The sequence below is a fragment of the Staurois parvus genome, unplaced genomic scaffold, assembly GCF_062004578.1.
Source record: "Staurois parvus isolate SC_StPar_1 unplaced genomic scaffold, SC_StPar_1.0 ptg000056l, whole genome shotgun sequence".
NCBI classification, from domain to species: Eukaryota; Metazoa; Chordata; class Amphibia; order Anura; family Ranidae; genus Staurois; species Staurois parvus.
In genome coordinates, this window is record NW_028317852.1 from 13,028,565 (window position 1) to 13,316,922 (window position 288,358).

Genomic DNA, 288,358 nt, shown 5'->3' on the forward strand with positions numbered 1-288,358 from the left:
AGAATTTTTTGACATAGGGTGCTGGCAGATTACGGGCCTCCCATTGCTGCTGCCAGGCCCCTAATCTGCCATGGGCCCCTATATACCGCCTCCTCATGCTGCTGCCAGGTCCAGAGTCTGTCATGGGTCCCTGTACGGCCTCCCATTGCTGCTGTCTCCATCGCCACACTCTGCCATGTGCCACTTTCAGGTCTCCTCACACACTGCTGGTGTGTAGAATTTTTTGACATAGGGTGCTGGCAGATTATGGGCCTCCCATAGCTGCTGCCAGGCCCCTAATCTGCCACAGGCCCCTATATACCGCCTCCTCATGCTGCTGCCAGGTCCAGAGTCTGTCATGGGTCCCTGTACGGCCTCCCATTGCTGCTGTCTCCATCGCCACACTCTGCCATGTGCCACTTTCAGGTCTCTCACACTGCTGGTGTGTAGAATTTTTTGACATAGGGTGCTGGCAGATTACGGGCCTCCCATTGCTGCTGCCAGGCCCCTAATCTGCCATGGGCCCCTATATACCGCCTCCTCATGCTGCTGCCAGGTCCAGAGTCTGTCATGGGTCCCTGTACGGCCTCCCATTGCTGCTGTCTCCATCGCCACACTCTGCCATGTGCCACTTTCAGGTCTCCTCACACACTGCTGGTGTGTAGAATTTTTTGACATAGGGTGCTGGCAGATTACGGGCCTCCCATAGCTGCTGCCAGGCCCCTAATCTGCCATAGGCCCCTATATACCGCCTCCTCATGCTGCTGCCAGGTCCAGAGTCTCTCATGGGTCCCTGTACGGCCTCCCATTGCTGCTGTCTCCATCGCCACACTCTGCCATGTGCCACTTTCAGGTCTCCTCACACTGCTGGTGTGTAGAATTTTTTGACATAGGGTGCTGGCAGATTAAGGGCCTCCCATAGCTGCTGCCAGGCCCCTAATCTGCCATAGGCCCCTATATACCGCCTCCTCATGCTGCTGCCAGGTCCAGAGTCTCTCATGGGTCCCTGTACGGCCTCCCATTGCTGCTGTCTCCATCGCCACACTCTGCCATGTGCCACTTTCAGGTCTCCTCACACACTGCTGGTGTGTAGAATTTTTTGACATAGGGTGCTGGCAGATTACGGGCCTCCCATAGCTGCTGCCAGGCCCCTAATCTGCCATGGGCCCCTATACCGACTCCTCATGCTGTGACGTTGCAACAAGGTGGAATTCAACCCTACATATGTTAGACCGCCTTTACGAACAGCAAAAGGCCATCACAGATTTCCTGATGTTAAAAGCGGATAAAGGTATTCCCTGTGTAACTTAGATGTCAGCCATTGGCAGCTCATGCGTGACACCTGCGCTTGCTCAGGCCCTTTGAGGAGGCCACGCTATTCGTGAGTCGGCAGGACTATGGGATGAACGACGTCATTCCTCTGTTGCACGTCCTGGAACAAATGCTGTTAACAATGGCTGGTCAGGGTGCGGTAGACGTGGCGCACAGATCTCAACGCCACATGACCCCTGTGGGGGCAGGACAGGAAGAAGAGGAGGAGGTAGAGGAGGACATTGGTGCTCAGGAATTATTGAGTGAAATGGGTGGTTTTTCCACTCAGCGGACAGGAGTGGAGGAGCAGGAGCATCTGGTAGAGGAGGAGGAGGAGGAGACAGAGGACCCAGACGCACCGTGGCAGTATGCTGTGGAGATGGAGGCAGGGAGTCCCTCGCATTCCTTGGCACAAATGGCCCATAGCATGCTCGCTTGCTTGCGTAGCGACAGCCGAATAATAACCATCAGACAGAGGGATGACTTTTGGCTGTCCACCTTGTTGGACCCTCGCTACCATTCAAAAATGGTGGCCTTTTTCACACCTGCTGAGAGGGAGGCCAAAATAACGTACTATAAAAACCACCTATGTAGTCAGCTGGTCTCTGCCTGTCTGCGCCAACGTCCATCCTCAGACACTGTGGGCCCTGTGCGCTCGCGTTCCGCTGCCATGGCAGCAGGGGAGGGGTGGGGTGGTAGGAGCAGTGGCAGCTCCACCAGCAGCGGCTGCCTCAGTCTGCAGTCGATGATGAGTAGCTTTCTTCACCAGCGCAGTGAGGAAACTACTAACCAGCCACAGCAGCAGCAGCAGCAGCAGCAGCATCAGGTGGACCTGGAGCAGGACCTCAAACAACAGGCTTAGGCCTACTTGGACAGCACCCTGCCAACCGAGGTAGACAATCCCCTTGACTACTGGGCAACGAAACTTGACCTTTGGCCCCAACTAGCTGAATTTGCCCTTGAAAGGCTGTCATGCCCGGCCAGTAGCGTGGCATCGGAGCGCGTGTTTAGTGCGGCAGGAGGTATTGCAACTCCGCGGAGGACACGACTGTCCACCCAAAGTGTGGAGAGACTGACGTTTGTGAAAATGAATCAGGCGTGGATTAGTCTGGATTTCAAACCACCAGTTCCTGACACAACTGACTAAATCCGCCATGAATCATGCCCCAAACATGTGCCACTTTCAGGTCTCCTCACACTGCTGGTGTGTTCCATTTTTTGTCATAGGGTGCTGGCAGATTACGGGCCTCCCATAGCTGCTGCCAGGCCCCTAATCTGCCATGGGCCCCTATACCGCCTCCTCATGCTGCTGCCAAGTCCAGAGTCTCTCATGGGTCCCTGTACGGCCTCCCATTGCTGCTGTCTCCATCGCCACACTCTGCCATGTGCCACTTTCAGGTCTCACACACTGCTGGTGTGTAGAATTTTTTGACATAGGGTGCTGGCAGATTACGGGCCTCCCATAGCTGCTGCCAGGCCCCTAATCTGCCATAGGCCCCTATATACCGCCTCCTCATGCTGCTGCCAGGTCCAGAGTGTGTCATGGGTCCCTGTACGGCCTCCCATTGCTGCTGTCTCCATCGCCACACTCTGCCATGTGCCACTTTCAGGTCTCCTCACACTGCTGGTGGGTTCCATTTTTTGTCATAGGGTGCTGGCAGATTACGGGCCTCCCATAGCTGCTGCCAGGCCCCTAATCTGCCATGGGCCCCTGTTGTCGCTTGTTGGCATATTCCGCTCGTTCAGATGCTCCTCCTCCTGCTACTCCTCTTCACGGATTCCGTCAGCAGTCTTTCTTGGAATCCGTTTCCAAGAGACAACAGTTTGCGAGCACGCACCAGACGGTGCAGAAACTGAACGTCCTCCTGTCCAAGTTGCTGCTGCCAGGCTCGTAATCTGTCATGCGCCCCTGTACCGCCTCCTCATGCTGCTGCCAGGTCCAGAGTGTGTCATGGGCCCCCGTACCGACTCCAAATGCTGCTGCCAGGCCCGTAATCTGTCATGGGCCCCTGTACCGCCTCCCCATGCTGCTGCCACGTCCAGATTGTGTCATGGGTCCCTGTACGGCCTCCCATTGCTGCTGCCAGGCCTGTAATCTGCCATGGGCCCCCGTACCGACTCCTCATGCTGCTGCCAGGCCCGTAATCTGCCATGGGCCCCTGTACCGCCTCCTCATGCTGCTGCCAGGTCCAGAGTGTGTCATGGGTCCCTGTACGGCCTCCCATTGCTGCTGTCTCTATCGCCACACTCTGCCATGTGCCACTTTCAGGTCTCCTCACACTGCTGGTGGTTTCCATTTTTGTCATAGGGTGCTGTATGGCCTCCCATTGCTGCTGCCTCCACCGCCACACTGTGGCTCCACACTCTGGTTTTGGCCCCGTGACTGCCCAAATGAGTGAAGTGTGCGGTGATTCTAAGATCGACGGCACTCATCTGCATGTCATACTGCCTGACAGTATTATTTCTCCCAGCAGACTCCAAGGGCATTTAAATTAAAGGTACAGTGTTCAGCACTAATATTAAGTCTCTCTGAAGCCTAGAAACACCCTTTTTTAAGTTAAATTCACAGCGAATATATTCGACTCGAATCGAAATTTTTCTACGAATTCGCCGAATCAGTCTAATCGAATTTTTGAATACTTCGCTCATCTCTAGAAGTGACAGCTGAATTTCTGAGCTATAGTGAAGAAAAAAAAAAGCCAGAATTACATTTAAAAACCAGCAACATAATAAATAAAAAAAGGCATAGGGTCCCCCCTCCCATATATACCAAGCCCCTCAGGTCTGGTATAGATTTTGAAGGGAATCCCAACCCCAAAATAAACAAAACTGGCATGGGGTCCCCCCCAAATCCATATCAAACCCTTATCCGAGCATGCAGCCCGGCAGGTCAGGAAAGGGGGGGGGGGGAGAGCGAACACACCCCCTCCTGAACCATACCAGGCCACATGCCCTCAACATGGTGGGGGTGCTTTGGGGCAGGGGGGCTCCCCCCAAAGCACCTTGTCCCCTTGTTGATGGAGACAAGGGCCTCTTCCCCACAACCCTGGTCGGTGGTTGCGGGGGTCTGCAGGCGGGGGGGCTTATCAGAATCTGGAACCCCCCTTTAAAAAGGGGGCCCCCAGATCCCTTCCCTCCCCATGTGAATGAGTATGGGGTACATGGTACCGCTAATCATTCACAAAAAACAAAAAGTGTAGTGTAAAAAAAGACAGGACACGGTCTTTGACAATTCCTTTATTAAAAGAAAAATCTAAAAGAATCTCCCCCAAAGTAGATCCAACGTCAATCACGATGTAAGCCGCCGGCGACCCAAAAAAAGACCCAAAAAAAGAAAGAAAAAAGATCCGTTCCCTATGATGGCATCTAGCTCTCTGCTGTTGGCTGGGTTGACAGCTCTTAAATATGTAAGGGGTGGGGCCACCTGGGGACATATCACGCATGTAACCCCACCCCATGTGACATCAATGATGTCACATGGGGCGGGGTCACTCAGATGGTGTCCCCGGGTGGCCCCGCCCCTTACATATTTAAGAGCTGTCAACCCAGCCAACAGCCGAGGTCTGGATGCCATCGGCAGGAGCGGAACCTTTTTTTTTCTTTTTTCGGGTCGCCGGCTTACATCATGTTTGACGTTGGATCTACTTCGGGGGGGACATTCTTTTAGATTTTTCTTTTAATAAAGGACTTGTTAAAGAACCGTGTCCTGTCTTTTTTTACACTATACTTTTTGTTTTTTTGTGAATGAGTAGTGGTACTATGTACCCCATACTCATTCACGTAGGGGGGGTGGGATTCTGGGGGCCCCCTTGTGAAAGGGGGCTTCCAGATTCGGATAAGCCTCCAGCCCGCAGACCCCCACAACCACCGGCCAGGGTTGTGGGGAAGAGGCCCTTGTCCCCATCAACATGGGGATAAGGTGCTTTGGGGGGAGCCCCCCCTGTCCCAAAGCACCCCCCCATGTTGAGGGCATGTGGCGTGGTATGTTTCAGGAGGGGGAGGGACTCTCGCTCGTCCCCCCCTTTTCTGACCTGCTGGGCTGCATGCACATATAAGGGTCTGGTATGGATTTGGGGGGGACCCCATGCCATTTTTTTTATTTGGCATGGGGTTACCCCTTAAGATCCATACCAGATCCGAAGGGCTTGGTATGGATGGGAGGAGGGACCCCACGCTATTTTTTTACATTTTTTAATTGCCAACCTTTATTTTTAGATTCAGCTGTCAACATATATATTATCTAGACCTTCGAAATATGTAAAACCATTACAGAAATAATTATAAAGGATAAGAAACAAAAACAGAATTAATAGAACTAAGGAAATCAAATTAGAATACATAAAGATATGCCTAGCTACAAATAGTGCTGGTTGTTAAACACAGTAGATGCGATCGATTGCCGTCTGTCAGAGGACACACTGAGATTTACTATTAAACAGCGTCTAAAAAGAAAGCGCCCACAGCAGATGGCTAAATTTTGTCCTGCACATGCTCATTTCTATCCCTGCATAGACGTTGGAAAAGCGTTTAGTTCTTGACTGTCATGAATTCCCTTAAAAAAATATTTTTTACCCATTGAAAATTTTTTTTGAAATGGAAGATATTGTTTAAAGTGAAGTCCAGATATTTGGGAAAGCAAATTTCAATGTGAACATGTTTCTGCAGTAATGTTTCGTTGTGTTAGACGTGCTTCCAGCACGTCTGCTTTCTTAGACTGATTCCTGGATTGTGCCTAGTTAGTAAATTCAAGTCTTTCAAGTCTACTTGTTAGACTCTTTGTTTAGTAAATGTCTTTGCTGTCTAAAAGTAGATGAAAAGTATTGAAAAGTAGACTTTATCCCATGGAAATGTTTCTAGGCACATTAGTAAATCAGGGCCACAATGACAACATGCAGAGGTTCTTCTCCCCCGCAGCAGTTGTCAAATTTTAAATCAACGTGGTTGTGCGGGTCTCTGTCTGCAGAGCTGTGTCATTTAATTTCAGAGTAATAAATTTACTACAAGTCCTGTTTTCCACTGTGGCAGGTGGACTTGTGTTTTTCAATGGAACGTAATTGTGGTGATGATCACTACACACTAGTTCACTGACACTTTCTCCAGCTCTCTAACTGAAAGTCCATACAAAGGTATAGGCAAGGAGCTAGAGAGAGTTTGCAGTAGCCTGCATTGCACCTGCAATCCACTGACCGCGGGTGCAATGCTTTGCAAATTCCTGTGAAAATTAATAAATTCATATCAGCCTTTAAACAAAACTCTTTTGTCTACTTGTAGAAAAGAATGCAAATAAATACAAATAAGCATCATACATGGAGACATGCTATTTTAAAAAAATGGTGAGCAAAATCCCACTTAACCTCCCTGGTGGTATTCCCGAGTGTAGCTCGGGGTAAAGTTTCAGTACCACAAGCAGTAACCCCAAGCTACACTTGGGAATACCTTGCAGTGCTGCTCCGGGATCCCTAGATCACTTACCTTGTCCTGCGCTCCCGCGATGTCCCTCCTGCAGTGTCCCCGGCAATGTAATCCGGCAGATGCCGGCATCTGTCAACTGGGTTCCATCCCCTGCGAGCATCGGGACGTACGGGGGACGGAACGGCGGGAAATTTAAAAATGACAAAAAGTGACAATCACTAAAATTACATAGTAAAACATTACTGGATCAAACCATTTCACATACATTTTGTCCCTAGTGCTTTTTCCTGTGCCCTGCTAGCATTTTGACTGTTCTTTCTGCCTGGAAACTGAGAAACGTCCATGGCGTCCAAAAAGCGTCCCTTTAGGTCAAAAGTGGTTTTAGACCAGCTAGAGAACAGGGATAGTAAATCAGAATCACTTGCAGAATTGAGTTATAATGATTTGTGGGGAAATTAGTCATCAGACACTGAAAACGATTTTGCGACTGTGCTCGTGATGTGCGAACTTGGCGCTATATTTCAAATTTCAGTGTTTTTGGTTTGATTATAGTATTGAATTAAATTTATTATTATATTATTATTTTTTATGATTATTTATTAAATAATAATTTATGATTTCGTGTTTCAAGTTTTATCCTACCCGGGATGTTTACTGGACTCTTATTCGGACAGATTTCAGTGAGTTATTCCTAAGAATTACAGGCCTAAAATAAAAAAAATACATATTTCCATGCAAAAAAATTTACCGCTTTGAGCACAGAAATATGGGCATAATCAGACCGCTAGGGAGGTTAAGGCTAGGTTCACATCTATGCGTTTTTTTGTGCATTTTGCAGGAAAACACTACATTTAACATGGGACACGTTCACATCCTTGTGTATTTCAGCTGCTGCATTTTTGGAAAGGGTCAGGGTTTTTTGTCAACACAACACAGTGCATTTGTGGTTTAATAGACTTACAGTTGCAAGAAAAAGTATGTGAACCCCTCTGGATTACGTGGAGTTTTGCATGAATTGTGCATAAAATGTGCTCTGAACGTCATCTAAGTCACAACAATAGAAGAACACAGTCTGCTGAACATAATACTACACAAACAGTAGATGTTGCCATGGTTTAATTGCACATAACATGTAAACATTCACAGTGCAGGGAGGAAAAAGTATGTGAACCTTTGGACTTAATAACTGGTTGACCCTCCTTTGGCAGCAATAACCTCAACCAAACGTTTCCTGTAGTTGCAGATCAGACCTGCACAATGATCTGGAGTAATTTTGAACCACTCCTCTTCACAAAACTGTTTCAGTGTAGCAATATTCTTGGGATGTCTGGTGTGAATCGCTCTCTTAAGGTCATGCCACAGCATTTCAATGGGGTTGAGGTCAGGACTCTGACTGGGCCACTCCAGAAGGCGTATTCTGTGCTGTTGCAGCCATTGTTTTGTTGAATTATTTGTATGCTTTGGGTCATTGTCCTGTTGCATCACCCATCCGCTTCAGTTGGTGGACAGATGGTCGTACGTTTTCCTGCACAATGTCTTGATAAACTCTGGAATTCATTTTCCCATTAATGACAACAATCCGTCCAGGCCCTGAGGCAGCAAAGCAGCCCCAAACCATGATGCTCCCTCCGCCATGTTTTACAGTGGGGATGAGGTTTTGATGTTGGTGTGCTGGGCCTTTTTTTTCTCCACACATAGTGTTGTGTGTTCTTCCCAAACAACTCAATCTTGGTTTCATCTGTCCACAGTATATTTTGCCAGTAGTGCTGTGGACCATCCACGTGCTCTTTTGCAAACTTCAAACGTGCTGCAATATTCTTTTTGGACAGCAATGGCTTCCTCCGTGGTGTCCTCCCATGTACTCCATTCTTGTTTCATGTCTTCCTTATTGTACATGCGTCAACAAAAATGTTAGCATGTGCCAGAGATTTCTGTAGGTCTTTAGCTGACACTCTGGGATTCTTCTTTACCTCATGTAGCATTCTGCGCTGTGCTCTTGCAGTCATTTTTACAGGATGACCACACCTAGGGAGAGTAGCAACAGTGCTAAACTTTCTCCATTTGTAGACAGTCTGTCTTACCGTGGACACATGAACATCAAGGCTTTTGGAGATACTTTTGTAACCCTTTCCAGCTTCATGCAAGTCAACAATTCTTGATCGTAGGTCTTCTGAGAGCTCTTTTCTGCGAGGCATGGTTCACATCAGACAGTGCTTCTTGAAACCAGTAAACCCAAAACAGGTGTGTGTTTTTTAAGGGCAGGACAGCTGTCAGCAACACATCCAATATCATCACACTGATTGGAGTCAAGGTTGGCTCACTCCTGGCTCCAATTAGCTCTGGGAGAAGTCATTAAGCTAGGGCCTCACATACTTTTTCCTCCCTGCACTGTGAATGTTTACATGTTATGTGCAATTAAACCATGGCAACATCTAATGTTTGTGTAGTATTATGTTCAGCAGACTGTGTTCTTCTATTGTTGTGACTTAGATAATGTTCAGAGCAAATTTTATACCCAATTCATGCAAAACTCCACGTAATCCCAAGGGGTTCACATACTTTTTCTTGCACCTGTAAATTTACCTGCACCAAAGATGCAAGTGTTGCGTTTTTATGCATTTTTGCCACTTTAGCATATTTTTTTGCTATCAGTGAATTCCCAGTCAGTGAGTGTGGACAAACAAAATTTGGGGTTTCCCCCTACAATCCATACCAGGTCCTTCAGGTCTGGTATGGATTTTAAGAGTAATCCCATTAAAAAATTAAAGAACAAACAAAAAAAGAGGTATTGGGTCCAGCCGAAATCCATACCTGCCCCTTAGGTCTGGTATGGATTTTAAGGGGGACCCCACACCAAATGTTTTTTTAAATGGCGTGGGGTCCCCCCAAAATCCATACCAGACCCTTATCTGAGCATACAGGCTGGCAGGTTAGAAAAGGAGGGGAACGAGCGAGCGCCCCCTTTCCTCCTGAACCATACCGGGCCACATGCCTTCAACATGGAGGGGGTGCTTTGAGTAGGGGGTTTTTCCCCCAAAGCACCTTGTCCCCATGTTAATGTGTACAATGGCCCCTTCCCCACATCCCTGGCCAGTGGTTGTGGGGGTTTATCCCACAAAAAATGTAGTGTAAATAAAAACAGGAGGATATCATATGATGACCTCCCAGGACTGGATGACACCACTATAGCTATCATTCGGCTATAGCGCAGTCAGCAACTCGTTAAGGCAAAAGTGCTTCAAAAACTCCTCAGTGTGCAAGCAGCCTATGAAAGACATTCAAAAGCACCATTTGAATGTATCCAAGAATATGACAACTATGTGTATAAGTGAAATATGTGATTAAATAAACCACTTCATTAAAAAATATAAATACTGAATGCTATCCTGGGAGTGGCTTCAAACAAAGTGTTCCCACAATATCGCTAATAAACCTAAAAATATAAATGTTGCACCTCCCTGTGATCATGTAATCCAAGCACTTCCTTCATGAAATGTACCACTTTATTCTCTTCTGTGCACCACCTCCTAAATAGTTGTGAACAAACACACCGGGTATCCACCACGGCCTTTTAATCACCTTCTCTTCTCCTTCTAGACTCTCTTTAGTTGTAGTTCTCCATCCAGAGGTCACTCACTGGCAAAGCTTTTTCAGGTGACTTGCCCTTTAAAAGATGTGCTCCCCATCCTATGGTATGCTCACACATAAAGAAATGGTATCCCCATAGTGCAGTATGTAGGATAAAATGGATTTATTAAAATTAAAAATGCACTTACATCTAAAAATATTCCATAGACGGAGCCAGGGCGCTGGGTGAGCCAGAATCGGAAGTGACACAGGAGTTGAGGCCCTGCTGTACATATTAATGTCTGTGGAAAATTTTAAAAAGCATGGGGATCCCCCTAAATTCCTACCAGACCCTTGATCCAAGCACAGGCCTAGCAGGCCAGGAAAGGGGGGGAAAAATGAGCGCACCCACCCTCCCTGGGCCTTACCAGGTCACGTGCCCTCGGCATTGGTACGGTGTCCCCATGCCGATGAGGACAAGGGCCTCTTCCCCACAGCCTTGGCCCTGTGGTTGTGGGGGTCTGTCGGCAGGGGGAGCTCATTAGCATCAGGGTGCCCCTGTAATTAAGGGGACACCCTGATGTTTCCCCCCACTTGTGAAAGAGTCACTGAGACGTTGGCCAATCATGGCTCTTGTTGTGAACTCAGCTGTGATTGGCCAAAACATTGCACCTGACTAGTGGTCAGGTGCAATGCTTTGGCCAATTACAATGCGCTGCCAGAGCGCATTGCATTGTGGGGTGCATGGGTGAACGAACCACAGAACGCCCCAGATGTTCATGTGTTCAGCGAATCCAATGTTCAACTCGAATGTATAGATCATCCCTACTTATTAGGTTGCCCTAATGGTCATTTACTTGTCACTTAATCTTCTGGTAATTAATTTAAGCATTTGATTGTCATTTTGGGCATTTTATTGGCATTACTGACAATGACATTTTATTGACAATTTGGATGTAGCCTCTTTTAAGCTACAACTGTAGTTCTGAAATCCATTTCTTTTTTTTTCTTTCTTTCTTATGTTAAAACATTTCTCCATGTATTGCTTTTATTTGTATTCATTTGGACGAGCAGGAGGAAGAATTATGTCTAATATTAGATATTGTGACAGGATTTATTTTATCAGTTATGCCACTAGATGGCGAGCTGAGAAACTGCAGATTGCATATGGTACGTGTATTTTTTTTGTGATTTAACATAATATACATTTCAGTACAAATTTTGAGATGGTCATTAACATTGTAAAAAGGTGTTTAAAAAAAAAGAAAAAAAGATATATATATATACACACACACAGTGATCAGCATAAATGAGTACAGCCCTTTTGAAAAATTTGATTTTAATCAATATCTCAATTAACACTAAGTTTTGACAAAACTGAATTTTTTAGAACTTTTTTTAGCTCATTGCATGAAACTAAGGTTAATAATATAACCTGGATTACAAAATCCTCCTTTACTCAAGTTAGTTGATGCAAAAATGAATACACCCCACCAGGGGCGGACTGACAACTCATGGAGCCCCCGGGCAATAGGGGATCATGGGGCCCCTGTGTCCTTGCCCAAACTCAAAAAAGCCTATGAAAAAGGTACCAGGGGCATCTCATGGGGCCCCCTACTGACCCCGGGCCCTCGGGCAGTGCCGAGTTTCCAAATGGTCAGTCCACCCCTGCACCCCACAACAAAAACTACTAAATCTAGTATTTTGTATGTTCTCCATGATTTGTAAGGTCAACTCCAAGTCTTCTAGGCATGGAATGAATACGTTGGCAACATTTTGAAACATCTATTTTTTTCCATTCTTCAAGAATGACCTCTTTTAGAGCCTGGATGCTGGATGGAGAGTAATGCTCAACTTGTCTCTTCAGAATTCCCCATAGGTGTACAATTGGGTTCAGATCAGGAGACATACTTGGCCAGTGAACCACTTTCTCTCTCTCTCTGTCTCCTGTTTCCCACTTTCCCTCCTTCCTTCTTTCTTTCCCTCCTTCCATCTTTCCCTCCTCCTTTCTTTCCCTCCTTCCTTCTTTCCTACAAAAAAATAATAAAATATAAAATTGTAAAAAATTAAATAAAAATCTACTGACACTAGTGGCGGTACCACCAGGGTTGCAAAGGTCGCTCTTGCTACCAGGCCCTGGCATTCCACCACTGGGCTTTGAGGAAAACCCTGGCTTTGGTCTGCTCAGTCAAGTTAAAAAATAGAGTTTACTATCGCTTATTGCGGCCATATCCATTTGCTGAGCCAGCTTCAAGCTAAAATTATTTTTTTTTAGTCTTCTGAATTATCCTTAAAAACAACAGAAACATTTTCTATTCTAAAATTATTTTCTTTATTCAATCATGAAGCAAGGCTATGGGCTAACATGCCCCTGCCCCTACATTTATATAGGCAATTTTCCTCATCAGTGATTCAAATAGTGTGGTATTACATGGGTAAGATAAATGATAATGTGTTTGTCATTTTATGGAGAGGACCTGCAGTTCTTAGTCAAGTTCAGTGATCGATTCAATTCCATGAAACCAGAATTGAAGGTTAATTGAACAAATGATACTGACTCGATTCCTTTCTTGGACACTCACATTTTTTTAAATCAAAACCCACAGAGCGTAATCAATTATTTGATTGTACTTCATTTCATCTCTCTAGTGTTTTCAAATCCATCATCAAAAGTCAATTTACTGGTGTAGCCCACATTGTTAAAGCAAAGAAATACATCTTTGAATAAGATAAGGAAACATTTGGCTACCAGGTGAAATGGTGAAAAATGTAGTCAATTCTTATGGAAAATTTATTTTAACATTATTTTGGTTTTCCTGGGTCATGGATAGCTTTTACATAGTATCATTGTTCTCTAAGGAAACCTTTGTCTTCTAATTATCCAGATGTTGCACAATGCAAAAATTCTTCCATTAATATATTTTTGGACAGAATATATACTGCGTAACCATTTCAGTACCAGGCACTTTTACCACCTTCCTGCCCAAGCCAATTTCCAGCTTTCAGCATTGTTGCACTTTGAATGACAATTGCGCGGTCATGCAACACTGTACCCATAAAAAAAATTTAGCATTTTTTTCACACGAGTAAAGATTTCGTTTGGTGGTATTTAATCACCACTGAGTTTTTCTATTCTTTGCTAAATAAACAAAAAAAAAACGTGTTTTTCTTTGTTTCTTTTATTAAATTTTACAAATAAATACTCTTTCTTTATAAGTTTAGGTCAAAATGTATTCTGCTATATTTCTGTGGTGAAAAAAACCCAAATTAGTGTATATTGTTTAGTCTGTAGGAAAGTTACAAACTATGGCATATATATCTGACAATCGATCAATCCTAATGTACTGACAGCCAATCTCATTTCTTGAGGCACGTACACCCCTCATATTACCTATTTTTGGAAAATATACAGTCCAGGGTATTTAGTAAGAGGCATGAGGTTGTCAATTTTGTCGCAATTTTTTGGAAAATTAAGAAATTTAAGAAACAAATTCTTAAATTTGTTTTTTTCGCAATTGTTTGGAAAATTAAGAAAATTAAGAAACAAATTCACATACATATTGTCACCAGTCCTGTTCAGCATTATCATATAACTGGTGTGGCGATGATCAGGGACACTGGTGACCGTATGTAGAACAGAAAAAAAAAGTATTTTATTTAAATTTTTTTCAATACATTTTTTTCTTTTTTTTTGTGATTTATATCAAAACACTGTGAATGGAGCAATATAATGTTACCACAGTAACATTCTACTACTCTGGGCAAGTGATCAGGATTTTTTTTTTCGTATTTCACATTACGATTGCTTATACCAGTGTTTCTCAACTCCAGTCCTCATGGACCCCCAACAGGTCATGTTTTCAGGATTTGATCAGTTTCACTGCCTTAGTAATTACCACAGCTGTTTCATCTGAGGGAAATCCTGAAAACATGACCTGTTGGGGGTCCATGAGGACTGGAGTTGAGAAACACTGGCTTATACCAATGTATGTTCTTGGTAATAGCAGCATTTTTACTGAATGAAACGGATTCATTCAGTCTTTTGTTGTGATTAGCTGTGATTGGCCAAAGCTCATCATATGTTACAGATGGGCTGTGTTTGGCTCTGTCTGTACCATGTGACCAATCACAGCTAACAACACAATCGTATACAGTGCATGAAAGGAAGCCATCCATTGTATACAATTTTCATGTGATCTGTTGTGATTGGTCACAGCGATCACATGACACTGGAAGCGGGTGGGTGTAGTGATCTGTTATCAGCTGTGTCCTATGGACACAGTTGGTGACAGATCGTGCGGCGCCTTCTGACATGACTTCCTATGACGTCCACTCAGAAGGAGGAGCGTCCCACCCGGCCATGAATATGCTAGGCGGGAAGGTGAATATGCTTCGGGCAGGAAGGTGTTAAAGAACAGGTTTCCAATACATTCATAGATCAAGATAAAATTGAAATTTAATTATGCAAACTACTTACTGCTCCAATATGATCAGAAGCCAGCACTTTTCAATGTTGAGGTTGGACACAAAAGTTATTCTACAGCTGGAAGTAGTTATAACAAAATTTCTACTGTTGTTTTACAATGGTTTACAGAGAATATTTAAGAAGCTCAAAACACTGCTTGCTGCAAACGATTTATTGATAAGGTAGGGTCCCGGAAGGACGCTATATTTCCACTCTGTTTGGACTGTGGTCCCTTTAAGGGAAAACAGGGTTTACTCACTTTCTGGAGGAAGTGGGTTACAAAAAAAGACATGTTGAGGTGCGCATGCACGGGCGGCCGGTCTCCATGTCCTGGCACTAGCTCCGCACACCCCCGGCACTAAAAGCGGCCCATACACGGGCACCAAGCCCCCACTGCTCCCGGGACTCACCCCGGATCTAGACCAGACCCCAGGGCACCAGATAAATGTCAGGATGGACAGCAGGGAGAAGCCATGGCGGCTCCCAGTTCTCGATCCCTGCGGGGGGAAGGGGATCCAAGATGGAGCCTGGATCAGCGTCCACGGCCCCTGCCACTTCCTCTGCCTGCATGAAGCCAGCACCTCTTCCTCAGAGTGCGAAATCGGTACTCGCTACTGACCGGTACTGGACAGCGGCGGCTCCACCATATGGGGTGAGTGACTCTCCACGGCCCCCCCAGTCACCTTCCAGCCCTGCACTACCTGAGTCCCAGGCTTCGGCCTGATTCTCCTACCTCTTCCCCATTGGATAGTGAGATGGCGGCCATATTTTTTAGCCAGAATAGCGGCCCAGAACCTTGAATCTGACAGCCCTGCTCATTCGTCAGCAATCCTTCCGGGTCCACCACAATACTCAGGTGATGCAACCCTAATAGCTCGGTTCGCTGATTTACAGCAACGCGAATTGGATAGAGCTACAACAAAATTGGTGGCTGACCTTAAACAAGATTTTCAGGAATTAGGCCAATGCCTGGACAGTATGGAATCTAAAGTTGATGCGACAGTCCATAGTGTATCCCAAAATTCTAATATGATTACCGACTTGCAAGATCGCTTGGAGGAAGCTTATTCTAAAATTGATGATTTGGAAAATCGGGCTAGGCGCTACAATTTCCGCATTCGAGGGCTCCCTGAGTCAGTCAAAGAGCTCACTAGCTGCGCACAAACCCTCATGCGGTCTGCATTACCTGATATCGATGATCTTCATACAGAAATTGATCGTTTACATTGTTCCCCCCTAGACAGGGATGGCCTCCTAGGGATATCATTGTTAAGCAACACTTTTTTCAAGTCAAGGAAGCGATTATGAAGTATAGTAGAGGACTCCGGATTTGGAATTTGTGGGACATAAGATACAAATATTTGCAGATGTCTCTCCGACCAATATCCAGAAGCAGCAATCTCTTAAGCTACTACAGAAGGATATCCGGTATCGGTGGGCCTACCCTTTTTGCCTACAATTCAATTTCAATGGAAAACCTTACGGGTTCTCTACATTCCAGGATGGCGAAGAACTGTTACTTCAACTGAGCATTTTTTCCCGTAGCCTTACATCCCATTCCACAGCAAGATCTGCTTCTCTGCCTCCGCCGCTTTCACCATTGTGGACTGCTCCAAATTCTAGGAAGACGAAGTCACCGAAATCACCCAGAAAAACTTCTTGAGGTTAACATTTCATTTTGTGGGTTTTGTTGTGTGATTTCCTGACATGTGGTGGCTTTTTAGTGGCATTTTTTCAATCCTTATTGAGCTCCACGGCCTCAGAATTTGAAGGCTGGTGACTCTAATTTAGCATTAGATCAGATTTTGGGTCGTTCCCGAACCGCCATGCTTCAGTCCCCCTTCCAGACAGAGTCGTAAGTTTGCCCAGATACTGTATCATTATGACTTTTTCGATGCTTGGAGAGAAGCTAACCCAACTTCTCGAGATTATTCCCATTACTCTAGGGCTCATAATTGCTACTCTCATATCGACCATATATTCCTTCATACACACTCACTCCCCAGACCGCTTACAGATAAAATCCTTTCCACGCCTGGTCTGACCACAACACAATTTTTATAATACTTTCATCCTGGAGTCATGGTAAGACTGCTTATAACTGGTGCCTTAACAAATTTATTTTGGGCAATGCTTCTTATTGTCAGAACATTTCCTCACATCTACAAACATACTTTGAACTCAATAAAGCAGAAGATACGAACCTGGCTATTAATTGGGCAGCCCATAAGGCCTCAGTTAGGGGGTTTATTATTCAACTCTCCTCACGACTCAAAAAAACCTGAAATGATCTACTTTTCACTAAAACTCAAGTATATACTGACCTGGTTTCCCAGCATAAATGGAATCCCAATCCGAATCTGCTGGTTAAACTTGGTCAAGCCCTATTGGAACTTAATCTATGCCTTACTACTACCGCTTACAAACAGCTACGATGGTCCAACCATAAATTCTTCACTTGGAGGGACAGACTAGGCACTTTATTGGCACACAAGTTAACCCCTAAACACTCCCAAATGGCTCTCCCTAAACTCAGACTAAATAACGGCACTTTATTTCAAGATCCCAGTAAGATTCTCCAAAATGTCATTCTTTTTACACTGAACTATATCACTCGCCTCAGAGAGATTTTTCTTTATCTCCAGACAACTTTTTGAGCTCTGTTGCTCTTCCTTCCCTTCAGGAGATCCATAGGGAGTCGATGGAACAGCCTCTTGCGAGGAGATTCGGAATGCCTTGAAAACTCTTGCCCCTCATAAATCCCCAGGACCAGATGGTCTTTCTCATAACTATTATAAAGTCTTCCCTGATGTCCTGATTCCACATATGGCCCATTATTTTAATTATTTACGGGATGGGGGACTTGTGCCTCCTGACGAAAAAAAGGCATTCATCAGTGTTATTCCCAAACCCCATAAGGATGCTACTATAGTCTCTAATTATTGACCTATCTCCTTAAATAACTGTGATCTAAAGATTCTTACTAAAATCCTGGCTTTACGTCTCCACAAATTTCTGGCCCTTTATATTCATGACAATCAGTAAGGATTCATCAGCGGTTGACAAACATCAGACCAAATTCGTCGGACTTTGGCTTTGTTGTCAGCTGTACAATGTCTTATTGTTATCACTAGATATTCAGAAAGCATTTGACAGTTTATCTTGGGACTACTTATTTCAGATGTTGGGTAGGTTAGGGTTTGGCCCTTGTTTCATGACATTAATACGGCCTCTATATTCTAACCCTTCAGCTCAAGTCTCCATTCGTGGATATAAATCCCTGTCTATAGAGCGAGGTACTAGACAGGGATGCCCCCTTTCTCCCTTACTATTTGCTTTGGCAATGGAACCACTCGCGATTGCTATCCGCTCTAATCCCACTATTTCGGGCATCCACTGTGGTCAACAAGACCATAAATGTGCCTTGTTTGCTGATGATGTCCTCATGTATATACAGTATCTAACCCTCGAACATCTTTACTTGGTCTCCTCCACCCGTTTCATCGTTTCTCTGTGTCCTCTGGTCTCACTCTTAATTCCTCTAAAACAACTGCTTTAAATATCTCTTTACCTGATTCGGAGGTTCAATATCTGCAGGACAACTTCAATTTCCAGTGGGCCTCTCATTTTCTCCCTTATTTGGGGATTCACCTCACGAACTCTATCTTCATTGTTATATAAGACCAATTATCCCCCGCTTTTCAAACGATTCAAAATTGACTGGGAGGATCTTCCCCTATCCTGGTTTGGTAGAATTAGATCTATTAAAATGACCTTTTTACCAAGACTATTGTACTACTTTAGGACGTTACCGATCATGGTACCCAAACAGGAATTGTTACTACCCTCTCTCTCTTTTTCCTTTTCTTTCCTTTTTTGTTTTTTTTTCTCTTCTTGATCCCCCTTCTTTTTGGACTTATCTTGGATCTTTTTTTTGATTTTCTATTTTTAATCTTTTTTTTTTTTCAGTTTTCATATTGTTGGTAACTATCTATATGGAACTGCCTATGTTTACTGACTAATGGGACATTTGCTACCCTATGAGGATGGTGTTTCCTGTTTACAACATCATCAACTAATGTTTTCTTACGTGCCTATATATTTTATGAACATGTTTGTTCACCCCAACTCACCATGTAGGTGGGCAATGTTTCTATTTCTGTGTATACCAATTTTTCAATAAAAATATTGAAATATAAAAAAAAAAAAGACAGGAAGTTGTTGGAGGTGGGTGGAAGAGTATAGATGAGAATGGAGACTGTGGATTGTGTGTAGACCTGCTGTCAGTATCCTGGCTGGAAACCTGATGGTGGGGAAGTTACCCCTTTGAAAGTCGAGGACTTTAACTGCGATGGCAGTTCTGAACTCTTCAAGTCCACCAGACTGTTATCTTCTGTTGTGTTATTTTGCTGCTGTGGAGCTATTTACAGTATGTTAATAAACTTTACTTTTATTGCAAAGCCTGTGTCCTGCGACCTGGCTGCATTCCCCAAACATTACAACTGGTGGAGAATGCGGGCAGGACAGAGTAACTGACAAGGGGAAACAAAGAGAAAATTACATTGGACTAAAACTAACATTTAATGGGACAGTACACTTGATTTATGTCCTGGGTTAAAGCTGCACAAACCTTGAAAGCTGAAACAATGGAGCAACTGATTAACCACTTTCCCACTGCTCTATAGCAGATATACTGCTACAGGGCGGCACAGGTGCACAAAATCACGTATATATATGTGATTTTGCATTTGCATTTTGCGAGCCGCATGCACTACCTACCCGCGCCGCTATTCATAGCCTCAGCTGTCAATCACCTGGTCCCGGTCGGTGATTACTCTCCGGCACCCGGTGATTGAGGAGCATTACCGATGGAGGGAAAGAACTTTATGTAAACAATACAGTTCTCTCCTCTATCAGCTCCTGCACACTGCTTTGCATGGCTCTGCATAGCAAAGCCGAGCAAAGCAGTGTGCTTAAAGTGGAAAGCACTAACACAGCCCACAGCACACAGCTGACTCTTTGATCGCTCCACATGTTAACCCCTTCCTGCCCAGTGCCATTAGTACAGTGTCAGTGCTTTTTATTAGCACTGATCACTGTATTGGTGTCACTGGGGATGTCATTGACACCAAGTCAGTTCCTCCCAGTGTCAGAATGTCCACCGCAGTCCCACAGTCCTGCTATAAGTCGATGATCAGCACCATTGCTAGTAAACATTTTTTTAAAAATCCCAGTATATATACCGCCATTTGTAAACGCTATAACTTTCATGTAAACCAATTAATTTACACATAATCAGATTTGTTTTGGCAAAGATATGTAGCAGAATACATTTTGACCTTAATTTATGATGCAATTTGATTTTTTTAATTTGTTTACTTGACATGTTTAATAGCAAAAAGTCCAAAATATTTTTTTCTCAAAATTGTCGGTCTTTTTTTTTATAGCGCACAAAGTAAAAAACACACAGGAAATCAAATACTACTGAAATAAATCTCTATTTATGGGAAAAAAAGGACTACATTTCATTTGGATGTAGCGTTGCATGACTGCACAATTGTTAGTTAAAGTAACGCAGAGCTGTAACAAAAAATGGCCTGGCCAGGAAGGGGGGTAAATCCTCTGGAGGGCAAGTAGTTAAACAGTTATCTATGGCTAATATGCAAGTGCAGACTCACCTTGAGGAGGTTCTTAGGGGTGTGAGCAAGCAGCTGTTGCCCCTTGCACCCAGGTGACTGTGAGGGCCAGCTATTTTCTGCAGAAATTGACCCTGAGTAATGATGTAGAGGCATTTCTTGCTACATTTGAGAGGACAGTAGAAAGAGGTGGCCCCAAGACTGGTCAGCAGGCCTCATTGCTCCTTTCCTTAGTGGGGATTCTCAAAAGGCCTACTTCGATTTACCATCTGATGAATAAAAAGACTATGAACGGCTAAAAGCAGAAATTTTGGTTTGTCTGGGGGTGACTACTGATGTTCAGGCACAACAAGTGCACCAATGGAAGTATCATATTCAAATGTATGACCTGGTGCAACTGGTAAATAATGGCTGCAGCCCAAGATGTTGTGTGGCCCGCAGACTGTGGAACAGGTTGTCTTGGACCGATACGTGAGGTCCCTGCTGGACAACCTTCCATGGTGGGTCAGCCATGGAGACCCCAAACCAGTGAACCACCTGTTTGAGAAGTTGGAAAGATATACTGCAGTGGAGGATATGCTTGGCCCTGCCCAAAAATATGTTCATAGCTAAACGTTCATAGCTAAAAATACAAATTGGCAGGCAATTCAATATCATATAATAACTCAGAAATGTTAAAAAATAACAAATGTATTATATGTGGGCAGTGGCAAAAAGGTGTAGATTTGCTAAACTGGAATGGCATATCAACAGAGAAAACTTTCAATAATGAAGACATATCATTACAAGTACTTATACAGCGCCATCAATTTGCGAAGCCCTTTATATATATATCAAACATTCACATCAGTCCCTAACCCTCAAGGAGCATACAATCTAAGGTCCCTATTTAGACAGGATTCAATCAACCTACCACCATGTCTTTGGAGTGTGTGAGTAAACTGGAATACTCAGACGAAACCCACTCAGGCACAGGGACAACATGCAAACTCCAGGCAGGTGGTGCGGATTAGAACTAATGACCCTAATACTGCCAGGCAGAAGTGCTAACCATTTAGCCACTGTACTATATAAATATGTAAGGATATATAAATGACACAGTTGCCATGGGCTCCCTGCACTTAATATTCTCCAGACAGTGCAAGTCCTGTCAGAATCTAGACACAATATTAAATGGGCTACATAGATGGGTCTAGATATATATAGAAGTTTACTGTTACTAAGACAAAGATCTTCTTATAAAAGCAGCGGATATCAATAGTAACTAGAGATGAGCGAATCGAACTTGGCGAAGTGAAATTCGTTTCGAATTTTAGGAAAGATTCGATTCGCAACGAATCCGAATTTTAGCAAACTTCGGATGCACGAATCGAATTTTCCCCGATCAGCCGGCAAAAGTGTCACTGCAGAGAGCTCTGCTATTTCTGACAGTTCTCTGACAGTTCTGACAGTTCATTTACAGCGGTTGAAACATTGTATCTATTTGTTTCCATTTAGGATACAGATGTTTTTATTCGGAAATAAATAGATACAATGTTTCAACCGCTGTAAATGAACTGTCAGAACTGTCAGAGAACTGTCAGAAATAGCGGAGCTCTCTGCAGATACACTTTTTGCTGTACTGGAATTCTTCTTCTTTTCATTCTTCTTCTTCTTTTCATTCTTCTTCTTTTCATTCTTCTTTTCATTCTTCTTCTTCTTCTTTTCATTCTTCTTCTTCTTCTTTTCATTCTTCTTTTCATTCTTCTTCTTCTTCTTTTCATTCTTCTTTTCATTCTTCTTCTTCTTCTTTTCATTCTTCTTCTTCTTCTTTTCATTCTTCTTTTCATTCTTCTTCTTCTTCTTTTCATTCTTCTTTTCATTCTTCTTCTTCTTCTTTTCATTCTTCTTCTTCTTCTTTTCATTCTTCTTTTCATTCTTCTTCTCTTTTCATTCTTCTTTTCATTCTTCTTCTTCTTTTCATTCTTCTTCTTCTTCTTTTCATTCTTCTTTTCATTCTTCTTCTTCTTTTCATTCTTCTTTTCATTCTTCTCATTCTTCTTTTAATTCTTCTTTTCATTCTTCTTCTTCTTCTTTTCATTCTTCTTCTTCTTTTCATTCTTCTTCTTCTTCTTTTCATTCTTCTTCTTTTCATTCTTCTTCTTCTTTTCATTCTTCTTCTTCCTCTTTTCATTCTTCTTTTCATTCTACTTCTTCTTATTTTCATTCTTCTTTTCATTCTTCTTTTCATTATTCTTCTTCTTCTTTTCATTCTTCTTCTTCTTCTTTTCATTCTTCTTTTCATTCTTCTTCTTCTTCTTTTCATTCTTCTTCTTCTTCTTTTCATTCTTCTTTTCATTCTTCTTCTTCTTCTTTTCATTCTTCTTCTTCTTCTTTTCATTCTTCTTCTTCTTCTTTTCATTCTTCTTTTCATTCTTCTTCTTTTCATTCTTCTTCTTCTTCTTCTTTTCATTCTTCTTCTTCTTTTCATTCTTCTTCTTCTTCTTTTCATTCTTCTTCTTCTTCTTTTCATTCTTCTTTTCATTCTTCTTCTTCTTCTTTTCATTCTTCTTCTTCTTCTTTTCATTCTTCTTTTCATTCTTCTCATTCTTCTTTTAATTCTTCTTTTCATTCTTCTTTTAATTCTTCTTTTCATTCTTCTTCTTCTTCTTTTCATTCTTCTTCTTCTTCTTTTCATTCTTCTTCTTCTTTTCATTCTTCTTCTTTTCATTCTTCTTTTCATTCTTCTTCTTCTTCTTTTCATTCTTCTTCTTTTCATTCTTCTTCTTTTCATTCTTCTTCTTTTCATTCTTCTTCTTCTTCTTTTCATTCTTCTTTTCATTCTTCTTCTTCTTCTTTTCATTCTTATTCTTCTTTTCATTCTTCTTTTCATTCTTCTTCTTCTTCTTTTCATTCTTCTTCTTCTTCTTTTCATTCTTCTTCTTCTTCTTTTCATTCTTCTTTTTATTCTTCTTCTTCTTCTTTTTCTTCGTCGTGCCCCGTGACTGCCCAAATGAGTGAAGTGTGCGGTGATTCTAAGATCGACGGCACTCATCTGCATGTCATACTGACTGACAGTATTATTTCTCTTCCCCAGCAGACTCCAAGGGCATTTAAATTAAAGGTACAGTGTTCTGCACTAATATAAAGGCTCTCTGAAGCCTAGAAACCCTTTAAATAAGTTAAATTCGTGGCGAATAAATTCGCATCGAATCAAATTTATCCCGCAAATTTGGCGAATCAGCCGAATCGAATTTTTGAATAATTCGCTCATCTCTAATAGTAACCCAATGCATAATTTAATGTCAGCGGTACACCGCATAAAGCCAATAAATCAAATACAGCAGGGGGCTTTTTAACTACCCCATCAGACCCTCCCAAACAAATTAATTGCAAGAGATGCAGTATCTCTCTGTTGGTGCTGTTTAGTATATCTCGTAATAATGCTAACCCCTCTTGTTTTTTTAGGAGAAGATTTCTTGGAAAAAAGGAGATCCTGTCTAGATTTCTCTCTGGCTTTTCTAAAAGATTTTTGGAGACTTGTGGGGCTATAGCCCCTTTGGAGTAGTCTCTCTTTCAAATTGGCTGCTTACAATACGCAAATACCGACTGTATGGAATTGATGAAATAAGGGACCGAGGGTTTGAACTCTGAGCATGAAGGACTGTGTTACCTGCTGTGGCTTTCCTGTAAAGATTACTTGTAAGATTTCCATTTGGGTCTTTATTGATGGTAATGTTTGTAGATGTCACCATGGTGTCACCATGGAGCGACCTAGGATTTTCATGCTGAGGAGTTTTATTGTTTTGGGGGAGGCACCTCCCCTGGTTGTATTTTCTCCACCAGTAGCACCAAGGCTGGTCGGCTACCCGTGACCAGCCCTGTTTATTCTCCAGCAGCCTTGAAAGGAAGTTGAGGGGTCACGCCATCCACTTTCCTCCCTTTAAGGCTAATCCATCTTGCCCTGTTACTTGCATTGCTAGTCTGCTGGAACTATGCGTTGCTGGGGCACCGATGATGTCATCCTGCCCCTTTGGGGTAGCGTGGCACTGCGCACGGACGCTTCGGGGGGGGGGTCACCTAGGCCGTATATGTAGTCCATTTAATATTTTGTCTAGATTCTGACAGGACTTGCATTTGGGAACAAAAATGAGCGAGCAATAGAAAAATAATATGTTTAAGTTAACACACGGGGTGATGAATATGAACACAGTTGAAATTAATTATAAATGTCTAACTAGATGGAATTTTACACCGAGTGTGGCACATAGGCAACGAGCAGAAGTTTCACCACTGTGTTGGAGGGGATGTGGGTCTAAGGGAACAATGGCACATTTATGGTGGGATTGTCCAAAAATACAGGTGTTTTGGCAAGATATAATCCAATAAATACAGGAGATAATGGGGATCTTTATTCAGAAGGACCCGTGGGTGTGCTTATTTTATAATCAGAGTAGTCAGTAAAACAACATAAAAACAGTATACTATATCAACTAATTAGTGCGGCTAAAGGACTTATTCCAAAATTTTGTCAGAAAGAGGAGCCCCCAACCTTGATTGGATAGATAGGATTGAGTATATAAATAAGATGGAGGAGTTATACCATGTAGATGAAGATAAAATGGAAACATTTAGAAAGGAATGGAGTAGATGGTATGACTTTAAGACATCTAAAAAATATCTGGAAGTGGGGGGAATCCCAGGCAGCGAGGTTGGATGATTAAACTGAATAATTGGAGAGTAGTATATGAAGATAATAAGAGGGGAAAGGAGAGAGAGATCAAAGAATAAAAAAGGAAAGAGGGAAAATAGGGATATAGACATAGACAGGAATATACGGAAGGAAAGAACTATCTGGACAGGGGTAATTCAAATGGGGGGGTAGAGATAAGGGGGGAGGGGGATACATAATCTATGCGGAATGTTTATATTTTTGATAATTGTGATACAATGTTGATTCTTGTATTGAAAAATCTAATACACGATATAATATATAAAAAAAAGAATAGAAATTCAGTATATTCTATAGAATGTTTCTTGGCCATCCTTCCTCTTTAGTTCACCCCTGAAGAAAAACTTTGTTCTGAAATGCATTGGGTCTTTTCAGCTGAAGCTTACTCGCTCTTCGCTTTCTTCTGGTTCACAGAAGAAGGTGAACACCAATTCTCAGCCTACAGCAAGTTTACAGGCACTCTCACCATTTCTTTTTATGTATGATTTTAACATTTTTACAACGTGTCAAACTGATGTTTCACAACAGTTTTGTAATAAAAGTATCTACATGTTCATATCACTTGTTGAGTTGGCGTAAAAGTCCCAGTACAAATTGCCGGGGAACATCATTTTCGGTACTTAGCCTTTGGGATGTCAGCAACTGGAGAATGAACTGTGTGCTGGATCCACATACCTTGGCCCTACCAAGCGTCAAAGACGCAGTCAACCATAGCCTATTCAGTCAACTGCAGCCCTGTGGAAGGAAATCTCACAGAACCCTGTAATCCATCCCGGAAGGTCAAGAGTCACTTCCCATGCCTCTATAGAGGTCTGTACCTGCTCAGAAAATAGGGGATGCACAATGTTGGCGGTGTCAGGAGGAGCCCATGGAATGTGGGGTCCTCTGAAGGGGGTCTTTTATGCTCATAAAGTTTGCACGATGCACCTGACCTTAGTGAGGGGAAATTTGAGTGTGAAGTACGAATGAATCACTTCCCTGCCAGGGCCTTGTTGGACTCTGGACGCATGGTAACTCTGGTTCATCCCAGAGTAATTGGAAGGATTGGCCTGGTAATCACAGCTTTACAGATTGTGTGCATTTCGGGGGGACACTCGAGAGTACCCTCTCATCCCGGTGTCCATCTCCACAGCATGTGGCATTATATCTCAAGAGGTGAGGGTGGTGAAGAACTTGGTGCAGGATGTTATAATAGTAATAGACTGTCCTTTATTTGTGGAACAATAGGAATGAGGACAACTATATGAATGGCCCAGTGACTGGAGAGAAACTAGTCCCTCTGTTCCTGCTGTTGAGTGGAACTGCCAAATGTTATTGATATTGATGTAGGTACAGATAATGAATATGCTAATGATCTGGTTGATGGTGATAAAAGTAATACTAATACTATTGAGGATGCCATAATGCATGGTCCACAGACCAACCTGATTGCTGGTTTAAAATTGTGGAAAACATGGGAGAGGTAAGTTGTAAAGTCCACCAACCAAGAAGAAGCTGTATCAGATATATTTTGTGAACTAGTTAAAGCCCTGGACAGACAGGGAATTGGTAACCTCCCCGGCTGGTGCAAGACTTGAGCCTCAGGTTGATGTGGACAGTGTCCAAGTATCAAATACCCATCTAAAACCCAAAGTCAGCAAGTAAAGGAGTTCTTGCAGAAAAATAAAGAAAAATGTCAGACTTGCCAGATCTAAATAATGTCATAGAGCATGATATTATCACGGAACCAGGGGTCAAAATTTGTGTCCGGCCTTACCGTATCCCAGAGGCCCAGAGGAAATGTTAGACCTGGAGATTATGTAAGAATTGCAGAGTACACTGGTGTACTCACCAGAACAAAAGTATTAATGCGCATGGGTTATACACATCACACATCTGGGGGTGCAGCGGTATGCTGGCAGCTATGGGTTAGTCATCCAACTTCATCTATCCATCCATCAGGGTGGGTGCCAAAATGGTCCTGGGGAGGAATTAGCTCAGCCACAGGAGCCAGAAAGGTGCTCAATAGTGTAGTACACCCGTCTCAAGGGTGGTTTACCTTTCACGAGTTCATGCACTACTGTCCGTCACGGTTAAACCACACGTGACATTCATAGGCATTCTCTGAGATGGTACTCTCACACGAAGGACATTCCATTATTCAGGAACGATTATATGAACTTTTTTTTAGCACCATTTACCAGTTTACATCAACATTAATGGGCGGCACAGTGGCTTAATGGTTAGCACATCTGCCTTGCAGTAAATGGGTCATGGGTTCAATTCTTGACCATGGCACCTCCTGTATGGAGTTTCCATGTTCTCCCTGTGCTTGCGTGGGTTTCCTCCCACACTCCAAATACATGCTGGTAGGTGAATTGATTCCTGTCCAAATTGGCCCTAGTATGTGTATGTATGAATGTGAGTTAGGGACCTTAGATTGTACACCCCTTGAGGGTTCGGGACTGATGTGAATGTACAATACACGTGTAAAGCACTGCGTAAATTGACAGAGCTATATAAGTACCTGAAATAAATACAGTATATTATTGCACTTTTTGGATTTTACATTTTATGATTGATAACATGCATTTATAGCGCTGCACTATTACTTTAATATATTTCTATTCTGGGACTGTTGCCAATACTGAGTGCTAGCTGCTACCTTCATATCTATACCTAGATTTATATTTATCTTGTGTAATACTATTTTAGTAGTCTATATAATTTGACCAGCGCTCGCTTTATCATTTTTAAACAATGTAACTATTCCACATTGGAGCTCAAACTCCATCTCCCACAGTGGCTTAGTGGTTAGAACTCAGAACTTACAGCACTTGGGTCATGGGTTCTAATCCCAGCCATGGCTGCATCCCAGTTTGCATGCTTTCCCTGTATGGATGTGTTTTTGCCAACACTCCAAAGACATGCTGTTAGGTTATTTGGGCCTAGTACATGGCTGAGTTTGTGCCCTTAGATTATAAGCTCTTTGATATTTTATATATTTTCTGGGTTGTGTCAGTGCCAGCAATATTAATCAATCAATTAAGATTTTGCCTAATGACTAGAAAGTGGAAAGGGGGTGAATCTTACCTGTGTCCTGTTCTTCTGACAAGTTGGAAATGTGCACGTTTCATGCTGTGTATATTTCATTGTAACTTTTTTTATCTTATTTTAAACCTGTCTCCTTATACAACTTGATCCCCTCCCCCACCCCATCATCACCTGTCCCATTGGCAAATCTATGGATCACGCCCCACTCTTTTTAACTATTTATTTACTGATCAAGTGAATGTGTCTCATTTTCTATCAGCTACAGCTCAGATCTCACATTATTATACAATTGCTGATTGTATCTCACCACTAGTCTGATTGAATTCACAATTCCTGGTCAGTCCCGTTCCCTTACCTCTAATAACCTTTAGGGCCAGTTCACACTACATGTGTTTCAGTTGCTTTTTCGGCATCACAAACCCACAGAAAGAAGGTTATATGGCTGTCAATGTCATAGTTCACATCAGCACTTGCATTTTCAGTGCATTGCAGGTGCTGTAAACAAAGTTGAACACGCTGCATTGTTTCTGCACAGAACTGTACTGGAATGCGTTGAAACGCCCTTGAATGTACTAAAACGCACATGTCCCTAATTAAATTGAATAAAAAGAAAGTAGAAAAAACTAACTGGAAGGGATACAAAATGCAATGCAACGTGTCCAAAACGCATCCAAAATGTACTGGAACACACTAAACATGCATGCCAAAAGGGAATGCAAAAACTCATCAGGAACACATCTAGACTGTTTCTATAGTGTGAACTGGCCCTCAGGACTTGTTCACACCATTGGTGGTGCAGAAACGCATGCAAGAACACACATTTTCCAGCACAGCAAAGAAATGCAATGCCCTTTGCAGATGTGCCCAGGTACCATGATGAAAACGTAATTGCAGCTACACACGTCTATTAAAAACAGACCCATTCACAGCCACCAAAACGCATGGTACCACACTACTGTGCGGTTAGGTGCAACACACTTAAAATAATATGCCTGCAGTATTTTTGCATGTTTCCACACGTTAGGCAGCCCATTGAAATTAATGAGCTGAGGAAAAAAAAAGTAAAAAATGCCCCATTCACACAGGTCCTCTGGCCTGTACAGCATGAATGAGTTAGTTGTTTATGTGGCTAGAGCCACCTGTTACACTATGGGGACACAGCAGTTGTATGAACAGGTGTGAAGGCATGAGGAAGTGGCCCAGAATGCTCACTGTCTGTGTTCAGGGCTGTACACCTGCACCCATATGCTTGTCAAATTATGCACTGCAGCAATTCCATAGTGTAACATAGGTTGCCTGCAAACGGCGATAGCCACAAAAACAAACCGCTGATTCCCACTCTACAGGCCACAGCACCCATGAGCCCCAAAACCTCAATTACACCTCAATTACACACACAGCTTTATTTATGAACTCAGTACAGTTTTATCATTTAGATTTCACAGGAATATGGTTGGGATTATGTCCATTAATAATGTGTTTAGTGTATTTTTACCATAAATATAATTTGGATATTTTCTCTGGCGGTGGGGGGCTGTCAGGTATGCTGTACCGGGGCCCCATGATATCTAACAGTAGCCCTGGGTGTATGCTTGTGTCTGTGCCACCTGTATAGTTAGGAAGAACCTTGAACCTCTTCTATGTACCTCAATGGATCTAGGGAATTGGATATGTTTTCAACTGAAAATACAACAATTATTAGTAATGTTTCCCTGGCAAATGAGGATCAGCTCCTCGGTGGAGAACAGCGATCTCGCCATGTCCAGATGTGGTCTGGAATTCCACAAAAGAACAATTCACAAAACTAAAAAATAGACTTGCAAATTACCACTAAACTCTCCTAACTACACTCCCATCCACTAACACTCCCCACTACCACTACTGGGTGCGTGCAAACGTCCTTCCCCAAACGTCATGGCGTATTTCCGGTATGACAGCTGCTCTAGCGCCTCTTCCAACAGCCGTCTTGGTGTTTATTTGTGCACCATAGCAATTTTACATGCGGCTCCATTGTGTATATGACATTCACAAATATATATTTCCAGTTCTATTGTGGATTTGGCATTGGTGAATGTATGCTTGCAGCTATACTCTGTATATGACATTGGCGAACATATATTTGCCAGTAAAGGCCCAAAGTCAACATATATTAGGGGCCCAATTTATTACTGTTAAGAGGATTGTAGAAAAAGAATAGCTAGCTGGACATTGAACATGACCTATTCATTGGTACATAACATGGTCTTGTGGTGAAAGAGGGTTTGTTATTTTGGACATACTTGCATATGTGCGCTCTAACAAGGAAGATTTGGGCATATTATATAGCTATCAAAAATAAGTGTTAGGGGTGCTAGTACGTTTATTTCAGATACTTCTATAGCGCTGTCAATTTACATGTATATGTGGTAAATTCACATCAGTCCCTAACCCTCAAGGGGCGTACTATCTAAGGGCCCTAACTTACATTCATACATATACTAGGGCCAATTTTGACAGGATCCAATTAACCTACCAGCATGTCTTCAGAGTGTGGGAGGAAACCGGAGTACCCAGAGGAAACACACAGGCACAGGGAGAACATGCAAACTCCAGGCAGGAGGTGCCATGGTTGGGATTCAAACCAACGACCCTAGTACTGCCAGGTGGAAGTGCTAACCATTTTAGCCACTGTGCTACATTCAACTAGAACATGAAATAATCCCCCCAAAAATACATAGTCCAAATGTTTATTGATCAAATACACATGCCACATTTATTTGGACAGCAACAACAAGTAGGTACATTCAATATCTTAGTGAAAATAAAAGAAAAAAAGCAGGATTGATGTTGCTAAAATAGAACGGTCCTGCTCATAAGAGCTTACAATCTAAAAGATTATACTTCTAATGAACTGTGCTTTCACAGGTTACAGCAGGAAACAAACGGTTAATATGAATCACTTAGGCTTATCCACAAAACAAGCTGCAGATTAAAATATCAATATAAAAAATAAATACGTGCCAAAATAAAAACACCTCCCACCTCCCCAAATCCCCCACACATACATTTCTCATCATGTTTGTCTGAAAACTGAATTTCAGTCTAAATAAAGCAAACTTGGAAGAGCAGAGCAATTGACATGTGTACAATGCAAAGATAATAAACACACAATCATTGTACAATTACACACAAACACACCTTAGAAGGAAGAACATGCAAAACATTTACAGCCCACATCAAAACACAGCGTGAGTGTGGCCTGGGGCAATTCACCACAATATCTCTTCCTCTCCAAACCACCACAGACAAGGACTTGCAGAAAATAATGTGGCCTGTACAAGGCAAAATCACCCACTACTGAATCTCTTTTTATAAGGTAGGCCACACCCACCACTGTCATTCATTTGTAATTTGAATTACTCACTGTAATTCTCTTCCCACCTGCGTTAACCCTTGGTATACAGGCCCCACAAATCAGAGTCAGAAAGAAAGCCACAGTGAAATGTACCTGTGCAGCATACAACAGAACATTGAACAGGAATGTAAAAGGGAACCCTATTGGCAATATTTCTTGGCCCTATGGGCACAATTCACTCCAGATTATCGCATGAGTTAAGGCAGTCACATGACCACATCTCGCGTGCAATACTGAAAATGTCAATTCACTTTTGCTAGTATGCGGCATTTCCCATAAATCGAAAAAACACTCAGGAAATCAAACATAAAAAGACCTTACACCCCGGTCGCATCAAAGCCGATTTAGAAATTGTGCGACGTACAGTGAAGGTGGCGATTTCCTTGCGATTTGCAAGACATCTGACACAGATATCTATGCAAATCGCCACAAAAGTAGTACATGTACTACTTTAGAAATCAGTATCGGAAACGCACCAATATGACTGCTCTAATAGCAGACAATAGGGTGCGACCTGGCATACGATTTGCAAGTCACATGTCATGCAAATCGCATGCCAAGTCGCATCCAGGGTGCACAATTTCAGGTGCGATTTGGGAATTGAAATTGTACCTGATATCGGATCTAATGAATGTGGAGGTGAGTGTCTTAACGTATGCGATTTGCTGCAGCACAATTTCAAAAGTAGTTCTTGTCTAACTTTTTCAGCATTTTGTAGCGATTTCACATATAGACTACAATAGAAACCGCAATGCAAAACACAATTGAAAACGCAATAACTCATTGGTAAATCTACAGAAAATACGGTGAAATTACCAACAAAAAGCACAATTTTAAATCGCATCTAGTGTGAACCAAGCAGGCAATTCAACAAAGGAAATAAATCTTTGAAGGAATGCGGTATCTGCATGCTCGGAAAAAAATCTGTTATGGATTTGGGGGGGGGGGACTCCATGCCATTATTTTATTAATTTTTTTTTTAATCCTTTTCTCTCTCTCGCTCACTCTTCTCTTGGTTTGACAAACCTTCCCAAAAGGGGGTGGAGTGCAAACCAGCATTATCAAATCAATCATTAGTCCAGGCCCTTATCTCATCCCATCATTTGACACTCACATAAGGTGTTTGAACAATCAAGGCTTCATTCTAATTCACATTCTAGGAATCATTTAGACAGAAAGCAAAGATGCTGCCACCAGCACATGTATGTTAGGGTAGTCACAGGGAGATCATGCAAATGTATTGCCGTGGCTGGGATTCAAACCGACAGTGTTGTGAGGCAGCAGTGCTAACCACTAATCCTCGGAGCTGTTGAACACTAATCCCACCTGTATGTCTGTGGTGTGAATCAAACCTAAGTCCCTGGTCAAGGTCAGTGTAACTAGCCTGATATCTCAAATGTGACACAAATGTTGTGCTATGTTGCCAATTTAGATGTATGTTGGTTCTATGTATCCCAATACAAAGGATTGCAATACTAATACAGGTGTACCTCGGTTTACCAACGCCTCAGTTAAGGTAATTTTCGGTTTACGAATGAAAATCCATTCAAAATAATGCCTCGGTTTACACAATTGTTAATAATTTTTTTTTGCAATACAAAGTGTATGTTGGCGCTGATTTTCAAATGCAAATGCCTGCCTTTTTTTTTTTCTTCACTATAGTTCACAAGCTTAGATGTCACTTTCCCCAAAGTTACAGAAAACATTGTATCTTTTAATAAACTCAAAGTAAACATTGTTTCCTTTAGGGATATATATTCCAAGAAAACTTTCTCTTTTAGCTGAGGGAAGTGACAGCTGAATTTCTGAGCTATAGTGAAGAAAAAAAAGGGAGAATTACATTTAAAAACCAGCACCATAGTAAATAAAAAACAGCATGGGGTCCCCCCTCCCATCCATACCAAGCCCTTCGGGTCTCGTATGTATCTTAAGGGGTAACTCCACACCAAAATGTAAACAAAAAATGGCGTGGGGTCCCATCCACACCAAGCCCTTCGGGTCTGGCATGAATATTAAGGGGTAACTCCATGCCGAAATTTAAAACAAAAACTGCATGGGGTCCCCCCAAAATCTATACCAGATCCTTATCTGAGCATGCAGCCTGGCAGGTCAGGAAAGGGGGGGGGGACCCCACACAGTTTTTTTTATTATTTATTTAATTTACAGGAATTCTTTTACATTCAGCTGTCAGTGGGGAACCCCACTGACAGCTGAGACATTAACACATGGTTGTTGCTACTAAAATCCCGCATAAGTTATTTTATCAACTCATGCGGCGTTTTAGTAGTGAAAACCAATGCAGCGTTCATGTTTCAGCTGTCGGCTGAGTCCCCCACTGACAGTTGAATATAAAAGCATTGTAGGGAATTCTAAAAAATTTGTTTTAAAAACCGCGTGGGGTACCCCCTCCCATCTTTACCAAGCATGTGATCCCACCCCATGTGACATCAACGTTGTCACATGGGGTGGGGTCACTCGGATGATATCCCTGGATGGCCCTGCCCCTTTCTTTTTTCGGGTCGCCGTGATTGACGTTGGATCTACTTCGGGGAACATTGTTTTATTAAATCACTTGTCAAAGACCCTGTACTGTGTTTTTTTACATTACACTTTTGCTTTTTTGGTGAATTAGTAGCATACTCATTCACGTGGGGGGGGCGGGAGCTGGGGGCCCCCTTGTTAAAGGGGGCTTCCAGATTCTGATAAGCCCCCCACCCGCAGACCCCCACAACCACCGGCCAGGGTTGTGGGGAAGAGGCCCTTGTCCCCATCAACATAGGGACAAGGTGCTTTGGGGGGGAGCCTCCCTGCCCCAAAGCACCCCCCCATGTTGAGAGCATGTGGCCTGGTATGGTTCAGGAGGGGGGAGGCGCACTCGCTCGTCCCTCCCCTTTCCTGACCTGCCTGGCTGCATGCTCGGATAAGGGTCTGGATTATGGGGGGGACTCCACGCTGTTTTTTTTTTTTTAATTTTGGCGTGGAGTTACCCCTTAATATCCATACCAGACCTGAAGGGCTTGGTATGGATGAGAGGGGGACTCCACGCCTTTTTTTATTTTTTTTATTGCAGTCCTTTATTTTTACATTCAGCTGTCAAAATAAATATTATCTAGACCTTCGAAGTAAGTAAAATCATTACAGAAATAATTTTAAAGGATAAGAAACAAAAATAGAATCAATAGAACTAAGGAAATCAAATTAGAATACATAAAGATATGCCTAGTGCTGTTTTGTTAAACACAGTAGGCGCGACCGAGTGACGGCTGTCAGAGGACTCCACACAAAGATTTACTATTGAACAGAGTCGAAAAAGCAAGCGCTCACAGAGGACGTCTAAAATGTGTTCTGGACATGCGCACATGCGCATTTATATCGGCCAAATACGCTGCACAAGCGTCTAACTCTTCACTGTGTCGATTTGCTTAAAAAAAAAACTTTTTAACACATTTTAAATTTTTTTTGAAATAGCAGATATTGTTTAAAGTGAAGTCCTGATATTTGGCAAAGCAAATTTCAATGTGAACATGTTTCTGCAGTGATTTTCCATGGTGTTAGACGTGCCTCTTAGCAAGTCTGCTTTTTGAGTCTGATTCCTGGTCTGTGTCTCGTTAGTAAATTCGATTTGGCGTGTACTTGTTGACGCTTTCTTTAGTAAATCTCTTAGCGGCGTAAAAGTAGACGGTCGCTATTAAAAAGTAGACGTTCGCCCACGGAAATGCGCCTAGGCACAATAGTAAATCAGGGCCATAATGGCAATATAAAAAAACAAAGGAAAGCAACATGCTCCCCCAAAATAGCAATGAGTAGAAAAGAAGGGGGGAGAATCACATAGGTCCAATGTTCAATGGAGCAAACAACCAAAATGCATCACAGAACACTCTATGTAGGAGAATGAGCAAATCCTGCAACAGGTAATGATATAGCAAAACAGACATAGCATATATAAAGAAACAAACAAAACTCTTTTATATGACTGAATCCTGTGCAGGGAATCTGTAGAGATGAGGAAGAGAAATGAGAAAGAGGTTTGAGGAAGTCAAGGAAGCACCACTGCTTCCACTCGGGAAAGAAAAAGGTATCGGACCTGGGGTCTAAATTTGCAGATTGTGCTAGGTGTGTGTAGACTTGTCTCTCAGATAATCCGCTGAGTCCAGATAGTGGAACCATTAAGCCCATGTATGAGTAAATCTAGTCGGAGTGTCATGTGCTATGTTTATAATTTCCTCCATTTCGGCTGTGTGACCGATACGATGGAAGCATCGGGGGATGCGTGGAGTTCCATTTTAATGGAACGCACCATCTGGTAACATTTACAAGGTGCATGGCAAAAGATCAATGGTAAACGGAGCGGGGAAGGGATGAATGATGCAGGAGGTATTGAACAGGTGTGTAATCTAGGTTACAGTTGCAAGAAAAAGTATGTGAACCCCTTGGGATTATGTGGAGTTTTACATGAATTGGGCATAAAATGTGCTCTGAACGTCATCTAAGTCACAACAATAGAAGAACACAGTCTGCTGAACATAATACTACACAAACATTAGATGTTGCCATGGTTTAATTGCACATAACATGTAAACATTCACAGTGCAGGGAGGAAAAAGTGTGTGAGGCCCTAGCTTAATGACTTCTCCCAGAGCTAATTGGAGCCAGGAGTGAGCCAACCTTGACTCCAATCAGTTTGATGATATTGGATGTGTTTCTGACAGCTGTCCTGCCCTTAAAAAACACACACCTGTTTTGGGTTTACTGGTTTCAAGAAGCACTGTCTGATGTGAACCTTGCCTCACAGAAAAGAGCTCTCAGAAGACCTACGATCAAGAATTGTTGACTTGCATGAAGCTGGAAAGGGTTACAAAAGTATCTCCAAACGCCTTGATGTTCATGTGTCCACGGTAAGACAGACTGTTTACAAATGGAGAAAGTTTAGCACTGTTGCTACTCTCCCTAGGCGTAGTCGTCCTGTAAAAATGACTGCAAGAGCACAGCGCAGAATGCTGCATGAGGTAAAGAAGAATCCCAGAGTGTCAGCTAAAGACCTACAGAAATCTCTGGCACATGCTAACATTTTTGTTGACACATCTACAATAAGGAAAACATTAAACAAGAATGGAGTACATGGGAGGACACCACGGAGGAAGCCATTGCTGTCCAAAAAGAATATTGCAGCACGTTTGAAGTTTGCAAAAGAGCACCTGGATGTTCCACAGCACTACTGGCAAAATATACTGTTGACAGATGAAACCAAGATTGAGTTGTTTGGGAAGAACACACAACACTATGTGTGGAGAAAAAAAGGCACAGCACACCAACATCAAAACCTAATCCCCACTGTAAAACATGGCGGAGGGAGCATCATGGTTTGGGGATGCTTTGCTGCCTCAGGGCCTAGACGGATTGTTGTCATTGATGGGAAAATGAATTCCAGAGTTTATCAAGACATTTCACAGGAAAACGTACGACCATCTGTCCACCAACTGAAGCTCCGCAGAGGATGGGTGATGCAACAGGACAATGACCCAAAGCATACAAGTAATTCAACAAAACAATGGCTGCAACAGCACAGAATATGCCTTCTGGAGTGGACTAGTCAGAGTCCTGACCTCAACCCAATTGAAATGCTGTGGCATGACCTTAAGAGAGCGATTCACACCAGACATCCCAAGAATATTGCTACACTGAAACAGTTTTGTGAAGAGGAGTGGTTCAAAATTACTCCAGATCGTTGTGCAGGTCTGCTCTGCAACTACAGGAAACGTTTGGTTGAGGTTATTGCTGCCAAAGGAGGGTCAACCAGTTATTAAGTCCAAAGGTTCACATACTTTTTCTTCCGTGCACTGTGAATGTTTACATGATATGTGCAATTAAACCATATCAACATCTAATGTTTGTGTAGTATTATGTTCAGCAGACTGTGTTCTTCTATTGTTGTGACTTAGATGACGTTCAGAGCACATTTTATGCCCAATTCATGCAAAACTTCACGTAATCCCAAGGGGTTCACATACTTTTTCTTGCAACTGTATATGTAGTGACTTTAGCAATGACAGCATGAACCGTAGACCAATATGGTTGTAGTATGGGACATGTCCATCAAATATGCAACAGGGAGCCTGGGGCAGAGCCGTATTGCCAACAGAGAGGTGAAAGAGAGCTAGACATTCTATGGAGGAGTTTGGGGGTTTTATACCAGGCAGAAAATAATTTGCATCCAGTTTCTTGCGTATTTACATTTACCGACCCCTGTGGGTATGTATATGTAACAGAGCTCTTTCCCATTCAGCTTCAGTAAGATCTAGTAACAGGTGCCTTTCCCATTGTTGACAAAGTCTACTGGTCTTTGGTGTAGTATTAGAATCGAGTAGGGAGTAAATCACTGAAACCACGTGTCTTTGAGGGGTCAATCGATTGTGCTGCAATGGTGTCATAGGACCCGGGGTCGAGGAGAGCGCAAAGGTGTTGCAGACCGCGTAAAAGCAGTGTAGAGAGGGGCCAACAAATGGGTGGTCTTTAAATGCATGAAGGGAATGAGATCGGGGTAGCCATGGGGCCAAGTGTAAAGGGGTATGTGCCCCCGCATTTTCCAGTTTAACCCAGGCCTTTGAATTCTCATGTAAATTCCAATCCATTACGCATGTCAAATGACACGCTAGATAGTATTTATAGAGATCGGGGATTCTGACACCTCCCTTGAGTGTAGGCTTAGTGAGGAGGTCATAGCTTATTATGGGGCGTTTCTTGCCCCAAATAAAGTCCATACATGTTCTTCTATAGGAGACAAAGAAAGAATTTGGTAATTTGATTGGTATTGCTAACATGGTATAGAGAAGTTGGTGTAAAACATTCATTTTGATTATGGCCGCTCTTCCCGAACCATGCAAAGAGTCCCTTATGCCAGGTCTGAAAATCACGTTGAATATTGTGCAAAATGGGTAAATAGTTCAGGTCATAGAGGTCCGATAAACTCCATGGATGTTGTATACCTAGGTACGTGATGGACTTTTCTTGCCAGGGAAATGGGTAATGTGCTTTGCATTCATCTAATGCCATTTGGGATAAGGAGCTATTAAGCGTGAACGATTTAGCAAAATTGATTTGGAGGTTAGAAATTATATTGTAATGGGCAAAGTCTTGCAATAAATGGGGTATCATGAGTTGGGTTCAGATAAAAATAAAAGAACGTCATCCGAGAATGCAGCAATCTTATGCGTGCGTCCTGCAATCTGGACACCCGCGATCTTAATATTAGACCGCAATCATCGTAAGAAAGGTTCCAGGGTTAGTACAAAGAGCAGGGGAGATAAAGGAGCACACATTGAGCCTGTAATGCTCTCGCCAAAAGCTTACCATGTTTGTTGCCCTGCTCATAAATCATACCTGGCTGGTAGATTGACTAAAGAGAAAAGAGAAAGGAGAAGAGAAGATGGGCCCACACCAATCTATCTGGAAGTAGGCAGTACTGTGAGCCTAGGCCATCGTAATGATGCATCCCAAAGAGGTCCACAGGAAGTGGGGGGAATGACACTGGACATCATTCAACCCAGAAGTAGGCTAATGATGGAGGACAACTCAGAAGCAGGGCCAGCGCTACCACTAAGCGAACTGAGCAGCCACCTAGGGCACAACCATGGCTTCTGGTTTCCCTAGTCTCCACCATGGCCAGATCTAGGTGGGTAGCCTCCCTAGCGGTCTGATTATGTCAGTATTTCTGTGCTCAAAGCGGTACATTTTTTTGCATGGAAATATGTATTTTTTTTATTGTAGGCCTGTCATTTTTAGGAATAACTCACTGAAATCTGTTGAAACACGAAATCATACATTATAATTTAATAAATAATCATAAAAATAATAATATAATAATAAATTTAATTCAATAATATAATCAAACCAAAAACATTGAAATCTAAAATATAGCACCAAGTTCACACATCACTAAACAAAGTCACTAAATCGTTTTCAATGTCTGATGATGAATTTCCCCACAAATTGATAATGATTTATCAATTCTGCAAGTAGTTCTAATTTACTATTGCTGTTCTCTAGCTGGTCTAAAATCGCTTTTGACCTAAAAGGACGCTTTTTGGACGCCATGTCCATTTCTCAGTTTCCAGGCAGAAAGAACAGTAAAAATGCAGGCAGGGCACAGGACAAAGCACTAGGGACAAAATGTATGTGAAATGGTGTGATACAGTAATGATTTACTATGTGATTTTAGTGTATTTAGTAAATGTCACTTTTTTTTACATTTTAAATTTCACGCTGTTCCATCCCCGTATGTCCTGATGTTGCAGGGAATGGAACCCAGAAGACAGATGCCGACATCGGCCAGAGGACATTGCCGGGGACACTGCAGGTGGGACATCGCGGGAGCAAAGGACAAGGTAAGTGAAGAAGAGATCCCGGAGCAGCGCTGCAAGGTATTCCTGAGTGTAGCTCGGGGTTACTGCTTGTGGTGCTGAAACTTTACCCTGAGCTACACTCACCATTTAATGTTTACACCATGCTATATTAATGCGCATCTGGTAAGTGTGCATGTTAATATTATTATTATTATACAGGATTTATATAGCACCAACGGTTTACTCAGCGCTTTACATTATAGTGAGAGACAATACAGTAACAATACAGTTCAATACAAGAGGGATTTGAGGGCCCTGCTCCTTGGAGCTTACAATCTAGGAGGGAGGGGTGAATGGTACAATAGGTAAATAACTGTGGGGGATGGAGTGGTTGGAAGAGTAAAGGATTCCAGTATTAGCAGAGGGCGGGATAGGCTTCCCTGAAGAGATAGGTTTTCAGTGATCGCCTAGAAGTAAGTAGAGTAGGCGATAGTCTGATAGATTTGGGTAGGGAGTTCCAGAGGATGGATGACGCCCTGGAGAAGTCCTGGAGACGAGCATGGGAGGAGGAGATAAGGGAGCTAGAGAGTAGGAGGTCTTGCGAGGAGCGGAGTGTACGGTTTGGGTGATATTTAGAGATAAGATCAGTTATGTAAATTGGGGCAGTGTTGTGGATGGCTTTATATGTCATTGTTAGTGTTTTGAATTTTATTCGTTGGGCAACTGGGAGCCAGTGGAGGGATTGGCAGAGAGGGGTGGCAGATACAGAACAGTTAGCGAGGTGGATGAGTCTGGCAGCAGCGTTCATGATAGACTGGAGAGGGGATAGCCTGCGATGAAGTAGGCCAATGAGGAGGGAGTTACAATAGTCGAGGCGTGCTATGACAAGGGAGTGAATAAGTTGCTTAGTGGTTTCCGGGGTTAGGAACAGTCGTATCTTGGAGATGTTGCAGAGGTGAAGTCTACATGATTTTGTCAGCGATTGGATCTGGGGCTGGAAGGACAGATGGGAGTCTAGGATTACACTTAGTACCCTGGCATGAAGGGATGGACTGATGATTGTGTTACCGATATTTATGGTGAAGTCAGTGGAGGTGGCATGGGCAGGGGGGAATACTAGGAGCTCAGTTTTGGACAGGTTGAGTTTGTGGAAGTGGAGTGACATCCAAGCCGATATGTCACTTAGTAGGCTTGCGATGCGAGTGGAGACTGATAGATTTGCGTGTCATCAGCATAGAGATGGTAATTGAAGCCGTGGGAGTTTATCACGTGACCAAGGGAGGAAGTGTAGATGGGGAAGAGAAGGGGTCCAAGGACCGAACCTTGAGGGACCCCTACAGAGAGAGGGAGTGAAGAGGAGGTGGTAGCATTATAGGTAACACTGAAGGAGTGCTGCGATAGATAGGAGGAGAACCAGGAGAGAGTGGAGTCTCTGAGGCCAAGAGAGTGTAGTTTTTTGAGGAGGAGGGGATGGTCAACCGTGTCAAAAGCCGCGGAGAGGTCGAATAGTAGGAGTATTGAATAGTGGCCATTGGTTTTAGCATTTAGTAGATCATTAGAGAGTTTTAGTAGGGCAGTTTCAGTGGAGTGTAGAGGTCGAAAGCCAGACTGTAAAGGGTTGAGAAGGTTGTAGTCAGTGAAGTGGGAGCTCAGACGATTGTAGACTAAGCGTTCTAGGAGTTTAGAGGTAAATGGCAGCAGGGAGATGGGTCTTAGGTTGTTCAGGTTGGTGGGGTCTAGGGAGTGTTTTTTAAGTATGGGAGTGCTCGTGCTTTAGAGGGGAGGGGAAGGCACCTGTAGAGAGGGAAAGATTGAAGATGTGAGTGAGGGAGCATAGGATGGAAGAGGAGGGTGACCGAAGGAGTTGTGAGGGGACAGGGTCCAGGGGGCAGGTGGTGAGGCGGGCTTCTGAGAAGACCTTAAGGACCTCTTTGGTGATAGCGAGGTCAAAGGAGGAAAGTGGGAGGTATGGTATGAGGAATGCTAAGTGGGGTGGGTGTCTGTGTAGTGGCGAAGTCCCTACGAATTGCGTCAGTCTTGTTTTTGAAGTGGTTTGTAATCTCGTGGGCAGTGAGTGAGGCACTGGGTGGCGGTGGAGGCAGAAAAAGTAGAGAGTTAAAAGTAGAGAAGAGCCGATGAGGACTGGAAGAGAAGGTATTAATGAGAGTGACAAAGTAGGCTTGTTTAGCAGAGTGAAGGGAGGAAGTGTATGTTAAGAAGGCAGATTTATAACGGGTGAACGCTTGGTGGGATTTGGTTTTACACCATACTCGCTCCAGCGCGCGACTGTGTCGTTTGAGATTTCGGGTGTCGTCAGTCTGCCAAGGTTGTAGCGGTCGGGGCCTGATGCTTCATGTTGTTAGGGGAGCAAGCGAGTCTATAGCGGATGAAAGCAAGTTGTTGTAGACAGCAGTGGCCAGGTCAGGGCAGGACAGGGGATTGATGCTGTCATAGAGTTGGTCAGTTGCAGAGTGGAAGGGAGCCGGGTTTAGGTTTCAGGGATTTCCGCTGGTAATTGTTTGCTGTTTGGTGGGATAGGTGTTAGAGGACGAGGAGACTGTGAAGGTGATGAGATTGTGATCAGAGAGGGGAAAGGGGGTGTTTGTGAGGTTATAGGGAGTACAGTGGTGAGAGAAGACAAGGTCTAAGGTATTCCCGTCAGAGTGAGTGGAGGACTGTATACACTGTGCTAGTTCAAACGAAGAGGTTATGTGGAAGAGTTGGGAGGTAGCCGGGTTATTGACGTTAATAGGGATGTTGAAGTCTCCGAGGATGATGGTGGGTAGCTCAGAGGAAAGAAAGTAGGGTAGCCAGGCAGCGAAGTCATCAAGAAAGTTGGACACGGGTCCAGGAGGCCGATAGATCGCTGCAATCCTCAGAGAGATCGGGGAGAACAGCCGGATGCAGTGGGTCTCGAAAGAAGAGAAGGATAGAGAGGGAGGGTTAGGGTGGACTTGAAAGGTGCTCAGTGGTGACAGAAGTAGACCAACCCCGCCTCCTTTCTGACCACTGGGTCTGGGTGAGTGGGTCAAGATCAGGCCTCCATAGGAGAGTGCTGTGGGGGAGACAGAATCTGCTGCTTGGAGCCAGGTTACGGTTAGTGCTAGAAGGTTAAGGAAGCGGGAGACGAAGAGGTCGTGGATAGAGGTGAGCTTATTGCAGACCGAGCGGGCATTCCAGAATGCACATGAAAACGGAAGGGTGGTTTTGGGGAGCAAGGGGACAGATATTAGATTGAGGGGATTGTGGTAATTCCCGGAAGAAAGAAGATGTCTTGTGCATTTTACCTATACCCTGCACTTCACCGGTATATTGAAGTACGCACAGCCGGGAATAATCAAGTCACTTTGTTTCTAATGTTTATTTGCATTTGGATCATATCCATCTAAACTTTTACCCTTTTCATTACATCAGAACTTTATATACAAATTCACATAACCTTGATGATTGGATGCTCTATTGATATTTGATATGTTTATTCTTGATACTTTTTGTACTTTTTAGCGCTGCACATTTATCCTATTTATCTTTTAGAAGGCATATGGTTTCCTTTTTAGTGCATAGCTGCTTCTTTTATTAAGTGCTCACTGAGTTTTACATTTCTTACTGTCTGTCCTTACGTTTGCGTGCCATTAAGGCAATCATTTCCCCCCCGTAGTTCACATTTATGCGCATCCCATACAGTAATAGGAGAACATTCTGGGACAGAGTTTTCAAGGAATTACGAATGAAGACAGGATACTAAATGAGCTGTGTGAGGTTTATTGGTAAGTAAGGACGTGTCCATGAGCCACAGGGCCAGTCTGGGCTTGGTCGTTGGGAAAGTGAGGGTAATGGTAATGGGATTATGGTCCGAAAGCACTACTTCTAATATTTTATAACCCAAACTACATTATGTGCTGGAAAAAAAAACAATATAGACCCCTTTTACACTGGTGCACTTTCCCAGAGTGACAAAAGCACTATTCCCTTTTAAACCCTATGTAACTGTTCATATCACTGTTGCAGGTGTGCATATCCTAGTTTTTCAAAAGTCCATTAAAAGAGCACCTTTCATTTTAAGCCAATTGGAACACATCAAAAGTGTCTGTTTTTTTTGGTGCATTTTTGAGTCATGTTTCCTACTTTCACAGGTGTGTGCTGGGAGTCAGGAAAGCAGAAAGTGCACCAAAAATGCATTAAAAGCATGTTAAAAATGCAACATGCTTTTTTAAAAAAACACAATGCATTGGAATCAATAGTGGTGAAGGATCTGGGAGTTCTGGTAGATCACAAGCTTAATAATGGCATGCAATGCCAAGCTGCGGTTTCTAAAATGCTCTCTTGTATTAAAAGAGGTATAGACTCCAGAGAGAGAGATATCATATTATCCCTGTACAAATCATTAGTAATACCTCATCTGGAATATGCAGTTCAGTTTTGGGCACCAATTCACAAAAAGAACATTGGGGAGCTGGAGAAAGTACAGAGAAGGGCAACTAAACTGATACGAGGTATGGAGGAGATCAGCTATGAGGAAAGATTAGAGGAACTGAATTTATTCTCTCTTGAGAAAAGGAGATTAAGGGGGGTGCCAAGGTGTGCCCGCTGTCCCTGCTCGCTCCCCCTTCTCTCCCCCCCTCGCTGCATCTTCTTATCCTGCACACAGCCTTTGAAGCAGGCTGTGCAGGATGGGGGGAGGCGCTGGGCCGGCCATTGCCAGGGCAACCCGGAAGCGTCCTGCGCAGCTTTAAAAGGCCGGCACGGGACCAGGCCAGTCTCTTCCTCTTGTGCCTTCTGTTTCCGCCGCAGCTGTTCCATTGGGAGGTCCGGGTGGGGGACCAGACCTCTGCAGCCATCCCCACTGGGCACTCTGCAAGAGACACCCCCAAAGGTCAGAACCATTACCCTCAGCCACTCTGCTAATACTCCAGGGCTGGGAGTGTCCCTGGTAGCTGTCCGTGTGTGTGTGTGTGCTCGTTCCTGCTCGGGACAGGGTGCTGTGCGGGGTCTGTGCTGAGGCCAGGCCCCACAGCCAAGACCCTGCTGAGCCCCTGCAAGCCTGCTGTGTCCCTACCTGCTGAAGCCTGCTGTGTCCCTACCGGCTGATCGCTGGGTCCCTGGGAAGCCGCCCCTGTCTGTTGATCAATGGGTCCCTGGGAAGCTGCCCCTGTCTGCTGATCGCTGGATCCCTGAGAAGCCGCCCATGTCTGCTGATCGCTGGGTCCCTGGGAAGCCGCCCCTGTCTGCTGGTCACTGGGTCCCTGGGAAGCCGCCCCTGTCTGCTGATCGCTGCTGTCCCTGGAAAGCTGGCCGCTGTGTGGATCTCGGTCCGCTGGAAGATGACCGCTGGGAGTGTCCCTGGAAGTTATCCATTGCTGAGTGTCCCTACAAGCCGCTTGCTGCTGAGTGTCTGCAAGCCACCTACCGTGAGTGTCCCTACAAGCCGCATGTTGCGGAGTGCCCTGGACTGCCCCTATTGTGTGCCCAGACTACCCTTGTCATGAACTGCCCCTATTGTGTGCCCAGACTACCCTTGCCATGAACTACCCTATTGTGTGCTCAGACTACCCTTGTCATGAACTACCCCTATTGTGTGCTCAGACTACCCTTCTTTGAACTGCCCCATGGTGTGCCCGGAGTATAGCTACCTGGACTGTCCCCCTGAGGGCTTGAGCCATCGCTACCCGAACCAGATCCAATTGCCAAGGTCCCGCTGAGTCCCCGTGAACCTGATGTTGTCCCTAGAAAGCTGTGTGGGAGCTGTGCTAAGGTCAGACCCCACAGCCAAGGTCCCACTGAGTCCCCGTGAGCCTGATGTTGTCCCTAGAAAGCTGTGTGGGATCTGTGCTGAGGTCAGACCCCACAGTCAAGGTCCCGTTGAGTCCCCATGAGCCTGATGTTGTCTCTAGAAAGCTGTGTGGGAGCTGTGCTGAGGCCAGACTCCACAGCCAAGGTCCCGCTAAATCCCCGTGAACCTGATGTTGTCCCTAGAAAGCTGTGAAGGAGCTGTGCTGAGGTCAGACCCCACAGCCAAGGTCCCGTTGAGTCCCCGTGTGCCTGATGCTGTCCCTAGAAAGCTGTGTGGGAGCTGTGCTGAGGCCAAACCCTGCAGCCAAGGTCCCGCTGAGTCCCCGTGAGCCTGATGTTGCCCCTAGAAAGCTGTGTGGGAGCTGTGCTGAGGCCAAACCCCATAGTCAAGGTCCCGTTGAGTTCCCGTGAGCCTGATGTTGTCCCTAGAAAGGTGTCTGGGATCTGTGCTGAGGTCAGACCCCATAGTCAAGGTCCTGTTGAGTCCCCGTGAGCCTGATATTGTCCCTAGAAAGCTGTGTGGGAGCTGTGCTGAGGCCAGACTCCACAGCCAAAGTCCCGTTGAGTCCCCGTGAGCCCGCTTACCGTGAGTGTCCCTACAAGCCGCGGATTGCCTTGAACTGTCCTGATTGAGTGCCTTGCATAGTTGAATAAAGCTTTGTGTGTTTACCTTCTTTTTTGTGCGTTCTGTCCTGCCTACGCTTCCGTCACAGGGGGATATGATCAACATGTATAAATACATCAGTGGTTCATATAGTGAACTCGGTGTAGAGCTTTTCACCCTGAGGTCATCACAGAGAACAAGGGGGCACTCTTTACGTCTGGAGGAAAAGAAATTTAATATCCAAACACAGAAAGGTTTCTTCACAGTGAGGGCTGTGAAAATGTGGAATGGACTTCCTCAAGAGTTGGTTCTGGCAAGCTCAGTGGATTGCTTTAAAAAGACCTGGATTCTTTCCTAGATACACAGAATATAACTGGATACTAACATTTATAGGTAAAGTTGATCCAGGGAATATCCGATTGCCGCTTGGGGGATCAGGAAGGAATTTGTTTCCCAGATGGAGCAAATTGGATCGTGCTTTGCTGGGGTTTTTTTTTCTTCTTCTGGATCAACTGTGGGTATAGGATTATAACTTTTTTTTTCTATGGTTGAACTGGATGGAGTTTTGTCTTTTTTCAGCCAGACTAATTATGTAACTATGTAACATATAGTAGTTATTCATATAAATAATCCCCCATGTGCAAAATTCATTCTGGATGAATCAGAGTGCTAATGGTGTCAAATGTGCAGAAATATCCAAATATAAATACTGTGTGTGTGTAAAAAGTCAATGGCATTAGAAGAGTGGACTTTTTTCAAATACTGTATACAGTATATATGTATTTGGATATTTGTGCACATTTGACACCGATATCACTAGATTCATCCAGATTTTGTGCATGAATTTTGCATGTGGGGGATTATTTATATGAAAAACTTTATACAGTATATCTATATGGAATTTTCACATGGGGATGTTCATTTTATTTTCATTTTTAGTTGAATTACTTCCAGCATTTTACAATAGTAGTTGCTGGGACACTTTAAAATTTGTACAGTACATGAGAATTCAAAGTTAGTTTTTTGTTTTTCTGGATCTGACCCACTGCTCCTTTGGATATACAGTAGAAAGGACCAGTGGTTTGGGGCTGAGAGCCTCCAAAAGAGGGAAAAGAGAAGAGAGAGAGCCCTGGAAGGATCCTTTTTATTGGAAGCCGCAATGCCGTTGTAAGGGCCCTGTCGCAGGTCCATTGACCCTGAAGATGTGAGAGCTACACACCTGGGATGTTCTCCCTCGAAAATATCAGCTACTGGAATTTATCATCCATGGACCACTACAAACATGGATTCTACCTCTGCAGGTAAGCTGGGGCAACACATAGCCTAATTAGGAGTAGAGATTAGGAACTTAGAGAAAAGAAATGTTCTTTTGTTGGACTTTGTACTGTCTTGCACTTTATTCAGTAAAGCATTAAAACTTTGCCTCCTGCCTGGTCTGAAGTCATTTAAAGGAGTGTAATGCAAGTAACCCAGAACATTGCTACCGTATTGGGACACTAACATATTGGGGTATGAAGAGTCTGTAAATTAAGATTCTACATGTGGTTGCCAGAAGAAATGGAGGTGTAGTCAGCAAGCAACCTGCTGGAAGTGTGTACCTGTTATAAAGTAGGTGGGACAGCCCCTAGGCACAAGGGAGATGTTGTTATCACTTCCTATGCTGCATTCTGTCTCACATTGCAGAAGTCCCCATTCTGTACAGAGAAATGGAAGTTAAAAGAGTTTAAGTCAAGTGCACGAAGGAGCCTGAGCTATGTGAGCAGTGGGGTTCCAAGCTGCTACCAGGATCAGTTGAACGAAAACGCTGGACATGTGACTGGTCAGTGTTTAGCATGGCCCGCCTAATTGCAGGCTACAATGGGAAGATGCACATTTACACGGGGACCTGAGAGTAACTGGAGAACAGTTGTTGTGCAAGTATAGTGTATGTTCATCTCTAAGAGTGGAGCATCGCCTTAAGGATGAGAAGTCCCACATGGAGGCCTCTGTCTTTTCCTAGGCTATTGATGAAACGGCACAGAGTAAAGATATCCAATATGTGTGGTGCAGAGTAACCCTATCTCAGGTGCCTAGTGCAGCCCAGAAGAACCCACCCTGGAGTAGGCCTCTCATGTGATTCACACTTGGCTCCCAACTAGTGGAGGAACATGAGGGAGTGTCACCTGCCTGCCATACAAGCTGCCTGTGACATTTTTAAAGATATATTTAGAAGACAATGTGGCATTACACCAATGGCTGAAAGTCCATATATTTTTCTTTTACCATACTATATCTTTTTACATACAGCAATTTAAAACACAGTGTTCTATCCTGCCCACATACTAAGCTAATTCATTATCACTCTTGATAAAGCGACATCTTCTTTTCCATTGCTTTTGTGACACAGTCCTCAATGTACAATATTTATAAAAAGCTTCCACCTTACTTGTTCTTTCTATTGTAACCGCACCATTTCTTTAGTCTCTCCAACCTCCATTAAGGCAATTCCTGGAACTAGTAAAAACACTTCTGGTTCATTGTTTCTGGGTTCATGATCAGGTTAACATTGCTCTCCATTCATAAAATAAAGTTTATATTGTAAATGTAAGAAGCCAGTTCTTTTTCTTTGTTATTTATCAAAATAAATTCTTTACCACATGTTCTGCTCTGATTCATTCTTGCATTCTACTTCTACATCAATTATAAAGCCCATTTAGTACTCTGTACCACTTTATAGGTATCTTCTCTTCCCTAACATATCTCCTTACTATAAATCTTACATGGAATATTTTATAAATATAAACTGTTTTTCAGGCAATGTTTCCTGTGCTCAGCCACTGCTGCTTCAGAGAGAGGGAAAGAGCACATGATATGCAATGGTCAAGGGGGAGCACTTGTTCATGTGATACTGGAAGCAAGCCCTCAATGTATGATGCATCTTAGCTTTCAAGAAGATCACAGGGCTCACTTACATTGGCCATTTTTTAGCCAGGCATTGAGGGTGCTAATTAATGAGTCAAACATACAAATAGGACCAGCACTTCTATAAGCCACTAGCAAGCTTCCGTTGTTCTCCAACATGCAAGACTCTTGTAGTAATTTTAAACTGTCATTGGACTAGCTGACCCAGCACGAGTAAGGGTCAAATAAAGCTCTTATGTTCCAAAGCAAATGTGTGTGGTGTCTTCTATCATCTCACACATTCTCCTTTAAAGTTCCAAGAAAGTGTTCCCAAAAGGACAACAACAAAAAAAGCTATATAGTGCAATATGTCCACATTAACCATACAATCAATATCTCTTTTAGTAATGTGCTCACATACAGTATATGTGCCAATATCCATTGTGCAGCACCCAGTGTAAATTACTCTCCAGATCCATATGCCAAAACATCCTTACCAAAGTAGTACATTCTTAGCATTCATCCATCCATCCATCAATAAATCTCTTTCTTCCCCTCTTGATCCAGACGTGTTCCTAATTGCTTCAATACTCACAAGATAACAATTAAAATATACCATATAGTGTAATCCTGGTTTACAAATAGACAGGCACGTATATAAAATAAATGTGCTCACAAATCCAAAAATGTACTCAAGCATGTTAAGATTAAATCAAAACAGGCACTCCTGTCAATCCACATGCCGATATACATTACATGGCTACATGTCAACAGGCTTGCTTTCAGTAATATTAAACTTCTTCTTTGCTTCTGCTTAATATCCTTAAATAAGATGTTTTCCTCATTCTAATGCAGAATGATCATGTAAAAAAGCATAAACACCAATCATAGTGCTGCCACATACAGCAAAAACATTTCATCCCATGCTAAAATGCTCACATGTGTAGAAATCAATGAGAGACAATAAACCAAGATGGCAGATGGGCCCTTCTGGTTATGTCTTGACCTCACTCCCTGACCGTTTTTTCTCCTACTTTTTGAAAGTGTTGAGATTTTTTGGGATCCTTTCACAAAGTCAATTGGACAAAGACACAGCAGAAAGTGACATCAGACCAGAAGCAGAAGTGCCAATTTTGCTATCTTGGAAATTGAACGTTTGTATTTATTTGCTAATATAAGCATTACTGGTCTAAATAAATTATTTTTAGTGGGAATTTCTGCACTGTATAGCTTTTCTTCTTCCTACAGTGGAAATAAAATGTCTACACACCCCTGTTAAAATGTCAAGTTTTTTGTGATGTAGAAAAATGAGAAAAAAAATCAATAATTTCAGAACTTTTTCTACCTTTAATATGACCTATAAACTGTACAACTCAATTGAAAAGCAAACTGAAATCTTTTAGGGGGGGAAACTAAACATAAAAAAACTAAAATAATATAGTTGCATAAGTGTTATAACTGGGGATGTAGCTGTGTTCAGAATTAAGCAGTCACATTCAAAATCATATTAAATAGGAATCAGTACACACCTTCCATCATTTAAAGTGCCTCTGATTAACCCCAAATAAAGTTCAGCTGTTCTAGTAGGTCTTTCCTGACATTTTCTTAGTCACATCCTACAGCAAAAGCCATGGTCTGCAGAGAGCTTCCAAAGCATCAGGGGGATCTCATTATTAAAAGGTATCAGTCAGGAGAAGGGTACGAAAGAATTTCCAAGGCATTAGATATAGCATGGAACACAGTGAAGACAATCATCATCAAGTGGATAAAATATGGCGCAACAGTGATATTGCCAATGCGAGGCATTGAGAAGTACAGCAGCAGGAAGTACTGGACCAGATGGTTTTACGTTGAGAGAATTTATGAAGTTTCAAAAACATCTTATGCCCAAATTATGTAGATATATGAATGCATTGGGAGAGGGAATGGATATGATAGAGAAGTCTCTGCAGGCATATATTACAATTATACTGAAAGAGGGAAAGGATCCCTCTCAATGTATTAGATATAGGCCAATATCACTCTTAAATATAGATACAAAGCTCTATGCAAAGGTTTTAGCAAATAAGATGAAGGACTTGATGACGGACTGGATACATATCAATAAAGTAGGATTTGTACCAAGGAGGGAGGGAAGAGACAATGGATTATTTTGCAATAAAGTAAGAAAGACAAGGGTTCGGCGTTGATAGTGTCGATGGACGTCGAAAAAGCTTTTGACAGAGTAGACTGGGGTTTCATGATGGGCACATTCGAAGCATTAGCAATTGGACTTAGGATGATGCAGTGGATAAAAAAGTTATATAGCTTTCCATCAGTGACGGTGAAGATTAATGGTTCATTATCGCAATTTTTTAAAATGTACAATGGGACAAAGCAAGTTTGTCCTTTGTCACCATTGCTTTTTGTTATCTCATTGGAACCACTTCTGGCAACTGTTTGAAAGTGCATGGATGTAAAAGGAATTTTGACTGGGAAGGAAGAAAATAAGGCCTATACAGATGACATACTATTTTATGTTACGAACCCTAGAATAACGTTACCCAATTTAATGAAAATCTTCAAATACTATGGTGAATTGTCAAATCTGAAAATCAATCCTTCAAAATCAGAGATATTAAATATCTCAGTTCCAAAGTTAGAAAGAAAAGATTGCAGGAAGCATTTCCCTTTGTATGGAAAGATAGAGAATTAAATTATTTAGGATAAAGATAACACCTTCTTGGAAAAATCTGTATCAAATAAACTATATCTCACTAATAAACAAAGTTAAGGAAGAATTGAGGAAAATGTCAGTGGGATCACTCTCATGGTTGGGCCGTATACATATTATAAAAATGGTTATAGTTCCGAAGATCCTGAATAAGTTCCACATGCTTCCAATATATTTACAGGAGTCCTTTGTTAAGACCATAAGAAGAATGACGAGTAAATTTATATGGGCAAATAAAAAAACAAGAGTTAGCATTGAAGTATTATGTAGAGATAAAACTAATGGGGGTTTAGGAGTGCCGGATTTTAGGAGATATTATCGCTCAGTGCTGATTTCACGAATGATAGAGTGGATTCACAATACACAGGGGAAAATATGGGTAAAAATGGAAAATACACTAAGTGGATCACAGTTAGATAAAATAATTTGGCTTCCACAACAATATTGAATCTTTTCGGAAAATATAAGCATTTTAACACAGAATGTTATAAGAGAATGGGACAAAATACATAAGCAAATGGGATGGAAATATAATTCACTATTAATTCCCCTGGAGGGAACAGACTGTTTCCCACCAGGGAAAGAAGATATTACAGGTAATTGTATAAAAAATAAAAATGCACGCTTGAAGGATATCACGGAAAAGGGGGACTTTCTTTTCTTTTACAGAGTTAAAAAATAGGGATTTGTTTTTTAGGTTAGAAATACAGTGGTAACACCAACTGAGGCATTTTGTAACAACTCTCCTGCAACCATTAACCACTTCCCGACCGGCCGTTGCATATAAACGGCCGGACGGTGGCACTGCAGGGTCGGGTGGCCATTTATAAACGGCCTCCCCGCACCCTGCTTGTGCGCGCTCCCTGGGAGCGCGCAGCACCGCGATCCGGTGCCCGCTGCATCCTCCGGACACAGTGAAAAACCGATCGTCAGATGGGACCTCTGTACAAGGTCCCGATCATGTGATCACTGATTGGCCAATCAGTGATCACATGCAAAGTAGTAAGCAAGATGTCACTTGTGACATCATTGCTTACTACGTGTGAAATCTGTGAATGATCACAGAGGTCAAATGGTACAAGGCTATTCACAACAGCCTTGTACCATGTGACAAGCTGTGACCAATCACAGCTCACTCAGTACTTTTCAATGAGTGCATGAATGCAGACAGAGAGAAAGAGAAATGAATTCTTTTACATCCTATATGGGTGTAAAAGCAATCAGTGTAAAAAAAAAAAAAAAAATCTTCATCACCCCCCACAAGTAGTACAGCGTCACCATGGTGACACTGTACTGCTAGGGTGACAGTATGTAAAAAAAATAAAAATAAAATAAAAAATAATAATATAAAAAAATAAAATAAAAATTAAAAAAAAATGTTTAAAAATTATAATTTTACTAACATTGCAGGAGCTGTCTGTCCATTGTATCTTGAGAAGTGGGAAACAGAGTTTGGAACAAAATTAGAGGAAGAAGATAAAAAGAAAATATTTAAATTAGCACATAAATGCTGTAAAGTTGAATATAGTAGAAATGAACTATAAATGTCTAGTAAGATGGTACTGTACACCTAGTGTAGCACATAAACAATGATCACAAAATTCACTTTTATGGTGGAGGGGATGTGGGTTTGAAGGAACTATTGCACGTATATGGTGGGAATGTCCTGGTATTCAAGTTTTGACAGAAAGAAATACCCAACACAGAGTGACAAACTGTGAGGGCATATAGCAGGATGCTATGTGCCACGTCCCAACTGCAACTGCAACAAAAATATCTTTAAAATCACTTTATTATTTGAATGTAGACCATCACATAGCAATACATACAGATTACTCTGCTAAAAATGCAAGACTACCAGGAGGAGGAGAAGCATTCTATGCAGATTACAAAACTCGTCAATAATAGTTAAAATTAATACAAAAAATATATAGTACCAAAAGACATAGATCAGATGTCAATGTTAGTAATCGCTCTGTAGTTACTCAACATGCTTTGTGAAAGTATTGCTTCTTCAGGAGTTACTACATAAAACAAGGATTAGGTATAAGTATAACATAATATAACATAATATGATGTTATTAATTGTTGGATATATAATTCCGTAAATACTTTGAGGTATCAGCTACAAAACAGAGGGTATGTCGGGATAGATGGTAATAACACATGGAACGACCACGTGTCAAACAAAGTCAGCGGGGGGATCTCTCAAGGATGTGTGAGTTGAACTCCTCTTAAATTATATATACCATCTAATCTGTTTCCCTTCTTCTCTTTTTGAAATTGGATCCTTTTGCCTGCTCTGCATCCCCTCCTTCCTTTCTTATAAACGCAGGTCTTTGGTCCTGCACCGGAGCTCTTCCCATTGGTCGAGAAGATGGGGGTTGATAATAATACTTGGGCTGCGTCCCCATGTATGGAAGGTAACCCCATCCCCTTCCTCTCCTCCTCCTTCTCCAATTCCCAAAAAAAGGCTTAGGTGGATAGTAGGGTGGGTCTCTATAATCGTATAATGGTTCAAAACGATTATTCTATTAACCAAAACCTACTTTAAGCCCACTGATCATAATAGCTATCTCCCATGGTTTAGTGGCCATCATCCATTATGGCTTAAAAATATTCCAAAAGGTCAAATTATGCGACTTAGGAGGAACTGTTGTCAGAATAATGATTTCTTAGCTCAATCTGCAACTATTGTAGATAGATTTATCGATAAAGGGTATAATCAGGAGTGCCTTCAGAAAACAGTGAATGAAGTATTTAATATACCCAGAGATCAACTTCTTGGGGATAAACCTAAATTAGAATTGAATGATAAACGTCAATGGGGTTTCATATCTAATTTTCATGCACAATATAGAGATGTGGAACATATTTTTAATAAACACTGGCATATATTAAAAATGGATAGAATATTAGGAACCATTATTCCAGATAAACCCATGTTCATTTATAGAAGGGCCCCCACTAAAGAGGATAAAGTGGTGAAAAAGATCTTGGATCCACCTAAACAGGTGGGTATGTTTTGGGATAGAAAAGGCTTCTATTCTTGTAAAAAAATGTTCAGCTTGCCATTTAGTTACTAATAAGTTTAGTGGTCTTACTAAATTCCAATCTGAATCCAATGGTAGGGAGTTTGATATAACCACCTTCATTACATGTGAATCCACTCATGTGGTGTATGCTTTAGAATGTCCGTGTGGTCTTATATATACAGGCCAGACAAAAAGAAATTTGAGAATTAGAATTCTAGAACATGAAAAATATAATGAAAGGTTACAAACACCATAGTGTGTCTATGTACTTTAGAAAATATCATAATCAAGATCCTTCCTGTATAAAACTCTGGGGAATAGATTCCATTCTTGGTATGTGGCACAGGTCAAACAGAATAAGAGAGTTATCTAAGTGTGAAACCAGATGGATATATTTGACTGAAGCTCTGACTCCTAATGGTCTAAATGTTGAATTAAATTTGAATTGCTTTATTAGTGATTATTAATTAATTTGTAATTATGTATTTTATTTTATTTATTTTAATACCATATTAATATGATTTTAATATACTTTTATTAGCATATATATTGTTTTGATGGTTGATTTGTATTATTATTATTATTCATATTATTTAATAGATGGCACTGATATTATGTTGATTGAACACAAGATGGCAGTAAGGAATAGTTTTACGGCTCCCCCTTGTCAAGATCTCTATTATAGGCAATCAGTGGAGTATAGGTCATCATGTGTTCTCTCATTAGGGGGTTTCAGTGTGGTAATCAATGTTAGCCTATGGAAGAACGGGCGGCTCTATAAGAGCTAGCGTAATCCACTGCTGATCACACCCTCAGACGAAGTCATGTGATGAAACGCGTTAGGGCGTGATCAAGCACTGATGTCATCACGCATGCTGCCATCACGTGTCCGGACCACGTGACCACGCCATCTGTTGCAGGCTGGTGAGACGCCACTATGTGTGTTGGGAGCAGTGTGCTGCAGGCTGGAATGGCTATTATATTCAAAAGGCTTTATATTTACTTACACAATGTGAGTGCGATTTTAAAGGGGGAATTTGTATGAATAAACATTTAAACGTTATTATGCTATGGCAAGTGTTTTCTATCTATTCACATGTGGCTTATACTTACCATGATGAAGATTATTGAGATCATCTGATGAATGTGTATTATCAATATGCTGCTGATTTTTTCCACATACATTGATATTTGAAAGATATGCTGGTTTATCACCAGTATCTGGTGAGTTTGCACTTTGATGGGGTGTTGAGAACTGAAATATTCACGTTTGTGGAGGAATATTATATTCTTTTCAAGAAAGATTCCATATCTTCATTGAAGGAAGATCATATATATTTAACATGGACTTTATTTAATGGACTTTATGTTGGATCTTATATATGTTTGATATACACTGATACATGTTTTTTGGGCACATAGCTGCACTTTATTTGGTGGCAGTTTAATTTATTACATTTACTTTATTTTTTATTTATATTTTTATTAGTTTTGATTATATGATATTTATATTTTGGTATAGTTGAAGGTTGAGAGCACTGTTTCGTGTATCGTTTCACACATTTTTACAGTACATGTAATTTAATTTGTTTAAAAATAGCAGTTCTAATTGAATCATCTATTGGGTTTGCTGCATTCATGATGTTACAGGCTCTGGGACATATTGATAGTATATCATTATTATCCTTTAGACTATTTATCTCACCTGTATAATCTGTATGTATTGTTATGTGATGGTCTACATTCAAATAATAACGTGATTGTAAAGATATTTTTGTTGCAGTGCCTCTAAAGTCCGTAATTGGCCTTTGTTATGTTGCTTTGGTTCATTTGATTCAAGAATTTTGGCAAGGAATAATACAACAGGTTCAGGAGATAAAGGGAACTAGTATACCAAATAACCCCTGGGTTTGTGTATTCCATAATGGAGACCTCACAGTGAAGCAATATAAGAACACGATAATATTTCACTTAACAAACGCAACTAAAGGGTTGATTCCGAAATTCTGGCAGAGTAAAGAAATCCCTAAAATAAAAGATTGGTTAATCAGAGTGGAACATGTGTACAGGATGGAGGAACTTTACCACATTGGAGAAGATAAAATCAAAGATTTAAAAAAAAGTGGGTGAAATGGATAAATTATAAAACAACTAAGAATTATGCAAAACTGAGAGGATTATGAATATATAATGAAAGAGAAAGGGAGGAAGTGATAAATGTAGGAATTAAGTTAATAGAAAGTTAAGGTGACCGGGGGGAAAAATTGTATGTTATTTAAAATTAATAAAAGATATAATAATAATAATAATAAAAAAAAGATGGAGTGAGGAGCCTGAAAGGGAGCCCCGGGGAGGGAAGCCCACCTGCAGGCAGGATTCTGGAAGGGAAGATCTCCTCTGTCCCATCGTCTCCTTATGAGGATTGCCTGTAAAGCAGGGAAGGAGATAGCCCAACAGAAGGCCTGAAGGGAGCCACCAACCCACCAAGCAAACAGGGAAAGAGAGTGAGTACTCCTACACCCCCTGGGTCAGATAAGAGGAGAGGACAGTCAGGTGCAATTCCCAAATAGTCTTCATCCAGGACAGTTCTACATTTACAGTTCTTGGGCCCCCTTGCACAGGGAATACCTTCAACTTGGTGAAGAGGAGGATTCATCTGGGGTATGAGGAGGTACACCAAAGAGCTTTATGACCACATTTTTGTACATAGATGCTCTAAGGTGTCTTCAAGTTTAGTTTCCTTGGGCATACCATATACCCCTAGACTCCATCCAAGTTGTTATCCCCTTAATAAAACAACAGAAGCAAGCTCGAGGACTGTTTACTGATTCCAATGTGCAAAAGAAAATGTGGTTTGCTTGACTGTGAAGATTTTTAGGGGGACCCAAAACTCAGCAACTCCTAAGGGGGTAGTGCTACATCAATTAGTACATTATTCATTCTTTGACCAGGTTAGCACTCAATGCTTTCCTTGGTTTCTATTCTTTCTACCACACCAGTAATGCCACATGATCTAGGTAAGTGTGAAACTTTTATTACTTATTTATGGCTTTAGAATTAATAATTTGGTTACTGCCTCCACTAAGAAATTTCCTTGGCACTGGCTATGAATGTGTCATATATTTCAAAACTATTTATTTATTTCAAGTATTTATGTAGCATCATCAATTTAAGCATCGCTTTACATAATTATTGTACATTCACATCAGTCCCTAGCCCTCAAGGGGCATACAATCTAAGGCCCCTAACGTACATTCATACATACACATACTAGGGCAAATTTGAACAGGAGCCAATTAACCTACCAGCATGTCTTTGGAGTGTGGAAGGAAACAGGAGTACCCTGAGGTAACCCTCACAGGGAGAACATGCAAACTCCAGGCAGGTGGTGCCATGGCTGGGATTTGAACCAACAACCCTACTACTGCCAGGCGGAAGTGCTAACCATTTTGCAACTGTGCTGCCCATGTCTAACACCATTTCTGTGACCAGATAGCTCAAGCTCATATGTCTTTTCCATAAGACCAGTATAACCCACCTCTAATTAAGACACCCTAAAAGACATTAGGAAAATGGAGAAGCCTCATGCTAATGATAAAAACTTTAGGAAGATGTTTTTGATGGTACTTGTGGATGATCTTCTCCAATTCATCCTAAGGACCTTGTCTTCTAACCTGCAAGGAATTCTCTTATACAAAGTAACCAAGGTAGACATTTGCAAAAATATACAAGCATCCACAAAAAAAGATACAGTAGACAGTACGATTAGAAACCTTGATAAACGAGCAAAACATAATCACATATAACAAGTATAATATAAAATTCAACATTGGTATAATAATCAAAATTAAGAAGGGGGGGAGGGGGGAATACACCATGGAACAAGTGCAAAGGGCATATAAAAATGAAAAGGGCTTAACAATTGTAAAGAGAAACTATATAGAAAGTTAGCTTTAGTTTCGGGATGGTGATTTAGAGCTAAACTCTAATTTGCCCCACACATCCCATATCTTAGTAAATTGGGGCATGAAATCATTTGTGATTGCAGTAAGATGTTCCATAGTAGATTGTCAGCTACAGTATGTAATAATTGTGAGTGAGTCAGAGGCATTGGGGACAGTCAACATAAAGGTATAGTTTGTTTAGCTGCTAAAAGAACAAATGTTCCTAGCGTGTTTGGATATACTTTGAAAAGGCAACCCTAGTAAACAGTTAACTGTATCTAAAGGTAACGTAATATCTAAAAGGCTTTGAAGGAGGGACTGAACAGAAACCCAGAAGGGATGATTAACAGGACAATCCCAAAATATGTGGTACGTTTTTTTTCAGGAGTTTTATACCAAAACATTGGTATTTCATAGGCAGTCTTTCTCTGTGCCATGCATCTAGAGGCTTTGGAAGTAGATTCCTAGATTTTTCCCCACTGTGAGAGGGAGAAGGGGCGGTGAAGGATGTCGGCCCACTTGCACATATAGGAATGGCTAGTGCCATCTAGTGGACTGGTTTTCTGAAGGATTTTGTAGATGGAAGAAATTAGATGTAACTGATAAGGACCTTGGGCAGATAAGAGTGCAAATTGAGTGGGTTTATTAAGTGTCAATGTACTAGATTTAGAGGCATAAAAGTGTTTGATTTGGAGATTAAAAAAAGAAAAATTGTTTGGGAAACTGGGATTTGGTTTTTATGTTGGTAAAAGAGAAATGTCTGAGGGATGTAGGATGTACCAAATAGCAAAGTTGAAAAACTCCCACTTGAGTCCACAGATGCATATGGGTATAGGATAGACTTTCTGGGATATCTGCGTTAAAAAGTACATTTAATTTGGGTGGGCATGGAGAAGAGAGAAACAGTACCTTTTAGAGCATTTAATCAAAATAGAAAGGGTAAACAGCATTGAGGCTAAACAAAGTTCTTAATTTGGTAATAGATGTAGAACGGTCAGGCCACAATAAAGAGCAAGGGGGTACAGGGCAGGTAATGCCCACCTCAATCTCCGACCACCTGTTAGGGGCAAATCGAGAGGACCAGGAAATAATAGCTCTAAGATGGGTGGTGTAATAGTATTTGATGATGTCTGGAGCCCCCAAACTTCTTCTGGATTGTAAGGACAAAAGCGCTGAACTGGCAATGCGATGAGATTTATGGTGTATTGTAAAGTGGAGAAAGGACCCTTGTAGAGATTTGAGTTTTTGCAATGGTATGGAAACTGGTAGGGTTTCAAAAATATTATAAAAAAAAAACAACGGCTCTAGAGCCCGTCCTTGGAGTGGTACATGTGCTCATGCCATGATGAAGTCCTGGTCAGTGGGAGGAGCAAAACATGTAGGCGGAAGGGATCACGTCCTCCATCCACGTGCAATCCCCTGCTGAAAAGCCAGAGTGCACGCCGGCTCTCTTGACCTGCTGTGTGCATATTGCATTTTGTGCTGCAAGTTGTGCTGTCTCATCTCCAAGATACTGTCACCCGAGACTACATGGAAATCCGGTTCACTTTGCCAGCATAGATGTCCTGAGATCCACATGGTGAGACTGTTCTATTTACCTATTGCATTGAGTGATGGACTTATCTAAGTTCCTATGGGCTACAGAGTCAATCAACTACCAAGGTGTTGGCTGGACCTGTCAAGTGCCAATTACATGTCCTTTCTGAAGCTCTGTTTATGGTGATGTGAACACAGGAGGACGTGAGCATATCTTACATGGAGTTACATGTGAACTTTCATTGGCACCTTGTTGCTTTATTGCCTTCCTCTAATATCCTTGTGGAGTTGACACTATTGCTAGTATTAATCCTGGTCTTTAGTACACAATTCAGCAGGGCATAGGGAGTCTCCATCAGCAGTGTGAAGGAGGACAGGGAGAGGTGTGGAGGGCTGGCCCAATTCACCAGGATCCCTCCGCTTTTGGGAGGGGTCTATCTTTGGGGGTTTTGGGTGACCTGGGGAGAGTGGGGGTGGAGTGATGGGGTGTGGTCTCAATTGGGGGGTGCTGATGTTTTGAGGGGGCTGTTTGGGTGGGGGTTGATGTGGGGGGAGGGGATGAATGGATTTATGCACTGAACTGTTCATTGTTTATGTCCTACAATAAATATATTCTGTTCATTGAGCCATTGAGGTGCTTTATCCTTTATTGTGAGAGGTTTTTGCATCTTAAGGATATTAACCACTTGCCCTCCAGAGGATTTACCCCCCTTCCTGACCAGGCCATTTTTTGCGATACAGCGCTGCATTACTTTAACTGACAATTTCACAGTCATTCAATGCTGCAGCCAAATTAAATTTATGTCCTTTTTTCCCACAAATGGAGCTTTCTTTTGGTGGTATTTTCCTTTGCATTTTTTATTTTTTGCGCTATAAACAAAAAAAGACTGACAATTTTGAAAAAAAAATATTTTTGACTTTTTGCTATAAAACATATCCAGTAAAAAATTTAAAAGATCAAATGTCATAAATTTAGGCCAAAATGTCTTTGCTAATAAAAATCCCAATACGTGTAAATTAATTGGTTTACGGGAAAGTTATAGCGTCTACAAATAGCAGCATATATATTGTTTTTTTTTTTTTTTTTAAATACTAGTAATGCGATCAGCGGGACTGCGGCGGGCATTCTGACACTAGGGGGGAACTAACTGTCACTGACATTCCCAGTGACACTAATATAGTGATCAGTACTAATGAAAAGCACTGACACTGTACTAATGACACTGGGTAGGAAGGGGTTAACATCTGGGGTGATCAAAGGGTTAATTGTGTGATGTGTGTGTTTCACTGTGTGCTGTGTTTTACTAAGGAGGAATGCTGTTTTGTATTGCTTTGCTATGCAGAGCAATACAAAGCAGCATGCTGGACCTGATGGGAGAGATCTGTATTGTTTACAAAGAGACCTCTCCCCCATCAGTGACACTCATCGATCACTGGGTGCTGGCGGAGAATCTCTGGCCGGGACACAGTGATCGACAGCTGTAGCTGCCAATGCAAAATCATATATATATATATATATATATATATATATATATATATATGATTTTGCGCAGCCCTGCCACCCTGTACCAGTAGTTCTGCTTTAGGGCAGGTCGGGAAGCGGTTAATTCTTCCTAACAAAGACATAGTATATGGGTTCCATTGTTTTAGGAGACGAGTAATGTCCCAAAAAACAGGAGGATAATTTATTTGGCAGAGAGTGGAATATGAGGAAGACATGTGTATCCCTAAATATTTAAGAGAGTTTTAGCAATAGGGGGAATTTTGACATAAGGTAGCTAGCAGGGGGGAAGGAATATGAAGGGATGGGGCCTCTGTTTTAGTCGAATTTACCTTGTAACCTGATAATGAGCCAAAATACATCAATAAGTCATGGAGGTTAGGGAGCGAAATATGAGGGACAGTTAAAATTAGGAGTATATCATCAGCAAAAAGGGAGAGTTTGTATTTCCTCTGTCGCAGTGAAACTCCACGTATATCTGGATGGGAGAGGAATGCTACAGCGAGGGGCTCTAAACATAAAATGAAGAGTAAGGGACAAAGAGGGCATCCCTGTCTAGGGCCATTGCTCAAGGGCAGGGGTCTCTAAACTTTTTAAATAAAGGGCCAGTTTACTGCCCTTCAGACTTTAGAGGGGTCGGACTGTGCCCAGGGGGTGTAAACAATATCCCATTTTTAGTACTAGGAGGAGAAACAGTTTGTGTCAATGGGAGGAATTGTGTCCCATTATTGGTGTCAGTGGGAGGAATAATGCCCCATTGTTGGTTTCAGTGTCAGAAATTATGCCCCATTCTTGTTGTCAGTGGCAGGAGTAATTACTTTGCAGTTTCGGTATAACTGTGATAAAGGCATATAAGAAGTGGGGTTTGAGAACTTCTCCTTTTATCAAGGAAGAAAATAGGTCCAACATATAAGGAGCTAGAATTGGGAAGAAAGATTTATAGTAAGAGTACGGGAGCCCATCTGGACCTGTTCATCAACAGTGATATCAGAATTTAGTGCAGAAAGATTAGCTTGGGACATCTTAGTCAGGCATAGAAAGGCAAAAAAAAGCATCTAACTTTACTTGTGAAGGAGGGTAATGTGGATCAGAGGATAGGCAATTGTATAGTTTGGGATAGAAATCTCCAAAAATCTTATACATAGTTTGGGGGCAATATGTGTGCCTGCAGATTGCATAAGAAAATCAAGAAGGGAGTGAAATGGGCGGGACTTGAGTTTATTGACTAACATCCTATGGGGTTTGTTTGATAAATCATAACATTTCTGTTTAGCCCATATAAGGGATTTAGCAGTTTTGTTCATGTCCAAAGCCTTGATATGGTTCTGGAGAGAGGTCACAGCAAGCAGGTTAGCCACCGAAGGGTAGGAAAGCAAAACATGTTCTGCTTTTCATAGTTGAGAAAGGATCTCTGGACAATGCTTTCTTTAACCAAGAACCTCTAAAGAAAGCTTTATGCGCTTCCCATAGGGTGGAAACTCTGGGCACTGTACCGTCATTTTGCTGAAAAAATTCAGACAAATCCTGCGTTAATTGGTCTTTGATGACTGGGATATGTAAAAAGGATTCATTAAAACGCCAGTAGCAGGCACAGTTAAAGTACGGTCCAGGGAGATAGATGTAATAGATGTCAGACCAGGTGATGGGATTGATTTCAGAGGCTACTGCATGTGTTAATAATGGGGATGTTCCAACAAAATGGTCTAATCTAGAATAAAGTTTGTGTGGGGGCGAGAAAAAAATAAATTGTTTATGGGTCAGATGTTTGATCCTCCATATGTCTAAGAGTTTGTTAGCTCTAACCAGTTTGTGAAAAGAGGTAGAGAGTCGGAAAGCCCTTGTAGAAGGGGTGGTTTAAAATAACATAGGTCGATCCTTCATAGGGCACATAATTAGGTTAATATCGCCTCCAATAATCATAAAGGGTTGGGGAAATTTCTGTAGTTTCTCAAGTACCTCAGTGATAAAATGGCATCTCAGGAAGCGGTGCTGAAGACCATGAGCAGAAAAGAGGAGCATGGAGACCTCCAAAAATTCGGCTGGGGAGTAAATCTTTGCCGCCTTCCAGCTAGGAAAAATTTGAAAAATCTCAAAAATCAACCATCAGTATGAAAAAATAGAAGAACAATTATCCCATGGTTTTGGCGTTTGGCAAGAGTAATGTGAGATAGATCACTGAAGATCTGGATCTTGTCACCTTTATACTCCAAATGAGCTTTGTTGCAAGTGACCACCATTGTTTCTTTGCTGTCATAATAGTGAAATCACACAATAATGTCTCTGGGACTAGCTCCAGCAGGAAGTTTGGGAGCCGAGAGGGAGTTGGCGGGTTCCAGCGGGTCTTCCCCGCATACTCGAGACCGGAGATGCAGGTCTAAAGAGGAAGCAGTCCAGGGTTGGGGGAGGCCATGACTCTGTGGGGGGTAGAGAGGCCGGTTCTGATGCCCAGTCTTCCCCATGGGATAGCTAGCAGTGTCAGTGGTAAAAGGCGAAGACACCCAGAGCTGTAGATGCTGTGTGGCGGGCGGCGGGAGTCTCGGAAGGCCGACGGGGATAAGAGCAGGTGGATCAAGCGTCCACCATCATCGGACACCTTGCATGTGCCTCCCCAACCCTTCCTTTTCTCATGGCAAGATCTGGTCCATTTAGTTCTAGCTCTTCCTTTTTTCTTCTGACCCCACTTTTCTTTTCTCCCCCCAATCTCATATAAGTTTCCTAACTTTCCGCTTTCCTCTTTTGAATCCTAGCCTTAAAGGATCAGTTGCCCTTTTGAACATGTTATATGTTCCATCTGTTTTTAGGGTGTAACATTCAACATCTTCCAGCATCTGCAGCCTCTCCTTCTTCTCTCCCCCTCCCTGTTACAGGGGGCAGGGGATCTTCTCCCTGTGCCTGCTGTCATTATTTGAAAACAGTGTGGCTCCCCCCACACAGCTACATAATTCATTTACAGTTTCCTGTGAATTAATGCCTACAAGTACTGTCAACTGTTGTGACTGACAGCTTGTAGCTCCTAATGAACTACAAGGGTGCTAGTGAGTGCTCTGGTAGTACAGCGGGACCCTGTATCCCTTTTAAAGAACTGTTTTCCTTTTAAGACTGCATGTTATCAGAAAGGGTTTGATTGGCTCAGTTCTCAGCAGTACTGGAGTGCTTGTAGGAGTTGCAGTTTCATCACAGAGGCAGACAATGTAACTTTATACTGCACAGGACTACATGACCAGGATGCTTTGCAAGGAGGAGGGAGAGGAGAGCCATGTGTGCCTTTGCAGAGGACATGTGGGAGCTAGTCTGCAGCCCCTACTGTTGAAGTACACTAACACTGCTTCCAGAACAGCAGAGGTTGCTAAGAACAACAGTTATCTACAGCAGCTGAAGTCAGCAGCAACTGTGATCATTGGTACCAGTCACCCGCGATGGCAGTTACCGACAGCAAAGACATCTCCCACCGCAAAGAGAGAGATCAGAATGTTGGAAATCGCAGAGGAGGCATTTGACCATCCCAGGTGAGGCACCTCAGAGATTGTGCAGCACTGACAATTAACAGGAAAAAAATAGCCAGAGAGACAGAGCCCCATTCATCATCCCTTCAAGGAGTTAACCCCTGGAAACTGTTCTTCTTGGATGTGGTGAGCAACTGCTAACCAGTGACATGTCAGTCCTTAAGAGCACGCCACCGATTCACTAACACAGGCCTGTGCAACACATAGACTCACACAGTGATACAATCCCACAGTATACAAGTGAGACTGAGCCTAAAGAGATGTCAGTTCAGCTGGGGACATATTGCTGCTGTAGTTGCAGGGGGTTAATTCTGATCTATAGCTATACCGGTATATACATGAATATTGTGTTTATTGATGTTATTGTGCCAATTATAGAAGGTCTGTGCATTCAGTGCATTTAACTGCTATTTTCCAAGTTAATTTGCAGTCTATTTGCAGTCTAGTTTTACCTGTCTTATTAAACCTGTTATAAAACTTCCCACATGGTGTACTGGTGTGCTGTGGATCCAATATATACAGTATATGGTTCATCACTGAAGTAAAGACAGAAGTGCCCATTTATTCCAGCGGCTCCTTCGGGGGGTGAGAGCTACATTTGTTAATTGATCTTCCTGCTCTCAGGTAACTGCCTTCACAAGGTACGGCCAGACAGCTATGCTGAGAGTCTGCAGGAGCCTGAGATTGCACCTGCTACCTGTTGATCACGGATGCAATGCTCTCAAGGCTCCTTAGAACAAAATTAAAAATGCAATTTTTTTCCTTGCAAGAAATGTGGATTTATTTTTTTTTTCAAAAGGTAAACATTGCCAGCTTCTGAATTTAAGATTAACTCCACTTCTTATTTTATCATTCACAGAACTCTACTATGTGGCGATACCCTGCTTTTGTAATATATGACTACACATCTAGGGATATCTTTTTGTGCCTATTTGTGTACTGCAGTTTAATTTTTTAATCATCAATATTCCTACTAAATATTTTCCTTAGGCAATTCCATAATTAACAGATCTAGCCATATATTTCAAGACTACACAGCTGCATTCCCTCATGTGCTGGACAGAGTAGCCTAGGAGAAAGGAATGGGCAAAAAAAAAAAGAAAAGCTGGACAGTGACTGCAGCCAATCAGCTGCAGTTACTTTTAGAGAATTCTGACAGCTGTGGGTGCTGAATAAATAGGCCTCTGAGGAAGAGGAGATTGCCCCTTGAAATGCGTCAGCCATCTGAGGGTCTTCTCGAGGTTTGGGAGTTGACCTGCTGACATGGTTGCTTTGGAGATCATTATGCCTTTGACACATAGTTGTTTGTGAGTATATATCTTCTTGTTTCAATACAAATATTATTCTCAGGTAATGCACTAGGCTGGTGCACCCTTTCTTTCATTGTTTTTGCAGTGAACATTTGGGTTCTCCCCTGACCCTTAGAGGGCAGCAAGGCCTGTGCTGGTGGTGGATGCTTAAAGACCTGTAATTTGCCATATCATCCCACCACTCTTGAATGCATGAGGCTTCTTTCAGTTTTTTTCCTTTTGTGGGAGCTGAATATCAGAACACAATAACCATCAGGGAAACATTTTTCTATTCATGCTGTTTAGTGTGAAGGGGGGGGGGGTCTATAGATTTATCTTTTTGGGCTGAATTAGAGAAATAGTTAGGATGGCCATACGGGTAAATCTCTCTTTTCTTCTCCCCCAGTAAGCAGGATAAAATTGACAGAAAGATAACATATGGAGGATGGACTGCATTACACCAAACGTAGTGCATAGACTATTTTTGGAAATGCACTGCAAGCAGGTCTGGTACAGGCAAACACACTGTATTTGTGACCTGTGTTTGGGCTGATGTTAACTTAACATTGACACCTCCTGCAGATCGTAACTGCAGTGCATTTTAAATGCGGTGCGTAAACACACACGAAACATGGGTTTTCTGCACCATGTTCTAGTGTGAACCTTGCCAAAAGAATGTGCAGATAGAATGAAAACATACCAAAATCCTGTACAAAATCATGAGAAGCAGGACAAGATAAAGAATCAGCTAAGTATATATAGCTCACAATCATGTAAGATGTTGCAATAATTTTTTCTGTTATTTTTATTTTATATATATGGTGTTACACATGCAAAAGGTTTAAAAAGAAACATTACAGTCAGGTGATGAAAACTGAAAAAATCAGGTTTAAGTTAAGAACAGGTAAGACAGTAGTGAAAAGAAGTAGTGAAAACAAAAAGCAACATAGCTGCTGTGAGTCCAATATTCAGGACAGCCTCAAATAAATAGGAATCAAATAAATCACATCAACCTTTATAAACAAGTGTTGAATAGACCCTAGAGAGCTTGTGAGTTTTTCTAGAAAACAAAAACCTGTGTGGTAACAGCTCTGTGGAAGTAGCCCACTAGGAGCAGAAACAGGCAAGTATATAACTGAGAAAGGTATAAATCTGTGAACTTGCAAGCAAGGATTGCTGAGAAAAACAAGACTTGTGATTTGTCTGTGGAGCTGTGAATAAAAAATGTTAAACTTCAAGACTGCTTGTCTTTGGAGGAAAATAAAGTTGAAGAAGGAAAAAAGCTGACTCTTTGGAATCATTCATATTTTGCTATTCTGCGTTTATACACACGTGTTAATGTGTGTTGTGTTAAAGCAGAACTGAACCGAGCACCTCAACCTCAAAACTCTATGTAATTTATTTTTACTATTCAAAGCAAACTTGCCCATTATTTTGATGAGAAATCACTTACAAAATAAAACCCTAGCATTTCTAGCTGCAACCATCTTGAGTAAGGGCATATGATTCATGTAGCATTTACTTCCTGTAATCCATCTGCCCTTTGTTCAGACATGCAGACAGAAGGGTGTGCTTAGCTGAGAAAGCCCCTACTCTAGATGAAAGATAAAAAATGTCCCTGAAGACTCCTGGGATGTATGCCATCATTTGGCCTGGGCCGGAAATCAGGAAGCAACTGAAGAAATAAAAAAAAAAAAAAAGTTTACAACAAGTACATACAACATATACTATATTGCCAAACGTATTGGGACATCCCTTCAAATCATTGAATTCAGGTGTTCCAATCACTTCCATGGCTACAGGTGTATAAAATCAAGCATTTAAGCATGCAGATTGCTTCTACAAACATTTGTGAAAGAATGGGTCCCTCTCAGGAGCTCAGTGAATTCAAGTGTGGTACTGTGATAGCTTGCCACCTATGCAATAAGTAAGGGTCAAATAAAGCTCATATGTTCCAAAGCAAATAAGTGTGGTGTCTTCTATCTTCTCATGTGTTCTCCTTTACAGCTCCAAAAAAGTGTTCCCAAAATGACAAAAATATGTCCACATACACCATACAATCAATATCTCTTTTAGTAATGTGCTCACATACAGTATATGTGCCAATATCCATTGTGCATCAGCCAGTGTAAATCACTCTCCAGATCCATATGCCAAAACATCCTTACCAAACTAGCATATTTTTTAGTATTTATCCATCCATCAATAAATCTCTTTCTTCCCCTCTTGATCCAGACGTGTCCCTAATTGCTTAACTCCTCACAAGATATCAATCAAAATATACCCTATAGTGTAACCCTGTTCTACAAATAGACAAGTATGTATATAAAATAAACGTGTTTACAAATCCAAAAATGTACTTAAGCATGTTAAAATTAAATCAACACGTGCACTCCTGTCAATCCACATGCCGATATACATTACCAGAGTTTATGCCCACATGTCAACAGGCTTGTTTTCAGTAATATTACATTTCTTCTTTGCTTCTGCTTAATATCCCAAATGTGTATGCTCTTTTACCATGTAAAAAAGCATACACACCAATCATAGTGTAGCCACATACAGCAAACAGCTTTCCTGCCAAAATGCTCACATGTATAGAAATCATTGAGTGACCATATACCAAGATGGTGGATGGGGCACTTCCGGTTACATCTTGACCTCACTTCCTCACTTGTTTTTTCACCTGACTTTTTCAACCTTATGAGATTCTTTGGGATCCTTTGTCAAAGTCAATTGAACAAGACGCATCAGAAAGTGACATCAGACCAGAAGTGCCCATTTCGCTATATGGAAAATTGGATGCTTGTATTTATTTGCGAATATAAGCATTACTGGTCTAAATAAATAATTTTAGTTAGAATTTCCGCACTGCTTGGCTTTTCTTCTTTCTACATACCCTAATGCTACCTACCATGGGGAAGTAATCTGCCTGGAACACTGGATACTTTGAGAAAATCCATCTAACCCTGTGTCTTAAGGTGCAAATCTGCTCAGGTGTTTTGTGCATGGGGGAAGGATCACAATGATGAGAGAGTGCAAAGGAGAGTTGATTTTGCACTAATTTGAGCACTAATTAATGTGAAAACATACAGAATTATTGTTAAGAACATATTACATTATTATTGTTTAGTTTTCTTATTTGTATAAAATAATTGTTTGATTAGGCTTGAAAGATTTACAAGGGCATTTTTGGAACACCAGGGTGTTGTGGATTGATGTGCGATCAAAAATTTGTGTTTTTAGTAAGGATACACACAATAGGCGAATGGAGAATGCACACAAGCACAAGGTGTTAAATGGCATGTTATCACATACACATGTGAGCATATTTTGAAAGAATATTTTCTGTGTGATTTAGGTTACTACACTACATGAATTTTTTTTCTTTTTGAAGGAGAATAAAAGCTTTATTAGACCCATTTATTTGTATATGAGTCAATAAATGTTATAAGAGCCTGATATATTGAACATACACAGACCTGATGAATAGAGAATTGTGTGTTATATAGTATTGGATTTTGTTGACTAAATTTGGTCAACATCTGCCAGGGAGCATAGTGGATTCATCTGGCTGCTGTGAAATTAATTGTGGGGACACCTGTGCATGTGATAACATATGAACAGCACAAATCCATTGTCAATAACATCTGCTTTCAGTGCAGATTGATATCAATCATGATGATCAATGTCTGGGCGCTCCCTTATTATTACAGGGGGCTTATACATTCTGATATGCCTCCACAGATGCCCACAACCCAGTAAAGAGATCCTTGTCTTCATCAACATGGGGACAAGGTGCTTTGCCAAGGAATTCTTCCTAGCAAGGTAGGGCATGTGGCCTGGTATGGTTTTGGATAGGGGTGCATGCTCATCATTCCTCTTCCTGGCCTGCCAGGCTGCAGCATGCTAAGGCTCTAGTATGGAATTCAGAGGCTGCGCTGTTTTTTTTTTTTTTTTTGGGTCCCTCTTACATACCATTCCATTACCATTTTTTCTACAAACCAATGACGGAATACATCACTGGTTGCTACTTGATATAACATATATATATATATATATATACACACACACACACATTACAGTACATATATATATTGCCAAAAGTATTTGGACACCCCTACAGATCATTGGATTCAGGTGTTCCAATCACCTCCATGGACACAGGTGTAAAAAATCAAGCACCTATGCATGCTTCTTCAAATATTTAAATATTTGTGAAAGTATGGGTCATTCTCAAGAGCTCAGTAGATTCAAGCATGGTACCATGATAGGTACTAAATATTCCACAGTTGGATGTTAGTGGTATTTTAACAAAGTGGATGCAACTGGGATCAACGGCAACAGGCCCTTCCTGTTCCAACATGACTGTGCCCCAGTGCACAAAAAAAGGTCCATAAAGTCCTGACCCCAACCCGATAGAACACCTTTGGGATGAATTAGAGCAGAGACTGTGAGCCAGGACTTCTCGTCCAACATCACTGCCTGACCTCACAAATGCGCTTCTGGAAGGATGGTCAAGCATTCCCATATACACACTCCTAAACCTTGTGGACAGCCTTCCCAGAAGAGATGAAGCTGTTATAGCTGCAAAGGGTGGACAAACTCAATATTGAACCCTACGGACTAAGGCTGGGATGCCATTAAAGCTCATATGTGTGAAAAGGCAGGCGTCCCAATACTTTTGGCAATATAGTACAGTATATTATGTGCATTAATGTGTTGACTTGACTGGCCTGCACAGAGACCTGACCCCAACCCGATAGAACACCTTTGGGATGAATTAGAGTGGAGACTGCAAGCCAGGCCTTTTCGTTTGACATCAGTGCCTAACCTCACAAATGTGTGTGTGTGTGTATATATATATGTATATATATATATATACAGTATATACATACATACATCGTTTGGTTTGCCCAATCCACTACTGCCAAGCCAGAAAAAAAAGTGTTTCTAAAAATTCAAAAGCATAACAATTAGTCTCAAACCAATGGTTTATATTCAGTGCTTCAACCAAGATCTCTATTTTGCACACCTGCTTTCATGACAAGGCTTAAAGCAAGGGTAGGCAACCTTTTCAGAGGTTGATATCTACTTGGACAACATGGAGAAAATCAAAGATCCCCAGGGAACTATTAATCCCCCCAATAAAAACACAGTATAGTGCCCTGTGCCCTCACACTCACAGCAGTGTCTTGCTCTCTCCTTCACATCATCTCCTCCACTATAATGTCCTCTGCCTCCCCCCACAGTAGGGTCCTCTGCCCCTCCCCCTGCAGCAGTGTCCTGTACATCCTTCCCGAAGCAGTATCCTCTGTCCCCCTTCACATCACCCCCCCCCTAATTGCAGTGTCCTCTGTTACCCCCCCCCCCACCATCGCATTGTCTTCTGTCCCCTTCACATCACAACCCCCTACTGTAGTGTCCTGTGCACCCCCATAGCATAGTGTTCTGTGCCCCTACACAGCAGTGTCCTCTGTCCTCTTCGCCTTCCCCCGCACTGTAGTGTCCTTTGCCCCCCTCCCCAGTGCAGTGTCCTCTGTTCCCTTTACATCCTCCCCCCACTATAATGTCCTCTGTCCCCTTCACTCCTCCCCACAATAGTGACCTCTGTCACCCACACTGTACTGTCCTCTGTCCCTCCCCTCCAATACAGTTTCCTCTGTCTTCATGCTCCCCAGTGTCCTTTGACCCCTTTACACCAATGTGTAGGTAGCACTCTCCTACCTTGCACTGGTGTACAGCAGAGTGAAGAGCAGGAAGTATCACAGTACTGGATAGAGGGCAGGACGGGGTGGGGTGGGAGCTGCCGGAGTTAACCTTTCATATTGACTGCTTCCCAATAACCGCTGTCAATCACCGGGTCCCGGCCATCCAATGCAGTGTGCTTACAGTGAAGTACACTGACACATTCCCCTAGTAAAACACTCCCAGCACACAGTTAACCCTTTGATTGCCCCTCATGTTAACCCCTTCCTGCCCATTGCCATTAGTACAATGTCAGTGCTTTTTTTAGCACTGGTCACTTTATTGGTGTCACAGAGAATGTTAGTGACACAAGTCAGTTACCCCCAGTGTCAGAATGCCCACCGCAGTCCTTCTATAAGTCGCTGATTGCCGCCATTACTAGAAAACAAAATCCAGTGTCTGTACTGCTATTTGTAAATGTTAAAACGTTCACGTAAACCATTTAATTTACACTTATTGGGATTTTTTTTAGCAAAGATAGCAGAATATATTTTGGCCAAAATTTATGACGAAATTTGATTTTTTAAATTTTTTTACTGGACATGTTTAATAGCAAAAAGTCAAAATATTGTTTTTTTTCTCAAAATTGTCTTTTTTTTATTTTTTTATAGCTTTTTTGTCTTTTTTTTTATAGCTCAAAATATGAAAAATGCACAAGCGATCAAATAGCACCAAAAGACAGCTCAATTCGTGTGAAAAAAAGGATGTAAATTTCATTTGGGTGCAGCATTGCATGACCGCAGTGTCAGTTAAAGTAACGCAGTGCAGCAACGCTAAAAATGGCCTGGTCAGGAAGGGGGGTAAATTCTCTGGAGGGCAAGTGGTTAAGAAGCCGGTGATTGGTTGCTAGGACCACCCAGCAACAAATAAATTGCAGGTTAATGTGAACAGCTAACTCCAGCAGCGCTCAGCCCGCCATCTATCCAGTATTGTGAATCTTCCTGCTCTCAGCTTTGCAGTGAAGAGAAGAGCCATGGGGGCTGAGGGAAGGACCAGCAATGCAGGGTCATGTTCTCGATCAACCCATCACCTGCCCACAGTTGATAGATTAATTGCAATCAACAGCTTGCCGACCCCCGACTTAAAAGATAAGTTCATCTTTGGGAACATGTTATAAGTTCCATCCATTTTTTGGGTGGAGCATGTAACATGTTCCCACTGCTGGAGCTGCTGCAAGCTCTGCTCCATCTAGTAACAGGGGATCTTTTCTCACCTCTTGCTGTCACTATTTAAAAAAAAACCTTGGCTGCACAGGGCTCTGCCCGCCTGGCCAAGTCATTCATTCATTCACAGATTTCTGTGAATCTAAAATTTCAAGTCCCGACAGCCTTTGCTGCTGTTGACTTGTAGTTCTCAATTACCTGCTACAGCACTGTTGAGCACTGTAGTAGTCTATTGTCTCTTCCTGTCAGTGTACATACGGGGTATGAGCACACAGATACACTGACAAGTCTGCAGAAGTTCTGCATGGCACCCACGATCTGCTGAACTCAGGTGCAATGCTTTCTAGACTCCAAGTAAAAAAAAAAAAAAATGCACATTTGTTTTACCTGCAAAAAGCTGTGCATTTATTATTTTTTTTAAAGAGGTGAACTTATCCTTTAAAATAATAGGTGACAGCTTTAACTCCACACCTGATTAATGGGTGTATTAGTTTGCTCATGTCCTGTATAGAGGTCAGGTAATCTCAGATTTTTGTCTGGTGGTACAAGCCTTAGACCATTACTGTGTATTGTTTGGACTGTATTTGTATTCTGCTTGTCTATGCTTACCCTGATCACTCACCTATCACCTCTGGTATTTCGTGACATTTCTTTTGTTTACCGTTCTGGAACCCAGATTATGTTTGTCTGCATCTGACCTGGCTGATTCTCTTATTGTCTGTGGTTTGATTTATCTGTTAGATTACTTATACCTCTCTAGAATCTGTCCAGCCTGTTGTCCAATTTTGTCCCTAGCAACATTTAATACTACTAATGATAATAATACTTATGACTTATAATACTTATAATATAAATTAGTACATTATTGATTCTTTGACCAGGTTATCATGCTGGTTATGACTCTATGCTTTCCTAGGTTTCTGTTCTTTCTACCACATCAGTAGCACCACATGATCTTGCTAATTGTCAAAATTACATTATTTATTTATGGCTTTAGAACGCATCAATTAATACTTTGGTTACTGCCCCCTAATTTTTCTAAGTGGTCTAAGAAAGTTCCTTGGCACTGTCTAGGAATGTGTCATATATTTCAGGATTAACACCATTTCATATCTGTGACCATATAGCTCATACCTCTTTTCCATAAAACCAGTATAACCCACCTCTAATGAAGACACCCTAAAAGACATTATGAAAATGGAGGAGCCCCATGTTAATGATAATAACTGGAGGAAGATATTTTTGATGGTACCTATGGATGATCTTCTCCAATTCATCCCAAGTACCTTGTCTTCCTACCTGCAAGGAATCCTCTTATACAAAGTAACCAAGGTAGACATGTACTTGTTACCAACCTTCCTTTTATCACGGCAAGATTATATAGTTTATATAGTTCTAGCTCTTCCCTTTCTCTTCTGACCCCACTTTTCTTTTCTCCCCTCAATCTCATATACTTTTCCTAACTTTCTGCTTTCCTCTTTTGATCCTGACTTAAAGCATAAGTTGCCCTTTGGAACATGTTACATGTTCCACCCATTTTTAGGGTGTAACATTCCTGTGTAGTGCGGACAGGTCGATGGGTATCAGGTTTTTTTTCATTTTGGCAAGTCAGCGTCGTCATAACAATGCTGGATGCGTTGTAATACTCATTCCTCATTCACAGGGGGGGGCAGCATCAGGGCACTCATTTGCCCCCCTCCTGGCCTGCCAGGCCTGTGCTCTGATCAAGGGTCTGGTATGGCTTTTAAGGGGAACCCCACGTACTCCCCCCCTCCATTTTTGGAAGGTTGGGTTCCCCTTAAAAGTCCTACCAAGCCTAAAGGGCCTGGTATGGCTTTTAGGGGGAACCCCACACACTCTTTTATTTTAATTTTTTGGGGAGGGTGGAACCCACGCTGTTTGCATTGTTTAATGTTTTGTTTTTGTTTTTTTTCGGGGAGAGTATTCTCCCCTCCATGTCCAGCAACACACTGCATAAGGCTGCAGTGTAAGCATCCTTATATAGTGTGGGGTGGGGATTGTGCACTGTGAATTTGTGGGGTGTTTGGTGAGTGAACAATTGGTGGTGCCTTCATACTGTAACCCTTCAGAGTTACTCTTGACAAGTGCAGGATTAGGCCATGCTCTACAAATTCAAATTATATGCACCTGTCACACAGTGTGTTGAAAACCTTGGGTGTTAGTGCCTCTGTACTGTAACCTCTTCAGTTACTCTTGATGAGTGCAGGAATTTGGTAGTGCTCTAAAAAATTTAAATGATATGCACCTATTACAGGAGTGAGGAAAAATTGGGCCTTGAGTGTTGGTGGTGCCTGAACACTGTACCCCCTCACAGTTACTTTTGTTTGGCGCAGGAATGGGCTCTGCTGTAAAAAAATTGTTAATAATTGTTAAAAATATGAAAAAATGTTTTTAAAAAATTAAATTGCATGCACCTGTGGGTGGGTGTTGGTGGTGCCTGAACACTGTAACCCCTCACAACTACTCTTGGTGAGCACAAGAATGGGCAGCATAATCAGAAATAGGACAGGCAGCATAGGCAGTCTTCAAGGGATCTCAGATCCTTAACAAATTTAAGCATTTACTTCAGCATCAGGGGTTTGATAGCTGCTGTTGATGCAGGACTGATTCATTTGTATAAATGTCAGTGGGTCAACGGAGTCTGTGGACAGACACACTCTTTAATCCATCACAAGGCCTCCAACAGCACTGAATATTAGTTTGGAAAGCACGCTGGATGCAGAACAGGCCAGTAGCTCGATTGCATATTGAGCAAGTTCTGGCCAGTGATCCATCCTCAAGACCCAGTAACCCAGTGGATCCTCAGTTGGAAAGGTCTCCAAGTCTGCTCTTGCCCCTAGATAATCCTGCACTATATGATGCAGACGCTGCTGATGTGTGGTACTGGGCCCTGAGGACAAAGGAGTTGTTTAAAGGCATTGTTCTGCTACCATCATCCCTCTCAGTGAAGGCTGTTGAGACAAATTGAGATATAGTAGGGGAGATCCTAGATGAGGAGCAAGGAGAAGTCTGCACTTTATTATGCTGTGGGTCTTTCAGGTGCTGTTGCCAATGGGCCTCATGGCAGGTTGTCATGTGTTTTGTCAAGCATGTGCTGCCCAAGCAACTACTGTTTTGGCCATGCTTCATCTGCTTTAGACAGAGATTGCAAACAGCAGCGCTGCAGTCTGCTACACGTGTTGAAAAAAGCCCACACCAATTAACTTTTGGAAGTCAGTGTGGAGCTCTGTCATGTGATGCAATAGGGAGGCTGCCAATACACCTGCCCTTGGAGGACATCCTGTCTTTTTGTAGTTGTGCCTCCTCCTTACTTTCCTCCTCTGTTCTATCAGGCACCCAAGTACAGTTAGTGACCTCATCATCCCCTCCCTCCTTGTGGCTGGAACCAACTTGGCAGTATGCTACAGCTGGGGGAACATGGCTGCCAATTTCTTGTCCTTCATTGGCACCCCCTCTCTCTTGGCTCATGTCACTCCCTTCCTCAACCTGAGAACCAACATCGGAGCATTAAAATTGCTGTGCAGCCTCCACCAGCATGTGATTGACACTATGTTCAAATAATTCAGGAGACTTCTCCATGCATGATGGTGGGGCTGTGGAAGAAGTAGCTGTGGACAAGGAGCCTGTGGAATAGGTCACTTTGACAGCTGCAGTGGAAGGAGAACTATTATGAGCCTGGGTGACAGAGGATAAGGATGAGTATGGCTTAATTATCCACTCCACCACCTCTTCTGCATGTTGTGTCTCAATAACACGCCCAGCACCAGAAAAAAAAGACAAGTGTGCCCTGTCTGCAGAGGATGCACCATGTCCACAACCACCACATTTCACTGTGGATAAAGAGGCTGCTTGCTCTCTTTTAGCTGCCTGTGATCGTCTGTCTCTCCTTGTTGGCCTTTTGGACATGACAGGGATTTTTTTCAGGGATTTTTATAGTAGAGTGTGGGATGGGAATTTGGTTCTTGGGTGCAATACCTTTGTGCTTGGTACACTATAAACCGTTTTATTATTGTTTTTTTTAACAGAAAATAGGGGGTACAGCAGTTATGGAGAATTTCTTTTGCTGCTGCTGGAAAAAAATAAAAAAATAAAAAAATTCAGAAAGCAGAAAAAAAAAGAGAACCACTGCTGACGCAGAAGGAGGAACACCTGTCACACACACAAACGGGGGAACAGCAATAAATAACAATATAATAATTTAAAAAAATTAGAAAGAAAAATAAAAAAAGGAAACTACTGCTGATGCAGAAGGAGTAACACCTGCGACACAGAAGGGGGAACACTAGATTGCACCATAGATACAGCAACAGAACCTGATGCTGAAAAAAAAAAACATTTTACAAAAAAAAAAGGGAAGTGCTGTAAAACACCCTGACACTTCACTGACACCGCTACACTGCTCTTCACAACACCGCCCTACCGGTGTAAGCAGCCTTATATAGTGTGGGGCGTGGACTTAGCCGTGAGCCATGATTGGCAAAAGTCACCATGACTTTGGCCAATCATGGCTTTCACAGTGCATTGAGCTGTGATAGGCCAAAGCATTGCAGCTCATCTGTAGTCAGGTGCACTGCTGTGGCCAACCACAATAAAGTGTGAGAGCGTAGTGCATTGTTGATCGTGGCGAGCGAACAGCCCGCCGAACGCTCTTACCGTTCATGTGTTTGGCCGAAGCTACACAATCATGTAAGATGTTGCAATATGATATATATATATATATATATATATATATATATACATATATATATATTGTTACTAATGCAAAAGAGTGAAACTGAAAAAATCATATTTAAGTTAAGAACAGGTAAATCAGCAGTAAAAAGAAATAGTAATAACAAAAAGCAGCATAACTGTTGCGAGGGAGAGTCCAATATCCAGGACAGCCTCAAATAAATAAATAGGAATCAAATAAATCACATCAGCCTTTATATACAAGTATTGAATAGACCCTAGAGAGCTTGTGAGTTTTTCTAGAAAACAACATCCTGTGTGGTAACAGCTCTGTGGAAGTAACCTATTAGGAGCAGAAACAGGCAAATATATAACTGATAAAGGTATAAATCTGTGAACTTGCAAGCAAGGACTGCTGAGAAAAACACAACTTGTGATTTGTCTGTGGAGCTGTGAATAAAAATGTTAAACTCCAAGACTGCTTGTCTTTGGAGGAAATTAAAGTTGAAGAAGGAAAAAAGCTGACTCTTTGGAATCATTAAAATTTTGCTATTCTTGTGCGCTGCGTTAATACACACGTGTTAAAGTGTGTTGTGTTCAAGCAGAACTAAACTGAGCACCTCAATCTGAAAACTCTATGTAATTTATTTTTAATATTCAAAGCAAACTTGCCCATTATTTTGATGAGAACTTACTTACAAAACAAAACCTTAGCATTTCTAGCTGCAACCATCTTGAGTAAGGGCAGGTGATTCAAGTAGCATTTCCTTCTTGGAATCTTGGGTGTGCTTAGCTGAGAAAGTCCCTACTCCCCTCCTCTAGATGAAAGACAAAAAAATGTCCATGAAGGCTCTTGGGATGTATGCCATCACTTGGCCTAGGGCAGAAACCAGGACCCAACTGAAGAAATTTCAAAAAAAGTTTACAACAGGTAAATTCAATATATCTTTCTATCTATTTAATATTGCTAACAGCATAAAGATTAAAAATCGCTAATGTTGATTGATAGAGTTTAGTTCAGCTTTAAGAAAGCCTATTCATTTTAAAGAGATGCTAACACAATATATATATATCTATATATATATAGATATAGATATATATATATATATATATATATTACATTCACATCAGTCCCTAACCCTCAGGGGGCATACAATCCAAGGTCCCTAACTTACATTCATACAGACTCATACAAGGGACAATTTAGGCAGGATCCAATTAACCTACCAGCATGTCTTTAATAATGAGATTCAAATTCAGCTCAAACAGAAATTTGAGCAGACAATCCAGAATTGTAATTCAATAAGAATTTATAGATTTTGATCTAATTCTTGGACAGCAAATTCTGACATCCAACAATAATGCCATGCATATTCCTTGACCCTTAGTTGGAAACCTCAATAGCCTGTAAGATATGGAAACAGCGTAACACAGCCCCTGAATACAAGAACTGAGGCTGAGAGCAGCTGTAGTGTTATTGTGTTGGAGCTGGAGACAGTAAGAGGATACGAAAAGCTGATCCAGGAGGGAGGGATTTGTGTAGGTGATCCATTGAGTTGTGTTTGAGTTCTTTGTAGTGTTGAGTTCAGTGGTGGCGTACTCTGCACCACTCCATCTGAAGCTTTGGATTGCACTTGGTGATGTAAGGCTTGGATGCAGCTGCTCGGCCATGGAAACCCATTCCATGAAGCTCTCTACACACTATTTTGCTAATCTGAAGGCTACATGAAGTTTGGAGATCTTTAGTTATTGATTTTGCAGACAGTTGGTGACTTCTGCGCACTATGCGCTCCAGCATGCCCTGTCATTTTATGTGGCCTACCACTTCGGGTTGAGTTGCTGTTGTTCCCAGTTTCTTCTACTTTTTTATAAGATCACTAACAGTTGACCATGGAATATTTAGTAGCAAGGAAATTTCAGAGATGGACTTATTGCATAGGTGGCAACCTATCACGGTACCACGCTTGAATTCACTGATCTTCTGAGAACAACCCATTCTTTCACAAATGTTTGTAGAAGCAGCCTGCATGCCTAGGTGCTTGATTTTATACACCTGTGGCCATGGAGGTGATTAGAATACTTGTATCCAATGATTTGGAGGGGTTCTCAATATTTTTGGCAATATAGTGTACCTAAAATGGCAGGTTGGATGGGTATTAAAAAAAAAGCAAACACTGCACATTACATCCCGCTTAATGCACTTATTTACCATTCCCAGCGAAGTGTTAAAGATCAAACAGTAATCGCACTCAAACTTGTATTTTCCACAATATAGCCACAAATACATAAACACTTTGAGAAAAAGGAGGGTCTGTGTCCACTTTCAACAGCACAAATGAGGGTTGAATCCAAAGAACAAAAGTATACCACTCAGGCAAACAATCCAGATCAATCCACAAGTGCAGGCTCTGGCTCGCCACCACACACGATGCAATAGGAAGAAGGGTTAGCCGCACACCGGAGGATAGATGAATATAATGTGTATTTATTGATCCATAGGACACACAAAACACCTGGACCTGTTAACAGTAAATTTCTGCTATTTAGCACTGAGCTACTTTAACTGTCAATTGCGCAGTCATGCAACACTGTAACCAAATTAAATGTATATAAATTTTTTTTTAAATAGTGCTTTCTTTTGGAGGTATTTGATCACCATTGGATTCTTTTATTATTTTTTTAATAACCGCTTACCCATCGCTCTATAGTAGAACTAACTACTGCTACAGGGTGGCAGGACTATGTAAAATCAGAGCAATACACAGCAGCATGTTTCCCAGGTAAAACACACACACAGCACATGTTTTAAAACACAGTACAGCACACAGTTAACCCTTTGATTGCCCAAGATGTTAACCCCTTCCTGCCCAGTGTCATTAGTGATCAGTGCTTTTATTTAGCACTGATCATTGTACTAGTGTCATTGGGATTACAGTGGCAGTTAGTCAGTTCCCACCCAGTGTCAGAATGCCTGCCGCAGTCCCACTATAAGTTGCTGTTTGCCGCCATTACTAGTATAAAAAAAATTAAAATAAAACTTCCAGTATGTATACCGCCATTTGTAGACGCTATAACTTTCACGTAAACCAATTAATTTAAATGTATTGGGATTTGTTTTTTGGCAAAGGCATGTAGCAGAATACATTTTGGCCTATATTTATGACGAAACTTGATTTTTTTTTAAAAAAATTACTGCTTATGTTTTATAGCAAAAAGTCAAAAAGATATATTTTTTTTCAAAATTGTTGGTCTTTTTTTGTTTATAGCGCAAAAAATGAAATCAAATACCACCGAAAGAAAGCTCTAATTGTGGGAAAAAAGGACATAAATTTAATTTATGTAGTGTTGCATGACCGCACAATTGTCAGTTAAATTGATGCAGGGCTGTATCGCAAAAAAATGGCCTGGTTAGGAAGGGGGGTAAATGCTCTGGAGGGCAAGTGGTTAAATAAAAAAACAATATTTTCTACTTTCTATTATAAAATATATGCAATAAAAATATAAAAAAAAATCAAATGTACTTATAAATTTAGGCCAAAATGTATTCTGCTACATGTCTTTAGGAAAAAAAAACCCCAATAAGCGTATATATACATTGGTTTGCATGAAAGTTATAGTGTTTTCAAACAAAATAAATCAAAATTCGAGTATATATGCCATATATATTTATTTTTTTTATACTAGTAATGGCAGTGATCAGTGACTTATAGTGGGACTGTAATAGTGTGACGGCAATCTGACACTACCTGCCACTTTGTGGGAACTGACACTGACATCACCAGTGGCACTAATACAGTGATCAGTGCTAATACTAAACTCTGCCACTGTACTAATGTAAACATGTACACTGTAAAGTGTGCTGCTTTTACTAATGGATGTGACTGTTTTTTACTCCCTGCTTTCCAGAGAAGCAGTAGCAAATGCTGGATCATGTACATGTACATGATCCAGAGTAGCCGGCTGCCCTGTAGCTGTACATCTACAGTGAGCAGTACGAAGCGGTTAAAATAAACTAGGCTTGGGTCAGAGGGGACTTTTGCACACCTGCAATTTATACCACTGATCAACTGAAGCATACTCCTAAATGTCAGGCTCCGCCCAATGGGATCTCTAGTGGTCCACAGAACGGGATTCCCCGGTATGCGGAGTCTAAGTCCCAGTCTGCCTTTTCACCAGGGCCCCTGATGGTGGGGATGGACTTGGTGCAAGACTGAAACCAGGTCGCGACCCCTGGGTGCACCCAACTATGGTAGAGGGGTCCCGCTGAGGGTATATGCCAGGGATGAGCCTGCTGTGAAGGGGTTGACAGGTCCAGGTATGAGCGGGATGGATGGATGGCTGCCAGGAGTGAGCGTGGTCAGACTAGCCGGGTTGGTAACAGTGGGGACAGGCGCGGTACAAAGCAGCAGACAAAGAGTAGTCAGGTCACACTCCGGGTTCAGTAACAGGGAGTCCAAATAACAGTAACGACAGGCAGAGGAATGGTCAGGGACGAGCCGGGGGTCAGAGCAGGAGAATGTCAGCATGGATCAGAACAGGCAGGGTCAGCAACAAGGAACGCACTACAGGAACACAGGTAACAGGAACTAGACCTTGCAGCAATGAGAACATTGCCTGGCCAGTTTAAATAGCGCGCCCTGCACCGTCATTGGTGCCAGGCGTGCGCGAGTGCGCATGCACGGCCGCAATTGCCGCCGCAGACGCCCAGGTCCTAATGCCCGCATGTTGATGTGCCTGGGCGATCTGCGCATGCGCACATTCGCACGCCACAGCGAAGCCCGAGGTCCCTGCCACTAAAACTCATGACAGCAAATACTTCAATTTGATACAATGTTCTGAATGCTCTAGCTGCCCTCATAAAAGACAACTCATGTTTCCTATAGCAATATTGAGCTCTGGCCAAAATGTCTTCCTGTGCTACTGTCTTAGAATCTGGCAGAATCTCTGCCAGGTTGGAAAAACCCTTGGCCTGTGCTAGACCCAACATTTGGAAACATTCCATCACTGGAATTGTGCTCTCCAAGCTGTACAAATTAAATTTTCAAAATCCAGGAAGTAAACAGCAGAGCATGCAACTAGGCAAAAGGTACATCCACTAGTGGCTCTAAGCATACTGGGTTATCCTAGCTGCCCTGCATGGAGTCTCACCATCATCTGCAAAAAGAAACTGACCAAAATTCAAATCCTTTCCTCAAATAAAACTAGACATATAAAGTATGTGTGCACAGTCAACGCTATTGCATTAAATATTTTAAAGCAGTTCAGATTCGTAGTGGGAACAATCAACATACAGCAATGCACAGTCAATAGACATTGGACAATTAGATAGACTAAGACAGATAACAATGAACCACGGTGTGGAGCAGCATAAACTGGGTTCTCCAGAAATGCAGCCCAGACTGTAGGCCAAACACCTGCTACAAATGCATTCAGGCTTCACACATCCACGGTTTTACACCTGGGAGTCTCCAGACTAGACTGTATATGGTGTGGTTGTGGATTATCAGTTTTATACTGGGAGAAAGGGGGGAGCACCCCTCAGCTGGTAATGGACATATAGATATATCAAGAAGAGTCAGTTAATGCTTGAGGACAAATCTTCTTCTAGCAATAGGCGGGGCCCTTTAACAGTTGGAATAAAGGTGATGATGATGATGATTGGGTCAAGTCTGTTTACTGAAGCAGCAGTAAAGATGTCTGCTAACAGTGTCCATGTACAAGAAACAGAGTAAAGGCTGCTCAACTGCCCTCTAACCAATGTTGATTGAGGATAGAACTCTGCAAGGGGGGGGGGGGGATGAACACGCTATGGAGCAGCAATAAGATGATGTGAAGAATGCACAGTAGGCTGCAGTACAGTATGGATGTCTCTGTGTCTCTAACTCCTGGAGAAGATTGTGGTATTGTGGTTTCAGTGAACCTCTGGTCGCTTGTGTAGGACAGTTCCTGGAATGCTGGATGAAGAAATATTGTGCTGCCATATCTCGCCCAAGCAGCTGGCAAAAAGGCAACATCTGCCTTAACTCTCTGGCATTCCCAGGGCACTGCCGCATAGAAGACTGTAGGGATTGGCTGTGCAAAGGCATGGCCAGTGCAAAGAAGATTTGGATCAAAAGATTACAACATTGCTGTGGCATGAAAATAAGATTACATATGGAGAGGATGATTTACTTTGGATTGGAGGGGGGGGGGGGGGGCAAAAAAGACACTGATGAAAGTTAGCTTTTCCTTTAGGCACTAAAATAGCAAGAAAACCTGCTAAATGCTGCAAAGCAAAGTCAAAACAATAAAGCATGGTCGGTTGGCTTAGTTATTTTAGATTTTGAACATGCTCATTGACTTATTAAATTATTATTATTATTATTATATAATCTCAGTTACTGCATATTTTATTTAAACTTGCATGTATCATACATAATCTTGCTCTTTGTATCTCATTGTATTTGATTAATAGTCTGCAGTGGGGTTATGGGGGAAAAAAATAGAAATATCCATAGAGGAGAATAGCCTTTGCTTTTTATCTTCCATTAACGCAAACAAGTTCTAGTACATTGGTATACTGCAATACAAGTACAAAAGCATTACATTATAATGATTCCCGTTGGCATCTTAATTCATAAGCAATGAGCAATCTTGGATGGCCATTATCTATTATTAATAGCTTTCAGAGAGCCACAAAGAAGTTTGGTGAGATAGACTTAATCCTCAAATAAAATTTATCTTTTGGCCAGCAGCTTCAATAAGCTGGCTAGGAAGCACGGCTCCGAGCAGTAAACAATAAAAAAGCTCTTTAGTTTATTATTGGTAATAAATCAAGCAGGGGTTTCTAGGACAATTTCTCGCTTGAAGTTGAGCTACTATTTTGAAAAATGAAACACTATACTGAAGTACAAAGTATTATTAGCGAAAGTTCTGGCACTCAGCCCTTCAATGAATTTAACTACCTCCCAGCCACCGTATTGTAAAAAAATTATGAGGAGGTTCTGAGTGCCGTTTATAAATGGCACTGCAGAAATAAGGTGCAGTTGACCAGTACACCCATTAAATCTATGGGAATGAAAGCTTACATCACAAACAAAAGGCACAGAGCCCATCTGAATGCCTCTGTACCTTATGATTTCTGTGATGGCCAATCATAGTGATCCCAAATGTAAACACAGAAGGGCTAATGTCTTAAATCTGGGTTGTTGGGCAAACCTCCATTAGCTAGAGTTTGGGTCAAACTCACCATCTAACGTAACTCAAAGCTCATCCTTACTGGCTAGTCACAGGCTGGGGATGGGACAAGACCTGTGCTATTTACTGCAGCATAGAAAAATTAGATCTTCTACCTTGTAGGATAGGACTGTGTGGAAGAGCTTTGTAAATACCACAACTGGATAGACAGAAAGAAATAAACATTCCTTGGTAAGTTATTGCATTTCATCTATGTGTTTAACTGTTTGTCCAGAGTTCCTCTTTAAATGATATCTAAACCTAATAATAAAATATAATATATTGCAGCTTACAGCTTAGTTTTGATGGTTCCTTTAGTTTTCAGCGCAGTGCAGAAAATACTGGTAGATCTTGACAGAAGTGCCTTTGTCACTTCCTGTGAGCTGCACCAAAGGTTTTCATCCTTCCTAGCTATCCTCTGTAAATTACCTACTAGAGATGTGCATGACGGAAACATTTGTTTCATTTAGTTTCATTTCTGTTTCATTCATTTAAAAATATAATTTAGTTTTGTCATAACCACTATGTTAGAATAATTCGTTATTTCGGGAGAGTATTTTTCGCTCCATAAGACGCACCTGACCATAAGACGCACCTAGGTTTTAGAGGTGAAAAAAAAAGAAAAATAATATTCTGAACCAATGGACTGCAGACACAGTACAGGAGATGACCAGAGACTGCGGACACAGTACAGGGAATGACCAGAGACTGCGGACACAGTACAGGAGATGACCAGAGACTGCGGACATAGTACAGGGGATGACCGGAGACTGCGGACACAGTACAGGGGATGACCAGAGACTGTGGACACAGTACAGGAGATGACCAGAGTCTGCGGACATAGTACAGGGAATGACCAGAGACTGCGGACATAGTACAGATGACCAGGGACTGCGGACATAGTACAGGGAAAATGCCAGGGACTGCGGACATAGTACAGATGACCAGAGACTGCAGACAATACAGGAGATGACCAGAGACTGCAGACAGTACAGGGGATGGCCAAGAGACTGTGGACCTTTGGGGAGGGGGAGCAGGTACCTGAAGTTGTCCTTTCTTTAGTGTGGGCACGCTGGCTTCTTCCCACGCCGGCTTCTTTGACAGCCAGGTGCCCACTGCGCATGCGCGAGAAGAGCTGCGCTTTGTGAATGTGTCCCAGAAGTCGCCGGACCATTCACAAAGCGCAGCGCTTCTCGCGCATGCGCAGTGGGCACCCAGCTTTCACAGAAGCCGGCACGGGAAGACTACAGTGCTGGACAGAGGAACAGGTAAGTTTCTGCAGGAGAGAAGAGCTGAGCGTCCGGCCCGGTATTCTGACATGGTGGCGGCTGCGGAAATACCGGACCGGCCGCTCCATATTCGCTCCATAAGACGCACTGACATTTTCCCTCCTTTTTTGGGGGGAAAAAAGTACGTCTTATGGAGCGAAAAATACGGTATATATTTGTTGTTCTGAATCGATTCATATTTTCAAAAGTTCTTTTATTGTTTTGCTGTTTCAGAAGATTGGCCATATTTGTTTTTAACATAATAAATGAATACATATTAATTTGTTATGTTATTGAGTTGAATTCACTTCCTCATTTTGACTGAGTACTCACCACCTAGCAGCTCCTGATTGTTCTCTCACCCACCAGGAATCACCCGCAAACATAAAGAGGCATCTCAGCTGAAGAAATTGCCACATTTCTTTCCTCTGGCAGAGGAGAGAATCCCAAGATGATACCTGGCCACCTCTGGCGGCTTTCACTCTCACACTGCTTCACAGAGCCCTATCTTGTCAGCCAGATCCCAGCAATGCTCTCCGGGTACTTCTACACCACTGTCCCAGAGTCCAGCTAAATCAAAGCCATGAAAGGATTCCGAGAATCACAACACAGAGGTGAGCAGAAATAGAGATTCTTTAGATGACACAAGGGAGCTAGTGGACATCATTGACACTTTCCCTATAATAAATCAGCCTATCTCTGACACAACACTGAAAGATATGTTAACTTAGCTCCACAGCTGCCTACATTCTGATATGATGACATGTATACAGAATTTTAAAACTGAGGTAGGAGAACTGGGGGGAAGAATAGACCATGTCGAACAAAAGATGGGAAAATTCGCCTCATCACATAACTCGTTAGTGGTTGCCCATAATGAACAAGATGATGAAGTGACTTAGCTTAAAGCTAAAGTAGCAGACCTAGAAGACAGGCCACACAGAAATAATATCAAAATAAGGGGCATCCCAGAAGCTATTCAACCAGCCCAACTTCATCAATCCGCATGTGATTTCATGCAAGCCTTTCTTCCTTCCATACCTATCTCAGAAATAGTGGTAGACAGAATTCATCGACTGCCTAAACCATCCCATCTTTCAGATAACATTCCCAGAGATGTTCTGATGTGAGTACACCTATATCACATTAAAGATAAATTCATGCAAGCATTCCGCATAATTTTGCAACATGCGGAAAAATACACATCTATTCAATTATTTGTGGATTTCTCTCAGTATACAATGCAAAAATGTAAAGCTTTATTGCCTATTTCAAAAGCTCTGCGTAACAACAACATAATATACCGTTGGGGATACCAGATCAAATTAACCATCACCAAAGATGGAAATTCTACAGTGATCACCTCCCTCGACGAAGGGCTGAAGCTGTTTTGTTCTTGGAACATTATCCCTGAACAGGATCCTGCACATTCCCCAGCAACACACAAGCTGCATTCCCAGGATGACTGGCAAGTGGTATCCCACAAAAGGCGCAGTAAGAAACAACAAACCTAATTGCCTCACCTGTTACTCAACATAAGGCTACGAAATTCCCTCATGAACTTTGGAGCTTAAAGCCCATAATTTCCCCCCACCTGGATAATGAGCAGAAATTCTGCTACCATATTCCCGTTGGAATCTTCCTTTTTACTGTTGTACTTTATTGCAAGTTACTTGACTGTTTTTTTCTCTTTTTTTCTGTTTTCACTATTATGTTAGGTCTGACCCTAGTTTTGAGAAACACCAGCATTTGTAAACCACAATGAAACAACTATTGCCGAGATGGCCTCCTTTTTACATTACGCTATCATTGCCAACCCATGACTATACAGAAAGCTGTCATGAGCTTGGAGAGGTCTTGTTCATTTTTCTGCTTATCCTTTCATCAGGAAGATCTGAATAGTATCCTTTAATGTGCATGGGTTAAATAATCCAGCAAAGAGATCATCCCTATGGAAAGAAGCAATCAGATTCAAAAGCGACATTCTGTGCATTCAGGAGACACATTTTCAGTTATCAAATGCTCCTACACTTCATCATAAACTCTTCCCGCATATCTTTACATATCTTTACAGCGTCCATCCCTACGAAACAAAAAGGAGTTCTTATTGCTATCAAGAACTCTGTTGCCTTTACTTTACATGATTCCTACTCGGTTCAAGAGGGCAGATTCCTGATCCTAATATGCAAACTCAATAACAAGCATTATACAATTGTTAACCTCCCTAGCGGTGTGATTATGTCAGTATTTCTGTGCTAAAAGCGGTACATTGTTTTCAATGGAAATGTGTTCTTTTTTTATTGTAGGCCTGTAATTCTTAGGAATAAATCACTGAAATCTGTTTAAACAAGAGTCTAGTAGACATCCCTGGTGCAATAACGTTTAATAAATTAAATAATAAATTATAATATAATAAAAAATAATAATATAATAATACATTAAATAATGTAATCAAATCAAACACACGGAACTCTGTCCAAACAATATTATACAGACACTGCATTTTGTTTTAGAAAACATCCCGGGTGTGGTAAATTTTGAAACACGGGACTGCACAAAGTCCGACATCACAATCAGGACAGTGGAACCTTGTTTCCTTGCAGATTTTTTTTCACTGTCATCTCGCCGAGAGCAACATACCATGCACATCCATCTAGGTGCTGCCTTTTTTTGGGTTGGTGGGATGTGGTCCATAAAATGACGTCCAATCAGACGTTCTGGGTTGACAACTTCCACAGCATGTCGTCTATATCTACTCACAGACACTGATGGCGTTTGATGCTTGAGGAAAATCGATTCCGCCACTTTCCATATAAAGTCTGCATGAACCACAGGCCTGTCACTGTTTTTGCGGAACAGAGTGTATGCATTCCACAAACACTGTTCCAGAAGATGCCAGAAAATCTTTTTATAGTATTTTCTCTGCTGCTTTCTCATTGCGGGATAGAAAGTTATAGCTTGGTCAGCTCTGTCGACACCTCCCATGGGGCTGTTGTAGTCAATGACAACCTGTGGCTTCTGGATGTTTTTCCCACCTTTTGTTTGTACAATCACTGTGGAGGCATTGTGGCACACATCCTTCTTGTCCCGCCATCTCAGTGCCATCATTTTGCCTTTCTGCCAGGCAACTAATTCTCCCGACTTCAGTTTGTTTTTTGCAAACATGGATGGCAGGTTGCGCCGGTTAGCCCGAACGGTTCCATAGGCATTCGTTCTGTGCCGAAGAAGAACCTTGTAAACTTCTGGAGAGGTGTAGAAATTGTCTGTCGTTACACAGTAGCCTTGGTTTAGCAGAGGCTCAATCAGTGACAGGACGGACGATGTTGGCATTCCGTAGCTGCTGTACTTAGCATCAAATTTTGTTCCTTTGCCGGTGTATATGACTTTGTTCCAGATGTGTGTATATAGAAATATGCAGCGCTAAAGAGCAATGAGTAATCATATATATCTGTAACAATAAATAACATATAAAACAGAGTTGCAATGGCGTTTGATGACGCTAAAGGGCAAGAGGATAAGAAGCAGTCTCATGTTTATATCATAGAAGGTGCATATAGTGACATCCGTGATAAAATCAATAAATCCATATAGTGAAAGCATCTGTGACTCCTTTGGCTGTGGAAATGGATATAAATTGCACTAACCAGATGGAGTATATAAGACCTACTCCTGGTTCTCTGGATCTGGAACACTGCAAGAGGATGAAGTCATCAGGGCAGCAACCACCAGGTGTCATACATCCGAGTAGGTAACCAGTCTCCAGATATACAGGTCTCAGCCACCAGGGGGATCGCACACATTAATATACGTCTGGTCAACGGGAATCACCTTCAAACAGGGGGGTTTGCAGCAAAAAACAAGCCCAAGAAGAAAGTCTCCAATGCTGTAGTAATTTATTAATTAAAATAGGACATCATAGACAAATGAAACAACTTACATCTGAGAATCCAAGATGGCCGCCGGCCATCCATACAGGCCGCATGGGATGTAAACAATGCTTAGGGGCACCTTCTAACGCGTTTCGTGTAATACACTTTGTCAAATGGGAGTGATGTTCCAGATGTAGCCGGTAGAGGATTCGCACAGCAGATAGGTTTGACACCAAATCGTGCTCTCTTGGACGCGATGTACTGTATCCAGCTGAGCCTTCCCTTGCAGGCCATTAGACTTTCGTCTATGCTGATGTCTCTCTGGCACATAGCTCTGTTGGAAATTTCGTACAATTATTTGGGAGAGTTCCCAAATTTTTTTTAGCTTGGGAGCAGGATGACTTATTTCGTCAAAATCTCATTATTTGTGAAGTGCAAAAATTTCATAACGAGGGAAAAGTTGTACTCTGACATGACGGTGCCAAAGAACATCGTGGCGAGCATTTTGTTTGTGGTCCAGTACCACTTCGTACAGTCGTGAAAACCGGCTCTGTGGAGCACCTAGTTGTTGCGCTGCGTACCTATTTGTCTCCGTCACAATAATTTCAATAACCTCATAAGTCAGAAACAGTTCCAAGTACGCCAAGGAGTTGTCACCTTCAACGTGTATTTTCATACCAGGTGCGCCGGTAAACGGAAATCTTGGTGGAGCTGGCGTATCGCAATCAATAGTGCACCATGTGCGCAGATCACTCACGTCATGCTCAGATTCGCCGCTGTCTTCACTTTCAGTGTCTGAAGACAAATCGCCACAGGAATCGCTATCGCTCAATTCAAGCAGCTCCTCACTGTCGCTGTTCGCTAGCTCATCATAAACCGCTTTAGCGCTAGCAAGGCACTTTTTGGAAGCCATGAGTGCAAAACCGTTTTTAGTCACAGAAACTGAAAGACTGCACTATGGAAATATCTCAGGTAGAGTTACAATGTATGCACAGAGTAACACTTTATTTTGACAGTGAGCTATTTTTATAATTCCCGCCTCCCACAAGCCCCGCCTCCCGATGGCACAGCATGGCAGACCTACGCTGATCACACTGATCAGCGTGAGATAGCAGGGAACCAGAATAGCGGGGAAGGAGACTGGGGACGGACGGAGGGGATGGCTACTGGCAGCGCAGGACCAGGGACACAGATTGGCATCAGGTAATTAGATTGCAGTGAGCCCGAGGCTGGCTCGGGGTTACAGCTTTTGACTGCTACATTTAACCCCGAGCCAGACTCGGGAAAACCACTAGGGAGGTTAAATTTTACACACCTAATATCCACCAACTTTGCTTTGTGAAAAGGGTTTTCCATAAACTCTCTTCTATGAAAAAAGGTGCTTTTATAGTTTGTGGTGACTATAATCTCATCGCTAATCACCAACTAGACTCTACCTCTAAAGCCAAACGAACCCCACCTACTCTACAACCAATCCTCCATGCAGAGGATATCTATGATGTCTGGAGGTGCCAGCATGCCAACAAGCAGGACTACACCTTCCTTTCCGCCAGACACAATTTGTACTCATGAATAGACATGATTTTAGTTGATAAAATACTTCTACAAGAAGTATCCTCCTCCTCCATCCATGAATTCTCATGGTCAGATCACACACCTGTATCTATTGTGGTGACGGAGGACAATACCCCGGGTTTGGCGTATGTGTGGCTTGTTAACTCACAAATACTCCACACACCTCCCCACACAGCTCATATTGCTAAATATTTAAATGATTAATTTTCACTCAATGCTTTATCTGTTGCTAATCTGTTTTCTTTATGGTGTGCTTATAAGGCATATATTAGAGGTATTCTATTACAACTAAGTTCCCGTGTGAAAAGGTAGAGGACACAAAAATTAAATCAGCTTTTAAGAGACATTAAACATCTAGAAACCCAAAATAAATTGAATCCAGACACAAAATTGATGCATCAGCTGATTAGATTATGGTCTGGCTTACGGTTTATGCTTATTGAAAAATGTAACAAATATCTTACCCATTTGAAATTATTCAATTATTCTTCAGGCAACAGAGAGGTCAAATTTCTTGCTCAGAGATGTAAATATCGCCATACTCAATCTAAAATCACTCATCTACTTTGCTCTTCGGATAAGAGCAAAATTATCAACCTGAAGGATATAGCAAACTCATTTGCTGATTACTATCATTCTCTTTATAACCTTAGAGAAGACCCACCATACAACCTACTCATAAAAATATAGCAAACTTTCTAGTGGACCTGAAACTGCCCTCTCTGTCGCCCAACTAGACTCCTTAAACGCACCAATCAAAACTTCTGAAATTATTAAAATTATCAAACAACTTCCAAATAGAAATTCACCCAGTCTAGATGGCCTATCTAATGATTACTAAAAATTTTTCCAACATATTTTGAAATTAGCCCTTACCCAAACTTTTTCTACTGCAGTGTCCTCTGTCTCATTCCTGGATGAAATGCTAAAGACCTATATTGTCACAATTCCAAAGCCGGTAAAGAACCTACATCTCCACCTAACTTTAGACCCATCTCACTTCTTAACACAGATATAAAAATATATTCTAAAATTCTTGCTCATAGGCTTCTCTATATACTACCTACCCTAATTAACCCTGATCAAACAGATTTCACCAAAGGGAGACAAGCCTTGGACGCTACACGCATTGACATAATACACTATGCTAGGTCTCTACGGGTGCCTTCTCTGCTTCTTTCATTGGATGCAGAGAAGGCATTCGACAGAGTCCATTGGGGCTATATGACCCAGATGCTCCAAACATTTGGATTTACTGGACCTATTTTGTCTGCTATTCTCATTTTATACTCTTCTCCGAGTGCAGAAGTATATACATGAAATATTCTCTCTCGATCCTTTCCCATAACAAATGGGACTAGACAGGGCTGTCCCCTGTCTCCATCAATATTTAATTTGCTTCTTGAATCTTTGGTGGAAGCAGTCAGAACTCATACTCATATACAGTACATGGTTTCTCTTTTATGGAATAGATCCCACAATATAAATCTTTTTGCAGATGACGCATCCTCTTCTTGACCAACCCATCTGTATCCTTAGCTAATTTTTATAACCTTCGGCCAGGTATTCTATTATAAAGTTAATTTTACCAAATCATTAATATTGGATATGAATCTTCCCCCCTCACTTAGGAGTCAATTACAGCTTTCTTACCCCTATACTTGGAGCAATTCGGGTCTCCCTTACTTAGGTCTACAGCTCATAGCAGATCCTACTCACCTAGCAGATACTAATTACTCAGCATTAATAGATAAGCTAACTAAAGAGACTAACCAACTAGTTAAAGTAGAACTGTCTTGGTCAGGCCACCTAGCTTCTTTTAAAATAATTCTCCTACTACAAATCCTATATATTTTTTGCACATTTCCAATCCCCCTTAAATGCAACCATCTACAATCTTTACAATCCATACTTAAAAAATGTATCTGGCAATCTAAACCCCCCAGGCATGCACAAAAATTTCTCATCAAACGCAGAACAGCAGGTGGCATGGGCTGGATAGATATATATGACTATTTACAATCCTCCCAGCTTTCACAACTGAAACATTGGTTCAATATATCTTCAGAAGCACTTTGGAAAGAAATTGAATTTAGAATCCTGCCCCACTTCTGACCTTAGATCCCTTCTACTAACTGATAATTGGTATCCATATCCACTACAAACTTTACCTCTATCAATACTGGCTTCTATTCTAGCCTGGAGAGACCTATGTAAGATTTGTTGCACTCCTTCCACATCAGCACTCATTCCTATTCCCATATCCATTCTAACAAATTTGAAACCAAATATCTGTCTCACAAACTGGCAAGAGAGAGGCATCCAGTTAATTGCTGATCTTTACACCAATAAAAAGATCAAGACATTTGATATACTGACCAAAGAATTCAACCTCTCTCCTACGGATCAGTATAAATACCTTCAAATAAGTCACTTTCTCTTCCCAGACAAGAGATATTTCTCCCTTCTATTGCCTGGAAATATTTTAACTCACACACAGCTCATGCCAAAGGAATATCCATCTTCTATAATCTTTTGCAAGATAAAACTAAATTTTACTACCTACTTAAAAAGGGAGACAGACTTAGGCAAATCCTACTCCACTGAACAATGGTGTTATGCTTTCAAATCACTTTATAAGGCTTCCAGTTGTGTGAACCACTGGGAATTATCACAAAAACTGGCTTTACGCTGATATCTCACCCCATTCACAATATCTAAGTTCTCTAAGTTGGCTTCCCCTCTGTGCTGGAGAAGATGTGGCTGTGTGGGTCACCTTATACTGTACATATTTTCTGGACATGTAAACATCTGACTAGTTTTTGGCATTCAGTTTAAATTTTATCTTTAACATAACTGGTATAATCACACCAGCTGAACCAGGTCTTGCGATTCTAAACTTGGGTATAGATAAATTCCCTGCCTCCTGCCATACATTAGTAATCCATATGTTATTAGCAGTTAGAATGCACATAGTAAGAAACTGGAAATCTAATAAATCCCCAAACCTCTCAGATGTCCTGGAGATCATACAAATACATTACCTGTACGAATCCTTGCTTGCTAATAAATGAAGCACTAGAACTCTTTGAACGTCAATGGAAGACCTGGTATGAATACTCCCAAAGAAGTATCCAATTGTGATCCTGATTAGTCTTTTAATAACATATACCTCTAAACCAAATTACAGGAGCTCCTAATACTTTTTGTCAGACCTACTGTTTACTTGTCTGTTAAGGTGTTTCTTTTATTTTCTGTTTGAATTGTTAGATTCCTTTTTTGTGCTGAATACACTTACTTATTCACATAACCGTGCTTAAAAGAGTAACGGCTAATTGGATTTGAATCCTGTAAGCCAGCAATAATCACTTATCCCTTTCATTGCCTTATTTTGTTTACCATTTTGTATTATTTTGTAACATTTTGTACTATTTCTGTAATATACTATTTGAAACCAATACCAAATTAATGTTACAAAAAAAAAATATTAAACAAATGGTCTTTCAAGTTCAATCCCAATACAAAAAAGAATCTTATTAGAATATTCTCGTAACACTCACTAGAATGAAAAAATTAATTCAAATCAGTTAAGATCATTATGTCGTTATATTATTTTGGATGCGTTAAACAAAAGGCCTAAACTATTGCATCATGTCATCCAAATGAAATAAATTAACACTTTGTTGAATTTGCTGTTTTCATTCTAATTAATTTAGGATTAGTTGAAATTTCGAATTGTGATGAAATGAACTGCAGGACCTACTTTCCTGCCCCTCATATAATAAAGATGACCAGTTAAGAACATGTCTGTGGTCCAAATCAGGGGATCAGCCTTAGGTGAGAACCATGGTTTCCTCCATAGATGCAGTGGAGCGATGATGCAGCTACTCAGGGACAGAAAATGTGTTAATTGCAGTATTAATAGGTGAAAATAAAGCAAAAAGAAACCGAATGCAGCTAACACAGAAAGAACTGGTAAGCTGCAATAATTTACACTTTTACTTTGCTTTATTTTATTATGCTTTAAATAATTTTTTTTTATCAAAAGGAGCTTGCTATTTTCCCTCATTCTATCTATCTATCTATCTATCTATCTATCTATCTATCTATCTATCTATCTCAAAAAAATTAAAGGGACACTTTGAAAACACATCAGATCTCAATGGGGAAAAATATCATGCTGGATATCTATACTGATATGGACTGGGTAATGTGTTAGGAACGTAAGGATGCCTCATCGTTTGATGGAAATGAAAATTATCAACCTACAGAGGACTGAATTCAAAGACACTCCAAAAATCAAAGTGAAAAAATGATGCAGCAGGCTAGTCCATTTTGCTGAAATGTCATTGCATCAACTCAGAATGGTACTAAGTAGATTGTATGGCCCCCACCTGCTTGTATGCATGCCTGACAACGTTGGGGCATGCTCCTAATGAGAAGATGGATGGTGTCCTGGGGTATTTATTCCCAGATCTGGACCAGGGCATAACTGTGGTCCGGGACAGTCTGAGGTGAAACCTGGCAGCGTGGGATGGACTGAAACATGATATCCCAAAGGTGTTCTATTGGATTTAGGTCAGGTGAGCGGGGGGGGGGGGGCATTCTATGGTATCAATTCCTTCATCCTCCAGGAACTGCCTACATACTCTTGCCACATGATGTTAGGCATTGTCGCGCACCAGGAGGATCCCAGGACCCATTGCACCAGTGTAGGGACTGACAGTGAGTCCAAGGATTTCACCTCGATACCTAATGGCAGTCAGGGTGCCATGGTCTAACTTATAGAGCTCTAGGCGTCCCTCCATGGATATGTCTCCCCAAACCATCACTGACCCAGCGACAAGGCTCTATGATGCTGCTCTATGATGCTGTGCGGTGAGCACAGGGCCCACTAGAGCATGTTGGGCCCTCAGGCCACCCTCATGAAGTCTGTTTCTGATTGTTTGGTCAGAGACATTCACACAACGGCTTGCTGGAGGTCGTTTTGTAGGGCTCTGGCAGTGCTCATCCTGAATGAGGAAAGAACAAATAAAGGACGCACAGGCCAAGTGCATTACCATAAAAAATGTTTAATAAGAAATAAAGTAGGTGTTGTACTCACAAACGACAATAAAGTCAAGGCACATCATAAAAGAACAGCTTGGTCAACACCGCACTGAGTAACAGTCCACAATAGGGAGGGTAGACATCCAATAGGTTGACGCGTTTCGAGGACTTGCCTCTTCCTCAGAGCCAACTGACCAAATGTCTGCTCTCTCTTTTATATGCTCACTACTAGTTGAACCAAAGGTCACATGTGGGCTGTCCTGGACACTCCCCTATGCAGGGGGAGGGGTCACAGGGGCAATTGACATAGTATAAGTAAACACAAGAACACAAGAAATCTATAAAAATATATAAATATATATGTATAAATAAAATCATTGAAACTAGTGACAATCATAAAATCATAAGAACCATAACAAGCGTGCAAATAAAATAAATAAATAATATATATATGTATATATATATATATATATAATCCTTCTCTGGTGATGCACTGCACTGCTCGCATTTAAATCAATGGATCGATGAATAAATATGACAATCATGTAAAAATGTATAAATGTAGTGTAGTTACAGAGTGCACAGGGAACACATACCAGGTGAATGAAGCAAGATGCTAGCATAGTGCATGGATCGGATGATAAATATTGCAAAGGATCAGCTTTAGGAGTGGTGGTATGACTAGGAACTGCACCCTATGGAGCTGTATGGGCTGGAACGCACGCCCACCTTTAACAGCCGTGAATATGTTGGCTTGTGTGTTCCAGCAAAAGGCGGGACTGCCCCTCCATGAGGATGTACTCGGAAGAGCAGCAGCAAATGAATGAGCTCCAACTGGAGCCAATAGGACATCCTGAAAGGAGAGTCTCGGACCAAGGGGTGGGCTCAGTGTGAGCTCCACTGAGGTCAAATCCGAGCGGGGAAATGAATCACATGACCACTCAACATCACAAGGCACTCAAGGCACTGCATCGAGACCGACACTACGATGCTGCCTAGAGCTCTGCTTGACAACCATGGGACATGGATTTAATGAAGAGAGTAGATCTGGAACCCAGCAGTGACACTTATTAATTCATAAAAATGCAGCCTACAGGGTGTGTACTATTATTCTAATATAGTCATATGTGATGAAACTTAAGCATGTGGCAATGCAGTGCACCAAGGATGGATGTACATATGCGATACTATATATGGGGACAAAGGAGATAAATCACTTGTGTAAACATAAATGTTATTATAAAACATTGCAAAAAACTTCTTAATATGGTTTACAAAGTTTAAATAAAATAAAATGAAATAAATATTGTTACAATATAATATAATATCTAGTAAAATTGGTATAATGTATGGTATAGGTGTGTCTGCATAAACATGAAAGCATAGGAAATATAAAATATATAAGAAATAAATAAAAAATTTATAAAAGATATATATGTGTGTTATATATAAGAATTATATATGGATGCTCACTGGACCACATGCGTGCGCACATCTGCGTGTGTTACACGTCCATATGAGTAACGGCTTTGTTGTTAAAAAACATGTATATACATACATACATATACACACATATGGAAACTGTATGAAAAAATGGGTGACCAGTGAATGACTCATAGGCACAAGCGCCTGGGAATGTGGTCAAGTGCATGCGCCTAAGGATGACAAAACAAGTGTGAAGTGAGCAACCTAGTGTGTAAGGATGCAGGGTATCGGTAGCTATACTGATGATAATATAGTAATCATAGCTGATGAAAATGAATACATCTAAAGCATACGTCTGTAGTGGATGGTGTACCCACTATAGGTCACGAGGGAAAGGATGGAACTAGCACTAAAGAGGGGGGAGAGAGAAAAAAAAGGGGAGGTTAAGAGAGAGACAAAAAGGATGAGAGTAAGACTGTAAGGAACATGTACAGCTCAGCAGAAGGTTCCTATGCATAACTGGCGGTCAGTGAATGACCCCATGTATCTCAAGAGCTTCATTAAACCCAGTAGGTGCAAGGGAACCCAGAGTAAAGATCCAATAGGTCTCCCTCTTGCATAGTCTCTGGAATTTTCTTCCACCATCTGAATCTCATGTGATGGATTCAATCCCAAAGACTTTCACACCTGATGGATCACCACTGTGTACCTCCCAAAAGTGCCGTGGCACAGAATATTTGTATTTGCCTTTATTGCTCTCCTTGTGATTAATGATGTTACATTTGTGTTTGCCAAACCTGACCCTCATAGGACGTATGGTTCTGCCAACATATAGGAGGCCACAGGGGCAAATGAGCCCATATATCACAAAGGAAGTGTCACAGTTAATAAACTGCGTAATCTTATATGTACGGCCATTGGTACCAGCCACCTCTTTCTTTCTGTGGCACATGTATTTGCAGGTTCCACAACTGGTCACACCGCATTTAAAACTGCCCCTTTGATCAAACAGGGCAGACCAAGGATTGCCCGTATTACTGGAACCAGCAAGATGCTTCTTTATTCTACTGGGTGCTATGTGACTCCTGAGATCCCTAGGTTTCCTGAACACAATTTCGGGTCTGGGGGCAAGGCTCTGACCAAGGACTGGGTCCTGCTTAAGGATTTACCAATGCTTTTGAATGCTTCACCTGGTGCAAAACCAAAGCTTTAGTGTTGAAACTGGTGCAAAACCTGACCTGGTTATTAAATCTATTGTTGGGCTCATCCTGTTTCTCCTTGCACAAAGGAGCAGTTCTTCCTTGCACAGGTATAGTCCTGCTGATGAGTTAAGGACCCTCTACGGCCCTGTCCAGCTCTCCTAGAGTAACTGCCTGTCTCAAGGAATCTCCTCCATGCTCTTGAGACTGTGCTGGGAGACACAGAAAACCTTCTGGTAAAGGCACGTATGGATATGCCATCCTGGAGGGGTTGGACTGCCTGTGCAACCTCTGTAGGGTTCAGGTATTGCCTTATGCTACCAGTAGTGACACTGACCCTAGCCAAATGCAAAACTACTGAAAAACAGTCAGAAAAGATGAGTAGGGAAAAAAACAATCCTGCTTTGGGGGTCATCTCATTGTTGCCCATCTAGTGCAAGTGTTGTTTATTTCATTAACACCACAGCAGCTGACACTGATTAACAACCCCCTCTGCTACTTAACTGAGCAGATCAATATCACAGGAGTGTAAATGACTTGATGCTATACTCTGATTAAAAAGTGAGATAGATTAGATTAGATTACATAGATATACACACTATATTGCCAAACGTATTGGGACACCCTTCCGAATCATTGGATTTAAGTGTTCCAATTACCTCCATAGCCACAGGTGTATAAAATCAAGCACCTAGGCATGCAGACTGCTTCTACAAACATTTGTGAAAGAATGGGTTGCTCTCAGGAGCTCAGTGAATTCAAATGTGGTACCGTGATAGGTTTCCACCTGTGTAATAAGTCCATCGGTGAAATTTCCTTGCTACTAAATATTCCACGGTCAACTGTTAGTGGTATTATAACAAAATGGAAGCAACTGGGAACAACAGCAACTCAGCCATGAAGTGGTATGCCACGTAAATTGACGGAGCGGGGTCAGTGCATGCTGAAGCGCACAGTACGGAGAAGTCACCAATTGTCTGCAGAGGCAATAGCTAAAGACTTCAAAACTTCATGTGGCCTTCAGATTAGCACAACAACAGTGCATAGAGAGCTTCAAAATTTGGTTTCCATGGCTGAGCAGCATCCAAGCCTTACATCACCAAGTGCAATGCAAAGCATCAGATGCAGTGGTGTAAAGCACGATGCTACTGGACTCTACAGCAGTGGAGATGTGTTCTCTGATGAATCACACTTCTCTGTCTCGCGTCAGCATACCAAGACATTTTAGACAATTTCATGCTCCCAACTTTGTGGGAAAAGTTTGGGGATGGCCCCTTCCTGTTCCAACATGACTGCGCACCAGTGCATAAAGCAAGGTCCATAAAGACATGAATGAGCAAGTTTGGGGTGGAGGAACTTGACTGGCCTGCAGAGAGTCCTGACCTCAACCCCATAGAACACCTTTGGGATGAATTAGAGCGGAGACTGTGAGCCAGGCCTTCTTGTCCAACATCAGTGCCTGACCTCACAAATGTGCTTCTGGAAGAATGGTCAAACATTCCCATAGACACACTCCTAAACCTTGTGGACAGCCTTCCCAGAAGAGTTGAAGCTGTTATATCTGCAAGGGGTGGGCCAACTCAATACTGATCCCTATGGACTAAGATTGGGATGCCATTAAATTTCATGTGCGTGTAAAGGCAAGCGTCCCAAAACTTTTGGCAATGTAGTGTGTGTGTGTGTGTGTGTGTATACATAGTTATATATGTTTATTTATTATTTTTTTATTTTTATTGCAGGTCACTGCGCTCCCTTTTGAACTTGAATTGAGGTATTGTCCGGCTGGCACTAATATGGTGTGTCTGCTCTGTTCTACACGGTGTTCTGGTATATAAACACACAAGCTCATTTTTTCATCCATATATAAACACATTCTGGCAGATACAATGGATAACAGCTATGTCTTCCAAGCCAGACTTGTCTGTCATATACTATACCTGTGGTAGCCTCAAGAAGCCGAAAATAATTGTGGTAGAAAACACTAGCTTAAAAGTCTTGTGCCTCTGCTGTATTTTAAGCACCGGACATTGCCAGCTTGGTAGGAGCATAGTTACATTGGCCCAAGCTGTAACAATGCAATTATAACTATATCCATACCTGGAATTCTTCTTTAATTGAAAGGCTGTTTGCTATAAGGAGACCTGGAGATACATATACTGGGAATTCCAGGTGCCATTTGGATAGTGGGGAACACAAGGGTATAAGCAGGACAGGTTTCATAAGTAATGACCATTTTGAGGATTCATATATTTTTTGTGTAGCGCCACCCCTGAAGGAGCCGCTGATGATTGCAGGCTCTCTGTTCTGCTCATCAACTCCAAGAACAATCTCTCCCCTTGCCCTCCCCCCCCCCGACACACTTGGTTGAATAGGAATACTGCAAACACAAGTGCAAGAGACTCTCAAAAGAATAGCTTTACAAGATAATGCTTTAATAGAGATTATTAGGTCAACAGGAGAAAAAAAGAGGTTAGTGTAGGTGTTCCCCAATTTGCAAAATATAATATCAAACAAAGTGACAAAAGATATGTCCGTGTCAATAGGCTTAAATGCAACACCAACAGATCCTAAATAATCCTATGATTCCAGGAGCAAGAGGGGGAAGAGTAGACCTTTAGTCTATCAGCTCCGCCCTGCCGCCACAGACAAAGAAAGAAATTAAGCACTATTTATAAAACCTGGGTTGGAGTTCCCCCTTAGAATAAACATGTGCTACATCAGCAATAATAAAAAGGGAAAGGCAGTCAGTGACAAACTCTGCAGACTGAATCTTTGAATGGAGAAATCCTACAGGTAAATGTAACCACGGCCTTCAGCTAGCTTGCGGTGGGGCCCAAAAGGTATCACTGTGCAATGCCAACTAGCAGAATGAATGGGATAGCAAAATGTATTCCCCAACAGAAGCCCTTAAGTAGGTAAACAGGGGGGATAATGGTGTCTTCATACAGTGTCTGTACTGTGTTAGAGAAAATGTTGAATGCCTGAAGGGTGCTCAGCAGCACTGATCCAAGGAATATTGAGAATCATCCCATAATGTTGGGTGATGCTGGACTGCCGAGCAGGTTTACTGTGCTGAACGGTGGACCAACTGCCTGGTCTTGAAAAAGAAGATGACACTCTCCCCTCCGTCAGCCTCCAAGTCCCCATGCCAGGAGACACAGTGAGTCTGCTGCAGGGGAATACATCTGCCTCCCCAGGATGCCCTTCATTTTTTTCTTTCTTCTAGTAACTGTAGTCCAGACAATACTGAAAAATACAGTGTCTCTAGATGATGGGACTACAGGTCCCAAGATCATCTGCTTCTCAGACACACTTCCTACTCTGTTAGCAGGAAAAGATGTGTATACTCTGCACTGAACACTAGAGGGGAAGAAAGAGAATCTCACTCTGTGCAGCAGATGTCCCTGAATTGCATAATGACCCAGCCTAGACCTGGCTACATATGTTTAATACATTTTTATGTTGAACATAAGCAGCAGGTATTTGGTTTCTCTGTATAGTCATACATTTTGCACTAGTTGGGTTTGCAGAGTCTGTTAGGCAGGTTCTTCATTGTAGTAATTTGTTAGATAGGTGTCCTGCGGGTTACAACATGGTGCATTGTCGTTGTTATTTATAATTACTAAAGAATGAAGTCTTCACCCAAAAAAACTTTCAGGCAGACTCAGAGAGATTAGCCTCAGCATGATTCTTCTGTCCTTACACTTTGCAAAGCAAAATCAGTTTCAAGTCCAGTTCTGCCACCTAGTGTTTTTTGTAACATATTTAAATAAAAATAAAATAATATTCTATGAGCACAGCTGTTCTCTGGAGTGCTGATGCACTTTGTACTATGTAGCAATGTGAAATATTATGCAAACAACAAACATATTTTGAAAACACTGAGCTGAAAAGGAACCTTAAGTGGGATTTATAACGTTTACAACAGGAATTAGGTCTTGCTCACAGTTTATAGCCTGCATTGGGTAAACACAGATTACTACTAGGGCACATAAAAAACAAGGTGCACTATTCTCACCACAGTGCTGGTGTGATCTGCGGTGCATTGCAGTGAGGAAAAATGAAGCCGTGCATGTCCCCGTGAAGCCGTTCAATGCACCATGCCTATGTGCAGTGACATGAATGAAGTGTCACTAAGCTGAAAAACAAAACAAGCAGTATCATGCTCTGAAATGCACACCACATGGCTCCCCGCCAAAGTCGATACTGCAGTAACCTGAACAGTAAAACAGAGCAGGCTATTGTGTGACCCTAGCCTAAAATTAGTAGAAATATGAAGTTAAAGAAGAACTAAAAACATTTTTTTCATTTTGGATAGAGTAACGGAGTGTTATAACCCGTCAGTTATTTAGCCACCTGTGTCCCATTTAGGAGAGTACCCTTTAAATTAAGAGAATCCCTGGGGGACCCTCAGGTCCCTAGAACTAGTGTCCCGATTGGAACATTTCCCCTCTATTACCTTTCTACGGAAAACCCACATTTTAGAAATTTTTTTACTTTCAGTTTCAATGATAATGGTAAACAGCACAAATAGAGAGGTAGAATTCCCCTAACAAAGGCACAGACAGCAATAAAACCTGATAGAAGTCCTAATTCCACTCCACGTTATCCAAACATTAAAAGAAAAAATGCCTTTAGTTCAGATTCAGAATACTTTAATAATCCCAAAGGGAAATGATTAAGATACAGGTACATTCAACAAAGACAGCACAAATTCGCAATAACGGACGTAAAGACACAATGACACAATAAAATTACCAATAAGAGCAACTAGTACCAAATAAAACTAATGCAGCACTACCCCCTTTAAGGGTCACTGAGTTTTTTTCAGCCTCCCTGTCACTCTTGACCCCACTCTGAAAGCCCAACCTCCGATGACACTACTGTACACTTCTGGCCAGAGTAAACTCTCTAAGTATTACCAGAAAATAGACTCACACACGAGTGAACTGATACTTGGTTTATATTGGAGTTGAGTATGAGCACAGTAAAGCAGCACAACATTATAGGCATGCAAATAATAGCAGTTATTACTCTTAGTAACTTTAGGCAAAGGTCAGCACACATATAGCAAAAATCTCAGTCAGTTCTGAACATCCTGAAATTCAGAATTTAACCAGAGACTTCAACTCAGAGATGTTTCTGTCCCCAGTGAGCAAAGGAAAACCATTAAAGAGTAAGGCTAGCTCACTTTGGGCACTCAGAAGCTGACAACCAGGTTCAAGCCTGGGGTAAGGAAAGAGCTCTTAGTTAAGAAGGTTAATGCCCCTTTAACTGGAGTGGAAGATCTTCTTCGCACTTGTTGGGGCCCAGTTGGTGCTCTACAAGAATTCAGATCTCCTTGGTTGCAACAGGTGGAAGTTCCTCAAAAGGATTTATGCAAGCACTATCTTTTTAAGTGATATTTACCTTGGGCAGTACCCCTTTAAGGCACAAGATGAGATGCAGGTTTAAGCAAGAGGTTTAAAGGGTTAGTAGAAGCACTTATTGACAAAGAGTCCATTCCTCTCTAGGCTGCAGTAGCAAATGGCAACAGAGACAAGTGTTCCTTGATGGATGTAAACCAATTGCAGAGGAGACAGTGGTGTGGTTTGGCCCACAGAGGGAGAACACTGTAGCTGACTCTAACGCCTGGATTATGCTTGAGATGTGTTTGCTAATAGGCTGGGTGAACTAGGCCTGAACTTGTGTAACTTGTGAACACAGTAAATGTATAGAGAATGGCTGATTCTGTAGAAAGTCAGTGACAACTTAATTGGCTGGAGATTGGATCTCTCTCACCCGATCTGTGGCATCCTCCCAGTGATTGGTGGTCACGCTGTAGATGGTGGCCCCCCAAAGTCCTGTGGTTCCTCCTGCAGAGTTCACTAGTGGCTGCAGCACTCCTGGTCACTGGCCGAAAGTGTAGTTCTCCAAATTCTTTGGCGATGTCATCAGTCAGCTGTTCCTCCCTCTTTCTCTACTCTCTCTCTCTCTCTCTCTCTCTCTCTCTCTCTCTCTCTCTCTCTCTCTCTCTGTGGCCTAGTCCAGATCTCTGGCTTTCTCCTCAGACCTTCCTTTCAGCTCTCTACCAGTTCACTTTCTTCCTCTAATCCTGGGCTTCTACATTTATATGCCTTCACTCACACACCACCTCCTCCTCTGGGAAATGTAGTCCCCTAATTAGCTAACTTCTAACAAAGTCCTGCAGTTCAGCCTACAAGATCCACTAAGCTTTTCACCAGCGTGTGTGCCACTGAGTTGCAAGACACTGCCACCTTGTGTCTCTTTTAACATCCTGCAGTCTGAATAATAGCAGGGTGTTACACTACATTAAAACTATAATAATATTAAACCATCCATCCTATTAAAATACTAAATAGAATAAATAACTCACTTCCACAATCGGTGGTGTCAGAGGGAAGTACTGATAGTTTAAAAAAACTCTTAGATGGGCATCTTAGTAAACACAATATACTGGGATATGGAATGTGATCTTAGACATGAGCACACCAACTCCCACACAGATTGAACTAGATGGACTGATATCTTTATTCAACCTTACCAACTATGTACATGTATTTGTCAACCATATTTTGCAAACAATATCACTGAGTATCTGCTATTATAACTCAACTTGACCAGGCTGCTGAGTGCGACTGCAGGAACAAGGGGATGTTCACAGGATTTAAATCTTCAAATCTAGGCAGAGGAAAAAGTAATGGTTTGGGCTGGATTTCCTGCCATGGTGTGATACCGTGCATACCAGCATAATTGTTTTTTTTAACCACTTGCCTACCAGGCACTTATACCCCCTTCCTGCCCAGGCCAATTTTCAGCTTTCAGCGCTGTCGCACTTTGAATAACAATTGTGCGGTCATGCAACACTGTACCCATATGAAATTTGTATAATTTCTTTTAGACAGATAGAGGTTTTTTTTTGGTATTTAATCACCTCTGGGGTTTTTATTTTTTGCTAAACAAATCAAAAACAACTGAAAAAAATGTTTTTTCTTAGTTTCTATTATAACATTTTGTAAATTCACTGATGTGCGCTAATGAGGCTGTAGTGATGGGCACTGATAGGCTGCACTTATAGGCGTCACTGATGGGCACTGATGAGGAGGCACTGGAAGGTGGCACTGATGGGCACTGAAAGGCAGCACTCATATATGGCACTGATAGGTGGCACTGACTGGCACTGATATGCGGCACTGACTGGCACTGATAGGCAGCACTGACGGGCACCGATAGGCGGCACTGACTGTCATTGATAGGTGGCACTGATAGGTGGCACTGATTGGCAGCAATGATAGGTGGCACTGATTGGCAGCACTGATAGGCGACACTGACTGGCATTGTTAGGTGGCACTTACTGACACTGATAGGTGGCATGAAAGGCAGCTCAGATGGGCACTGATATGTGGCATTCATGTGCACTGGTAGGCACTGATATGTGGCATTGATGTGGCACTGGCAGGTGGCACTGATGGGCAGTGACAGGTGGCATTGATGGACACTGACAGGTGGCACTGCTGGGGCTACACTGATCATCAGGGCACACTGATCATCAGTGCCCTGATGATCAGTGTACATGTCCCCTCTGAGTAATGCCGGTTATCGGCTCTACTCTCCTCACGAGTAGTCAGCGTGACAGCTCATGAGGAGAGAAATGCTGATAACCGGCATTTCCCTATTTACATGCGATCAGCTGTGATTGGACACAGCTGATCACATGACAGAGCCGACGTCTTTGGCTCTTTCTGATGATCAGTGATCCGCTGTGTACCAGGGACATCAGCATACCAACGATCGCCACGCTGCGTGCCCCCGAGGGAGCGCGCACGCATGGTTAGAGTGGGAGGACGTCATATGAAATCCTCCCAGAACGAGAGAACCGCCTTGTGCCCATCATTTCCTTATATGGCGGGAGAGAGGCGGGTAAATAACAAGCATGTCTATACTTACCTGCTGTGTGCAATTTTTTTTGCACAGAGCAACTCGGATCCTCCTCTTTGCGGGTCCCCCCACTGACTCTCCTGGCCTCTCCCTCCTGCTGGATGCCCCCACAGCAAGCAGCTTGCTATGGGGGCACCCAACCATGTGCACTCTCCAGCAGCTGTTCCGTGTGTCCATTCACACACGTAGCCATTGCTCGGCCCCACCCCTCTCTCTTCTCATTGGCTCACTGGCTATGATTGACAGCAGCGAGAGCCAATGGCTCCTGCTGCTGTCTCAGCCAATGCAGAGAGGGAGTCCCAGGATAGCCAAGACTCTAGTGCAAATCGCTGGATCGAGAGGGGGATTAGGTGAGTATTGGGGGGGGGCTGTAGGGGGATGCTACACACAGAAGGTTTGTTACCTTCATGCATAGAATGCATGAAGGTAAAAATCTTGAGCCTTTACAACCACTTTAAAAGATTGCAGCCAGCAACAATTAGGAAATGTACCCTATTAAAATAAACACACAGTTCATTAGCAGGGAAGTGTTCTGTATACCTTCCCAAAGCCCTCAGTATAGGCCATTCTAAGCCATCTGGCCTAAGCTCAGAGACCAGAAAGTGCATTTATGGTAGTGAGCTGCGATTGGCCTTATTAGTTTAGTGAGTCCTTGAACTGCAAATGGCTTTGGGATCACCACAAACCTCGACTTTGACTAGAACCTCAAGCACCTCCCTAATTTATATTTATGAAATCCCAGTCATAACATTTTAAATAGCAAATGTTATGTTAGGCAGTGACCCATATTTGGTTTTAAAAGGATTTGTTAATATTAGTAAATGCATGTTCATGAATGGAATCATTTTAGAAGTGGACTCAGGTTGCTCTGTAAGATAAATATGGTACATTTAGCCTGTTTATTATAGCATTGAAAGCTTTTTGTAGTAGCTGTTTTATCTGTTGACAGTACTAGGGTACTTTCCTGCTTCCTGTGCTCAGGTGTCAATGCTACCCACAGGCTTCTAATCCTACCATAGCATTGCCAATATAACGCACACACTCCCAGGCTGGGAACACAAGATGCTCTTCCTATGCGCAGTGTACCTTTAGGGTCCAGATGTCAGCCTTCTCTGAAGTTGTTTGATTAGAATAAAGGGTCAGAATGTGACACCCACACATGTCACAATTGCCCATAGCCCTGGCCTAAAGAATGGAAAAATACAAACTAGCAGTCACATGACCAAAAGAAAAACCAATTTTGAGCACTAAAATTGCCTGGCCTAAACTCTTAAAAAAAAAAAAATCAGGGTTCACATCTGCTTTAATGCAACTTCAGCTCCTATAATTCCTATAACTATCGTAGCCAGTGGAGGACACTGGACATGCTACACACACCCCAAAAAACTGTAGTAAGCAGGGCATGTGTAGTACGCCCAGTTCTTCTCCCCCTCTGCCATTTCCCTGCTACCCTATTCTTGGCTATACAAATTATTGCTTTGTTTGTTAATTTTTTTTGTGTCATGTTTAACCCCTTAATAATGGTAAAAGGGCTTAAAGTGGTTGTAAAGTCTCAAGATTTTTTACCTTGATGCATTCTATGCATGAAAGAAAAAACCTTCTGTGTGCTGCAGCTACCCCCAGCACTTACCTAAGCCCTATCTCAATCCAGCGATGCGCACGAGAGCCTTGGCTGTCCCAGGTCTCTCCCTCCTCATTAGCTGAAACAGCAGTAGGAACCACTGGCTCTTGCTACTGTCAATCAAAGCCAGTGAACTAATAAGGAAAGAGTGGGGGAGGGTGCGGGGCCAAGCATGATTGGACACACAAAGCAGTGGCTCAGGAGCCAGCCTTGTTGCGTGCCACCATAGAAAGCTGCTTGCTCTGGGGGCACTCGGCAGGAGGGAGGGGCCAGGAGCACCGATGGGGTGCAAAACCAAACATGAAAGGCAAAGTTCACCTTTGTAACATGTTACACCTTTATTTAATGTGTAACATGTTACAATCTAGCACTTGCCCACACTCCCCGATCCCCCCATGACAGCAGGCAGCCCTCACCCGTTGTCACTAATTAAAAACAGCCATGCAGGGCTCTGCCCCATAATTTAGTCATAGAGGTTTGTGAATGAATGAATTACAAGTACTGTCAGCCACTGAGGCTGATGGTTTGTAGTTCTCAGTCTACAAAGGCTCTGGTGAGTGCTCTCATAGTGCATTAATTCTTCCCGCAGTTCAGTAACTGCCTGCCCGTACATGAGATAGAAGCAGACAGCTGACTGAGAGTCTGCAGGATACTGGCAGTGTACCCGCGAACTGCTGATTACGGGTGCAATACCTTACAGGCTGCGGTGTAAAAGAATACATGCAAAAAGATGTGCATTTATTTTTTTATTTTTTTATAAAAAGGTGAACTTCATTAACCTTCATTCATTTAGAAAAGATGAATCATTTAATGTCCAGATCCAATTTTGCAAATCTGACGTGTTAGTAAAACTGTACATATGATCAAAACTACTTTGTGTATCCAGGTGAATTATACCTTGTTTTTTCAGGACAAAATTGGATTTCATTTGTTGGTAAATAGTAATACAGGCCATAGACGGTTTGTTGATCGGTCAATTTTTCATCCAAAAAATGAAACATCATTCGTTCTGTAAACCGATGTTGCCACCAATGACTGCAAAAATCGGACGTTTTTCACAAATTTTCCAGCATGACCGATAAATGAAATGAGGAGGAACCGCGAAAATCGGCCGATGCCATTGCCCCACTAACAAAAATCGGTCGATTATTCTTTCAGATAAAAAAATCGTCCGATAAACGAACCATCTATGGCCTGCATAACAGATATCTCCTGATATTTTTTTTAATATAAAAGGAAAACTAGCCCAAAATAGTATTTTGTTTTTAATTTAGCAGCATATTTCTTGCTATTACTATATCTTACCACCAAAGAACAACCTAAAATAAATTATCCTGCTCCTGAGGATTGCAGTGATACTGCATATGTGTATATTATTTGTTTTATGTACCCTCAGTAGAGCTCAGAAACAATAGTGTTCATTTTGTTTTTTTTTATCCTACCTGAAATACACTGACACTAACTAATACTAATTTTAAAAAATGCCATTTTTTTTAAATCCTACCTATAACATACTGAACCTGACCTTAGACCCTGTCCTTGACCATAACACTATTCCTGACACTGACCTAGATCAAAGCTTGATCTAGCTTTTTTCTTTATTTTTATTTACATTTTTCTTCCTGGGAAGGAGAGAAAGTTACAATGCATCTTTCTCTACATTCAGGAGAGAAAAAAACCCAGGGGTGGGCTGCACAGTGATTGATCACCATGTTAGCTAGTCAGAGGCTACCACAGCTATCAGGCAATCAGGAACCGGCACTTCCGGTTCCCGATCATTAGTAGGAGACCTACGCCTCTTGGTGAGAGCCTGGTCTCTGTGCTGGAGCAAGCGATCGAGCATGCTCCCAGCACAAACAAAGGAACACATATATGCAGTGCCCAGGTTTAAAGTCCACCTCCTGGATGCCGAATGTATGTGTTACCCTGTTATACAGGTATTAAAAAAGCACAGAATTGAAGAAAAAACGTTATTTCATTTGTAAATAGGACTGAGCTAACAGCTTGGACCGAAATTTAGTTATTCAGGCTTTCAGACAAATGCCCAAACTTTAGTCCATCCCCCCCTATTTGTCAAATCATATTTCTACGGCTTCTAGATATGAAAGCTTTCATTGTCGCTGGTTCACTGGAAATAAAAGGACTGAAGATAGCAATGATATTGTCCAAATATGACCATGGCCATATTTTGTCCACTATCCACTATCTCTGCCCCTTCCTGGTTAGCTGTCCAACAGTTATGTGAACCATCAGGATTGGTTGTGCGTGCTGGGTCATTGGGTTTTGTTTCAGCAAGTTGGTGGACAGAAGTCACTGTGAATGATGATGAGGGACTTTTTTGGCAATTGTTATTTTTTAATGAAGGACTAAAATGTTTGGGTGCTAGCGTACAGCTTTTTTTGTGAATAAGTAGGGGTGCTATGTACCATCTAGACTTCATGCTTAGATTAACCACTTCAATACTGGACACTTCCACTCCCTTCCTGCTCACATAAATATAGATTTCTCTTGGTGTTATTTAATAACCATTGGATATTTTTTTTTTTTTGCAGAAAGAAGCAAAGAAAAACACTTTTTTTCAAAATAAATAAATGTTCCTCATAAATTTAGGCCAAAATGTATTCTGCTTCCTTTTTTTCATGAAATAACCCATATCAGTGTTTATCATTTAGTCCGTAGAAAATTTCTACAGTCCACAAACTATGATATATATCTGAAAATTGATCAATCCTGACAGCCTATCTCATTTCCTGAGGCCCATAAATGTCAGGACAGCACAAATATCCCCCAAATGACCCTTTTTGGAAAGTTAATAGTCCAAGGTATTTAAGAAGATACATAGCGACTTTTTTTAAGTAGTTTTTTTGCTCATAATTTTAGAAAATGAAGAAATGAAAAAAAAATCCCTTTTTGTTGCATACTGTCACCAGTGCAACACAGCGTCATCCTACAGCTGGTGTGGTGATGATCAGTGACACTGACTGGTGACAGTATGAAAAAAGAAAAAAAGACATTTTACATTTGTTTTTTTTACACACTGTGACCAGAGCAATATAATGTTAATATAGTAACATTGCACTACTCTGGGGAAGTAATCAGGATTTTTGATTTTCACTGGCATAATCAACCATTTTTATTGAATGAAATGGATTAATTCAGTGTGTATTGTTGTGATTAGTTGTGATTGGCCAGAGCTACTCACATGTAACAGATGGGCTGTGATTGTCCCTGTCTGTATCATGTGATCACTGTGACCAATCACAGCTAGCAACACAACTGTACACATGAAATGACATGAATCAAAGTCATTCATTGTTTACAAATGTCATGTGATTTGCTGTGATTGGTCATAGCGATCACATGGTACTGGCAGTGGGCCAGTACAGTGATCTGTCATTGGCGGTATCCATATGATGTCCAACTGGAAGAACTAAAGTTCTGCCCAGCCATCATTTTGTATAGGCTGGGAGTGAACTAGTTAGGGGTCTCATATGGATTTTTAGGGTAAATTAAAGCATTTTGAAAAAAATGTTTGCATGGAGTCTCCTGAAAATTCTGTTGCAAACCTAAAGGGCCTGGTATGGGTTTTCCTAGGGAGCCTCACATTTAGGTACCCTTTAAAACCCAGGCCAGACTGCCAGACTCAAGGGTCTGGTATGCATTCTGGAGGGGGAATTCTATGCATTTTTTAAATCTTGTTGTAGGATGTAGGCTATTCATTGTCATACTAAAAGCTCAACAACATTTCAATGTGATAATGCCTGGGGACATCCCATGTCTTACAGGATCCTTGCAGTTCCCCTGCTTATAGCAGGTTGCTCGACGTTTTTGCTGTTTAACTGTCCGTTCACAATCTCCAGCATTCTGGAAGTCCCAAGGGGACCGCAGCTCCTGGTTTTGGTGGGAATACAAAAAGTATTAAAGAGTGTTTACAGTGGTCACTACAACCAAAAAAAGACATGCTAATTTTTAATTTTCTTGGGCAGAATTCAAAAGAATTCAGGACATTCTACTGCAGACACCGCAGATGTTGGTTTCTCCAACAAGAATCACAATTTATGCAACCCTGCCAGTATCCACCTATGTCCACTTGTGTAGCATACATACTTTTTTAGTAACACATTAGCAACATAAATAACTTGAAAAATTGAATAACTGAGAGCAGTGTATATCTATCGTGTACACATAATTACTTGAATGTACAAGATTGCTATACACAGGTTTACAGTTTGTTCAATGTTTTTATTTCTGTTGATATGGCAAAAAGGCATCTGTGCAAAATTGAACAGAATTTCCCAGGGGATCTGTCTGCTAATCTCCTGCTAATCAATACAGAATGGGTGGATGACAGGTCCATGTCCACTCACTTTATGCTCTTTTAGTGGACCGGATCAGATTAGAAGTAGGTGGGTGTAAACAGACACAAGTCCATTTACACCCGCTGGTCCACAGGGATACATGGACCATTCGATCAGGTCCACCTGAAAAAGTGACAGGAAGACCTGATCGGATCCCCCATAAGAAAGGGGCCTAAAAGATGGCCCTGCTTGTGGCCAATTCATGTACACAATGGGGAGGATTTACTAAAACTGGTGCACCCAGAATTTGTTGCAGCTGTGCATAGTAACCAATCAGCTTCTAACTTCAATCAAGTTTTGACAATAAAACCTAGAAGCTGATTGGTTGCTTTGTACAGCTGCACCAGATTCTGTGTGCAGCAGCTTTAAATCTCCACCGATGTGTACTGCACTTTTTAAGGAAAGTGTTACATGCAGGGGCGAACTGACAACTCATGGGGCCCCCGGGCAATAGGAGATCATGGGGCCCCTGTGTCCTTGCCCAAACTCAAAAAAGCCTATGAAAAAGGTACCAGTAGCATCTCATGGGGCCCCCTACTGACCCTGGGCCCTCGGGCAGTGCCCGAGTTTCCAAATGGTCAGTCCGCCCCTGGTTACATGTGAAATGACCACAGACAGGGCTGTCTTTTTATAGTTCTAAGCATTAAACCATGTAAAGGGGCACAACCTGGCAAGAAGGGGTGATATGTGGTGTGAGCATATATGCATAAAAACCTCAGAAAAAGGGTAATTTTAAGAATAAATCTGTTCCCTTACATAGCTCTTTTGTGTATCTTTTGTATATGAAAAGGCTAACACTATTGGACTGAATTACTAAAGGAGTTAAGAATATTCACACAATTAATTGTGTGAATATTCACTTCAGTTATCCAATCATGCACAGGTGAAATAAATAAACAGAAATGATCTTTTTACATGATTGGCTATTAAAGTGAATATTGACTCCCTCCCTATCTCCCCACAGCCTATAAACTATAATGGAATGCGTGGCAAAGTTCAGGTTTTTCGAATTTAAAACAGGATGTGCCAAACTGCCAGCGAAAACTCTCACTCATTACCAGTGCTAACAGGACTGCACAGAACTGAGAACCCTCCACACAGTATGCTACAATAGCAGACTTTATGAGTTCAAAGCCAGCTTTGATGATCTTGTCACAGACTCTACTTGTGTCTGGCTTACAGGTTAAAATAACAGCAGTGATGGTACTGAGCAGTGACTGAACATGCCTTGTCACAGCACTCTATCCTCCTTTGGAAATATTTTAGACAGGGTTTGGGTGAATCTGTTAATATAGAGCTCAGAAATGTGGGATTTTAAAGGTGCAAAAGTACAAAAAAGAATATGTATTAAAAATATTTTAACAACTGTTATTAGTCATTATATAAAGAATATGGATTGATAAAATACTGTTGAAAACAATAATGAAAGCTTGGCTGTATTACTGAGGTTTGGAGAAGTATAATTTCCCTACATGTTTCGCCCAACAAGGCCTTCCTCAGGGGTAGAAGGATTTCAACCACAGTGCAGTCTACAATATATGAAAAAAAATACATCAAAATAGAATTACAGCATAGGTTGATCACTTTTAGTACAATGAATATACTGTTGAAAACTGCAAAGAATTCCCCAGCTCACCCTAGGTGTCAAGCTCACAGAGCTATTGAGGCGTATCAATGTAATCAATTAAAAATCAACTTGGCCCATATGATCATGCAATTGTAGAGGACATAACAGAGGTCGAATATCCATCTAGATATGATATGAATATGCATACATAGATTATAACCACGAAAGGAAAAAGAGTAAAAAAAAAAAAAAAAGGAGACACATATATATATATATTTGTGAACAACTTTACCTGTTACTTATAGTGACTCAGGCAAAGCTACAACCAGAGATAAAAACTTTCTCTCTTTTTTTCTGTTTCAAATTCAGTCACTTCCTTTATCTAATCAGTATTAATAGTAAAGGCAGGGTCAGATTTTGCGATCAGATATTTATGTCTTGTTTATACTTGCCGTTCCTCTGAAAAGTGATCTATGCTCAGATCACTTTATGGAGGAGTTTGACAGGTGGTGAGGAGGCGATATGCCACCTCCTCGCAACCTGTTTTAACCGCTGCATTACCACCTCCCAGTCACAAGTGTAAGGAGATATAAGCTTTTTTGGGGCAGTGGTTCTTATTACAATAAAAAAAAATACATTAGAAAATCGAGTGTAGGTGTGCTCTTATTAATTTTGCCTTTGTATTTGTGCCTTTATTGTACCAATTTTTGGTGTACATTAGTTAGCTGAACTCCAGAAAACCTAAAATTTCTACTTTCCGGTGAAGCTACACTTGAGTCGCAAGGCTGCTTGTTTCTGTCTAGGGAATTTAGAAATGTAGATTTAATTACCTGATCCTCTGCTCCTGCAGGCTCCTCTCTGGTGCTAGACTGGTCCCTGCATCCTCTTCTCCCCTATGATCTGGTGGTCTAAAGTCCTCTGATGTCATCCTCACCAAGGCAGTCCAATACTGGGGGTGCACAGGATCTGGTAAATAAAATTGCTTTTGGGGTTCTTTCACACCTGAACTAAACCAATACAGCCAGAATAGACTGTACACATGGCATGGGTGCAATGCTCTACAGTATTTTTAACTTGGGTTCAACAAAGCTGCACCATATCTGTGAGCCAAGCACTCAGCTCGCAGTTGTGGTGCAGTCCTGCAATATAAAAGTGCCATTCAGCAATTAAAAAATAAAAGTGAAAAAAAAAATAGTCCTTCAAGAGCTAGCAGTAGCGCCTCCTGAATTCCTGTCAGTCTCTGCTATACCGCCCTCGGAAAAGCGATCCAACCTTACTTTTCAGAGGGCTGTAATCTTACCGCACATGTGAAAGATGAAAAATTTAGCAAAACCGCTGATCGAATGATTTTCTCTTAGTTGATGAGCAGGATGTTTAAACCGATACCGATACTGTGAAAATCTGGTTGAACAACAGTGAAAAATTTTGCATACGAACAACTGATTTTCTATGCGGTGGTATGACGGTCGTACAAAAAACACTATCAAACGCTATCATGCATGAGCGGAAACAGAAGATGCCCCGGATGTTTATGTCCAAGGAATCTTCATAAACAAGAACGAAAAATCCAAATGTTAAAAGCAGATTGGCCTAATGAGATAATGAAACCAGAATTCTGCATATTATATTTTTATATATCACTATTTATGTATATAGGTAATGTAATAAACTAAATTATACGTATTGCTGTTAATTGTTGTGTATATCGCTCGTTCTGGCCAGAAGGGCGTGGCTACAAGGTCACATGCACACTGCATCACTTCCACATGTACGGAAGACGTCAACATGACATATTACCATACGAACAATTTTTTTTAGATTGGTTAATGTGGGCCATGATTTCGACCCACGATTTTCTTTAGGGTAGATTTAGACATGCAATTAGACATGATGGTATAGCATGTTTAAAAAAAAAACAGGCCTTCAAGAGCTGGCAGTACTGCCTCCGGAATTCCTGTCAGTCTCTGCTATACTGTCCTTAGAAAAGCGATCCAACCTCACTTTACAGAGGGCTGTAATCTTACCGCACATGTGAAAGAAGCCTTAGGGCAGATTTAGACATGCAATTAGACATGACAGTATAGCATGTTTAAAAAAAAAAACAGGCATTCAAGAGCTGGCAGTAGAGCCTCATGAATTCCTGTCAGTCTCTTCTATACCGTCCTTGAAAAAGCAATCCAACCTCGCTTTTCAAAGGGCTGTAATCTTACTGAACATGTGGAAGAAGCCTTAGGGTAGATTTAGACATGCATCTTAACCTTGAGTGTACTTTTGGTAACGCTCGCGGCTAATAGCAAATAGTGATCGCCCTGCCGGCAGAGAGAAGGGGGAGCAGTGTCCCAAGTGATTCCAGAGACTTGACAATATGTGTGAAGATGGACGCCGCTCAAACCGTTCCCCAGGAGTCAGAGAGAAACAGTGTGTAGTGAGTGGCCTCATCTGTCTCGCTGACGCGTTTCGTCCCACCCATAGGGGCTTGGTCACGGAGACTCTGTGACCAAGCCCCCTATGGGTGAGGTGAAATGTGTCAGAGGGTGTGGCCAGAGTTATGACTAAAGCCACTCACTACACAGTGTTTCTCTCTGACTCCTGGGGAACAGTTTGAGCGGCGTCCATCTTCATACATGCATCTAAACCTCCCTTGCCTCTAAAGCCCTATCAACATTTGGATCACACTCCAGAGACTACTGACAGGCAGTGAGGAAGCGTTGCTGACAAATGCTCTGCAACAGCGTCCAATAGTTACGTGTCGGGTGAACTTTGCTGTGGTGCGAAGTGAAGCATCGCGACCACAGAATATATACATCCCCATCTACTGCCTATTGCGGCTTAAGGAGGGTGGCAAAAATGCAGCTCAACTGTGCATTTTTACACCCCCCCACCCAACTGCAAGTCTAAACGAAGCCTTACTGTTCCCTAGACTAAACGCAAATTTAACCCTTGCAGTGGGAGAGCAGCCCCAGCGCAAGGGAAAGTTTCCTGAAGTTGGGCTTTAAATTCTTGTCTGAGTTTGAACATTTTATTGTATATTTATTAAGATACTGTGAACAACAGTGATTTTGCACAAATTTATAGAAGTGCGTATCACAGATCAATACATTATGAAGGCTGATTGCCCATAGCACACAATTTCTTTCTCTGATATTAATAAGCTGTGTTCTCCAATCCATGACTGTTCAATTAGCGTATGTTATATAGGAGTGAAGAGGTTAACTACTATCAGTGCTGAAGATTCCAGGAGCCTAGGGCTGTGGCTTGTTCTCAGGCAGGTATACATGTTGTATCCTGTGTACATTCCTGGGTTAAGAGCAAGCCTCAGCAACACTAGAAAAATTCCACCATCATTACATCCCCAGGAGGTTCTTTATGGTCACATAGCAAACACTGAGGTGCTAGCTGAGATAGAAGCCTTCCTCTGATTTCCTTGGAGACTTCCTGCAGTAGCGCAGTGAATATTATGAGTTTCAGGTTGAGAAGGTCAGCTTTTCATATACTGGAGTTGTCTGCACAGCACTATACTGCTGTATATTTAATAATAAATGGAATATCACATTCAACAATGCTTGTAGGACTCCTACTGCAGCATTAAAATGTATTCTTTAACAATTCTAAAATAGAAAAAGTCCTACCTCGCATTACAGACACTACTGCCTACAAGAAATAGTATAAAAAAGTGCTGAGAAATCATGACAGGTTACTCATCAATGAATATCTATTTACTACCCACATGGAAGAAAAATATATTTGAAATATACTTTTAAAACATTCTTCCCAAATATATTGACATATATTTGTAATACTACAATTTTGGCCATATTCTATATATATATATATATATATATATATATATATGTATATATACTGCATGTTGAAATGCGTTTTTATTACAAAATATATGAAAATATTTTTAAAAATACATTTCAAATATACGCTATGTCTTTAAAAATATAAATCTATATTTTTGGAATGCAGTTACAAATATATGTAAAAATATATGTTAACATGACTTTTTTATATGTTAACAAATATCTGAAGAATATATTTAAAAAATATATATTTTTAAAAATATATATTTTTAAATATTACAGTATCTTCAGGCTTTTTTTAACATATAAAAAAGTAATTTTAACATATATTTTTACACCTATATGTAAATGCAGGGGTGGACTGACCATTTGGAAACTCGGGCACTGCCCGAGGGCCCTGGGTCAGTAGGGGGCCCCATGAGATGCCCCTGGTACCTTTTTCATAGGCTTTTTTGAGTTTGGGTAAGGACACAGGGGCCCCATGATCCACTATTGCCCGGGGGCCCCATGAGTTGTCAGTCCGCCCCTGTGTAAATGCATTCTAAAAATGCAGATTTGTATTTTTAAAGACATACAGTATATTTGAAATGTATTTTTAAAAATATTTTTATATATTTTGCAATAAAAACGCATTTCAACATGCAGTATATATATAGAATATGGCCAAAATTGTAGTATTTCAAATATATATCAATATATTTGGGAAGAATATTTTAAAGATATATTTCAAATGTATTTTTCTTCCATATGGGTACCTATGCTTCCTCTAGTTTAAAGCGGAGCTCCAGCCTTACATTTAATCTTGTGCAATTTTAGGCCACCTTCACACCAGAACATGGTGCTGGAAACCCCTGTCTATTTTCCACACAGCCTTCAAAATGCTCTGCAGTTGCGATCTGCAGTGGGTGTCAATGTTAAGTTAACGACACCCCAAATACAGGTTGCAAATGCACTGGATCGCACAGAAGTACCGTGTGATCCAGTTGTAGTGAGTTTCCATAAGTAGTGCACTACTTTTGGTGTGCTGCAGTGCAATATCAGCCCATTCAAAATGAATTGGCTCAGTTTGCATGTGCAGAGCATTCCTATGCCATTCCCAGTGTGAACTGACCCTTACAATCACCTCTACTATAATGAAATTGCGTATTCTGATCTTGCTGCACACTGTGAGTGTTTCACAGTTTGCATTACATGCCCCTGTAGGTTAGAGCCTGACTCGTTTCCTGGCTGGAGGACAACTAACATCATCTAGCTGTTTTCTCTTCCTTACTGTTCCTTGCCTGCCCCATTTAGTTATTGTATTCCAGTTCTTTAACGTCTTGACCTTGCCCACTGTGGCATGCATTTAAATGCAGTCTGCCTAGGGACTCTTCCAGACTGGCATGCGCTCATCAAGACATTTTGATATTTGCATACCTCATCCCAAGAGCCAGCTCATGTATCGGAGATGAGGGCTCTTGAGAGAAGTACTGAGGCAGGGGCTGTGATGTTTTCAGGTATATGTATCACGTAGATATGAAAGTAATATTGGGCAGCACAGTGGCTAAATGGTTAGCACTTCTGCCTGGCAGTGCTAGGGTCATTGGTTCAAATCCCACCCATAGCACCACCTGCCTGGAGTTTGCATGTTCTCTCTGTGCCTGTGTTGGTTTCCTCAGGATACTCCAGTTTCCTCCCACACTCCAATGACATGCTGGTAGGTTAATTGGCTCCTGTCTAAAACTGGTCTTAGTATATGTATGTATGAATGTGAGTTAGGGATTGATTGTATGTCCCGTGAGGGTTAGTGACTGATGTGAATGTTATATATATGTATATATAAAATGGCTGTTATTGCTCTGAGAGAAGATATCACCTTAAAAATCCCAATTCTTTAAGTTTTATTTGACTGGTTTTCCATATCTAGGGATGTGGTGGCTGAATGTTACAACCAGACCTAATATATATATACTGTATATACAGTGGGGCAAAAAAGTATTTAGTCAGCCACCAATTGTGCAAGTTCTCCCACTTAAAAAGATGAGAGAGGCCTGTAATTGGCATCATAGGTAGACCTCAAGTATGAGAGACAAAATGAGAAAAAAAAATCCAGACAATCACATTGGCTGATTTGGAAAGAATTTATTTGCAAATTATGGTGGAAAATAAGTATTTGGTCAATATCAAAAGTTCATCTCAATACTTTGTTATATATCCTTTGTTGGCAATGACAGAGGTCAAACGTTTCCTGTAAGTCTTCACAAGGTTGGCACACACTGTTGCTGGTATGTTGGCCCATTCCTCCATGCAGATCTCCTCTAGAGCAGTGATGTTTTGAGGCTGTCGCTGGGCAACACGGACTTTCAACTCCCTCCAAAGGTTTTCTATGGGGTTGAGATCTGGAGACTGGCTAGGCCGCTCCAGGACCTTGAAATGCTTCTTACGAAGCCACACCTTCATTGCCCGGGCGGTATGTTTGGGATCATTGTCATGTTGGAAGACCCAACCACGTTTCATCTTCAATGCCCTTGCTGATGGAAGGAGGTTTGCACTCAAAATCTCACGATACATGGCCCCATTCATTCTGCCCTGTACATGCATCAGTCGTCCTGGTTCCTTTGCAGAGAAACAGCCCCAAAGCATGATGTTGCCACCCCCATGCTTCACAGTAGGTATGGTATTCTTTGGATGCAACTCAGCATTCTCTCTCCTCCAAACACGACGAGTTGTGTTTCTACCAAACAGTTCTATTTTGGTTTCATCTGACCATATGACAATCTCCCAATCCTCTTCTGGATCATCCAAATGCTCTCTAGCAAACTTCAGACGGGCCCGGACATGTACTGGCTTAAGCAGGGGGACACGTCTGGCACTGCAGGATCTGAGTCCCTGGCGGCGTAGTGTGTTACTGATGGTAGCCTTTGTTACGTTGGTCCCAGCTCTCTGCAGGTCATTCACTAGGTCCCCCCGTGTGGTCCAGGGATTTTTGCTCACCGTTCTTGTGATCATTTTGACCCCACGGGGTGAGATCTTGCGTGGAGCCCCAGATCGAGAAAGATTATCAATAGTCTTGTATGTCTTCCATTTTCTAATTATTGCTCCCACAGTTGATTTGTTCACACCAAGCTGCTTGCCTATTGCAGATTCAGTCTTCCCAGCCTGGTGCAAGTCTACAATTTTGTTTATGGTGTCCTTCGACAGATCTTTGGTCTTCACCATAGTGGAGTTTGGAGTGTGACTGTTTGAGGTTGTGGACAGGTGTCTTTTATACTGATAACAAGTTCAAACAAGTGCCATTGATACAGATAATGAGTGCAGGACAGAGGAGACAGAGGACCTTCTCATAAAGAAGAAGGTACAGGTCTGTGAGAGACAGAAATCTTGCTTGTTTGTAGGTGACCAAATACTTATTTTCCACCATAATTTGCAAATAAATTCTTTCCAAATCAGCCAATGTGATTGTCTGGATTTTTTTTCTCATTTTGTCTCTCATACTTGAGGTCTACCTATGATGCCAGTTTCAGGTCTCTCTCATCTTTTTAAGTGGGAGAACTTGCTCAATTGGTGGCTGACTAAATACTTTTTTGCCCCACTGTATATATATATATATATATGCACTGCATACATTGACAGTACTATATAAGTACCTGTAATAAATAAATAATAGGTCTGGTTTTGGCATTCAGCCACCACATCCCTAGATATGGAAAACCAGTCAAAAAAAAAAAGAATTGGCATTGATATCTTCTCTCAGAGCAATAGCAACCATTTTCTAATAAAACAAACAGCTTTTGTTGTACAATTAGTTTAAAATATTCCCATAGATAAATCTGATTCTGTTGTTTTAAGATTTCTTGTTCTTTTTGTCCTCAATATCACATCCCCCAAAATATACTTCCCTTCCCACATAGACATATGATATCAAGTACAGCTTGCAAAAATGTGTCAGTCTATGAAAAGGAAGACGTGCCATGTCCCGACACGTTTCTCAATTAAGTTTCTTCAGTGGTTCTGGGGTACAGTTGTGATTTGCTGCTAAAAGCACAGGAAATATTAAAACAACATAGTATATAATTTTTTCCAAAAATACAAATCAATATACAAACACCTTAGTGTGTGCATGTATCTGCAAATTTACATGTTCAAATTGAAGAGACACAAGTTGCATGTCATATTGAGGTTGCACAGATGTGTCAGCAGGCGAGTTTGTACCACAACAGAGGGAAAGGCAGTCAAGATCCAGCCCACAGCCCAATAGATCATACACAGGAAGGGAGGGTAGTAATGCTCCCCAAAGGCTGGACAAAAATGTGTCAATCTAAAAGATTATATATATGCCATACACCATAAGTTGGTTCAGGCTATAAGGCAGTCTGAGCTTTCAAAACTTGGCAATGAAAACTCAAGATAGGTGGGACATACGTATATATATATATATATATATATATATATATAGTGAAGGAAATAAGTATTTGATTCTCTGTTGATTTTGAATGTTTGCCCACTTACAAAGAAATGATCAGTCTAAAAATCGAATGGTAGGTGTATTGTAACACTGAGAGACAGAATAGCAACAAAAAATTCAAAAGAAATGCATGGCTAACAAATTATGCACTGATTTGCATGTTCATGAGGGAAATAAGTATTTGATCCCCTTCACAAAACATGACTTAGTACTTGGTGGCAAATCCCTTGTTGGCAATCACAGAGGTCAGACATTTCCAGTAGTTGGCCATCAGGTTTGCACACATCTCAGAAGGGATTTTGGCCCACTCCTCTTGGCAGATCCTCTCTAAGTCATTAAGGTTTGGTGGCTGACGTTTGGCAATTCAAACTTTCAGCTCCCTCCACAGATTTTCAATCGGATTAAGGTCTGGAGACTGGCTACGCCATTCCAGGACCTTAATGTGCTTCTTCCTGAGCCACTCCTTTGTTGCCTTGGCCGTGTGTTTTGGGTAATTGTCATGCTGGAACACCCATCCACGACCCCTTTGCCCTGGCTGAGGGAAGAAGGTTCTCACCCAAGATTTGACGGTACATTGCCCTGTCCATTGACTTTTTGATGCGATGCAGTTGTCCTGTCCACTTAGCAGAAAAAAACCCCCAAAGAAGAATGTTTCCACCACCATGTTTGACAGTTGGGATGGTGTTCTTGGGCTCATAGGCAGCATTATTCCTCCTCCAAACACGGTGAGTTAAGTTGATGCCAAAGAGCTCGATTTTGGTCTCATCTGACCACAACACTTTCAACCAGTCCATCCTCTGCAGATGTCCAGTGGCAAACTTCAGATGGACCTGGACATGTGCTTTCTTGAGCAGAGGGACCTTGCGGGCACTGCAGGATTTCAATCCTTCTTGGCGTAGTGTGTTACCAATTGTTTTCTTGGTGACTGTGGTCCCAGCTGCCTGGAGATCATTGACATGATCCTCATATGTAGTTCTGGGCTGATTCCTTGCTGTTCTCATGATCATTGACACTCCACAAGGTGAGATCTTGCATGGTGCACCAGACAGTTGTTTTGTGTTTCTTCCATTTGCAAATGATTGCACCAACTGTTGTCACCTTCTCACCAAGCTGCTTGGTGATAGTTTTGTAGCCCAGTCCAGCCTTGTGTAGGTCTACAATCTTGTCCCTGACATCCTTGGACAGCTCTTTGGTCTTTGTCATGGTGGAGAGTTTGGAATCTGATTGCTCCTGCGGACAGGTGTCTTTTATACAGGTAACAAAATTAGATTAGTAGCACTCCCTTTAAGAGACTGCTTCTAATCTCAGCTTGTTACCTGTATGAAAAACAACTAGTAGCCAGAAATCCTGCTGCATGATAAGGGATCAAATACTTATGCAGACCATGCAAACCAGTACATAATTTGTTAGAATAACAACAAAAAACTAAAATTAAATGCATGTTTAACAAATTATGCACTGATTTGCATGTTCATGAGTGAAATAAGTATTTGATCCCCTATCATTCAGCAGGATTTCTGGCAAACCTGGTGGCCAACTACAGGAAATGCCTGACCTCTGTGATTGCCAACAAGGGAATTGCCACCAAGTACTAAGCCATATTTCTGAAGGGGATCAAATACTTATTTCCCTCATGAGCATGCAAACCAGTGCATAATTTGTTAGACATGCATGTCTTTTACATTTTTTATTGCTATTCTGTCTCTCAGTGTCTCAGTGTTACAATACACCTACCATTCGATTTTCAGACTGATCATTTTTGTGAGTGGGCAAACATTCAAAATCAGCAGGGGATCAAATACTTATTTCCTTCACTGCATATATATATAAATGTATATATATATATATACGCTATCAAAGGAGCACCATAACTATCACTAAAAAAATAACAGACATGCAAAGCCCTTGCTATGCAGAACAATACAAAGCTGACAAGGGTGAGATCTGTATTGTTTACATATAGACCTCCCCCCCTTCAGTGTTCCTCGGTGTTCGCCGGGTGCAGGCAGGGAATTACCAGCTGAGACCCTGTGATCGACAGCTGTAGTCGCCAATGGCGCCCCCTACCCGTAAATACAAAATCATGTATATATACTTGATTTTGCACAGCCCTGCCACCCTGTAGCAGTAATTCTTCTTCTGGGGCAGTCAGAAAGCCGTTAAACCAGATACATACCACTTTACTGCATTGTGGTGCACTATCGCCCATGTGTTAACCTATGGTATTTTGTACATTAACCTGAATTGCGATAAGTTCATTTTGAATGGTTTCCCCTCACACATGCAATACACAAATGGCTCACACGTGTGTGTTGTGATGCTCTGAAAATGAACGTGTTGCAGAGTGATGCTTAAGTGCATTGAGATGCCATTCAAAATAAATGGTGCTTCAATTAAATGCATTTTACTGAACATCACTGCAACACACAGGACTGGAAAGGGCCAAAAATAAGCTTTCTTTTTTTTTTTTAATGTCTGCAGTAGGGATGGAAATAGCATTTCCCCACACACAGACCAGTGCTTAAAGCAGAACTAAACTCACTCTACCTTCCAGCAATATGGCGATTACATCCCTCGATGGCCACTGTCCTCTTTTTCCCGGTTGGTAGGTTATTGACCTCTTGATTGGCTGATGGGGATGATGTTGTCCTATGGATGTGCATGTGTGCTGGAGTTAATCATTCCTACATAGCTGGAATGAGCCGGGAATGCACACTAAGCTGCGCATGCACAGCTCTGTGTACATTCAATAGAAAACTGCGAGGTGGCAGGTAATCCTTTAAATACATTTACATTTTCATATAGCGATTTTCAACAAAGCACAAAAGAAGCATTCTACAGCATGAGTGCTTAAAATATAATTAGGGGTTTGGGTTTTTTTTGCACAGTTATATTTACCTCGGTGGATGCAGAATCAGTCCAATGCTGCATCTGTCCATGGCTGGCTTTAAGTGTGAGAACTCAGCAATCACATGACTGCTGATCTCTTTGTTTTCACAGCTGCTCTGAGCAGAGAGCGGTGACTGTCAGTCACCGCTCTCTGCTCTGCCCCCCCAGGGCTCACTGGAGCGCTGGGCCGTGGAGGGGGAGGAAGAGGCTGGCTCAGGCTCTCAGCGGCTCGCTGAGAGGTCAAGTCAGGTGCTGCTCCAGGCTCTGGTTTGGATCCCGAATTAAAGTCAGGATCATTCCCCATCCTGGACCGGCTGAGCGATGTCAGCTGACAGTGGGTTTCAGCCTGCTGTCAGCTGAAAACAGGTCACAGGAGTGCAGAATGAACAGCACTCCTGTGATCCACAGCAGATGTACAGCAAAAAAGAGCTTTGGCTGTACTACTCCTTTAATATGACACTTATATAAATGTGCCATTATAATTTCAGTGATTCAGTGCACTTAGCTGAAACTTGTACTTTAATGCACCAGTTGCTGAATGTGGTACACAGACTTACTTGGTGCCAGAAAGAAACACTGGCAGGCAAAGAATGTATGTAGGTGAGGCTAGGAGGGAGAGTTCCCAGCACATCACTTGAAGTATCGTTGGCCAGTGCACAGACAAAAATCTAGTATAGACTTGTACATGTCCCAAGACACAGTACATGTTTGTAAACTTATACTATATACTGTAATATGGTACAGTTATAGTCTCTGCATTAAAGCTGCGCTCCTGTAAGCAGAAAAATGCCATGGCATACTGCATTAAACAATAACATTGCACATCTCCCAACTTTGGAGCTTAAGAAAGAGGTGTAATGCTACTCCCAGGAGCCACAGTAATACTGTTCAGGTCTTCCCCAATGTTTTGCCCAACAGCCACGTACATAGGCTCATTCACACGTTTCTTTTATAATCAGTCTAGGTGTATTGTTTTTTTTTATTTTATATTTTGAGAACTTGGATAGTGTTGAGGGAATTAGGTGGTATAATCCAAAAACAAGAACTATGTACACTTGAGGACTTTTTCAGGATAAGCTTTAACAAAGTCTGTGCTTTCAACAAACAATGGACTTCAGCAGTAGTAATAATAGCAGTAGATTAAAGAGGTAGTAAACCTGATAATTTAAAAATAAAAAAAGTTTTCCCCTGCAAGGTAATGTCATACTGTGCTAATATGCATTGCATACTAGCACATTATGTGAAACTTACCTTAAAACAATGCCCTAGAGAAGAGCGCTGTCAACTCTGACACTGCTTCCATCTTCACCCGGTCTTTCCTCTGGGTTCACAGGCTCCGGCGGCTTGAATGGCTGAGCCACGATGATGTCATTCCTGTGCATGCATGTGTAAGTCACTTTTTACGGCACACAGCTCTGAAGGAATGGCATAGGCATGCCATTCCTTCAGAGCGCATGCGCCAGTGCTTCTACACAAAAAAAAATCTCTTAAGTGGTGAACCTTTAGGAGATATTTACAGTACCTACAGGTAAGCCTTATTATAAGCTTATGTGTAGGTACAAGTAAAAAAACAGACTTTACTACCACTTTAACTGAGTATCTCTTTCTTAGAGCCACAAAAGCAGAGTTCCTTTTTAGTAGGAGAGTAAATGGACAAAGCAATTTGGAACACGAGCTGGTATCCTCTTTAGCTAGACCGGCAGCTGACTCCCTAGTACCAAAGGGGTTTAACATCACAAAGTCTCTAAGATCCTTTCAGGGGTCTCTGTACTCACAAGGTCCAAGGACAGATGGTTGCCTTCCTCCATGATACCAGACCAAATCTTCAGTAGACCACCCCTCAGTCAGCTGTAGCAGAACCTAGGTCTCAGCATTCAGGCCCTCAGGTCACCCACCTAAGGCCTACGACAGCAAATGCAGCAGCATTGCCTGGGAGGGCAGCATGCCCCCTCCAGGCTGAACCAATCCTATACAGGAAGAGGCCCAGAGCTTGTTGTGCTCACTGAAAATATATAGTATCGCAGCATGACATCAGAGCCTGCCTCTCTGCATAGCTCCACACCTATGATGCAGAAGCCTCTCAAGGTATCTGGATGCAGAAAGAGCTATCAGGCTGGCAGCAGCTGAACACACTGAGCAGACTTAACTAGCAGAACATTGAGTAAAATGTGCAACTATGCTTTTACCTAACAACAATCACAAACATAGTGACTATAGTATGACAGCTAAATTTACTTATCAAAATACAAACTAAACCTCATCTTTCTAAACTATCACCTATATAGGAGGGTGCTACATCAGGATGCCGTGGAATGGAGTAGACATTCAGCAAAAATAGGCATGTCTAAATTGCACAGTATATTGGGCTTAGCCTAAAGGAGATCAAAGGAAACCCTAGGGCCGCACTAAAGCACATATCCACTTTATTGTATAGAAAAGCAGCTTATAAACACCATACTATATTCCACTGGGGGAAAACAAAGTTCACCTGTATCTCGCTAACCTCAGCGCTTATGAGTAATGTAAAAACATATATTTTTTCCCTATTCACTCAGAACATGCACTTTTACTGGGCAAATTAAATTCTTTGTGAATTCTTTGTAGTTGTGGTTGTTTTACAAAGAATTCACAAAGTCATTTGCCCAGTGAAAGTGTATGTTCTGAGTGAATATGAAAAAAATGTACATTATTAGACTGTATCCTGTACTTTTCTATTGTAAATCATTGATTTTAACGACTTCAATACTGGGCAATTTCACCCCCTTCCTGCTCAGGCCCATTTTTCACTTTCCACGCTGTCGCTGTCCACATGGCTGGAAATCAGCATTGGACACAGCTGATCACAGATCAAGGTAAATGGCTAATCACAGGGGCCCTTTACTCTTTACAATGTGATCAGCCAGTGTCCAAAAGACACAGCAATCACAGAGTGTGCCTGATGCATGACCTGGGGGCCCACGGGGGGGGTGTTCTGGGAAAACGTCTATAGACATCCTCCCAGAACGAGACAGCAGAAATTAATATTGAGAAGCACAGGATATAGCCTAATAGCATAATTTTTTTGCTACATTGCCACAGAACAAATGCAGTTTCACTGAGTGAATGGCTATGCAAAATTTATTACAAAACAACCCTGATATCTAAACCTAGCTTAAAGAAGAATTGCACTAAAAACTTGAAAGTTACACACCAATAAACAAGATTTGAGAAAATATAGTAAAAACGTTGGTTCTGACTATGTAATACACAGCATAGTGTATAGAGTGCAGGGGTCAGGTCTGTTTAATGTACTACACATCAGTGTACAAGGTGCAGCAATAAGGCATATGTATCATTGAGGTCTTTACTTTTCCGGTCAGAAAGGAAACATTGTCCTAGTGTCAGTTATGGGAAAAGGGCCTGTAGTTAGTGGTGGGGGATGCCCTAGAGTCAGTGGTTCCTGGGAGGAATAGATGTCCTGAGATCAGTGGGAAGAATAAATGACCATTGTTGGTGATCAAGAAAAGAAAAAATGTCTGGTGCAGTGGGAGGAAAAAACTGCCCAGCATTGGTGGTCAGTGGTAAGGAAAAAATATCTATCATTGGTGGTCAGTAGGAGGAAAACATGCCTGTTGTTGACATATATGAAAGTAAGAATGCTCTTACATTGGTGGCCAGTTGGGGGAAAAAGAAAGATGCATCTGTATTGATATGGTGGCTGCCATTAGAGTTCAGTGGGGGGCTGAAAGGATAATGTTGATACTCATGGGGGTGGAGAAATAATACTGCCCAGTGGGGAAGCAAGGGCTCCTAGCAGGGGTTGAGGGGAACAATGGGGGCAGGCTGGGAAGGATCAATAGTGCCCAGCGGGGGGTGGGGAAAAACAATAGTGCCCAGTGAAGGGTGGGGAGGATCAATAGTGTCTGGTGAGGGTAAGCAATGGTGACCATGTACAACAGTTATGTTGCAGTGTAGTCTATGTCCTGTGCTAAGCTCAAAGCTCCAAAAATGCTCAAATTAAAAAAAAATCTATTGTTTGTTATGGTGCCTGTTCACGTGGTCAGGTGTGAACAGGCACTATAGAGAACAACTGATTTTTTTTTTTAAATTTGAGCTTTTTTTGGAGCTTCAAGCTACAAAATGCTCAAGTGTGAATGCAGCCTTACTCAGGCAGGATATCACTTCATCTGCATAGAGCTGAAGCCAGATGATGGTGTAACAGGGTCATTAATTGGCCAAATGATCAAACATCAAGTAACTATAAGCTATAGTTTATTAAACAGGTGCAAAGTCGAATCAATAATGCAAAACAGATTCAGGTTATCAAAGAGCATGCATATACTGCAGAGCAGTACAAAACAGATTATCGAAGCTACATAATCATTGACTGTTTACAATAATGTCTCTGTGGCTTTATCAGGGTAATGCATGCATAGCCTCTATGAGACTCTGTAGCAGCAGAGAGATTCTGTCTGAGAATCACTAATTCAATAGAAGAGCTCAGAACAAAGAGTCTGGTAACACAGGTGAACAGCTGAAATTATTCCAGGCTCAAGTTCAAAAACTACTACCACAGCAATACTTTGGTTACAACTGGATAGGTGCTCCCAACAGTATGAGGGGGGAAAGTTGAGAAACGTATCTTTCTTGGGTGTGTTCAGGAAATCTGGGATTCGTTGGAAAAAAGAATTGAGTCTGCACTTGCATCTGAGCATGGTGTGTCAGTGGGCTCTCTGCTATGCTGAATAGGCTCTCCAAGCTCTGGGAAACATCCCAGAACTGAGGAAACCGGGGTTGTTTTGAAATCCCTTGACAGTCATGCAGGCTGGTTGGGGAGTATTATTATTATACAGGATTTATATAGTGCCAATAGTTTGCTCAGCGCTTTACAGTATAAAGGGAGACAATACAGCAACAATACAGTTCAATACAAGATGGATAGGAGGGCCCTGCTCCTTGGAGCTTACAATCTAGGAGGGAGGGGCTGGTGGTACAAAAGGTATTAGCTGTGGGGGATGGATTGGTAGGAGGAGTAGAAGGTTCCATTATTAGCTGAGGGCAGGATAGGCTTCTCTGGATAGGTTTTCAGAGATCGCCTAAAAGTCAGCAGAGTAGGCGATAGTCTGATAGATTGGGGTAGAGAGTTCCAGATGATGGGGGAGGCTCTGGAGAAGTCCTGGAGACGAGCATGGGAGGAGGAGACAAGGGTGCTAGAGAGCAGGAGGTCATGCGAGCAGTCTGACATGTTGTGCATGTAGCTATGGATGTAGTGTTACTGATCAGTTCTTATTCTCAGAAGGCCTGTCACTGAAATAATAGTTTTAGGTTTTAGAAAAAAAAAAAATAATATCCACTCGAAATGCAGTCTTGATCACATCAAGGAAAGTATGTTTTGTGCCACTAATTTAATTTTCAAATAGTAAATACATGATAATAACAGTGGAGTACTAAGAACTGTTTGCATATGACTACAGTGGAAGGACACATTGGTATAAAATGTATTCTAGTTTAGCTGAGGACAAGATAGCTCAGTAATTTAATGTTGGATTATGCTGCAGCAGCAGATAGATCCCTTGTTTGCAATGAATGAGTTTTCATAAAATATGGGATAGTCTTTCTACTGCAGGATTATATGCCTTGCCTGACAGGTGCTGTGTGCACTGAATTAATAAAACACTGAGGGACAGCATGAGCCTCAACAGCCTGACTTTGTTACAGAATCCTTATGCAGCGTTAAAGGAAACCTGTACTGTGGTAAACATGTATATGCTATCACTCAAAATGCTAGTTGCTTGGGTAATGTGATAGATTTCTAATTTTCTGGGTAACCGATTTGCATCAAGCATGCAGCAAGTGAAATAAGGGTGTTGTGAAAACTCCAAATCTACATACTTTTACCGAGGTGAATGAATCAGAAAATACTGAAACAAAAGGATCAGCATTGTAGCTTGGAGATTTGCATTTTCATTAGTGGCAATGCATCCTGTCTACACAATAGAAAATATGTATTATTTAGTTTTATCATGGAAGGTCCCTACATATACATATGTTAGCTAAATGCCAGATATCCCTATGGTAGATGTCAAGACGTGCTTAGATAAACACTACACCATGTATCTGGAGAGGCGACAGTTAGTTGTGAAATGTGTTACTCGGAGTTCAATATTCCATTTTCCACCCACTGACGCTGTGATAACCCATCTTCTAATGGTCCCGGGGTGCCTCTGCTAATTGGAAGGCTTTTTTTTTTTCCACAACACTTAGAAATAGAGCATCAATTAGACCAGGATATTATAACATCATGTTTTTTTACAGAATTCCATTAAATGAGAGGGGGATGCCTTGACCCTGCTTATGAAGTGGTGCATCTGTACGATGTATACAAACTAATGCAGCAAAACTGTTATTTACAAAGAAAAAAGTGTAACAGAACTACACTGCATATGAGCACAGCAAAACAAAAAAACACTATGTAACTCGTTTTATTATTATTCAAAGAAAAATCACCCATCCATCCATGTCTCAATGCTGAGTAATCACTTTGGAAACCCCCCCCCCCCCAGCATTTCTGGTCATGGCCATTTTCACTAAGAGCAGATGATTCATGTAGCATTTACTTCTTGGAATCCATCTTCCCTCAGCTCAGGCATGCCTGGGATGTAAGACATAATTTGCCTAGACCAGAAACCAAGAAGTTACTGTAGAAATGTAAAAAAAATAGGTAAACATAATATTCTTTACTATCTACAGTATTCTTTACCAGAGCACAATGGATTTTAAAGGAGAATCCCATACAAAAATCTAGAAAAGAAGCATAAAGTCCTCCCAAAAAAATACATACCAGACTCTTATCTGAACAAGCAGACGGGAAGGGGAAGGAGAGCATGTGATCCCCTCCTAAACCATACCAGGCTACATGCTCTCAGAATGGAGGGGGGGGTGAAGTACCTTGACATTGGGTGAACCTAAAAAGCAAGTCTTAACCAAAAAGTGAAGATATTTATATGCAGCATTTCATAATTACTGTTAGTAAACAATTGTAAAATACTCTATTTTCAGTTCTAATCATAATAGATATACTGTATATACCACCTTTACCACAGATGTCTAACGTGAGTAGCACTGGACTGATAAAAGAGAGACTTGGTTCTATTAGATATACAGTACATTGAAGCTCATCTTCCTTCAAAGAACCTGCTAGATAATGACTATTGTCTTCCAACAGCACTAAGAATGACCGGAAGACTCACTGATAGGACAATAGTCCCTATCATGTCCTCTGCATTTAACCAATAAATACTTCAAAACTACAATTTTTTACTTTTGTACTAGGTGCTCCTCCGTATCAATCCACCTTTGCTATATAGTCCTTGTGCTTTGTAGCTACTATAGCTACCCTCATGTGTACATATGGCAGAAAGAAGGGGGAACCATTTGTTTGTGGTACATAGAGCAGTGTAAATCACTGCCGATATTGGCAGTAGAGTTGCCAACTTTTGTTAAAGCCAAATATTGGAAGGGCTTGGATTTTATTTTAGCTTCATTAAGGGATGTGAGTTGTTCCTGCAAAATGCACATGTAATCTGTCAAAGAATATTTCCATAGTACTAGATAAACTGCTATTATTAGAAGTACTGGAATGCAAAAAATTTAATCCACTTCACAGGTACAGTGTACAGTTGCAAGAAAAAGTATGTGAACCCCCTGGGATTACGTGGAGTTTTGCATGAATTGGGCATAAAATGTGCTCATCTAAGTCACAACAATAGAAGAACACAGTCTGCTGAACATAATACTACACAAACATTAGATGTTGCCATGGTTTAATTGCACATAACATGTAAACATTCACAGTGCAGGGAGGAAAAAGTATGTGAACCTTTGGACTTAATAACTGGTCGACCCTCCTTTGGCAGCAATAACCTCAACCAAACGTTTCCTGTAGTTGCAGATCAGACCTGCACAACGATCTGGAGTAATTTTGGACCACTCCTCTTCACAAAACTGTTTCAGTGTAGCAATATTCTTGGGATGTCTGGTGTGAATCGCTCTCTTAAGGTCATGCCACAGCATTTCAATCGGGTTGAGGTCAGGACTCTGACTGGGCCACTCCAGAAGGCGTATTCTGTGCTGTTGCAGCCATTGTTTTGTTGAATTACTTGTATGCTTTGGGTCATTGTCCTGCTGCATCACCCATCCTCTGCGGAGCTTCAGTTGGCGGACAGATGGTCATACGTTTTCCTGCAAAATGTCTTGATAAACTCTGGAATTCATTTTCCCATCAATGACAACAATCCGTCCAGGCCCTGAGGCAGCAAAGCAGCCCCAAACCATGATGCTCCCTCCGCCATGTTTTACAGTGAGGATGAGGTTTTGATGTTGGTGTGCTGTGCCTTTTTTTCTCCACACATAGTGTTGTGTTTTCTTCCTAAACAACTTAATCTTGGTTTCATCTGTCCACAGTATATTTTGCCAGTAGTGCTGTGGAACATCCAGGTGCTCTTTTGCAAACTTCAAACGTGCTGCAATATTCTTTTTGGACAGCAATGGCTTCCTCCGTGGTGTCCTCCCACTCTTGTTTAATGTTTTCCTTATTGTAGATGTGTCAACAAAAATGTTAGCATGTGCCAGAGATTTCTGTAGGTCTTTAGCTGACACTCTGGGATTCTTCTTTACCTCATGCAGCATTCTGCGCTGTGCTCTTGCAGTCATTTTTACAGGACGACCACGCCTAGAGAAAGTAGCAACAGTGCTAAACTTTCTCCATTTGTAGACAGTCTGTCTTACCGTGGACACATGAACATCAAGGCTTTTGGAGATACTTTTGTAACCCTTTCCAGCTTCATGCAAGTCAACAATTCTTGATGGTAGGTCTTCTGAGAGCTCTTTTCTGCGAGGCATGGTTCACATCAGAGAGTGCTTCTTGAAACCAGTAAACCCAAAACAGGTGTGTGTTTTTTAAGGGCAGGACAGCTGTCAGCAACACATCCAATATCATCACACTGATTGGAGTCAAGGTTGGCTCACTCTTGGCTCCAATTAGCTCTGGGAGAAGTCATTAAGCTAGGGCATCACATACGTTTTCCTCCCTGCACTGTGAATGTTTACATGTTATGTGCAATAAAACCATGGCAACATCTAATGTTTGTGTAGTATTATGTTCAGCAGACTGTGTTCTTCTATTGTTGTGACTTAGATGACATTCAGAGCACATTTAATGCCCAATTCATGCAAAACATAATCCCAAGGGGTTCACATACTTTTTCTTGCAACTGTACATTCAGTTTTACACTACTGGAGTCCTGGAATCAACTATGCTTCATAAAAAGGTAAGCTGTGAACCTCCCATGAACTGTATATGAACCTCCACTGATCACCACAGTTTAGTGTCCCTATCCTCAGGAGCTCCTTGTCAGGTAAGAGGTCAAGCAGAGAGTATGTGTCCAACACTGCATCACCACCTTCAACAACCATAACTACTGCCCACTGTTACATGGCTGTCTAGCTGTAGTCACCCACTTTCTAACAGTCTGAGTTTATGGTAGACTTGTCACTCCACCACATATTGCTAGAATATCAACTTACTAGAGGCTGATATTTAAGAAGAAATTACTTCTGAGAGGTAGCAGCTGAAAAAGCCTTCCTGCTACTAAATGATCTGCTAGTACAGATATAGATCTACTGTATAATACAGACTTCACAAAAGCAGACAAGGCTTTAAAAATGGACAAAGGGTGCAAAAAGCAGACATTTGTGTAGCGGTACCCCACAGGAGTTTCTGTAATTTGGCTGGTTCCTTCACAAAGTTTAGTACAGAGGTGGCCAGACACACAACACTTTTTCTCTCAGGTCCAATAAACAGTCTAGTGAATGCCTTTTGTGCTTTTTATTGCTTGTAGAAAACTAGGTTGGGGTGGGGAAGCATGGGGTACACTGAGCAACCAGCAGACACTTCTCCCTTTACTACTTAACAGTCTCTGAACCTAGGGGCAGAAGGGATGGCTGGAGAAAAATGTTCTCAAAGGACCATTGCAGTCTGAGTACATAATAAAGCTTTTTGAAGAAAGGGGAACCAACACACAGTCACTAGGGCTCAGAATTTATGTTCGTACTCACAATGTCACAGGATTATCGGTTGCCTCCTTTTGAAATCTACTGGGCACGCTTCAGTTAGGGAGAAAACACAGCTCACAACACCACAGGACAGCTAGACACCCTCCTCCAACTTCCAGTGGACACTCATCAACAAGCTCTCTAAACCAACATCCCAGACTAAACCCTTGAAGCAGGCCCCCCAGCTGTGCTGCAGCTGGGACCTCAAGTGGGCTGCCCTTGGGGTAGAGCACCCTAGGCATGGGGCTCCTCCTGTAGGACTGGGCCCAGGACCAACAACAACCCTTCCTCCAGAACTCACAGTATTTATGGGCTCTCCAGCCACTTACTGGGCACACCTCCCCAGGAATTGGTTTGGTCTCTATAAATATGTTAAATAAAATGGTGCAGCGCTAAATACTAGAGCATAGTTTATATACACAATATATATACATGCGTGATATCACTCTAAAGGTGATCAATGAATATAAAAGTTCGATGCAATAGTGCGGATCATGAAAAGATCCCAATTCAAGGTGAGTGGACGTCCTGATCCAAGGTGTGATGATAGGTGTGATCACACAAATAGGTGAAAACGCACTCACCAGATGTGCGTTTAATACACGCAATATGCAATCCTGCGTCACCAGGCAAAGAAACGATCATCAGATCCCAGATCAGATTGTACCCAGATCACCATCCCGACTCCACGGAAGTAGGTCATCTGAAACCACTACTAGGTATCACCACCAGGGTCCTGAGTCCTCCAGATGGGCACTGCGAATGATAGCACTCACACAGAGTGCCCAATAAGAGACCTCATAGCGTGATACTGCTTTAGATGCCTTTATTCAGGGTTGGTTGGTGTGGGGTACATAAAAGAATTAAACAAAGAGTTTACTGACCATATGTATTCATAAAGTGGTTAGGTGTCCTGCTGCTGCTGCCCCCCTTTATAATCAACTGTTATGGTGTGCCATCAACATCTCTCACAGTCTACCAGTGTCCCAGCATAATCTGTCAGTGCCTCATTAACATCTATCAGTGTCCCAGTACACCACAACATCTGCAATAGTGTCCCATTGCAAAATCAACATCTGGCAGTGCCCCCAGTGGACCATCAATATCTGTCAGTGCCCATAGTGGACCGTCAACATCTGTCAATGTCACAGTGCACCAACATCTGTCATAATTCCAGATACTGAGTATGATGGACAAGAGTAGTGGGGAAATCTCACTGTCAGCCACAGATTCTGAGTATGAGCCAGTTGAAAGTAGTGGGCCAGAATTGGATTTTGAGGAGGAGAGAGTCCCAACAAAGAGATTCCAGTGATCTGAGGAGGAGCAGGCAACCACCAGTAGTGCTATAAATTCTGGTGCAGTGGGAAGCACAAACAGGTACTAGTAGCAGGGTGTCACATCCACCACATAGAAGTAGAGCCCATAGTAGCCTCCCAGACTTGCTTTTAAATTCCATATGTCTACCATCTAATTCGGCAGAACCTACAATCTACCTTTTATAGAGCACTTGGGCCCCCAGATAGTAATAGAAAATGATATACCAATGAATTTATTTTTTCATTTACTTTTACTGATGATTTGCTGAAATTCATCATGGAGCAGTGTAATCTTTATGCCAACCAATACATTGCCAACAATCTGAATTCATCAAATGCCGCCCATATATGTGGGAACCTGTCACTGTAGAGCAGTGTTTCTCAACTCCAGTCCTCATGGACCCCCAACAGGTCATGTTTTCAGGATTTCCCTCAGATGAAACAGCTGTGGTAATTACTAAGGCAGTGAAACTGATCAAATCACCTGTGCAAAATAATGGAAATCCTGAAAACATGACCTGTTGGGGGTCCATGAGGACTGGAGTTGAGAAACACTGCTGTAGAGGAACATTTTTCTTGGACTTACATTGAATATGGGACTGATAAAAAGCTGAGGTCTATGCCTACTGGTCCACCCACCCCATTCACCACATGCCAGTCTATTCTTCTAATATGCCCAGAACATGCTATGAAATGATCATGAGGTTTTTACTCTTCAGTGATAATACCCAGTGCCCTCCTCAAAATCATCCTGATCACAACAAGCTGTTCAAAATTCAGACACTATTTACATTTTGTTACAGTAAGTTTTCAGAAATGTTTTCTTCTGATAAAAATATTTGTGTGGTTGAGTGCCTTGTCTATTTCACTGGAAGCCTGGGCATTAAACAGTACATCCCCACTAAAAAGGACCAAATATGAGGTATATGTATCAGTAACAAAATTCACAATCTCACCCAATACTACGGTGCCCCCCCCAGCCAGGCATCTGTATTGGAGAAGGCTTCTGAAAATATCATACATCACTACACTATTAGTGAAGTATAAGTGAAGATATTTTTCCAGTGTCCGCTATTCCCTGTATGACCATGCCTCTGCTTGCTGTCTGAACTGACCCTGCCTGTTAACTGACCATGCCTGTGCCTGCACTGACTCTGCCTGTTTATTGACCATGCCTCTGCCTGCTGTTTGAACTGACCCTGGCCTGGTAATTCACCATGCCTCTGCCTGCCACCTGAACTGACTCTGGACTGCTTATCAACAATCCCTCTACTTGCAGTCTGAACTACTGAACACATTTCTGCCTTCCTCCTGGACTGACCTTGGCCTGTTAATCAACCATATTTTTTTTCATCTGCTGCCTGAACTGCTCTTTTGCCCTGCCATTGTATTAATGGTATTCAAGATAACACGAGGGTCTCACATATGTGAGGGGCTCCAGAGAAGTTTTTTTCAAATGGAGAAGTCTAAGTTTTTAGTTTTCTCCAGGTTTTGTAATTCCCAGATTAGCATCTGGAGACCGGAGGTTTCAAAGGGGTTTGGGTGGGATGAAGTCTCTATCCCTGTGTCCAGGTCTTACCTGACTGATTCCCTAAGCCTAATGTTTCTGCCTGCTGCCATCTGATCCTGGCCTGTTAATCAACTCTGCCTTTGCCTGCCACCTGAACTGACCATGCCTCTGCCGGTTGCCTGTACTGACCCTGGTCTGTTTAATTTTTATTACCATTACAGGTACCTTTTATAGCGCCGTCAATTTACGCAGCGCTTTACATGTATTGTACAATCACATCAGTCCCTAACCCTCAAGGAACATACAATCTATGGTCCCTAACTCACATTCATACATACACATATGAGGATCAATTTAGAAAGGAGCCAATTAACCTACTAGCATGTATTTGGAGTGTGGGAGGAAACCAGAGTACCCAGAGGAAATGCAGTCACAGGGAGAACTCCAGGCAGGTAGTGTTGTGGTTGGGATTCTAACCGACACCTTAGTGATGCTAGGCAAAAGTGCTAACCACTTTGCCACTGCTCTGCCTATTATGGACCAGGTTCCTGCCTCCTGCTTGGACCAATACTTTGGCTGTGCTGACCATGTCTCTGCCTGCTGCCTGTACTGGCCCTTGCCTATTCATGGACCATGTTCCTGTCAAGATGTTAGCCTGCTGCCTGTACAGACCTTGGCCTGTTCCTGCTTGATGCCTTGACCAATCCTTTGTACTGACCATGCAAGACCCCAGTCCCACTCATCCCCTATCAACAACTGCACTATAAAAACCAAAGGTGGGTGTTTGATTTCCATTTTTTGGGTGTTTCCATTGTCCTGGTGCTCCAGGGCTTTTAAAATGTGATAGGTAGTCAAGAAATTAGATGTGTTATTTATGCCCCTAGAATGCCTAAAGGTGATCCTTAGATGTTGGGCCTCTCTATGTGGCTAAGTTATGAAAAAATCTTGCACATGGTATTACCATACTCAGGAGAAGTAGCAGAAAGTATGTCAGGGTATAATTCTTAGTATGTCCATTTTGTTTGTAAGAAATTTCTTATAAATTGACAACTTTATATTAAAAAAGTTTTAATTTTCTTTCCACATTTTCCCCATTCCGGTTGAGTCCACAACTAGTCCTTTTTCTGGTAGTTTCTTAAGTTCACAGTGAGCACTATGATGTGTATCTCCCTTTTCTGAGCTACTGTGGACAAAATGAGATGCTGGACCTAACCTGTCCATGTTAATGAATTGCGGTTGAAGAAGAATAGTGGAACCCACTAATTTCATAATTTATCTATGAGCATGTATAGATGTTGTTTATTAACCGCTTGCTCGCTGACCCATAGCAGGTGTACTGCTCAAGAGCAGCTGCGCTGTGCAAAATCACATAAATATACATGATTTTGTATTTCCGGGTAGAGGGCCTGCACGGCGCCCTAACCACACTGCTATTGGCTCCTGAGGATGTCCATCACCAGGTCCCAACCGACAATTCCTAGGCGGGACTCGGTGATCTTCGACAAAACTGAGAGGGGAGAGGCTTGTGTGTAAATAACACTGGTCTCTCCCCTGTCAGCATGGATGTGCTGCTTTCTTTCTGCACAGCAGATGTTAACCTCTTCCTGCCCAGTGCCATTAGTACAGTGCCATTGCTTTTTATTAGCACTGATCATTGTATTAGTATCACTGGAGATGTCAGAGGCAGTTAGTTCCAACCAGTGTCAGAATGCCCGCCACAGTCCCGCAAGAAGTCGCTGATCACCGCCATTACTAGTATAAAAAATAAATAAATAAAAATTCCAGTATATATACCACCATTTGTAGATGCTATAACTTTTACATAAACCAAATAATATACACTTATTGTTTTGGGTTTTTTTTTTAGCAAAGACATGTAGCAGAATACATTTTGGCCTAAATTTAAGAAAAAAATTATTTTTGAAATTTTTTATTGGAAATTTTTTATAGCAAAAAGTCAAAAATATATATATAGTTTTTCAAAATTGTCATTATTTTTTTGTTTAAAATAAAATAAAAATGCAGAGGTGATCAAATACCACCAAAAGAAAGCTTTTAAGTTCACAGTGAGCACTGTGGTGTTTCTTTCTCTTCCAAAACATTCTGAATGTACAAGATGAGGAGCTGGATCTAATCTGTCTATGTTCATGAATTGCAGTTGAGGATGAATGGTGGAACCCTCTCTTTTAATTTATCTATGAACGTGTATAGGCTTTCTCTATTAAGAAGTCTACAAGTGGAGTGAACAATATAGACAAATAGATTTATTCGGTGCAAATTTCATTTGTGGATTCACTACATATAATTAAGGACAGAGATTTCACTTTTCTGAGAGGTGGGGACTATATGGTTTGGGACTGTCTATACCAAAAGATATTCAGTATTATAATACTTTGTGTATTTTGCATTTTTGTGTTTAACTCAAATGTTATTCAATGTTAGTATATTTTTTTTCAAGTAGGTGCAGACTCTGTTTTACCAAGCTCCCATAGACCAATATTTAGTTTGTTAGCCACATCTAGTTTTTTTGCAGTGCACTGAGCATGTTGTTCCACCACCCTCCCACATTGTCATTCTTTTTTATGTTCTATAGTTTGTGTCAAGTCCCATAGTTTATTAATGATTGGCACCCACACAAAGGAAGTTTGAGATATGAAGTGCATGTACCTAAACTCTTATTTTTAATACTGAAAGCTGGTCTGTTTCAACAGCAATAGTGTGTGGAGGGCAGAAAATAGTGAGAATTTCTGACACTTGGTAAAGCTTGCCACTATCACAAGTTCTCCACATCTGTGTAATAAACCATTGCTATAAACTATGATGGACTGCCTTATTGGCCAATACGAAGCAATGAAACTTTGCATGTTATGGCCTCGCGTTTGGCCATAAAAGGATGGTCACCTAAGTGCTGATACTTTTTTGCTGTAGCTGTTTTTTTTTATGATAGATGCTCTTTTAATATATCAAAAATTATTTTACTTTGTTTATATCAGTAGTTTTAGACCCCAATATATGCGCCCATATAGTCTTCCTGTTCATAATGTAGCACCCTTCTAGATAGGCTGCGAGAGGATAGAAAAATATATTTTGGTTGGGTGGTAATCAGCCCAGCTTGATTTGTATAGTGTTGCACTTGGTTTCTCCTAAGCCCAGTAAGGTTGTGATTTCTCAATGTTGCCAGTCTCTGTTAACAATGGATTTAGAAAGAGTTTTCACGACTGAGCTGAGTTATGAATATTTATATTTCCCCCAGTCATCCCAGTAGGAGATTCAGGCTACTGGGGCTTGATGAGAGAGGATATAAATATTTGGGGAACCCATGTGCTGGCTCTCCTGCCTCATGCTGAGGTCCGGAAAGTTTTTGCTTAACTTAAAGTGGTTCTAAAGGCTCCAGGTTTTAAGGTAAAAAAGCTTCTCTGTGCAGCAGCCCCCCCCCCCCTAATACTCCCTCTCTTCATTGGCTGAGACAGAAGTAGGATCCATTGGCTGTCAATCACAGCCAGTGACCCGAGACTGTGTGTGTGAATGGATACACAGAACAGCAGGTGCCCCCATAGCAAGCTGCTTGCTGTGGGGTCACCTGACAAGAGGGAGGGGCCACCAGCACCATCGGGGGACCTGAGAAGAGGAGGGTCTGGCCTGCTCTGTGTAAAACCACTGCACACAGCAAGTAAGTATAGACATGTTTGCTATTTAAAAAAAAATAAGCCTTTGGAATCGCTTTAAGCTCAGTAGTAAGCACACGTGTGCCCCCATAGCAAGCTTTTTACTATAGGGTCACACAAGGAAGAGGAGAAGCCAAGATCACTGGCAGGGACCCCAGAACTTACGTTATTGGGCTATACAGCCTGATTGGGGCCCAGTATGTGCTGTGGGTACAGTCTTACCCACCTAGCCTAGGAGCTTCACCAGCTTGAGAACCTGCAGTTCCTGAAGGCATTGCTGCTTATCTGGATTAATGTCAACTAGGGCCCCAGCTGTGGCAGAGCTGAGGGGTCTACACCCGCAAGTAAGTAAAAGATTGTTTTTTGATCCAGGCAACATTGGTGAATTTAAAGGATTTAAAAGCCAGTGTAGCTTTACAAGGTATAGCTCTCACAGTGCCCCTGATCTGGCCATTCCTTCCAGTCTGAGATGTTGGAAAGCTTTATTTTTAGGGCAGTGAAGTTAGTTTCCTTTTCATTGACGCTAGCATTGAACAGAGTATCCTATGCCCTATACTCCTCCCCAGTTACAATACTCAAAAGACATCCCCTATACTGGTTACTGGGCCAGTGTGTATAGTGTGGAACCGTTGTGTGTGCTAGCAGCCTCTGCACGGTTGGGAAAAAAACCTTGTTCATCATCATCAGTTATGCTGCTGCTACCAGGAAATATGCAGTGACTATGATTTTACTACATTTAATCATCATCAACCAGCAGCCTTACTGGGTACCAATACAGTAAAATCACTAGATTTTAGCTTTCTATAAAAAAATAAAAACACACACTTACTTATTCTATACAATCTTAAAGAGATTAAGTACTGATGTGAATCCTTTTAGTATTATATTCACAATTTTTTATTGGGAGTGTGAATTGTATGAGATCAGGGAAACTTGCATTGCAAACTGGATACAGCACAATATAATTCAGGAATGGTTTTACAAGACAGGTATTAAAAACAAAATTGTGCCAAGCAGCAGTGTTATTAAAATGAACGGACAACAATATCTCAGTTTTCTCCTTTGTTGTTGCAAAATCCTGCAGCACATTTTTCAAAGTAATGGCCAATGTTTTGTCTGTAGATATTAGCAGGATGCAGTTTTATATCAGTATAACTGGGCAACAGAGGGGCTATTGCCATTTACTGTTTCTAAAAGCATTACAGTTTCTGTCTGACTTAATGTTTGGTGTGTAGAGAACACCACAAGGTTATCACGGTATCAAGATTTAAACTCAACAATAAAGGCACCATGCCACCTGTGTATAAAGATGTGTGATTCTTCTCTTTTTTTTTTTTGTAAATCAGAATCATATATTTATCTAGTTAGCCATGCTGGTTTGTAAAAACCATGATTCTTGTTTTATAGAAATGTGCTGAAAATAAAGCCTGGGCATTTGTAACCAACTTCTTTTATTTTGTTTTATTTTAGATAGGTATAGGTTATGTACTATAGATTTGTTTTAGGGTATATGACGGCTAAAACAGTTGTGTGTTGGAGTAAATTCCCTTGCTTTCCATTCCTAGAAGTACTATAGAAAGTTAGAATAATAAGTATTTCCTAAGTAACAATAAATTAACTATTAGACAGTTGTCAGATAAAAACAAGAAAAAACCTCCCCACCCTTTTTCTGGTGGCAATTAGGATTTCCCATAATTTACTGTCCTGAAAATAGTCACCAGGGACAATAGAGAGGATGAATCACTGGGGCAGGGACATAGACATAAAATCTGACTGGTTATAACTGAGACCCTACTGTACCCAAAATTAAATATTGCCCCGAGTTTCTCAAATGGGAAAGAGTATACAAGCCACATGTATCCATACCTCTCAAGCGTTTAGGTAAAAAACATACACTTCTGAAAAGAGACACTATTTAATGGGCAGCATACACATTTTCATGTGTTTAGACATACATGTGTAGCAAATTCACCAGTTTGGTCTGTTGATTTGTTTCCAGGGTCTGATCCCTTAAGTGTACAAGTGGCCAGGCATAAGGTATTTTCATACATAAATAAAGAACCAGTGCCACGGAAATTATATAAAGCAGTAAGCTGCAAAAGCTCGGGACGCCGTGAGGACGCCGATGACGAAAAGCTTAGGGTGGTGCCTTTGGATGTGAGGTTCAGAATACTGCTGGTTTGTCTGCACGTTGCATGTGCATGTTTGGCTAGGTCTGAGTCGCCTATATTCATTATACATGCTGTCTATACTGGTGTCAGTCTGGACACCTTGCTTGTAAGTGCATTTCTTCATTAAAGTTTGATGCTTTTTAAAACATGCTGCACCATTATTGTTCACTTTTTTCTTTTGAGTGACGGCCTGATCATCTCTCAGTTTGGATACTAAATCACCTTTGGAGTGGATTTTCAACTTTGCAGCACATCATCTGTTGGAGTTCATCCCTCATTTCTTCGGTGTTGTTGTCACCATATTATTCATTTCTCCCAGAACAACAAGTACTATATGCTGCTTTTTCAACAATCAGCATATTACTCTGGTGAGTTCTATTTAATCATTTTTGGTGGTGGATTTACTTGGTGATGAATTATCTTGGACATTATTGATTATTTAAACTTTTGGACTTTTTCGTTTTTGCTGGATTTTATTTTTATTTAAAATATTGTTTCTTATTGTTTTGTTAATTATTTTTTTGTTACACTTTTATATGTATTTATGCACAACCTATATTTTTTTGAAATAAGGTATTTTCGTCTAGTTGTATTAATCTCATTCAATCTTCATACAGTAACCAGGACACTATTTTGAAACAAAGGAACACCACAAGGCAGAGTTTTCCTCCACAAAAGGGCAGCAACAGATTTTAGCATGGGAGGGGGGCTTCCTCTAAGGCAGGGGTCTGCAACCTTTAAGGCATAAAGAGCCACTTGGACCCGTTTCCGAGAGGGAAAAAAAGACTGGGAGCCGCAAAACCATTGCAACATTTAAAACAAATCCGACACTGCATATATTGCGAAAAGCGCTCTGGTCATGAAGGGGGTTTAAGGGCCCAGTAAGCAAAGGGTTAACCAGGGCCACAGTGTATCGTCATAATCACAATCATAGCCTTAGGTCAGTGGTGGGCAACCTTTTTTTTCAACTGAGCCAAATCTCGCCAAAACCACGATTGAAATTTTGAGAGAAACATTTTTAAAACTGAAAATACATCCCCCATATAGTAATTCATCCCCCATATAGCAATTCATCCCCCATAGTAATTCATCCCCCATAGTAATTCATCCCCCATATAGTAATTCATCCCCCATATAGTAATACATCCCCCATAGTAATTCATCCCCCATATAGTAATTCATCCCCCCTATAGTATTTCATCCCCCCTATAGTAATTCATCCCCCCTATAGTAATTCATCCCCCATATAGTAATACATCCCCCATATAGTAATACATCCCCCATATAGTAATTCATCCCCCATATAGTAATTCATCCCCCATATAGTAATTCATCCCCCATAGTAATACATCCCCCATAGTAATTCATCCCCCCTATAGTAATTCATTCCCCCTGTGTCAATTCACTTACCTTTGCTCCGCGCGTTCCTCTAGCTGTGTTCCCGCGCCGTTCTGGTCTTCAGGGCGGACTGTGAGAGGAGAGGAGTTCGTCACGCTGCCCCGCCTACATCCTGACAGCCAATGTTTGGAGGAGGGAGGGGAGCGGGCGCCCGGCACATAGAAGAGCTGCATTAAAAGAGCCGCGGCTTGCCGACCCTATTGCCTGTCACCTGGTGGGCAGTGTGCTCCGGAGCCGCAGGAAAGGTGAAAAAGAGCCGCATGCGGCTCCGGAGCCGCGGGTTGCCGACACCCGCTCTAAGGCATAGCTCTGGTAGCTAGGTCTGGAATAGTCCCTCTATTTAGAAGGAATGTACAAGCAACAATCACTCTCTCAGGATTCTCTGTGGTTCACTCATTGTGATCTGTGTCAAAAGGTATCGCAGAAAGATCCACTCTGAGTCTGTCATTTACTAAAATCGGAGAGTGCAAAATCAGGTGCAATTTTGAATAGAAACCAATCAGCTTCTGGGTTTTATTGTCAAAGCTTAATCAAACAAGCTGAAATTAGAAGCTGATTGGCTACAATGCACAGCTGCACCCGATTCTAAGTGCACAAGTTTCCGTAAATGTCTCCCTGAATGTTGCTATGACGCTTCGGGGGGAGTGGCTACCACCGTCTTGTATGGCAACTTGGCAAGAGAGCTCCACTAGGCACCCAGGGAATGTGACATCTACGCCACACACAGAATCCTTCCACACCATATGGAGCCACAATCCTCCATTCCATCCAGTGGTATGCCCAGACGGCGCAAAGAAACTCCTCAGCACCTGAAAATGACAAAGATTTTCCCATGCTCTCAGAGAAGACTACAACAAAATGGTGGCAGATCCCACAACCTGCTGCCCAGCGCTGGCCCTCTAGTATCTGCCTCTCCTCTGCTGGTAAGGCTGGAAGCCCTGGAAGACGCTGCTCAATCTATGGGAGGGCCCGGTTCCTCATCTACTGACATCCTCAGCCCTGGGAAGTCCAAACCTAGAAAAGACAGATGCCAACTATGATCAAAGAGAGATATCTGTAGTGAGTTGTAGTTTTCAACAAAAATCTATGGATACAGAAATACCTCACCCTATTGTGTTCTTTCCAGCTGCTGGTCAACCAATCTCAGATACCATGCTTAAAGAAATACTGTTGTCATTATGAGCTTCATTACAATCTGATGTTCTCTCTAGTCTGCATCACTACAAAACAGAAATGTATGAGCTGGGAAATAGGATAAGCCATGTGGAGGATTAAATGAGTGAATTTGCAACGTCGTTTAACTTGCTAGTGGACACAAGCATAGCACAAGAGGATGATAAAGCCTGGTTGAAAGCAAAGATGGCAGATTTAGAAGATAGATCTAGAAGGAATAACATAAAAATTAGAGGAATTCCTGAGTTTATCCTATCCTCTCAACTACCTAATTATGTGCGAGATGTCTTCCTAACAGTTATTCCATCTCTATCCTCTTCAGTACCAAAACCTCCTCATTTATCTGAGAATATCCCCAGAGATGTATTGCTCAGGAGTCACTTTTTTCAACTAAAGAAACAACTTCTATCAGTACTCCATTGCCCAGACCAACTACCTGAGAAAATAGCTCACCTTCAACTATTATCAGATTTTTCCAAATACACCCTCCAATTGAGGAGAAACCTACAACCAGCCACTAAGGCCTTCAGGAACCACAAGATCTCCTATCAGTAAGGGTATCCAGCTACACTTCTAATAACCAATCAGGGATCCACAAAGAGAATCCTAACTCTGGATGAAGGACAAAACTCACTCTCAGGCAGCTACGAATATTTCCAGAACATGCACAGCAGCAGAATGTGCAACCTTTCATTTCTCCAAGGTTATCACTCTCCCCAGAAAGACGAGAAACAACAACATGCTAAAAATGGCTCTTCTTAATCTACCTGCTCCAAAAAATATTACTACATGCCTCCCCAGCTGCTGCAGAAATACATGACATTGTACTTCTATAACCATGAATCTTGCAGTTTCACAGCTCTTGGTCCCCAAAAGGCCTTTCTTTTTTTTATAAACCTCTTTTATTTTTCAGTATTTTTCAATTGGGATACGTTTCTAGTTTGCAACATGGTACCTTCATTATCTTTCTTATTTCATCAGGGATCCAATCACTTGGAACCTCCTTGTTATTGAATGCTACCCAAGAGAGTCAGTTTCTCAGACACGGAGAAAGAGGCTATTGCTGCTTCCTCTTCTCCCTCGATGTCTGGTACCAAGGACAGAAAGAGAAAATTAAAATATACATTTTCAGAAGACAGCGAATCACCCCAGACAAAAAAGTATTATCCCCCCAAGAAAAAGAGCAAAGGGGGTCACAAATGCTCAACGAAAAGAAAAGAATAAGAAGAAAAGTATATCAGAGACCAAAAAAGTCCCATTATTTCTTGGTCAATCTAGTTCTTCACTACTCTGATTACAGGCTATCAGCAGAAGAAGAAGCTATTCTATCAAGAGGATTAAACTTTGCACCTTCACAGGATTTTGATTTGTTTACCATGATATTAGATGTCAACAATTTTGCACAGAGTGTCACCTTTTTTGCACACTTAATCACTGAATTTTTTACAAGTTGCACATCAATCCACTAATCATCACAGTGAATTTGATTTTCAAGACTAATTGTCTCATACACGACATGAGTTCTCTTGATGACCAAGGTTTCTCAGGGATTCTGGTCTTTGATAGGATAAAGATCCCAGAATGCTTAAGCATCTCTTCAAGGCAACGGTCAGATTTCTATCCCATACAGTCTAGAGGAGAAAATTTGGATCTTTTTTTCAATGGGAAGGCTCTCCACAACGTCATGAATCGAATTTAAGTAAGCAAAAAGAAAAGTCCTACAGTCCATGAAGAACAATAAGAATATTACCATCAAAGAAGCAGAAAAAGGGGAAGGGTCTCCACAACGTCATGAATCGAATTGGCCTGGGCAGAAAAAGGGGTATAAGTGCCCTGTAGGCTAGTGGTAAATATGTCCGCATAGCCAAATTTTTGGGCAAATACATTTTTTCGTGGACATTCTTTACCTCTGCTTCCTCAAATATTAAGGGAATTTCCTTCTGCTATAACCTCCTTCAACACAAAATGATATTTATTAAATCCCCATCGCTACTTAAATGGGAATCAGTCCTTCATCAATCCTTTACCCCTTCTCAATGGCTTTGGGCATTCAAGTATTAATATAAAGTATGGCATTGTGTGAACCACTGGGAATTACTTCATAAATTAACACTAGATGGTACCTCTCTCCCTATCAATTGTCCAAATTTTCATTAAAAAATTCAGCTTTCTGCTGGAGCGGCTGTAACCAGATAGGTAACCTATACCATATATTCTGGACCTACAATTTCTGATATAACTGGTGTATTGTTATTGCCCGATCCCGCTCTAGCCATACTGAACTTAAAAATTGCTGAAATTCCCTTGTCATTCCAAACAATTACTGCTCACGTTCTTATAGAAGCGAGAACGTTGACAATCAGACACTGAAAAAAATCCCAAGCACCCAACAGATCAGAGGTTATAGCCTTAGTCAAATTGAACTACATATACCAACGCACACCTAGCTATTAGAAAAAGCAATTGTGAAATCTTTGATAATATCTGGAAACCATGGCCAGATTGGTGTAAACATTGAATTATTGTTTTATTGAAGCCTGTATTGTTAACAGAGAAAGTATGCATTCCATATGTTAGCAGTAACGTATTTTATGGAATCCCCTGATTAGAGAATGTTTTACTGTAACTTCCTATTTTTGTATAACTGAAGTTTTGAAACTAATAAAAATGTATTAATAAAAAAAGAATGACTCTTCTACTCCTTGGAGAGTTAGAGACATCTGAAACTTCTTTTAGGCCTCACCTAAGCCTAGGAATGTTTGACAGCATTTGCAGGCTGGGTCACTCTCCTGCTAGGAAAGGACCCTGCCACTCTCTGCTCTTAGCCTTATATACCCCTCACAGCCCCCTTCTGGCCATTCTTTTCAACCAAGGATTGGCTGAGACCCTATCCAAGGCCAGCCCTGACTTCACCCTCTCCTGCTCACTATGTTTCCAGCAAACCATGGAACAACAGGAGGAGACAGGCAAGTCTGTAGCTGCAGAACCAGAGCAGGCAAACACAATTGGTCTCCACTTCTAACAGTGGAGCCAAAAACTAGATTTACCTCACTCCTAGCACCTGACTTAGGAGGGTGCTACACATGCAGTTTGGCCATGGCAGAACATTAAAGTTGCTTGAAGACATTTTTAATAAAATAAAATCTAGAATGTAAGTTAGTTGATGTACTGTATATGTACAGTACTTTAAGAAAGGCTAGAATCCGTAACATAGAGCATGGCAAACTGCCAAGAGCCCTCATAGAAATAATAGGATATGCCAACTCTAATCTAAATTTGGAAATATAGATACAGATATGACATTGTAACTTTCCTTTTAAGCTGAAAACAGATTTTCTAGGTATCTAGAAAGATACACTGAAGATGGCTTTTGCACCTTTTGGCCTGTAAGTACAGATTTTTCCTAACATGAAAAATAAATTACTTTGGAAGATGATGAGGAAATTACAAACTTTGTAAAGACAAGAGGCAGGTGTGATTTCACATTAATTATGTAGAAAGATCAAGAACTAAGGAAATATTTTGAGAAAATTAATGCTGATCTAATAGGAAAAAAAGAGAAATAATTATCCTGCGACAAAGCTGCTTTTTGTCAAAGGAAAGAATATCAACTGAGTAATATATTTTAACAAAGAAGAAATCTACCCAGGAGGTCATATTGCAATCATAATATTAATGACACTTCTTCTCATGCTTCTTCTTTATCTTTATCTTTATCTTCACAGGGTTCAAATATTGGAAACAAAGATGTGTGCCTGTAGGGAGGGAGTCTCCCCCTTGGGGCAGGTTAGGTAACCGCAGCTATTAAAGTAGTACTCCGCTCTTCAGTTCCTAAGGCATTAACAACTTCATGCCAGGAACCAACAAACACTATAGACCCCATCTTTCATTCTCAGTGTTCTTTAGCATTACAAGAAAGGAATGCAGAACATGTCCCACTCTTTACCAACATCTTGAATTTTCTCCCCGATTTGTTAGTACTACTCTGTATATTGATTTCACTTTGCCTATTGGGTACACATCACCGGAAGCCACCATACGTCTACTTCTGGAGACCATGACAGGTGAGGGACATGAAGTACCCTTGTCCCCTCACCAACAAGGCTGCCATCAACTGCCACAGTCACCCACTTTCTCATACGAATTGCTGCTTGTCTTTTGAATAACATATCACAACCCTGAAGGTTGAATGCATGATTTACTATATTTACTTCATTACAAGGGTTAACTTGGTGCAAATGTTCTACAGCAGCACGAGGCTGCTTTATCCAGAAGGTTTCATGGCTTTAATTTCCCAAAGATAATGTTCTTGTGACACACCAAAGTTACTCTTGTTCCTTACTTAGATGCTTCTTCCAGTAAGTGACACAACTAACACTTCAAAGTTTTATTAAAAGCAATTTTTTTAAATTTAAATATTAAACCTGTTATACTAACCTGCTATGTGCAATGGTCTTGCACAGGCCAGCCCTGAACCTCCTCTTCTGGGATACCATGCCGATGCTCTGAGCTCCTCCTCTTTCCCGTGTGACCCCATAACAAGCTTCTTGCTATGGGGGCACACATGCGTGCTTGCTCCCGAGCTGTGTGTGTCTATGGAGCCGCATTCCATAAACACAGCACAGCTTGGCCCTACCTCCCGATTCCTCCTCATAGCATTTGATTGACATTAACAGGAGTCAATTACTCCTGCTGCTGCCCGAGTCCTGAGAAGAGAGAAGAGATCCAGCCCTGCACAGCACTGGATCGATTGAGGACTGTAAAACTTTTTTTTACCTTAATGCAGGGAATACATTAAAGTGGTTGTAAAGGCTCAAGGTTTTCTACCTTCATGCATTCTATGCATGAAGGAAAAAAACCTTCTGTGTGTAGCATCCTCCCAGCCCCCACTAATACCCACCCAAGTCCCCTCTCGATCCAGCGATATGCATTGGGCTATCTTGGGACTCTCTCTCCTCACTGGCTGACACAGAAGTGGGATCCATTAATTATGTAGAAAGGGGACGGGGCTGGACTTCAGTTTCGTGTGTGAATGGACACACTGAGCAGCAGATGCCCCCATAGCAAGCTGCTCCGGCAGGAGGGAGAAGCTAGGCACACCGGAGGGGGACCCGAGAAGACAAGGATCCAGGCTGCTCTGTGCAAAACCACTGCACACAGCAGGTAAGTATAGACATGTTTGTTATTTTAAAATAATAATAATAAGCAACCTTTAGAATCACTTTAAGTCAAAAACATTTTGGCTTTAGAACCACTTTAAATAAAGTCTTTTATACTGTTAGACTTGAAGGTTGCATGTACAGCTCATATCATTCTCCAAAAACATCTTTCACAGACATGTACAATTGGCTGTGCAATTTAGCTGAGGTAGAATGACTGTGCTGCCAACCTGAAACAGTGTCCCTGTTAGGACCAAGTTCCCTGGGCTGATAGCTGCAGTTCCAATGACCACCAGTGGGTGTCCCCCAGCAGCCAGCAGGTTCCTGCAATCAGTTCAACCTGACCCCAGCTGCTGGGAGGGTACTTAAGTCCCACCTCTGCCTATTCCTTGTGTCAGTGTTTTGATTGCCTTGTTTGCTGCCAAATTCAGCCTGCTGTTGAACTATCTTTGCATCCTGTTCCTTTACTGCTGCTCGCCTTATTCCTGTACCCAGTCCTGATTCCCCATTTTTCTTGCATTGCCCCTATTATGCTTGCTTCCCATATTGTATATATTTGTACATATTGTATATAGTTAGTTTGCTAGGCTTTGGTTACTTAGGCATTTTTGGTTGTGGGTCACTTGTTGTTTATGTTTGCTATTTGCTGGTGTTAGTCTTTTTGCTTACTGATAATAAATTCACTTCATCATACATTGTCTGGTCCCAGTTTTTGCTTGTAGCTACATATGTCTGGTCATCTCAGCGGCTGACTCCTGACAGTCCCTCCCGGTATACAAAGAATAGGTGTATATAGAATTTAGTGAGGCCCGTACCTGAGATGAAAAACCTGGTTCACCTGGAGAACAGGTCCATTGGACAGGTCCAAGAAAAAGAGGAATCATATCACAGCACTTGGTCCTCACAGATCAATTAACATTGGACTCCTCCTTGGGAGATTAGTTTTATATATAAATATATATATATATATATATATATACACACACACATAGTATACACACCCAAAGCAGACAGGATATGACACATCTTGGAGGAAGAATTCACGCAAAGCCCCTACCCCTACAGCAATCACACAGAATATTTCAAGTCACAATACTTTAGAATCACAAAAAGAAACAGCATAATAACAGTATACAATAGGCACTTGTTTACATGTCTACAAACAGCACAAACATGTTAAAAGGTTATCAAACTCAGGAGGATGATACAAAAAGATGCCCTAATGTTAAACATATGGAAAGTCTTACTCATCATAAGAATTTGCAAGTCAATAATAATTTTTACAGCACACGAGATGATGGGACACACGCTTCAATGGTTTCCGACATATTTACATATTCTAACAGCTTCCAGCCAATACACATATGCAGTCAGACAGGATAAGCTTTGTTCTGGGAGGATGCACCTGTGTGCTCTCCCACTTGTGGCACTTGTGCGCAGCCTTTGGGCCAAGCAGCAGCATGATCTGTGATCGCGTGTCCACTGGACACAGCAAATCACCGACTGGGGTACCAGGCCACTGTGATTGGCCCTGGTACTAAGTGACCGCTGTGACCAATCGATAATGGTTATTCATGACAATGACTGTCGTTCATGACCGCCACACCAGTTATGGTGTCCTTGATCCTCACCACCCAGGGGCGGACTGACAATTTGGAAACTTGTGCACTGCCCGGGGTCAGTAGGGGGCCCTATGAGATGCCTCTGATACCTTTTTCATATGCTTTTTTGAGTTTGAGCAAGGACACAGGGGCCCCATGATCCCCTATTGCCCGGGGGCCCCATGAGTTGTCAGTCCACCCCTGTCACCACCCCAGTCATATTGTCCCAGATCATAGCCATATCAGTGTCCCTGATCACCACCACACCTGTCTCAGTCTCACCAGACCAGTGTATGCCAGCAACACTGTTTCTTATCACTGTCACACCCGTCGCAGTGTCACTACACCAGTGTAAGCCAAAATCAATGTCTCTAATTGTGGCCACACCAGTCCCAGTGTCTCCAGACCAGTGTAAGTCAGCAGCTGTGTTCCTGATTGCTGACACACCAGTTCCCAGTGTCACCAGACCGGTGTAAGCTAGCAATAGTGTTCCTGATCACCACCACACCAGTGCAGTATTGCTTGTTGCCTGTACCAACCCTGGCTTGTGTATTAACCACATTTCTGCCTGCCGCCTGGAGCAATCCCTTATCTGTTTGCTGAACATGTCTCTGCTTGCACCTGAGCTGACCCATTTGAACATCCTGCTGACTACATTCCTGCCAGACACCAGTCCTAACCTTCCCCTGTGGACAACTGCAGTCCTGGAACAACAGGAACTCATTTTTTCTTCCATTCCCCAGCCTTCTGTACTTCCTGGCCAGTGAACATGGCATTCCCGGAGGCAGCCATATACCAATAGGCTACGCTTTCTAGGCTTATAGAGACTAGGAATGCTATAGGTGATACAACACTAAACTATATTCACAGATCACTTACACAGAGGCAATCATTACAGTACGTTACATAAATAATGTATTCAACATAATTGGACTAATACATCCTAAATAAAAGTGCACAAAAAACACAGTGCAAAGAAAAGTGTGTCAAAATCAAATGGCAAAACATATGTGCAAAACTAATCATACAAGGTGCATGAAACTATAAATGCATGAAACTATAAATACATCATAAATAATACATAACAATGTAAAGGCCTGAAACCAGACCAAACTAGTGCAATATGGATTGTGATGAAAACAATGTGCACAATAATCAACAAGTGAACATAAATGATGTATTCAACATAAAAGGACTAACACATCCTAAATAAAAGTGCACAAAAAGCGCAGTGCAAATAAAAATAAAACAAAATCAAAACAAATATGTGCAAAACTAATCATACAAGGTGCATGAAACTAAAAGTGCACCTTATGATCAGGATTGATGCCAGTGAATAATGCACAGTGGAAATAAATGTGTGTCAATAAGCACAAAAAATGATTAACTGCTTGCCATCCAGCCACTGTAGAAAAACGGCCACAAGGTGGCACCGCTGAGCAAAATCACGTTTTAAAACGTCATTTTGCAAAACAGATAGGGGGCACGCGCAAGGCGTGCGTCCGCCCTACCCGTCCCGCCGATCGCGGTTGCGGGTTTCAATCACCGGGTCCCGGTCGGTCACTACCCGTCGGGTCCCGGCGATTGCAGGCAAACAGTGACACAGAGCACAGCTGCATTGTTTACAATGCAGCTCTGCTCCCTGTCAGCTCCTAACACACTGATCCTCACAGCAGAGTTTAGCTCTCAGGATCAGTGTGTTCCTGTGAAGCACACAACCCCGCCCCCTAGTAAAACACTCCCCTCACACAGTTAACCCTTTCATTGCCTAAAAAAAGTTAACCCCTTCCCCCCCAGTGCCATTAGTACAGTGTCAGTGTTTTTTTTTTGCACTGATCACTGTATTGGTGTCACTGGGGATGTCAGTGACCCCAAGTCAGTTCCCCCCCATGTCAAAATGGCCACCGCAGTCCCGCCATAAGTCGCTGATCACTGTCATAAATCGCGGATCACCGCCATTATTAGTATAAAAAAATAAAATCCCAGTATCTTTCCCGCCATTTGTAGACGCTATAACTTTCACGTAAACTAATTAATTTACACGTATTGGAATTTTGTTTAGCAAAGACATGTCGCAGAATACATTTTGGCTGAAATTTATGACGAAATTTGATTTTTAATTTTTTTTACTGGACATGTTTTATAGCAAAAAGTCCAAAATATTGTTTTTTTCTCAAAATTGTCAGCCTTTTTTTTTATAGCGCAAAAAATAAAGAACGCACAGGCAATCAAATACCACCGAAATAAAGCTCAATTCGTGGGAAAAAAGGACATAAGTTTAATTTGGGTGGTGTTGCATGAACGCGCATTTGTCAGTTAAAGTAATGCAGCGCTGTAACACAAACCGCTTCTGTAACCGTTTCCTGACCGCCCTATAGCAGAAATACTTCTACAGGGCGGCATGGGTGCGCAAAATCACACACATATATATATATATATATATATATATATATAAATGATTTGCGCTCCCGTGGTTTTCACGCCCCTCCCAGATAGCGTCAGATTGTCCGTCAGTACACCGGTCATCACATTTACCCCTTGATTGCCAGGAGCACGCTCATGTACAATAAACCTCCATTGCTAGAATAGTGTCTGAACGGATCAATATTTTTGATCAGATCATCACTATACCAGTGTTCACATTAGTATAGGGTCCCCAAAAACGCAGCACTAGCGGGATCAGTCCCAGCACCTGTCAACACCTGTGTTTAGCCCCTACACTTAACCCCCCCCTTTCTCCCCCAGCAAGTGCAGTGTCAGTAGGTCACTGTCACTTGATACATTGCACACAAAACCACAGTGTTGGCAGGATCAGGCCTGATCTCTGTTAGCACTTGTCGGTAAATTTTGAGGACTCTCATATGCAGCAGAGTGCCAGTACTAGTGCCGCGCTAGCTTTTGGTGAACTGGCGAGTACTAGTGGCCTAGTACATCCTGGTCTTTCACATACCTCCTAGATTGTAAGCTCCCAATATCAGGGCCCTCCTAACTATGTTGTATTGAACTGTACTGTTGCTGTATTGTCTCCTGTTATACTGTAAAGCACTGAGCAAACTGTTGGCACCATATAAATACTGTGAGAGGACAACAGGCTATACTTATAAGTTTAGGATTTACAAGGGAATAAATAGTCATGTGGAGCCCTTCGGATGCCCAGACTACATGTGGAGCAGTGGCAAGATAGTTTGGGACTTGGTGTCATCCTTTTTCCATATGGGGTACCACTTATACGTGGACAATTTTTATTCAAGCATGCCACTATTTAGACATTTGTACAATCTTGGAACTGGCACATCTGGCAAAGTGTGACCTAATGTGTGCCCACCATTAGAAGTGGGTGGATGCAGGGCGGTATATTCTAATGGTGGGCATACCACACACTTTTTCTGGCAGAGATTTCTTCTCTTTTTTTCATTCAGTCCACAGGCTGCATACAAAAAAAAAAGAACATAGCATATACACCCAACAAGGACCAGCGACGTACTAGTACATCACTGGACTTTGAATGGTTATACCAGGATGATGCCTACAGCTGCAGGCATCATTTCATGTAAAAGCAATCCTAGTGGCTAATTAGCTGCAGGATTGCTTTTACAAGCAGCGGGATATGATGCCCCCGTTGCCTTCCACGCCTTCTCGGGCAGTCCCGTGCCATCGGGGGAACTTGAGAATGCAGCCAGTGTTTCTGCCAGCTGACCATAGAGCTGATTGGAGACCAGAGTGGTGCCAATCATCTCTATAGTCTAAGAATTCGGAAGATACGAGCATTTCATCACTTCAGTTTTGCAGGATATAAACAACGCCATTTGTAAATTGGGAAAGCATCTGTTCACACCGATTTTGGTTTGATTAGATAATGTAAGGTAAGAGGAGATATCTAGAGCCTGATAGACCCCAGATTTCCCAAAAAAGAATATATGACAATGCCCATTGAAGTTATAGGGGATATTTGCTTTCCCTGTGATATCATTAAAAGTGATAAAAAAAAAGAAAGGTACAGTGTAAAAATAATTAAAACAATCAAATTAACTTACAAAAAAAAAACTTGCCCCTCCCATGCACGCACACCTGTGTGCACAAGCCTTGACCCTGTGCCCGTATGTAAACAGCGGTTGAACCATACATGTGAGGTATCGCCGTGAATGTCAGATCAAGGGCAGTAATTCTAATGCTAGACCTCCTCTGTAAATCTAAAATGGTAGCTTTTAAAGCGTTGCATATGGATATTAAAAATGTATGCAGTTTGTCGCCATTGCACGCGGCATGCGCAGTTTTAAAGCATGTCATGTTTGGTATCTATTTACTCGGCGTACCATCATCTTTTATATCTTACCAAATAATTGCCCAATGTATTGTGTTTTTGTGCATTAAAAGTAAAAAACGTGTATTTTTTTGTTAAAAATTGCTTTTGAAAAATCGCTCCGCGAGTATTATGTGCCATAAAAATTGTAGTACCCACCATTTTATTCACTAGGGTGTCTGCTTTAAAAATATATAATGTTTGGGGGTTTAAATTAATTTCCTAGCAAAAAATACTGATTTTTTTCATGTGAACAAAAAGTGTCAGAAAAGGCTTGATCTTCAGGTGGTTAGAAGAGTGAGTGATGTGTGGCTTAAACTTCTAATGCTGGGCATAGAATGCCCCCACCCCCAAAATCAACCCATTTTTGGAAAGTAGACACCCCAAACTATTTGCTGAGAGGCATGTTGAATCAATTGAAGAATTCATTTTTTTACCACAGGTTTTTGGAAAAGGACAAACATTTTTTTTTATTATTTTACACAAAATTGTCAATTAAATGATTTACTGCTCACACATGTCATGGGTATATGTGGAATTACTCCCCAAAATACATTCTGCTACTTCTCCCAAGTATGGGGGTACCACATGTGAGAGACTTTTTGGCAGTCTAGCCAAGTACAGGACCCCAAAATCCAATAAGCACCTTCAGGCTTTTAAAGGACTTTATTTCCTCATTACACTTCCAGACTACCTATCACAGTTTCGGAGGCCCTGAAATGCATGGATAGCACCTAACCCCCCCCCCAAATGACCCCTTTTTAGAAAGTAGACACCCAAAGGAATTGGATAAGAAGCATGGTAAGTATTTTGCAGATCTCATTTGTTGCCACAAGTTTTTGTAAAATGAAGAAAAAAAACAAAAACATATTTTTCTTTTTTTATATTTCAAAACCTTGTGGGAAAAAATGAGATCTGCAAAATACTCACCATGCCTCTTTTTAAATTCCTTGGGGTGTCTATTTTCCAGAAAGGGGTCATTTGGGGGGGGGTGCTATCCTGGCATTTCAGGGCCTTCGAAGTTGTGATAGGTATTGAGGAAGTGAAATGAGGAAGTTACGCACCTTCAGATTTTCAAAGTAGTCTTTGGATTTCAGGCTTCTGTATGTGGCTAGGCTCCCAAAAAGTCTCACACATGTGGTATCCCCATACTCGGTAGAAGTAGCAGAATGTATTTTGGGGTGTAATTCCACATATAACCATGGCTTGTGCGAGAAATAAATCATTTAAATGACAACTTTGTGTAAAAAAAAAATGTCCTTTTCCAGAAACTTGTGGGAAAAAAAATAAATCTTACATAGACTTAATATGCCTTTCAGCAGATAGCTTAGGGTGTCCACTTTCCGAAAAGGGGTCATTTGAGGGTGTTTGTACTATCCTGGTATTTTAGCACCTCAAGAAATGTGATAAGCAGTCAGAAAGTAAAAGCTGTGTAAATTCCATTATCTATACCATAGTTTGTAGACGCTATTACTTTCACACAAATCAATAAATGTACACTTACTGGGATTTTTTTAACCAAAAACATGTAGCAGAATACATTTTGGCCTACATTTATGATGAAATTTTAGTTTTCTTTGGATATTTTTTATGACCGAAATGAGAAAATATTGTTTTATTTAAAAAAAAAAATTTCTTAAAAATTTTTTTTGTTTATAGCGCCAAAAATAAACAGTGCACAGGTGATCAAATACCACCAAAAGAAAGCTCTATTTGTGTGAAAAAAGGACATAAATTTCATTTATGTACCATATTGCATGACCGCGCAATTGTCCTTTAAACTAGCGCAGCGCTGTATAGCAAAAAAATGGCGTAAATTGCAGTATCTATACCATAGTTTGTAGACGCTATAACTTTTACACAAAGCAATCAATATACACTTATTGGGATTTTTTTTACCAAAAACATGTAGCAGAATACATTTTGGCCTAAATTTCTAACTAACTTTACTAAGTTTACTATATATTTTTTATAGCTGAAAGTAAAAAATATCGTTTTTCTTCAAAACTTTCGGTCTTTTTTTGTTTATAGCGTGAAAAATAAAAAGTGCACAGGTGATCAAATACCACCAAAAGAAATCTCTATTTGTGTGAAAAAAAAGGATGTAAATTTTGTTTGGGTGCAGCATTGCATGACCGCGCAATTATCAGTTGAATTAGTGCAGCATTAGAGTAGCAAAAAGACGCCTGATCAGGAAGGGGGGTAAATGCTCAGGAGTGCAAGTGGTTAAAGCAACTTGACATATAACAAATAATGAGTGACCATCAAAATAAACATAAGTGATCATCAAATCGGCATAAAGTATATGTAAATCGATCGCCAACTCCAAACGAACAAAGCAACTGAAACGAATGATAGATACGTCACCAGCTAAAATGCCTCCTCACCTCCACGCCAAGACCCCAGGGGGCCACACAGCTTTCAGGCCTCACACTCCCAGGGCCCTTAATAGATATCCAAGATGATGGAATCACACCAATCACAGGAATATGGCCTTCCTCACCGTATAACCGTAATGATTTCAGTAGTGTTGAAACTGGTAATCCTTTTCACAGGAACATCAGCCAGCTCAGACGAGATGACCAGAGACTGAAGACAGTACAGGAGATGACCAGAGACTGCAGACAGTACAGGGGATGACCAGAGACTGCAGACACAGTACAGGGGATAACCAGAGACTGCAGACAGTACAGGAGATGACCAGAGATGCAGACATAGTACAGGGGATGACCAGAGACTCCGGACATAGTACAGGAGATGACCAAAAGACTGCAGACAGTACAGGAGATGATCAGCGACTGCACACAGTACAGGGGATGACCAAGAGACTGCAGACAGTACAGGAGATGACTAGAGACTGCAGACAGTAGAGGGGATGACCAAGAGACTGCAGACAGTACAGGGGATGATCAGAAACTGTGGACAGTACAGGGGATGACCAGAGACTGCAGACAGTACAGGAGATGACCAGAGACTACAGACAGTACAGGAGATGACCAGAGACTGCAGACAGTACAGGAGATGACTAGAGACTGTGGACCTTTGGGGAGGGAGGGGGATCGGGCACCTGAATTTGACAGGTACCCGCTCCCCAGGGGCGGTCTGACCATTTGGACACTCGGGCACTGCCTGAGGGCCCAGGGTCAGTAGGGGGCCCCATGAGATGCCCCCAGTACCTTTCATATGCTTTTTTGGGTGTGGCTTTGAGTGTGAATGAGGGCACAGAGGACCCATGATCCCCTATTGCCTGGGGGCCCCATGAGTTGTCAGTCTGCCCCTGCCACTCCCACTTCCGCAGAGTTGTCCTCCCTTTAGTGAGGGCACCTGGCTGACAGCCAGGTGCCCACTGCGCATACGCAAGAAGCGCTGCGCTTTGTGAATGGCCCGGCATCTTCTGGGACCTGTTGTGTCCCAGAAGACGCCGGGCCATTCACAAAGTGTAGTGCTTCTCACACATACACAATGGGCACCCGGCTGTCACAGCCGAGTGCCCACACTAAAGATGCAGGTGCGGGAAGACTGTTCAGCGCTGGACCGAGGAACGGGTAAGGTCCTGCTGCAGAGAAGAGCTGAGCAGCCAGCCTGGTATTCTGACATGGTGGCGGCGGCGGATATACCGAACCAACTGCTCCATATTCGCTCCATAAGACGCACTGACATTTTCCCCTATTTTTTTGGGGGAAAAAGTGCATCTTATGGAGCAAAAAATACTGTGTATTGCACTTATTTTGGTCTCGGTTCAGGCCTTTACATTTTTATGCATATTTATGTTCACTTGCTGATTATTACTCACGTTGTCTTTGTCACAGGTCATATTGCACCAAATTAGGTCTGGATTCAAGCCTTTATACTGAACACCTCTGTTTTGGGGGTTATTTTTTCTGTCTCCCCACTCTTCGAATTATTGTGTCCTTAGTACTATTGATATTAGCGCAACACCATTTTATTTGTTTTGTTTCCTTGTGCTAGTGGTGTCTAGGTCTAGGTGTTTGCAGCTTTTTTCAATAGTCCTATCTATACCTATAGCAGCGCAGAAAGTTTTTTTCGATTATTTTCATTACAGTACAGTAGCTATGACACAATTGGTTGATTTGCATGTAATGCTAGATATAATGTCCAGTACATAATCAGTCCAGAAACTGACAATGAATCACATATGTGGTATCCTCATACTAATGAGGAGTAACATAATGTGTTTTGGATTGTACTTCTAAGTATAGTCATGCTGCATGTGAGAAATATTTTATTAAATTGAAAACGTTGTGTAAAAAATTTAATTTTCATTTTATTTCTGCATTTTCCAAAAACTTGTGGCAAAAAATTAAGTGTTCAAAAGAATCCCCATGCCTCTTAGAAAATACTGTGGAGTGTGGTTTCCACTCTCCTGGTGCTCCAGGGCCTCCAAAATATGAAAGGTAGTCAGAAAATTAGATGTGAAATTTATGCCCCTAGAACACCTAAAGGTACTCCTTGGACTTTGAGCCTCTCTATGTGGCTGGAAAAAAAGTCTCACGCGTGTGGTATCACCATACTCTGGAGTAGTAGCAAAATGTTTTTTTGGTGTAATTCTAGGTATGTCTATTATGTGTATTAGAAATATCTTAATAATTCAAAACTTTGTGTAGCAAAAAAAAAATGTGTATACTCATTTTCCAAAAACTTATAAATGACAGTTGCAAAAGATTCACTATACCTTTCAGAAAAGACCTTGGAGTATTTGCTTTCCAAAATGAGGTCATTTTGTGAGTGTTTCCATTGTCCTGATGCTCCAGGGCCTCTAAAAATGTGATAGGTAGTTAGGAAAGTAGATGCATAATTTATGCTCCTTTTAAAGGTGCTTATTGGATTTTGAGCTCCTCTCTGCATCTAGGCTGTGAAAAAGTATCACACATGTGGTATCCTCATACTCATAAGGCATAGCAAAATGTGTCTTGGTGTGTAATAATAAGAAGGTCTATGTTGCCTCTTAACAAATATCTTGGCGTGTCTACTTTCCAAAAATGGGTCATTTGGGGGATATTTGTACTGTCCTGGCATTTTAAGGCCTCAAGAAATTAAATAGGCGGTCAGTACATCAGGACTGATCAAATTTTCATATATATACAGTGGGAATCGAAAGTTTGGGCACCCCAGCTAAAAACTTGTATTAATGTGCATAAAGAAGCCAAGGAAAGATGGAAAAATCTCCAAAAGGCATCAAATTACAGATTAGATATTCTTATAATATGTCAACAAAAGTTAGATTTTATTTCCATCATTTACACTTTCAAAATAACAGAAAACAAAAAATGGCGTCTGCAAAAGTTTGGGCACCCTGCAGAGTTAATATCTTGTACTGCCCCCTTTGGCAAGTATCACAGCTTGTAAATGCTTTTTGTAGCCAGCCAAGAGTCTTTCAATTCTTGTTTGAGGTATCTTTGCCCATTCTTCCTTACAAAAGTCTTCCAGTTCTTTGAGATTTCTGGGCTGTCTGTCACGCACTGCTCTTTTAAGGTCTATCCATAGATTTTCAATTATGTTGAGGTCAGGAGATTGTGAAGGCCATGGCAAAACCTTCAGTTTATGCCTCTTGATGTAATCCCCTGTGGATTTCGAGGTGTGTTTAGGATCATTATCCATTTGTAGAAGCCATCCTCTCTTAACTGCAGCTTTTTCACTTCTTGTCCAAACGTACCTTTGCTCATTCCGGCCAAAAAGTTCAATTTTAACCTCATCAGTCCACAGAACTTGTTTCCAAAATGCATCAGGCTTGTCTATATGTTCATTTGCAAAGTTCAAACGATGATTTTTGTGGTGAGGACGTAGAAGAGGTTTTCTTCTGATGACTCTTCCATGAAGACCATATTTGTACAAGTATCTCTTTATAGTGTACCACAACTCCAGTGTCTGCCAGATCTTTCTGGAGGGATCGTGCAGTCAAACGTGGGTTTTGAATTGTTTTTCTCACAATCCTGCGAGCTGTTCTGTCTGATATTTTTCTTGGTCTTCCAGATCTTGCTTTAACTTCCACTGTTCCTGATGACTGCCATTTCTTAATTACATTCCGAACAGAGGATATTGACATCTGAAAACGCTTTGCTATCTTCTTATAGCCTTCTCCAGCTTTGTGAGCGTCAACTATTTTCAGTTTCAGTGTTCTAGACAACTGCTTAGAAGAACCCATGGTGCTGATTGTTGGGGCAAGGTCAGATGAGTTTGGGCATTTAAAACCTTTGAGATTGACATCACCTGGTCTTCCCAGATGATGATTGAGAACAATCCATGACACTGGCAGGTCTCAGCTTTGCAAAGGGGGCAGTGCATGCTATAACTTCTGCAGGGTGCCCAAACTTTTGCAGACGCCATTTTTTTTTCTGTTATTTTGAAAGTGTAAATGATGGAAATAAAATCTAACTTTTGTTGACTTATTATAAGAATGTCTAATCTGTAATTTGATGCCTTTTGGAGGTTTTTCCATCTTTCCTTGGCTTCTTTATGTACATTAATACAATTTTTTAGCTGGGGTGCCCAAACTTTTGATCCCCACTGTATATATATATATATATATATATATATATATATATAATAGTCTGTAGATTCTATAACTTTCACGCAGAATACATAAAATACACTGATTTGAGTTATTTTTACAAAAGAAATGTAGAAGAAAACAATTTGGTTTAAACTTGTGAAATATTTTATTTGCAAAATTCATAACAGAAAAATGTTATAGCATAACCTACGAGAAACTTGTTTTTTTTCAATATTTTTTAATTAATATAGAAAAAGATTTAAAAACCCAGTGGCGATTAAACACCATCAAAAGAAAGCTTTATCTCTCCTAAAAAAGTATAGCAGTTTCATTTGAGCACAGTGTTCCATACCTGAATAAGCACTGAAAATGGAAAATTGGCCTGAGCAGCAAGGAAATGAAAGCACCCGGCCTTGAAATGATTAAGTCCAGATTAGCAAAACACAAAAGTAGCTCCCTTCTTTTTTGCAGTCCAGCAACATGGACAACATGGCAGTCATGCAAAAAATAAGGGGTGAAGGGGCTGTCACCAAAATCCCAACAGACCAAATAAACTAAAGACAATTAGTCTCTCCAATTAACAGAATCTGAGTATGTATGCAAGTACACTTAAATGGTTTGACTTTTTAATTACACAATCCAAACCTGGTGTATCTAATTATTGTCATGTTATTAACAATTTAACATTTGAACAATCTCAGGCTCTTGATGAACTAAAAAAAATTAATGATATCACCATTAAACCATCTGACCAATGAGGCAATATACTGTACTCTTGATGAATGATCAATACATTGAAAATATGTTTAAAAATTGTCAACAGCTCAGCTTTTGTGCCGTTGCATCATTCTTTGAGATAGAAACATTTTATTTGGATATAGTTTACAATAACAATATCATTACAAAACATATGTGTATTTATATGAGCTAGCCACTTACAAACTCTCACAATTGTGGGTTTTCTAAGTCTTTTAATCCACCCTAGAAAGACATATACAGTTCATGTTTCAGTACTCATATGGTATATATATATATATATATATATATATAATGAAATTCATGAATTCATTTGGATACAGTGTTACATGATGTGGCAATGGTCTATCACAGCACTAGAAGCTAAAACGGCCTAGTGATGAAGGGATAATACAGACGTGTACTCAACTGGTCAAACATAATATGTTCAGCTTCAGAAGCTTCAACTACAGGGCAAAGTAATGGGCACACCGATGTATAGACATGGAGGTTTTGGTGATGTTGAAATTTTAAAGTAGATGCATTGTGATTAGCTTGCTGTATATGTTTTAACATGTATCTTTAATAAAATAATGTAATTTTAACAGACCAGAGTCATTGAATAACTGAGTATCTAAAAACTAAATTTTTTTTCACTGCTCTTTTACAAGTTATATATATGTTGTCTCCCAATAGGCCCAAATTACACACTGCAACAAGCATTGCTCACAGAGCAATAAGCATTGCTCGCAGTTGCAGATCACTTGTGCTGTGGCCCCATTAGTTTGAATAGGTGACATTGGGAGAAGATAGTGCCTGCCAAACACAGCAGATTGGTTTATTTTTTGTTTGATGTGGCTGCTAACCAAAGAATCCTGGCCATGGCATGTGTACAGCCCTGAGAGGCTGAGTGTCCTTGTTCAGAGGATGTAAAATCATAGCTAAGCTGCCTGCTTTCACTACCAATGGCTACGCATCTGAACGAGCCCTATTGCAAACTTCCTCTACTCTAGCTTCTTTAAATTTTTGTTTTGTAAAGCTAAAAACCTCAGCTGTCTTTTACTGTAGAAACTCTCGGATTTGTAACTTCATAGACATACATGGTTAACTTCAGTCTGTAGATGAAATTCAGAGGGCAATACATCTACACAGCTAAGACAGATAAGCAATACAGAATCCATGGCAGCATATGTATGGGTGAGTCCCACCCTCTCATGTCTTATAGGACCCCATTCCAATAAATCTACCAGACTGCGCTGACTTTGGGTCCTCTTGGACCTACCTGAGGGTGATCGGGTTGAAGATGATCAGAGTGACCAATGACAAGATGGAGTCAGGACCAGTCAAAGAAACACTATCTGCTGTATATGAAACTGTGAAGCTCGTCCTTTTCAAGCTTTTGGTTCCATTCTGCAGCTTTCAAAAATCTTATAGTGCAAACCAAACATTGCACATTTAAAGGGCCAGACATACAGGAAATAGAAGGATCTATTTGAGTTACGGAGCACAAGCCATCAGTTGGGAGAGAGATCATTCATGAGAGAAACACTGCTTCAGGACCCTTAATAAAAGACACAAGCGAGTTGAGCTGTAAGAGGGCAGGTCGCAAAGTGGAGGTGAGCGCAGATTTGAATGGTGGAGCATAACGCACACATGCATGGTTTTGAGAGAGCACATGGATTTCATAAGAATATATAAGGAAATTACACAGTTTTATGGACTTTTTTAAGTGTCCTATGCATTTTTTTTCAGAGCACTTTATTTTTATTTTCACTTATGATTTATATAATTTTCAAGTTTGGTTGTAAAGAAGGTATTCATGCATTTTATTTTGAGCACCTTTGCACTTAACAATTATCTGATACTTATTGGGAATTGTTGACTCTATTATCCATGATTACACACTAAATCACTAGTATTTAATAATAATTTGTGTTTATTTTTGTTAGATTAATTGGTGTTTTTTAGGGAGGTGCAGCAATGCACCTATTGCAGTACTTACCTTTTTAGTGGGAACACTTTTTTTCTAGCAACCCCCCTCCCCTTCATTAGGGGCATTAGCACAGGATTAAGTTATAGGTTTGGTGGCGCAGGATTCATTTTCTTTTTACTATACTAACAATAGTTTTAGCTGTCATTAATGTAAAATTATTCATGACAGCTTGCTTTTGGGTGTGATTTGTGATTGGATACAGCTAATCACAAGGTACAGGTAGCCAGGTACCATGTGATTGCTGTGGGCCAATCACAGATCACAACAAAAAACATTCAGGCCAGGTTGTTTACATTGTTATCATTTGATTGCTATGACTAATCATAGAGCTTATGTGATACTCGGTTACTGATTACCAGTAATTATAACGCATGCGCCAAACCCAAAGCAGGCACAATGACGCACATGTATGTCATTGTGCCTGCTTGTGCTGCCCTGCCGCAATATATTTTCTGTTGCGGGTCGGCAAGTGGCTATAATAGTGATACTATCTCCCTTTTTACACATCCCAATATTCAGTTTTGTACCTAATGCTTTCTACTGAGTGGTGTATGACCTTATTTTTACTTTAGGAACAGGTTATAACACTTAGGAGAATTTCTTTGACAGTACGTTGCTTCAATAATAGACACCACATTTACTTTAATGTCAGGTATACTGTACTACCGCAGCATTAGGGACCATGTGACAAAATTATACCCAAGCAGAAATCCTTTTCACAGAAATACTTACTAGAGAATCATTAGTTTATCTTGGCTGTACTGAGCTGCAAAAGCCTTTTATCTTTGACCATTTAGCTAGTATTAGGAAGACTATACAGATTGCACTTGTTAAAGCAACATACTGAATGACCAGTAGTGTTTGAGAGGTCATTATATGTGAAGCTGCTTCAATCTTATTGACACCTAGGGTGGTATGGATAGCCCAACATCTTGTACTTGCTATGTGTTAAAGTCTGTCAATTAACAGGCAGTTGACAAAGAGGCAACAAAATATCTTCTTATCTTTGACTGCATTGATGGGACCTCCTGCAATTCTCTCTCCACTTCTGGTTTTGAGGGACTGTGTTGCACACAGTCTGGTAATAAACACATGTTGATTATAAGGATGTCTACTTTACAGAAAATTTCTAGCACTTGAAAAGCACTGAGATAATGAAAGCTTTCAATGAGCAGAAATGCTTGTTAAAGCCTTCTAGGGCATCCCCGCACAGCAACTTTCTAGTACAAACTACATAATAGCATGCTGATTTGTGTATTGCCTGCAAATGAAATGTTTCAGGATCTCAAAGTCGTTTAAACTACAGTATTTTACTTTTTGTGGGTATTGACAACATAAGGTGAATACAGCTGGAAAATCACAGAAAAATGTTATTTATATTTTTGAATACATCTTGAGTAAACAAATGTAAGAAAAATAAATCACAGCCAATATGTATAAGTGAAAAGGTCAGTGAAGAAATAAAACAGTAAGGAAAAATTGATTTTATGGTTCATAAGAGACAGAATCATCATTCAAATACAAGGAGGAAAGCAGAAGTAAGAAAAAATGCTGGAGAAATCAGAACAAAATAGAAAATGATAAACAGATTACAGGAGAAAACAAGTTAGCAAAATACTCAGTGTTCTTGAAGGGCATATAAGGTAAATGTAGAAATAAACAAGAGTTGTGCTACTTGAAATAAAGTATACATTATCTGAAGGTGTAAAAGAGAAAACCTTTATTGCAATTTTAAGAAAAGTATAAACATAAACATAAAGGAAAAATAAATAACAAGGCTACTGAAAATAGAAGGTTGTGACAATTCACATACGTTGATAAAAATTTATTAACACATGCCTAAAATACCACAAATAGACAGCTAACAAACAAGCAATAAAATAAACAAAATCAAGTGTAACTGATGACTTGCCTTTAAATATCTCCATGGAAGTAGCTAGTGCAACTGTAATCTTCAGATTTACCCAGAGACAGATTAGCCCCCTGGAAAACCAGAGGATCTTTTGATGGTTTCACCAAACCTCATAGAGGTCCCCTCAATGAGAAAGCGCTGTGTCCACAGCCTTCTCATTGCATGTTTGATCCAATATTTAGAGTGTCATAGTGCAGTCAGTATACAGTTAGGTCCATATATATTTGGACACAGGCACAATTTTGTTTCAGGTATTTACCAAAACACATTCAAGTTATAGTTACAGTATCTTACAAAAGTGAGTACACCCCTCACATTTTTGTAAATATTTTATTATATCTTTTCATGTGACAACACTGAAGAAATGACACTTTGCTACAATGTAAAGTAGTGAGTGTACAGCTTGTATAACAGTGTAAATTTGCTGTCCTCTCAAAATAACTCAACACACAGCAATTAATGTCTAAACCACTGGCAACAAAAGTGAGTACACCCTTAAGTGAAAATGTCCAAATTGGGTCCAAAGTGTCAATATTTTGTGTGGCCACCATTATTTTACAGCACTGCCTTAACCCTCTTGGGCATGGAGTTCACCAGAGCTTCACAGGTTGCCACTGGAATCCTCTTCCACTCCTCCATGACGACATCACAGAGCTGGTGGATGTTAGAGACCTTGCATTCTACCTTCCGTCTGAGGATACCCCATAGATGCTAAATAGAGTTTAGGTCTGGATACATGCTTGGCCAGTCCATCACCTTTACCCTCAACTTCTTTAGCAAGGCAGTGGTTGTCTTGGAGGTGTGTTTGGGGTCGTTATCATGTTGGAATACTGCCCTGTGGCCCAGTCTCTGAAGGGAGGGGATCATGCTCTGCTTCAGTATGTCACAGTGCATGTTGGCATTCTTGGTTCCCTCAATGAACTGTAGCTCCCCAGTGCCGGCAGCACTCATGCAGCCCCAGACCATAACACTCCCACCACCATGGTTGACTGTAGGCAAGACACACTTGTCTTGTCTGAACAAAATAAGTTTATCTTGGTGTCATCAGACCACAGGACATGCTTCCAGTAATCCATGTCCTTAGTCTGCTTGTCTTCAGCAAACTGTTTGCGGGCTTTCTTGTGCATCATCTTTAGAAGAGGCTTCCTTCCGGGATGACAGCCATGCAGACCAATTTGATGTAGTGTGCGGCGTATGGTCTGAGCACTGACAGGCTGACCCCCCACCCCTTCAACCTCTGCAGCAATGCTGGCAGCACTCATACATTTATTTCCCAAAGACAACCTCTGGATATTACGCTGAGTACGTGCACTCAACTTCTTTGGTTGACCATGGTGAGGCCTGTTCTGAGTGGAACCTGTCCTGTTAAACAGCTGTATGATCTTGGCCACCGTGCTGCAGCTCAGTTTCAGGGTCTTGGCAATCTTCTTATAGCCTAGGCCATCTTTATGTAGAGCAACAATTCTTTTTTTCAGATCCTCAGAGAGTTCTTTGCCATGAGGTGCCATGTTGTCCTCCAGTGACCAGTATGAAAGAGTGAGAGCGATAACACCAAATTTAACACACCTGCTCCCCATTCACACCTGAGACCTTGTAACACTAATGAGTCACATGACACTGGGGAGGGAAAATGTATCACATACCTGGTGATGGAGGTCAATGGAGAGAGGCTACCCAGGAGCATAGCTGATGCACGGAGATCAGGTCTGCAGACAGATGGCGCCTGTGCGAGGTATGCAAGTCCTTCCAGGAACAGAGGATTACTGGATAGCCGGTGTAAGCCAAGGTCAGGTACCAGGTGGGAATCAGAGCAGACATAGTCAGATGGGATAGCCGAGGTCATACACAGAGGATCAAGAGAGAGAGAGAGAGAGAGAGAGAGTGTCCGTTAGCCAAGCCAAGGTCATACACAGAGGAGCGAGAGAGAGAGTATCCGTTAGCCAAGCGAAGGTCAGATCAGGGGTAATGCAGAGTAGACAGGTCCAAGAGCAAGCTGAGTCGGTATCAGGAAGTCACAGGTCACAATAACACCGGAAACAGGAACCAGGAACAAGGAACAAGGTATGGGGGAGCTGGAGATCATCCAGCAACTTGAGGAAGTGATAAGCCTCCTTAGAAAGGCCATCTGGCACTAAACTGATGCTGATGCGTGCTTCTGCAGCCATGCAGGGTACTGGCAGAAATGCCAGATCTTCCAGAACTTCTGCCGTGGAAAGGACCCTGACAAAATGGCTAATTGGGCACAATTTGGACATTTTCACTTAGAGGTGTACTCACTTTTGTTGCCAGCGGTTTAGACACTAATGGCTGTGTGTTGAGTTATTTTGAGGGGACAGTACATTTACACTGTTTTTAGAAGCTGTACACTCACTACTTTACATTGTAGCAAAGTGTCATTTCTTCAGTGTTGTCACATGAAAAGATATAATAAAATATTTATAAAAATTTGAGGGGTATACTCGCTTCTGTGAGATACTGTATATAATGGATGTGGGCTGAAAGTGCACACTCTCAGGTTTAATTTCAGGGTATGTACATCCAAATTGGTGGAAGGGTTTAGGAATTACAGCTCTTAAGAGTAGCCATCCCCCTTTTTCAAGGGACCAAAAGTAATTGGACAATTGAGTCAAACGCTGTTTCATGGCCAGGTGAGGGCTACTCCTTTGTGATTTCTTCATCAGTTAAGCAGGTAAAAGGTCTGAAGTTGATTCTAAGTGTGGTATTTGCATTTGAAATCTATTGCTGTGAACCTACATCATTCGTTCAAAGGAGCTGTTAATGCAAGTGAAACAGGCCATTATAAGGCTTCAAAAATTAAACAAATCCATTAGAGAGATATTTATAAATATAATGTGAAAATGATATAAGTATAATGTGAAACCAAAAACACCCTTGCACCTCCCCCAATTCCAAATTGGAAAAAACTTTCAACCCCCTGAAAGCTTAAACTCAAATCAATAGATCCAAACAGGAATTTACCCTCTTTCAATAAATCAACTATTGATGTAACAACAAAAATATTCCCCATATACTTTCTACAAAATCATAAATCCAGTGTCTCTGTGATTTAAATCCGATAATATAAAGTCCAGTGTCTCAATAAAGAAAAAATATAAAATTAAAAAATAAAATAAATAAAAATAAAATTAAAAAAATATATGAAAAAGTGAAAAATAACACTGCAAGAAATATACTTTTTCATATATTTTTTTAATTTTATTTTTATTTATTTTATTTTTTAATTTTATATTTTTTCTTTATTGAGACACTGGACTTTATATTATCGGATTTAAATCACAGAGACACTGGATTTATGATTTTGTAGAAAGTATATGGGGAATATTTTTGTTGTTACACCATTAGAGAGATAGCAGCAACATTAGGAGTGGCCAAATCAACAGTTTGGTACATTCTGAGGAAAGAAGAATGCACTGATGAGCTCAGCAACATAAAAAGGCATGGACGTCCACGGAGGACAACAGTTGTGGATGATTGCAGGATCCTCCCTATTTTAAAGAAAAACACTTTCAAAACATCCAGACAAGTGAAGGACATGCTCCAGGAGGTGGGTGTATCATTGTCAAAGTCTACAATCAAGAGAAGACTTCACGAGAGCAAATACAGAGGGTTCACCACAAGGTGCAAACCATTCATAAGCCTAAAGAATAGAAAAGCCAGATTAAACTTTGCCAAGAAACATCTAAAAAAAGACCAGTTCTGGAAAAGCATTCTTTGAATGCATGAAACTAAGATTAATCTGTATCAGAATGACGGGAAGAAAAAAGTGTGGAGAAGGCTTGGAACAGCTCATGATCCAAAGCACACAAAGTCATCTGTAAAACATGGTGGAGGCAGTGTGATGGCATGGGCATACATGGCTTCTAGTGGCACTGGGTCATGGTGTTTATTGATGATGTGACAGAAGACTGAAGCAGCAGGATGAATTTAGAGATATACTGTCAGCCCAGATTCGGCCAAATGCAGCAAAGTTGACTGGACGGCGCTTCAGAGTACAGATGGACAATGACCCAAAACATACTGCAGAAGCAACCCAAGAGCTTTTGTAGAAAAATAAGTGGATTATTCTGCAATGGCCAAGTCAATCACCTGACCTCAACCCAGCATGCATTTCACTTGCTGAAGGCAAAACTAAAGGTAGAAAGACCCACTATCAAAGAACAACTGAAGACAGCTGCAGTTAGCGCCTGGCAAAGCATCAGAAAGAAGGAATCCCAGTCTTTGGTCATGTCTATGGGTTCCAGACTTCAGGCAGTCATTGCCAGTAGAGGATTCTCAACAAAATATTAGAAATTAACATTTTATTTATGATTATATTAATTTGTCCGAATACATTTGAGCCCCTGAAAATGGAGGGACTGTGTATAAAAATGGTTGCAGTTCCCAAAATTTGTACTTTGATATTTATGTTCCACCCCTTGAATTAAAGCTGAAAGTCTGCACTTCAAATGCATTTGGAATGTTTCGTTTTAACTTATTCTGGTGGCATACAGAGCCAAAAGTATGAAAATTGTGCCTGTGTCTAAATATATATGAACCTAACTGTACTTAACCTGTGCCGACTCTAAAAGACAGTGATTTCCTACTTGACGGTGCATGTAAAGTTCTGGTGCTATGCTTTTAATGTTAAGATTAGCCTAAATTTATTGGTAAGTATGATGTTATGTGGTTTATTGTAATAGATAACTTAAGTCAATATTTTTAATTAAAAAAAATACTGTCCTCATCTTCTCTAGAAGCTAGCACCATGGGACACCAAACATGTGGGCTGGTTTCCCAATGGCTGAAGATGTGGCAGCGTACAGCCTTCTATCATGGTAGCAGGAACCTACATGCCCTTTAGACTTAAGTGGAACTCTCAAAAAATTGTTCAAATGAGGAAGAAGATAAGTGGCCTCACAAATCTTAATTTTTATAGCTAGCATACAGAGGGACACATTTTGTAATAAAAATTAGAAAGCAAAATAATAAAAAAGACCACCATTTAAGTGTAGATAGTATGTATTAAAAACAGATAGGAAAGGTTAAAATGCACTCACAAAGGCAGAAAATATTGGGTACTATATCTACACTTAGATATTGGCAATTTCTGTCTTTTTTGATTATTTTCACAGTGCACAGAAAATATCCAATACTTTGTCAAAGGAAATGCAGCCATTGGAAAGTGGATTTTTGGCTTCTTTTTTAATTTAAATCTTTTATTAAACTTTTTTTTAATTACAAAAATACAGCAAAACATAATTTACAACCAAAATACTAACATTCCTCTAAGATTTGCAATACAACCTCCCCACTCCCCCCCCCCCTGTGATTTTTCTCCTCAGATCTCACTTCCGACTTTTCCTTTTTCTTACTATTATTTCTTTCTCTCCAACCTTTCTTTTCCCTTCTCCTATTCCTGCTACCGCCTTACGAAACACTCCCTTTATTCTCCTACCTCAAATCAGATCCCTGGGCCTCCCAGTACTTCCATATATTTTCCAGATGCCTTGAAGTCAGACCATCTTCCCCATTCCTTTCTAAATTTACCCATATTACCTTCATCTACAGTTGCAAGAAAAAGTATGTGAACCCCTTGGGATTACGTGGAGTTTTGCATGAATTGGGCATAAAATGTGCTCTGAACGACATCTAAGTCACAACAATAGAAGAACACAGTCTGCTGAACATAATACTACACAAGCATTAGATGTTGCCATGGTTTAATTGCACATAACATGTAAACATTCACAGTGCAGGGAGGAAAAAGTATGTGAACCTTTGGACTTAATAACTGGTTGACCCTCCTTTGGCAGCAATAACCTCAACCAAACGTTTCCTGTAGTTGCAGATCAGGCCTGCACAACGATCTGGAGTAATTTTGGATCACTCCTCTTCACAAAACTGTTTCAGTGTAGCAATATTCTTGGGGTGTCTGGTGTGAATCGCTCTCTTAAGGTCATGCCACAGCATTTCAATCGGGTTGAGGTCAGGACTCTGACTGGGCCACTCCAGAAGGCGTATTCTGTGCTGTTGCAGCCATTGTTTTGTTGAATTACTTGTATGCTTTGGGTCATTGTCCTGTTGCATCACCCATCCTCTGTTGAGCTTCATTTGGCGGACAGATGGTCGTACGTTTTCCTGCAAAATGTCTTGATAAACTCTGGAATTCATTTTCCCATCAATGACAACAATCCATCCAGGCCCTGAGGCAGCAAAGCAGCCCCAAACCATGATGCTCCCTCCGCCATGTTTTACAGTGGGGATGAGGTTTTGATGTTGGTGTGCTGTGCCTTTTTTTCTCCACACATAGTGTTGTGTGTTCTTCCCAAACAACTCAATCTTGGTTTCATCTGTCCACAGTATATTTTGCCAGTAGTGCTGTGGAACATCCAGGTGCTCTTTTGCAAACTTCAAACGTGCTGCAATCTTCTTTTTGGACAGCAATGGCTTTCTCCGTGGTGTCCTCCCATGTACTCCATTCTTGTTTAATGTTTTCCTTATTGTAGATGTGTCAACAAAAATGTTAGCATGTGCCAGAGATTTCTGTAGGTCTTTAGCTGACACTCTGGGATTCTTCTTAACCTCATGAAGCATTCTGCGCTGTGCTCTTGCAGTCATTTTTACAGGACGACCACACCTAGGGAGAGTAGCAACAGTGCTAAACTTTCTCCATTTGTAGACAGTCTGTCTTACCGTGGACACATGAACATCAAGGCTTTTGGAGATACTTTTGTAACCCTTTCCAGCTTCATGCAAGTCAACAATTCTTGATCGTAGGTCTTCTGAGAGCTCTTTTCTGCGAGGCATGGTTCACATCAGAGAGTGCTTCTTGAAACCAGTAAACCCAAAACAGGTGTGTGTTTTTTAAGAGCAGGACAGCTGTCAGCAACACATCCAATATCATCACACTGATTGGAGTCAAGGTTGGCTCACTCCTGGCTCCAATTAGCTCTGGGAGAAGTCATTAAGCTAGGGCCTCACATACTTTTTCCTCCCTGCACTGTGAATGTTTACATGTTATGTGCAATTAAACCATGGCAACATCTAATGTTTGTGTAGTATTATGTTCAGCAGACTGTGTTCTTCTATTGTTGTGACTTAGATGACATTCAGAGCACATTTTATGCCCAATTCATGCAAAACTCCACGTAATCCCAAGGGGTTCACATACTTTTTCTTGCAACTGTATATGGTATAACTCCTCCATCTTATTTATATATTCCACTTTAGGAACAAGCCCTTTAGACACACTAATTAGTTGGTATACTACACTATTTTTATACTGCTTCACTGGTACTTCTGTCCTATAAAACAAACACACCCATGGCTCCTTCTGTATAGTTGTACCCAATATCTCTTGTATAAGCTGGATTACATCTTGCCAAAACCCCTGTATTTTTGGACAGTCCCACCATATACAGTACATGCCATTGTTCCCTTAACTCCACATCCCCTCCAACATAATGGTGAGACTTCTACTCATCGTTTATGTGCCACACTCGGTGTCAAATACCACCTCGTTAAACATTTATAATTCAGTTCCACCATGTTCATGTTAATCACCCCATGTGTTAATTTAAACATTTTATTTTTCTGTGATTCATTCATTTTTGTTCCCAGTTCCCTTTCCCATTTCTCTAAGAACAGCGGAGAACCTGCTCCTCCAATTTAACAAGAATCTTATATATCCCAGAAGTAACATGTTTTGGCGCCATGCTGGAACCCAACATCTTTTCAAATGGGAGCATGTCCTCTGTCATCCTCAGTGGTTGGGGCAGCTTCGCAACAAAATGTCTCAATTGATAATATCTCAATTCATCTAATGACACAAATAACTCTTTTTTACTCCTTAAGTCTTGAAAAGTGTCCAACTTCCCTTTAACTACTATATCCCCCAAACGTGCATCTACATTTTTAAACCATTTCCCCAAAATGTTATCCTTCTCCAGTGGGAAAAACTCAGTACCCACCAAGGGAATCAACAGTGAATTATACTTCCAATCCATTTGATTGTGCATTCTTTCCCATACTCCTAATACCTCCTGTGTTAATGTACTACTAGTCTCATCCATAGTGCAAAACTTTTGTGGTATCCAGATAATCCTCTCTAAACCTGTACTACTTAATATGCCTTCTATTTTAACCCATCTCTTCCCCTGTGAATTATATGTCCAATCTACAATTCATGACAATATCACTGCAGTGTAATCATTCTTAAGATTAGGCAGGTTCAATCCAACCTTTTATTTCTTATTACACAGAACTTCATACCAAATTCTCGGTTTCTTATTAGCCCATATATATTTAAGTATTCGTTTTTTTATTATCCCAAAGAAAGATCCTGGGATATGGACTGGGAGCATGTGGAATTTATATAAGATTTTTGAGACTATCACCAGCTTAACCAAATTTATATGCCCGATCCAAGAGACCCTTCCCCTTGAGAGTCTTCTCAACTCATCCTTTATTTAATTTATTAATAGGATATAGTTTACCCGGTATATATTATTTATAGAAGGAGTCAATTTTACACCTAGGTAACCTAATTCATTCTCCCTCCATGAAAATGGGAAGTCTTTTTGTAAAGTCTGCATCACATTCCTTGAAACACCAATGTTCAAGATCTCTGATTTTGAGGGGTTTATTTTCAAGTTTGAAAGCTTTCCGTACCCTTTTAGTAATCCCACTGGATTAGGAAAAGTTAACCCAGGATTCACAATATAAAACAACATATCATCAGCATATGCCACTACCTTATGATCTATCTCGTCTATCTTGATTACTATTATATTTTCACTCTTTCTTACCATCGCCAGCAAAGGTTCCAGGGATATTACAAATAATAATGGGGATAAGGGGCATCCCTGCCTTGTATCGTTGTACATCTTAAAAGACCTAGAGAGGGACCCATTTACCTTCACCATCACTGACGGGCAGTTATAGAGCTCCTTTATTCAGCTCATAATCTTAGTCCCTATTCCCAAGGCCTCTAGGGTATTTATCATAAATCCCCAGTCTACCCTGTCAAAAGCTTTCTCGGCATTGATCGACAATAAAAGTGTTGGTAACTTTTCTCTCTTTGCCTTCTGTAAAAGAAGCAATGTTCTCAAACCATTATCCCTTCCTTCCCTTCCTGGGACAAAACCCACCTGATCACAATGAATTCATTTCGGCATCAGCTTTTTTAACCTCGTAGTTAACTCCTTCGCAAACAGTTTTGTATCTGTATTTAATAATGATATAAGTCTATAGCTAGTGCATTGTGAACTATCCTTTCCTTCTTTTAGGATGATCGTTGTATACACTTGCAGTGATTCTGCTCTTATTCCCATTCCCTCTCCTAAGGCATTCATGTATGTACAAAATTTAGGGACCAATAAGTCTACAAATTTCTTATAATACCCCACTGTATACCCATCGGATCCTGGGCTTTTCCCTCCTGCTGTATTCTTCAGAGCCGTATTAATTTCCTCCTGGGAGATCGCTTGTTCTAACGATACTACTTTTTCTTTTGATATTCTTGGCAGATCTGCTGCCTTTAGAAATTCCTGCCATTTCCCCCTCTTTTCTTCCTCTGTAGCTTTCGGGTTCCTAGGGTTTACATCATGCAACCTACTATAGGATTTTTAGAACGTTTCAGCAATATCAGTGGTGGAGTAAACCAGTTCTCCCTTTTCATCTTTAATTTTTTCAATATAATTTTTAAATTTTTTCTCCTAAAGTCTTTTCATCAAATTTTTTTCCTGGTTTATTCCCCCACTGATATCTTTCCTTTTGAGTCCCTATTCAAGATCTTCCTTGATTCCTGGTCCAGTAGGTCTTTTAACTCTTCTCTTTTAAGTATAATCTTTGAATGAACCTCTGTATCCTGTCTCTTTTTATGTGCCCATTCTAACCTATATAACTCCTCCATCGCCTCTTTTTCTCTCCCGGTCTTTTTTTTTTAGTTCCTGCAGCTATCAGGATTCTCCTCACGTACACCTTATTCCCAAATGGTGGCCACAAAGACGTCCTCAGTTTCATTTAACAGAAAAAATTGCTCTATTTCCTCCCTTAACCACCTCTCTACTTCTGGGTCCTGTATAAGCATCTCATTTAGTCTCCACATTGCCCTTTTGTTCCCTTCTCCTCCTATCTTTAATCTCACCGTGACCTGAGCGTGATCTGAGCGTGATCTGAGATAGAACTCCTATTAACCAGTGAATCCAATTGTGAAGGTATAATCTCTTTCTCTGGGGTGTTTCACCCTCCATGCGTCCATTAGCTGATTTTGATGTAACCTCTTTTTCAACACTCTTAGTTTTTTACCTCCTCCTCTCTGCACAATCGAAGATGTATCCATCCATGGATCAAGACAAGAATTAAAATCTCCTGCCAAGACCAGAATCCCCCTCTTAAACTCTGTAATTTTCCCCAATACTCTATACAGAAATACATCTGGATTTCGATTCAGGCAATAAATATTAACCAAAGTATAGCTTTGTCCCTACATTTTCCCTCTTAAACATAGAAACCATTCCTCTGGGTCCACCAATCTCTCCTCCATGTCAAAACCCTAATTTTTTGAGAACCCAATCGCTACTCCTTTAGCCCTCTTTATTGGTGATTCCGCGTAATACCAAGTTGGGTAGTACCTTACCTGAATTACTAAAAAACCCTTGGGCTGTATGTTGCCCTGGAATCTGATGTGGGATTCCCCCACTGGTGATTCCTGAATTAGAGTAAAACTCTCAACATGTACACCTACTCCTACCCCCAACTCTCAACATGGGGCTTAGCTGTTTAAAATCCTGTTTGGCCTCCCGACGCCCTGCCGACTCAACTTATTTTCCCCGAAGACCTGCTGAAAAACACAGGGGAGGTGGGGAGAAAAAAAAGAAAGACGGGGGAAGAGGAGGACAAAAATTCATCCCCCTAAGCCCCCTCTCCCTCTCCCACTACCCCCCAATTCAGTCTTCTTTTTTTATTTAGTGACCGCTACTTCTTTTTTTTGACCTTACACTTTCACTTTTATTTGACCCCCCTATCCACCCCACAACTCCCACATTCTGCAGTTCTAATTTTTCACAAAAGTCACTGAGTTCTTCTAGGACTATTAAATTATTTTTTTCCTTCATCTGATTCAATAAGGGTTTCAACAAACTTCTTTTAGCTAATGTCTCAGAAGAAATGTCTGTAAAGATTTCTCCAAATTTTAACTCTGGAGTCTCCCACAGTTTTTTCCATATTCTGTCCTCATAATCATGGAATATGACAATCATGTCTCTAAGGGTGTCTGATGTTACTTCTGGTGGGCATCTTAATCTGTGTATTCTCTCAATCTTCAGAGGATCTGTGGCTAATCTACCTGTCAATGGATTAAACTCCTTCTTTACTTTTCCCAGAGGTCCTTTTGGGAGGCCCTTGATCCTTAGATTATTTCTTCTCTCTCTATTTTGTTGATCCTCCAATTTGTATGACAGCTTCCTCTGTTCCCTTTACATCTCCTCCAACTGCATTTTCAGATTAGATATCTGCTGAGCCTGTGTCTCCATTTTCTCCTCCACTTCTTCCACCCTTGTTAACATTCATCCAAGATCCTTATGGAGCACCGCCATTTAATTTTTCATAGAAAGTTCCAGTTTTGCAAACATTTCCTCCATTTCCATTGTTGTCGGGACTTGTGATATGACTCCCTGTTGTTCAAAGTGTTTTGATCGTTTATACTATCAATATTTATAGATTCATTAGTCTGATGCTTTTCCCATACTCCAAATGACAATCTAGACTGCTCCCCATCATATTTTCTTCTTCCTTCCTGTTGTTTCTCCAGACATTGTATCTCTGGGCTTTTTTCCTACACTGGCAAATATTTCTCTATTGTGCTAGTATTTGCACTGGATTGCAGAGTTTTTCATCCCCCACCTTTAGTGGATCTACTCCTCATATTAACTACGCTTGGTCACAAATATTCTACTCAATGTTCAAAGTACAATATTCTCACACCTCCAGGGGGGCCCGTCTCCAGTAACTTTTCATTCCCGAATTCCATTTATAGCGCACACGTTATTAACAGCAATACTTGACCCTTGAGATACCCAGACTCCTTAATCTTCTGACCATCCAACCCCACAACTCAGGTATACAATTACTTACCGTAGCAACAGAGAGCAATAACAACTTTAAATCTCTTACCGTTGCCCAGGTAACTCTCCATCACTTTCCGAGCCTGAGGTTCTGGGTCCATCTGTCTCTGTGCTGTGCCCTCTACTGCCCCATCAGGGTCTCATGTCCCAGATTGTAGTATCACCTGAGAGAGGCTCTGGTCGGGGGGCTCAAGATGTCCTGTGTCTACATATACTACATCCTCTGGTATGTCCTACAGTGTGTCATTCAGCCAGCCTGCCTAGTGCAGCCCTGCACAGACAGTCTCCCCTGGGGTCTTTCCCCTGCTCGGGCAGCTCATCCTCTCTTCTCCCAGGGCCTCCTGTGCTCCTGAGAGCTCCCCCATTGGCCGATGCCAGCCGCTTCAAGGGCTCTGGGATCCGAGCCACCCAATCCCTTCAGCAGGGCTCACCACCGCCACGTGACCAGCGCAGGGGGAGACACCACACGACACCGGCCAGGAGCCAGCAGCAGAGCCAGGTAAGCTTTGTGGGGTGGTGTAATGTGGATCAGGCCCTAGGCATCTTTATCATAGCAGGCGTCGGGAGCTCCTGCACCTAGGAATCTCCCAATGCCATGTTCTGGAAAGTAGATTTTTAATTATGGATTCCTATTATGGTCATTATAGACATTTTTTTTAGCTGATTACTTGATCGTAATCCCTTTCCTCTCTTTTGCACCAATAAGACTTTTTTTCCTCCAAGTTAGAAAGCAAGTCTGACTATCATACAAAACAGACCCATTGTAAATATTTATGGGTACAGATGTATAGAGCACAAAGTCACTTATATCAAAAGACTTATCAATAAGTTGCTACACAAGTAAAACAATACCAAGTGAAACTACCTTGAACTAAATGTTTCTGGCTTAAAGCGGGACTCTCAGTCAACAATAACATTTTTTATTATTATGCTGCTAACATTAGTAACTGGATAGGAAGGTATATTACTTTTTTAACATTTTGTCACTTATTTCTTGGATTTTGGCTATAGGAGTCTTCATGGACATGTTTTCTTTCATTTGGAGAAGGGGCTTTCATAGCCTGCATGACTAGGGCAGATGTATTCAGGAAGTAAATGGAACATTAATCATCTGTCCTTCCTTACTCAAGATAGCTGTTGCTAAAAATAATTGTTAAACAAATTAATGGGCAAGGTTGCTTTAAATATTACAAATGTGTTAAATACAATTTCAGTTTGTGGAGTTTAGTGGCACTCAAAAACAACATGTATAGGTCATTAAGTTTGACAACTGAATTGGTACAGGACAGAATGATATTCTGGCCTTAAGGACAGATTTGGGGGGTTTTAAACTGAGTAAACCGATGAGCCTAGAGCTCAGAGAAAAAGAACAATTCATGGCAGCAGATCCAGTCTCCACCTACCTTCCTCTCTGTGCAGGAGGACAGAGATTAGAAGCTGAAGGAGGAGAATTCATACACTGATCTGGGATGAAATAGGGTGGGGGACTGACTTGTGATTGTATACTGTATATCTTGTAGATAAGTTTATACTTAAATACAGTATGTAATGCAGTGCTGTGTGTATGTATGTAATGTACAGATTAAGTGCAGATAGTTTGTAAGTCTGTGTATGTAGTGCAGAGCTATATGTACATTTGTGCCTGCAGTGTAGAGGTATGTGCATGTGTGTGTGGTGGCGATTTTATATATACTGCTCAAAAATATTAAAGGAACACTTTTTAATCAGAGTATAGCATCAAGTCAATGAAACTCCTGTGATATTAAACGGGTCAGTTAAGTAGCAGAGGGGGTTGTTAATCAGTTTCAGCTGCTTTGGTGTTAATGAAATTAACAACAGGTGCACTAGATGGGCAACAATGAGATGACCCCCAAACAGGAATGGTTTTATAGGTGGAGGCCACTGATATTTTTCCCTACTCATCTTTTCTGACTGTTTTTCACTAGTTTTGCATTTGGCTAGGGTCAGTGTCACTACTGGTAGCATGAGGCAATACCTGTACCCTACAGAGGTTGCACAGGCAGTCCAACTCCTCCAGGATGGCACATCAATACGTGCCATTGGCAGAAGGTTTTCTGTGTCTCCCAGCACAGTCTAAAGAGCATGGAGGAAATTCCAGGAGACAGGCAGTTACTCTAGAAGAGCTGGATAGGACCATAGAAGGACCTTAACTCATCAGCAGGATCGGTATCTGCTCCTTTGTGCAAGGAGGAACAGGATGAGAGCTGCCAGAGCCCTACAAAATGACCTCCAGCAGGCCACTGGTGTGAATGTCTCTGACCAAACAATCAGAAACTGACTTCATGAGGGTGGCCTGAGAGCCTAACATCCTCTGGTGGACCCTGTGCTCACTGCCCAGCACCATAGAGCTCAATTGGCATTTGCAATTGAGCACCAGAATTGGCAGGTCTGCCCCTGGCGTCCTGTGCTTTTCACAGACAAGAGCAGGTTCACCCTGAGCACATGTGACAGACATGAAAGGGTCTTGAGAATCTGTAGATAATTGTTCAGCATGACCATTTTGGTTTTGGGTCAGTGATGGTCTGGGGAGGCATATCCATGGAGGGATGCACAGACCTCTACAGGCTAGACAATGGCACCCTGACTGCCATTACGTATCGGGATGAAATCCGGGGGCCCATTCTCAGACCCTACACATGTAGTGGGTCCTGGGTTCCTCCTGGTGCACGACAATGCCCGGCCTCATGTGGTGAGAGTATGCAGGCAGTTCCTGGAGGATGAAGGAATTGATATGATTGAATGGCCCCCACGCTCGCCTGACCTAAATCTAATAAAACCCATCTGGGATATCATGTTTCAGTCCATCTGATGACGCCAGGTTGCACCTCAGACTGTCCAGGAGCTCAGTGATGCCCTGGCCCAGATCTTTGAGGAAATGCCAAAGGACACTGTCTCATTAGGAGCATGCCCTGACATTGTCAGGCATGCATACAAGCACATGGGGGCCATACAAACTACTGAGATCCATTTTGAGTTGCTGCAATGAAATTTCAGTAAAATGGACTAGCCTGCTGCATAATTATTTCACTTTGATTTTCGGGGTGTCTTTGAATTCAGTACTCTGTAGGTTGATCATTTTCATTTCCATCAAACGATGGGGTTTCTTAACATTCCTAACACATTACCCAATCCATATCAGTATAGATATCAAGCATGATATTTTCACCGATTGAGATCTGATGTGTTTTCAATGTGTTCCTTTAATTTTTTTGAGCAGTTTATATACACTATATTGCCAAAAGTAATGGAAGACCTGCCTTTACATGTACATGGACTTTAATGGCTTCCCAGTCTTAGTCCGTAGGGTCCAATATTGAGTTGGCCCACCATTTTTTTTATAGCTATAACAGCTTCAACTCTCCTGGGAAGGCTGCCCACATGATTTAAGAGTGTGTTTATGGGAATATTTGACCATTCTTCCAGAAGCACATTTGTGAGGTCGGGCACTGATGTCGGACGATAAGGCCTGGCTCGTGATCTCTGCTCTAATACATCCCAAAGGTGTTCTATCGGGTTGAGGTCAGAATCAGGTCAGGCCAGTCAAGTTCCTCCACCCTAAACTCACTCATCCATGTTTTTTTGGAGCTTGATTTGTGCACTGGTGCGCAGTCACAGTGGAACAGGAAGGGGCCATCCCCAAAGGTTGGGAGCATGAAATTGTCCAAAGTGTCTTGGAATGCTGAAACCCTTAAGAGTTACCTTCATTGGAACTAAGGGGCCAAGCCCAACCCCTGAAAAACGACCACACACTAACACCCCCTCTACCAAACTTAACAATTGGCACAGTGCAGTCAGGGAAGTACCGTTCCCCTGGCAACCACCAAATCCATACACATCCATCAGATTGCCAGACAGAGAAGCGTGATTCGTCACTCCAGAAAACACGTCTCCACTGCTCTAGAGTCCAGTGGTGGAGTACTTTCCACCACTACATTTGATGCTTTAAATTGCACTTGGTGATGTAAAGCTTGGATGCAGCTGCTTAGCCATGGAAACATAGAAAAGTGACGGCAGAAAAAGACAGAGTGGTTCATCGAGTCTGCCAATTTTTTTATTTTTTTTGGGGGGGGGGGCTGTTTTTTTTTTGTTTTGTTTTTTGTTATTTTCATTCACTTTTTTGTCTGAGTATGATTTATGCTTGCCCCCCGCATGTTTGAAGCTATTCACTGTTGACTGGCTGACTACCTCTGCTGGAAGTTTATTCCAAGCATCAACCACTCTTTCAATAAAATATTACTTTCTGAGATTAGTTTTGAACTTTCCTCCAGTTAGTGTAAGCTCATGTCCCTGTGTTCTTGATTTTGGTTTCATGTTGAAAATACTGCCCTCCTGAACCTTATTCATCCCCTTGATGTATTTAAAGGTTTTAATTATATCCCCCCTTTTCCTTCTTTCCTTCAGACTGTACATTTTAAGTTCCTGAAGTCGCTCTTGATATGTTTTATCCCCCAGACTTTTCACCATTTTTGTTACCCATCTCTGGATTCGTACTATCTTATCAATATCTTTTTGTAAGTGAGGTCTTCAGAACTGGATACAGTATTCTAAATGAGGTCTAACTAAAGATCTATAGAGGGTACCTCCTTCCTCCTGCTGGTGACCTCTCTAGCGATGCCTCTCAGAATTCTATTTGCTTTCCCCACTGCCTGACCACACTGTTTGCTCATTTTGCAATCATCTGAAATAAGTACCCCCAAGTCCTTTTCCTCTGACATACTGGCCAACAATGTACCCCCAATGTTGTACTCTGTCAATGGCTTCTTTTTTCTAGGTGCATTATATTACATTTAGAAACATTAAACTGCAGTTTCCATTTTTTTGACCAATCTTCCAGCAATGCCAAATCATGTTCCTTGTTACAAACACCTCCAGGGCTATCAACCCTACTGCACACCTTTGTGTCATCAGCAAAAAGACATACTTTACCCAACAAATCCATTTCATGAAGCTTTCTCCACACTGTTGTTGTGCTAATCTGAAGACCAAGTGAAGTTTTGAGGTCTTTAGCTATTGGCGACTTTTGTGCTTTTCAGCATGCGCTGACCCCGCTCTGTCATTTTGTGACCTACCACTTCGTGTCTGAGTTGCTGTTGTTCCCAGTTGCTTCCACTTTGTTATATTACCACTAACAGTTGACTGTGGAATATTTAGTAGCAAGGAAATTTCACGGATGGCCTTATTGCACAGATGGCAACCTATCACACTTAAATTCACTGAGCTCCTGAGAGTGACCCATTCTTTCTCAAATGTTTGTAGAAGCATCCTGCATACCTAGGTGCTTGATTTTATACTCCGGAGGCCATGGAGGTGATTGGAATACCTGAATCCAATGATTTGGAGCGGTGTGCCAATTCTTTTGGCATAATAGTGTACATACATACATACAATACATACAGTATACACACCCCAAGCAGACAGGATATGATACATCTCAGAGAAGGAATTCACACAAAACACAAACTGGCGGCCCTCCAGCTGTTGCAGAACTACAAGTCCCATCATGCCTCATCCTTTGGGAGTCATGCTGGTAACTGTCAATCTTGCAATGCCTCGTGGGACTTGTAGTTTGGCAACAGTTGGAGGGCCGCTAGTGTGACACCCATGCCCTACAGCAATCACACAGAATATTTCAAGACACAGTACTACAGAATCACTAAAAGAAACAGCATAATAACAGTATACAATAGGCACCTGTCTACATGCTAAGGACACAAACAGCACAAAAATGTTAAAAGGTTATCACACTCAGGAGAATGATACAAAAAGATGCCCTAATGTTAAACATATAGCAAGTCAAACTCATTATGATAAGAAATTGCAAGTCACTAATAATTTTTACAGCACTCAAGGTGATGGCACACACTCTTCAATGGTTTCCAACACATTTACATATTCTAACCACTTTCAATGACTACACGTATGCAGCAGGGTAGGACAAGCTTTGTTCTGGGAGGACACACCTGCGTGCTCTCCCATTTCTGGAACTTCTGCGTAGCCTTGGGGCCAAGCAGCAGCATGATCTGTAACTGCGTGTCTATTGGACATAGCAGATCACTGATTGGGGTACTGAGCCACTGTGATTGCATAGGTGGCAACCTATCATGCTACCATGCTTGAATTCACTGAGCTCCTGAGAGCAACTTATGCAGGCCATAGACGGGTCGAAAATCGGCCGATATTTCTTTTAAAAAAACGAAAAATCGGTCGTTCAAGCGGCCGACGTTACCAGTAATGGTAAAAAAAATTGGCTGATTTTCATCCCATCTACAGCAGGCAAAACGTGTCCCTGCAGAGAGCTCCGCTATTTCTTTGACAGTTCCTTGACATTTATAGCGGTTGCAACAATGTATCTATTTGTATCCATTTAGGATACAGATGTTTTTATTCAGAAACAAATAAATACATTGTTGCAACCGCTATAAATGTCAAGGAACTGTCAAAAAAATAGCGGAACTCTCTGCAGGGACACTTTTTGCCAGACTGGAATTCCTCTTCTTTTTCATCTTCTTCTTCTTCTTCATCCTCTTCTTCTTCATCCTCTTCTTCTTCTTCATCCTCTTCTTCATCTTCTTCATCCTCTTCTTCATCTTCTTCACTTTCCTCTTCTTCATCTTCCTCTTCTTCATCTTCCTCTTCTTCTTCATCCTCTTCTTCTTCTTCTTCATCCTCTTCTTCTTCATCATCCTCTTCTTCATCCTCTTCTTCTTTTTCATCCTCTTCTTCTTCTTCCTCTTCATCCTCTTCTTATGCTTCTTCTTCCTCTTCTTCTTCATCCTCTTCTTAATCTTCTTCATCCTCTTCTTCTTTCTCTTCTTCATCCTCTTCTTCTTCATCCTCTTCTTCATCCTCTTCTTCTTCTTCATCCTCTTCTTCTTCTTCTTCTTCTTCTTCCTCTTCTTCTTCTTCATCCTCTTCTTATTTTTCATCCTCTTCTTCTTCTTCCTCTTAATCCTCTTCTTCTTCATCCTCTTCTTCATCCTCTTCTTCATCCTCTTCTTCATCTTCCTCTTCTTCTTCATCCTCTTCTTCTTCTTCATCCTCTTCTTCATCCTATTCTTCTTCTTTTTCTTCTTCTTCATCCTCTTCTTCTTATTATTATTACTCTTCATCATCCTCTTCTTCATCTTCCTCTTCTTCTTCTTCATCCTCTTCTTCTTCTTCATCCTCTTCTTCTTCATCCTCTTCTTCATCCTCTTCTTCTTCTTCATCCTCTTCTTCTTCATCCTCTTCTTCTTCTTCATCCTCTTCTTCTTCCTCTTCGTCTTCTTCCTCTTCTTCTCTTCCCCTTCTCCTTCTTCCTCTTCTACTTCTTCCTCTTCTTCATCCTCTTCCTCTTCTTCATCCTCTTCTTTTTTCTTCTTCTTTTTGTCTTCCTCTTGCAGGTCACTGCTCATGCGCAGATTTTTTTATCGGTAAAAGATAGGCCGATTTGCCCATCATTGCCGCGAAAATCGGCCAATTTTTTTCCAACTTTACCGATAAAAAAAAATACCAAAAAACGGCCAAACATTTAGCCCACTAACGATCCAAAAATCGGCCGATTTTATTTTTGGCCGAAAAATCGGTCGATTTTCGACCCATCTATGGCCTGCATTATTCTTTCACAAATGTTTGTAGAAGCAGTCTGCATGCCTAGGTGCTTGATTTTATACACCTGTGGCCCTGGAGGTGATTGGAAACCTGAATCCAATGATTTGGAGGAGTGTCTTAATACTTTACGTTAACCCTTTACACACACAAACAAAGGCTGTCACCTTGTGTTTTAACAGAAACATGCACTATTCACAGTATCTAAAGTAACAATTCTGATCATATGAAATGTCTGTGGCACTCACTGCCACTCTAGACTGTAATATAACAGAGTTTAAGATGTGATAACATTCTTCATAGAGGCAAGATTCTTTATGTTCTTATTTAGTACATTTATAGATAACGTTTAGTGACTTTTAAATATTGTTTTTATGTAAGGAAGAAAAATGATGAAGAAAAATATTCATAGGAAAAATGATTTTGAAACAGAAAACAAATATCACAAATAAATAGAATTAAAAATGTAAAATACTTAACAAAGTTTTCCTGGTCTTTGGTTCCAGCAGAGTCCAATTTACTGCAGCATACGTTTGATCTGGACAGAGTCACTGGCTCTCAGTGCATACAGTAGTTTTGCTCCTGGAAACTTGAGTGACCCTGCTGACACATTGGGATTCCCTTACTTTGGAGGGATTTCCTTTCACTTTTGACTATTGGACAGGAAGTGAAGGGAAATCTCCCCAATGGGACACAGATGGCAGAAAAAAAATAACCTTCCCTTACTCTATCCGAAATGAATAAAAAAAGTATTGCCTTTAGTGACACAAGGAACATGACAACTATGTAATTATGTAACACTGGTGGTCGCTGTCTCGCTTTGGACCAAAATGTAGCTCATTCCTAGTCTAGCAACCCCTGTGTACAGTAGATAAATTAAGTTGGGCTCCTGCTGTAGCCAGAGGAGCCAGAGTTCATTTGTTTAGAGTTAGTTGTCAGAGCTCCAAGGCCTGAGTCTCTTTCACCTTCTCCTGGCATCTAGAACTGTTAGAGGGCGGAGTGGCAGAGATGAGGACCTGAATATTTATTCAGTCTCCTCTAATCCCTGGCTGAGGATGGCCCAGAAGGTGGAGATGTAGTCCATAAGTATTCCAGAGCCTGGCTATGTGGAGAGAGAGTCCAGGGTTCTGTTGCCTGCAGGGAACCCCTATGTTGGGGGGGCTCTACCACTGCTCAGAAAGAAGACAGAGAGAAAGACAATGAGAAAAAGAGAGAGAGGGCAGCAGAGGAAGCTGCCAACACTCTTTGAGCCTCAGCTAAGCTTAGCTGAGCCACCCCGGGAGCTATTGGGACCTATTCAGCAGGAGGCCTGTTCAGCAGTCATCATACGAGCTACAGGATCTTTCAAAGGGACTGAGTGAGTAGATTCAACCACTATACCCCAGAGCCTATAGAGGAGAAGAAGCCAAGTGCAATACCCAGCTAACTATATACAGAAGGACAGCTTGGAGCCACCTAAAGCTAGCACAACTACCCTACACCTTTTTCTTGGGGATTCTGAAGAGAAGCTAGGTGCCTTTTTTCTACAAAAGGAAAAGCACCTGCATTCAGTGTTTGAAATCCTTTTCTTAACCAGTAGAGCTGATCCGTTTATCCTGTGGAAGGACAGCCATGTAATTTTTAATAATAGAGATAGTTTCAGGTCCTCAAGTTACATTTAACCACTTCACCCCCTTTCACCCCCTTCCAGTCCAGGCCAATTTTCAGCTTTCAGTGCTATCACACTTTGAATGACAATTGGCGTCATGCAACACTGTACCCATATGAATTTTTTAGCATTTTTTTGAGACAGATAAAACTTTATTTTGGTGGTATTTATTCACCACTGGGATTTTTATGTTTTTGCTATATAAATGAAAAAGTCCAAAAATTAAGAAAAAAAGTGTTTCTCTTATAAAATTTTGCAAATAAATAATCTTACTTCATAAAACTTAGCCAAAATGTATTCATCTATCTTTATAGTGTAAAAACCAAAAATTATAATTTTCTACATTTTTTTTAACATTTTTATTTTATTTTTTACTATTATTATTTATGTTTTTTAACATACTGTCACCCTAGCATAGTGACACTGTAGTACTTGTGGGGGGTGATGAAGATTTTTTTTCTTTTGTTACACTGATTGCTTTTACACCCATAAAGGCTGTAAAAGCAATCATTTCTCCTTCTCTCTGGCTGCATTCCCTCAGCCATTGAGAAATAATATGAGAGCTGTGATTGGTCACAGTTTGTCACATGGTACAAGGCTGTTGTGAATAGCCTTGTACCATGTGACCTTTGTGATCATTCACAGATTTCACAAGTAGTAAGCAATGATGTCAGGAAGTGACATCTTGTTTACTACTATTCATGTGATCACTGATTGGGCAATCAGTGATCACAAGAATTGGGACCTCACACAGAGGTCCCGTACAGTGATCTGTGTTCCGCTGTGTCCTCCGGACACAACGGACACAGATCGCGGTGCAGCTCGCTTCTAGGGAGCGTGCACAGGCAGTGAATGTGGGGGGGGGGACATTATTTAGAATTGTCCACTCACATCGGCAGCACTCCCTTCCAGCCATTTATCTAAATGGGCCAGACGGGAAGTAGATAACTATAGTTCTGGGCATCACATATCTTCCTATTCCTATCCAAGTATCCATGAATGCCGAGCATTCCTACTGCCTGGCTGTGCATGAAAGGGGGACTCAAAAATCCAGCAGCCCTTAAGGGGGTAGAACTATACTAGTTATAACTATAACAAACTCCATGTACATATAGCCAAATTTAAGCTATAGATATAATCTTACTGAAAAGTGTAAACCAGGTGATTGCTGATTTTTGTTTTTAAAAAATATACTTCCTGCAATAAAATTGGCACTGATTTCCTTGCATGTATTTGATGAGGCCTTAGCTGATGTATAACCTTATATATAACCTGGAGCACCAGTTGCATATTTTCTGCAAACGGACAGTGAGAGTGATTTACTAAAGCATTCACATGATAAATTGTGTGAATTTTTACTTCAGTTACAGTATCTATTCATGGGTAGATGAAATAACTAAGCAGAGATTTTCTTTTCAAATGACTGGCTAATTGAAGTGAATCTTCACACATTTTATTGTGTGAACATTCTCAAATCCTTTAGTAAATCAGCCGTGTCAGATTATTAGAACTTGCAAACTTTCTCTGAAATATTCATTGTATCACGAGAGCTCAAAGTTGACAACAGTGGCTGTAACTATCTGAAACAAAATTAATTTTACTGAAGAGAAAAGAATTCAGAAAATATGAGGTTTTTCTTAATGTATGCTTTAATTTAACGTATGCCATTGAAAATGTTATTACTCAGCAGACTCTGCTCATCGCTGAGTCCATTTTAATCTGGTCAGGAGTGATCTCTTATTGTACTGGCATTACTCCAGGAAGATGAATTTCAGATCTAAAAAGCTTGGAAGTGAGCCTACACAACAGAGAGGGGATTCATTTATCAGTGAGCTAGATAATGTATTTCGGTGTTACAGCATGATGATAAATAAGTGTTTTCCTGCTTGAGCTCTTTGATTAATTTACCTAAATAAATGTTATTTTATTTCTCCTAAACTCTGTCAAAGCAGCAATTGCTTATTTAATGTAACATAAACAAATGTACCATATATAAATACTATTTGCGTGCTAAATGTTTGACTTCTCATAGAGAGATGGGTTTGAGACATTAAAAGTTTATTCTATCTGGAATGTTTAACTCCTAACAATATTTTGGGGGTTTAGTTCCACTTTAAAACTTAGCTAGTAACAGAGTAATCAGAGATACACGCAGAAGACGGTTTTCTGGCTTGTAAAAGTAGCAACAAGTGCCTGTTGGTAGTGTTTGGTTAGACTGGATATGAGTTGGAACCTAATATTATTCTACTGTTTATATGCCCCCATTTAGGAGATCTTTTCAAATTGTACATATATTTTAAGAGACTGGGATGTGAAAAAAAAAACTCCCTTGTGCATTTTATTGGTATCAGACACAACTGGAATTAAGGGGAAATTCCTCAATCATTAAAGGCCACATTTCAAATAGAATTAAGAATGTTTAGAACCCATGACAAGATCTGGTTAGTCAATTCTGGCTTTTTTGGACAAATAGAAAAGTTGATACAAAACAGACATGGGAAGCAGGCACTGCCATGGGGATGTGCCATGTACCAATGCCAAAATTTTTTTAAACAAAATTGTATATTGGGGTCCTTTTCATGCAGTATCAAGGACAATGTGAAGATTTTTGAGGGATAGCTACAAGCTGTATGTGGATTAATGAAACAGTACAATTTATGTTAGCAGATATTTGGCTGCGATTTTTTTTCTTTTACAATAAGCTTGATTACATACAGCAGATATACAGAAATGGCATATGGCACAAATCTAAAGTAAAGAACAGTGCGGGATGCAGATAATTAACAATAGCAATGTTAAGTCCATTTTGTCCATATCATAAAAAGTCCATACATATTGCTAAAGTCCATAAAAAGCACCTATAGGCAGCTTTTTTTGATCACATACAGCAGCAGCACTCCAATCTCATTAGTTGCAACTTAAACTTTTTTTTTTCAGATAATTTTAGCAGCCATACATGCTTTGAAGGGGGAATAGAAATCGTCAAGTGCTTCATTGAGGGAGTCCCTGTTTTGCTAATGCAAAACTCTTCAGCCACTGGCTACTGTCTATAAATTTCTCACTCTGAACTATAAGACTACAAATGATAATGAAGTGTTAAGGTGGCTATAAATGGATTGAAATTTGACCAATTCAGCAGGGATCAGCACCAATCAACTTGTGCTCAATCAGTGGCTGTAGACAATTACTGCAGCACTGATCTGTGTATTCTGGGGGATTGGTGTAACATGAGGTGGTTTAGGTTCACACTGACAAGATCAACAGGTACACATTTCAAAATCTCTGATAAAATCAACAGGTATTTTCTCTACTTGCTAAAATGTTTTAGGCTTAAACAAAATACATCTAATAAAAGGGGGATTGAATATGTTTTAAAAGAAATGTGTGGACTTTAAAAAAACCAAACATTTATACTCATCGATCTGCTGCTGCACCTGTCCCCCGCCGGCTCTGCAGTGAGAAGTATGCATTCAAATACAGCTGATTGCTCAGTTCTCCTCTTCTGCTCTGAGCAGAGAGCCGTGATTGTCAGCCAATGTCTCTCTGCCCTGCCCTTGCAATTCTCACTGGTGTGCTGGGCTGTGGAAGGGGTGGGAGGGGCTGGCTCATAGCAGATAGGCTGATCCAGCTGCTGGTCCAGGCTTCTGGGTGGATCTTGACCGTATGGTCAGGATCTTTTCAGAGACTGGATCTGATCTGTGAAGTCAACCGACAGTGGGCTTAAGTCTACTATCAGCTTAAAAATAAGTGAACTAACACACTCCTGTGATCTACAGAAGTATAGTAAAATACACTATATTGCCAAAAGGATTGGCTGCCTTTACACGCACATGAACTTTAATGGCATCCCAGGCTTTGTCCGTATGGTTCAATATTGAGTTGGCCCACCCTTTGCAGCTATAACAGCTTCAACTCTTCTGGGAAGGCTGTCCACAAGGTTTAGGAGTGTGTCTATGGGAATGTTTGACCATTCTTCCAGAAGTGCATTTGTGAGGTCAGGCACTGATGCCGGACAAGAAAGCCTGGCTCATGGTCTCCGCTCTAATTCATCCCAAAGGTGTTCTATCGATTTGAGGTCAGGACCAGGTCAAATAAGTCAAGTTCCTCCACTCCAAACTCACTCATTCATGTCTTTATGGACCTTGCTTTGTGCACTGGTGCACAGTCACGTTGGAACAGGAAGGGGCCATCCCGAAAAGATGGGAGCATGAAATTGTTCAAAATGTCTTGGTATGCTGACTCCTTAAGAGTTACCTTCATTGGAACTAAGGGGCCAAGCCCAACCCCTGAAAAGCAACCCCACACCATAATCCCCCCTCCACCAAACTTTACAATTGGCACAATGCAGTCAGGCAAGCACCATTCCCCTGACAACCGCCAAACCCAGACATGTCCATCAGATTGCCAGACAGAGAAGCGTGATTTGTCACTCCAGAAAACACATCTCCACTGCTCTAGAGTCCAGTGGTGGCAGGCTTTCCACCGCTGTATCCAATGCTTTGCATTGCACTTGGTGATGTAAGGTTTGGATGCAGCTGTTAGGCCATGGAAACCCATTCCATGAAGCTCTCTACACACTGTTGTGCTAATCTGAAGGCCACATGAAGTGTGGAGGTCTTTAGTTATTGACTCTGCAGACAGTTGGCGACTTCTGCGCACTGTGCGCTTGTGCTGACCACCGTGCTCTGTCATTTTACGTGGCCAACCACTTCGTGGCTGAGTTGCTGTTGTTCCCAGTTGCTTCCACTTTGTTATAATACCACTAAGAGTTGACCGTGGAATATTTAATAGCAAGGAAATTTCACATATAGACTAATTGCACAGGTGGCAACCTATCACGGTACCATGCCTGAATTCACTGAGCTCCTGAGAGTGACCCATTCTTTCACAAATGTTTGTAGAAGCAGTCTGCATGCCTAGGTGCTTGCTTTTATACACCTGTGGCCATGGGGGTGATTTGAACACCTGAATCCAGTGATTTAAAGGGGTGTCCCTTTTGGCAATACAGTGTAGTTTTGGCCATACGTCTGCTTTAAAACCCTTTTAGTGTTAAATACAAACCAATTTATCCTAAACAGAAATTACCCACTACTGTCCTTCACAGATGTAAAACATAGTCTGATAAAAGCTCCCTATCCCCATCCTACAGAAGCTTCAGTTAAATTAAAATAAGGTTGCTCTGAGTCCCCCCTCCCCCTCCTTATGTTATAGCCTTACTGTCTCTTTTTCCTTTTTAATCCATGGTTCAATGGATATGCTAAGCATTCTGGTTTAAATAAAATTGTCCTAGTAAATGCATACAAAATTTTGCTTTGAATGTAAATTCAAAACCAACAGGATTCACTATGAAACCAATTTTGCAGCAAATCCAAACCTCATTCCTAATCATTACATCATCAGGCAAGACCACCTGTATACTGTATTGCTCTTTGGAATTTCATCCTGTTTTGGATGAAATTCCTTTGATTGAGTGAGAAATCCTGGAATGAAATAAATTGACTAGAGCAACATTTGGGAGCTTGATAGTGATGCTTTATGTGTCTTCAAGGAAGGTAAAATGCCTACTGGGAGAAATTATCTGATCAGATATAGAATTCTTTTACTTCGGGATGCTTCATTTTTTCACTTCATACATTTGCAGTATTATTATTAGTTTTATTGTTCACAGCGCCACTTTAAGATTGATTTTTGTTCACAAAAAAAATCAGCGCCACTGAATCACTTAGGTTTCATTTATTGTTTATATGATTTATTTCATTTTAAGGTGGCAACAGTGTTTAATCTGGATATATTTCACTTATTTACTCACTTATGTTGTTTTTTGTAATATTTGTATGCATTTAGCGGTCTTTTCCGCATACAATTTATTATTATTATTATTATTGACCCTTGATGAAATAACTTTATTCTTTGAAACATCTAGGGAATAGCTACAGTATTTGCTAATACTCTTGCAGTCTGACCTTTTTAGACTGCACAAAATTATGTTATATTTAGGCGAGAATGGCTTTTAATTTTAATGAACATTGTTGATCTGGTCATTTATTTTATCTATTTATTTTTAAGGGCCGAGGAATCTCTAATTTTTTACTGTATTCTCTGTTATTATGTATATTGACATCCTTTTTTAATCAATATCTGTAAAAATTAACAAGTGAATAATGACTGAATGCAGAGTTCACTCTGTTCTACTGTGTCCTGATAAAGACATTTACTTACACACATCACACAACCAGACAATAGATTAATTGATCCTGTCACTACCAGTAAAAACCCAACACTGTCCATTGAAATAAGCTGTTGCTATACATGAATTGCTAATACTAATTTACAGATCTCAATTTTCTATCAAGACGGCCTGACATATACTGTAAAATAAACAGCTATGTTCTACTTAATGGAGATTATGAAACATTTACGTAGTTCTCACTTTAAAGCTGAAGTTGTAGAAACAGCTGAATCCTGGAGAAATATTTACTGCAGGGATTCTTCTGGTTCTGCAAGAGTTAATAGCTTTAGGTCTTGGGCTAAATTCAACATAAATGTCCCCCCTCAAATAAAAAAAAAACAAAAAAATCCCTTATCTGAGCATGCAACCTAGCTGGAGAGAAAAAGGAGAGGGGTAATGAGCATGTGTCCCCCACTCCTTGAACCATATCAGGCCACATGCCATGAATATAGGGAGGGTACATAGCCAGGCTGGGATGAGGTCCACATACCTGGCCATGTGGATATGGGGGTCTGTGGAGGGATCTTGTAGGAATCTGGAATCCCCAAGTTATTCACCCCCTCCCCAATTTCAAGCCCATATATATATAGCACCCTCCTAGATAGGTGTTAGGATTCATATAGTCTGCTTAATAGGGAGGCTGTTAGGAAAATCTAGTTGGGCTCTCTGTTTAACAGTGTGCTGTGATGGATTAGTCAGGTCTGCTCATTATGCTCTGGTGCTGCCGAGTGTGCCTTGTGTTCCGGCTGCCTTCTGGAAGCTATGAGAACCTTCCAGAACCTGAGAGAAAACTAGGCAAATGAGTAGCATGTATATGAATACAGCCCTGGCCAATTGCAGGGGAGGGCAGTCCCACTGCATTCTGGGAGTGGTATTTATGTCCTGTGAGCACATCAGTTTGGTGTCTTTCTTGGGAGAGGATTGAACCAAGCCAGGCTGGAGGCAGGCTTGTCTCGCCTGGCACTGGCTGCCAAGCAGCCTCAGGTGGGTTGACCTGAGGGCCTGAAGTTAAAGAGAGTGACCCTGGTTCTACAGTAAGCTGACTGAGGGGAGCTGTCTGTCAAAGCTCTGTCTGGTATCACTGTATGGTTTCACTTGGAAAATTGGAAGGAGGCAACAATTCTGTCATTGGACCTTGTGAGTACAGACATTGAGGAATTTGGGGTCTCTGTGTGCTTGTTACCCTGTGCTTGATAATCAGCATGGGTCTGAAAAGGAAATGGAACATTGGCTAGTGTTCTGAAGAGCTTGTCCAAGTGTTGCTGCTGCATAGGACTTTGCTCAGCTACGTTACCTTTGGGCTGTCGCAGTCTGTTGTAACTGGCTTATACCTGAGGAGCTCAGCCCTGTAACTACTAAAAACTGGAAAAAGGGACTTTGCTCATTCCTAAACTATTTGCTGCTATAAATTAAAGGGAAGTCTGCTATCCGCTTCAGCCACAACTTCAAAAGTGCTCAAGTAAGAGATCAGCTAGATGTCCTCAGTGTGAATAGTCCTGATTTTGGAGTATCCTACTGAATACCCCATCCCTATCGCCAGTTCTACGATAAAACTCCAAAAGAAACATCCCCTAAACTGGTCATTGAAGGCAACAAGCAGGTGTGTGTGTATCTGGCTGTGGAAAATACATTGTGCCTGGCTGCGGGGCAAAGAAGGGGGAAACCTGGGCAAAACATACAAGCAGCCTTAAAGAGGGTGTCACTACATGTGGGGGCATCAGTCTGAGATTTTCCCCTTTAAAGTCGCAGTGGTTTCTATGGGCAACGGAATAGACCGTTGGTGTCATTGGCGGTGCTGTTGGGATTGTGGAGAGGAAATCAGGATATTGGATTGCAGAAAAGCAATCGGGATGTCGGATTGTGGGGAGGCAATTGGTGTGTTGGAGCATTGCTGTGTTGCAATGGAGAATGTCTTCTTTCCAGTTAAGGACATTGCCAGGACAGGGACATTTCCAGGTGGTGGCAGTGGAAGAATTAATAATAGGAGACAGGATCACTATTGCTGTCTGTACCACAGAGGAAGATGTCTGCTACACAGTTGCCAGTAGCGGGACATTTTCGAATGGTGATAGTGAAGGGGTTAATGTGCAGCGAGGGTAAGAACACGCTGGGAGTGTCTGCCCAACAGGAGGGGCTGCCGCCAAAGTGTCTGCCAATTAGTAATGGGCCAAACACCCCCATGTTCAGTTCTCAGTTAAATGTTTGAACCAAAATTTCGGTGGCCAAAACGTTTCAGCCAAAATCACCCCTATCGGCCGTCAGCCGATATGTAAAAAAGCACCAATACCGGTGCCAAAAAAATTCACCCCCTCTCCACTGCCCACCCACTGTTGCCGCCACTGGCCACAAAAAACCTCCGAACGAGCCTGGTGCTGGGCATAGAGATTAGTGAAGGAAAGATGGCCTTCACTCATCTCTATGACATTTTTATTAAAAAGAAAAAAAACACCATGGGTTCTCCCCCCATTCCGTACCAGATCTTTTAAGTCTGGTACGAGGATTAGGAGAGACCCCACAGTAAAAAATGCAAAAAAAGTACCAGGGGTTCCCCCTAAAAGCCACACCAGACCCTTTAGGTCCTGTACGAGCGTTAGGAGGGACCCCACAGTAAAAAAATGCAAACAATAAAAGTGCATAGGGTTCCCCAAAAAGCTGTACCAGGCCCTTTAAGGCTGATAGGATATTTAAGGGGAATCCAACCCCAAAAAATGCAGGGAAAAAAGAGTGGGGCCCCCCTAAATTCCTACCAGACCCTTGATCTGAACACAGGCCTGGCAGGGCAGGAAAGGGGGGGGGGCAATCGAGTATCCCCCCTCCCTGCTGCTTACCAGGCCATGTGCCCTCAGCATGGGGACAAGGGCCTCTTTCCCACAACCCTGGTCTGGTGGTTGTGGGGGTCTGTGGGCAGGGGGGCTCATTAGCATCAGAGTACCTCTTTGATGCTGCCCAAACCCCCCTTGTGAATGAGTAAGGGGTAAATTCAGTAAAATTAAAGAGACCAGTCTTTTGAAAAATTCCTTTAATTTAACAAAAAAAAAACTATTTTTGAGAAGTCCCTTAATTGAAAAAAAAAAAAGCCAAAAAAATAAATTATATCGTTGTAATGCATCATCAATTACGGCATCCAGCATTGTCATGATGACGCTCCTCTACCTGTACCCACCTGCCGAACACTTACCCCAATATGACAGGTCTGATGTCTGTTGAAGCAACTTGCTATTAGCCACCCCTGAGTTCGAACCGAAGTTGCGACGGCCTACAGGGTGCAAAAACTAGTGCCCTTGGGCTCTTCAGGAGGAGCCAGGAGCAATTTACATGGGATCCCCCAGCTTCCAATATCTGAGAATGAGGCCTACCGTATCCTCTCAAAAGGCCACCACTCCATGTGCCCTACATGGAAGAGGTAACAGGCAAAAGTTGCCATGAATCTCATGGCTTCAACTCATTGTGCAGCGGAAAGTAGCCCTGGATCATGGGTATGACTATTCATATGCACCCAGGAAGGTCATGGAGGAGATAGACATCAAGAGGGCTTCCTGGTGTGATGAGGCCACATAGGAGTTAATGTATATCCCCAAGCCTTTCCAAAAATTATCTAAACCTCCACTCTGAGAGGAATTCTTATCTGTTAAGGAGAATTGGAGCTTGGGAAGGTCTATCTTCATTGACAAGGTAGTAATCAACAGAGCCCGGACAGCGGAGCCAAGTGTGGACCAGTAATGTTTGGGGCCCTGATGAAAAAAATGATCCAGATACCTATCCAGATTTTACTGTTGAGGAGTGTCATTAAAAATCTTTATTTGAAGTTGCTACAGTTGTAGTACAGTTAGAGGGCTATCGCTCTATTCCCCCTCCCCTTCTATCCTTGCAAATTGAAGATGGGCACGTCTGGGGATTCCTGCTATCTTAGATAAAAAAAAGGGAGGACCTCTCCTATTAAACACTGAGGACCACAAACCCCTGATGCTCAGAGAACGCTTTGTTCTCCTTAAGTTAAGTCTAGTGTATGTGGGTTGCTGTTGTGGCGAAACACACTTTTGTTCTACTCAATTGCAGGAGAAAAGCTCTCCAGATGTTTCAAGTTTCAAGCTCAAATGTTAAAGGAACTGCAACTTAAATGATTAACTCCCTAGTTCTAAATCCCTTCCTTTACCTTCCTGTGACAAGGAGGAAGGGCATTTTGGCTCATTCCTGGACATGCCATGCTGAAGTAAGTTCGGGTGAGTCATTGCTGTAAGCTCAGACAATGGCTTGCTAAATGAAGAAGTTTGCCCAAAGGAAAGAAACATTTGTGAAGTTAGTCCTTCAAATTCTTCATTCAGGAACTAAACTGTTGCCCAATGCAGGGGGCAGCCTTTGTTACTTTCCAGATGTCTTTTGAGCTATTACCTTAGGGATAGGTGATAGCTCATCAACAGAAACTTTTACAGAAGGTCACTTCCAAACAGCAGGGGAAGAATCCCTTACCAAGTTCTTTTTTTAAAAGGACACTTTGCGAGGATTCCTGATACTGGACACTTTGCAAAGATCTTTTATTGCTGGACACTTTGCGATGATCTTTGCTGTGAAGGTAATGAGTCCTTGCTGCCGCTGTTGGGGGCAGCTATTTCTGATACTGCAAGAAATGGTGTGCTGCATGCTGGGAGGCCTGAGCTCCCAATCCTCTGTGTGAGGGTCACAGACTTTGATTAGCAGAACCTGAGCCTCAACTTTGAAAAAGGACTTAAATGTTTTATGAGTCTATTTTTTGTGATATGCTTAGGTAGCCAGATTAGTCAGGATTCCTATCTCTGTTTTCTTTCAGGGCTCTGAGAGACGATGTATCCAGAGTTGCCCTTAGGGGGTCATCATTAGATCTGCCTGCTACAAGAATGTTAGAGCAGATTTGATAGTTGCTTTTTAGTAGGAGGATCACTTCTTCATGAGAGGATGTTCCCACACCTAACTTGTAGATAGGATGTGAAAAGTGTGCACATCAATTCTCTGTTTCTTTCCATGCAGGACTGCAAGGAACCATGCTACCTCGGCTGAGGCACTCTACTGTAATATACTGTACTTTGCTGATACTCTAAAAAATGTATTAGATAATTTAGAGTGTAGTTAGGTATGTGACTATTTCACCACACCAATTACTTCCATTTTTGGCAGGGAGTGCACATAAAAGGTGCACTTGGTAGGGCTCTTACCTAAACCTGTGTAAATACTGTACAGCGGATCCTTTATTTTTACACTGACAATTTATGTGCCTTTATTGGGTCTGTACATTAGTTTTTTCTCTTTTTCCTCCAAGCTTGTGGGATACTCCATTTAGATTTTGTACCAAGTTTTTGTAGGGGTGGCTGCCCAGGCCAGTGAGACACATGGCCTATTTTTGGCAGGGAGTGAGTGTAGCAACCTCCTAAATAGGTGTTAGGATTTCTATAGTTAGGTTAGATATAGCTGTGTTACTCTGATTAACAGAGAGGCTGTTAGTAAACTCTAGTAGGGTTCTCTGCTTAACAGAGTATTTTTTTTTTAAAATACCTATAAGAAACATTCAAAGGATTTAACTCTTGTTCACTTTTCTGAAATATAATATAACATGTTGGAGGTTGCCTAGTGACGCTGGAATATTTTGCATCCTTTTTTTAGGTGACGCTAAACTGGATGCTTGACTGGAAAAAAATATTCATTGGCAAAACAAATTTTTATTTTATATTTATATATTAAGTTACTAGATACTGTGTCATCTTTATTATTTATTAGAAAGTATTAGAAATTATAATGTGCATAGACTGCAATATGATTTAAAGGGCAACTGCACTTTTGTTTTAAAAATCAATATTGTAATAAACCTAGCACACATATTAAAACAGCAATATGAATTCTGCATTTTCCTACATAAACTAAGTTTTTACCACTGTCTGTCTTGTGTATCTCTGTCACTCTGTAAGCAGATGGATTGACTGATTTTCCTCATGCTGGTACTTGTACAGCACAGGATAGTACTTCTCCTAGTACTCCTTCCTCCAAATGATTCTGGGACAGCAACAGGGCTTCCACAGCAGTGTGGGGTGGTTTTCTTAATCACATGCCCTCCGGAGGATTTACCCCCATTCCTGACCAGGTCATATTTGCAATATGGCACTGCATTTCTTTAACTGACAATAGCGGGGTCATGCTACACTGCACTCAAATGAAATTGATGTCCTTTTTTCCCCAAAATAGAGCTTTCTTTTGGTGGCATTTGATCACCTGTGAATTTTAAATTTTTTTGCACTGTAAACATAAAAAGACTGCCAATTTTGAGAAAAAAAAAACAATATTTTTTACTTTTTGCTATTAAACATGTTCAGTAAAAAAATTTAAAAAATAAAATTGTGTCATAAATTTAGGCCAAAATGTATTCTGCGACATGTCTTTGCTAAAAAAAAAATCCCAATAGTGTATATTAATTGGTTTACTTGAAAGTTATAGCGTTTCCAAATGGCAGTATATATACTGGAATTTTTTTTTATTTTACTAGTAATGGCAGCAATAAGCGACTTATAGCAGGATTGCGGTGGGCATTCTAACACTGGGGGGAACTGACTTGGTGTTACTGACATCCCCAGTGACACCGATACAGTGATCAGTGCTAACAAAAAGCACTAAAGTACTAATGGCACTGGATAGGAAGGGGTTAATGTGGGGTGATCAAAAGGTTAACTGTGTGCTGTTTTACTATGAGGCTGTGTCAGTGGTGTATTTTGGTTTTGTGCTGCCCTAGGCAAGACTAAAATCGGGCACCCCCCCACATCTAAATTTGTCCCACCCCTTCCTGTTTAAGTTCCACCCCTTCACTTGTAAACCCCACCCCTTTCTATTTAGGCTCCATCTCTTCCTAATAGAGCTCCGCCCACTGAAAATGATGGGGTGCTATTCCTCCCACTGATCTCAATAATGGGGCACTATTCCTCTCACTGACACCAACAATGGGGCACTATTTCTCCCACTGACACCAATGATGGGGCACTATTCCTCCCACACTGACACCAATGATGGGGCACTATTCCTCCCACTGACACCAATGATGGGGTACTATTACTTCCACACTGACACCAGTGATGTGGCACTACTCCTCCCACACTGACACCAATGATGGGGCACTATTCTTCCCACACTGACACCAGTGATGGGGCACTATTCCTTCCACACTGACACTAATGATGGAGCACTATTCCTCCCACACTGACACAAATTATGGAGCACTATTCCTCCCACTGACACCAATGATGAGGCACTAGTCCTCCCACACTGACACCAATGATGGGGCACTATTTCTCCCACACTGACACCAATCAGAGCAGAGGGAGGGAGAGAGAGAGGAGAGAGAGGGGCGAGAGAGAGGGGGAGAGAGAGGGGAGAGAGGGGGGGAGAGAGAAGACAGGAGGGAGAGAGAGAGAGGGGGGAGAGGAGAGAGAGGGAGAGAGAGAGAAGAGCGAGAGGGAGGGGGGGAGAGAGGGAAGAGAGGAGGGGGGAGAGAGAGGGGGGGGAGGGGGAGAGAGATGGGAGAGGAGGGAGAGATAGGAGGGAGGGAGAGAAGAGAGAGAGAGAGAGAGATGAGAGAGAGGGGGAGGGGGAAGAGAGAGGGGGAGAGAGGGGGGAAGAGAGGGGGAGAGAGGGGGGAAGGGAGAGAGGGAGAGGGAGGGGGGAGAGAGAGGAGAGATAGAGGAGAGATAAAGGAGAGAGAGGAGAGAGAGAAGAGAGAGAGAGAGAGGAGAGAGAGAGAGAAAGAGAGGGGGGGAGAATACACAAGGCTGGCTGGAAGTGTGGGCGGGGCAGACACAGGAGGAGAGGATGGGAGAAGGAGGGACAGCTTTCTCTCTCCTCTCCTGTCTGTGTGAGGGGAAGGGGGGAACTATCATCACTGGGGACTGCATATGCTGACCGATCCCCTGCAGTGCTGGAGCAGGGCGGCCGTGCAGGAGCATACAGGAGCTGACCGTATGCAGGAGATGGATAGGGGAGGTGACTGGCGGCACATAGAGCATAGAGAGAAATGCACGGTCGTCTATGTGCCACCCAGCACTATCTCCAGCCGACTCCATAGCTGACATGTTCTCTGTCTGCTCGCCGCTGAGCACACACACGAACCCACCCGGACACGCCCCCCTGGCCAAGCACAGCCCTTTGCAGCGACAGCACTGGTCCCTTCTGCCTGGGGGCGGTGCCGCCTCCCTGAAAAGTGCCGCCCAAGGCAGATGCCTTGTTTTCCTTGCAGCAGATACGCCCGTGGGCTGTGTGCTGTGTTTCACTGTAAGCACACTGCTTTGTATGAGCCATACAAAGCAGTGTGCAGGTGCCGACGGGAGAGATCTGCGTTGGCCGGGACCCGGTGATTGACAGCCAAAGCTACGTGATTTTGAGCACCCATGCCTCCCTGTAGCCATATTTCTGCTATAGGGCGGTGTGGAAGCGGTTAAGGAAGGACTGTTGGTTTTAATCAAAATTTGCTTAAACAGCAACATATAACAAAAGCGGGGGTTAATTTCAAGGAAAATCAAATTTAGCTAATTTGCAGAAAAATTACTTTTGCAAAATCATCCTAGCTCTCTAGGTACAAAAATTAAAGATTGTATGCCACCTCCTGTACCTACTGTTACAAAAAAATTACATTCTCCTGACATGTTATTTTAAGTGTTCCAGAATGAGACAATGATATTTACAGCCCAACTCTAGACTAATTTTAATGAAAAGAAAACTCTCAGGCTGCCATAGTCACTTCCTCTGTGAAGCTGTCCCCTAGAGTAGTTGCTTTCTACCATGAGATGTCCTTAGTCTTTTAAGTTGAACCTTAAAACCAAAAACCTTGGGATTTGAAAAGATACCCAGTTCCTGTGTGAACATTACAGCTCCTATCAAGTCTTGCATTTAATTAAAGGATAAGTTCACTTTTCTGAATCCGTTACACCAGTATTTAGGGTGTAATGTGTTCAGCAACTTCCCCCCCGCGCCGCCAATTCCTCCTTCTCTGTGTCATAATTTAAATATAGCATGGCTATAGCCAGTGGTGTGTTTAGGTTTTGTGCTACCTTAAGCAACACAAAAATCGTCTGCCCCCATGGACACAGCCAACACCACCCCCCTTTCCCCCTCCCGCGGAGAGAGCCTGACGGTGATCAGCAACACCCCTGCCCCCCCTCGGAGAACCTTCCACTAACCCCCCCCCCAGTGATAGAGAGAAAGACACCCATCTCCACGGCTCCGGAAGACTCTGGCGAGAGTCAGGCTCTATACTCACCATCAAGCAGTAGACAGCCTATCTAGGATCCAACCTGTCTACCATGGTGCGCATGTCCCTTCTACCATCTCGTATTCTTGGGGGATGTGATGCCCCCCTGAAAAATGCCGCCCTAGGCAAGTGCCTTGTTTGCCTTGTGGTAAATACACCCCTGGCTACAGCCCACACAGCAGAGTCATTCATTCACAGAGTTGTGTCCCCCACCACGGCAGATGGCTTGTAGTTCTCATTGAACTGCAAGAGCACTGGTGAGTGCTCTCATAGTTCATTGATTTTTCCTGCTCTCCAGTAACTGTCTGCCCATATGGGAAGTATGGGCAGAAAGCTGTACTGAGAGCCTGCAGGAGCCTGACATTGCATTCACAATTTGCTGATTGCAGGTTCAATGCTCTGCAGACTCCTAAGAAAAAAAATAATAAATGCACATTTTTTACCTGCAAAAAATGTGCATTTATTATTTTTTTTAAGTGAACTTAATCTGTAAGATACTTATACAGATGATGCTCACCCACTACAGGCTACCTAAATAAAACTACAGGAGCACACAGATACAAGACCAGACATTCTGCACAAGAAAAGGGAGCAGAAGCAGGGACGGACCGACTATTTGGAAACTCAGGCACTGCCCGAGGGCCCGGGGGCAGTAGGGGGCCCCATGAGATGCCCCTGGTACCTTTTTCATAGGCTTTTTTGAGTTTGGGCAAGGACACAGGGGCCCCATGATTCCCTATTGCCCAGGGGCCCCATGAGTTGTCAGTCTGCCCCTGAGCAGAAGTGACTGGTCTTTATCAGAGCAAGCGTCTGTAAAAAGGCACATTTTCATGCTGGGTTGCTGCACAGATCTGGAAGAAATACACAACACACTCCAAGATTGAAGTTATTATACACACTGCTCTTTGTTTATCCCAGAGTTCAGCTTTAAGGCACAAGACTTTCTTTATCCACTTGCCCTCCAGAGGATTTACCTCCCTTCCTGAGCGGGCCATTTTTTGCAATGCGGCGCTGCGTTACTTTAACTGACAATTGCGTGGTCATGCAATGCTGCACCCAAATGAAATTTACATCCCTTTTTTTCCCCCCACAAATAGAGCTTTCTTTCAGTGGTATTTAATTGCCTTTGGGTTTTAAATTTTTTGTGCTATAAACTAAAAAAAGACCGACAATTTTTGCAACAAAAATTTTAAAAATCAAATTTCATCATAAATTTAGGCCAAAAAGTATTCTGCTACATGTCTTTGCTAAAATAAAATCCTAATTTGTGTGAATTAATTGGTTTAAGTGAAAATTATAGCGTTTACAAATGGCGGTATATATACTGTATTTTAATTTTTTTTTTAGCAGTAATGGCAGCGATCAGTGACTTATAGTGGGACTGTAGCAGGCATTCTGACACTGGGAGGAACTGACTTGGTGTCACTAACATCGACAGTGACACCAATACAGTGATCAGTGCTAAAAAAAAGCACTGACACTGTACTAATTGCACTGGGCAGAAAGGGGTTAACATCTGGGGAAATCAAAGGGTTAATTGTGTGCTGTTTTACAGTGTGCTGTGTGTGCTTTACACTGTGAGCACACTGTATGGCTCTACTATGCAGAGTGCGTGCCCCTACCAGGAACTGCAAAATCCTTTATACATACATGATTTTTGAGCACCCGTGCCGCCCTGAAGCAATATTTCTGCTATAGGGCGGTGTGGAAGCACTTAAACTAGATAATTACTGAGAGCTCACAAGCTTTTTCTTACATCTGCATGATGCTTTTCCTCTGACAACATTCTACCATCAATGTTATGCTGCTAAAGTTATAATTCAAAGGATCCATAACAATATAGTCACCGATGAAAAAGGGTGGGGTGTGGAGAGTGAACTATTATGCTCAGACTTTAGATGGAGCTGTAATAATATAAGAAAAAACATTACTACCTACTTTGTATATAGAATGTTATAACTCAATTTAGAAAGCATTTTGTTTTTAAAACAGAATTTGTTCTTCAAAAATTAAGATTACGAAAAAAACGATTTTCACTTAGTCCTTGTTACATTGCTAAAAATCTGCTTATATTGAAAGTATTTGATTTGATTATTTGAGTATTTGAATTGCATAGTAACACTATAACATGGTTTTCTAACTACTTATTAAAAGGCAGGTGCTTAAAAATTCTTGTCTCATCTTCTACTCTATCTGCCTTGAGGCAATGGATTCCTGAAATCCTCAGAGCCTCACCCTATCCTTTATTTGGCAACTAGGATGCGTCAGGGGAAATGAACATAAACAGATGAACACATGCACAGAATACCTCTGTGGGATAATAACTGAAAACCTGTAATAAAGTAAATATTTGCTGTAGTTTTATACTATAATGCTCATTTTCTTTGCAATCATTTTATTACTTTAATTGTGCTGAATGAATAGAAAGAATTGATACATATTAGAGAAAAAGATCAGTCCAAAGTGTTTGCTTTTTGACACTTGCTTTTTCTAAATGAACATATTTACAATAAATACCACAGTGACTTTTACCCATGGCTCTTTCCTTAAGAAATGACCTTACACAGGCATCTTCAGAACAGAGGTGTGTGGGATGCTCTCAAGGAGATATTTTGAAGCTCTGTCCAAGTTTTGTTCTTTAAATCTATCAATACACACTGAGAGGTGGTTTTGGAAGACATTAGTGGGTACAGAGATTCTCTCCTTCACTAATACATTGCTATACTTATAAGATGTGATAAAGATCACATTGCCATCCCCAGGGGAGTATTGGAGTGGAGATCGCACAAACAGGGGTCATTATGAAAACATGGACACCTTGATAGGCTCTGCACCTCTAGGGAAAGGGATAAGCCATCATGGTGTTAACTATCAAGTTCATCATATCTTTCAAGATATAATATAAGAAAAAAATAGTTCTCACGATTAGCTGTTAAAGTGCAAGTTGTGCATTTGTGCATTAATCACACTATGTGGAGTACAGGATGGGGAGGGGTTGCAAAAGATTTCATAGAAAAGATTGACTGTAATCTTGCTGATCCAGTATGACAAGAGCGGCAGTGATGTCATTGTGTACTGTTAAGAGCTCACCCTAAGACCCTGATATATTGAATGGGAGTAGGATCAATATAAACCCCCAGGAATTTACTTCCAATTTCTACAGTAAAAAAACAAATCCAGTAAAGCCTTGATGGGAAATCCTTGTGCTGGCTTTCCTTTGTTATGTTCTTCAGAGTACATATTTTTTAGTACCTACAACCAAACACCTCACCAGGGGCGGACTGACAACTCATGGGGCCCCCGGGCAATAGGGGATCATGGGGCCCCAGTGTCCTTGCCCAAACTCAAAAAAGCCTATGAAAAAGCTACCAGGGGCATCTCATGGGGCCCCCTACTGACCCCGGGCCCTCGGGCAGTGCCCGAGTTTCCAAATGGTCAGACCGCCCCTGCACCTCACTATAACTCCACATCAGGGGCGGACTGACCATTTGGAAACTCAGGCACTGCCCGAGGGCCCGGGGTCAGTAAGGGGGCCCCATTAGATTTCCCTGGTACCTTTTTCATAGGCTTTTTTGAGTTTGGGCAAGGACACAGGGGCCCCATGATCCTCTATTGCCCGGGGGCCCCATGAGATGTCAGTCCGCCCCTGCTTCACACATAAAGTGAGAAATAAATTGAACATTTCCAGACTGCCAGTATTACTTTTGGTTTTGATTAATACTGATATATACACTGGAAAAACTGTTGTGCAACCAATCACCAGCTGTTATTAAATCTGGCAACTCCTGCCTTCCACCCAGCACTATGCTGTCTTTTGATCTCCGCTCTGCTGTATACACGCTGGCAAGTAGGAAGTGCATGTGTATCATGTGAAGGGAACAGAGGAGACACTGTTGGAGGGGGGACAGAGGACACAAGAGTGTGTGTGTGGGGGGGGGGTCTGATGAGAAATGAACAGAGGACACTGCTTCGGGGGACGGGTCAACAGAGGACACTTCTTTTAGGGGGCAGAGGACACTTTGTGGGGGGTAGAGGACACTTCTATGGGAGGGGCAGAGGACACTACAGTTGGGGAGGGGGGGTTCTGATGAGAAATGGACAGAGAACACTGTTTGGGGGGATGGGAAGGCAGAGGACACTATACAGTGGGGAGGGGGGGGTGGTGATGTGAAACAGGACAGAGAACACCGTATTTTTGGGGGTACATGACACTACTGGGGGGTAGGGGCAGAGGATAGTTGTCAGAGGATGAATTGCAAACACTCAGTATGGCCGTGCTAAATTGCGCAGAAATGCACACAGATGTTGTGTGCAGGTGCTCTGGCACATGTGCATGCGAATGCGCATGCGCCATGCTGCACGCGAAGCGCAACAGTTTCTGCTGCCCAATGGCCTATTTAAAGTCAGCACTTTGGTGTACAAGTTGCTGGATGTTGGTCACTATGGCACTATAGAGCCATAGTAGGAGACATTAGATCTCCCTCTGCTGCTAAACATGGAATATGACCGACCAGCCTGACATATGAGATCTCCACCTCCCGATCTGTACAAGCCACGCCATCACCTGGGAATACATATGGTTTGACAATTAGATATTATACTTTGTTGACACCTTGGCCCCTCCTCCCAGCCTGTGACTGCCCAACCCAGAGGGGAGGGTCAAACTTCAGTCCTGGGACATAAATGGGAGCGATCACTCTCAATCCAGTCAGCTCTGATGAAGAAGGTATGGCCTTCGAAACGCGTCAGTGGAACTGAGTGTCTACCCCCACGATGGGACTCGCGCTGGCTCCGTATCTTTGAAGTCCCTGTGAGGACTTACATGCCTGATTTTATTCACTGTTTGTGAGTACCTTTTCTTATTAATAAATTTTTGTTTATTGAGGTAATGCGCAAGGTCTGTGCGCTTCTCGTTTTGTTTCGCTTTGTAGTGTTGGTCGGGCTTCCCCAGCCTTGTTTGGAGCTGCACAACCTTTGATGCACTGGTGGTCGCTTTTTTCCAGTTCTGGTTCCATCTATTTGCCACCCGCCTGGGTCCTAGAGCTCAGAAGAAATCGTGTTTGGAGATATCTGAAGGCCTAATCCTCTTTCTCTCTGTGAGCCGGAGCAATAAAACCTTGAAAATGACTGATGCTCTTCATTGTGTAATTTTCAACGAAGGGGAGTTGCTACATATATCAGGTTTCCTAACAGTGGAATACACAGCAGAGATGGCCATGAACACAATACATTGTTTTCCAAATTGCTATAACAAGATTGAATATTTTATTGGCAAAACATTATAGGATTACAACTACAGGGATTTAGCTGACATAACTTTCTGATAACTATTTTTGCAGCTATCACGAGACCCACAAAATTAGTAGTTCCATCTTTTAATTCTACAGTTTCTATGCTTTTAGAAACTGTATGGTTTGGGGAGGTCTGTAGGTAAAACTAAAAAGGGAAAAATGCAAAAGTAGTCTGGCCATCTAAGGTTTAAAGTAGGGCACATGGTCTGGCAGCAAAAGGGTTAAAGTGACCTGGCACAATAGGCTTACTGTTATCACTTGGTAGGGAGCTCTATGTGGACTGAGTGAACCTAAACAAAAGGAAATTCTAAGTTTACGCCACTATTCACTGGAAGCAGTAGTCCATGGTCCATGTGCTATACAGAGGGTAAAGCCCTAAGAAAATAAGGTACGTAGGTGGAGTTTCTGGTAGATGTGTGCAATATTACTGACCTCTTTCAACATTGTCTAGAATTACTGGATTCCTAAGAAAAATAATTATTCTCACCAGGTAGTAACAATGATTTGTAGCACGTGGCTCCTTGGGCTTGGTTGTGTGACACTGAGGCAAAAGAGCTGGTATCTTTTATGTGTTTATGGCTAAACACTACAATTGTTGTGTGAAATATTCTGATGTCTTTGAGATTTTAGCATATACTGGGTTTATTTAAGTATGCCAGTTATTGTTAAAGGGGAACTTTACAACTTGATAAAAACTTTACAACTTGATAACATTCCACATGAGTAATTATGCTACCAAAATTACTGTGTGCTCTAAATTGCCTTCAGCATTGTTTCTGTTTTTTTTTGCTGGAGGCTGCCATTTTGCTAAAGCCCAGAGCCCCTGAGCAGCAGTAAATCTTTAGGCTGTCAGCAGTTCGGCCTGTACATGTACAGCACAGTGCCAAAAAATAGAGAGCAACTGAGAATGTACAGAGCAGGGTGAAATACTGTAATACTGTATTTTAAAAAGAGTATAGCCACTTATTTTTAATGTTTTACATAGCTACAACTGCAAAAGGAGTCAGCATGAATTGATATAGCAGGATTTAATTTGTTGACTACTGTTCTACTTTAAATAATATCCAATTGATCAGAACTGCTTATCAAAACTCCGTACATTATCATTTTCATTTTAAAAAAAATGCTAAACATAATAGAGACATTAATTCATTAGGCCCGTTCTCTTGTTTTGTTAACATTTCAATCTGAGGTAAGGAAATGCAAAATAAATAAAAAAAACACATGACAAGGAGCTGAAAACTCCACCTGCTAACTGAAAGAGGATTAATATTTGCATGAAATATGTAATTTTTACCTAACTAGCTAGTTCTGCTCATTATCATCAGAGAATATGTTGAGAACCACTACACATTTCCTTTAAATAGAGCCTATACTTTTCCTTTGCAGTGCAATAACAGGTTCAGTTAATTATGTACCAGGGGCGGACTGACAACTCATGGGGCCCCCGGGCAATAGGGGATCATGGGGCCCTTGGGGCCTTTCCCAAACTCAAAAAAGCCTATGAAAAAGGTACCAGGGGCATCTCATGGGGCCCCCTACTGACTCTGGGCCCTCGGGCAGTGCCTGAGTTTCCAAATGGTCAGTCCGCCCCTGGTATGTACCATCATTGTAGCAGAAGACCTGAAGAACGTGTGGCTTTTTATAATAGCAATAAAAAATTACATCAACAGGGGAGTGGCCTGGCATGCAATGAAGACGGCTGCACACTAGAGGAGCTCTGTGCGATCTGAGGCTTCTAAACTAAGAATCCTGCTCATTCCCGCTCGAGTTATGGGCAAAAGGTCTCATTCCTCTTCTGGGTCCCGCTCCCGATGCCCCTCGACATTTTACGGTGTCCGGAACTTCTCAAAAATCTTTAAATCCCAGCCAACAGCAAAGCGCAGGGAGACTCCAGGCAAGATGGCGCAGACACGCCATGAGGAGGATACCAGTGAAGAGTCCCTACCTTCTGAGGAGCTGGTAAGACATCCTTGATCACATGCCTCCCCTCTGCTATTACAGAACTTAAGGCTGACTTGCTGGCTGTCTGAAAAGTTAGCTGTTACGGAGCGAGTGTTAAACTGGACAAGGCCATATCGCGGTTGTAGAAAATAGCTGACACACATACAACCCATCTGATTGCTATTAATCGCCACTTAGAAGATTTGGGCAACAGGGGCAGACGGCAAAATATTAGGGTGCAAGGTGTCCAAGAATCAATCAAACATGAAACAAGTCAGGCAGCAATAACCTTCATTTTAATGGGAACATGGAATGGCCTACTGACACACCAATAAAATCTGTACATAGAGCTTTACACTCACGTCCAACAGATCCAGCTCCACCTGGGGACATAATATGCTGCCTTGCTAGTTTTCCTCTCAAGGAGGAGATCCTGAAATCTGTTATACATAATGAGTGCATTCAGTTTAATGAACATACCATTTTCCTTTTCCATGATCTTTCTCCTATTACACTTGGAAGTAGGAGAACGCTATGTCTCCTTTTGGAGCTGCTGCAAGAAAGAAACATTACATACTCCTGGCACTTCCCCTTTGCTTTGAATGCAACTTATGATGGGAGACAATACATCTTGATGATGCCAGATGACTTACCAACATTTTGTGACAACCTGCAACTCCCACTGCTCGATTTCTTTGAGGGGTATAGGGAATTTTGCACCCCCTCTAAGCCTCAACCCCAACAAGATCTCCATTGTCTACACTGACCAAACATCCTAACAAAAAAGGCCCTTTCAACAAACAGTGTGGGCCAAGTTCCACCCATCCCTCTCCATCAGCCTAGCTTCCTCAAGCACTTGGGAACACCTAACTCTGGAAAATACCTGATTTTTGTGACACGACATTGGCCATCTGACTTTTTATTAACCATTGAACTTAAACTAAGTTTCGTCAAACTTTCCAAACCCAGTCATTTCCCAGTCAAGGGCAACTAAACTGATACGAGGCATGGAGGAGATCAGCTATGAGGAAAGATTAGAGGAACTGAATTTATTATCTCTTGAGAAGAGGAGATTAAGGGGGGATATGATCAACATGTATAAATACATCAGTGGTTCATATAGTGAACTCGGTGTAGAGCTATTTACCCTGAATTCAACACAGAGAACAAAGGGGAACTCTATACGTCTGGAGGAAAAGAAATTTAATCTCCAAACATGGAAAGGTTTCTTCACAGTGAGAGCTGTGAAAATGTGGAATAGACTCCCTCAAGAGTTGGTTCTGGCCACCTCAGGGGATTGCTTCAAAAAATGCCTGGATTATTTCTTAGATACACAGAATATAACTGGATACTAACATTTATAGGTAAAGTTGATCCAGGGAATATCCGATTGCCTCTCAGGGGATCAGGAAGGAATTTTTTTCCCAGCAGGTGCAAATTGGATCGTGCTTTGCTGGGTTTTTTTTGCCTTCCTCGGGATCAACTGTGGATATAGGATTATAACTTTTTTTTTTCTCTATGGTTGAACTGGATGGACTTTTGTCTTTTTTCAGCCGGACTAGCTATGTAGCTATGTAAAGGGGTCACTTCAGTTGGTCCCAATTGAATCTATATTCAACACTGAACTCTATGTGTGACAACATTTGCTCAGGAAAGGCTTTATGCACAAATATAGCTTTATTGATACCCATGCCTGAATTCTTCTAGATACTCAGTCCAGAGAATCACAAAGACCTTGGCGCTAATATTAAGTAGCTACTGGGCTGCACTTGGTGATGTCGGAAGTATTCACCGCGGTGATGAAATATTAGAGGGTCATATCCTTCCTATAGCCCAATGGGCCAAATTGAATTGAATTATCATCTCATCTTTCACCTATTGCAAATGATATAGACCCTCCACTAAGCCTGTCTTATTTGCTCTGTGTATACAATCATAATTAGTGTTCAATAGTCTGAATGGTAAAATATAGCTTCTCTCTGGCACTATCCATTGGGAAACACATCACTGACCAAATAAGGAAGATCCGGAGACTCCTGGATATCTTCTTTCTGGTGTCTAACTCTTGTATTGGCCAGTCCCATGGGTTTCGCAGCTGAGAAGGGTATTTATGCCCTTTCCCTCTAGCCACTGTCCAATTTGTTTATACAGGATTCTTTAAATGATAACGTCTTAAGATTATATTTCTATGAAGTCTTGGGCTTACCAATTACTTTCTCTAGGATATTGTTATTGAGTTGCTTAGCATTTCACTACCATTTTTTATCCGGAACCTCCCAATTGCTCCCACAAGTGGATTACACAAGATATTCATAGTTTATTCAAGTTGTTATAGTATTATTATTCTCACTCATTGAACCTCCTGCAGTACGTGTTAGAGGTTGTATACCAATTTTCTCATCAGACCACCTTGGCTGAGGGGTGTTGTTTCTCTGTTTCTTTCTCTTCCACTTCTGTTCCCCCTCCCCCTCCTTTTTCCCCTTTTACTTCCCCCCTTCATCGTTCCACCCCCCTTTTTTTCCTTCTTTTCATGGGCTGACACTTGTGCAATATTATACGATGGCGTATACCTCTCTAGGGAAACACCTTACATTAATTTCCCACAATGTCAGGGGTCTAAATGTTCCAGAAAAAAAGACTTCAGATTCTCCGAGAGCTTAAGAAAGTCAAACCCTTCTTTGTCTTCCAACAAGAGACCCACTTCATTACACACACTATACAAAGCCTTTTGAATAAATTCTTTCCTACAGTCTTTCATGCCTCCAATGCCTACGATAAATCTAAGGGTGTCTCCGTATTAGTCAGCAAACACACAGACTTTGAGGTAATGCAACATCTAGCTGATCTTGAAGGCAGATTCCTATTTGTCAAAGACAGGATCCACAACACTCCCATAATTCTAGCTGTTGTCAACTTTCCTAATTCAGCCCACATCTCCTTTTGTCAAAAAGTAGTGGAGGAACTAAATAGTTTTGCTACAGGCTGTACCTTGCTAGGGGGAGACTTTAATGTACCGCTAAACCCTATTCAAGATGCCTCCAACAGCAAATCGTATGTAACTTACAGAATCCTTAAAAGACTTAAATCCTTACTGAGCTCCTTGACCTTACTTGACGCATGGTGCGCAGTTAATCCCACAGGCAGAGATTTCACTTTTTACTCGCCACTGCATTATAAATATTCCTGCATTGATTATATTTTTATTACCCAAAAAAGACTTTTCTATACTGAAATGTGCGTCTTTAGGTCTTCAAACTATATCTGACCATGCCCGTGTCTCTGTTTCCCTGAAGTTTGAGAACCTTCCCTCCAGAACATGCAACTGGAGTTTACATCCTTCTTTGCTCACAGACCCATCAACTCTTCCGCACGTTTCAGACTATATCCAGTCATGTTTAAAACTAAACTCTTCTGAAGAACTGTCCCCATTAACAATTTGGGAAGCACACAAATGTGTTATCAGGGGAGAACTAATTAGCCAAGGAACTAAACATAAGAGAGACTCTGAAAATTAGATTGATTAAGACAATCACTCATTTAAAACAGCAGCATAAACAATTGCTAGTGCACAATATGGCTACTGAAATATTGGAGGCACACCATAAATTGTATTTTATTTTTTTTGTAAAGGTTTTTATTATGAACACAAAGACAAAAGCAGAAAGTTCTTTGCTAAGGCCCTGAAATCGAATTCCTTGGCCTCAAATATCTTTGATATCAATAACCAGAATGGGAAATGGACACATGTTACAGAGGAAATAGCTAGGGAATTCCACAAATACTACACTAAACTTTATAACCTAACCTACCCCCTACTCATAAACCCACCGGTTTACAGGGATCCAGAGCTGAGATCTTGCAATTATACCTCCATCAATGCAATATGCCCACACTCACTAAGGAGGAGACAAATTCCTTAAGCCAGCTCAATTCTGAAGATGAACTCCTGGCAGCTATTAGGTCATTAAAACAAGAGAAAAGCCCAGGCCCAGATGGTTTTACAGCACATTACTATAAAGCTTTTGCAACTTTACTCGTTATCCCACTCAAAGAATCTTTGAACTTTTTGAAAGACCCCCAAAAGATTCCTGATACTTTTTCTAAGGCACATGTAACATTACTCCCCAAACCTGGCAGAGACCCAATAAATTGTTACTATAAGCCAATCTCACTTTTAAATCTGGATTTAAAATTGTTAGCCAAAATGATGGCTACCAGATTAAGAGAATTTTGATCTAAACTCATTAGCCCTGAGGAAGTGGGGTTTATGTAACTAAAGCTCCTAACCTGATCTATAATGCTGGTAGGGGTGCTTTCAAAGGCCATCTTCTGTCCACAGATGCAGAGAAGACCTTTGACAGAGTGGCCTGGGACGTTTTACTAGTAGTCTGCAGATACATAGGCCTCACATCCAACATGACGTCATGGATCTCCTCACTTTATTTCTAATTGAAAAGTAATAGCACCCTCTCTGATGCAGTGCTAACAAGAAATGGGACTAGTCAAGGATGTCCTTTGTCTCCCATTTTATTTATTCTGACCCTAGAACCCTTTATCCATACAGTAAACCAACTCACTGCTGTTAAAGGCTTCACAATAGGGAACATAATTTATAAGACAGCAGCTTACACAGATGATCTTTTGTTTTTTCTAACCCATCCTCATACTTCTGTCCCAAACCTGCTACAAAAGCCTTTCTACATTACGGTTACATTTCATATCTTAACCCCTTGACGCCGACGTAACACAAATATGCGGCCTCACGGACCTGGGCTTTTTTCCGTGGGGCCGCATAATTGCGTACCTGTCTTTGTGCTGGGAGCGTGCTCCCAGCACCAAGACCGCGGTGTCACTGAGAGCCCCGGGTCCCGTTCTAATGATCGGGACCTGGGACTCCCGATTCCGGGTCACGTGATCGCTGTGATAGCCTCTGATTGGCTATCACAGTGATCAATCACTGTGCAGCCCGGCCCCCTTGTTTTCTCTCTCTCTATGAATGGAGAAGAGAGATACATTGTATCTCTCGAACTCCTGACACAGAGAGAGAAAAAAAAGTTTGTAAAAAAAAAAAAAAGATAAATAAATATTAAAAAATAAAAGAAAAAATAAAGAAAAATACCTAGATCAAGGTTTGATCTAGTTCAGTACCAGGGTTAGTGTTTGGGTCAAGGTCAGGGTCAAAGGTCAGGGTCAAAGGTCAGGGTCAAGGGCAAAGGTCAGGGTCAAAGGTCAGGATTTAAAAAAAAAATTGGTATCAGTGTCAGTTAGTGTTAATGTCAATGTCAGTGACAGTGTGTTTTATATAAAAAAAAGAAGACAAAAACAAAATGCGCACTGTTGTTTCTGGACTGTACTACGGGTACAAACAACAAATAACATACACATATATGGTATCGCTGCGATCGTCAAGAACTGGAGAATGTATTTTGAGTTGTTCTTTGGTGGTAGGTTATGGTCGTAACAAGAAACACACAGCTAAATTTAAAAAAATGATTTTTTTTACTATTTTGGCCCAGTTTTCCTTTAATAATAAAAAAAAATTAGGAGCTATCCATGACCATTTACCACCAAATGAAAGCCCAATTTGTCCTGAAAAAAACAAGGTATAATCCACCTGGATGTACAAAGTAGTTGTGACGATATGTACGGTTTTACTAACACGTCAACGTTGCAGAATTGTGCTTAGGCATTTAGATTTGTTTTATCCTTAGGCGTGAAGGGGTTAAGATCAATTATGATAAATTGGAGGCCCTGACTATATTGCTACTGAAACATTGGTCTTGACAATTGTCCCTTTAAAATTTAGCAAGGGGGCCCCCAGATCCCGGCCTCCCCCCATGTGAATGAGTATGGGGTACATGTTACTGCTACCCATTCACAAAAAAAGTGTGTGAAAAAGACAGGATACAGTCTTAACAAGTCCTTTATCAAAAGAAGGAAAACAAAAGAATGTCCCCCGAAGTAGCCCCCCCTACCCCAAAGCACTCCCTCATGCTGAGGGCATGTTGCCTGGTATGGTTCAGGAGGGGGGGGGCGCTCGCTCCCCCCCCCTTTCCTGACCTACCGGGCTGCATGTTTGGATAAGGGTCTGGTATTGATTTTGGGGAGGACCCCCATGCCATTTATTTTGGTGTAGGGCTTCCCTTCAAAATCCATAGCAGATCTGAAGGGCTTGGTATGGATGGTGGGGGGACCCCACACCGTTTTTTTATTATTTTTTTAATTGCCAGCAATTCTTTCTTTTACATTTAACTGTCAGCGGGGAATGCCGCTGACAGCTGAAACATAAAATAACTCATGCAGTATTTTAGTAGCCTTTTTAGTGAATTTAAATTTTTTTAAAAAAAAATACTATGCAGTATCCTACCACATACTCAGATGCGGTAAGATACCACTTAGTGAATTGTGCACTGTGTCAGATGTCTATACAAGAAATTCTGAAGGACCCTCTGCACACTGGTATATACCCTTTCAAGCAAACTATGCAACAAATAGGGATATTTGGTTCACACATATTGCAATACATGTTTAAGCTGGCCAACTGCGTCAAAGTAATCCCTCTATGGCCAGTCCTACTCTGCCCTGCCTACGCAAGTGCTACTGTGGACACAATGCTAACATAGGGGAAAAGACACAATGGGGAGAGCTACAAGGTTCAGGTCTGGCTACTGACCCAACAATACAACAAACAAGAGATCCCTGTGCTCAAATCCATACAGCTAGTGCATGCATTTATCCATCAGGTGCTAAAGGGGTGTAACCACATTAACTCTAGAAATTCTGAAGGACCCTCTGCACACTGGTATATACCCTTTCAAGCAAACTATGCAACAAATAGGGATATTTGGTTCACACATATTGCAATACATGTTTTTTCAGAATTTCTAGAGTTAATGTGGTTACACCCCTTTAGCACCTGATGGATAAATGCATGCACTAGCTGTATGGATTTGAGCACAGGGATCTCTTGTTTGTTGTATTGTTGGGTCAGTAGCCAGACCTGAACCTTGTAGCTCTCCCCATTGTGTCTTTTCCCCTATGTTAGCATTCTGTCCACAGTAGCACTTGCGTAGGCAGGGCAGAGTAGGACTGGCCATAGAGGGATTACTTTGACGCAGTTGGCCAGCTTAATTATGTATTGCAATATGTGTGAACCAAATATCCCTATTTGTTGCATAGTTTGCTTGAAAGGGTATATACCAGTGTGCAGAGGGTCCTTCAGAATTTCTAGAGTTAATGTGGTTACACCCCTTTAGCACCTGATGGATAAATGCATGCACTAGCTGTATGGATTTGAGCACAGGGATCTCTTGTTAGATGTCTATACAAATCGCATCAAAAGTAGTGCATATGCAACTTTTGAAATCGTTGTGGCTCTGACCAAGTCGGAACCGCGCCGATATGACCACTCCAATTGCAGACAAAAGTCGCAGGGCATGCAAATCGCATGCCAAGTCGTATCCAGTGTGAACCAGGGCTTATGCTCATGATGGGATCCATAGTGAATACAACCAGAAAAGACAGGTAATCTCAAAACATACTGCTCTCTCTGCTTTTGCTCTCTCGATTTCTCACAACATGTCTCAAATAGTTATTTATATGCTATATTTCAGTGCATTCTGGGCATTTGGAAGGGTCTCTTGAGGTTATCTTTTAAAAAGGTTTCTAAACACAAACGTGCATAAACGCAGCTAAACCTACGTTTTCTAGCAGTCAGTTTCCAGCGGTCAGAAGAGTTTTTCAAATGCTCTGTGTACATGAGCCCTAAAAAAGTGTAGTGACATTGTATTCTGGCATCACATATTTTAGATGTGTAACTGATGTTTTGCTGCTACATTTGCCCTGACTTAAATATAGCAGCATCGCCACAAAATAGTTCCTTACATTAGCAACCACAACAGATCTACAAGCTTCCCACTTCATATAAATAGGTCAGCGGCACTTCAGTTTAATAGAATTTTTTCAGCATCAAACTGCATGGTCTTAAAAGCTTAATACAATGTCAATACAGAGTGTACAACAAAGCATCAAATCCATAACCCTACATTCCAGAAACCATCTACTATTTAATAATAAAGCAAAAATGTGATTCACTACCTCCTGATATGAAACCATAAAGTATAAATAAATAAACATGCAGTAATAGTCCAAAGAAATCTTTAGTATAGTGCAATAGTATAGTCCAACATATGGTGTGCTATCATCCAGTAATATTCCACGCCATGCTTGAATTGTGGCCCCACTCTCTGCTCACCTTAAATGTTAAATTTAAATAGGCCAAACCATACACATCATAATCCCACTGGATATCTTGGAGTCCGTTTCCTTAAAGGGCCAGGGGTAAGGAAATAGCCACAAAAGATTGACAACGGATCAGCAGAAGCGACAGTATTTCTAAGCGTGTATGACCTCACTGATAGGTCAGGGATGATGGTGAGTGCATGGTGCACCTACTCGGTGATGGGAAACACTACCATGTAGTTGGCACGGTGGAGTAATGTAGTTAACTGCTCACTAAAACTTGAAGCACACAAAAGATTTTTAATGTGAGCAGATAATTTAACACGTTAATTGTTGCACTATGGTATTTTTTATTTTATTTTTCACAAATTTGGAGTTAAAAAACCCACCTGGAGATAAAGCACATGGCAGGAACACCATATGAATCAGAAATTTGAAGGCACATCATTTTTGACGCATATTTGGCCTATTATAATTTATAGGTCAACATTTAAGGTGAGCAGGGAGAGGGGCCACAATTCAAGCACGGCGTGGAAAATTACTGGATGATAGCACACCATATATTGGACTATACTATTGCACTAAACTAAAGATTTCTTTGGACTATTACTGCATGTTTATTTATTTATAATTTATGGTTTTATATGAGGAGGTAGCATATCACATTTTTGCTTTATTGTTTAATTTGAGTGAGAGTACACTAGACCAGTGAGTCTCCTCCTTCTGTTATTACATTTCATAAACAGCAGCGCACAAGCTTGAACTATCTAATTCATCTACTATTTACATATCTTTAATTATTTCCAAACTAATCAAAAGATTGGGCTCAGGTATGTGTTTGGTAGGTAAAGACTAGTGTCAGGACAGTAATTAAACCGTTAAATAGGCAGCAAATATAATGAGACAAGGCAGGTTTTACCTTGCAATAAATTTTAGAGGGTATTCCCAAAGAGATAATAGCCACTAATATTATACAGCGGCTGTATAATATTTAGGCAGCTTGAATATACCTCGATATAAGAGGGAGAAACATGTCAGGTTTTATTTTGCAGTAAATATTAGAGTGTATTACAAATATTGAACAGTGTCTGGACAGCATGTAAGTAGTTTGGTTACATCACAAATTAAGAGGGAGAGATGATGCAGGTTTTATATTGAATTAAAGTGTATTATCTGAGAGACAATAGCCACAAATATTGCACATTGACTGGACAGTATGTAAACAGCTTGATTAGGCTGCAATATAAGAGAGAGAGATGAGGAAGGTTTGATCTTGAAATAAACGTTAGAATGAAGTATCTGAGAGAGTAGCCACAAATATTGAACAGTGTTTGCACAGCATGAAAGTAGTTTGGTTAAATCGCAATATAAAAGGGAGAGACAAGGAAGGTTTTATATTAAAATAAAATTAGTGTGCATTATTTAAGAGACAATAGCTACAGATATTTTTACTGCTGGAGCAGTAGAATAGGCTGCAAACTCTGAGGTGCAATGCAGGGTTTACCCTGCAGCAAACCCTAGAAATTTTGCAGCTAAACTCAAGCTGTGGAAATATTGCGTAGCACTTTTACAGTGCTAGAGCATAGGAAAAGGGATACATTCTCTTAAGGTGCAATGCAAGATTTACCTTGCTGCAAACATTTGACATTTTTCATCTATAGTCGAGCCCAGAAACATTGTGCTGCGCTTTTACAGAACTCGAGCACAGGAAAACTCAGTGGTTCAAAGCAGCATTTTCCCTGCTGCAAGTATTACAAATTTTGTAGATGCAGTCAAGTTGTAGAAACAATAGGGGGTGGGGTGAATTCACAAAGAGTGGTGCAGGCACAAGGTTGCACCACTCTTCTGAGCACAAAAATGGAACAAATGCTGTTCCTAAATAACAGAAAAGGTACAAGCCCCTTTGTTAAAAATAAGTAATCAGTTTTCTGTTCTGATATGTCTGTGACAGGCAGCACAGAAAAAAGGAGAGCTAGAAATGCATGCTCCAATCTATCTCAGACCCTGCCTCCTGATGCTTGGCTCAGAGTGCGAGGGAGCAGGTTGGTTGATAACCCTGCACGTTCTGCTTGTGTAGTGTAATAATTGCATGAACAGAGAGAGGGATGTGAGCTGTCTACTGACAACTCACATCCCATATGACAGGTTACACCTGGTGGGTAGCTACAGCAGTTTTCTATATGGAAAACTGCCATATTCCCTCTGTGAATTGTGACAGACCTGTACTAGTTTCTATTTCATTCTAAAATAGAAAATGGTGTAGGTGGTGCATGCCACTCCTGATAGTTTCTTGCACCATTATAATTAATATAACTAATTAATTATATCAATTAATCAATATAATTCATAAAATAATTCTGCCCAATCTTCATAGCCAACATGTCTGGGGATATTGTGGGATTATCAGAAGAAAAGGAGGTGAAAAAGAATCTGAAGAATATATTTAAAAAATATATATTTTTAAAAATATATTTTTTAAATATATTCTTCAGAATTTTTTTTTACATATAAAAAAGTCATTGTAACATCTTTACATATACTTGTAAATGCATTCAAAAAATGTAGATTTGTATTTTTAAAGACATACAGTATATTTGAAATGTATTTCTAAAAATATTTTTCATATATTTTGTAATAAAAAAACATTTCAACATGCAGTGTGTATATATATATATATATATATATTTATTTATTGAAATATATTTTGAAAAATATTGAATATGAGCAAAATTATAGTATTTCAAATATATTTTTCTTCCATGTGGGAAAGCACCCCCCATGTTGAAAGGCATGTGGCCTGGTATGGTTTGGGTGGAGTGCTCACTTGCCCCCCCCCCCCTTTCATGTCTGCTGGGCTGCATGCTCAGATAAGGGCCTGGTATGCATTGGGAGGACCACATGCCATTTTTTTCAGCTATTTTTAAATTACGTCAATTCTTTTTTTTACATTCAGATGTCAGTAGGGAACCCTGTTGACAGCTGATGACTCATCGATTTTTAATGACACTTTTAGGCAATCTCTGAAAACGTATCTTTTCAGGGAAGCCTATCCTGTCCTCAGGTAATAATGGAATCTTCTGCTCCTCCTACCAGTCCATCCCCCACAGTTACTACCTTTTGTACCACTAGCCCCTCCCTCTTAGATTGTAAGCTCCAAGGAGCAGGGCCCTCCTAACCCTCTTGTATTGAACTGTATTGTTGCTGTATCGTCTCCCGTTATATTGTGAAACTGTTGGCGCTATATAAATCCTGAATAATAATAATAATAATAATAATAATAAAAAAGGTAAATAGGCTGTGCACTGCAAGTACACTTGTTTTATATCTGAGGGGAAGCTCTGAAATGGGGCGAAGTTCTGCTGATTTGTTTCATGCAATCGTGTGCAAGCAAAAATGCTGGTTTTTTTTTTAAGTTTCTTTGCATGTTCCCCTCAGATCTACGGCAACTGCACTTTCAGTGCACTTGCAGTGCACAGCCTAATTACCTTTAGTAAATCAACCCATTGTCTAACCTCAGCCAGTACTGGCAATGCAGTCATTGCTACCTAAAAGTGCTGTGCCAGCTAGCCACTGTGCCATCAGGTTGCAATTATAGGCTTTAGCTATGCTGCTAAAAAAATCTGGATGTATATATGATATACTGTACCTTCAATGCAATTTCCACCAAGAAAACCCTGGCTATAGGAAAAAGTATGCATTCCAAATTTAGATATTTCATAACTTAACATTTTAGCAGAGTTTCAAATTTGGTAAGCAGACTTTTGCCCTTGTGTCATAACCAGTAAACCAAATATTTATTTATTACATAAAGTTATATTAAAGGCTGATTTCTTTATTTTTGTTTAAAGATAACAAAAATGTCATACTTGCCAGCCCTGTGCAGTGGTTTTGCACAGAGCAGCCCCAATCCTTCTCTTGGGTCCTCCGCTGGAACTCCTGGCCTCTCCCTCCTACTTAGTGCCTCCATAGCAAGATGTAGGCTTGCGCTTGAGCCCTTCTCTATGTACTTGTTCACAAAGAGAGCACCGCTCGGCCTCACCCCCCATTGGCTCACTGGCTGTGGTTGACAGTAGTGGGAGCCAATGGCTACTGCTGCAGGATCAGCCAATTGACAAGGGAGAGACCTGGGGGAACCCAGGCACTCATGCACATTGCAGGATCAAGATGGGGCTCAGATAAGTTTTAGGGGAACTGCCACACAAATAAGGTTTTTACCTCCATGCATTCTATGAGCCTTTACAGCCACTTTAAAAACACTAAATATATAGTTTTGTGGGTTTTAAAAACTGGGGAACAACAGAATAAAATAATGAGATTTGTAACTTTCTATGTTACATGAGTTTGTAACTGTTTGTCACATTTATATTTTTAATAACAAATTCATCATCATGCACACAAACAAAACAAGATCTCCAAATATCTTCTGCTTCCTACTTCCACCTTTGCCGTTATGGACAGACAGCTTTTAAAAACGTCTTTTTATTTACTTTATTAAATTTATATTTCATGATATCCAGTTATTGTTGCACTATTGATAAAAAAAAATATACTAATAATGAGTCACTTATACTTTAAATGTGCTCCTACCAATAATATTCTTAAGTCAAAATGCATGAAACCTCAAGAAAAGGAAAAGCCTTTTGATGACAAAATCCTTATTGTGATGAACAGATGTGTCCACAATAATCCTCCACGTGTGTAGTAAAATAGAGGCTTTCGTGCCCACTACCACACAAAACCCCACACTGCTCCTTATCGAATAGATAGACCCCCAGATTATAGGTGGTCTAACAGAGCATGATGCTGAACATATCTTGCTTGTAACATCCTAGATAGAAAAGAGGTGTCAGAGACTTTGGTATCTCTCCTCCTCTCTTCCTCCCTTATTGTGATCCGCTGTGTTGTCTTTTAGAGATGAGCGAATTATTCAAAAATTCGGTTCGGCTGATTCGCCGAATTCGCCGATTAAATTCGCTTCGTGCCGAATATATTCGCTGCGAATTTAACTTATAAAAAGGGTGTTTCTAGGCTTCAGAGAGCCTTTATATTAGTGCAGAACACTGTACCTTTAATTTAAATGCCCTTGGAGTCTGCTGGGGAAGAGAAATAATACTGTCAGTCAGTAAGACATGCAGATGAGTGCCGTCGATCTTAGAATCACCGCACACTTCACTTATTTGGGCAGTCACGGGGCCAAAACCAGAGTGTGGAGCCACAGTGTGGCGGTGGAGGCAGCAGCAATGGGAGGCCATACAGCACCCTATGAAAAAATGGAACCCACCAGCAGTGTGAGGAGACCTGAAAGTGGCACATGGCAGAGTGTGGCGATGGAGACAGCATCAATGGGAGGCCGTACAGGGACCCATGACACACTCTGGACCTGGCAGCAGCATGAGGAGGCGGTAAAGGGGCCCATGACAGATTACGGGCCTGGCAGCAGCATGAGGAGTCGGTACGGGGGCCCATGGCAGATTACGGGCCTGGCAGCAGCATGAGGAGGCGGTACAGGGGCCCATGGCAGAGTGGCGGAGCGTAAGCAGCTAAAATTGAAGGCCATACAGAGGCCTATGTTAAAAAGTCCCCCCAGCAGCAGCGTGGGGAGACGACTATCAAGAGTCCAATATCAGAGTGGCGGAGCAGAAGAAGCTTCAATTGAAGGCCATACACAGGCCTAGGTTAAAAAGCGGAAGCCGTCAGCAGCGTGAGCAGACGACAGAGACACATGGCGCAGGGTGGCGGTGGATGCAGCAGTATTCGGAAGCCAAACACAGGTCTCGGTTAAAAAGCGGAAGCCGTCAGCAGCGTGAGCAGACGACAGAGGCACAGGGCGCAGGGTGGCGGTGGAGGCAGCAGCAATGGAAGGCCATACAGCACCCTATCACAAAATGGAACCCACCAACAGTGTAAGGAGACCTGAAAGTGGCACGTGGCGCAGGGTGGCGGTGGAGGCAGCAGTATTCGGAAGACATACACAGGACTAGTTTAAAAAGCGGCAGCCGTCAGCAGCGTGAGCAGACGACAGAGGCACATGGCGCAGGGTGGCGGTGGATGCAGCAGTATTCGGAAGCCAAACACAGGCCTCGGTTAAAAAGCGGAAGCCGTCAGCAGCGTGAGCAGACGACAGAGACACATGGCGCAGGGTGGCGGTGGATGCAGCAGTATTCGGAAGCCAAACACAGGCCTCGGTTAAAAAGCGGAAGCCGTCAGCAGCGTGAGCAGACGACAGAGGCACATGGCGCAGGGTGGCGGTGGAGGCAGCAGCAATGGAAGGCCATACAGCACCCTATGACAAAATGGAACCCACCAACAGTGTAAGGAGACCTGAAAGTGGCACATGGCGCAGGGTGGCGGTGGAGGCAGCAGTATTCGGAAGACATACACAGGACTAGTTTAAAAAGCGGAAGCCGTCAGCAGCGTGAACAGACGACAGAGGCACATGGCGCAGGGTGGCGGTGGAGGCAGCAGTATTCGGAAGCCATACACAGGCCTAGGTTAAAAAGCGGAAGCCGTCAGCAACGTGAGCAGACGACAGAGACACATGGCGCAGGGTGGCGGTGGATGCAGCAGTATTCGGAAGCCAAACACAGGCCTCGGTTAAAAAGCGGAAGCCGTCAGCAGCGTGAGCAGACAACAGAGGCACATGGCGCAGGGTGGCGGTGGAGGCAGCAGCAATGGGAGGCCATACAGCACCCTATGACAAAATGGAACCCACCAACAGTGTAAGGAAACCTGAAAGTGGCACATGGCGCAGGGTGGCGGTGGAGGCAGCAGTATTCGGAAGACATACACAGGACTAGTTTAAAAAGCGGAAGCCGTCAGCAGCGTGAGCAGACGACAGAGGCACATGGCGCAGGGTGGCGGTGGAGGCAGCAGTATTCGGAAGCCATACACAGGCCTAGGTTAAAAAGCGGAAGCCGTTAGCAGCGTGAGCAGACGACAGAGACACATGGCGCAGGGTGGCGGTGGATGCAGCAGTATTCGGAAGCCAAACACAGGCCTCGGTTAAAAAGCGGAAGCCGTCAGCAGCGTGAGCAGACAACAGAGGCACATGGCGCAGGGTGGCGGTGGAGGCAGCAGCAATGGGAGGCCATACAGCACCCTATGACAAAATGGAACCCACCAACAGTGTAAGGAAACCTGAAAGTGGCACATGGCGCAGGGTGGCGGTGGAGGCAGCAGTATTCGGAAGACATACACAGGACTAGTTTAAAAAGCGGAAGCCGTCAGCAGCGTGAGCAGACGACAGAGGCACATGGCGCAGGGTGGCGGTGGAGGCAGCAGTATTCGGAAGCCATACACAGGCCTAGGTTAAAAAGCGGAAGCCGTCAGCAGCGTGAGCAGACGACAGAGGCACATGGCGCAGGGTGGCGGTGGATGCAGCAGTATTCGGAAGCCAAACACAGGCCTCGGTTAAAAAGCGGAAGCCGTCAGCAGCGTGAGCAGACGACAGAGGCACATGGCGCAGGGTGGCGGTGGAGGCAGCAGCAATGGAAGGCCATACAGCACCCTATCACAAAATGGAACCCACCAACAGTGTAAGGAGACCTGAAAGTGGCACATGGCGCAGGGTGGCGGTGGAGGCAGCAGTATTCGGAAGACATACACAGGACTAGTTTAAAAAGCGGCAGCCGTCAGCAGCGTGAGCAGACGACAGAGGCACATGGCGCAGGGTGGCGGTGGATGCAGCAGTATTCGGAAGCCAAACACAGGCCTCGGTTAAAAATCGGAAGCCGTCAGCAGCGTGAGCAGACGACAGAGGCACATGGCGCAGGGTGGCGGTGGAGGCAGCAGCAATGGAAGGCCATACAGCACCCTATCACAAAATGGAACCCACCAACAGTGTAAGGAGACCTGAAAGTGGCACATGGCGCAGGGTGGCGGTGAAGACAGCAGTATTCGGAAGACATACACAGGACTAGTTTAAAAAGCGGAAGCCGTCAGCAGCGTGAGCAGACGACAGAGGCACATGGCGCAGGGTGGCGGTGGAGGCAGCAATATTCGGAAGCCATACACAGGCCTCGGTTAAAAAGCGGAAGCCGTCAGCAGCGTGAGCAGACGACAGAGGCACATGGCGCAGGGTGGCGGTGGAGGCAGCAGCAATGGAAGGCCATACAGCACCCTATCACAAAATGGAACCCACCAACAGTGTAAGGAGACCTGAAAGTGGCACATGGCGCACGGTGGCGGTGAAGACAGCAGTATTCGGAAGACATACACAGGACTAGTTTAAAAAGCGGAAGCCGTCAGCAGCGTGAGCAGACGACAGAGGCACATGGCGCAGGGTGGCGGTGGAGGCAGCAATATTCGGAAGCCATACACAGGCCTAGGTTAAAAAGCGGAAGCCGTCAGCAGCGTGAGCAGACGACAGAGACACATAGCGCAGGGTGGCGGTGGATGCAGCAGTATTCGGAAGCCAAACACAGGCCTCGGTTAAAAAGCGGAAGCCGTCAGCAGCGTGAGCAGACGACAGAGGCACATGGCGCAGGGTGGCGGTGGAGGCAGCAGCAATGGAAGGCCATACAGCACCCTATCACAAAATAGAACCCACCAACAGTGTAAGGAGACCTGAAAGTGGCACATGGCGCAGGGTGGCGGTGGAGGCAGCAGTATTCGGAAGACATACACAGGACTAGTTTAAAAAGCGGAAGCCGTCAGCAGCGTGAGCAGACGACAGAGGCACATGGCGCAGGGTGGCGGTGGAGGCAGCAGTATTCGGAAGCCATACACAGGTCTAGGTTAAAAAGCGGAAGCCGTCAGCAGCGTGAGCAGACGACAGAGACACATGGCGCAGGGTGGCGGTGGATGCAGCAGTATTCGGAACCCAAACACAGGCCTCGGTTAAAAAGCAGAAGCCATCAGCAGCGTGAGCAGACGACAGAGGCACATGGCGCAGGGTGGCGGTGGAGGCAGCAGCAATGGAAGGCCATACAGCACCCTATCACAAAATGGAACCCACCAACAGTGTAAGGAGACCTGAAAGTGGCACATGGCGCAGGGTGGCGGTGGAGGCAGCAGTATTCGGAAGACATACACAGGACTAGTTTAAAAAGCGGAAGCCATCAGCAGCGTGAGCAGATGACAGAGGCACATGGCGCAGGGTGGCGGTGGAGGCAGCAGCAATGGAAGGCCATACAGCACCCTATCACAAAATGGAACCCACCAACAGTGTAAGGAGACCTGAAAGTGGCACGTGGCGCAGGGTGGCGGTGGAGGCAGCAGTATTCGGAAGACATACACAGGACTAGTTTAAAAAGCGGAAGCCGTCAGCAGCGTGAGCAGACGACAGAGGCACATGGCGCAGGGTGGCGGTGGAGGCAGCAGTATTCGGAAGCCATACACAGGCCTAGGTTAAAAAGCGGAAGCCGTCAGCAGCGTGAGCAGACGACAGAGACACATGGCGCAGGGTGGCGGTGGATGCAGCAGTATTCGGAAGCCAAACACAGGCCTCGGTTAAAAAGCGGAAGCCGTCAGCAGCGTGAGCAGACGACAGAGGCACATGGCGCAGGGTGGCGGTGGAGGCAGCAGCAATGGAAGGCCATACAGCACCCTATCACAAAATGGAACCCACCAACAGTGTAAGGAGACCTGAAAGTGGCACATGGCGCAGGGTGGCGGTGGAGGCAGCAGTATTCGGAAGACATACACAGGACTAGTTTAAAAAGCGGCAGCCGTCAGCAGCGTGAGCAGACGACAGAGGCACATGGCGCAGGGTGGCGGTGGATGCAGCAGTATTCGGAAGCCAAACACAGGCCTCGGTTAAAAAGCGGAAGCCGTCAGCAGCGTGAGCAGACGACAGAGGCACATGGCGCAGGGTGGCGGTGGAGGCAGCAGCAATGGAAGGCCATACAGCACCCTATCACAAAATGGAACCCACCAACAGTGTAAGGAGACCTGAAAGTGGCACATGGCGCAGGGTGGCGGTGAAGACAGCAGTATTCGGAAGACATACACAGGACTAGTTTAAAAAGCGGAAGCCGTCAGCAGCGTGAGCAGACGACAGAGGCACATGGCGCAGGGTGGCGGTGGAGGCAGCAATATTCAGAAGCCATACAGAGGCCTAGGTTAAAAAGCGGAAGCCGTCAGCAGCGTGAGCAGACGACAGAGACACATAGCGCAGGGTGGCGGTGGATGCAGCAGTATTCGGAAGCCAAACACAGGCCTCGGTTAAAAAGCGGAAGCCGTCAGCAGCGTGAGCAGACGACAGAGGCACATGGCGCAGGGTGGCGGTGGAGGCAGCAGCAATGGAAGGCCATACAGCACCCTATCACAAAATGGAACCCACCAACAGTGTAAGGAGACCTGAAAGTGGCACATGGCGCAGGGTGGCGGTGGAGGCAGCAGTATTCGGAAGACATACACAGGACTAGTTTAAAAAGCGGAAGCCGTCAGCAGCGTGAGCAGACGACAGAGGCACATGGCGCAGGGTGGCGGTGGAGGCAGCAGTATTCGGAAGCCATACACAGGCCTAGGTTAAAAAGCGGAAGCCGTCAGCAGTGTGAGCAGACGACAGAGACACATGGCGCAGGGTGGCGGTGGATGCAGCAGTATTCGGAACCCAAACACAGGCCTCGGTTAAAAAGCAGAAGCCATCAGCAGCGTGAGCAGACGACAGAGGCACATGGCGCAGGGTGGCGGTGGAGGCAGCAGCAATGGAAGGCCATACAGCACCCTATCACAAAATGGAACCCACCAACAGTGTAAGGAGACCTGAAAGTGGCACATGGCGCAGGGTGGCGGTGGAGGCAGCAGTATTCGGAAGACATACACAGGACTAGTTTAAAAAGCGGAAGCCATCAGCAGCGTGAGCAGATGACAGAGGCACATGGCGCAGGGTGGCGGTGGAGGCAGCAGCAATGGAAGGCCATACAGCACCCTATCACAAAATGGAACCCACCAACAGTGTAAGGAGACCTGAAAGTGGCACGTGGCGCAGGGTGGCGGTGGAGGCAGCAGTATTCGGAAGACATACACAGGACTAGTTTAAAAAGCGGAAGCCGTCAGCAGCGTGAGCAGACGACAGAGGCACATGGCGCAGGGTGGCGGTGGAGGCAGCAGTATTCGGAAGCCATACACAGGCCTAGGTTAAAAAGCGGAAGCCGTTAGCAGCGTGAGCAGACGACAGAGACACATGGCGCAGGGTGGCGGTGGATGCAGCAGTATTCGGAAGCCAAACACAGGCCTCGGTTAAAAAGCGGAAGCCGTCAGCAGCGTGAGCAGACGACAGAGGCACATGGCGCAGGGTGGCGGTGGAGGCAGCAGCAATGGAAGGCCATACAGCACCCTATCACAAAATGGAACCCACCAACAGTGTAAGGAGACCTGAAAGTGGCACATGGCGCAGGGTGGCGGTGGAGGCAGCAGTATTCGGAAGACATACACAGGACTAGTTTAAAAAGCGGCAGCCGTCAGCAGCGTGAGCAGACGACAGAGGCACATGGCGCAGGGTGGCGGTGGAGGCAGCAGCAATGGAAGACCATACAGCACCCTATCACAAAATGGAACCCACCAACAGTGTAAGGAGACCTGAAAGTGGCACATGGCGCAGGGTGGCGGTGAAGACAGCAGTATTCGGAAGACATACACAGGACTAGTTTAAAAAGCGGAAGCCGTCAGCAGCGTGAGCAGACGACAGAGGCACATGGCGCAGGGTGGCGGTGGAGGCAGCAGCAATGGAAGGCCATACAGCACCCTATCACAAAATGGAACTCACCAACAGTGTAAGGAGACCTGAAAGTGGCACATGGCGCAGGGTGGCGGTGGAGGCAGCAGTATTCGGAAGACATACACAGGACTAGTTTAAAAAGCGGAAGCCGTCAGCAGCGTGAGCAGACGACAGAGGCACATGGCGCAGGGTGGCGGTGGAGGCAGCAGTATTCGGAAGCCATACACAGGCCTAGGTTAAAAAGCGGAAGCCGTCAGCAGCGTGAGCAGACGACAGAGACACATGGCGCAGGGTGGCGGTGGATGCAGCAGTATTCGGAACCCAAACACAGGCCTCGGTTAAAAAGCAGAAGCCATCAGCAGCGTGAGCAGACGACAGAGGCACATGGCGCAGGGTGGCGGTGGAGGCAGCAGCAATGGAAGGCCATACAGCACCCTATCACAAAATGGAACCCACCAACAGTGTAAGGAGACCTGAAAGTGGCACATGGCGCAGGGTGGCGGTGGAGGCAGCAGTATTCGGAAGACATACACAGGACTAGTTTAAAAAGCGGAAGCCATCAGCAGCGTGAGCAGACGACAGAGGCACATGGCGCAGGGTGGCGGTGGAGGCAGCAGTATTCGGAAGCCATACACAGGCCTAGGTTAAAAAGCGGAAGCCGTCAGCAGCGTGAGCAGACGACAGAGACACATGGCGCAGGGTGGCGGTGGATGCAGCAGTATTCGGAAGCCAAACACAGGCCTCGGTTAAAAAGCGGAAGCCGTCAGCAGCGTGAGCAGACGACAGAGGCACATGGCGCAGGGTGGCGGTGGAGGCAGCAGCAATGGAAGGCCATACAGCACCCTATGACAAAATGGAACCCACCAACAGTGTAAGGAGACCTGAAAGTGGCACATGGCGCAGGGTGGCGGTGGAGGCAGCAGTATTCGGAAGACATACACAGGACTAGTTTAAAAAGCGGAAGCCGTCAGCAGCGTGAGCAGACGACAGAGGCACATGGCGCAGGGTGGCGGTGGATGCAGCAGTATTCGGAAGCCATACACAGGCCTAGGTTAAAAAGCGGAAGCCGTCAGCAGCGTGAGCAGACGACAGAGACACATGGCGCAGGGTGGCGGTGGATGCAGCAGTATTCGGAAGCCAAACACAGGCCTCGGTTAAAAAGCGGAAGCCGTCAGCAGCGTGAGCAGACAACAGAGGCACATGGCGCAGGGTGGCGGTGGAGGCAGCAGCAATGGGAGGCCATACAGCACCCTATGACAAAATGGAACCCACCAACAGTGTAAGGAGACCTGAAAGTGGCACATGGCGCAGGGTGGCGGTGGAGGCAGCAGTATTCGGAAGACATACACAGGACTAGTTTAAAAAGCGGAAGCCGTCAGCAGCGTGAGCAGACGACAGAGACACATGGCGCAGGGTGGCGGTGGATGCAGCAGTATTCGGAAGCCAAACACAGGCCTCGGTTAAAAAGCGGAAGCCGTCAGCAGCGTGAGCAGACGACAGAGGCACATGGCGCAGGGTGGCGGTGGAGGCAGCAGCAATGGAAGGCCATACAGCACCCTATCACAAAATGGAACCCACCAACAGTGTAAGGAGACCTGAAAGTGGCACATGGAGCAGGGTGGCGGTGGAGGCAGCAGTATTCGGAAGACATACACAGGACTAGTTTAAAAAGCGGCAGCCGTCAGCAGCGTGAGCAGACGACAGAGGCACATGGCGCAGGGTGGCGGTGGATGCAGCAGTATTCGGAAGCCAAACACAGGCCTCGGTTAAAAAGCGGAAGCCGTCAGCAGCGTGAGCAGACAACAGAGGCACATGGCGCAGGGTGGCGGTGGAGGCAGCAGCAATGGAAGGCCATACAGCACCCTATCACAAAATGGAACCCACCAACAGTGTAAGGAGACCTGAAAGTGGCACATGGCGCAGGGTGGCGGTGAAGACAGCAGTATTCGGAAGACATACACAGGACTAGTTTAAAAAGCGGAAGCCGTCAGCAGCGTGAGCAGACGACAGAGGCACATGGCGCAGGGTGGCGGTGGAGGCAGCAGTATTCGGAAGCCATACACAGGCCTAGGTTAAAAAGCGGAAGCCGTCAGCAGCGTGAGCAGACGACAGAGACACATAGCGCAGGGTGGCGGTGGATGCAGCAGTATTCGGAAGCCAAACACAGGCCTCGGTTAAAAAGCGGAAGCCGTCAGCAGCGTGAGCAGACGACAGAGGCACATGGCGCAGGGTGGCGGTGGAGGCAGCAGCAATGGAAGGCCATACAGCACCCTATCACAAAATGGAACCCACCAACAGTGTAAGGAGACCTGAAAGTGGCACATGGCGCAGGGTGGCGGTGGAGGCAGCAGTATTCGGAAGACATACACAGGACTAGTTTAAAAAGCGGAAGCCGTCAGCAGCGTGAGCAGACGACAGAGGCACATGGCGCAGGGTGGCGGTGGAGGCAGCAGTATTCGGAAGCCATACACAGGTCTAGGTTAAAAAGCGGAAGCCGTCAGCAGCGTGAGCAGACGACAGAGACACATGGCGCAGGGTGGCGGTGGATGCAGCAGTATTCGGAACCCAAACACAGGCCTCGGTTAAAAAGCAGAAGCCGTCAGCAGCGTGAGCAGACGACAGAGGCACATGGCGCAGGGTGGCGGTGGAGGCAGCAGCAATGGAAGGCCATACAGCACCCTATCACAAAATGGAACCCACCAACAGTGTAAGGAGACCTGAAAGTGGCACATGGCGCAGGGTGGCGGTGGAGGCAGCAGTATTCGGAAGACATACACAGGACTAGTTTAAAAAGCGGAAGCCATCAGCAGCGTGAGCAGATGACAGAGGCACATGGCGCAGGGTGGTGGTGGAGGCAGCAGTATTCGGAAGCCATACACAGGCCTAGGTTAAAAAGCGGAAGCCGTCAGCAGCGTGAGCAGACGACAGAGGCACATGGCGCAGGGTGGCGGTGGATGCAGCAGTATTCGGAAGCCATACACAGGCCTAGGTTTAAAACTGGAACCCAGCAGCGTGAGCAGACGACAAAGACGCACATGGCAGAGGATGGATCTGGCAGCAGTATGAGAAGGCGGTACAGGGGCCCGTGGCACAGTGTGGTGATGGTGGCTACAGCAACTGGATGCCAGAAAGTGGCCGATAGGGCTATATACTGCATGACTACATAGGTGGTTTTTATAGTACTTTATTTTGGCCTCCCTCTCAGCAGGTGTGAAAAAGGCCACCATTTTTGAATGGTAGCGAGGGTCCAACAAGGTGGAAGCCAAAAGTCATCCCTCTGTCTGATGGTTATTATTCGGCTGTCGCTACGCAAGCAACCGAGCATGCTATGGGCCATTTGTGCCAAGGAATGCGAGGGACTCCCTGCCTCCATCTCCACAGCATACTGCCATGGTGCGTCTGGGTCCTCTGTCTCCTCCTCCTCCTCTACCAGATGCTCCTGCTCCTCCACTCCTGTCCGCTGAGTGGAAAAACCACCCATTTCACTCAATAATTCCTGAGCACCAATGTCCTCCTCTACCTCCTCCTCTTCTTCCTGTCCTGCCCCCACAGGGGTCATGTGGCGTTGAGATCTGTGCGCCACGTCTACCGCACCCTGACCAGCCATTGTTAACAGCATTTGTTCCAGGATGTGCAACAGAGGAATGACGTCGTTCATCCCATTGTCCTGCCGACTCACGAATAGCGTGGCCTCCTCAAAGGGCCTGAGCAAGCGGCAAGTGTCACGCATGAGCTGCCAATGGCTGACATCTAAGTTACACAGGGGAGTACCTTTATCCGCTTGTAACATCAGGAAATCGGTGATGGCCTTTCGCTGTTCGTAAAGGCGGTCTAACATATGTAGGGTTGAATTCCACCTTGTTGCAACGTCGCAGATCAGGCGATGCTGTGGAATTCCGTTCTGCCGCTGTAGCTCAAGGAGGGTGTGCTTTGCGGTGTAGGAATGGCTGAAATGCATGCAAAGTTTACGTGACATTTTAAGGATGTCTTGCAGTGGGATGGTGGATTTTAGGAACCGCTTGACAACCAGATTGAACACGTGAGCCATGCATGGCGCATGGCACAACCTTCCTTGACGCAGAGCAGACACCATGTTCTTTCCGTTGTCGGTCAACATGGTTCCGATTTTCAGTTTGCGCGGAGACAGCCATCTGTCGATTTCTCTGTTCATTACACTCAGGAGTTCCTCCCCTGTGTGACTACGTTCGCCAAGGCATACCAGGTGCAGCACAGCGTGACACCGTTGCGCCCTGCACATGTGATATGCCGGTCGGGTAATGGGACTTGGCACGGGGGTGGCGGCTGAGGACACGGCGGAAGAAGAGGTGGTAGAGGCGGACATCTTTGCTGGACCAAGGACGTGCAAACGTGGAGGCAAAAGCGGCGTGACCTGTCCAAGTTGCTGGTGCGGCTGTGCCGGCACCACGTTCACCCAGTGGGCCGTAAATGACATGTACTGTCCCTGACGGTAGTTACAGCTCCACACGTCGGCGCTGCCGTGCACTTTGGCAGAGACCGACATGCTCAAAGACTGGCCCACCATCTCTTCTACATGTGAATGCAGGGCTGGCACTGCCTTTTTGGCGAAGAAATGCCGGCTTGGCACTCTCCACCGCGGCTCGGCACAAGCCATCATTTCTCGGAAAGGTGCTGAGTCCACCACTTGGAAAGGGAGGGACTGCAGCACCAGCAACTTGGACAGGAGGACGTTCAGCTTCTGCACCTTCGGGTGCGTGCTCGCAAACTGTTGTCTCTTGGAAACGGATTCCAAGAAAGACTGCTGACGGAATCCGTGAATAGGAGTAGCAGGAGAAGGAGCATCTGAAGGAGCGGAAGATGCCAACGAGTGACAACTCCCCTCAGCAGAGGTGTTGGAGCCTTGACTGGCTGATAGAGGGCAATTGACGTAGGGTGACGGAGCAAGTAACGGAGCGGGTGATGGAGCGGGGGCTGGGGCAGGCAGAACCGCCGTATCTTTATCACGGTTTTCCCAGGCCACCAAATGGCGACGCTGCATATGCTGACGCAACGCTGTAGTCCCAACATTGGCCCCCTGGCCACGCTTGACTTTCTGGCCACATAGTCGACATACGGCTACGTTTACTTCCTCGGGCGGCGTGACGAAAAATTGCCACACCGCCGAGTAGGAAACTTTGCCCCCGCTACTCCTCACTGGCTGACTGCTACTTCCTCCGTACACACCGGCACCACTACTGGCCGTGGTGGTAGGCTGCAGTGGAGCTGGTGCTCTACTCCGTGGCCGTTTGCCTCCACTGACACTGCTGCGACCCTGCTGCCTCCTGGGCAACCCACCGACTGTTTTGCTCGCTGCCAAGCTGCCACCCTCTTCTCCTGATGATGCGGAAGCAATAGCCTGATGACGACGAGGCTGCCAAGTGCGATCAGCCTCATCATCATCAATTAGGGTCTCCGCGTCACTACTAGCCCCCTCGGCTGCGTGTGGGTCAGGAGACAGACCTGTCTCTAGACCGGCTACCGAGCCACTCTCCTCGCCACTACTTCTTCGCCTGGCTGCTGAAGAGGCGGATGTCTCCCCCCGTTCCTGACCGCCCTCTGTTAGCTCTTCCTCACTGTACAGTGGGGCTGAGCCCACAGCATGCGATACTTCGCTTGGTGAGGGAACACCAAAGGACAGGGGCAGGTCGAGGACACGTGATTTCAGTGGGCTTGCTCCCGGGCCATGCCAACTAACGGTTGTGTCTGACGTACCCACCGACCGTTGGCTGTAGGTGTCAGAGGTGACCTGGGAAGAGGAAGACGACCGAGTCAACCAATCAATGACGGCAGGGTTGTCGGTGGAGACACGACCGCTGGATGACACCGGGAGCACTGGCCTCTGGCTGCGACTAGTGCTGCCTCGACCCCTTCCTCTGCTGCCACGTCTGCTCGCTCCTGAAACATTGCCTCCTCTGCCACTCCTCTGCGTGTTGTCTGACATACTCTTTAATTCAATAAGCACCCCAAAAATAAAACCGGATTTAACTCTTTGAACGTACAATAGTGGTTGTGAAGCAGAAAGTCAGTTTATTTAGCACAATCGGTCAATTGCAGCTTGCCGTTGGCTGGAAACTGTACGTTTATGTCACTGGAATGCACTAATCACCCAAAAAATATTACCGCCACCCGGCGTGTAAATGGATCTAACTCTTTGAACGTACAATAGTGGTTGTGAAGCAGAAAGTCAGTTTATTTAGCACAATCGGTCAATTGCAGCTTGCCGTTGGCTGGAAACTGTACGTTTAGGTCACTGGAATGCACTAATCACCCAAAAAATATTACCGCCAGCCGGCGTGTAAATGGATCTAACTCTTTGAACGTACAATAGTGGTTGTGAAGCAGAAAGTCAGTTTATTGTACACAATCGGTCAATTGCAGCTTGCCGTTGGCTGGAAACTGTACGTTTATGTCACTGGAATGCACTAATCACCCAAAAAATATTACCGCCACCCGGCGTGTATATGGATTTAACTCTTTGAACGTACAATAGTGGTTGTGAAGCAGAAAGTCAGTTTATTTAGCACAATCGGTCAATTGCAGCTTGCCGTTGGCTGGAAACTGTACGTTTATGTCACTGGAATGCACTAATCACCCAAAAAATATTACCGCCACCCGGCGTGTATATGGATTTAACTCTTTGAACGTACAATAGTGGTTGTGAAGCAGAAAGTCAGTTTATTGTACACAATCGGTCAATTGCAGCTTGCCGTTGGCTGGAAACTGTACGTTTGTGTCACTGGAATGCACTAATCACCCAAAAAATATTACCGCCAGCCGGCGTGTAAATGGATTTAACTCTTTGAATGTACAATAGTGGTTGTGAAGCAGAAAGTCAGTTTATTTTGCACAATCGGCAAACTGCAGCACCAACTGTGCACGACAGCCACCAAAAAAAAAAAGGGTGTATGTCACTTTAAATTTTCGATTCTTTGATAGCTGTGGCCCTGAGTAACGATTCTGTGTCCCTGAGTAACGATTCTGTGTCCCTGAGTAACGATTCTGTGTCCCTGAGTAACGATTCTGTGTCCCTGATTAACGATTCTGTGTCCCTGAGTAACGATTCTGTGTCCCTGAGTAACGATTCTGTGGCCCTAAAGTCTCTGTGGCCCTAACTCTGTCCCTTAATACAGACAGGTCTGTCTCTCTTGAATGACCGAAGGCTAATGGAGAATTCTAAGATGGCCGCGATTTATAGCTCCACCATTACACAGTGCTGGCTGGCTGCTGATTGGCTAATGCGATCACATGTCATGATTCATGACTCATGAATGCATTATGGGTCAGCGCGCCTTGTCTGCGCGCCTTCCCAGAGATCCCCGCCCCATCTTCTCTGTCCATTTTCTCCTGTCGCCACACATGTCGCTGCCATTTTTGGGAAAATTCGATTCGTGCATCCGAAGTTTGCTAATCTTCGGATTCGTCGCGAATCAAATTTTTCCAAATCTTCGGAACGAATTCCACTTCGTCATGTTCGATTCGCTCATCTCTAATAAACAACTTAGAACAAAGTAATGCAGCAAGCGTTGCACCAGTGGAGAAGAAGCAGAAAGACTAGACACCACATCCAACCCCCCCCATGTTATCACAATGAAAACAAACCCAGAGATCCCGAAACTTGGAGCCCCAAATGTTTACCGCTACCACAATTGGGAAAAGCTCCAACAACACCAAGTTGCCCAAAAACCCTGCGACTCACCACACCTCTGGCCATTCCACAGCGCACCATGCCCCTTTACAATATGCCCTGAAAACAAAGCTGCTGCCAGATCAGTATACAGTTCAATGTCCAACGTCAACATAACCAGGGCAATCCACAAGGATCTCCCATTAAAAGAGGCCAGAAACTCATCCCAAACCAACTAATTAGCCTATACTCACCCAAAAGCCTAATGGAATGATGCAGCAATTTCACTCCTGAATAGCAGCAACAACAGAAAATGCACCCCATATGTATGATTTGACAGTAAAGACTGCAACTGCTTCAACCTAACTTTCTTCACCCTCCTAGGCTCACCAACCATCAACCACAGATCCTCCAATTTGTCAGGCGGCAAGCAACACTCCATGTGTCAATGATGATGAATTTAATCTCTGTAGAAGGACTTTCCCTTTTCTCATGTGCCAGAGGGATCCCGAACTGTCGCACAATGCATTCCAAAGTATGCAACAAGACCAAGCAAACCTCGGAATCTGGGAGGCAGATACAAAGAAAATCATGAAGGTAATGAAGAACCAATCGTACCTCCGGCACCACCCATTCCACAAAGGTACTAAATGTCTCAAAATAGGAGCAAGAGATGGAATAGCCCATTGGGAGACAGAGAGTGATAAAAAATTGCCCATCCCAGACACAATCTAGCAAAGGCTGGCTCTTCTGATGTACCAGCAACTGGTGAAAAGTGGATGTAATATCCACTTTTGCCAGCAATGCCCCCTGGCCATAACGCTGAACCCAACTGACTGCCGAATCAAAAGACCTGTAAGACACCGAAATCAAGTCAGGCACAATTGCGTCATTCACAGAAGCTCCCTTTGGGTACAACAAATGATGTATCATCCAAAATTTGTTTGGATCCTTTTTGATGGGGAGATGGGTAGCATCCCAGTTCAGTCTTTGAGGCATCCAAGGGGGCAGGACTCCTGCTGCCCACAGCTGAATAGCTCCTACACCGAGCTGACCCTCTGCTTCAGTAGCAGGGTCAGCTGTGGGTTCCTGGATCTGAGAAGATGAGGAGGGGGGTGAGTGCTGAGTGCCCCCCCCATGGTCCTGTGGAGCATGTGACCCAGCAGGAGACACTGAAGGGTCCCTAGTGGGGTTCCCACATGGATGCCGGTCCCTGGGGCTGTGGGATGGGCTCATGCACTCAGGGGGATGTATCTTCCTAACATGTTTAGAAACTGGGGGCAAAGTAGATGGAGATGGGTCACCCCCAGACACCCCTAGCATGCCCATCAGCTGCTGGTGGAGAGACTACAGACCCAAAACAGTAGCTGCGGCTCTGACCTGGTCCAACAAGGCCTCCAGGTTGCTTATTCCAATTCTTTCTCTCTTTTGGGGAACAGCAGGGAGACATTTCCAAGTTTCCTCTTTGCCTGAACTTTCCAGAATAAATACCCAACAACCCTTGCAATTGACAACCATTGCAACTCCACCCAGCCCATCTGACCCTCAGCCTCCAATCAGGTAAGAAATACGCCCCTACTCCTCTCACTATATATTTTTTAATCCTTCTGACCTATTCCTCCCTTCCTCCTCCCTATATTTTTTTGTGTTTTTTTGTGTAATTTTAAGACATATTTTACCTATATGTTTGTTTGTTTTTAATATATATATATATATATATATATATATATATATATATATATATATATACCTTTTTTTGCTGTGTTTTTTTTTCATATATTTGTTTATCTATATTTTTCGTATTTGTTTAATAGCCCTGAAGAAGGGAGAGTCTTTTCTCCCGAAATGCATTGGCTTGATGTACTTGTTGTTACTCTCAATAAATGCCTCTTTATATACCATCAAAAGTGCATTCTTTTGGATTATAGGCTCTCCTTCTTTTCCATTATTCCAAGTACACATGTGGAAACAACCTTAAGGCTGTACCAGAAAGGCAGCAGCCCAAACCCTAAGGGGGTTTACCGCCAGTATCCACCATTGGGCACAACTGACTGGAGGAACATCTCCCTACCCACCCACGCAACCACCCAGCTACGACCAGTAACTGATCCAGTCAGTCCAGTGCAGTCTTCAGCACAAACACTGTTCCTTCCTTAGTCATGCCGACCCTGCATCCATTTTTCTTCTACGAGCCGTACTTTCTGTTACTGCCCCACTGTAATACAGTAATGGTAGTACAAGGATTAAACAACACAGCGTGCTCACAGTATTCAACCTCAACCTTCCTTGAGATCCCCACCACACTTAAACAGTCTTCCTGCCAGTCCAATGTGGTCAAGAATATTTTCTTCTCCCCTCTATGGCAGGTAGCACAGAAGGTCACTCATGTAATGATGTGTAAAAGATGTTCTGTGCAGGGGCAGACTGACAACTCATGGGGCCCCCAGGCAATAGGGGACCATGGGGCCCCGTGTCCTTGCCCAAACTCAAAAAAGCCTATGAAAAAGGTACCAGGGCATCTCATGGGGCCCCCTACTGACCCCGAGTTTCCAAATGGTCAGTCCGCCCCTGGTTCTGTGTTGCAGTACTGTGGTTTTAAAATTATTTGCCTATCCGCTATAAATACAAACCCTAATTTCAGAATCAACCCAAATTACCACCCCAGATCATTTACCCCTAACACATACTAAACCCTTGCAGATCCATAGTGCGTCAAAAGTATTAGGCTGTCCTGTACCAAAAGCTTTGGGTCACTCTGCTGAGTTCCATGTGCTATTCAGTCTTAGTGATAAAAACAACTTATGAATTTGTGTAAAAATAAAAAGAGAGGGGGTGCAGCACTTGCAAAGATCCACAGATATAATGTAATGAGCATAAAAGCATAAACACCATATACTAGAAACAATGATTGATGAATAATAAAGTGACAATGTGCAAATACATAAGCCACTAAATAGGTGGCTAGTATTGTGAAGGAGGTGTCAAACTTAATCAAATAAAAACAGTCCAAAGTGAGAGTGCTGATAAGATCTCAGTTGATCTTCAGATGTCCAGTACTGGAACCATGGAAAAGGTGACAAATTATGTGAAGATTGCGCACTCACCAGATGCGCAATCTCAATGCGCCACAGAACATCCAACATCTCAATGCGCCACAGAAACCACAGAACATCCAATATCCTCAGATTGGTCTGGTCTGGATCTGGTCATGTATCCTTTACTGCCTCATGGTACTGTCACGTTCAGAAAGGACCACTCTGTAAATGTAGCCAGCTTCCATTGGAGCTAGTCACCGCCCCTCTCACAGCAGAAGCCTCCACTTCCGGTAAACGTCCTTAGCGTCACGGATTTGAGTACAGTGTACAAGAATTTTAGACAGAGATAGTAGATAGATATACAGACTGACTGGATTTTTCATATATGTAGCACAGCATTACAGCAATACAGCAAGAATTTAACTGTTTTAGACAGAATATACAGGCCAAAAGTATTCAAAAGATCTTAATCATCAACATGATTCATATGCAAAACATTCCCTCCTTTTTCTAATGTCTTTTTAGCTTCTCATTAAAAAGTCAGAATTTCATTGTGTCCTGGGAAAGCTTTGAAATGTGGCATGTATAGACATGGGGAGAGCTGTCAGTGTATGAAACATAAGACTTTTCATGCTCCCATCCACTGTCAGGAGAATCTAACCATTGCCAGCTTCCTCAGGGTGTAGGTGTTGCAGTGCTAATTCCAAAGTAAAACCATAAGCACAGCATGCACCGTCATGTCTGTGCTTTCTAATATAAATATGAATCAGTTCAAATTCAGTATTGGGTAAAAAGCAGATATGGTTCATGCAATTCTGCATTTCTATTTGCTTTACCTCAACTCTCTTTTTTTTCGGTATCAGTAACTGCATATAAATAATTTACATGTACTGTATGTTATAATTATGCATAGGGGAAACATTACCTGAGAGTTTGAGCAATGATTGCCCTCTCACCTTGAAAAATGTTTACTTATGCGTTCCTGTTCAGACACATATAATAGCATGGTCAATTATGGCTGTATTCAATGCTTCAAAGCTGGGATTTAGCTTGCTGTGAGCGATCAATTCAATATTTAAGTGAAAAAAATAACCATGTTGAATTTTTTTCTCAGCTCAAGATACTGTAATTGTATAAGTAGGAATATCCAAAAAAACAGCTGTCAATATCCCATACATTTTATAAAAATAAATGTAGTGTATACGTACAAAACCAAATTCTAACAAATAAATCAAATAAATAGCCAGTGTAATAACAGTAAGTACTGGTTTAAAATGCTACTAAACCCTCAACATTAAAATCAGTCTGTATATGCAGTAAAATATGCTTGGTATACTCACTGTGGAGCCTAAGGGGTTATTCCTCTGCATTGTGTAAAAGGCTGTATGATCCTGTCTTCTCTGATCCTTCCCTTTTTTCACTGTCCCCCATCCATCTGATGATAGTACAGAGCTCTAGGAGTCACTTTACACATGCTCAGTTTGGTGTGTATTGCTAGAAAGTTTTTTTTTCTTCAGGAGGGTCAGCACAGGGCCAATCGGCGCTGTCCATAGAGAGGATGAGGGGTATTGCATCTTCACAGGACAGTCAGAGCAGAATGAAAACTCCTACAAACTTTAACCAGTTCTCAGCTGGACACTGATAGAAATCACAAGACTGCTACTTTATATACTGCTGATGAGAAAAGGTATTTAGTTTATATTTACTAAAATAATTACATTTCCATGTTCTGTGTACTGTGGGAGACCAGATATAGTGAATACAGGCTCCTTTGTTTCACACAGATAACATTTGGTCATCTAGCAATTGAAGAATCACGTTTGCACCTTTTATATACTTAATTTTTGTAATTGGGTCTCACTTTTATTTATTTTAATATCATTTCTACATTGCATTGGAAATAATTTCACATCTAGCTTTATGGATGGACAGCTAGGATTGCACTATCATTGTTTTAATTTATTCTTTTAGCGCTACATTTTTAGATGTATGTTTTGCAAATTCTCTGTATCAGAATTTAGTTTTGGCAGCTTATGATTTATTTGAATCAGCGCAGATTTTATTCGCAGTGATTTTACTGTTGTGGGTTTAGTAACACTTTAAGGCATCGGTAAACACACACGTTAATTCATTTTCACATTTTGCACTTGTGTTTTGCATATATTTTACTGGTGGTACAAATAGTACTGCAATTGCCAATGATTATTTGGAAAGTAGGAAACTCCTTATTAGCTCCCATAACTCTCCTCCCATCTGTCCCTATTCCACCCTCCCTTAGTGTCTGACCTGCCTTCCCCGTTATATTCTAATTCACCCTCCTCCCTGTAAAACGATCAAAAAAATCTTTAAAACGACTAGAAATATGGTCTCCTTATGCTCTCCTCAGGTATGAAAAGCAGGCTTAAAGTGAATTCACTGCCTATTACAGATGTACTGTATAAATACTTGTATATTTGCAACCTTGCCAATTTTTTCAAAGTGCAGTGCAGCTGCAGTGTGAACAGTTACATAGGATTTAATAGGGAATAATTTTCGTATACTTTTGTCAACCTAGAAAAGTGCAGGAAAAGTGCACCAGTATGAAAAAAACCTGTCAATATCATGTCAATTGGGATGCAATGGCTGCATGGGCACACCCATGCGGGTGTGGATCCACGCATGTCTCCGAACTCACATTGTCTGCATATGGGGCAGGGCCATGGATAAGAGGGTACCACTGGTCCTCCTGTACGGGGCCCAGGCCAGCAGGGAGGTCCAGGCAGCTGGGTGATCGATACGGTGGGGAAAGTTGCTGGAACCGATCCCCTGTATGGCTCTCTCTGCAGCAGCTGAAAACTGGTTTCTTCTCCTCTCCCTCTTGCTGGCTTTTGGCTGCTGCAAAGAGAGCTATACAGGGGATCAGGAGGTAATTGCACCCCCCACCTCCCCTCGCCAATCACCCTCCCTGTGCACCATACCTTTCCCTCTACTGCCCAGGGCCCCTGTGTTCCCCCACCCCCGCAATGCTGGAACCTTCAGGATGGAGAGTGGGGGAAGGGTGCAGTAAATATGTCACATTTACCAGCAGCTTCCTTTCCGGAATGAACACAATGAGTGATTGGTACTGATCGCTCATGGTGTTCTTTCATAACTGGAGCATAATAAACTGTGTTTATTGAGGGGGGCCTGTTAGGTTGGCTGTATTGGGCCACGTTGTTTCTAACAGCAGCCCTGATCTGGGGACATGACTGACACAGATGTCAAATTGGGAGCAGCGGCATCTCAATTGACATAAATGGGTCTGCCTGCACGTGGATGCATGGAAAACCTGTGCATCCCATGAGGGCAAACACGGCCGTTCTCACAGATGTATGCTTAAGTATGCCTGTGTGAATGAGGCTCGTCTGCTCACTTTAGTTGGACTTCCTCATATTGTTGCAATCTGAATTCTCTGTGCTCTAACCACTTCAGCTTTGGAAGGTTTTACCCCTGTCATGACCAGGCCATATTGTGCTATTTAGCACTGTGCTACTTTACCTGGTAATTGAGTAGTCATGCAGCACTGTACCCAAACCAAATTTATATCATTTTTTTCATACAAACAGAACTTTCATTTGCTATTATTTAATCACCACTGGGTTTTTAATTTTTATTTTATAATTGAAAAAAGATAGAAAATTTGGTAAAAAAACAATATGTTTTACATTCTGCTATAAAACGTATAAAATATTCAAATTTTTTCATAAATTTAGGCCAAACTGTATTCTGCTACCTGAAAAAGAAAATCCCAATAAGCCTATATTGATTGGTTTACATGAAAGTTATGGAGTCTAAAAAGTCTACTAAGATGCATATATACTGGAATTTTTTGTTTATTTTTTTATACTAGTAATGGCAGTGATCAGCGACTTATAGTGGGACTACGATAGCAATCTGACACTAACTGACATTCTGTGGGAACTGACTGCCACCTCCAGTGACACTGATATAGTGATTACTGCTAATACTATACACTGTCACTGTACTAATGACACTGACTGGATGTGGTTAACATCTTGGGGCAATCAAAGGGCTAACTGTGAGGCTAACAAGTGTAATGTGCGTAATGTGTGCTGGTTTTACTAAGCACTGTGACTGTTTTTATTCCCTGCTTTGCAGTGAGAAAAAAAAACAGCCACCTCGCTGCATTCTGAGCCCTGTGATGTTTACCAACACAGGGCTCTCTTCTGTCAATTGATCAGCCGATCAGTGGGTCTTGGCCATCAATCATTATCTGGGTCCCACTGATCGGCTTGTGCTGTAGAGAATGAGAACACTGCTGGGGCGGCGGGTGCGCCCCCTACCCGGAAATGCAGGATTGCGTATATATTTACAATATGTGATCAAGCACAGTGGGGCTGCACTGTAGCAGTAAGTCTACAATAGCTGGTCTGGAAGTGGTTAAAAGGGTTTTAATTATTTCAACAAGTCAAATACTTTTCATTGCCCCACTCTAAAGTGACAGTGTTATTTGATGTGGTTTCTCATATCACAGTGTGTTTGATGGCACATTACTTGACAGTTTTTTCAAGATGCTTTTTGTGCTTTAAATGTGTTTCCACATGACAAATAGTTTTGATTCCGTATACATTTGAAAGCATCATTTATATGGTCAATGGACTGGCAAAGTTTTCAATTGTGCAACAATATCTGACATTGTTGTAACCTGTTTGTTTTGCCTTTTAAGGTGTTGCAGTGAGCCATAAATATTTTTGTCACCACACAAATCTGAAAATGTAATTTTGTACAGTTAAGAGGGTCATTACTCTGAATTGTGTAACTTTCTAGACACTTGCTGCAAGCAGTGTTTGACACCTATCACTTCTGGCATAATTCATTATTTGTAAACTATTATGAAAAAGCAGTTGGCATTGCTTATAGTTAGAGCTTGGAAAATTGACCGCCAGTACTGTACCTTGTATAATTAGCATTATTAAAGCTCGGGTTACAAAAAAAAAAAAAACATGATACTTACCTGCTCTCTGCAATGGTTTTGCATAGAGAGGCTCCAATCCTCCTCTTCTTTGGTCCCCCTGCGGAACTCTTGGCTCCTCCCACTTACTGAGTGCCCCCAGTGCAAGCCCCTTGTTCTGCAGGCACTTGTACGTGCTTGTTCCTGAGCCCTGCTGTGTGGGTCTATAAGGCTCAGCCCTGCCCCCCACTTGCTCCTCATTGGCTTTGATTGACAGCAGTGGGAGCAAATGGTCCAGTAAGCCAATGAGGAAAGGGAGACCCAGGAAAGCCAAGATTCCCATACACAGTGCTGGATTGAGATTGGACTCAGATAACAGGGCTGAGGGGAAGCTGCACACAAAGGAGTTGATTCACTAAAGGAAATTTAGTGCAGTTGCTCAAGAGTTTAGTAAATTAAATAAAGCTTCCCTTTGCCAAGAATACCCAATCACATGCAAGGAAAATAAAAAAAGCAGCATTTTTGTTTGCACATGATTGAATGATGGAAGTCAGCCGAGCTACTGCTCATTTAGCATCAAGCATTTGCATAAAACTGGGTATTAAGTGTGAACAGGAATTTTCTTATCTCAGTTGCTGATATTGTAAATTAGCAATGGCATTGTTAAGACTTGAAGTAATACCCCTTTCTTCCCTAACAGCAGCCAGACCATAAAAACAATGCAAGCAGATAATATTTACAGGTTAACTGTGTTTAATATAGGTCATGCAGCTGCTGCCTTTCAGGAGACCAAATCTGAGTGCTGGTGACAGGGTACAAGTAAGTAGGTAATTCTGAGTCCTTTGTATATACTGCCAGGTATGGTAATCGCTGTGCTCAAAGCATGCAAATGTAGCACCTATTCCCAAAGGAGCCACTGTCTCTCAGGACCCCTATTCCTGTGTTCACAACTTTGCAGTTAGCACTTGTCTAGGTATAGAATATTTATTGCAGATGTATAGGCAGTGTCCAAGTAGCAAATGAGATATAAATAACAGTAATGATACAGTAAATAGTTAAAAAATAGCATGAAATATGCTGCAATCAGTGAACAGTAGCAAGAAATTTGCGGCCATGGCTGTCATGCACAGCAGTGTGCTTACATGGAAGCACTAACATACAGCCCCTAGTAAACAGCACACAACACACTGTTAACCCTTTGATCGCCCCCATGTTAACCCCTTTCTGCCCAGTGTCAGTGCTTTTTATTAGCACTGATTACTGTATTGTTGTCACTGGGGAAGTCAGTTCCCCCCAGTGTCAGAATGCCCGCCGCAGTCTGGGAGGGAGGGAGGGAGGGAAGGAAAGAAAGAAAGAAAGAGGTGACAGAGAGATATAAAGAAAGAAAGAGGTGACAGAGAGATATAAAGAAAGAAAGAGGTGACAGAGAGATATAAAGAAAGAAAGAGGTGACAGAGAGATATAAAGAAAGAGAGATGTGAGAAAGAAAGAAAGAAAGAGGTGACAGAGAGATATAAAGAAAGAGAGAAAGAAAGAAAGAAAGAAAGATACAAAAAAAGAAGGAAGGCGGGTAAGGAGGAAGGAGATAAAGAGGGAAAGAAGGAAAGAGGGAAAGAAGGGAGGAGGGAAGGAAAAAAGAAAGAAAGAAGGAAGGAGGGGGAAACAGGAGACAGAGCAAGAGAAAGGAAGAAAGAAGGAGAGAGAAAGAATGGAGAGAAACAGGAGACAGAGAGAGAGAAAGGAAAAAAGAGAGAGAGAAAGAAAGGAGAGAAACAAGAGAAAGAAAGAAAGAATGAAAGAAAGAAAGAAACAAGAGAAAGAAAGAAAGAAAGAAAGAAAGAAAGAGAGAAAGAGAGAAAAAGAAAGGAGAGAAACAGGAGACAGAGATAAACCAATGAGAAAAAGAAAGGAGAGAAACAGGAGACAGAGAGAGAGAGAGAACGAGAGAGAAAGAAAGAGTGAAAGAGAAAGAAGAGAAACAGGAGACAGAGAGAACGAAAGAGAAATAAAAGAGAGAAACAGGAGACAAAGAGAGAGAGAGAGAGAGAGAGAGAGAGAAAGTGAGAAGTATAGAAAGAAAGAAAGAGAAGGGGGAAAAAAGACACAAGGCTGGCTGGGAGTGTGGGTGGGGCAGACACAGGAGGAGAGAACAGGAGGAGGAGCGGAAGCTGTCTCTCTCCTCTCCCATTTGTGGTGGGTGGGAACTGTCAGCACTGGGGATGGAATATGCTGACAGATCCCCCTCAGCACTGCAGGATATGAGGGGGGAATACAGAGCCTACGGCATACAGGAGAAGGATAGGAGAGGCGGCAGGGCGGAACCGAGAAATGCACTGTCCTCTATGTGCCGCTTGGCCGCCTCTCCTATCCAGGCGGCCCTGGCGCACCAGGCAAATGTCCACTGTGCCCTATGACCAGTCTGGGCCTGGCTCTACTGTTGTATGTCCTTCTAGCACTGAGGTTGTTAATTTCTTGATGAATATGTTGTTTGTAACGTTGATATCGCTATCTTTGTTACCTTTTGAAATATTTCAATAAACATATAATTATAAAAAAATGGGCAAGCGCAAGAATTTGAGCAACTTTATCAAGGGCTAAATTGCAATAGCTAGATGACTGGGTGAGTGCATCTCTAAAACCGCAGTGCTTGTGGCATGTTCCCTGCCTGAATTAGTCAGGGCCTACAAAAAGTGGTCCAAGGAAGGAAACCAAGTGAACTGGCAACATTGTCACAGATAGCCAAGGTTTATTGATACACATAGGGAGCAACAACTGGCCCTTGTAGCACGAGGCAATAGGTGAGCTACTATAGTTTAAATTGCTAAAAAAGTTCATGCTTGTTCTGATATAAAGGCATCACAACACACAATGCAATGCAGTTTGATCTGTATGGAACTCCATAGTCACAGACCATTCCGGGTGCCAATGATGACACAAGTCTACAGCCACAAGTGCCTACAATGGGCATCAGAACTTGACCATGGAACAATAGAAGAAGGTGGCCTAGTCTGATGAATTCATGAATGGCTTGATCAACACAACAAGATTGAGGTGATGACTTGGCCCTCAAATTCTCCAGATCTTAGACCAATTAAGCCTCTGTGGGATGTGCTAGAATAATAAGTCCGATCCATGGAGGCCCCCACCTCACAACTTACAGAACTTAAAGGGTCTGCTACTAATAGCTTGGTGCCAGATACCACAGCATGCCTTCATAGGTCCAGTGGAGTCCATGCTTTGACTGGTTATGCTGGGTGGTCATAATGTTATGGCTGATTGGTGTATAGTGCAATGGACAAACAGTAGCAAGAAATATACTATGAAAAACAAACAATGGGCATAGAGAGTAACATCTCCTAAATCCTACACTGGGGCAATCCTAACTAAGGAGAGTTACAATGCTTAGCAATCTGTGATATACCCCCCCTCTTCTGCTGGCCATCTTTTTAGGGCCCGATGTTGTAATTCTCAGGATAATGTCCCCTTAACCCCTAGTCTACAGGGCACTGTCACCCCCTTCCTGCCCAGGCCAATTTCCATCTTTCAGCGCTGTTGCATTTTGAATGACAATTGCGCGGTCATGCAACACTGTACCCATATGACATTTTTATCATTTTTTTGTGACAGATAGAGCTTTATTTTGGTGGTATTTAATCACCTCTGGGTTTTTTTATTTTTCCTTAAACAAACCAAAAACCACTGAATTAAAAGCATTAAAATGGTTCTAAAGGCTGAAGGTTTTTTTACCTTCATGCATTCCTTCATTCATCACTCCCAGTCCCCCTAATACTCCTAAGCCCCCTCTTGGTCCAGCAATGTGCACTGATGTCTCAGCTATCCTGGGACCCCATCTTCGCATTGGCTGAGAAAGAAGCAGGAGTCATTGGCTCCCACTGCTGTCAATCACAGCCAGTGAACCAATGAGAGGGGGCGTGGTCGAGCCACGGCTCCATGTGTGAATGGATACACGGAGCTGCGAGTGCCCCCATAGCAAGCTGCTTTCTGCGGGGGCACCCCAACAGGAGGGAGGGGCCAGAAGAGCTTGCAGGAGACCCGAGAAGAGGAGGATCCAGGCTGCTCTGTGCAAAACCACTGCACACAGCAGGTAAGTATAGACATATTTGTTATTTTTTCTTTAAGCACTGATAAAAGCACTTGCGTTGTAATACTTGCAGGAAACACTGTTTCTCTTTTTTCAACTATAGTTGGATTTGGCTAGAGACCTCTCACCAATTTTCAGCAGGTGAAGAGCAGGTGATCTCCCTTTGTTTACTTTTGGCAGCACAGTGTCCGCAGTGTTCTTCAACTTGATCAGGCAGTAGGCTCCATCAGCATCCATGGTGCTCTCCAGTGTTCCAGGATGTGTGTGTCAGGGCTCCCAGGTGTGACCAGAGGTGTGCGGCTGACGCAGGGAAACGCAGACCTCAGATATGTTATAAACAATATAATTTAATAACACTAACAATACAAACATAAACACAGTGCAATACTAAAACATAATACAGTGCAACCAAACCAAACCAAACCAACCACCCACAGATAACAGTACATACAAGCAAGCGTCGTCAGGCAGGCCGGGTCAATATCAATAGGGCAGGTAGGTACAGGGGGAGCAAGCGGAGATTGGTCGGGGTCACAGGCCAGGTTCAGCAGGTAGCAAGCAGCGTAGTACAGAGGGTCAGGCAGAGGGATGGTCAGGGTCACAAGCCAGGGATCAGAACAGGTAGCAAGCAGCGTGGTACAGAGGGTCAGGCAGAGGGATGGTCAGGAGCGAGCCGGGATCAGAGCAGGAGAAGTCAGCAGTGGTTCAGAAACAGGATGCAGGACAGACACAGGATACAGGGCCCAGGACAGACACAGGATACAGGGCCCAGGACAAACACAACACCAAGGCAGAGTCTGTGGGTCTGGCCATCCCTTAAATACCCCAGCATAATCAGGTCCAGGTGTTAGCTGGCTGCAAAGTTGAGTCTCTGATTGCTGGGAGCATCCGCTGGCCAGCCCTGGTACTGCAGATCAAAAGGCAGGTGAGTCCCACCATTGCTGGCCAGTCCATTCCTGACAGTGTGTTACTGCATCTCATTCTCTCTCAAGTGCTGTGGTGAGCAGTCTTCTGGCAGGCTGAAGGACATTCAGTCCCTCCAAACATCTTCCACACTCAGCCCGGGAACAACAACCTGCTCCTGTTCCTCTCTGCTCTAAACACTGGGATCTCCAATTTCCTTTTTCTCAGTCAATAATGCAACTTAAGTTTGTTTTGAACTACTTTTCCCACAATGCTCTGTCCTTTCCAACTTTTACAGATTAGTTAAGCACTCCCCAATCCCTTCCTCTGTTTGGTGGGCTCACCCAGCAGGCCACACACATTCTGTAATAAGAGTCTCAAATTACAGCTGTCTCTCTTTTAACACAAGCAAAAGCAGCAGACGCAACTGAAATGCAGCTGCTCCTCTCCCTGTCAGCTGCAGACCTGGAGGCTACATAAACAAAAGCTGCTTAGGTTGTCCAAGCAAAAATGTGAGAACTTTTGATGATGTGGTTCTCGTCATATGAAACACCACCATACTGTACAGTAGGACTAGTATTGAACTTGAACACTATTTGCCCGCCGTGCCCCACAGGTCAGGTGCAATGCTTTGGCCCATTACAGCACATGATGACGTCACAAGTGTGTGGAGTTACCTGGTTGACATTACCGGGTGGCCCCGCCCCTTAGAAGACCTGTCAGGCCGGGGCAGCTGTGAGATGGCTGGGAGCCAGCGTCGAGAACGGAGCCTTTTTTTTTTTTCCAGTCGGCGGTGGCGGTGGGCATTGTGATTGACATTGGATCTACTTCAGGGAGCATTTTTTTATTTTTGCTTTTAATAAAGGACTTGTCAAAGACTGTCTACTGTCAATTTTTACACTACACGTTTTTTGTGAATGTACCCTGCACTGGAAAAAACAACAATATAGGAAAATGGCATACAATTTACATACCCAGATCATCAACTAAATCATATAGACCCTTAACAGTGTAAATATTATGTAAAATGCTTTACTAAACTCCTAACTAAAATATACGCTTTTTTATACAATTTTTGCCTGAATAAACTTACTACACTATAAGACACTTTTCTTATAATAATTAAACCATAAAGTGGTTTTCAACCTTTAGTCAAGTAAGGGTCACAGGAGTGCCAGTGAGTGAGCAATCTTTACAGAGGTGTGGATTTGGGTGGCACTGACACAGTCATTATTTAAGAAGCACGGAAGACATATTGCACAGTGGTGCGGTGGACTTTAGAGACTTTTGTATAATTATATGGTTTATATTTGCATCTAAACATGGGTGCGATTATGGTCTAATTTTGTAGCGCCTAATTATTCCTTTACTGTTGTTTTGGTATTTTGGTGGTATATTATCACTATAGGAGGGCAGCTTCATGTATATAAGGATATTTGGTGTATGGGGGGGCTGGCGCCTTTTATAATAAGATATCTACAGCAATGCTCTTGTGCAGCACAAACCTTTGTCTGCTTGTTTTATTTTTATTTTTTTGCTGTGCAGCTTCATGAATGGCACTGCTGATACATGGAGCAGTATCTGTAGATAGAGGCAGTATCTATCTTTTTAGCTCCATTAGGCCATTTTCCTAAGTGCAGGGAAGAACTGTGGACTTGATAGCACCTCAATGAATGGAAAAGTCCAACTTGGTGTGCAGATATTAGTCATTCCCTTGTGGGCTTTACTCTCATGCCTGAAGAGAATAAATCACAGAGATTAATATTCACTCACTTCTAATACACAGATGGATTTCCCCACCTGTCCTAGTACATCTAAAAAAGCATAGCTGTGAAAGTAGGCAGCACAATTACATAAAGAGTAATTATGTGTTTTTGTAATAACAAGGAAATCTTTCGTCAAGTACTAAGATCTCAGTCTCTCACATTTTGCATACCAAGCATCTGGTATTTTTAAACATGCAAGTTAATACTCCTTGAACTGAATGATAAATGAAATTATAATTTGATCCTGCATATTAATATACAATACTGTTTTTACTTATTTTTTTTCCCACTTTTCAATTATAATTTGAAACACTCTTAAAACCCTTTTACTTTTTATACTTGATATTTAATCTCTCTCTGACTCCTTTGATATCAGTACAGCCAGCTTTTAACAGGGAAAGTGAACCATTCTACCAAGATACTGTGTGTGTGTGTGTGTGTATATATACTGTGTATATATATATATATATATATATATATATATACAGTGGGGGTCGAAAGTTTGGGCACCCCAGCTAAAAATTTGTATTAATGTGCATAAAGAGCCAAGGAAAGATGGAAAAATCTCCAAAAGGCATCAAATTACAGATTAGACATTCTTATAATATGTCAACAAAAGTTAGATTTTATTTCCATCATTTACACTTTCAAAATAACAGAAAACAAAAAAATGGCGTCTGCAAAAGTTTGGGCACCCTGCAGAGTTAATATCTTGTACTGCCCCCTTTGGCAAGTATCACAGCTTTTAAACACTTTTTGTAGCCAGCCAAGAGTCTTTCAATTCTTGTTTGAGGTATCTTTGCCCATTCTTCCTTACAAAAGTCTTCCAGTTCTTTGAGATTTCTGGGCTGTCTGTCACGCACTGCTCTTTTAAGGTCTATCCATAGATTTTCAATTATGTTGAGGTCAGGAGATTGTGAAGGCCATGGCAAAACCTTCAGTTTACGCCTCTTGATGTAATCCCCCGTGGATTTCGAGGTGTGTTTAGGATCATTATCCATTTGTAGAAGCCATCCTCTGTTTAACTTCAGCTTTTTCACAGATGGCATCAAGTTACCATCCAAAATTTGCTGAAATTTTATTGAATCCATTTTTCCTTCTACTCGTGAGATGTTCCCTGTGCCACTGACTGCAACACAACCCCAAAGCATGATTGATCCAACCCCATGCTTAACAGTTGGACAGAGGTTCTTTTCATTAAATTCTGTACCCCTTCTTCTCCAAACGTACCTTTGCTCATTCCGGCCAAAAAGTTCAATGTTAACCTCATCGGTCCACAGAGCTTGTTTCCAAAATGCATCAGGCTTGTCTATATGTTCATTTGCAAAGTTCAAACGATGATTTTTGTGGTGAGGACGTAGAAGAGGTTTTCTTCTGATGACTCTTCAATGAAGACCATATTTGTACAAGTATCTCTTTATAGTGGAATAGTGTACCACAACTCCAGTGTCTGCCAAACCTTTCTGGAGGGATCGTGCAGTCAAACGTGGGTTTTGAATTGTTTTTCTCACAATCCTGCAAGCTGTTCTGTGTGATATTTTTCTTGGTCTTCCAGATCTTGCTTTAACTTCCACTGTTCCTGATGACTGCCATTTCTTAATTACATTCCGAACAGAGGATATTGACATCTGAAAACGCTTTGCTATCTTCTTATAGCCTTCTCCAGCTTTGTGAGCGTCAACTATTTTCAGTTTCAGTTTTCTAGACAACTGCTTAGAAAAACCCATGGTGCTGATTGTTGGGGCAAGGTCAGATTAGTCTGGGCATTTAAAACCTTTGAGCTTGACATCACCTGGTCTTCCCAGACGATGATTGAGAATAATCCATGACACTGGCAGGTCTCAGCTTTGCAAAGGGGGCAGTGCTTGCTATAAATTCTGCAGGGTGCCCAAACTTTTGCAGACGCCATTTTTTTGTTTTCTGTTATTTTGAAAGTGTAAATGATGGAAATAAAATCTAACTTTTGTTGACATATTATAAGAATGTCTAATCTGTAATTTGATGCCTTTTGGAGATTTTTCCATCTTTCCTTGGCTTCTTTATGCACATTAATACAAATTTTTAGCTGGGGTGCCCAAACTTTCGATCCCCACTGTATATATATATAAGCTTGCAATTAATTGTGACAATTGCTTTTTTTTATTTACAGATTTTATCATGAAGTGAAAGAGACATGAGTACAAAATAGAATAGGAATGATCCAAAATAGAGAATCAATACTACAACATAAATACTCATTCAAAATCCATTATAAACAACAAGACATAGGAGTCTTACACAGCAATGTAAGTAGAAAAGCTGACAGCCAGTTGCAACATGTCACTGGCCACATATATTAGCCTAAAGCAGAGTATTAAGGAAGGGAATGAAGAATAGGTGGGTGAATTCAACCTCCAAAACTAAACTGAGAACTAGGGATGAGAAAGGACAACCAAATGTACAGGGAAGACAAGGTTAAAGAGGGAAACAAAGAATATGGGGGTAAGGGAAGAATAAAACAGGGGTGAAGGGAGAGGGGAAGAGCAGGGTCCATGGGAACAACGGCATAGGGAAGGAGACACCCCCATTGGTCATGTACGTGATCTTCACTGTTTATCAGCAAGATTCCAATAGAGTTCAGTATTTTAGAGAGAATGTGAAGTTCACCCAGTAAAAAAAGGTTTTGCAAAAATTTGTTTCTCTTGTGTTTGAGGTGAAGTTTTTCAAAATTTCGATATCATTAATATTTGTAAACCAAAACTTTAGTGGAGGTGGATCAGATTGTTTTCAGTATACTGGTTTTCACATTCTACCTGTGTTAGTTAGATGTGTCATGAGATATTTATTATGTTGTGTTTTGGACTGGGGTGGAATTAAATTAACATCAGTAAGTTTAAAAATAATTTTTCGTACTGAATCCCAGAAACCTCAAAGTTGATAGAAGCTCAAGAAAATGTGAAATTCTTCTTGGCCTCATCTCCACAGGGAGAGACACTGATGAAACACTTTATGAATTATGAAAGGGATACCGCACCACTTGGTAAGGATGTTGTATCCTGTTTCTTGGGTAGAACTGGAAATTAACACCTTTTGGCAAAGAGGAGGGTATCCTCTTTTTGAGCTGGTGAGAAAGTGGTCTACAGTTCCTCATCCGATTTTAAGAGATTTGGGGGAACCATGGGACTGAGTGGATTGGTCAGAATGGCATGTGCTTTAGATATGCCAAAGTTCAAGAGGAAACTTAATGTGTTAAATGCTTGCATTAAATTTGGAAATGATGATAAAAAAGTAGGTTGTCACATCCATGACTTTGTGTTCTGAGGTTCCATTTAATATGCCAGCAATGTTAGGATTGGCTTTAATGTGATATAAAAAGGATTCAACAGTGAGTATGAAACTTAAGGGAAAAAGAGGGAAGCCTTATCTGGATCCATTCTATAAATCAAAAACGTCCAGAAAGTCTTTATTCACCTTTATTTCTGCCAAGGGGTTGGAATAGATCACCGAAATACATTTCCTCATACTGACCCCTAAGCCCAAGTGTTTCATAAATGACTAGTCAACTCAGTCAAATTTCTTCTTGGCATCCATCAAGAATTAGTGCAAAATTCCTAAGGTGGGCAAAATGGATTGTTTTTAGGGCATTGGTGGTATAACCATTTGGTCCTCTATTAGCAAAAAAGCCCAGCCTTTGTCCTTGTGGATTAGCCGTTGATAAAAGGGAAGTAATCTGTAGCCCAAATTTTTCAAGAAAAACTTCCACAAATTTTAGAGCAGTGGGCCAAATCCTCCCCCTCATTAGGAATTAAAACAGTTGATGCCCTCAGTGAGTCCATAGGGAAATAGTTGTCATCAAGCATAAAGTTGTAGGCCTGCAGAAAGGTAATTACAGATCATTTTGAAAGGGTTTAAAGTAGAGCAGCAAAAAGTCTTCAGGTCTAGATGCTTTGGACAGTATGGAGCCTTTAAGAGTTATAGCCAGCTCTTCTGCTGTGATAGGGGAGTCTCATTCCCAGGTAATTGAATAATGGTGGATTTACTGAGATATTGGTTAATTCTTTCCATACTGAAACTTTTATCCTGATGAATATATGGGGGAGTTATAAAGTGAATTACAGAAGTCTCTGAAGCAAGTCACTCTTTTACAAGATTTGGAAAGTAATTTTCCATCATTCTCTAAAATATTTGGGATGAAAGCTTGCACTTTTGCCTCCCTAAGTGCATTCTTTAAGGATTGTCTTGACTTGTTCTTGGACCTGTAGCATGCCCTACTTAGTCTGAATTGCTAGGCATTGATTTTGTAGAGTAGGAGATCATTTAAGTGATCTCTCTTAGTTTGAAAGTCATCTCCCACCACTTGTGCCAAGGTTTGCTTGTGTTGGGAATCTAGAATGCAGATCTGGCAAAACAGTTTAGTAATGGTTTCCTTTATGGACTGTTTAAGTTTATTAGCATGGGTGATTAGGGTACCCGCAATATAACACTTACGGGCTTTCCATGTTGTTAAATACGTTTGTCAGGAGTTTTATTTCTGTTGAAAAAAGTCCTCATCTCCTGTCTCACCTGGGTCTGAATGTGTTCCTCCTGTAAAAGAAAATAATTAAGTTTAGACTGTCGCAATCTAGTCCCTTCCTTATGTAAGAGCACTTCTAAAATGATCTAAGAGTGATCTGAATTAAAGGTAACATCTATGGTGGCCTTCCTAATTTGATGTAAATTTGTTTGATTAAAAAATAGTCTAATTTACAATATTACTGATGAGCTGCCAAATACAAGCTGTCATATTTTTAATTTACGTGCCTGATGCACCAGACATTGATCGTATGTTCCACAAGCAACACTCTTTTGAATTGGTACAAAAGGGAGTATGAAAGATGCATGGTGTTTTTTGAAACATCTAAGTGGGGTCTAAGGCGACATTGGATCTTCCTAATGAGAATCGAGGACAAAAGAAGGAGAACTCAAAATAATGTACTGTACTCTTAGTCCTTATCCCCCTCACTGCTGGGATAGGAGCACCCTATTTTGGGGGTAGTGTCAGGCAGAGGGACCTTTGAATAAGTGCCCTGGGGCCACTGTGTGGAGTATACATTAATATCATAACACCAATCACTGAGAAAACATATGGGTTTCTAAATGTGGAGTCATACTTTCTTAACATGTAAAACTTAAAGGGAGGTGGTGGACAGCAAGAAGGGGTATTTTTGCATGTTGAAAGGGCAATACCATTCCTTTGACTTGAACAGATCTTCCCAGACTAAAGGAGGTGGACAAGACTCATTCCGAACTGAACCTGAAACTATGAAGAAAACATCCCCACCCCAAAACACTATCATAACTCAAATCCCCCCTCCCCCCCCCCCACACACACACACACACACACACACACACACACACACACACACACACAAACACACAACTCTGTATGGAATACTGAATATTAAAAACACAACATAGAAAACACTGACAGGGATATACAAACTAACATGGATGAAGGTACCCAGTAGGTGACAACATGGTATTGCGCATACTAAGGATACAAAGGTAAAATAAATCATCAGATAACCATAAATTATTATAATTGCTGTCACCTTTTTTTAGTGATACCATGGGTTATTTTCAAATTATAAAATGTTAAAGTGGTATTAAACCCAAAAGCACCCACCAAATCTAAGAGGTTGTGAGCTACAATTTATAAAATTTTTGTTTTTGGGTTTAATATTACTTTAAACACTTGCCTGCACACAGTACATTAAAGTCAGATCTTTGAGTAAAAGCAGCATATATACACGTTAGGGACACTTAACCCTTTGATTGCCCTATCACCAGTTTCATTAGTACTGTGTACAGTATTTATTGATAATCGCTGTATTAGTGTCACTAGTGATGCCAGATAGCATCAGAGTCATTTAGCACCAGATTGTCCACCACATTTTGAGCCACTGATCACCCCCACCCACCCCCCAAACAAGTGCAGTGTTAGTGATTTAGATGAGGACTAAGAGTTTGGTGATTATCTGCTCCTGTCCTAATTAATCTTTGCTAGCTAGCTCTGGAATGTGTGCACACATAAAGAAACTCACACTGACACACGTTACGTCTGTGAAAACTTCTTCTAATTTATTGGAATGACAACGTTAATTTATATATGCCAGATGATTTGAACATCACGTGAGAACAGCATTAGCATTATATCAGTCTTTGATTGGTCACTTTACACGAAAACAATCTTCTTCAGAGTATAGGTGTGATTTTCTTTTAAGTCTTATCTATAGAAAGAAAAATATGTCTTTGTTCTCAAGTTGGCTCGATGGGAGGGGGTTGGTGAGCAGACATTTCTTGAGCAAGGTTTTCTTAAAGTACCGCAAAGCCCAGCAGGCAGAAAATATACACACAACATATACTGTGTATATATATACAGTTGCAAGAAAAAGTATGTGAACCCCTTGGGATTACGTGGAGTTTTGCATGAATTGAGCATAAAATGTGCTCTGAACGTCATCTAAGTCACAACAATAGAAGAACACAGTCTGCTGAACATAATAATACACAAGCATTAGATGTTGTCATGGTTTAATTGCACATAACATGTAAAAATTCACAGTGCAGGGAGGAAAAAGTATGTGAGGCCCTAGCTTAATGACTTCTTCCAGAGCTAATTGGAGCCAGGAGTGAGCCAACCTTGACTCCAATCAGTGTGATGATATTGGATGTGTTGCTGACAGCTGTCCTGCCCTTAAAAAACACACACCTGTTTTGGGTTTACTGGTTTCAAGAAGCACTGTCTGATGTGAACCATGCCTCGCAGAAAAGAGCTCTCAGAAGACCTACCATCAAGAATTGTTGACTTGCATGAAGCTGGAAAGGGTTACAAAAGTATCTCAAAAAGCCTTGATGTTCATGTGTCCACGGTAAGACAGACTGTCTACAAATGGAGAAAGTTTAGCACTGTTGCTACTCTCCCTAGGCGCGGTCGTCCTGTAAAAATGACTGCAAGAGCACAGCGCAGAATGCTCCATGAGGTAAAGAAGAATCCCAGAGTGTCAGCTAAAGACCTACAGAAATCTCTGGCACATGCTAACATTTTTGTTGACACATCTACAATAAGGAAAACATTAAACAAGAATGGAGTACATGGGAGGACACCACGAAGGAAGCCATTGCTGTCCAAAAAGAATATTGCAGCACGTTTGAAGTTTGCAAAAGAGCACCTGGATGTTCCACAGCACTACTGGCAAAATATACTGTGGACAGATCACACCAAGATTGAGTTGTTTGGGAAGAACACACAACACTATGTGTGGAGAAAAAAAGGCACAGCACACCAACATCAAAACCTCATCCCCACTGTGAAACATGGCGGAGGGAGCATCATGGTTTGGGGCTGATTTGCTGCCTCAGGGCCTGGACGGATTGTTGTCATTGATGGGAAAATGAATTCCAGAGTTTATCAAGACATTTTGCAGGAAAACGTACGCCCATCTGTCCGCCAACTGAAGCTCCGCAGAGGAAGGGGGATGCAACAGGACAATGACCCAAAGCATACAAGTCATTCAACAAAACAATGGCTGCAACAGCACAGAATACGCCTTCTGGAGTGGCCCAGTCAGAGTCCTGACCTCAACCCCATTGAAATGCTGTGGCATGACCTTAAGAGAGCGATTCACACCAGACATCCCAAGAATATTGCTACACTGAAATCGTTTTGTGAAGAGGAGAGGTCCAAAATGACTCCAGATCGTTGTGCAGGTCTGATCTGCAACTACAGGAAACGTTTGGTTGAGGTTATTGCTGCCAAAGGAGGGTCAACCAGTTATTAAGTCCAAAGGTTCACATACTTTTTCCTCCCTGCACTGTGAATGTTTACATGTTATGTGCAATTAAACCATGGCAACATCTAATGTTTGTGTAGTATTATGTTCAGCAGACTGTGTTCTTCTATTGTTGTGACTTACATGACGTTCAGAGCACATTTTATGCCCAATTCATGCAAAACTCCACGTAATCCCAAGGGGTTCACATACTTTTTCTTGCAACTGTATATATATATATATATATATATATATATATATATTCATACAACACATTTAGAAATATGAAAAAAGTATTAAAGTATAAAAGTAGATATGTATAAAATGTATAAAAATATGTATATATTCAATATTGAAACCAAATAGACATTTTACCATATTCATCGCAGCCCCCCCTTAAAATGACTACTTTACTCTGTCCCTATAAAACCTAGCTCATCTGTCCTTATGTATCTTGGAACTCTTTTATGCTGTACGTTAGACAGGTGATGACTATTTCATCACCCCCCTTGCCACAGACTTTGTACATAAGGAAGTCAGATGCTATCCCTACAAAATTGTGAGATTACTGTTGTCGGGGAGGGACCGTAATGGGGTATAAGGTTTTTCTTCATCTATCATATGGAGATCCTCTTGCTCCTGGTTCAGGAAGGTAGGTGTACTGTCGTCTACAGCTTTGCTCATCACGTTCTTCACGCATAGTATAGCACAGCATACAACCAGGGCCAGGAGAATCAGAATTATTAGTACAGCTATCCCTATTTGGGCAAGTATCTTTTGCCATCCACTCATCTAACTGAAGTATTAATCCCACGGGTCTGTGATCCCTGAATTCTTCTTCAACTCAACTGACAGGTCTTCTAATTTCTTTATAGCCAGAGTAACCTTACCATTTGGGCCAGTATTGTCAGGAATATATGTACAACATGTTCCGGTTCTTTCTATCATTTTACAGACACCTCCTTTCTCTCCTAAAATCCTGTACAGAGCCACCCTATTCTGGAATGTCATGTAGGATGTAGGGGCTAACTGGTCAACGATTCCTTGGAGGGCATCCCTGGTGTAATTCACAAACCTCTGTTGGTTGTTGTATATGTAATTTATCCAATCTACATTTTTATTAACAGTTATCATGGGAATCAGGGATTCGAAACCTGCTTTTACTTGGTCTCTGGCTTTAAATTCATTAGGCACCCCCCTTGAGACTCCAATGGCATTTATATGCACATGTGAGTCAAAACTACCAGAAGGAGCTTTTCGCTTCCTCCTATGGCCAGGTATTGGGTCATGGGTATTTTTCTGCTAGGATGTGGAGAGGCATAATGGCCTTTGCAAGAGCACACTCACCAGTCCAAGTCCCTTCCAATCTGGCTCTAATCTTTTGGTCCCCAGTAATCATCCATGACACATATATATACCTGTCACTACCATCGGAACATGCTCGTTGTGGCCAGTCAGGATCGTATGGATCACGGTGAAAGTGGATACATGAGTGTTGGATGAGTTGTACCAAAATATAGTGGTGTCACCTGTTTCGGTGATAGCCAGCTGTTTAGCCTCTGTCAGACTCATTAGAAAAAGGATATACAACATAGTTGTCATGGTGTAGATGACGCCTTTTCCTCAGGGGTTGGCATATATCCAAGTGTTCTTTCCGGCCACCTTGACAGAAGTGGCTGTGGTCAGCAGAACTTGGAATGGACCATCATATCTTGGCTCAAGAGAATGTTTCCTCACAAATTTCTTTACTAATACCCAATCTCCTGAGTTCCTGTATCTGACTCAGGATCTGCAATGGAAGAAAACACTTTGGCATGGATACGGGTTAATTCCCGTGATAATGCAGTCACATAATTAGTTAACACATCAAAATGTAATTGCAACTGTTGTGTAAAATAACAACAAAGTCTGGGGGCTGAGCCAAACAAAATCTCATAAGGGGATAGGGAGTGTTCTCCCCTTGGTGTATATCTGACATTGAATAGGGCAATAGGCAGACTGTCTGGCCAACTCATGCCAGTCTCTTGGGCCATTTTTAGCATTCTGGCTTTCAGAGTGCCATTCATTCTTTCTACTTTTCCACTACTTTGGGTGTGATAGGGGGTATGAAACGCCAGAGTGACTCCTAATGCCGCCCATATTTCTTTGGTTACTGAAGCTGTGAAAGCGGGGCCCTGGTCACTCTCTTTAACCTCTGGAAGCCCATATCTGCATACAACCTCAGTGAGGAGATTCATCGCAGTTGTTTTAGCAGTCATGTTAGTTACAGCAAAGGCCTCTGGCCAACTCGAAAACATGTCCACCACCACTAGGGCGTACTCGAACCGCCCACTCTTTGGCATCTGGATATGGTCAATTTGTATCCTTTGACAAGGGTACAGGGGTTTGGCCAAATGTTTCTGTGGTGTCTTCTCTGTGCGTCCCAGATTGCATTTTGCACATATGGCACATGTTCTGCAAAAATAGTTTGTCAATGTGGTGATTCCAGGCGCTATATAGTACTTGTTGATGAGAGAGTTCATGAGGCTCTTTGACATATGGGCTGCTCCATGTGCCCACTGGACTACAGCTGGGGACATGTTCCTGGGTAAGCAAAGCCTCTTGTTGCACTCAAACAGACTGGTTTTGAGAACAGCTCCTCTCCGTCTCCAGCTTTCTTTTTCTTCTGGACTTGCTGCTCCTTGGAGTTCCTTGAGGTAGCTTCTATGCACAGGTAAGGTCTGTAGGGTGAATATTGGTTCCCACTCTCCGGTCACCTCTCCTTCCATCTCTGGTGGTCCCATGGCTGCTCGTTTTGCTGCCAAATGTGCCAGATTATTGCCCTTGCCTTCTGGGGAGTTTAATTTCCCGTGAGCTTTTACCTTCAGAATAGCCACTTGAGTGGGTAGGAGAAGTGCTTCCATCAATCTCCCAATGGCTGCTCCATGTCTTATGGACATACCTGCTGCACTCATAAGTCCTCTTGCCTTCCATATGGGTCCGAAATCATGAGCCACCCCAAAGCCGTATCTGGAGTCTGTGTAGATATTGGCCCTTTTTCCTTCCACCATCTGGCATGCTGTTGTGAGTGCTTGAAGTTCTGCTCCTTGTGCAGATATTGCTGGCGATAGGGCTCTTGCCTTTAGGACTGTATCTGCATTGGTGACCGCAAATCCTGTATGATATTTGCCTCCATCATCTGCATATCTGGAACTATCAACAAAGAGGGTGAAGTCTGGGTCCTGCAAAGGTGTTTCACTCACTGTGGGGAGGTGGAAAGTTGCCATTTTCAACACTTCAAGACAGTTATGAGGCTCAGTGGCTCCATTATCCTCTCAATTTTCTTCATTACCTTCATTACCCCTCTCAGCAATGGGGAGGAGAGTGGCCCGGTTCAAGATTTGGCAACGTAGGAGAGTGACATTGTCAGGAAGTTGGAGGGAACACTGTAATCTTCTATTACCAACATCAGGTTGTGTATCTGGGTTACTACTTATCGATCCCTAGCCACAAAACACCGGTTCGGGGACAAACCCACTTCTCTGCAGATACCTACTTGTTACCACTTTCCAGGTAATACCCCATTAACTGGGATCCAACAGAGGACTCCATACCTTAGATGGTTCACTACTATGAACTGTTCCAAAAAAGACCCAAACCACCAAAGGCTCTAAGGCTAAATGAAACAAACAAATGCAGGGCAGAAGGGCAAGAAGATTCCTTCACATCCGCTGCTCCAAGGGATTTGCCTCTCTTTGGATCCTTCCTGTATACCCAGAGCAGCTCCACCTACTCTCCGTAAACTATCCAATATCGGTAAGTGGTCGCCCTTGTAACAATATTATGTTTTAACCCTGTCCTGCCTTGTGTCCTCTGTCCCCCTGGTCATGTAGCCCTTTGCCTATTTTTTTTCTTTGCTTTGGGCTTATCAATCATTTTTCATTGCTTAAAGTAAAAAAAAAAAGAAAAAAAAAAGAAGAATTCCTTTAAATATCATGCCTGGGGGGTCCCCTTAAGCTACCTGAAAAGTTGCACATTTGTACAACATATAGAACCTGCTACGGCATGACTGACCTTTTTTCTTTTTTTTTTTAAAGTACATTTTTATTATAAAGAAAAAAAAAAACAGCGCGGGCCCCCCCAATCTGCACCAGACCATTTAGATCTGGTAGGAAGGTTAGGAAGGACCCAATAGTCATTTTATTATTTAAGACCATGGGGATCCCCTAAAAGCCCTACCAGGCTGATATGACTTTCAAGGGGAACCACCACCCCCAAAAATGTGAGCACAGACCAGGAAAGGGGGGGTGAGCGAGCCCTCCCCACCTTGTGGGTAATCAGGCCACGTACCCTCGGCATGCTGATGGGGACAAGGGCCTCATCCCTACAACCCTAGCCTGGTGGCTGTGGGGTCTGCGGGCAGAGGGGGTCATTAGCATCATGGTACCCCTTTAAATAAGGGGGCACCCTGATGCTGCCCCCCTTGTGAATGAGTAAGGGGTAGTTGCACCCCTACCCATTCACTAAAGGGTTAAATTCAGTAAAAAATAAAGAGATTAGTCTCTTGAAAAATTCCTTTAACCACTTTCCCTCCAGAGGATTTACCCCCCTTCATGACCAGGCCATTTTTTGCTGTTCAGCACTGCGCTATTTTAGCTGGTAATTGCACGATAGTGCATTGCTGTACCCAAACAAAATTTATGTCCTTTTTTCATATAAATAGAGCTTTTGTTTTGGTGGTATTTGATCACCTTGGCGGTTTTTACTTTTTGAACAAAAAAACACAGAAAATTTTGAAAAAAAGCGATATCAAATAAACTCAAAGTTAGTCATAAATTTAGGCCAAAATATACAGTTGCAAGAAAAAGTATGTGAACCCCTTGGGATTACGTGGAGTTTTGCATGAATTGGGCATAAAATGTGCTCTGAACATCATCTAAGTCACAACAATAGAAGAACACAGTCTGCTGAACATAATACTACACAAACATTAGATGTTGCCATGGTTTAATTGCACATAACATGTAAACATTCACAGTGCAGGGAGGAAAAAGTATGTGAAGCCCTAGCTTAATTACTTCTCCCAGAGCTAATTGGAGCCAGGAGTGAGCCAACCTTGATTCCAATCAGTGTGATGATATTGGATGTGTTGCTGACAGCTGTCCTGCCCTTAAAAAACCCACACCTGTTTTGGGTTTACTGGTTTCAAGAAGCACTGTCTGATGTGAACCATGCCTCGCAGAAAAGAGCTCTCAGAAGACCTACGATCAAGAATTGTTGACTTGCATGAAGCTGGAAAGGGTTACAAAAGTATCTCCAAAAGCCTTGAGGTTCATGTGTCCACGGTAAGACAGACTGTCTACAAATGGAGAAAGTTTAGCACTGTTGCTACTCTCCCTAGGCGTGGTCGTCCTGTAAAAATGACTGCAAGAGCACAGCGCAGAATGCTGCATGAGGTAAAGAAGAATCCCAGAGTGTCAGCTAAAGACCTACAGAAATCTCTGGCACATGCTAACATTTTTGTTGACACATCTACAATAAGGAAAACATTAAACAAGAATGGAGTACATGGGAGGACACCACGGAGGAAGCCATTGCTGTCCAAAAAGAATATTGCAGGACGTTTGAAGTTTGCAAAAGAGCACCTGGATGTTCCACAGCACTACTGGCAAAATATACTGTGGACAGATGAAACCAAGATTGAGTTGTTTGGGAAGAACACACAACACTATGTGTGGAGAAAAAAAGGCACAGCACACCAACATCAAAACCTCATCCCCACTGTAAAACATGGCGGAGGGAGTATCATGGTTTGGGGCTGCTTTGCTGCCTCAGGGCCTGGATGGATTGTTGTCATTGATGGGAAAATGAATTCCAGAGTTTATCAAGACATTTTGCAGGAAAACGTACGACCATCTGTCCGCCAACTGAAGCTCCGCAGAGGATGGGTGATGCAACAGGACAATGACCCAAAGCATACAAGTAATTCAACAAAACAATGGCTGCAACAGCACAGAATACGCCTTCTGGAGTGGCCCAGTAAGAGTCCTGACCTCAACCTGATTGAAATGCTGTGGCATGACCTTAAGAGAGTGATTCACACCAGACATCCCAAGAATATTGCTACACTGAAACAGTTTTGTGAAGAGGAGTGGTCCAAAATGACTCCAGATTGTTGTGCAGGTCTGATCTGCAACTACAGGAAATGTCTGGTTCAGGGTATTGCTGCCAAAGGAGGGTCAACCAGTTATTAAGTCCAAAGGTTCACATACTTTTTCCTCCCTGCACTGTGAATGTTTACATGTTATGTGCAATTAAACCATGGCAACATCTAATGTTTGTGTAGTATTATGTTCAGCAGACTGTGTTCTTCTATTGTTGTGACTTAGATAACATTCAGAGCACATTTTATGCCCAATTCATGCAAAACTCCACGTAATCCCAAGGGGTTCACATACTTTTTCTTGCAACTGTATTCTGCTACATGTCTTTGGTAAAAAAAAAATCTCAATACATTCTTCTACTTCTCTCGAGTATGGGGATACCACATGAGAGACTTTTTGGCAGCCTAGTTACATATATGCCCCCGAACGCCAATGACCACCTCCAGGCTTTCAAAGGGCATATTTCCTCATATCACTTCCCCACTACCTATCACAGTTTCGGAGGCCCTAAAATGCCAGGCTAGTACAAACACTCCAACAAATGGCCCCTTTTTGGAAAGAAGACACTCCAAGGAATTTGATAAGAGGCATGATGAGTATTTTCTAGATATCATTTTTGTCACAGGGTTTTGAAAAAAAAAAGAAAAGAAAAAATACATTTTTGTTTTCTTTCTTCGTTTTCCAAAAATGTGGCAACAAATGAGATCTGCAAAATACTCACCATGCCTCTTAGCAAATACCTTGGAGTGTCTACTTTCCAAAGAGGGGCCATTTGGAGGGGTTGCTTCTACTATCCTGGTATTTCAGGGCCAACATTTTTTGCTAGAAAATTACTTTGAACCCCCAAACATTTTATATTTTTTTAAAGCAGAAGCCTTAGAGAATAAAATGGTGGGTGTTGAAATGTTTTACGTCACACAGTATTTGCACAGCGATTTTTTTTGGGAAAAATACACAATATATTGCCCAATTGTTTGATAAAATATAAAAGATGATGTTATGCCGAGTAAATAGATACCAAACCTGACATGCTTTAAAATTGCGCATTCCCGTGCAATGGCAACAAATACATACATTTTTATTATCGATAGGCAATGCTTTAAAAGCCTATACAGGTCACCAATTTATATTTACACAGGAGGTCTAGTGCTAGAATTACTGCCCTTGATATAACGTTCACGTCGATACTTCACATGCATGGTAAAACCGCTGTTTACATACCAGCACGGCAGGGGGGCAAGGGTGCTTTTTTTTTTTTTTTAGTTATTTTGATTATTTTTACACTGTCCCTTTCTTTTTTTTTAATCACTTTTATTGCTATCACAGGGAATATCTCCTCTGACTGCAATAGGCATTGACAGGTATTCTTTTTTTGAGAAATTTGGGGTCTATTAGACATCTCCTCTACCCTTACATCATCTGATCTCACCAAGATTGGTGTGATTAGATGCTTTACCAATGTACAAAAAAATGAAGTGATGAAATACTCGTAGCTTCCGATTTCTTAGACTATAGAGATGATTGGAGCAATTCTAGTCTCTGATCAGCTCTATGGTCAGCCAGCGGATCTGCCAGCTGCATTCTCACATTCCCCTGTGGGACAGGAGAGAACAAGAAAACTGTGGAAGGTGACAGGTGGGGGATGTCCCTTCCCGCTGCTCATAAAAACAATTCAGCAGCTAATTGGCCACTAGGATTGCTTTTACATGAAAGCCAACTGCCAGCTGAAAAAAAGTATATCAGGATGATGCCTGTAACTGCAAGCATCTTCCTGGTATAACCACTCAATGTCCAGCAATGGCATATATGTAACAGCAGAGGACATGGGCATACGATGAATTGGCTCTGTTGATCAATATGACAGCAATTAATTTTTTTTTGCAATGTCCATGTTGAGGGTTAGGCCCACAAAAGTTTTACATTTAGAAACTGTGATAGGTTTCCATGCAAATTTTCTGGCAAGAGCTGAATTTGGGTGGGTGGCGATGTATTGTTGTGCATATAAATTGCTTTGGCGCACAATCAATTGGTACAAATCTTCCATGAAAAATAGCGGAAGGGCTAAATGCTAGTGCTGGCAGTGAACGGGGCCGATCCTGCTAACACTGCATTTTTGGGGACACTATACAAAGCAGGCACTAGTATAGTTCTGTTCATGATCGTTATATTGATCTCTACAAACACTATACTAGTAATGGTGGTGATCAGTGACCTATAGCATGCGTGTGATAGTGTGCGGGCAATCTAACGCTAGCCGACCCTGGCTGGGTGGGGAGCTTACTGACCCAGATATTATCTGATGTCGCTAGTAGCGAACGCAGTGATCAGTGAAAAATTGTACAGTATATACTTACACTGTACTATTGGCACTGGCTGGGTGATGGGGCAATCAAAGGATTAATATGGGCGATCAAAGGGTTAAATGTGCTAATTTAATCTAATGTGTGTGTGCAAAATGCAGTGCTTTTACACGATGCAAGATTACATTGCTTTGCCAAGATCTGCTGCTTGCCCGCAAAATGTGGGTAAGTGGTTGGCAAGTAGTTAAAAAAAAAAACCTTAAAAAAGTTTTTTAAAAAATTCTCAATATGGTATTTTTTATTTTATTTTTTTAAATACTTTTATCAGAATAGTACAAGGTTACCATAGTAACATTGTACTACTGTGGGGGGGGGGGGTGATAAAGATAATTTCTCCTGCAATGCAAAGCTTGCTGTCATGAACCTTACTCATTCATGAACTGTCTTGACAGCTCAAGATAGTGATCTGTGATTGGCTGGAGCTGGTCACATGGTACAGGGTGCTGTGATTGGCCCCATGTCAGCTGTGGGACAATGACAGCTCACTAGGAGGAGAAGCAGAGCTGTTATGAATGAGATTTATTCATAACAGCTTTGCTTACATTGTGATCATGTGATCACATAGCATAGATCTTCATTTTGCTGTGTCCGCCAGACACAACAGTCATGTGGGGAAGAGCGCAGTGCCCCTTGTGTTAGTACAGCCAGAGCGACGTATGGGTACATCGCTTTGCCTGTAGCTGCTGCCCAGCCGCAGTACATTGTGGGCAGGCAGGAAGCGGTTAATTGAACAAAAAACAAAACAACAGTTTTAAAAAGTCCTTTAATAAAAAAAATCCATAAAAATGGTTCCATCATTGTAATCCATCCTCAATCATGGTATCCAGCATTGTCCCAATGTCACCGCTAGCTCCGCCCAATTGTTTACATATCAGCGGCAACTGCCAGCCTTGTCATATTGCAGTGAGTGAGTCGGAGTTGAGGAGACAATGCTGAACGCTGTGATTGACAATGGATTACATGGATGAAGCCTTTTTTTTTTGCTTTGATTGCTTTTTTTGTAATCTAATAGACTTGTCAAAAACGGTTGTTTTGTTTTTTTGTTCAATTAGAGCAATTTTTCAAAAGATCTGGCGTCTTTATTTTTTCTAAATTTAACCCTTTAGTGAATAGGTAGGGGTACAAGTACCCCTGATTCATTCACAAAGGGGAGCAGCATCAGGTGCCCCCTTATTTAAAGGGGTACCCTGATGCTAATGAACCCCCCAGCCCATAGAACCCCACAACCACCAGGACGGGGTTGTGGGGAAGAAGCCTTGTGGAGACACCATCCCCAGCATGGGAACTGTGCACTGCAATGCAGAAGGGGGAACAGCAATTATGCCCTAAATATTTTTGCAGTTGCTGTGGCAAAAAAAAAAAAATGTAAGTAAATGAAAAAAAAATTCATTCAGAAAAACAAAAAAAAAGGGAACCACTGCTGACGCAGGAGGAACAGCAATTATGCCCTAAATATTGTTGCTGCTGCAGCCAAAAATATACTGTATATTTAGTAAAAATTTAGAAAACAATTAAGGAAGCAAAAAAAAAATAAAGGAACCACTGCTGACGCAGAAGGGGGAACAGCAGTTGTGCATCAATAGAACCTGATGCTGCAAAACTGAAAAAAAACCCACTGTAACAAAAAAAATGTAACAAAGAAAAAAAAAACAGCGGTGATGCAGATGTGCTGTAAAACACACTGACACCACTACACTGCTTTTCACAACACGCACTATACTACACTACACTTCTAACATACCACTAACTCCACTAAACTCGAGCAACACACTACACAAGGCTGCTGTGCAAGCAGCCTTATATATTGTGAGGCATGGACTTAGCCATGAGCCATGATTGACCAAAGTCAACATGACTTTGGCCAGGCATGGCTCTCACGGTGCATTGTGCTGTGATTGGCCAAAGCATTGCACCTGACCTGTGGTCAGGTGCATTGCTTTGGCCAATCATGGCTCTCACAATGCGCCGTGAGACTGTAATGCATTGTGGGGTGCTCGGCAGGCGAACAGCCTGCCGAACGCCCTTACAGTTCATGTGTTTGGCGAACACACGAACGCCCGATGTTTGAGTCGAACTAACCTTTGCCTCGAACATTGAGCCCAACACTCCTTAACATTTGATCTATAACCTAAGCAAACTGCTAAGTTGAAGTTACTTAAAGTGACAGTAAACTATGTTTTAAAAAAAGAAAATTGTATTCAATTATTTATTCTTAACTCAAAAAGACCCTTCCATTGATCTCAGCTTCCGCAAAATTTCATTTTTTTAGCTTTTCCTGTTAGAGGTTGGCTATGTTAATTCTATTGGTCTAACTGTATGTATAAATGTAGCCACTCTATATTTCTTGCTCCTGAGATGGACTAGAAACTAGGGACTATGGATCATGACATTTGCAGCGTGCATAGAACAGTGCACAAGACCACAACTAAGGTGCATCATTTGTTCCAAAGGAAAGGGTCTGTTAGTCCGTAAGGTTCAAAGGGATTGGGTGGGATGAAGCCTCTACCCCTGTGTCCAGGTATTACCTGACCAAGGCCCTAAGCCTGATATTTCTGCTTGCTACCGACTTACTGCCATCATGCCTCTGCCTGCCGCATGAACTGACCACACCTCTGCCTGCTTCCTGTGCTACGGACTGTGTTTCTGCCTACTACCAGGACTGATATTTTGGCTGTGCTGACCACATGTCTTCCTGCTTCCTGGACCAATGATTTGGCTGTGCTGGCAATATATCTGCCTGCTGCCTGTAGAGACTATGAACAGTATTCCTTCATGTTGCCTGGGCGATTCCTTTCACTGTCACTGACCACATCCCTGCTTGCTGCTTGGACCAATACTCTTCTCTGTGGACAACTGCACTTTGTTACCCTTTGTTCAGCAGAATGTGTTTTTGGGGTGTAATTCTTGGTATGTACATGCTATGTGTTAGAAACCTGAAGGTGCTACTTGGATGCTGGGCCTCTGAATGTAGCCAGGCTGTGGAAAAGTCTTACACATGTGGTATTCCCATACTCAGGAGGAGTAGCAGAATGTATCTTGGGATGTACTTTTTGGTATGTACATGCGATGTGTTAGAAATATCTTATAAATGGACAACTTTGTGTAAAAAAATACATTTTCATTTTCTTTCCACATTTTCTGAAAACATGTGGAAAAGAATGACATGTTCAAAAAAACTCACTATACCTCATAGAATATACATTGGGGTGTTTGCCTTCCAAAATGGGGTCATTTTGTGGGTAATTCCATTGTCCTGGTGCTCCAGGGCCTTAAAAAAATGTGATAGGTAGTCAGGAAATTAGATGTGTAATTTATGCCTCTAGAAGGTGTAGGTGCATCTTGGATGTTTGGCCTCTGTATGTGGCCAGGCTGTGGAAAAGTCTGGAAAAGTCTTACACATGTAGTATCCCCATACTCAGGAGGAGCAGCAGAATGTATTTTGGGGTGAAGCTGCAAGTATGCATATGCTGTGTGAGAGGAATACCCTGTTAATATATTAGTTGTGTGAAAAAAAAATGTTATTTACTTTCTTCATTTTCCAAAGAATTGTGGTAAAAAAATTACAGGTTCAAAAAACTCACCATGCATCTTATTATATACTTTGGAATGTCTACTTTCCAAAAAGGGGTCATTTGGGGGTATTTGTACTCTCCTGGCTTGTAAGGCCGACCATACATGGGACAATTTTTGAAGGATATTTAGTTCGAAAATCAGGCCTAAGAATAATCATCCAATTTTCTCTCTGTTAGTGGGCCAATGGCACCGGCCAATTTTCATGGTTCCTTCCCATCTCGTTTATCGGGTTTGCTGGAAAATTCTTGAAAAACTACCAATTTTCAAAATCATTAGTGGCATCATCAGATTACAGAATGAACAATGTTTTCAATTTTCGATCAAAAAATTGTTTGTAATTCGTCCTATATATGGCCTTCTTAAGGCTAGGTTTACATCTGTGCGGGTGGTGCTGCTGCGGATCCACATGAAAGTTCTAATGGCACGTGGCCCGCACTGGAAAATGCAACCGTACTGGAAACTGAGGGCTGCGTTTTCGGAAGAAGTGCAGGGACTTCTTCCCTGGGTGTCACAGAGCATGAGAGTCCATTCACATGATTGGGGTCTCGTGCCAGCGCAAAACGTGGCCTGCAGGGCCGCATGTATATGAACCAGGGCTGAGTGTCTCAAGAAATGGGATAGGCCATCAGTACATCAGGTTTGACCAGGTGTGTTCAATTTTAAATTATTGGTACCATAGCTTGTAGATTCTATAACTCACACAGACCAAATAATACACACCCATTGGGATGTTTTTTACCAAAGCAATGTAGCAGTATACATTTTGGCCCAAATTTATGGAGAAAAATTACTTATTTGCTAATTTTATAACAGAAACTAAGAAAAATACTTTTTTTTAATTTATAGCGCAAAAAATAAAAAACCCAGTACTAATTAAATATTGCTAAAGGAAAGCTCTATTTGTGTGAAAAAAGGGACAAAAAAATAATTTGGGTACAGTGTTGCATGGCTGAGTAATTATCATTCAAAGTGTGAGAGTGCTAAAAGCTGAAAATTGGTCTGGGCAGGAAGGGGGTAAAATTGCCTGGCACTGAAGTGGTTATTATGCATTTTGGCTCATTTTGTACCTGCGTTTTTGTGTGTATTCTGGAAACGCATGCAAAATGCATGACATGTTTGCGGTGCCATCATTTGTTAATGGCACCCAAAAGTGGCTATCAGATGTGCAGTTTGCCAAAATATGCATAAAAAACAAATCAAAATGCCCTTTAAAAAGTGCCAAAATATGTGCTAAGAAAAGTGCCGAAATGTATGTTACAAACCACACCAAAATGCATGTTAAAATAACCTGTACCAAAATGTGCAATAAAGCGTCTAAATATGTGTTTAGAGCGCCAAAATGCAGATTAAAAAACCCATGCCAAAATGCGTATTAAAAAAATACAGCATGTTAAAAAGCAGCAAAATGCACGTAAATAATGCTAAAATGCGAAATAAAAAGGAGTCAAAATACACATTTAAAGAATGTGCCAAAATGTCTGTTAAAAAAAGTACCATTGGTCAGTACTTATTATTTTAATTTAACAACATCGTCTTTTTAACTTTGGTTTCACTGTTTAAACTCAGGTGATCTGTAATCACACAATTATCTCAGATCACATGTAGCCCCCCCCTCTACACAGATCTCAGCTGTTCTCAGAGGAAAAACTTCTCCTCTCTTCTTCTGAGAACACATGTTCTCCGCTTCATAAACAGGGGGGACAGAGGAGACGATTTTCCCTGAGAACTGAAATGAGATCAATTATCTCTGCTTAATAAATGTACACCTCTGTTCTTTCATTGGAGAGTTTTGATTTGCCAATCAGATGAATGGGTGTCTCTTCAGAATGACCTTGACCTAGCAGGAAAAATCTAAAGTTGGTCATACACTGCTCAAATTAGCTTGATTCCTGATGAACCGCTGAAATTCACTCAGAGGGTGGCCCTGTCATCTGCTTTCCACCTGACATTTGTCAATTAAAAAACTGATGGATCTGGGTATAAAATTGTTTGCCAAAGAACAGCTTGATCTAATCAGATGCAGCTACTGCTCAGGTATTTTGACATATGGTGGGACTAGCTGTCAAAATACAAGTTGCAGCGGGAGATTCTGTATTCCGTGCTGTAAAACGTGGATGGAAGAATTTGTCAGATTTAAACCTACAGGATGTAGAACAAATCTATATGTGTGTGGTCAGTTTAAGAATAAAAAGAGACTGAGTTCAGCTTGGTGTGGGGGGGATCGCAAATACACTTCATGCCTTTAGCAAGAGATGAAAAAACTGTTTCATAAGTCAAAGGTGAAGATGTTGGAGAGACCCTCCAAAGTCACAGCAATCCCATATGAGTGAAGGATACCAATCTTGTTTGAACTCTAATGTGTCAATTAATTCATCTCTATCAGTAAGACTCTATGCACACAACCTTAAAAAATGCTGCTCCTAGAGGGGTTTACCGTTTTGCCTATAGATACAACTAATGTTATCCTATGTGTCCATGCACATTAAGTAGCCTAGGGCACTTTTAAGCCCAGCGTTTAGAGGCAGAAAAAAAACCATTCTGTTTTGCATGTTTGAGAGCATTTTTCTGGCAGAAAATAATGCTAAACTCCTAAAAGCTTATACAAAAAAAGCTTGAAATTAGCATTTTTTCTGCCAAGATCACTGGTGTTTTTAGGTTAGCATTCATGGAGCCTCAACATAATTAAGGTTATGGTTAAGGATGAGTTCCCAGTTCAGTAAGAACGCAAGATCACACCAAATTTTTCTTGTTTAGGCATTTACTGGACGCAGAACTTTTAGCCCACTTGGTAGGAGCCGAATATCATACAGTATATAGTTGTGGGATTTTCCCTTGCTACTATATATGACAGCTTCCTTCTTTCAGTTATTAATTGCTTTAACCTTATAGCAGGAATACTGCTGCAGAGTGGACTCCCTGTGTGCAATCACGTATATATACATGATCCACACTCCCGCAGTGATCATGGGTCGGGGGCACGTGCATGCCTGCCGACCCTGCGGTGCCGTGATTCGGTGCTCTACCGATCATTCAGCAGATTCAGACCAGTGATGTTCAGCTTGGATCTGCTGATTGATCACTGCCCTATCAGAGATTTTCCTGTACCTGTGTTTACAGAACACAGGCACAGGAAATGATGCAATCTTCTCTCCCTGGGACACATTCCATTCCAGAGAGAGAGGAAAGCAGATCTATGTGGGTAAAAGCAGTACACTTTTACAGTAAAAGCACAGCTAGGCCACATTTAACCCCCTGATCGCCCCCAGTTAACCCCTTCACTGCCTTGTCATCACTGTCATTAGTACAGTGTACAGATTTTTTCTACTGATCACTGTATTAGTGTCACAGACAACTTCAGCTAGCATGAGCATCAGTTAGCACCCCTCTCAAAAGCGTCAGATTGCCTGCCACTCCATCATTCATCACACTTAACCCTTTGATTGCCAGAAACATGCTCACATACACAATAAACCTCCACTGTTAGTATAGTATCTGAATGGATAAATATCTTTGATCAGATCAGAACTATACCAGCGTTCACAATAGTATAGTGTCCCCAAAAACACAGCGTTTAGCCCCTACGTTTACCCCCCCCTTCTCCCCCAGCAAGTACAGTAGCAGTAGATCACTGTCACTTCATACATTGCACATAAAACTGCAGGGTTAGCAAGATCAGGCCTGATCTCTGCTAGCACTAGCAGGTAAATTTTTTAGCGGTCCCTGACAGCCAGGTGCTCTTTTTCCCATGAGTTGCACTAGGTACCTATAAATTAAGTGGCCAAACTGTCCAATGAAAGGTACTCTATTGAAGAGGCTTACAGGGTTCTGACCATGTCAGGTGAGAGCGAAGAGGAAGCCTCACTGACAGAATCGGGCTCAGAATACAAACCTGTAGACAACAGAAGTACACCCTGACAGATAGCTCAGATGATGGAGTAGAGGTCCCTGCTAAGGTCAGGCATACCCGACCCTGTTCCCAGGTTGCTGAGATGGTACAATTGCATGATGATTCTCATATGCAGCATAATGCCAGTAATAGTGCTGCTCTACCTTTTGGTGAACTTGTGGCCTAGTACATCCTGGTCTTTCACATATCAGCACTGCAGTATCACTTGGTGATGTGGCAAGTCCCATAAGTACAGTACAAGCTGGTGCGGAGGCTAACACAAGTAGTGTTCCACAGCCACCAAGAATTATAACACAGGCCCATAGAGTCCAGTGTCCTTCCTGATGTGCTTGCAAATTCTGATTGGCAGCCCACAAATTCTGCAGCACCCATATTCCCCCATTCACTGCCCAACCCATAATTCAGGTGGAAACAGCAAATTTAACTACTCCCCTTGATTTTTGGAGCTGTTTTTCATGGAATATCTGTATGGATTGATTGTGGATCAAAGTAATTTATATGCACAACAGTGTAAACCACCAACTTTAATTCAAACCTTGCCAGACCATTCACATTGAAACCCATTACAGTTTCCAAATTTAAAGTATTTTTGGGCCTGAATCTCAACATGGGCATTACTAAAAAAAATTAATTGCGGTTGTATTGGTCTGCAGACCCGATTCATCATATGCCCGTGTTTTCTGCAGCCATGGCCAGGCATAGATATGAGAATATAATGCAATTTATGCATTTCAACAACAATACACTCTGTCGTCCTTGGGGTGACCCTGAATTTGACCTGCTCCACAAAATGCGGCCCCTCGCAAATCATCTTAACCAGAAATTGCAGATGTGTATACTCCCCAGCAAAACATCTGTGTTGATGAGTCCCTCATTATTTTTTTCTGTCCGCCTTGCATTTAAACAATTTCTCCCCAGCAAGCATGCCATTTATAGGGTCAAAATAGACCTGTGAGGGGGCAGCAGACTATAGATGTAATTTTTGGATTTACGAGGGAAAAGATAGTCACATGGAGCCCCCCAGATGACCAGGCTGCATGGGGGGCAGTGGAAAGATAGTTTAGGACTTGGTGTCACCCTTTTTCCATATGAGGTACCACTTATACATGGACAATTTTTATACAAGCGTGCCACTATTTAGACATTTATACAATCTTGGAATTGGCACATGTGGCACCATGCGACCTGATCACCTGGGCTTCCCCAAATGGCTTGTAAATACCCATCTTAGAAATGCTTGAAAAATGCTTGACTGCTTGAAAAATAATGAATTGCTTGCAGTGAAGTGAAGGACAAACAGGATGTTTTCGTCCTGTCTTCAATTCACGCAGACATGACCATCCAAATTTCCATGGCAGCTGGTGTTGTTGAGAAGACCCTCTGTGTCCACGACTATAACATTAATATGGAAGGAGTGGGCTTCAATGACCAGATGAGGAAGCCACACTTCATTTCCCAAAAAGCCAGATGCTGGTACAAAAAAAATGTCTGTTTATTTATTTCAATTGGCTCGGTATAACTAGAGATGAGCGAATCGAACCAGGCGAACCGGAATTCGAGTCGAATTTCAGGAAATATTCGATTCGCGTCGAATCCGAAATTTTGCCTACTTCGGGTGCGCGAATCGAATATTTCCCGATCAGCCGGCAAAAGTGTCCCTGCAGTGAGCTCCGCTATTTCTGACAGTTCTCTGACAGAAGGAACACATGTTTAGCGGTTGAAACATTGTATCTATTAGTTTACATTTAGGATACAGATGTTTCAACCGCTGTACATGTGAAGAAGCTGTCAGAGAACTGTCAGAAATAGAGGAACTCTGCACATACACTTTTTGCCGGCTTGGAATTATTCTTATTTTCATCCTACTTCTTCTTCTTCTTCTTCTTCATCCTCATCCTTATCCTCTTCTTCTGAGGATGAGGATGAAGAAGAAGAAGAAGAAGAAGAAGAAGAAGAAGTAGGATGAAAATAAGAATAATTCCAAGCCGGCAAAAAGTGTATGTGCAGAGTTCCTCTATTCTGCAGATACACTTAGAGGAGCTCTGCAGATACACTTAGAGGAGCTCTGCACATACACTTTTTGCCGGCTTGGAATTAATCTTATTTTCATCCTACTTCTTCTTCTTCTTCTTCTTCTTCTTCATCCTCATCCTCAGAAGAAGAAGAAGAGGATGAGGATGAAGAAGTAGGATGAAAATAAGAATAATTCCAAGCCGGCAAAAAGTGTATGTGCAGAGTTCCTCTATTCTGCAGATACACTTAGAGGAGCTCTGCAGATACACTTAGAGGAGCTCTGCACATACACTTTTTGCCGGCTTGGAATTAATCTTATTTTCATCCTTCTTCTTCTTCTTCTTCTTCTTCTTCATCCTCATCCTCAGAAGAAGAAGAAGAGGATGAGGATGAAGAAGAAGAAGAAGAAGTAGGATGAAAATAAGAATAATTCCAAGCCGGCAAAAAGTGTATGTGCAGAGTTCCTCTATTCTGCAGATACACTTAGAGGAGCTCTGCAGATACACTTAGAGGAGCTCTGCACATACACTTTTTGCCGGCTTGGAATTAATCTTATTTTCATCCTACTTCTTCTTCTTCTTCTTCATCCTCATCCTCAGAAGAAGAAGAAGAGGATGAGGATGAAGAACTAGAAGAAGAAGTAGGATGAAAATAAGAATAATTCCAAGCCGGCAAAAAGTGTATGTGCAGAGTTCCTCTATTCTGCAGATACACTTAGAGGAGCTCTGCACATACACTTAGAGGAGCTCTGCACATACACTTTTTGCCGGCTTGGAATTAATCTTATTTTCATCCTACTTCTTCTTCTTCTTCTTCTTCTTCATCCTCATCCTCATCCTCAGAAGAAGAAGAAGAGGATGAGGATGAGGATGAAGAAGAAGAAGAAGAAGAAGTAGGATGAAAATAAGAATAATTCCAAGCCGGCAAAAAGTGTATGTGCAGAGCTCCTCTAAGTGTATCTGCAGAGCTCCTCTAAGTGTATCTGCAGAATAGAGGAACTCTGCACATACACTTTTTGCCGGAAACCGCTGTACGGAGGGAATGTCCCAGAACTGTCAGAAATAGACTATTTCTGACAGTTCTGGGACATTCCTTCCATACAGCGGTTGGAACATTGTATCTATTTGTTTCCATAAATGGATCCATTTATGGAAACAAATAGATACAATGTTTCAACCGCTGTATGGAAGGAATGTCCCCAGAACTGTTAGAAATAGTCTATTTCTGACAGTTCTATGACATTCCCTCCATACAGCGGTTGAAACCGCTGTATGGAGTGAATGTCCCAGAACTGTCATAAATAGTCTATTTCTGACAGTTCTGGGACATTCACTCCATACAGCGGTTTCAACCGCTGTATGGAGGGAATGTCATAGAACTGTCAGAAATAGACTATTTATGACAGTTCTGGGACATTCCTTCCATACAGCGGTTGAAACATTGTATCTATTTGTTTCCATAAATGATCCATTTATGGAAACAAATAGATACAATGTTTCAACCGCTGTATGGAGTGAGTGTCCCAGAACTGTTAGAAATAGTCTATTTCAGACAGTTCTATGACATTCACTCCATACAGCGGTTGAAACCGCTGTATGGAGTGAATGTCCCAGAACTGTCAGAAATAGACTATTTATGACAGTTCTGGGACATTCACTCCATACAGCGGTTGAAACATTGTATCTATTTTTTTCCATAAATGACATTCTGCAAATACACTTAGAGGAGCGCTGCAGATACACTTTTTGCCAGCTTGGAATTAATCTTATTTTCATCCTACTTCTTCTTCTTCTTCTTCATCCTCATCCTCATAAGAAGAAGAAGAGGATGAGGATGAAGAAGAAGAAGAAGTAGGATGAAAATAAGAATAATTCCAAGCCGGCAAATAGTGTATCTGCAGCGCTCCTCTAAGTGTATCTGCAGAATGTAATTTATGGAAACAAATAGATACAATGTTTCAACCGCTGTATGGAGTGAGTGTCCCAGAACTGTTAGAAATAGTCTATTTCTGACAGTTCTATGACATTCCCTCCATACAGCGGTTGAAACCGCTGTATGGAGTGAATGTCCCATAACTGTCAGAAATAGACTATTTATGACAGTTCTGGGACATTCACTCCATACAGCGGTTGAAACCGCTGTATGGAGGGAATGTCATAGAACTGTCAGAAATAGACTATTTATGACAGTTCTGGGACACTCACTCCATACAGCGGTTGAAACATTGTATCTATTTGTTTCCATAAATGGATCCATTTATGGAAACAAATAGATACAATGTTTCAACCGCTGTATGGAGTGAGCGTCCCAGAACTGTTAGAAATAGTCTATTTCTGACAGTTCTATGACATTCCCTCCATACAGCGGTTTCAACCGCTGTATGGAGTGAATGTCCCAGAACTGTCAGAAATAGACAGAAACTGTCACAGAACTGTCCTTCTTCTCATCCTTCTCCTTCTTCTCATCCTTCTCCTTCTTCTCATCCTTCTCCTTCTCCATCTTCTCATCCTTCTCCTTCTTCTCATCCTTCTCCTTCTCTTTCTTCTCATCCTTCTCCTTCTTCTCATCCTTCTCCTTCTTCTCATCCTTCTCCTTCTCCTTCTTCTCATCCTTCTCCTTCTTCTCATCCTTCTCCTTCTCCTTCTTCTCATCCTTCTCCTTCTTCTCATCCTTCTCCTTCTTCTCATCCTTCTCCTTCTCCTTCTTCTCATCCTTCTCCTTCTTCTCATCCTTCTTCTCATCCTTCTCCTTCTTCTCATCCTTCTCCTTCTTCTCATCCTTCTCCTTCTTCTCATCCTTCTCCTTCTCCTTCTTCTCATCCTTCTCCTTCTCCTTCCTCATCTCCAAGGGCATTTAAATTAAAGGTACAGTGTTCTGCACTAATTTAAAGGCTCTCTGAAGCCTAGAAACCCTTTTAATAAGTTAACTTCTTCTCATCCTTCTCCTTCTTCTCATCCTTCTCCTTCTCCTTCTTCTCATCCTTCTCCTTCTTCTCATCCTTCTCCTTCTCCTTCTTCTCATCCTTCTCCTTCTTCTCATCCTTCTCCATCTTCTCATCCTTCTCCTTCTCCTTCTTCTCATCCTTCTCCTTCTTCTCATCCTTCTCCTTCTCCTTCCTCATCTCCAAGGGCATTTAAATTAAAGGTACAGTGTTCTGCACTAATTTAAAGGCTCTCTGAAGCCTAGAAACCCTTTTAATAAGTTAACTTCTTCTCATCCTTCTCCTTCTTCTCATCCTTCTCCTTCTTCTCATCCTTCTCCTTCTTCTCATCCTTCTCCTTCTTCTCATCCTTCTCCTTCTCCATCTTCTCATCCTTCTCCTTCTCCTTCTTCTCATCCTTCTCCTTCTCCTTCTTCTCATCCTTCTCCTTCTTCTCATCCTTCTCCTTCTCCTTCTTCTCATCCTTCTCCTTCTCCTTCTTCTCATCCTTCTCCTTCTCCTTCTCCTTCCTCATCTCCAAGGGCATTTAAATTAAAGATACAGTGTTCTGCACTAATTTAAAGGCTCTCTGAAGCCTAGAAACCCTTTTAATAAGTTAACTTCGTAGCGAATTAATTTGCATCGAATCGAATTTCATACTGGAATTCGCCGAATCAGCCGAATCGAATTTTTGAGAAATTCGCTCATCTCTAGGTATAACCCTTTTGTGCTTTACAAAGCAACTGGACGAAGTGGATCCTTCTTAAAATTCCAGGAAGAGATCATCATGGCTCTTTTATATCCGGAAGGTGCTGTGACCCAAACTCCCAACACAGATGCAGTGGGCCGGCAGCATGAGAGGCAGTTTCCAAATGCCATTCCTGGTACCCCAACGCAAAAGTCACCCCAAAAAAGATGTTGTGCCCGTAGCAGACACGGTATTATGCGTGATGCCCACTTTTTTTGTCCCTCCTGTCCTAGCCAACCTGGTCTCTGCCTCAAGGACTGCTTCCGTCGCTACCATACACTAGTGGAGTATTAGTATAGGGTACAGCACGGTCTAGGGCACATATATGCACAGGGTCTTGAAAGATGTTAGGTAGTCATGAAACTGGCTCATCTCATTTTGAGATATTCTACCATCTGGAAGTTAAAAAAGTAAAAAAACAAAAACCAACAAAAATAAAAAGTAAAAAAAAAAATCAATAGAACAAAAATAGTTGTTGTTTTATTGTTAACCATTGCTGTTTTCTTTGCAGGATTGCCATTCAGCACTGATCTGTTTATTCTGACACCAACAGGCTCTCAGAATATACATAAGTGTGTGCAGCGCTGTTGGATAAGAATTTTCATCTGCAGTTAAAAAAGACCATACATGCCCAAGCACGGGGGGCCTGGGGTGGCCAGTGTGTGAATTGCCCCTATGCTTCGGCATATTTTTTTTTTTTTAATTTTGGCAGAGATTTTTTCATCCACATAGATCAATGTGAATAGAGGAATCTGTTAGGTTCTTTTTTTTTTCGTTCAGCCCATGGGCTAAATTAAAAAAAAAGAACATTTCATGTGTGGCCACCATTAGAAGTGGGGGGATGCAGGGCAGTATATTATAATGGTGGGCATACCACACACTTTTTCTGCAGGTTGCATAAAAAAAAAGAACATAGCATATATACCCAACAAGGACCAGCGATGTACTGGTACATCACTGGACTTTGACTTTGGATTTTGGGTTCCTGTATGTGGCTAGACTGCCAAAAAGTCTCACAAATGTGGTATCCCTATACTTGGTAGAAGTAGAAGAATGTATTTTGGGGTGTAATTCCACATATACCTATGGCATGTGTGAGCAATATATCATTAAAGTGACAACTTTGTGTAAAAATAAAAAATGTTGTCATTTTCCATAAACTTGTGGTAAAAAATAAAGTATTCCATTGATTCAACATGCTTCTCAGCAAATAGTCTGGGGTGTCTACTTTCCAAAAAGGGGACATTTGTGGGGGGATTGTGTTATCCTGGAATTTCAGAGCCTCTGAAACTGTGATAGGTAGTGAGGAAGTGAAATGAGGAATTTATGCACCGTCAGGCTTTCAAAGGAGTCATTGGATTTCAGGCTCCTGTATGTGACTAGGCTCCCAAAAAGTATTGCACCTGTGGTATCCCCATACTCAGGAGAAGTAGTAGAATATACTTTGGGGTGTAATTCCAAATATACCCATGGCATGTGTGAGCAATATACCATTTAAATGACAACGTTGTGTAAGAAAAAAAAATGTTTGTCATCTTCCAAAAACTTGTGAAAACAAAAATCTTCCATGGAATCAATATGCCTCTCAGCAGATTGCTTAAGGTGTCTACTTTCCAAAAAGGGGTCATTTGGGGTGTTTGTTCTGCCCTGGCATTTTAGCACCTCGAGAAATGTGATAGGCAGTCAGAAAGTAAAGCAGTCAGGCAGTCATTTTTTGGGTGGAATATGTAACATGTTCCTACTGCCAAAGCTGCTGCCCGCTCTGTTGCATCTATTAGCAGCTAGCGGGGGATCTTTTCAGCCCTCTAGCTGTCAATTTCTTTTTTTTAAAATGTGGCTGAGCAGGGCTACACCTTTGTGGCTGTTGGCTTGTAGTTCTCAATGAACTACCACGGTACTGTTGAGCGCTGTGGTAGTTCATTGTCTCTTCCTGTCCAGTGTGTATCTGCTTGCCCTTACAAGGTAGGAGCACACAGATACACTAACAAGTCTGCAAGAGTCCTGCAAAAAGATGTTCATTTATGAACGTATCCTTTAAGACTCTCATAATACTACAGATGCTTTTAATGCTGTGCATTTCTGTCTGCATACATATAAACTGAATTTTATTACATTTTAAATGTGTTTAATATATAGAAAACATAGCACATTGCTATAGCTCTAGCAACCTTATACTTTTTCCATCCTACCCAAGCTTCATCAACAAATCAATCAAAATCTTAATAAAAAATAAATCAAGCAGAACATTCTGGTCTGTATCTAGATAACTATTGACATACATTGACCGTAGGTTTTAATATTACCTTTCCTCATCAATACATTCATAACAATTTTTTTAAATCATGCTTGCTCCAAATGTGTTTATTATTTAACCAAAATCTTGTCTTTGAAACCAAAGTCAAACGTTATCCCCAGTAAAGCATTAGCAAGCCTGTGCTTGTTACTCATAGTGCCTTTCATCACTAAGAATTTAAATGGTTGTATGGTCTTTAGCACAAAAAAAATCCTTTAGATGGTATTT

The 288,358-nt window shown here is 42.2% G+C and overlaps 1 pseudogene; it reads left to right on the top strand.

Annotated features, from left to right (window-relative positions):
- Nucleotides 1-54,470: 54,470 nt before the first annotated feature.
- On the top strand, nt 54,471-55,336 carry LOC149470001 (uncharacterized; annotated as a pseudogene).
- The last annotated feature ends 233,022 nt before the right edge of the window (nt 55,337-288,358 follow it).